The 288,358-nt window shown below is 38.7% G+C and overlaps 1 protein-coding gene, 3 long non-coding RNA genes and 1 pseudogene across 4 annotated transcripts; 3 read left to right on the top strand and 2 right to left on the bottom strand.

Moving 5' to 3' along the window:
- Nucleotides 1-35,518: 35,518 nt before the first annotated feature.
- E2F7 (E2F transcription factor 7) lies at nt 35,519-75,154 on the bottom strand. Its single transcript, XM_058741949.1, has 13 exons — nt 74,949-75,154; nt 74,166-74,258; nt 67,039-67,314; nt 62,896-63,064; nt 59,050-59,340; nt 57,485-57,643; nt 55,886-56,020; nt 46,819-47,004; nt 46,262-46,334; nt 43,217-43,718; nt 41,632-41,887; nt 39,748-40,169; nt 35,519-38,467 (listed from the first exon to the last, which is right to left on the bottom strand). The coding sequence occupies exons 2-13, from the start codon at nt 74,256-74,258 to the stop codon at nt 38,297-38,299; spliced, it is 2,733 nt and encodes a 910-aa protein (XP_058597932.1). The 5' UTR covers nt 74,949-75,154; the 3' UTR covers nt 35,519-38,296.
- On the top strand, nt 53,177-58,119 carry LOC131519180 (uncharacterized). Its single transcript, XR_009265513.1, has 4 exons — nt 53,177-53,369; nt 56,078-56,219; nt 56,879-57,010; nt 57,641-58,119. It is a non-coding gene; the product is annotated as an uncharacterized LOC131519180 (long non-coding RNA).
- A 171-nt stretch (nt 75,155-75,325) lies between the features above and the next one.
- LOC131519178 (uncharacterized) lies at nt 75,326-90,073 on the top strand. The gene is made up of 4 exons (XR_009265512.1): nt 75,326-75,429; nt 76,261-76,368; nt 79,685-79,750; nt 89,441-90,073. It is a non-coding gene; the product is annotated as an uncharacterized LOC131519178 (long non-coding RNA).
- A 22,874-nt stretch (nt 90,074-112,947) lies between these two features.
- LOC131519177 (uncharacterized) lies at nt 112,948-280,289 on the top strand. The gene is made up of 3 exons (XR_009265511.1): nt 112,948-113,835; nt 207,226-207,406; nt 280,157-280,289. It is a non-coding gene; the product is annotated as an uncharacterized LOC131519177 (long non-coding RNA).
- Nucleotides 252,951-253,968, bottom strand: LOC131519175 (heterogeneous nuclear ribonucleoprotein F-like; annotated as a pseudogene).
- Nucleotides 280,290-288,358: the final 8,069 nt, after the last annotated feature.

Genomic DNA, 288,358 nt, shown 5'->3' with positions numbered 1-288,358 from the left:
TGATTCCATTTATGTAAAATTATATCCTTCCCTTTAGAAAGACATTCACTGAAATGTTATTTGTGGTTATTTATGGATAATGAGATTTTGGTGATTTATTTTTTTCTGGGCATTTTTTTAAAATGTCTATTGTGTGTATGTATAATTTTAATAAAAATGCAAATTCATAAATAAATTTCTTATAATGAAGTAAAATCTAATAGGAAATAAACTTTTTAGACCTGTTTGTAGCAGCAAATAGGACTGTAGTCAATTTGGAACCAGCTTGTTTAATGTAAGAAGAAAATTGGAAATAATGTTACATAAAGAACATTTTAATGAGAACAAAATTTTAGAAAGCATTTTAAAAGATGATCTAAACAACATGACATTGCATATCATTTAAACCCAATCTAGAAAAAGATTTTGTTAAAACACTATTCCTAGAATTCTAAAAAATCTTTTCACTTCAATTAACTTCTCATGAAAGTAACCTTTTATATGGATGTTTTAGAGCCTGTTCATTTGATACATAGTGATAAGCTGAAAAGACCTTGGAGCACGTGGATGTTCTGGTATTGAGGCCAATAAAAATCCCTAGCATTCAAACCTTTTCTGGTGGTGAACAGTGTTTAGCTGAATCATAAACTTTCTAATCTGATCATCACTGATTGTTACACATGCTCATTATCTATATATTTGGAAGCTCTTAAATTGTCCAGGTTTTTATTTTGAGAGAGAGGGGGACACCATGAGAAGGGAAGGGGCAGAGGGAGGGAGGGAGGGAGGGAGGGAGGGAGGGAGGGAGAGAGAGAGAGAGAGAGAGAGAGAGAGAGAGAGAATCCCAAGCAGGCTCCACGCTCAGCATGGAGCCTGACATGGGGCTTGATCTCACAACCATGAGATCATGATCTGAGCTGAAATCAAGAGTCAGATGCATAACTGACTGAGCCACCCAGGCACCCCTAAACTGTACAGTTTTAAATGCAAGGAAATGGATTATATTTTTATTGATTGATTTCTATAGGTAAGGACTGAAACAATTTCTACTACACTTTTAACACAAGCTCCCAGGAAAGTCCTCATGAAGTAAGAAGTTTGAGAAACACAGCTGAGAAAGCTATGCGAATACAATGATGAAGACAATGAAAGGCATGCACATTCTACAAGATGGATTCCATGATACATTCAGAGTTAGAGTTTTAGAGCACTTAAAAAACAAAGAAGCTAATAACCTTAAATGTCCTAGAAGAAAACATAAGCAACAAGCTGTTTGACATTGGTCTTGGCAATGATTTTGAGAATCTGACACCAAAAACAAAAACAACAAAAGGAAAAATAATTAAGGGGGACTACATCAAACTAAAAAGCTTTTGCACAGGAAAGGAAACCATCAACAAAATGAAAAAAACAACATACTGAAAGGAAGAAAATATTTGCAGATTAAATATCTGATAAAGTGCTAATATCCAAAATATATAAATCTTACAACTCAATAGGAAAACCCCAAACAATTCAATTAAAAAATAGTAGATCTGAATATTTTCCCAAAGACTTACAGATGGCACATTGGTTGAACAACCTGAAAAGATGCTCAAAATGTAAATCAAAACCACAATGAGCTATTACCCCACACCTGTTAAAATGGTCATTATCAGAAAGACAAGAAATAACAAGTGTTGTCAAGGATGTGGAGAAAAGAGCACCCTTGTGCATTGTTAGTGGAAAGGTAAATTGGCACAGCCACTATGGAAAATAGTGTAGAGGTTCTCAAAAAACTAAAAATAGGACTACCAATATGATCCAGCAATTCAACTTCTGGGTGATGTTTATCCAAAGAAAATAACACCAAGAAAGGTATTCATTGCTTTATGTTTATTGCAGCATTCTTAACAATAGCCAAGATATGGAAAAAACCTAAGTGTCCACTGATGGATGCATGGATAAGGAAATTGTGGTACACACACGTTCACACAAAATTAATATCATTTAGTCATAATAAAGAATAAAATCTTCCCATTTGTGATAATATGAATGGACCTCGAGGGCATTATGTAAGTGAAATAAGTCAGACAAAGCAAATACCGTATGATCTCTCTTCTAGGTGGAATCTAAAAGAGTTTTTTTGTTTTTTTAAACCAAGTTCATAGATATAACAGATTGGTGATTGCTAGGGGTGGGGGCTGGAGGTGGGATATATTGGTGAGGAGGGTAAAAAAAAATAGGAGATTGAATATGAGGACTTTAAGACACAGAACAGATGAACACAAGGGAAGGGAAGAAAAAATAATATAAAAATAGGGAGGGGGACAAAACATAGGAGACTCTTAAATATAGAGAGCAGAGTTACTGGAGGTGTTGTGGGAGGGGGGATGGGCTAAATGGGTAAGGGATATTAAGAAATCTATTCCTGAAATCATTGTTGCACTAAATGCTAACTAATTTGGATGTAAATTAAAAAAATAATATTAAAAAAATAGGACATTGATATGACAAAGATACTTATTTTCTACACAGAGCCAAGTATTTTTCTGTATTTGACATGAGATTATTTTCCCAGTATTTGATCCTGTTTAAACGTAGAAATCTTACATGATATTACATTTTGGTGATAAAAAAAAATCAAAGAAAACACTTTGATTGATTGATTGATTCATTCATTCATTCAGGCATTCATATTTTGCTGGTGTAGATCCAGAAGGTGCCGAGCAGCTCTGGAACTAACAGCAGGCAGCACTTCCCTAGATGGCAGCTGAGATGTGTTCCTGGAGGAACAACTGCAATTGCGGTTTTGATTTATCAGCTCTTTGGCTCGGGTAGAAGCTCTTCCCTCCAGGTCCTTCTGACTGGGAACTGTTCCTGGAGGCCCAACCTGCACCTGCTCTTCTAGTTCTTCCAGTGATGGGGTAGATACATAAATCCCTCTATTAGATACCTTTCTGCAAGAAACACTTAGTGTGGTTTTGCTATTTAGAATTGAATTCTAACTCATACCTCACTCAACTCAGGTATTTTTTTTTGGGGGGGGTAACTACATGGGAAATGCTTTCTCAAATTGTTTCCCACATATCTTGTCAGTGGACATTGCCATTTTTTGCACAGATACTCTCAGACTCCTTTTACTTCTTCTGTTCATCCCTCTTCCAGCTTTCATGTAATTTTGCTTTCAATTCTTGAGCAGCCACTCTTCCTCAAAGGGCTATCCTCAGGCTCTTGGAGCCGCTTTGTTCACAGACACAGAACACTGGAAGGACCTAGGAGTTTATGATCCCCTAGAATGATGCTTAGCTAATGAGTGATCTCATTGGGAGATGAGGGTCCAGTCTCTTGTCTTAAGGCACAACAGCTTTGAGCCTGTAACTTAACACTCCAGAGATCTCTTGTGGAATCAGGCTGATGCTGCTCTTTCAGGAATTTGCTGAAATCAAAGCCTCCTTGGTTGCCTCTTCTTCTTTGTTGTGTTTCTTTCTCTTCTTTTCCAGTTTTTGCCAAGAGCACCTCCTTGCACATAAATTCTCATCTCAGGGTCTGCTTCTGAAAAAACTCAACTCGGACAATAGGTCAAACATTGCTTTCCAAAGGCTCTTAATGATTTTCCAGAATTGAATTCAATGACATGATATATCTTCTGCATAGACTAAAAGCTCTTTGCTCTTTGAAGGCAGCCAGGAGTCACAGTTGATTGCGGTAGTTATTCCCCATAGAACCTAGAAATATGGTTTATACCGAGTGGGCTAAATCAGTGAATACATGGAAGACATAGGTCAATAGTCAGTAATTTTATTTGAGATTGCATCTAGATGGATTAAGTGAAAATTCTGTGTCTCTCATTATGATTTCTGTGCATAAATTAGTCTGATGTGCCCAGACAAAAGATGTTTTCTTTCTATAAACCACTAGATAACAAAGATTAATTCCACCTTGAACTTTCTTTTAGTTCTAAAGAATTAGATGAAGAGGACAGTACTGCCTCTTCCCTCAGTTATGGTAAATTGCCTTATCTTTTCTATTATGCTAGCAAGGGGGAGTGGCTCTTCTTTTTGTTGCTTTTAAATTTATCTTCATTTGCATAGCTCTTGAAATTAGAGAACATATGTGAGTTGTAGAAGTCAAGCTTGTAATCGATGTAATATGATGATAAGTCATCTAATTGGGGTTTATTTAGCCTTCCTTTTCTTCATAATGGAGGCATAGAAAGTAATAAAGGATATTAAGTTGACTGGTGATATTTTACTATTCAAGTCTAGCATGAAAATCAATTTCCCATTGATTTGATTTAGTTCTATGCAGCAGGAAGTGGATAACTAAAGAAAGGGATTACAGTATTAATTATAGATTCTTTCCTTAGTCATTCATCCTTAGAAACCTATAAATATTTATTTGGTACTCTGTGGAAAAATTAAATTCTCTCATCAGATAAAATTTTCATTTTTCATAAGTGATTTCATAGTCCCAGTGCATATTTGCTGGTTGGTGAAAAACAATATGACCTAACATAAAAGATACTTCCTCTTCCGTCAGTGAATATCTTGGATGAAAGAAAGATTTTGAAACATGCAACAAGGGAGCTGAAGCACATCTTTTTTAAAGGTGGATCATTGAGACTTGAGTTCTGCTAGGCGTCATGGAGAGGGTGTCCAAGTTCTCCAAAGGCCTGGTATATGCAAAATGTTTTTCTTTTTCCTTCAAGCATTCTTGGATTGCATATACTTTTGGAGATGCCCTAATTTTGGAACCACCACAATTGTACTACCTGGATAGAATGTTTTAACAAATATAAAATGCTTAGAATAGCTCCTAGAATATTTTAAGTCTTCAGTAAATACTAATTATGATATAGACCAATAATTGCTTCTCTGAAACTCTTGGAGTTAGATGTATTTTGGAATTCAGAATTCTTTAGACTTTAAAACAGAAGTAAGGTGGATATACTGTGTCTTAATATGCCCAGCCCCTCCAAATCAAATTACATTACTATTTCTGCAGTGAAACACATTCATATAAAGTTTTCATAAACGGCCTCATATTAATTCAGATCAGATTGTGCCACAGAAAAACTGTCTTAAAACTTTTGGGTTTTAGAGCTCTTTTGACTTTGCAATTATGGATAAGAGACTGTGAACCTATATTATCATCATTAGTTTTTTCAAAAATCTATATTTCATTTTTTAAAGCAGTTTTAGATTCACAACAAAATTAGGTGGAAGCTACAGAGATTTTCCATATATCTTCTGTCCCCACACATGCATAGCCTTCCTATTATCAACATTCCCCACCAGCATGGAAAATTTGTTACAACTGATGCACCTACATTGATAAATCATATCACACAAAGTCCATGGTTTACATTATAGTTCTTCCTGGGTGTCATGCATCCAATGGGTTTGGATAAATATATAATGACATGTATCCACCAACATACAGAATATTTTCACTTCGCTAAAAATCCTCTGTGCTCCACCTCTTCATCTCACCTCCTCCCCCACCCCTTGGCAACCGCTGATCTTTTTACTATTGTCATAGTTTTGCCTTTTCCAGAATGTCCTATAATTAGAATCATACAGTATGTAGCTTTTTCAGATTGGCTTCTTTCACTTAATGTTATGCATTTAGGTTTCCTCCATGTCTTTTAATAGCTTGATAGCTTATTTTAGCACTGGATAATATTCCATTGTCTGAATGTACCACAGTTTGTTTATTCATTCATCTACTGAAGGACATATTTGTTGCTTCCAAGTTTTGGCAATTATGAATAAAGCCGCCATAAACATCCACGTGCAGATTTCTGTGTGGACATAGTTTGCAGCTCCTTCGGGTAACTGCCAAAGAGCCTGACTGCTGGGTTGTATGATAAGAGTATGTTTGGTCTTATAAGAAACTGCCAAACGACCTTCCAGAGTGTCTGTACCATTTTGCATTCCCACCAGCCGTGAATGAGAGTTCCTGTTGCTCCACATCCTCAGCAGCATTTGGTGTTCTCATTTTCATTTACTTTAAAATATTTTTAAATTTCTCTTGAGACTTCTTCATTGACCTATATGTTATTTAGAAATAAATTGTTTAACTCCCAAGTATTTTGGCTATTTTCCAACTATCTTTCTGTTACCGATTATCTTTTCTGTTACTGATTTCTGTTTTGGTTTAACACCATTGTGGTCTGTGAGTAGGCATCATATGATTTACATTCTTTTAAATATGTTAAAGGGTGTTTTATAGCCCAGGATGTGGTTTATCTTGGTGGATGTTCTATATGCAAAGAGATGTATTTTGCTGTTGTTGGATGAAGAGGTGGTATAAGTGTCCATTAAATCAAGTTGATTAATGTTGTTTAGTTCAACTATGTCCTTACTAATTTTCTGCCCGCTGGGTCAGTCAATTTCCGATAATGTGGGGTTGGAGTCCCAGCTATAATAGTAGATTAATCTCTTTCCTTTGCACTTCTATCAGGTTTTCTTCATGTATTTTGACACTCTGTTGTTAGGCACATTCATGTTAAGGATTGTTATGTCTTCTTGAAGAATTGACCCCTTTATCATTATGTAAGGCTCCTTTTTATCCCTGATAACTTTCCTTGGTCTGAAGGCTGCTCTGTCAGAAATTATTGTAGCTACTCTTGATCTCTTTTGATTAGTCTTAGCATGGTTTCTCTCTCCCCATCATTTTACTTTTAATCTATATGTCTCTTTTTATGTAAAGTGTGTTTCTTTAGACAACATACAGTCGGGTCTTGTCTTTTTATCTACCCTGACAATCTCTGTCTTTTAGTCAGTGAATTTAGATCATTGACATTCAAAGTGATTACTGATATAATTGCATTAATGTCTACCATATTTGTCACTGGTTTTCCTTTTGTTGCCTTTGTTTCTAATTTTGTCTTCCAATACTTATGTCTTTTGTGATTTTAGTTGAACACTTTCTGTGATTCTGCTTTTTTCTCCTTTCTTAGCATATCAGGTATACTTCTGTTTTTACTATTTTTAGTGGTTGCCCTAGAGTTTGAAATATGTATTTACAACTAATCCAAGTCCACTTTCAAGTAACATTATATCATTTTGAGTAGTGTAAGTACCTTTAATAACAAAATAATTCCTTTACTGTATCATTGTTGTTATTAATTTCATAAGCATGTGTATATATTACTGATGTAGCATACTAAACATGTACATTGTTTATATTATTATCTTAAACTAATTGCTATCTGTTACATCAATTAAGAATAAGAAAAATAAATGTGTTTATTTTAGCTTCACTTATTCCTTCTTCAGTGCTCTTCCTTTCTTTATGTAGACTCAAATTTCTGAACTGTATTTTCTTCCTCTATAAAGAGCTTCTTTTAACATTTCTTGTCAGACAAGTCCACTGCCAACAAATTCCCTCTATTTTATTTGTCTGAGAAAGTCTTTATTGCACATTCACTTATAAAGGATAATTTCACAGGGTACAGAATTCTATATTGATGGGTTTTCTCTCTCTCTCTCTCTCTCTCTCTCTCTCTCTCTCTCTCTCAAAACTTTAAGTATTTCATTCCACTCTTGTTTGCATGGTTTTGGAGGAGGATTTGGATGTAATTCTCATCTTTGCTCCTGGATAGGTAAAATGTTTTGTCTCTCTGGCTTCTTTCAGGATTAATTTTTATGACTGATTTTCTATAGTTTGATATGCCTGAATGTACTTTCTTTGTTCCTTTTTTCTTTTTATTCTGCCTTTTCTTTTCTGAGATTTCTGGTGGTTTGGTGTCTGACATTAATTTGGGAAAAGTCTCAGTCATTATTGTTCAAATATTTCTTCTGTTCCTTTCTCTTTTTCTTCTCTTGTGGTATTCCCATTACACACACGCTTGAACTTTTTGTAGCTATGTCCCACAGATCTTGTATTTCTGTTCTGTTTTTTTCCCCCTCTCCCCCCACCCCGTTTGTTTTTCCTTTGCTTTTCAGTTTTTGGAGGTTTCTTTTGAGGTATTCTCAAAGTTAAAGTTTCTTTCCTCAGGTGTGCCTAGTCTGCTAATGAGTCCATCAAATGCAATCTTCATTTCTGTTAGTTTTTTTTTAATCTCTAGCATTTTGTTTTGTTTGCTTGTTTGGATTTCCATCTCTCTGCTCACCGTTACTCATCTGGTTTTGCATGTTGTCTACTTTATCCATTAGAGCCCTTAGAATATTAATCAGTTGTTTTAAATTCCTAGTCCAAAAATTACAAGATATTTTCCATATCTGAGTCTGTATTTGATGCTCTTTCTGTCTCTTCAAACTGTGATTTTTGCCTTTTAATATGCCTTGTAAATTTTTCCTGATAGCTGGATTTATTGTACCAGGTAAAAGGGTCTGCTATAAATAGGGTTTTAGTAATGTGGTGGTGAAGTGTGGGGAAAGGGGAGGTGTTCTGTAGTGCTCTGATTAGGTAGGTCTTCTAGTGAACCTGTGCCTCAGGACTGTGAACTTGACAAGTGTTTATCAGTTGCTTCCCACCCCCAACACCCTCCCCCCACTTTAGGTGGGACAGAATGGCCAGAATTGAAAATTTCACCCCTCCATGTGGAAGGCTAGAGGGAGCTAGAATTATGTACTCCCATTCCCCCAGGTCAGTTAGGCTCTAACAAAACTCCAACCGGTTAGGCTCTAATTACATAGTTTCTCTTGAGTACAGAAGTTTTTAAGAAGAATAGTTCATGTGTATTTAAAAATCATTCTTACCCACCCTCCCAGAAGCATGAAGGGATTTTTCTTTGATATTTGTTATGAAAATCTGGTAGAGTTCCAGGAAGTAAAGCTCACATAAGCGTGGGGGCTTTCCTAATGACTCTAGAGTTTTTATCTCTCAGATTTGTTCACACTGAGCTCCAGCCACTGATCAGCTATACTTTAGGTTTCCCTGCCATAGCACAGAGATAGAAAATGAGCATGAGCAAACCAAAGCTAGAGCGGTTTGTGGGACTAAGGAGTTTGTGATTAGGATTTTACCTTCACACAATGATGAGCTCTTACTCAACCTGGCTAAAACAATAATAAATGCATTATATAATGAAAAGTGCAGAGCCAGAATGGTCTCCAGGTGCATTATATCAATTCCTTAGCACTTCTCTGTGACCTTTGGGCTCTGCCTGATTCTGTTAGCTTTATATTCAGACTTTCACGACTTGACAACATGTAGAAGAAGAACCTTCTCATCCAATTTTCTTTTTTAAGGAGTGGATGAATCTTTACCAGAACTGCCCACCTGCAACCCCCCAGTGCAGATATTTATTCACTTCTCATTGGTTAAAGTTAGATGCCTATTACCAAACCAAGGGGGAGATGGGTTGTCCAACTAGCTGTTGCTAATTATATGAGGTAAATAGATGTTAGAGAGTCAACAGCTGTGATGACAACAAGTAAAGATTAGCCTCCTTAGGCTTTAAAGTAGTTAGGTAGTTCATATTATTTCGTTTCATATGAAACAATTAGTGTCATTTTGGTCACTGGTGAAGCAGTGTGATGCGATAGCTTAAAGTATAATAGAGATCAGCAAAGAAGTGCAGGGATTGGCCTTGGAGGCCACCTCTCCACTATGGAACCTCTCCCTGGGCAATTCTTGGTTGCTTGTAGAGTTCCATCCTGTGATGTTTATAACTCCAGCAGGAAGGCTGTGCTCTTAATTAAACTCACGTTTATTCATTGAATTAGACTCAATCAACTTGAAAGCTTGCCTTCATGCCCAATTTATTTGAAATTGGTCACAGCAAAGTTTCACAAAAATGAGTTGGTAATGAAGAGAAGATGGTATTTTGGTCACAAGATTAGAAAGGCCACCAGATGTTGCTTAGTTGGCATAATCTTAACACTTTTCTCTAAACAATTATGGGCAAATTTTAAAAGTAGCAGAAATGACTGTATTCTGGGGTGGCTCAGTCGGTTGAGCATGTGACTCTTGATTTCGGCTCAGGTCATGATCCCAGGGTTGTGGGATCGAGCCTCATGTCAGGCTCCATGGTGAGTATGGAGCCTGCTGGAGATTCTCTTTCTCTCTCCCTCAACCTCTTACCCTCCACTTGCACTTTCTCTCTCTCTCAAATAAAATAAATAAAATGTTAAGAAAAAAAAAGAAAGAAATGACTAGATTCTGAAGTAAGAATCCAGCCTTGATGTACTCAAGGAAAACTCTTGCTATTGTGGAAAAATCAGATGACTTTAGGAACTAGCAAAGATAATCTTCAGTTGAAATTTAACTTCAAAACTTTTTTTTTCTTTTAAGTTCAAATGCTTCTGGCTAAAATCATTAATGCAACTTACCCTTAATGTAGTGAGAACTTCCACAAGCTCAAACTTTAACCAAAGTTTAGTAATCTCTTTAATCTTGTTTACATCAACTTACTCAGCCTGACATTCCAGTAGAAGAGTAAAGTGAAGACATCAAGAAGAACAACATTCATCATCCAAATGTTCCATCAGAAGACTTTATTTTTTCCTTTTGGGACATAGTTTGAGCGAGTCAATAGGGAATAATAAATGGGCTCTTTTGTGCATTTTGATGTTTTCAAGTTCTTCCCAAATTTCTAGCTTTACTAGAAGAAAGGTCAAGCTTTTGAGGGTATAATTATTTTTGAATGGTGACATTATCCAAGTTTATAAATATCAAATAATCCCCTTAGTCAGAATCACAAGGGTAGAATTAACATAAGAGGAACACTATCTCATAATCAGCATATCAGAGTTGTAGAGTTTTTTTAAAAAGTTAAATATAAGCTAAAAAAGTAAACCAAAAAGAACAAAATGTGCCTTGACTTAGAGGTGCTGTCTGGTCAGGGTTTAGTTAGATGAGGTTAGGGTTGAGCTTAAGTAGGAAATGCTAATACCTAACACATTGAGTAACTTACAATATATCACATATTGTTTTAAACATTTTTCCTGTAGTAACCCATTTAAGCCTTATAACAATCCTATGACGTAGGTACCATTTTGTAGGTAGAACTGAGAGACAGCAAGGTTAAGTAAAGGATCACATAGCTGATAAAGCGTGAGGCCAAGATTTGAACTCAGGCAACAGGGTAATGGTGCTCATATACTCAAACATGATGTAATTTGCCCCTGGACCTGGTAAGATTTCTGTCCAGGGAGAATAGCTCCTCTTATGCTCAGAATCTTCAGTAATGCAGTGTTAGGTGTAGGACTGCTTAGAACTTAAGGGAAGAGATTATAGAGCCAGATGCCTATCACTTAGTAGCCGGATGACCATGGGTAGCTTACTTTTATTTCCTCTGGGATATAGAATTGAGCTAATCATCACATCTAGTCCTCAAATTTAGTGTGCATACCATTCCTAGGAGACTGTGATTCAGTAAGACTGTAAGGTCCAGGAATCTGCATTTTATTTTATTTAAAAAAAATTTTTTTTAAGTTGTTTATTTGTTTATTTAGACATAAAGAGAGAGCACAAGCAGGGAAGCAGAGAGAGAGGGGGGGAGAGAGAGAGAATCCTAAGCAGGCTCTGCACTGTCAGCACAGAGCCCAGTGTGGGGCTCGAACCCACGAACCATGAGATCATGACCTGGGCTGAAACCGAGAGTCAGACGTTTAACAGACTAAGCCACCCAGGCACCCCGGGAATCTGAACTTTAAGTAAGCACCTTAAGTAATTCTGATGTGATCTGTCTTTAGGCACCCTTTAGGAAATACTGAATTCTGTTTTCCAGGAGAGGAGAGACCAGGACTGTAAAATACTGGGCACAGTCCTGGCACATGGTTGGTAGATGTGAATGGCAGCTTTTATCTATTTCAGTGTTACCAAGGCAGACCTAGGTGAGAAGAGATGGGAGGAGTCTCAGATCTCAGGAGATACTGCAGATGAAGGGACGTGAAGGCCAGGATGATAGTGATGACGAAGCTGATCATGACAGTGATAGAGATTCTGGCACCCTCTGCTCTGGGAAAGGTATCATAAGGAAGAGAAGAAGGAGGAAGCTGCCATTTCCTCTCATTCTCATTCCCAAATCTTAAAAAGGATTTAATTAGGTTTGCTTCCAGGTCTAACAAAAGAAGCCTACTCTATTTTGAGGGTCCCTCTGCTCATTCTCTCCCCATATTCCCTTATGTACTTGCACATACCAGTTTTCGTTACTGGAAAAAAAATCTTTCACTCTGCAATTTAATGCGAAAAATGCAAATGTCGAGATGAGGTAATGTTGAGTTTGTGCTTCAGTGGCGTCATGAGTCAGCCATTTAATAAATGCCCATACCCGCTTAATAAATCCTTCCTTGTTTTGATAGGTCAAAGTAGTGCAGGAAACTGGAGCTCTTACCATTCCTAAAACAATGGAAGGAAATCTATGAGGAGGGAGAAGCAGGATAAGGTGCAGAAAGAGTACTGAAGCTGGCATAGTAACTACACACTGTGTCTAGCTCTGATTGACTTTGCTCTTTCAGCTGGGCTGATGCCCTTTGGAGTCCTAGAGAAGGGTAGTTTTGTCATGCAGCTGCAAACACAGCCAGCATAATTTTGCATAATTTATGAACTTAAACTCAATTGTTTTCAAAGGATTTTCTAATGGAGGCAGCTTTATGTGGTGGCATAGTAAGTAATGTCGGGGCCACAGAAATGTGGTCTAAGAATAGATCCACAGCCTATCTTATCATAAAAAAAATGTTGTGGCTACATTTTAAGCCTAATATAACAACTTTTGCACTACCGCTAAAATATCTTAAAATAGAACATTCTCAAGTGTATTCTATTTATTTCATATATGTTAAAAATCACAGAGCACAAATATATATTGGAAGTCCTCAGGGACTGGGGCTTGGGTGCTTTGAATTTTGGTGGAAAACAGAAGGAGGTTTCCAAGTCCCTGGACGTATAGCATGAAGTCTGGAGTTAGACTCACCTGTGTGGGATTTGTGTGACCTTTTGCAAATCACTTAACTTCTCTGAACCTGAGTCTTTAAAAACAAAACAAAACAAAAAAACCCCCCAAAAAACGTTTAATGCTTTTCTTTGTTTCTGAGAGAGAGCGAGACAGAGCACAAGCTGGGGAGGGGCAGAGAGAGGAGAAGACCTAGAATTCGAAGCCAGCTTCAGTCTCTGAGCTGTCAGCATAGAACCTGACGCTGGGCTCCAACCCATGAACCATGAGATCATGACCTGAGCCAAAGTCTGACACTTAACCAGCTAAGCCACCCAGGTGCCCCTGAACCTCAGTCTTTTTAATCTGTTAAATGACGAGTCATGAAAATTTAATAAAATAATGCATGTAAAATGCCCATTACATGCCTAGTACATAAGACATTCAAGGCAGAAGCCCTTATTACAACTTCTTAAATTTGTGTTATCTCTGTAATGGAACATCAGTTCGTTATATATGTTCAGGCAACTTCATATTAAAATTTGAATTCTGTTTGGCTTTCTAAAATATTTTGTGTAATAGGATTCATGATATTTGAAAATATATAGTGAATACCATAATCAATATTTATTTGATTTTGGAGGCTTCAAATTACTTAGAAAATACCCTAATGCTTAAAATTGCAGCAGGCATATTGTAACCAGGAGGCCACATGCAGGAAAACAAACGATAACGTCTAATAATAGTGAAACAGAAAGACTGGAAGAGCCTGGACACCTATGTAATCATTGAGTGATTATATGAGCCCCAGATTGCCTACTCTGTACACCTTGTTATATAAGAAAAATTAACCCCTATTTTTTTAAGTCTCTGTGGTTTGTTTTCTTTTACTTGAAGATGAATACATTCCTTCAGTTAATAAAGACTAAGCTATTCTGGGTGAGATAAGGAGGGAATCCCCCCTACTCTAGAGAACAGATGATTCAGCTGACAAGATGGAGTATGCTTGAAACCAAATACAGACTGGGATCATTAAAACTCACTGGAGTATCCAGAGGATCTTTTTAAAAAATTTTTAAAAAATGTTTTATTTACTTTTTGAGAGCAAGAGATGGAGTGTGAGTGGGGGAGGGGCAGAGAGAGAGGGAGACCCAGAATTTGAAGCAGGCTCCAGGCTCTGAGTGGTCAGCACAGACCCTGATGCGGGGCTCAAACCCACGAACTGTGAGACCAGAGGATCTTTTAAGAGCTACAATGCCCACTGTTCAAAGTTGTTTGCAGTGTTGTACTGTTGTCAGTACAATGTATTAGCCTTATTCAGATTTTGTGAATGCAATCTTTTAGAAATTAGGGTTAAATCTCTCACCTGGATCAAAAAGGTACATAACTGAGAAAACATATGTAGAAGTAGGAATCCCCAGATCACACTGGCTTTGGAAACATAAGTCTATGTGGAATCCACAGATATTTAGAGGTGAGCCCTATGCTTGCACAGGGAATGGTATTTACAGTTGGGATTTGGACCAATTTTATGAGAGTGTTGGAGTTGGAAGGCTTTTGGATGACATTTGGATTGCATGTCTTTAATCTGGTGACTTTACAGCAAATTGGCCAAATTGAAGAATCCTAATAGGATACTTTTATATCAGAATCCTTTTAAATGTTTTATTTTTCCTCTTCTAAATAAGAAATCTAAAGATAAAATGCTGAATTGATTCTTTTCATGCTATGAAAGTATACAAATGATAAAGAATGACATTTGTGCTAGCTAATGCCATACAGTAGCCCACACAAACTCTATTCTTCCAGTTGGACAGGTCAAAAAGTTAAAACTACATTTCCTAAACCCCCTTGCAGCTAGGGTTCTCAGTGTCAATTCAGTTCTGCCAATTAATGCACCCAAGAGAGATTTGAAAGTTGGAAGTAAGGTAGAAACCATCTTCCTGTGGTTCTTGACTATTCCTGTTGACACGTAAGATCCAGGAAGTGTCAACCTTTCTCATGGCAGCCCTCCAGGGTCTATCCTCCAGCTTCCTAGGTGTTTAGGGGCAGTTGCAACTTTAGCAAAAGTTATTCTGATTTGTGAGGATGGTGTCCTACTCCAGAGATGAGACCCCATGGCCACACAGAATCTGTGACTCTGCCCCCTTCTGGGTGTAGATGATTAGAGACCAGTATGTATATTTAGCCAGGCAGATCAGTCTCTCTCTGTTAGGATTCAGAATTAGAGCACAGATTCTAGTTCTGTGGTCCTCAAATTTCAGATGCATAAGGATGATGAGGAGCTTGGGAAAAAGGAGGAAAAAGTTATTTTTAAAGGCCACTTTCATATATCTCAATTTTGAAGCCACTATTGTCCCTAAACACTCCAGAAACTAGAGAATGAGCGCTAGAATTACTCTACTCTAGAGTTTCATATTTCCACACCAACAATAATGTATCAGAAGCTACAATGTGTTGGGTATATATTGTTACAAGTCTTCTGACTCCTGCATTATGTGTGAGGCCAATTAGGCTCAGAGAGAAGAATAATTTACCCAAAATACATGACTGATAGATGCTAGTTCCAAAATTTGAATCAAGGCCATTAACCCTATCTCCTCATGTTTCTGCTTCACAAACACACACTGGAGATACGTAAGTGAACAAAGCAGGGCAAAGTTCCTGACCTCACAGAGCTTGCATTCTAGTGGAGGGAGATGACAATAAATCAATTACTGTAAGTACTAGGAAGAAAAGTCAGTTTATAGAAGTAAAAATCTATTTATGCTTGCTCAGGTTAACAATGTGAGCATTATGAGAGCATATACGTTCTTATTTATCTGATAACCTCCCCCACTAATTTTAGAATTCTTTTTTACTTTCTTATCTCTACTCAAACCCAACCCTAACTTACTCAGTTAGATTTTTTTTTCGGTAAAGGACCAGAGAGTAAACATCTTAGGCTTTGCCGGACATCACTCTACTGCTAGAATGTGAGAGCAGCTGTAAACAATATATAAGCAAATGAGCATGGCTATGTTTCAATAAAACTTTATTTACAAAAACAGGCTGCAGGCTAGGTTTGCTAGGGCCATAGCTTGCCAACTCCTGATCTAGAGCATTGAGAAATTGCTAAAAAAGAAAGAAATATATATATAGCTACCTAAATCCCTATGAACTTTGGTAGATATTCCAGTAACTTTGATTTAATGGTGATTGAGGACAAAAAAATTTCTAAAGAATTATACCCACTTACTTGAATAACTCCTACTTTTCTTTGACCTCAGATACTGAAGAGCATGGGAATAGGAGAAAAGAAGGAAATAGTTTAGGCATGCCAGGCATGTTGGAGTTAAAGTGCTGGCTGAAGGTTACTGTGAACACAATGTGGTTTGTAGTATTTTGCAATAAAGTAAATGTTGAAGTTATTCCAGGAAATACTGTAACAGTCATACAGCTGTAACCAAATACAGCCAATTTAGTCAAATAAAAACTGGTGCACTGGAGCGCGATTTAATGTATTATGAAAGATTTTCATGAACTTGGAAGCCTGGTTATGACCATGGTGACTAGACCCCAGAGAAGCCAAAAGCATTTTCCTGGATACTTGAAAATAAAGAAAAAGAGCAAGATTGCATTAGGAACGATCAGCTTTCCTATTTATTGTGCTATCTAGTCCCTGGTAAGAAATATTAAGACAAAGCAAAGTAGAAATACTTAAACAACATTAACCAGTGAGATTGCTACATAGAAGGAGGGGCTTTTACTTTTGGAGAAGGACTACAGCTGACCTGTAGAGGTGTGTCGTTGGTGGGATATGTGCAGGGGGAAAAGGCACTGGAAAGGGAGGTCAGTAAATGATGTAACCCACCTGGCATATTGGGCAGATTACAGCTGTACCCCAAGATTCTAGCATAAAGCGGAATTTAGGACCAGACAAGTCTTCAAGATCTAGGGACATTCTCCTTCTGCAGCGGCCACCTCAGTCAGAGGAGGCTCAACCCTTTGAGATGATCTCTCTGGTTGTTGGGCTGATCCCAAGGCTGTCCTCTTATCAGGATAAACAAGGATAGATGTTAACTTCACGTGATTCAGGGCCACACAGATGGCATCATTGCCCTGGCTGTTATTGGTAACTCAAATGAGGCTATCCCCCAGTGATGGACACTACCTGTCAGTTGTGAGAAGATCTAAGTTCTTTTTGCTCCGTGGACTACCCAGGCTGGTCTGTGGAGATACTTATTCTGTATCTGGGCTTCCTCTCCCTGATGAGTGGGCAGTATGAGCCTGGAATTTACTATCTGTGGTTAGTACTTGGGACTGATAGTAAAACATGCATTAGAACTTGGAAACAGGGAAATGCTATTGCTCTCTTGGAGTTAAGTTAGTAAAGTAACAAATAGCACATGATGGATGAATACCTTAAGAAAAACACAGATATGTCAAAGGTCAAAAGGAAGAATGGCAAGGACTGGAAATCCAGTCCAATCCAGATGGAATGTAAGAGCAACTGATACTGTAATTGTTACTGTTATATCTGAAGGATTACTCTGGGAACAAAGAGGATGCAGGAGTTAAGCTGAAGACAAGAAAGACATCCTGAAGAGTAAGAATTATCTATGTGTCACCAGCTCTGCCCTTTAGCAAGGATGCTCTGACCAGCTGATATGAAAGTTCCCACCCAACCAGCTATTACAATGGTGTGATTATTGTCATAGAGTTTATTCCTTGTGCTGAGTGCTTTATGTCGTAACATTCAATCCTGATAAAACCCTAGGTGATTATCATTACCTCTACTTATGCCTGGGTTGAGAGAGACCAAATGATTTACCTCCTATCTCACAGAGAGTTCACAGCAGAGCTGGTACTCGGGCCCAGACTGTCTGAAATGGAAGTTCACTCTTTTAATTCTCTGCTCTACTACTTGTCATGTACACATGTATATTTCCCCCCCTCCCCCCCTTGAGGTGGGGCCACCACAGATTGATCCCAATGGCCTTTAACATCATTCAACCAATATATTTGGGTTTTTAAAAAGAATTTATTTAGAAAGTATCATAGTGTAAGCAAATTGTACCACATCGATGTTTTTTCTTTATTTCTTTTTTCTGATATTTATTTATTTTTGGGAGAGAGAGAGAGCACGTGCACACAAGTAGGGGAGGGGCAGACACAGAATCTGAAGCAGGCTCCAGGCTCTGAGCTGTCAGCACAGAGCCCACTATAGGGCTTGAACCCTGACACGGGGCTCAAACCCAGGGAGCAGTGAGATCACGAACTGAACCGAAATGGCACGCTCAACCACCTGAACCACCCGAGCAGCCCTGGGTTTTCTTTTAATATAAGACTCATGATGCAAAGCTTAAGCCACTCATGAGAACTGTGCTTCCCTAGAAAGTCGGAGTTTTTTAAAAGAACACCTGTGAACCATACGCAATTAATAAAGATTTCCCTTAAAGCAGAGGCCAGCCAGGATCCTGCTCTGTTGTGTTCTGCCACAGACAGCAGAAGTGGTCTTGTTTCTTGTATTCCCACCACCAGTTACTGTGTGTCCACTGACCATACTTCCCAAGTATGGGGAGCGGGGCAAAGAGTGCTGGAAACAGAGGGGTTATTATGGAAGTAACTTGATGACAAAGAACATACAGGTGCATATCTTAAGGGAGCCTGGTCTAGTGGGTGCTTATTTTTATGTGACAGTAAAAATGCTTAACAACCAGGATGGCCTGGCTTACAAGGATGCTGGCCTTGGCAGTAACATAGCCTGTGTCAGCCTTGACCCACCCCACCTACTTCAGTCTTTGATCTGGAAATCATCTTAATCCCACTCTTCATACAGCAGAGAGTCGACCTCCTTCAAGGCAGAAAAAGTAGAGTCAGCCTCTAAAATGACTACTTAGAAGCAGAATTGAAAGCCAGAGTTCTGGCTTGGGCCTCCTTGGTCCCCATACCCAGACCTGGGAAAGCTCACCTAAATCCCCTTGCCCCAGGTGGCAAATACAACCAGAATCTTTCTGAGTTTCTTGTCAACTGTCTTGGTTGGGGGAGACCAAACCCCAATGGCTCTAGCACAGTAGAAGTGTATTTCTCTGTCAGTCAACAACTGGAACAAGCTTAGCAAGTAATTCTCGTCTCCATGTGGAGAGCCAGTAATTCAAGTTCCCTCCCTCTTAAGTCTTGACCGGCCCCCAGAGTTGTCTTCTCACCTGCCACAAGCTAGCTGAAGGAGAGAAGAAGAGAGAGAGGAGGTTTTGAATCAGACCCTTTTGAGGGCAATTATGAGCTCCACCACTTGCAAATGACAGCCTCAGCATGAACCCTCTGAGCCCGGGTTCCTCATCTGAGGGTTAAATGAGATGTCCTGTTTAGTGCAGTGCTCAGCTCAATAAGTAGTATTTATTATTAGGTGCATGGAATACTTCCCTAAAAACCACTCTGTGACATTGGTATTATCCCCATTTTACAGTGGAGGAAACTGAGGTCACACAGCAGGTAAATGGCAGAGCTGAGACTGGAATCTAAAACACGGGCTCCTAACGACGGAACGATACTTTCTCATAAATGGGGGAATAACTGACCTCTGGCATAAGATAACTGAGTTCCTTATGCTCTTTTTAAATGTTTTCAATATTAACTAGATTCACTAGACCTATTCTAGATCTAGAATGTCACCGTCAAATCACTTTCCTTTTTCCATCCACTCTAGGCCTGAAGAAAGGCTGACTACCTTCAGTAACTTGTACAGCATCAACAGCCTGCCGGTGAACAGCATGTGGAAATACTTGCTGACACAGAACAAAGGTGAACTTGAATAACATGTTTTTTGTTTTTTTTTTAATTTCCAAAAGAGACCTTTCAAAATACTTCCCTTTAGAGAGTAACTACCAGAAAAGGTTATACTTTAAGAAAACAAGTTTGGATGGAGAAGATAGAGTTTTTAAGAAAATATTTTACTTTTTACAAGTTAGAAAACATATGGAATTTCCACTTTCACCTAGTTCATAAATGATTTTGCCTGGTTTTCTTGAAACTTGATTCTCCAAACTCCAAAGTCAGCAAAGTCGGAAGACAAGTTGGTGTCTGGAACTGATATTCCAAAGACTAGCTTATGATACAGGACAGATCGTTCAGGAAGGAAGGGAGACCTCTAGATTACAGGGAATGAAACTTTTTTTTTTTTTTCAGCTATCAAGTTTTGATCTGATCTTACCTCTCAGAGCCCTAAAAACTTTTCTATTTCTGGACTAAAAAAGTACTCTGCTTATCATTAACTTCTGACATTTTCAAGGAAATGAGTACAATTAGGACACTACCCTAAAAGCATTTGTATGCCACGTTCTACATACAAAGCAGGAAAAGTTGAATGAAAATATAGGGCTCCCTGGCAATTTAATTATTTGATGCCTTTTGGATTCATAGTTTTTAGTTATTCCAGCATTTATTTAATGGGGTGTGGTTGTGACTGAGAAAATAATTTTTGTTTTCTCACTGCAATGTACATTTTGCTGGTTATATAGCAAAGCTGTGAAACTAGAGGTTGGCACATATTTCCGATGGATTCCTATAATGTTTCGGTGAATCTTTATGGATTGTTGGACTAGCGGGATCCTCAATATTGTTCTGAATACAAACCTTCCCTTGTATCAGTTAGCAATTGCTGAGTAACAAACCATCCCCAAATGGGGGGTGGATTTAAAAAAACCATTTGTTATTTCTCACTAGTCTATGGGTCCACTGGGTAGATTGACTGACCTGGGCTCGGCCTGACTGACATTGACTGGGCTTGTGTATGTGTCTTCTATGAACTGGTGGGGTGGTCGGGAGATGCGTGGTTTAGAAAGATCTCTGCTGCCACGGGGTGCCTGGGTGGCTTAGTTGGTTAAGCATCTGACTTTGGCTCAGGTAACGATCTCACGTTTTGTGGGTTCGAGCCCCGCATTGGGCTCTGTGCTGACAGCTCAAAGCCTGGAGCCTGCTTTGGATTCTGTGTCTCCCTCTTTCTCTGCCCCTCCCCCACTCTCTCTGTCTCTGTCCCTCAAAAATGAATAAATGTTAAAAAAGAAAGAAAGGAAGGAAGGAAGAAAGATCTCTGCTGACATGAATCACCTCTTCACCAGATGGTGTCTCATCTTACACCTGGGTAGCCCAGATTTTTTCTCATGGTGGGAGCAGAAGTCCAAAGTAGAAAAAGATCACACATATGAAGTCTCTTATGACATGGTTTGACATGTCACCATTTCTACTTGATTCTTTTAGCCAGAGTAAGTCCCAGGGTAGCCAAATTTAAGGGGTGGGGAAATGGGCTTTACCAGATGATACAAAGAACTGCAAAGTCACGTTGCAATGAGCATGGATAAATAAGGGTGAATAGAGAAGTAGGGCTGTATTTATAATCCACATACCATAACCTCTAACAGTAATGTTGTAAAGTGAAAAAAGTTTGTCTTTGGTTAACTCACCGGTCCCTTTCCTATGGCATATGTTAGTTGAAAGCTTAGTGGATTTGAAGTCAAAAGATTGAAGTTCTATTTCTTGTCACAAGTCATTCTGGTCTCTGAGCGTTAATTTGTTCAACTTTAAATTGGTATGATGATGGGGTGCCTGGGTGGCTCAGTGGTTGAGTGTCAGACCCTTGATTTTGGCTCAGATCATGATCTCACGGTCATGAGATCCAAAGGTCATGAGATCAAGCCCCAGGTTGGACTCTATGCTGAGCATGGAGCCTACTTGGGATTCTCTCTCTCTCTTTCTCTTTCTCTCTCTCTCTCTGCTCCTCCCCCACTCTTTCTCTCTCTCAAAATAAATAAATAAACATTTTAAAAAATAGTGTAATGATATAGGTCCACCTGCATTCTGGGTTTTTGTTTTTTACTGTATAAACTCTCATGTGTTTAATAAATAAGGTTAAAAAGAGACCCTTTCAGGGTACCTGCGTTGTTCAGTCAGATGAGTGTCCAACTCTTGATTTCAGCTCAGGTCATGATCCCAGGGTCATGGGATCAATCCCTGCATTGGACTTTGTGCTGAGCCTGCTTAAGATTCTTTCTCTTTCTCCTTCTGCCCCTGTTCCCCACTTGCTTTCTTCTTCTCTCTCTCTCTCTCAAAAAAAGTTATTCAGAATGTTTATGCTGGTTCTTGGCCTCTGAAGCCTCTCCACCACCACCACCACCCTGTCCTTACTCCATACAAATATGTTTGCTCTACTTAGTTTTGTCTTTCCAAACCCCCCTCCCACCCTGTTCTGGACCCGCCACAATTCTGACATTATTCCTCCATTAAAGTTAAGTCACCTAATGTCTTTTTCTTGCCTTGAAATTGTTTAGCTTGAAACTGGTAAAAGACTTCAACCAAAAATGATATTGATTTTAGATAAAATTGCCATTTTAACATCGGCCTTCTGAGGAGAACAGGACTATTTCCACACTTCTGTTAAGCTGCACTGGCTTCTCAAAGCACTTTGCATGCGCTTCTTCAGTAATTACGACCATTTCTTGAGCACTGATAAGGACTTTGGATACATTTTTTTTTTTCTCCTCATATTGACTAGATGTCAAGAGTTCAGGCCTGCCATTGACTAGCTGTGTGATTTTGGGTAAAGCCTCCACTTACATTTTATTTTTCTCACTTCTAAACTGAAGAAATTTGACAAATTGACCTTAAGAGGCCCTTCTTACTGGGAGAACTTATGACATTCTAGAATACTTACAAAGTGAGGTATGAAGAATCCAGCATTGTTTTGAATACTTCTTTATTTTGTGGTTTAGTAAATCAAGTATTCTGTAGCCGATGATCACTTACAAAAGAGGAAATCAAAATCATAATTAAAATAGCTAATATTTATTGAGTAGGCTTAAATTCTTGCTTGAAGCTGTTCGCTATAAGAACCATCTCACCTTTGTTTTATAGTTCAGTGTCAATAGAAAAGTTTTCATGCTGTCAAATAATCAGTGGATATAGCTAATATGAGAAGTGCTTTCTCTATAGAGGGGAGATAACAGAGGAAGAAAGAAAGGGAGGAGGGAAGGAGGAATGGAAGAAACTAATACTTACTGAACTCTTACTAGGTGTGTGGTAAGAAACAGTTATGTACACATGATCCTTGGCAGAGACAGCTAGGTGTTGTCCAAATTCTAGGCCTTCTTCTTGGGCCCTCAGCCAGATTACATCTCCCAGCCTCTTGCAGATGGTTCTATCTATGTGCCTGAGTTCAGTCGGCAGGATGTGAGTGGAAGTGATGTGTTCTGCCTCCAGCTCTGACTTCAAAAAAGCCTTGCAAACATACTTCTCCCACTCTTTCCCACTTCCAGCTTGCTTGGATGGAGATCATGTTCACGGTGATCTTGAAAGTCATTTGTCTAAGACAGCGGAACTGCTGTTAACCTCTTGCCCTGAACGTTTGAGACATTGTACATTTGGAAGTCCATTTGTTGCAACAGTTTAACGTATCCTTGCCAATATACAACATTAAATTTCAAATAGTCTCTATGAGGTGGAGACCATTTTTATTTTTATAGAAGAGGACCTGAGGCACAAAGTGAGGAGGTAACTTTCTCGGGTTATGCAAGTGGCAAAGCAAAGTTTAAACTCCAGTTCATCCAACTCTGTTCACACAGAAGACTGCAAACGGTCTGTTCATGCATAGAGAAAAGCCTAACAGAGTTCTACAGTAGCAATCCTCTTCATACTTCTTCTACATGTTGGACAAAGAACATCTCTGATGAATTAATGAGCTAAGATAGTAATTCCTACAACATTCTGAACTCAAGATGAACGAGAGGCAATGTGCCACAATGGTGTTAGCCTGACATAATCTAAATCTGCCATTTGCTGACTCTCTAACATTAGCAAAACATTTAATTTCTGTGGGTCACAGCTTTCCTATATGGAAAATGAAAGTAAAAATTAAAATAAAAAAACAAACAATCATTTGTCTAAGAATCACTGATGAATGGTTATCTATCAAAGTTTTCTGTTCCTATTTCCCTTTTATCAATAGCTCTTTCTCAAAAATACAGCATACCTTGTACTCAACTGAATCATACAAAGTAGCTCTGTCCTGGGGTGTAAAAACCTTGAAAAAATAGTGTTGAGTATTAAATAACATTTTGAAGATTAAAAGAAATAATAAATGTGAAGACCTACCACAGTGCCTAGCATGTAATAGGTGCTCAGTTATACGATCTTTCTCATAAGGCAAAAATGAATCCTTGTTAGTACTGTGTCTGGCACTGTGTTCAGACTTGCTCGAGCATTCCGGTTTCCTTTTCCTGAATTTATCTATTGGGATATGATTTGCCTTACTATTAGCATAAGTCAGAAGCACCCTGCTCTGTTTTTCAGGAAAAGGAGGTAATTTGGGCTGCAGCCATGTTCTCATTAGAGAAAATGAGGGCAGTTAATGTGTTCAGGAACAACAAAGCTCTTTTAGTTGCTTAGCAACTGAAGCTGGGGGTTGGGCAGAGGCTACGTAAGCGGTGGGGGAGAAAAACAGAGAGGGGCATAAAAAGTGATTTTAATGTACAGGTCATTCCCAGGTGGAGGAAAAGAGATACATGTATATAGCTGTGGTATTTACAGCTCTAGCTATTTGTTACCTGGCTGGAAAATTTAATGAAATATTTTGAAATGCAGCAGTGGGTAAGTTACAGTGGACATTTATTGTTCTAATGCAATATGTAAACTGTTTATTTAGCATGCTGATGACAAATGAAATACGGGAATGATTTAGAAATCCGCTACATTTGGAAATTTGTCCTTCTCAATAGACACTACTGCCACCGCGTGGACAATGCTGGGAGCCTACGGGGAGCTGAAGGAATGAGGGACAGGCACGAGAGGGGACCACCTCTGGGGAATGTGGGAGTGGTCTACAGACTGTTGGTTCGTGTACCCCTTAGCACAATTTTGAAGCTTTCTGGTGCATTTTTAAGTTGGTATGTAAAAATTTTAATTGTAAGTTGAAATGGTTGTTAAGAATATAATCTCCTATGGTTATGAATATCGCCATTTAAAAATAAAACTGCCATGTCACCCCTTTTAATGTATATACCGTGGACTCTAAATGCTATAGGGATCTGATATATACCATCAACCATTTTAAAATTTCATGAGCAAGCTCTTTTAAATGAGTAATAGTCACATAATTCCTTTTCTCCCTTAAAATTCTATTTGAATTCTACTTTCCCTATAGACTAACGTCCTAATGTTTTATACATATATATGTTATATATATATATATAATATATTATATATATATTATATATATAAGGTTATACATATAATGTTATATATATCATATATTTTTTTTCTTAGCAAAACTATATAAATTAGAATTTAAGTTACAAAATTTTTCTGTGACTATAAGGCTTTAGTTATCTATATTTTTTTAGTATACAATTGATTGAAAAACACAAGTATATTACAGATGTTGATCAAGAACTATTAAACATTAAAAAAGTAGTGCTGTATTCGGAAATCTACACCTTAGATAGATGAAGCTTTAAAAACATTAGGTCACTTACGTATGATGGATATTTGTTATTGCTAGAATCTGGAAAGGATCAGCATCAATATTATATGTATTATATATTTTTTCCAGTTGGAAGCCTCAAGAAACTTCATTCACAGAAATACATAATGGGACTGGAAGAAATTTTATTAGAAAATGTAACCCAAATTCTTTAAATGATTTCTGAGTTACTTGCCAAAAATGACCTAGTACTCTTTCTATATATATTTCTCTATATATTTATTTATTTTCATAATCAGTGGACGGCTGTCTTAGCTTTGCTTCAATGGCGTTGACAGCAAAAGAATTGGAAGCTCTCTGACCAGCAAAAGGGTTTGGTACCCAGTCATTAGAATTATTTACTTTCTCAGCACCATACCAATATTTAAAATCATCTCTGTGATGGACGTCCCATAGATTTCTATACTCCAAACAGTGCACCTTTGCAATCTTTGGGTAGGATATAAACTTCTTATGAGAGGAAGGGCTTACAGAGGGGAGATGAGAACAGAGTATTATAAAAACGCACCATGGGGCACCTGGGTGGCTGGGTGAACATCTGACTTCAGCCCGGGTCATGATCTCATGGTTCATGAGTTCAAGCCCTGCATCGGGTTCTCTGCTGTCACCACAGAGCCTGCTTCAGATTCTCTGTACCCCTTTTTCTGCCTCTCTCCTGCTTGTGCATGTGCTCTTTCTCTCTCTTTCTCTCTCAAAAATAAAAAATTACCACCCCCCCCCTCAGCCAAACCCTAGAATACAACGTAGCATAACATGTCATTCTAGAGTAACAATTGGGCAGAGATCACCAAGGCTATTAAGTTTAGGAATTACCAAGATTATCAGTTATGATATGATTTAAAAATGAATACAAATAGAATTTGAAGATGGAAGGGAATTTGATTCCTTTAAAAATTGTTTGGATATATAACTACCCCTCGAAAATGATTTATACATCCCAGTTCAAAATCCCTGGTTTATCCCCCAAAACTACTGTGTGATGACACTTGCCTAAAGTCTGATGCCAAATTGGGCTGTGGCAATAGGAGGTCAGGTGGAGTTTTCAAAGCGTTGAATTTATTGAGTTTAAATAACTCTTCCTTAGTTTGCTTAAATGCAATGCTTAATGCTTAGTTTCTGCATTAAAAAGAAGAGAGAGGGAGAGAGTATTGCGAAATGTTAATAGTGATTTTGAAAGCCCATGCTATGTCGATTCTTCATTTATTACGCTTTTTAAATTGTGACAAGATAGCCAAAATGAAGGTGAGGTAGTAAATGACTCCAATTCTCAGTGATTTGAGAACAAGTTTTATTCATGTTCATGCTGCATGGTCATTGCAGGTTGGCTATGACTCTGCTCCTTGCTGAAGACCGTGACAAAGCAGCTTCCCCTTGGGACATGTGGTTTCTTGGCAGAAGGAAAAACAGACATGGAAAACCATGAGCACTGTCTTAAAGCCTGCTCCAAAGGGACACTCATCACTTCCACCTATATTTCTTTGGAAAGGTAAGTGTATAGCCTCTGCTGAGTTCAACATGGTAAGGTTGTACAAACTTCCTCCAGGATGGGACAGCAGCTATTCTGACTGATGTTACAGCCTCCTGCACCCATGCAGGAGCCACTCACTTATCATAGAGAGATAGTAATCATTTTCTAAAATTATTATATAAAATATTAAATATTTTTACATATTCTCATATCTTATATAAAATGTTTATATATTTATTTGTTATACAAATATGTAAAATATTTATTTTAGTTTAAAAATTACAAAATATTTCCAACATCCAGAAGAGGTTAATATAACAAAAACATGAGTGCTTGTATCCTAAAATTACCAACTGTTAACATTTGCCCCATTGACTTCAGATTCCTTTGTTAAAAAGGAAATAAAACATTGTAGATGCAGTGGGAGTATTCCACCAACCCCATCTTATACTTCTTTTAAGCCCTTTCATTTCTAGAAGTAACTATCCTGATGCGAGAGTACATTCTTTGTGTCTATTCTTTTTATTATTTATTACAAAAGTGCTTTAAAAATATACATAATGTAGAATGTGCATGTCTCTTTACCTATTACTTTTTCCACTTAGTACACTGTATCTTAGACGTATCCCTGTTGATGCATGCAGGTCTAGTTATTTCACTGGAAGTATTTAATAGTAGTATGCAATATGAATCGATCACTATCCATGTTGTTTGAACTTTAGTTTGTTTACAGCTTTTGTTATTTCAAAAATGGAAAGATAAACACCTTTGTATGTGCTCCTGTGTACAGACAAGGGTTTCTCCATGATTTATGTCCTCAAAATGAGTGAAACACTTCACTGGAATGGCCTTGCAGGGTTGAAAAAGCTAATTGCTTTTGCATACCAAGCTGAAGCTTTATAAATGGCAGCTCCAAAGGGCAGAGTTAAACAGGAAATGGGGCCCAGTGCTATCTGAAACCATCTGGGCGGAGAGTTAGAGGCAGCCTCACGAGACTTTTCTGGGCCCCTGATGCATGCACAAGGCAGTGAAAGATCAGCGCCCTAGAAAACCAGCAGTTTTCCTTGGGGCTGCAAGCCGTATGGTGAACGTAGGACTGCGAACCAGCAGACTTGACACAGGCAGTGGTTGGATGAGGCCCCGCAGGAGGTACCAGGGAGGTGGCAGAACTGGTAGGTACCAAGGGTTTCAGAAGACACAAGGAAGGGCGCCCGGGTAGCTCAGTCGGTTGAGCGCCCAACTCCCGGTTTCTGCTCAGGTTATGTTCCTGAGATCAAGCCCCGAGGCAAGCTCTGCGTTGACAGCGTGGAACCTGCTTGGGATTCTCTCTCCCCCCCTCTCTGCTCCTCCCCTGCTCTCTTGCTCGCTCTCTCTCTCAAAAAAAACAACAAAACAACTATATATATATATATATATATATATATATATATATATATTTAAAAGGAATATAAGGGACTACACAGCAGAAGGAAAAATGTACTTCTCAGCTGATGTCTGTTTGAACTGATAAGGACTGAGAAGCCATTTGTCCTTCCCCAGGCAGTGATGCCATGTGACTGCAGGGAGAGGGGGCGGATGCTGGTGAAATTGCCACCCGCATCTATATCCCGCTTATTAAACTCTAACAGAACCAAGCTTCGTTCGAGTGTCAACCCCGCCCCGGTCGAGCCCATGTGTTTCAGTTGCAGGGACAAGTCTAAATGGAACAGAGGCAATCCTTACCTCTTGCTAATAAGTGGTCTGGAAGTGGACATGTTACACATTTGGGGCTAGTAACAAGGAGGGATTTTCTGGGCAACTCTGAGGAAGTTCCTCCTTACTCCTCTGGAAGGACTTTCAAAGCTTTATTTCCTCTCTTCCTTTGAACCTGGCTTGTGTGGAACTGTAATTGCTGCAGTTTGATAAAACTGGCATGTGGAATAAGGCAGAACAAAAGGGATTGGAGTAAAAGTGAGCTGGAGTCCTACTCTGTGCCCCCAGTGGCGTAAGCCCAACGCCCCTCGTTGTTGAAACCTGTCTGAAATATGCTTTTAAATACTTGCCCCTAAGAGTACTGCCTCTAGAGAGCAGTAGGAAGTGTGTGGTGGGGAAAAGGGACTGAACTGACTGATACTATTCTGAATTCACTGAAACTAATTTTTGCCACAAGATAGAATGAAGACTTAAACTAAAATTAATTTCGGTCCCAGAACCTATGCAAGCAGTCCTTGCTTTGCACAGTTCTGATATGCACACTTGCCAGTTACCATGGTTTAGTTAAATAACACCAGCCCCCATACCCTGGCTCAAATTTCAGTTACTCTGATATGATATATTAACCACGAGTAATTGCATAAAGTTCAAACATCGCTGCTTCGGCCCACAAATCACTACGTAAAAAGCAGTTGCCCGCCAGGACCAATGTCACCCCTTTCAAAGTTTGTTGCACAAAGTCTCTCTGTTCGCGCACCTGGCAAAACATCCAGTCATGGTGCGTCTTTTTCCCAGTGAGAAGAATTTATGACATATTAATAAAATGCTCAAAACAGGAATTAGCAAAGATGAAAGTGAGGCAAAGAAACAAACAGTGATAATGCTCGAATTGCAATTCGAATCGGATATCCATGTAGTTGGGAAGAAATAGCCGACGGATGTCAGCACTGCTGCCATTCGAGAGATGCCAGATATGCAGTTAGAGGCACTTAAAGAAGGTGAGTTCATCAGCATAAGTGACGATTATGATGAAAAGATGATGACGCCCCAGATGAAATGAAGCCTACAAAAGCTTTCCATTAAATGAACTCTTGGAGATGTTTTATGGAATTAGAAGTACTGAGTATAAAATATGGAAGCTGACCCAAACTTAGAAAGGAGTATAACAATTCGTGAAGACATGGAAAAAGATGATCAGTACTTGTCTCATTTATATGATGAGGTAAGTGCTGTTCAAACTATTCTTGATATGTTTTTTATGGAGGAATAAAACAATTCTCAATGTTTCTGAGGTTTGAAATTACATAGTAAACAAATACTAGTTTTACTATTTTTTCATTTCCCTAAATATTTATGGTCAACAGTAAGGGAGTTTAGATGTTTTGGTAGAGATTTTTTTTTTAACATTTATTTTTTGAGAGAGAGAGAGAGAGAGAGCATGAGCAGGAGAGGAGCAGAGAGAGAGGGAGTCACAGATTCCAAAGCCAGACTCCAGGCTCTGAACTGTCAGCACAAAGCCTGATGCGGGGCCCGAACTCATGAACTGCAAGATCATGACCTGAGCCAAAGTCGGATGGTTAACAGACAGGCACCCAGGTGCCCCTTGATAGAGATTTTTAAAGATGGCACCTGGGTGGCTCGGTTGAGCATCCCGCTCTTTTTTTTTTTTTTTTTTTTTAAACGTTTATTTATTTTTGAGACAGAGAGAGACAGAGCATGAACGGGGGAGGGTCAGAGAGAGAGGGAGACACAGAATCTGAAACAGGCTCCAGGCTCTGAGCTGTCAGCACAGAGCCCGACTCGGGGCTTGAACTCACGGACCGCAAGATCATGACCTGAGCCGAAGTCGGCCACTTAACCGACTCAGCCACCCAGGCGCCCTGAGCATCCCGCTCTTGGTATCAGCTCAGGTTATGATCTTGTGGTCATGAGATCGAGCTCCACTTGTGGCTCTGCACTGAGCGTGGAGTTTGCTTGGGATTCTCTCTCTCTCCCTTCTCTCTGCCCCTTCCCCACTTGTGTGCTCCTAATTTCTCTACAATAAATAAATAAACATTAAAAAAAGATAAAGATGACATCCATACCTTTGCACCTCTGCCTAAACGCTCTCCTCCCATCGCCATGTTTTTGTTTTCTACCTGGCGGTCTCATATGCATCTTCTGAAACCCAGTGCAGACGTTAAGCTTACTTTGCACAGTGTCCGCTTGCTGTGAGAAGAGGGGACTCATTGTATAAGAAAGCCCCAACTTTCTGCAGAACCAAGTTTGTAATCTGTAAAATTCACACTTCCTGAAAACTGGATAGGTTTGTATGAATGACTCCTTCCACCTTTTTGTTAAAAGACTTTGCCTTAGCTTGGTAAGTGGCATGGCATAGGGACAAGGGTGCTGGGTGGGGTCATTGGGAATCTTGTGTTCTGGTCTCACCAGACCGGTTAAGTAGCTGTGTAATCCAGGGCAAGTCGCTTAACTTGCTTCTGTTTCTTCTCTGTAAAATAGGGGACTGAATAAGATGATGTTCAGGGTTCCCTTGGGCACTACACATCTGTAATTCTCTACCATTATCAAAGAGAGATAAAGGGTTGATCCCCACCCCCTCACACTCACTCAAGACTACCTCCTTTTGCATAGTAATGATAAATGTTTATTGATGGAATGAATGATGTGCAGGACATTGGTGGGGTAGGGTTATTCATGATCTGATGCTGGTTAGAAGCTGTTGTTTCTTGTACTCACCATTTTCATGTTGCCATTTCATGTTAAGCTACCCCATTCACAGGTGCACTGTTGTGTTTCCTTCAGTTTGATTGACCACTTATTCACATACTCATTGAACAGGGTGCTAGTACGTAGGTGAGAAGAACTTTAATTGCTGCCTTGGCTGGCCTCACTGTGTGATGGGGGAAACCAGCTCATTCTTCCTGAGGGAGGGACGTTTGAACTGGATTTTGGAAGATGCATGTGAGACAGCCTGATGGAGAAGAGAAGTGGGGGTGGAAGGAGGGCGTTTAGGAAGAGAGGACAGCTGGGGTAAAGGCATGGATGCAAAAGGGAGTAGGAGGCATGTGAGCACAGAGAGGGGCATGATTGATAGAGGATGGGTGAAAGAGAAGGAAGACGGAACGGTGGAGACTGCTGGGGTCTGTGTAGAACTTGGAAAACATTCTAGGTATTTCCAGGAGAAAGTTTTTAGTACAGGGAATTTGGTGCTTCCAAAATCGCTGGAAGGCAGAGAAAGCAGCAGTCAGGGGGTTGTTGTGAAGCATTCAGATTGTATCACTGTGGCTACTATCCAGAGGTCGGGGAGATGCTGTTTCCTCTGATGGTTGGGAACAGCATGAAACTGTGGCCAGTTGCTACATGGTCCAATCAAATATGGCAGCTGGGAAATCTCAGTGTGCTGCATTCTGTGCTTGAGGAAGAATGGCCCCAGCTTCCTTGCTCTCTATCAAATCCTGCAGGAGAGTAATTAACTGACAGAATCACAGCTAGCACCTGGTAGCAAGGGGATCTGGGAAATGTAGTTCCCAGGCTTCCAGACCCTGTGATAAAGAACTTGGAAGAGGAGCAGAAATGAATGCAATATCTAGCATAGGAGGGAGGGAAGGTAGGGTCCAGACTGTGAAGGGGCTAGAAAGCCTCGCTCACAGGGTCAGGAAAATGCTGCATGGGATAACGCCTGAAAGCCTAAAAGCATGGTTATGGCCACTTTGTTGTAGAAGCATTGGTGGCACAGGAGATGTCATTCTTTTAAACTAAAAAAGGAAAAATAAAACAAGCTATACTACAATTATTTACTCAACGACTATTATGTACCTAGAACCATGCAGTGAAAAAGGCTTCAAAGGTTTTGTTTGTTTGTCTTTTTAAGTCTTTGTGGTAACTCATCCTTTAATACTCTTTCCCCCAATTTTTTATTGGGTGCATGTTTTGTGGTAGATACTGTGAATATGGATATAAATCATTTATGGTCTCTGACCTTAAGAAGCTAATATTGATCCCTTTGCTTTTCAGTGAAGACTAAGAAGTCTTAGAGAGTTGTTTGGTAGATTAATTTATTGTTTCTCAAAGTAACTTTTGCCAAACCCTAGTTTTGCATAGTACTCTAAGAAAAATAGTCCCACTATCAAACCAGTTAAAAAAAAATTTGGGTATGTATTTCTTCTTGCAAATTTAAGTCTAATAAATCCTGTAGTAGCAATAAATTAATTTTATCAGGGTCACCCACTTTCATGTGACTGTTAATAAATATTGGGGTGCCTGGGTGGGTCCAGACTGTGGTTGGTTAAGCGTCCTACTTCAGCTCAGGTCATGATCTAGTGGTTCAGGAGTTCAAGCCCCGTGTCGGGCTCTGTGCTGACAGCTCAGAGCCTGGAGCCTGCTTCAGATTGTCTCCCTCTCTCTCTGCCCCTCCCCCACTTATACTCTGTCTCTGTCTCTCTCTCGTCTCTCAAAAATAAATAAAACATTAAAAAAAAATTTTTTTTAATAACCGTCAATAGTTGAGTTTTTCAGGGCACAGTTGGGGAAAGAGTGGATGCTTGTGCAGAAGAACTGGCAGGCTATTTACAAAATGGAATGGAAGGAAGAAAACTTTTAGCTTTATTATTTTTTAGCTTCTGAAGCGTTTTCAAATGCTTAAGAAAGTACATTGACCTGATAAAACTGATCTTAACACTAAAAAATCAACAGCTATCAAAGATTACTTTTATGAGATAGTAAGTGCTGTAACAACCATCTAGGAAAACAGAAATCTTGGACAGTGGAAGTTTATAACTATCACGACAGGTTGTTAGATAGTGAGCTTGGCTGCAGCACCAAATTGAATAAAGGCTGCGTTCCAGAGAATTGATAGAAGAGGTTTTGCACATCAGTTATGCCACTGTTGAATCCGTTCACCCATAGGCCTTGAAAAGATGGAGCAAATGGAAATAAAAATGGATTTTGTGATTTCTTTGGAAACTTATGCTGTGGCTTCACACCCCTGCCTCCCTAGAACCACTAAGGGGAGGTGTGGGAGGTGTTGCTTGCCTCTCCCTCTTTTCTGGTGTCTGACACTGGCCTGGGGGATGTAGGGGATGTGGGTGAGCCAGCAGCTTTGGCAGCAAAAGGAAGGAGAGGCCGCTATGAGTTTGGCTGGACCTTCTCTCCAAGAATCAGAGCAAAGGGCACCGCATGTGGGCTAACAGTGGATAGAGGCAGCCCTGGACTGTTCTAAATCCCGCCCACGAGCGCCTGTGGAACGGACTGCAGGAAAACCAGAGACTGCGGGAGAATAGCAGCTGCAGGAAAACGTACTGCCTGCTTTGCAGAAAGTTCAGGCAAATGTTCGCACGCTTTGACCTTGCCAGGGTTAGTAATCTAGGTAAGCACGTTGAACAAGGGGAAATGCTCAGTAGAAACAAAGATCCACACCTTCCTTGCTCATCTTGAGCCCCAGGTGCAGAAGTTTTAAATGTTCACCTGCATAAATTGAGACTGTCTTTGTAACTTAAAATGGCTGTAGAACTTCTGTTATTGACGGTAACCAGAGAAGTCACAGCACCTGACCTGATGTTCATAACAGGGGCAGATGGGTTACCCCGGTTGACCAGGCTTCAAAGGAGTGCGGGGAGACAAAACAAAATCGCCTTCAGGACTACCTCATGAGTCCTGATTGTTCACTGCACTTACCCCATGAAAGACAAAAAGGGGAGGCTTGTAGGGAGAAGATATTTGTAGGTGCCTACAATACAGCACGATCCCATTATAACGTAATATACCGCTAAATATATGCTAGTAAAATCCTAACCAATCCTGGTGTATGTGTAGAAACATGTTTAATCCTGTGTTATACAGCTATGAATAACATGGGTTTGAACTGTGCAGGTCCATTTAAATGGATTTTCTTCTTTTCTCTAGCTTTATTGTAAGAATACAATGCACAGTACCTATACAAAATATGTGTTATGTTATTGGTAAAGCTTCTGGGCAACAATAGGCCGTTAATAGTTAAGTTTTTGGGGAGTCAAAAGTTATGCTGGTTTTTTTACTGCACGGGGGCAGGCACCCCTTAAACCTCGTGTTGTTCAAGAGTCAACTGTATGTATGTGCCTTGTGAGAAGGAAGGCTAGAGACTGGGATAGGAAGTGGTGTGTTGGAAGGAAGAGGCCACAGTAAAATAAGAGAGGCAGGAGCTGACTCTAACAGTGCTGGCAAAGGGGCCAGCTCTGTTGGGCGGGGTCCTGTGGTTCCTCCCTTCACCATTTTGGGCCCTCTGAGTACCAAGACTGGGCTTGATACTGGGGTTTCAATGCCGCTTTCCCCAGGACCCTACAATTTAGCAGGGGTGGGGGGACTGACAATACGTGACATAAATGACTGGAGAGCTAACAAAGTAGAGAAAATCAGATTAGGTCTGTTTGGAGGTTAATTTGAAAGTGAGGGTTAACAATGGAATTTGGCTTTGAACTCAAGGTAGGCATTTGCTGGAATGAGAGGCATTTAACCTTGTAGATTTCATGAGAAGTTGGGGAAGTGGTCTGCAGTGCATTCACCTGAGCTTCTTTTAAGTGGATAGACATCAGGATCATCTGGAAGCTCCAAACCTATGGAGATTCTGACTCTGTAGAAATCAGAGGCTCAAGAGCATAGTCCTATCCTCTCAAGCTCCTGTGTAATTCTGACATATTAAGATTTGGTGTTTGGGAACTACCGGGAAGTCTCAATCAAAAGATCGGATTTAGGGGCGCCTGGGTGGCCCAGTCGGTTAAGCATCCGACTTTGACTCAGGTCACGATCTCACGGTCTGTGAGTTCGAGCCCCGCGTCGGGCTCCAGGCTGATGGCTCGGAGCCTGGAGCCTGCTTCTGATTCTGTGTCTCCCACTCTCTCTGCCCCTTCCCCATTCATACTCTGTCTCTCTCTGTCTCAAAAATAAATAAACGTTAAAAAAAAAATTAAAAAAAAAAAAAAAGATCCGATTTGGGTTTTATGAGGGCTTGGTTAGCTGAGCTGCGACAATGAACAGTTTTACTGAAATTGGTACACACAGCCCACGAGCAAATACAACCAACATCTCATTAAATGAATTAATTTTTATTGCTATTTTATCAAGTTTAATATTTTTCTAAAAGAAAAACAAATCAGTTTACGTGTAGGAAAGTTCCAAGCAGACAGCTATAGATAATATAGCCGTTAGAAAAAAGAGCAGAGCTAAATAGGATGAAAAAAGCAGTAAGCAGCAATAAAATTAATACCTACACAAAACTAGCAGTGCAATAAGATTAGCTGAAAGCAGCTTTACGTTGAAAAAAAAAAAGTTACTTAAATACAGAAATAGCACCTTACCAAAAAGAATTGAGCAATGTAAACTTGGTAGGTAGATTCAAGTATAAAAGTTCTCCCAACTCTTGTACCAGAATGAAAGGGTTTCACAAACCCTGGACAGTGTAGGGCACACACCTTCCCTCAGTGCCTACTCACAGCTGCGTGTCCTTAGCAGGGTCCCCAACAATTATTTCTTTTACTAAGTAATACAACGATAGACTCAAGATTGCCATTGCTTTTCCGCTTCTCCAAATATCCAAGTCTAGCTTAGCAGTCCATTTTCATCAGTTGCTCTGTAAGGAACATACGTTCTCCTGACAGACACAACCGCCGCATCATTTTATTTTTTTATGTATCACGAAGCCACATGAAAAAGTGTGTCCCGGATACAAAAGGGATTAGTTCGTAGTTTTCTATTGCTGAATATGGTCACAGAGTCTTAATATTCTCATTTAGGGGGTTGGTTGCTCCTTAACACCCCTCAAGAACCGTGAACTCTCTGAGGTTTTTATGGTCATCGTGTGAACAGAATAATAATTAAAAAAAAGGGATAGCAAAGAAGTTTAATAAGTGGCGAACATCCAAAAACAGTGAGGGGAAAATCAGATTGGGATGTCTTCCAAATGTAGACCTCTCAAGTGAAAATATTTTTGTGGACGTTCTTAAGTATGGTATATTTAAAAATGCACGTACCCTGTGCAGATATAGATGCTGTGTGTCCTGAAAAGGGCATATTTTTATTTGTTTCAATATAAGTATAAAACAAATATTAGCTCATATTAGCTCAGGGTAATCATTACCAGGAGATTGTGGATGATTAGAACCATAATTTTATCCATTTAATGCTAGGAAAGATTGTAAAAAAGAAAAAAATGCCATGTTGTAAACTTTATAAGTTTAGTGTTGATAAAAATTTTATATAATAACAAATTTATTTAATCTGGCTACCTCAAGTTTTCAAAAATCTCGTGGGGTAATAAGGCTAATATTATCCTGTAGTTAATATAAAGCTACTTTGCTCAGACTCCCAGAGTCTCTTAAATTAATATTTTTTATTTCATAGAACATTTTATTGGGTCCAAAAATAATAAAATAGAACCCTACACCAAGATTCTAAATCTAAGACAGAAGCTTAAAAAAGAAAGGGAAAAAGGAAGGAAGGGAGGGAGGAAGCCACTTACTGGAAGAGACAAGAATGAGGTACATATCAAAAAATCTAGGAATAAAACAGCTAGTTTGGCTACTTGATGAAATCCTAAAGCAATATGGTTTAACAAACGAGTATTGCATAATTGTTTCCAGAAAAGTATTCATGTTAGCACAATGAAATCCCTGCACTCACCACTTGTATTTTTCAGCAAAACTCTGAAAAATAACTGGTTTGCATACTCTTGGATGCTCAACGTAATGTGTCCATTTTCCCTCTTACCCTTCCAATAATAAAGAAAAAAAGCAAAAGAAAAAATAAAACGATCACCTATCTTCCTATATCAAGTTCCACATCATTAGCTCTTTAGAATTCTACCACCAGGTCCCATCCAGGTTCCAATTTTCCATATAATCACTTGCTACCATCCTGATTTATTCAATAAACAGCGATTCTTTGAAGGCCTCCAAACCTGATACTCTACGGTTAACATTTAAATAAAACACCCACGGGGCACAGAGTGAAGGGAACTGCACATGGTAGGATTTTTACAAATGAACAGTAAACACCTCACGGTTCACACGGGTCAGCTCTCAGGCTGCTGGCGTCCCTCTTGGTTCTCGCGCCCAGACAGGGTTAGCACAGTTCAGTATAGCAAGGCGTGCCATTCACAGTTATTTTGGTCTTGACATTCTGTCATGCATATACATTTATCCACATTATTAGCAGGTTGTGAAGTAAGTGCAGGGCAAATCATAGGAAAAAAGTATAAACATTCAAGTCGTCATACCCTGAAAAAACATGTGTTTTGCTGTAGTTGTAAACTTTTTGCACTAAATCCCATTTCAGGAACAAAATAAATAATACCATAGGATTCACAACTGGAGTTGGCTTCCTGATGAAGCCTAAGGAAGCAGTAGCTTTTTGAAACTGCAGAAAGGAAGTTTCTCTCACCACAGATCTATAGTCAGGGTGAGGGGAAATACATGCCCAGAACGCTCACCCTGGTTAAGTGCTAGACAGCTCCCCCTTCCCCCAGCAGAAAAACCACAAGGCTCCAGTAGCCTGTTCAGATCTACTTCCAGCAATAAGAGGATTCTTGAATCAAAACCACAGAAGTCAGTCGGTGCTTTCACTGTGACACCACGTGCAGAGTCTGGACTCTAACTGGTATTGAATGCACAATTAGTAACAATTACTTTCCGGAAAACAGAGGATCCGTGATGACGGGCAGGTAACCAGAACCAGTGGGTGAAAGACAGAGGAAGGACCTGCGCCGAAGACCGGATGGCTTGCGTTCCGTTTTGCATCCAGCGTCAGGGCATCACCTGCCACAGGGAAGTTCAGGTGGTTTGATCCCGCCCCTGCCTGGTGAGGCATGGGGTTAGTCAGCCCCGCTGCTGGGGATTTCGAGTCTCCTCTGTGCCGAGCTGGTGTTTCGTGACGGATTCCTCTCTCTTCTCCTAAGGACCGGGTCTCCTAGGCTGCCAGGCGTCTTGAAAAATGTCTCACGATGTGTGCGTCGGATGCTCTTGGGGGTCACTGGAACCGGTGACTGAAAGAGCAAATAAAAACAGCGGTGAGGTCCAAATTGTCCTCGATCTCTGAACTAAGTAAGCCCTGTCCTGGCCTGCGTCATTGTGATCTTCGTGTAAGCGTTCTCTCCTTTGCACTTTTCTGTTACACTCATCTGGGTTGACCTTCCCAGCACTTACCACAATTGAAATTAACTTTGGTATTTCATGTGCAGAAAGGCAGCCTAGCAGACAGGTTAGAAGGGTGCCACTGGCACAACCAGCTGTGTGACCTTGGGCAAATTAACCCATGTGTCCCTCAATGTTTTCATCCATACAACGGGGATGACAAAAGTGACGACTTCACAGAGCTGCACGAATTAAACAAGATCATATTTATCAAGCACCTTTTAGACCACACTGGGCAAATAGCAAGTATCTGCATCTGTCTCGCCGCTTTTTATTTACTTGCTAATATGTATCCTCTTGTGTTAAACGTTGATCTCCTTAATGTTCCCTCAAAGGACAGGGGCCTTTATCCTGTTTACTGGCATATCTTTACTGCCTGGATCAGTGCCTGGCACATAACTGGTGATCAGAAAGCATGTTATTACATTATAATCACCTTTAGAAACTGTTTATTTCAATGTCTAGCAAACTTGTCAGCCTCTGACAGACTTGTCTAAAATATTTTTGGCCACAGCATAACTCTTCCTCTGTGAGAGAAAAGTAACCACTCTGAACAATGCCTAAGGCATAAGAGGAAATCAACACATGCTTACTGACTGCTACAAATGAGAGTTTAGGGGGAAATAGGGTATTGATGAATTTATATCGAATAGTCTTATGTGTACATTTGTATACATTATATGTATCTCCTGTCTCCTAAACACTGCATTTTAAGAAATGACAGATGCTAAGAATCTTTGTGTTAGTATCTAGACTTCTGTTTCTCTCGATTATTTCTATAGCTGTACAACGAAAATTCAGGGTGGTCTCCTTTATTGATCTACTGAAATGAAAGCCTGGAGAAATCATCTGACTATTCAGCATTCCTCACAAATCCCCCCTGAACCATCACTCAAATAAGTCCCTCTAATTTTAAGGAACAGATTGACAACTAAAAAATATTTCTGTCTTTAAGGCACAGCATTTCCTGCCTTAATATCTCCATGCTTTATAAAATAAGCAGATAACTCTGGGTCTACAGTGGAAGCTAGGAAGACCCTGACCTAGAGCCTCCGTCCTACAGTCATGTGACTTAAAGCTAATTAAAGGCAGGCAGACCCCATCACAGAGTGATGCTCACTTTAGGACTCACCTGCTGTAATTTTACTACAGAAACTGGATGCCCCCCATACATGGGGGATTCAGGCTGGATGGTGTTGTGTGATCTTGACATCACAGGGCTCAGGTTGAGTGAGCCTGGACACTGAAGCTGAGGGTCTGCGGAGGAGAGTGTCGATGATTTTGGATTAACCATGTTTGCAGGACCGATGAGAAGATGAGCCGTTGATCCGAGGCCAGGCAAGCCAAAATTCACAGGTCCCACATTTGGGATAGCACCAGGGGCAGAGGAAACTGTCCTGGGCATCGTGGGAGAATAGAGAACAGGAAAAGTGCCCAGCGTCGGGGATGGTAAGACCATGCAAGGAATGCTGAGTGATGGCAGCTGACCTGAAGGTGGCCCCACAGGATGGGGGGTCTGACTGCCAGATAAGAGCACGTTGAAACCATTTAATCCTGAAACAGAAGCAGAACAAGGTAAGTCAACACGACAGGAAGATACCATTCCAGCTCACATCCCGCACGGCGCTTCCAAATGAGAAAGAACCCACAATGAATGGATTCTGCCTGACCAGCCAACCCCCTTCCCGTGTTCTCCCCACCCTGCACTGCGTCTCCTCAGCAATGGCCACGAATGAGATCCCACAACCATCTGTGTGACAAAGTGGTAGATGCCCATGGCTACTGAGAGGGTCAGTTAATGTGAGTTCCACGTCGAGGAGGAAAATGAACTTGGATGGAAAAATTGTTATCTTTATTCTTACAAACTTCTAGCAAATTTATATTTTCCTCAACTTGGATCCTAGGCAACAAATCTGACAGTATTAATAGCACCTTGACTTTGTCACTAGTAAAAATTATTTTTCGTTTTGGTACAATTGGCTTCCCCTTATAATCCTATGTATTTAATAATTTTAAGCATTTGTAAACATCGTGAGGAGGAATCCACAGGCTTTACCAAAGTGTCAGTGGGTCCTTGGCCTAGAAAACGCTAATAATCCCTGTGCTGGGCTGTCATTTTCATTCGGCAGGAACCAAGTCTGTTTCTTGTTCATCAATGTATCTGCACCACTGAGTATCATGCTTACCTCAGACCCTCAAAAAATATTTGCTAGTGGAATAAAGAACATTTTCTAGGTAAGAGAACAATAAAAAAACACCTGCCTAACCTGTGAAGTGAATGGAAAGCTGAGGAAAATCAGTTGAAGTCTCTTTGCATTGAGGGCAGCTTTACGTACATGGTGCATACCTTAAAAATTAGGTATCTATTATATTTCAGCTTTGTTTTGAAATACTAACAGCACTTGAGTCTTTCTGTCAGGTCCTATTATCGAAGTGCTTCAGATGTATTATCTTATAAAATTTAGTTCAATTTTGAGAGCACCCCCATGGCATAGCAGTCATGGTTAGTGCTGCTTTACCGGTGAGGATGGCTGAATACTTCATGAAGACTGTAAGTGGCTTTGATGTCCAGCCCTCTGTCTCCAGACCTGGCCCTCGACCACAGTGAATGCTCAGTACCTCCAGATATGCGAGACATCGGCAGGCTAGCTGCACATAGTGGCCGTGAGGTTCATGTTGTTCAGTAAACTGAACCAATGCCAGATTCAGCTGAATTATAAAAACAGAATGATCTTTTGAATTGTGCTTTTTTAGCAAATGAAGTTCAACGCATTAACAAAAAAACTCACTTGCCCTAATTATTTTCTTAGTATCCTTCCAGTTGGTGAAAACGAAGACAGCCTTTGCCTTCGGTTCACAGAGGGAGGAAACAAGGAGTTTAGAGTAAAATGGCTCAGAGGCTGTACACAGCATCACTAATGGGCTACTTCGGTCAGGTGACATGGACGAAAATTTAAAAATCTAATTCATGATCTGACTACCCCAAGGGGCCCTAAGACAGGGTGACATTCCTTACCGGCTGGCGACTGTACATAAAGATACTGCAGCAAAGAGGGCTCTTTGGTGCTTTCATTTTCTTTTGAAGACTTTTCAACCTCTGCATCTCTTGAAGAATTTCCCCACTCGGAAGAAACGCAGCAATTTGCTGAAGCCTTTCCCGAAGCCTGTTCTGCAGCAGAGAGTTGACTCTCCATGTGAATGTCTTCGAGGGGCGCAGATCCCCCGGGACCCAGGGTCTTGGGAGAAGCGATGTCTGTGGAATCTGAGGGTTTCTAAGCACAACCAAGCAGGAACCAGAAAGGCACGTAAAAATCCCAGTAGTACATCTCAAGAACAGCCTTCTCAAAATAGCTAAGACATAAGCAGAAAGGTCAGAGATCGCCATGTGCCACACTGCATCGTGTATGTGAGTTGTTACGGTCACACTTCTAGGAATGGTCTGAAAATCAAGGACATGTCATGTGCCCCTGGAGGTTTAGGATTCTGAAGCACAGAAATGATGGAGTTTTAATAATGAAAAACTGGCCACAGTATTTACACTATGAAATAAATTTCTGAGCTGCTAACGCATCCAGAGTGTGGATGCATCTTTTAGTGGCCCAGTATGAACAGCAGGATGGGCCCAGACCCGGTCAGTCTTCCCTGCTGTTATGCAACCCCAGGCTATATACACAATTAGAACAATTCACTCTGGCGAGAGGGAGGAATAAAAGAGAAGGGGTCGTAACTAAGGTACTGATCTCTATGAGTCTGGCTGACCCACCACGGACTGCTGTCATGACCGTGCTTCTGCTCTCACAGTGTTTTACTAGTCATATCTCATTAATCTTCGAGGGCTACTTTGTGGGAGATACAAACAGCTCACATTTTTGCTCCCTTCACTTTGTAGCTGGGGATGAACAGGGATGAGAACAGACACAGACACTAAAAGCCAAATAGCACCCGTATTCCTGACTCTGAGACTCTGGTGCCTCCTGGATTACGGTGGCTATTTCAGTGATCTCAACTTGTTTGAAAAAAACAAAAAAAAAACAACCCAAAAACAAACCCAGAAAGTATAGAAAAAGGGAGGAGATCTACAAACATGTTAACGGTGATTGCCTCTATGTGGTGGGATTATGGGTCTTTCTTTTCTATTTTTCATATATCGTTTAGCATTTTATGCAAAGCAGGAGCTTTATAGAAATCACTTTTGTTTTTTTAAATTTTTTGAGTGAGTCTGTGTGCATGCATGCATGCACTGGGGGGAGGAGCGAGGCAGAGAGAGAGGGAGAGAATTTAAGCAGGATCCATGTTCAGCACAGAGCCTGACGTGGGGCTTGATCCCACGAACCCTGAGATCATGACCTGAGCCAAAGTCAAGAGTTGGATGCTTAACTGACTGAGCCACCCAAGCGCCCCCAAAATCGCTTTTCTTATGGTACTACTTTATGGCAAGACTATGGGAGAGCCAGTCCCAGGCTTAGTTATACAAGTGATACACAAAATACCTTCCATTCCAGACTCAGTAGCTTATTAGTATCTGTGTGTCTTTACTGGGAAGGAATTCTGGGTTAACGGGATGTCACTAAACATGTCCCTCCCTCCCCAAACTCCCTTACCTTGGGCATGACAAGGGCTAGAGGGCTGTCATCATAGTCCCTGCTCTGTCTTTTAGTGGCTGGTTCCTCCTCTTGAGGCTTCCTTTCCTCACCCAGGCGCTTCTGAACTGAGGGTGTGGGTGACTGCTCTGATGCCGTGACCTCCAAGCTTCCACCGTCCCTCTCCGACCCTGAGCCTGACCCTGGGGACGGTCCCTCCTGTACGTTCCCATACAGCATGAACAGTGAGGTGGAGGGCATGTACACCAAGGGCTGGCCGGTCAGCAGGGCTGGCTTTGGCGTTTCCCCGTCTGAGGCGGCAGAAGACGGTGAGACACCTGCTTGTGCATTCAGACCATTCTGCATGGAGAAGGACTGCAGGTCCGTTTGGGTCACAGAAAATACTTGGTGCGCTAAAGGATTAACATGATATTCTGAGTCAGAAGACAGGGTAGGGGAAGGAGCAACAGGGTCCAGGCTGCTTGACGGAGGCATCACTCTCTTACCGGCAAAGGCCTTTCCCCTGAAATGAAAAGAAACATAGTGGGTCTCAACAAGTTATCGTGTTCCACCAGCTCCTGATTCTTTGCCTTCCTCCAGAGAGATGTACCAAAGCAGAAATGAGATAATGCTGCTCACGCTGCTACTGAAGTGTGCCCCCTGAGCACCTATTAGCTAATCCCAGAGGCAGGGGCCCATGTAACATGGATAGATGGTTAGGGATTGGGAGGGCCGCCCTTGAGGGATCTCAGGTTAGAGCTCAGACTGGCTCCTCCCCTGCCTCTTCTACATCTAATAGTTATCAGTTAGCATAATATTATAATTGTTTTACATAATTATGATAATGATAGCTCTCTGCCACCAGTTTACGAGACTGAAGCTCAGAGGCTCATCAGCCTACTGAGGGTCACCCAGCTCTAATGTGATGAAGCTGGGCCTCACACTAGGCACTGTATGACATTCTGGGTAGATAGCAAAGACTGGACCAGAGTTTATTCATTTATTTATTATTTATTTTCATTTATTTTTTTAAAGTTTGTTTATTTCGAGAGGGAAAGAGAGAGAGAGAGAGAGAGAAGGAGAGGGGCAGAGAGAATCCCAAGCAGGCTCTGTGCTGACAGAACAGAGCCCAATGCAGGGCTTGATGTCACAAACTGCGAGATGGTGACCTGAGCTGATATCAAGAGTCAGACGCCTGACTTTAGCCACCTAGGTGCCCCCGGATCAGAGTTTCATTTAAAGGATACATCTGGTTTGTTTCAAATCCACTGTGACATAAATGAAGTGGACAGTGAGGAAATAAAGTTACCTACTAAATTATTTTCTGCTATTCTTGTCCCATTCTGTTCAGTATCACAATTTTTAGGCAGAACACATGAAAAATTAACCCCCATTTAACATATGAGGTTATAAACAATGTCTGGGCATTTTCTATGGAAAAATGTCTAAATATTAAAAAACATTTATATTTCTAGTGTATTTTTGGAAACAGATGAAGAAAATCCTTTTAAGACTCCTCTAAGAACTAATCAGTAGGACCTATTTTGCCCAGTCTTGTTGTCCGTGTGCTGAAGTTAAAATGGAGGGCACTGGGCTGCAGAGGTGAGCGTATCTGTCTGACCACAGCCTGAGAGAGTGATCAGTACTACTCGGCTGTGAGAAGCTCAACATGGCCATGCTGAGTCTATCACTCACCGTCCTCCCTCTGGTCATCCATCCTCAACCTGTCTACCTCCACCAACAACAGCACCACTGTCTGAGATCCAGGTGTTCTTTGTGATGTCTCTCTACTTCGGTGAGTCTTGCTCACTCACCGTCTTACACTGACTTCTACTCTTCCGTCTGCAGCTGACACAGCTCAGATCTGCACCATGACATAGCAGAAAGGCTGCAGGTGCTGAATCCCACCTGCTTAATAAAAGCGGACAGAGTGCTGTTCTCCACGGAGTCTACATAGTTCATTATCGTCTGTCTCATAAACCCAAACTCTTCCACCTGGCTTTCAAAGCTCTTTGCCAACCTGACCTATTCGCCTCCAACACCCCAAGTTATTTTTATGAATGATGTTTCCCTTTACTATCCTACTTGGACAAATCATTACAGCTAAACTAATCGGCTTAACGTGCCGGTACTCCCTGGCCCCACATCATAATCTGTTTCTTCCCAAATTTGTCCTTAAAAACCACTCTCGTTCCCTCATTAGCACTTCCTCTGCTTCTTCTGATAATACGTGATTTTCTTCAAAATCAGACCCAAAATTTGAATCAAAGAGCCTGGGTTTGAATCCTGGCTCTGTCACTTATCAGCACTGTGACTTTGGGCAAGTTATTTAACCTCTTTGGGTTTCCATTTCCTTTCTGTAAAATCAAGAAAAAACAGTACCCACCTCAAACGTTTGTTATGGTTAGATGGGTTAATATATATAAAACTTTTGGAACAAGATCTGGTGGTTCATAAACAAAGTTATCTATGGTAATGACAAAAATGACTCCTGGAGCTCCAATCTTCAGTCCTCAGTGCCATGTTAGTAGTGGATTGTCTTTTTTCAGTGTATTTGTTTTTATTTTTTTCCCATAAGCTTTCGTTAGCATAGGGGATCCATTCTTCCTACTTTTGTGTCCTTGATGCTATATCCAGAACAGCGTTAGGCACAAAGGGGAAACAGAAAATTCTTTTTTTTTTTAAGTATTTATTTTTCAGAGAGAGAAAGAGAGCGAGACAGAGAGAGAGAGAGAGTGTGTGTGTGTGTGTGTGTGTGTGTGTGTGTGAGAGTAGAGGAGAGGCAGAGTGAGAGGGGACACAGGATCTGAAAGTGGGCTCTGTGCTGACAGCAGAGAACATGCTATGGGGCTTGAACTCACAAACTGTGGGATCATGACCTGAGCCAAAGTCAGACGCACAACCAACTGAGCCACCCAGGCACCCCAGAAAATTCTTAATAAACAAATGGCTGACTTCTGAGGAAGACTGCTAAATTTACCTTTTGATGGGTTGCATTTCAATGTGTTCAAAGTTAACACCAGAAAATAGAAAAGAATACACTCAGAGTTTTTAAAAACTACTTACTGTGAACTGTCTTCTATTTTCTGTCGGTAAACAGCTGCCAGACTTCCAATTTCTAAGGAGTAGCCACCTGATCCTAAAAAGGAAAATAAAACTCTAACAAAATATGGCAAGAGACTTACACACACCAATTATATATAGTAGGATTCATTATTCACAGCTCGGGGATTATAAGATTATCTCAAATCCGTTCTGGTTTTGATTCAAACAGAGAAATTTCCAGAAGCTAGCTATTAGTGGGGAGTTCAGGTCTCATCAATAATTAGAAACAAAACAAAGAAAACAAGTGTTGCTTTGTAAACCTGATGAATGTCTGAGATGCATCAAACAGACCCAGTTGGCAAACCAGTGGATCTTCATGGCTGACTAGGATGAATTTCAGGCACGGAGCCATGTTCATTCCCTGTGAAGTCAGCAACTCTTTTGCCCTCAACCATCCTTTTACTTCAGGTAAGTGAAAAAAAGGGCATGGCCTAGAGTCAGCTCATTTTAAAATGCCTGGGTAGGGTGACTGTTACGTGACAGCTGACGGAGTCCACGGAATAAGAAAAGGCATATACCTTGTTCTTCTCTATAAGGACTGCTGGGCTCTGAGTTCACTTTCCTCTGGATCCTCTCAGAAGCCTGAACTGTGTTAAAAGAACCATGTCGAGCCAGCCTCTGTTTTGCACAGACTTGAATCTGGCCATATGTTTCTCTTTTCAATTCTGGTAAGACAGATGCAGAAACATCCACTAGTTCTTCATCTAAATAAATGAGAGAATTGGTAGTGTTGTTATATAGCTATAATTCAGGATAATTTTAGCCTTTTTAGAATATAGCTTTGGGAGCCTGTAATTGTAATGGAGCTATCCTATAAATTAAAAACTAAGACAATCAAAGGAATTTTATGAGCCTTGTCTCAAACCCCAATTTCTTTAGATGTACTAATTTTTTTAAGAGTTAGTAAAAGACTATAAAGTGAGACCGAATTCATATATATTCTAAAATTATCCCAACTGCAACAAAAGTAGAGCAAAATGTTCTCCAACCCAAATTAGAATGGACCTGACATTTCAGATGCTTTCTTTGGGCAGAGATATCAAAGGAAAACCCAACCATGCTCAGCCCAACACACATATTTAGAGATTTTAACATTAATTGGGATCAGCCGCTTCTGCCACAGCTCTAGGGCAATGAGTATACGAATCTCTATTTTCTATTATGCTCTATTATGTCTTTCTTAGGCGGTAGGAGGCTCAGTTACTAAGTGACCAAGGGAATAAGGTCAGCAAAAACGTCATGGTTGAAGTGCTGCAGAACAGTGAGAATAGAAGGGCCTTGGAGGCCTATTTTTTTGCTTAAAGAGGCTGTGTAAAATCAGGACAAAATTTCCTGTATAGAGCCAGGCCTATGTTTCTACATAGAAATAGTCCCTGTTGTTTAGTCATTCCTACCCTGTTCATCTGTGTGATTTTTCTTTCTAGGTTCAAAGCATGCACATTTGTTTGTTTATTCATTTATTTTGAAAGAGAGACAGAGGGAATGAGTAGGGGAGGGGCAGACAGAGAATCCCAAGCAGGCTCCGTGCTGTCAGTGCAGAGACCAAAAAACATGCATAATTTTAAGAAATATTTATTTATTTTGAGAGAGTAGGTGCCAGTGGGGGTAGCAAGCAGAGAGAGAGGGAGACAGAGAATCCCAAGCAGGCTCCACACTGTCATTATGGAGCCCGATGTGGGGCTGGAACTCATGAAGCGTGAGATCATGACCTGAGCTGAAATCAAGTCAGACACTTAACTGACTGAGCCACCCAGGCACCCCAAAGCATGCCCATTTTAATGAAAAGATTAATAAACTGAAGGGCCCTGCTAGACTTACATTTTCTAAAACACATAAAAACTGAAAAACAAAATCACCTTTACAAAAACCCCCAAAATGGTCTTTAGAAAGTTAAAAATTACAAAATCAAAAAGAAAATGGGTCCAGACAGTAACAGGGAACAAATTTACCCTCCTTCCTGAAACAAAATATCAGACAAAGTATATCAAAACAATGGCTCTCAAGACACTGGACAGCAGGGTCCTTAGAGACAGGAATCAATGGAGTGAGATTGAGGATTGCCCCCCCCACTTACTGTCTGGAGAATGTTTCCAAGTTGGAGTATAGGGAAGGGAACCTGGACAGAAATTGGAAGTCTCTCCACATTGAGGTTGGAGGTGGGAGTCAAGGAAAGCCAGGATGGCTAGAATTTGCAGGGCAAAATACCAGAAAGGAGAACCACACAAAAAGAATGGTGGAGATCTGCAGAAGGTACTCCCACTCTTAAGTATTCCGTGGAATACCCACGCATGTGAGAAACCTACCCAATGTTACGGAAAGAACCACTCAAAAGGAGAAGAAGGAATAGTGTCTTGCAGCTCACCCAGGGCTGGGAATAGTGCCTGTTGCCAATAGCTAGCATGGAAAAATCTTATAATTCATGGGTCACTGCTTAGAATGCTGAAAAGGGTATTATTGCCTCAGTAGTGGGGATAATGCACTAAAGATTAACTGCTGATGGTCCTGCCTACCAAAGCTTAAAAACAAGGCCTGAAAGGTTCACTGTTCCCAAGTAACTTCACTGCATCCCAGAACAAAGCTGAAGAACATTTTTAGAAAAACTGAAATATCTAGCACCCCACATCTTAGTGTCTGGCATATAATTAAAAATTACCAGGTACACAAAGTTGAGCGAAATATAACCTGCAGTGAAGAGACAAATCAATGGAAATGGATTCAAAAGTGACACATGACAGAATTAGTAGACGGGCACATGAAAACAGGTATTATAATTCCATGAACTCAGGGAACTAGAGGAAAGACTGAACATGTTGAGTAGAGACATCGAAAATCTAAAGGCTCAAGTCAAACTTCCAGTGATAAAAACTGTAATGCTGCAGGAAAAAAATAGTGAATTTGAAGATATACCAATAGAAACTCTCCCAAATGAAACCCAGAAAAGAGAATGAAAGAAACAAAACATCAGTGAACTGTGGGGCAACTTCAAGCAGCCAAATTTAGGCATAACTGGAGTCCCCAAAGAACAGAAGAGGGGACAGAAAAAAAAATCCAAAAAAATAATGGCTGAAAATTTGTCAAAGTTGATAAACACCTTCAACCCATAGATCTAAGAAGCCCAACAAACCCCAGTACAAGAGACATGAAGAAATACCAAAGCACACATAATCAAATCATTTAAAACAAGGCAGAAAGAAAATCTTAAAAGCAACCAGAGACAAAGGACACATTATATCTGGAAGAACAAGATGGTGATAGATTTCTAACAAGAAACAATCCAACCTAGAAGACAGTAGAGCAACTTCTTTAAAGTACTGAGAGGAAAAACCTTCAATCCTGAAACCTTTACCCATCGAAAATACCTTTTTAAAAATTTATTTTATTTTGAGAGAGAGAGAGAGCGCACATGGGGGAGAGGGGCAGAGAGAGAGAGAGCATAAATCTTAAGCAGGTTCCACACTGCCCAGAGCCCAATGCAGGGATCAATCCCATGACCCTGGGATCATGATCTGAGTCGAAATCAAAGAGTCAGACACTCAATTGACTGAGCCACCCAGGAGTCCCAGCAAAAATATCTTTTAAAAACAATGGAGCAAGGTGGTAAAAAACATACAGATTTCCTGTTACATGATAAGTACTCAGGATGTAATGTCTGCCATGATGGCTATAGCTAACACTGCTGTATGTTATATACAATAGTTGTTAACAGAGTTAATGGTTGTTAACAGAACTCCTAAGAGTTCTCATCACAAGGAAAAAAATTTGTTTCCCTTTTTTTTTCTCTTTTTATTGTATTAATATGATGTATGCTAACCAAACTTACTGCAGTGATGAATTCACAATATATGTAAGTCAAATCATTATGCTCTACACCTTAAACTTATACAGTGATGTACATTGAGTATATCTCAATAAAGCTGGAAAATGGGGAAAATAAAGACATCTTTAGACATAGGAGAGCTGGAAGAATTCATTAGTGGCAAACCTGCACTACAAGAAATGTTAAAGAAAGTCCATCAAGCCAAGAAAAATGATACCAGATGGAAACCCGCACCTACAAAAAAGGGATGACAAGCACCAGAAGTGGTGATTACATGGATAGATATAAAGTTTTCCCCTTATTAAAGTATTTTAAAAGACAATAGACTGTTTAAACCAAAAATAATAACAATGCATTGTGGAGTTTATAACACACAGAGCAGTAAAATTTTTGGTAATAGTACAAAGGCCAGGCAGGGAGAAGTGAAAGTACGCTATTATAAGATCCTTATAAAAGTAGTACATCATTTGAAGGTAGCCTGTGATAAGTTAAAAGTGCATACTATAAATCCTAAGGCAGCCATTAAAATAACACAACAAAGAGTTACTGCTAATAAGCCAATAAAGCCAGTAAAAAAAATTTTTTTATGGAAGCATAAAAAATAATAAATCCAAAAGAAGTAAAAAAAAAAAAGTAAAAAGGGAAACAATGAGCAGATGGGACAAATTGAAAACAAATAGCAAGACAGACTAAAGTCAAATATCAATAATCACCTTAAATGCAAATGGTCTAAACAACTCAATTAAAAAGCAGAAATTGTCAGATGAGATGAAAAAACTCTCAACCATATACTACCTACTACAAACTCACTTTATTTTTTTTTTTTAACGTTTTTATTTATTTTGGAGACAGAGAGAGACAGAGCATGAACGGGGGAGGGTCAGAGAGAGGGAGACACAGAATCTGAAACAGGCTCCAGGCTCTGAGCTGTCAGCACAGAGCCCGACGCGGGGCTCGAACCCACGGACCACGAAATCATGACCTGAGCTGAAGTCAGCCGCTTAACCGACTGAGCCACCCAGGTGCCCCTAGAAACTCACTTTAAATATAGGTACCAATAGTTAAAAGAATGAACAATATACACTATGCTAACTAATCAAAAGAAAGCTGAAATGATTATATTACCATTAGATAAAGTAGATTTCAGAACAAAGAATATCATCAGGCATAAAGAAGGGTCATTCATAATGAGAAAAGGGTCAATTCACCAAGAAGACGTAGGGATTGGTCTTAAATGTTTATGTACATAATGACAGCTTCAAATACACATAGCAAAACCTGATAGAGCTGAAAGATGAAATAGACAAATCTGCAACTATAATCAGACATTTCAACATTCCTCTACCAGCAATTGAGAGAAGAAATAAACATAAAGTCAGTAAGGATATAGAAGAATTAGACAACACAATCAACCAACTTGATTTAGTTATCATTTGTAAAACATTCCACTCAACAAAGTAGAATATACATTCTTTTTAAGTGCATATGGGTAGACCATATCTGTACCATAAAACAAACCTCAATAAATTTGAAAGGATTCAAGTTACATAAAGTATATTCTCTGCCCACATGGAATGAAGTTAGAAATCCGTAAGAAAAAGATCTGGAAAAATCTCAGAAAAATTGGAAATGAGCACACATCCCGATAAAAGGAAAACTGCAAAATATTTTGAATTGAAAGACAGAGAAAACACACATATCAAAATTTGTGGGATAGAGCTAAAGCAGCACTTATAGTAAAAATTGACAGCATTAAATACCTACTAGAAAAAAGAACGATCTAGAATCACCTCCACTTCTACCTTAAGAAACTAGAAAAAGAGAAAACTGAACACAAAGTAGAAGGATAGATCTACTAGAGATAAACTGAATAGCCCTATAGCTGAAAAAATTGAATCTGTTATTAAAAACCTCTCATGTAGGAAACTGCTTGCCCACATGCTTCACTGGTGAATTCTACCATATGAACAGATGTACATGACTATTCACTGTAGCTTTATTTGTAAATAAATAAATTTATAAGTAAATTTCTAGCTAAACACTGGAAATAATCCACATGTCCACCAACAAGTAAATGAATAAAGAATGATATATCCATATAATGGGATACTCAGCAATGTAAAGGAATAAACTATTGATACATGATACAATACTATTAATCTGAAAGTAATTATGCTGAGTGAAAGAAGCTTGAGAAAAAGAGTATACACATTACAGTCAATTCTTGTTATTCACGGTAGTTATGTTCTGTGAAGTTACCATGAACACTGAATTAGCAAATACTGAACTACTGCTCTTAGAGGAAATACAGGGTTAGGTTCCTGCCAGCCTCCGGTCACAACATTTTCATCAACTGATCAACATATAACCCTGTTTTATATGTGTGTCTGTTTAAAGACACCTTATTTAATACACATTGTTGATTCATTAGTGTTCAACTCTTAGCCAAAAGCACTAGAACGCATGCCTGAAGGAAGCTTTTCTAACATATGTATTTCCACTGTAAGGCACTTCACAGCCTTCTTGTACTTAGAATCATTAGCACTTCAGTAGGACACTTGTGAGCCATTTTAACGGCACAATCCCCAACACAAAGCACAAAAAATGTGAATACATGGCCTTAAAAAGACCACGGAAAGGACACTTGTTTATAGCATGAGAGCCGAGTAGGAACAAGTACGAGAAACAAGGAGGCTGTGTTGCCTTGTTCGACCTCAGCTGGGAACAAGGGTGTTACCAACCGAAATTTTTTGCCACTCTTTGCATGTCTGTGAATGAATGAGAAAATTCTGTGAGTGTTGATTTTGGAGTTATCAAAAAATTTTAGTGAGCATGTAAATTTGCAAATATGCACTCTGAATAATGAGCATCGACTGTATATAATTTGCTTATAAAAAATTTTAGAAAATATGTACAAAATTTAGAGTGAAAGAAAGCAGATCAGTGGTTGCCCTGGGGACGGGATGGGGGTAAGGAGGGAGGAATTACAAAGACACAGGAGACTTTGGAGGGTGATGGGTTCATTATATTGAGTGTGGTCATTCTTTCACAGGTGTACACAATGCAAAACCTACCAAACTGTAATTTTAACCATGTGCCATTTATCCTGTGTCATAATAACTCAAAAAAGCTGTGAAGAGGATGAAAAGGCCACGATGGTGGGAAGGAGAAGAGGAAAGAGACATTTATTAAGTTTACCCATGAGGAATTGCTACACAAGGAGTGAAGGAGAGTGAATTCAAGAAATCAAAGGTAATGTGAAGTTCCAGATTGCTGGGTTGTTGATGACGATGGTGATGTCAGTAATGAAACTAGATATACAGAAAGAAGATCAGGTTTCTGTCAGATAGAGAAAGTGGGTTCACAATGAGGTTCCTGACCTGGTCTCAAGTCCTGGTCCCCTCATCAGATCGGAGCCCTTCTAGCTAGGTACACAAATCCCTTCGTGAGACTTCTCAACACCACCTTAGTTCCCTGACTACCCTTGAGTCCCTCTTCTTTTTTAATCTATCTAAAGATCTCATCACTTCTGCCTATTACATCTAGGACAGATTTCTTGGTTTATTTCGAAGGCTTCCAAAACGTCCCAACAAATCACATTTTATGTCTCGTTATCCTCTAGCGCATGCCCTACACCTAAATCAGGGTGGCTGATCTCTAAACATGCACCAGATCTGTTCTTAGGTATCTTCTCCCTGAACTCAACAGCTCTCCTTCCCTCCAAAACCTAACGGTTCCATCCATCAGAACGTTACCCATATCCTCTCTGAGTTCCCCCAGAGCTAGGACCACCGTGTTTAGTGCTTAATCGTTCTCTAATTTTCAAATGCAGGCTAATTACACCTTCAATAGAAGCTCATTAATCAACTAAAGCAAGTAAAGGCACTAATCTGGGTACTATAGGGTAATCATGGATGAATACAGGCTGAGTGAGTCTGCTTTTAACTCATCGGGAATCTGCCTCTTTAGAAGACAGTTTGACCATTCCTTAAAATGTTAAGCATAGTGCCACCAATGAGCCATCACGTCCACCCCTAGATATATCCATGAGAAATGCAAACAGACATTCGTATCAAAACTTCTCTGTGAATGTTCAAAGTGGTATTATTCATAATTGCCAAAAAATGGAAAAAATCCAAATTTCTGTCAACCGATGAATGAATAAATGAAATGTGGCACATCTATACAATGGGATAGTATTCCACAACAGAAGGCAAGGAAGTACTGATACATATGAGGCTGAAGGACCTAACAACATTGTGCTAAGTGAATGAAGTTGGTCACAAAAGACCATATATTGTGTGATTCCATTTATAGGGAATCTCCAGAATAGGCAAATCTATAGAGATGGAAATATATTAATTTTCTCCTGGTGCTGGAAGGGAGAGGTTGGGAAGAAGTGGGAAGGAAGTGCTAATGTGGACAGGGTTTCTTTTGGGGATGGACTGTGTTTTCCAAGTAATTGTGGTGATGGTTGCACAACCCTGTACTAAAAGCCACCGAACTGTACAATTTAAATGGATGAGTTATGTGAGTTACACCTTACGTGAGTTATATCTTAATATGGTTGTTAAAAACTAAAGCAAAAACGACCACGCCGGGCTTCCAATGAATGCAGAGAGCTGGGGCAATGGCATGACATCAACATCACCGAGTACAGTAGCACAATACTACATCGCAACAGCTCAGATGTGACAGTCTTTGCTCCGGGTGATCAGGGAAAACCTCACGGAGGAGTTGACATTCAAGCCAGATCTTGAAAGCCGAGTAGAATATGTTCGGGTTGAAAAGAAGAGGGCTTCACAAGTGAAAAGGCTAGAAGCTAAAGGCAGAGGTGTGCAAAATGGCAAAGGTGTGTAATTCATGCAGGCAGGGATGGCGTCACACGCGCCTTTCAATCTCTCGTGGCATTTAGTACAGTAACTTCATGTGCACAATGCACATGCAGTAAGTGCCGGCTGGCCTGAATTAGTTATACTTGATTTTAAGTGGTTTCATCCAGATCCTAAGTGAATAATGTGTTGTAAGTGAGGTAGAGAGCTGTATCTTTTATAAGCCTGGGTTAAGTGGCAGGAATTTATGCCACTAATACCAAAATTGGAAGGGTAATTTAAAAATAACTTTAATGGCTTCTTTTTTCCAGGCAGCATAGCTATATGTAAAGTAGCTGGTATAGTAGGATCCAGTCCCCAATTGCTCAGATATTACCTGTCAAATTAGAAGATAATACCCTTTTTTGCTCTAGTTTAGTAAAATTATAACACTTGTAACCTGTTAAATAAATTACCAAAAAGGTGTTCATGACATCCATACTATATTTAGAAGCCATCTCACCATGTATTAGTTTTGTGATAGTAATCGATATAATTTTAACACTATCTGGGATTTCGAAGAAAAATAATGCTTTATTTTGCTGATGCAGAAACAACCAGAGTTCATAAGAAGTGTTATTTTTAATCCTTAATCCCAAACTTCCAGGAACTTTGGAATAAAATAAAACATGCTAATGAGTTATAATTTAATAGTTACAGAAACTCCCACATTATAAGCTCTCAGGATCTCCCTTCCTACCATATGGGAGCTGGCCCCACACACCATTTAAAGACTAACGTTCCTTGTTCCAAGAGTGATACCTCTAGTCTAATTTTGAATGTGACACAGGTTATGGGAAATGAAGATCAGTCTCATTGAGTAGTAGATGCATGATTTGGAAAAGGAACTGGGGATTGAAAATAAAATAGGTCCCTAGCAAAACCATGCCACCTTACCGCTGGAACTGAAGTCCACAGGCCCGATCCATTTGAAGGCTGGTTTCCGGCCTCGCTCCTCAGTTACATGCACCTTCTTTATTAGAGCCAAGCTGGTCAGAACATTGGCTATGTCATAGAGGCGTCGTACCTTTGCTTGAAGATATAAAACACAATTATGGTCACACCGTCTGTAACACCATTACATTTTAGTTTATGTGACAGGTCACTTTTCTGGGCGGCCATATAAACCTCAAGCAGAAAGCAGTGGGGTGCAGCAGAGGCCAACGGCTCTGTCATGCAATGGCCTGAGATTTATGGATCTGATGTATCTGAAGACACATACTACAGGAAGGTCAGTGTGTCTTTCCTTTTCCACAACTTCACACCCCTTGTGAGAGGCACCTGGTAATGAGCAGGGAGCACCAAGATTTGCAGGGAGCGCTGAGATTTCAAGAACGCCAAGGGAGGGAAAGGGGCTATAATTAAAGGCTTAGTAAATGTAATTCTGATGTGTGGCATGTCAAAAGCTCGCTCTGAGTTTCTCCCAGCAGGAGGTGGTGGCACCAGCTCCAGCAGACAGCTGGCCTGTGAAAATGACAGGGATTCCCCAGAGCTTCCTGTGAGGCTGTGCTCTTGGGCACACAAGACCGTTGGGGCTCAAGGTCACGAGGTTCAGCTGTGCTGAAGACAGGCATCTGGCCACCTAGTGGGGGAGGGGCGGGGTGGTCCTTCCCTTAGTCTTATGAGGGCTGGGGGAGAGACATTTGAAAATGCAGGTACTAGAGGAGACATTCAGAAGAGGTGGTAAGACATCTGACAGGCAGGGCAATACCCACAAAGTAATGTCCATTCAAGAAATCAATTTACAGGTAGGAAACCCACTTGACTTTGTATCTAAAATCAATCAGAGGAGCTCTGATTATGGTCCAGGAACCTCAAACATTCACCCCAGATGCAATCTTCTTCCCAATTCTGACAGAGCTGCATTTTACCTACTCATTTCTCCCACAGGGTGCCTATACCTCCAATGGAAACAGAAAAAGCAGAAAGCTGAGATCATGGCTTCCCAGGGCTTGAAAGGGCTATTGGCAGCCAAGGGCATTTGGCTCGACCCAGGCTTGACAGAAAAGGAAGATGCACTGGGTATGAATCTCGGAAACTATTCTTGCCCAGCGGCCTCGTCCCACCACCCCTACCCTACCCTGGTCATTCCTCTGTTTCTTACCTGCAGACAACTTTCATCTCCACCCATCAGGAGAGTAGGCAGGGGGTGAGGAAAAAAGGGGAAAGAAAACTCAGACATTCTGTCTTGGAAGCAGCAATACTAAAGAGAAACGCAAAGCATCTTACACCCTCCCTGACCTGCATTTGTGGGATGGACGGCATTCTGCTTCCACCATCCATCCTATCTGCCGAGGAAAAGGCATCGGACAGAACTTTAATGGGAATTATAGTATTTATTAACTTACCTTTCACAGCCCCAAGAATCTTTATGAGTGCAGGAAGGACTGCACTTCTCAAAAACAATTTCTTCTTCAATCTCACAGGCAGAAAATATCAATATATGATATGACACCCTTTTTGTACTTATAAGTGGATTTAGGTGAAGATGCTTACTTTTAAATTTACTATGGTCTGGGGTATCCTGGCTTTCTTCTATCAGTATTTTGGCAGCCACATCAAGAGTAACAATCTTGGTTTTGGAGACGAGGAATAGCATGACAAACTTCTGGCTCATAATTCTCAGAGACTTGTCTTTTCTACTGTTTGCAGATGCTACAAAGGGAATGAAATGAAAGCATCACAACATATAATTTACCACATGAAAGATGGTACTTAGGAGTTTGCCAGAACTACTAACTCTACCAGCAGATGGAAAGATCAGTCTTGTTACAGGCAGAAGCCTACTGGACACACAGCACAAAAAGATGGCTTGTAAACAAATGAGATGGATTTTTGTCTTCTTTTTTTTTTTTTTTAAGTAACCTCTACACCCAACGTGGGACTCGAACTCATGACCCTGAGATCAAGAGTTGCATGTTCTACTGACTGAGCCAGCCAGGCGCCTCAAGAAATGAGATGGGTTTTCTTATGGCTTGGAAAATGACTCTACAGGAGGCATAAACTCTGAAATGCATATTTGAAACCACTCTTAATGCTTTACACTCCTACTTCATAGAATAAATCCATGAGGTAGTCTTCCTGGTGCAACTTTTTGAAAAGATGAATGCAGAAGGATAAAAGGAAGGGTAGACTTCACAGACTGAAACAGTCTGAAACAGACTGTTTTCAGAACATCAGCTGTTCCCTGAAAGGCAAGAACTCTGTTTTTCTTTCTCTGTGCCCACAATATCTAGACTATATCTTAAACACAGTAGGCGCTCGCCTCTTCCATTGCTTTTCAGAAATAAGTGAAGAACTAAGCTGTAAATGAATAAGAGACACTGATTAGATGTCTGTTGCTGTATATGGCAGGCAAACCATCCCTGACAGATGGCTGTCTCCTCTGGTTACTAGTATAAGAACTGGCTCATGGGGTGGAGCTAAAAGGCACGGGGCAGTAAATCTAATGAAAACCAGGCCCACATTTCCATCCCTATTATGTATGCAAGGGAAATGTTGAGTGATACTTGTACTTTATCATCTTAGCAATGGGATTTAGGGTAAGAATGATGAAGATCAGTGGTCAAAACAGGAAGAGGCTCAAAAGGAGCTGGGAGGGGAAGAATAATGTAGATATAAATAAAAAAAAATTCTGTATCAAATGACAGCAGGGGTTATCTATCTTTCTTACCAACGTGTTCTCCTAACGGGGTTTGTTCCTAAGTAATCTACCCTAAATAGAATTTAAAAAACTGAATTCTGTGAAAAGATAACTTCTTTCCAAGTGAAATTTCCTTAAAGGCTCACAAACAGAAATCAGCATGGGGCTGTCAATCAGAAACGGGAGCGCCGTTAGCGATCTGTGGTCCAAACACACCAAGTACCAAGTGAACTGCCACCAGACAGGCTTGAAGTGAGGTCGAGTGGGAAGCCCAGTGGGGGAGCCATCTGTCCCCCTTTCTTCAGTAGGTAGAACAGGAGGACATCTCCCTCCAGGGCTGTCGATCTGGCACTTCCCGCCTTAGCAGTGAATCTCTGTGGAAGGAACCATCACTCGTGTGGTTTTATGGTGCACTCACAAGAGGGGTAGTCGGGTTCAGAGAAATCCAGTAACTGTTGATCTTGAGAATCTGGGCAGCCATCTTTTTTACGTTCTCCAAGTTTATAATCCATCAGCTCTAGCTCTTTCTGTTGGAGATGTGCCATCTGCTCCTCATATTTCTGCTCCTCTCCCAGTCTCTGGAGGCTCCTCAGGGTTTTTGGCAGGCTGTGCCGTCCATGCCAGCCATACTGATTCTTGGCCACCCGGCTGACCAGATGCAGTGATTCCAGCACATTTACAATGTCATAGATACGTCTCCTTTCAACGCCTGTTTGGAAAACAGAAGTCGACAATCATGCAGGCAAACATTTTTGAGTAAAAATTCCTTGAGGGCCTGGACCATGTCTGTAAGCTACTCTACATGCTGCCCAGGGCAATGCGCAGCAAGGGTGGATGCTCCACAAACCGAACCTGTAAGGATGTTCTTGGGATCCAACCCTTAAAAGAGCGAGGGTAAAAAACACCCACCCAGAGATGGAGGATGGTCGCATCTCTATTACGTCAACACTAGTATGTCTCTTCTTTAGACCTGTTAGGTAAACCACGTGAACACCTCAGCACGTTAAAACAGGTGGGATTGAGCAACACGTGTACCAGTATGTCTAATGGACACCTGATGAATGCTGTTTGGTTGATTTTGACTTCTACTCCTAATTATGCAGACTGTAAAATAAACTGTGTCCAACGCGTGACACGTCATTTGGACAATTGTATCCTGTCCTGGAGTTTGAATGATGTGGAATAATTATCTTTGTTAACTTTCTTAATGGCCCAGGAAGGAAAACAGATGGCAAATATTTTGTTTCCTATTTTGCGTTGGAAACTTAGGAGTCTAGAGCTTGGGCACCCTTCTCAAGCTGCTGGAGGAAGCTACAGCCAGGGCTGAACAACATACGAGGCTCCTTTTGCTCATAGCTTGGCCGCTGGTAACTGTCCCCGTGCTCCCATTCACAGCCGTTTGGGCTAAACAGCCCAGGGGTAAAGCACAGACACTCTTTAGGCACAATACCGGCTGACCATGAAGTTCTTCAAGTCTCTACCCACTTTCCCAACACTCTCAAAATAGCTGGAGTTATAGGGCCGTCTACCACATTTACCAAAAATATTTACAGGAGTTAAGTGTGGGGGCTTTGAGGTCAGACTGCCTGGATTTGAATCCCTGCTCAATCCCTTACTACCTGGGTAATCTTTCTATGCCTTAGTATTTATCTCATTAGATGAGGAGGATTAAATGTGACCATAAATGTAACGGGTCTCCAATAGGGTATCAATTTTTATCTACTGTTATGTATTATTTTGTAAATACTTTCTGCACAGCATTGGAAATACCTAAAATCCCTGCTAGCATGAGAAGTCACAGTATAAACAGATTTTAAAACTTTCCTGTGACTCATCCTGCTGAGCAACAGGCCCTTAGGCCTTTGGAACCCACTGGCTCCTTTGCTCTCATCCGAGAACCCATAATAAAAGCCTCCGGGCATCTCCCAGAAAACTGGTCCAGCTACAAAGATGTCCTCTTTCTGCTCACTTGCCAGGAGCCGTTATATAATCAGAGCAGGCTTAGTGAATGTAGCTTCTGGCCCTTCAAAGATTTAACACAAGAAATTGATCAAATTCTGATGAAAACTTTGGAGGTGAAACGAAGTTCTATTATCTGCAGGAAGAGGCATTTCACAGTTCATCAGAACATTTCGGCTCATGACCCTGAAAGGCTCTTCATCCTCAGAAGCTCAGACTTCGGTGCCAGATGCCTGCTGGAAGGTGCTGGCAGGGGCAGTCAACAGCCCCTTGTCCAGATCTGCCTGTTTTTTTTATTCCAGTCTGTTTTCATATATTAACACATCTTGTTTAGAGTGTAACATTCCATAGACCTTCCCATTAGAAATGTCATGTGAACGCAACTGAGACACCCCAGGGCCAGCCATATGCTGGGCTGTTTTGTGATTCTGTATTAGATACAAATTGTTAAATCTCCATCTAGTGAGTAGACATCCTAAGAAGGGAAAATAAAGGAAGATTCTGACCGCTTGAAGGTAAGATGAGTGTTTAATATGCACAATGGGTGTTTAATAGGCGGTGTTGGTAAAAGCCACTGTGGCAGCTGCCTTTCAATCTGGACTGGGTTTATCTGTCTACTGGCTCGTGCACTAAAAAGTTCCATTTCACAGGTCTCGAGACCTTCAGGTTACTCTGGGGCTTGCTCCGTCAGGAAGGTTTTTCCTAGCATCCAGCCTTTTCCTTTTGTATCAGCGTAATCCTGTTAATCCTAGCCATGGCATTACGTATGCCCCCACAGATTTATCAGTTATTACCATGCTTCCCTTAGTCCGAGATGGAGCTTGTCTGATGTTTTTGTCTAATCTTTTGATCTAATCTTTTGTCTTCTGCACTGACATTAGTGCAAGGTCTGTGGATGGAAGTTGGGTATATGGAGGAAGCTGGTTTCATGAACTTCAGTAAGGACACTGTGTGCTACTGTTTTACCCTCATCCTCTGTAAGATTAGTTTCTAGGCCTGTGCCTCAAATGGGTGTACCCTAAGTCTTCATCCGCTGGGTCACTTTCCCTTTCTTGTTTCATTGGCACTGACTCCAAATACTGTATTTTACTTCTGGGCTCCCCAACCAGGCACTGTACTTCCTTTCCCAGAGGGTGACAGGATAGCTTGGGGAGGGCAGAGAGAGATCTAGTAAGAGCTGAGTAGAAAGTGTTCCACGTAACAGTAGGAGTTACCCGTGCCCAGCCCTGAGTTAGGCATGTTGCTGACATTCTCCCCAAACTTTGCTAAGTTTCTGCAAGGTAGGTGCTATGATCCTTGTGTTTCAGACAGGAACAGGTTAAGTAACTTTTTAAAAACTCTCACAGCCTATAAATTGGAGAGCTCCATCTGATCCAAAGCCCAGCCCATGGTCCTTCCATCACATTCACTGCCTCATTATCTCAGTTTCTAGCAACTTAAACAGTTTTAGCCATCAGTTTGAATAATTCAGATGGCCAATCATCTACTGGGGCACATTTTTCAGGGCGAGGGGAAGAAAGAGAATAAACAAATTAAAAATATAATCTATCATAAAGCCTGTTTAGTTGATTTTTTTTCTTTTCTTCTGTGTGTAAAACCTTATTTTTTAAGGGGACACCCTATACCTTCAAATCACTGTGATTTCTGCTTAGTTAAGACTGTCAACATGTTTATCCTGGGACCAACTGCAACCCATGCCCACTAGGGGTCTCTACTCTGAGGCAGCTGTCTTCATATTTACAGCCCATACCCCACTGCACATTACACACACCCATGCCATGTGAACACATGTACTCCTCTTTGTTAGAAGGTTAGCTGTTTGAGTTATGTCCGGATGTGCTTCCTCCAGCTTGACAGGCTCGCTGTATCACACTGTATGGCTTCAAACATAACGCTCTTGCTCTCAAATCCTATTTGATAACAGAAGTAATACCAGGTCTGAAATCTTAGAAGCATTTTTAAAAATAAACAGCAAGCTATTTTAAAATGTGTTTTGTCTGTCTGCATTAATATGAAATTACAAGTGATATGTTTTTAACGTGAGTCTTTTATACAAATATTTTACGAGGTTGAAAAAGACACAAATTTTTGTTTGACCCTCAGGCCTAGAAGACTCCCTGAAATCCTCTGCATGAGGATGAGAAATTCGATGACAGAAGGAAGCGCTACCTGCTCCTCTGTCCTCATCCTTCGGGAGCCCACTCTTTACTTAATGAGAAGCTATCTGAAGACTTTGGCCTGCCCGAGGAAACCAGTTTCCCACTGTGACTGGAGACGGGCCTCCAGGTAATCTGATGATACATACCAAGACTGACAGCAACTTCATCCAGGGAGATGGTTGTTTTCTCGGTTGACAGGGGGTAACTTGGATAGCGAGCTAGAAACTTCTGGCACAGGAGTCCTAGACTTTTCTGTTTTCTGCTTGGCCTCTGCTTTTCAAATTCATCCACAGCACTGTCCCCAACAACATCAAGCTGCAAAGGGCAGACAAAAGGGAGAGGAGAGATGTCACCGAAATTGCATGTGGAGAAATTGCATGAAAAATGCAGAAGAAATGCATGGACTAATGAGTTATTGGCAAACCTGGGGGAACATCCCAGTCCACAGCATTCTAAATTCTGGTTAAAATATATTCATTACCTAATCCAATTTTCTTAACATTTTATTGATTGTTTTCTTTGGACTGATTTTTTCCTCCTTTGAAACTTGAGGGTGAGTTTATTGGTTAAAAGCTTAAAAAATGAAAAATAGTCATTTACAGCTTGCTACACCCTTGCTATGAATGTGCTCACTAGACCTATAGATCGGCATCACTGGGAGCTTGCCCCATCCCAGACCTGATGTATCAGAATTTAGGTCCTGGGTAATTCCTATTGACATAAAATTCTGAGATTCACTGGCCTGCATTGCGTCACCAATGTGTTTTATTTTTTACAACTGACCAAGGTTCAAGGAACTGAACAAGGGCAGCTAAGTCTTACTCCTCTTTATTCTTTTTGTAAGGATACTAACGTGGTGTCCTTGTCTCAGCAACCCACATTTGAGAAAGGCTCAGTTCAAGCCACAAAAGTAAAAGGCTTTTCTTTTTTATTATTTTTTTAATGTTTTTATTTTATTTTTTTGAGACAGAGAGAGACAGAGCATGAGCAGGGGAGGGGCAGGGAGAGAGGGAGACACAGAATCTGAAACAGGCTTCAGGCCCTGAGCTGTCAGCACAGAGCCTGACAAGGGGCTCGAACTCATGGACCATGAGATCATGACCCGAGCTGAAGTCGGACGCTCAACTGACTGAGCCACCCAGGTGCCCCAGTAAAAAAGGCTTTTCAACGAACTGATTCAAGGAAGAAAGTGGTATGATTATCTCAATGGGCTTCAGAAAAAAAGCATTTGATAAATTTAACACCCATTCATGATTTTTAAAAATGCTCTTAGAAAATCAGAAATGGAGAATTTCTTTAATAAAGTGTACCCGTAAAAACCCAACTGCAAACACATGTCTTAATGGAAAAATCTTGGAAGTATTCCCTTAAAATCTGGAAAATGATAAGGATGCCCATTATTACTGTTCCTCTTCTATATCATATTGAAGATCCTAGCCAGTGCCTGAGGACAAGAAAAAGAAACTGAGGCACAGGGATTAGAAAAGAAGAAGCAAAACTTTCACTTTGCAGAAGATGATTGTTTATATAAAAAACTCAAAAGTATCTCAAATTATTTAAAATAATAAGTGAATTTAACAAAGTAGCTATAAAGGCAGATTTAAAAAGAGATTTAAAAAATCAGCTGTGGGGCGCCTGGTGGCTCAGTCGGTTAAGGGTCCGACTTCAGCTCAGGTCATGATCTCACGGTTTGTGAGATCGAGCCCTGCATTGGGCTCCGTGCTGAGCATGGAGTGTGTGTAGGATTCTCTCTCTCCCTCTCTCTCTGCCTGCCTCTCCTCCACTCGTGTATGTGCACACACACTCTCTCTCTCAAAATAAACATTAAAAAAATCCAATCTAAAGTATATATGGAGGAACAAAAGGCAAAGAATAGCCTACACACTCTGAAGCAAAATAAGATGAGAGTCTTGCTTTACCTGATATCAAGGCTTATTACCATATGGTATTGGTGTAGGTATGCATAAATTCGCCAATGGAACAGAAGAGAGCCAAGAAACAGATACATACATGAAAAGAACTTTGACATAGGACAGAGATAGCGACCACTTGGGAGAGCAGGAGGGACTGAATAAATAGTGCAGGGACAATTGATTATAATATACAACATGAAAAAACACAAGCAGTAAGTTGAAATGTAACACACAGAACTGATAAAGGTATTTCAAGAACATACAATAAACTCCTACAAACCAATATGGAAAAATGAGTAATAAACATCAGCAAAGAACATGCACAAACACTTCACAGAAAAGGGAAAAAACAACATGGTGGCCAGTAAACATGTCGAAAGAGGCTGAGCCTCATGAGTAACCAAGGAAAAGCAAGTGAATATCACAATAATACACAGTTGTACACCCATTCGATTGGCAGAAATTAATAAATTTCACAGTGTCAAGTGTCAGAGAAGTGGATCAATAAATGTTCGTACATTATTGGTGGATGAGAACAGCACTTGGGAAAGCAATTACTTTGTGCATATTTGCATATCCAATGACCTAATCATTTCACTACTAGATGTGTACCCTAGAACAATAGTTCTCAAATTTTTTGGTCATAGAATCCTTTCATATTCCTAAAAATTACTGAGGAATATCTTCTTTAAATTGATTTTTTACTACCTTTTGATAGAATATTTGGTCATATAAAATATACTTACCATGTACATAATATCTTTAATGCCCCAAACCAGAACAATACTATTAATTTACATCTGCCTACCCCACAGAGTAACCTTTCTCCTAAATTTGCATGTATCATTTCATGGCCATTTTCAAATAATCCTATCACATATGGATATATCCCTATATAAAATATTGCTTAGGTTTTGTTTGGTTTGGGTTTTCAGCGTTTGTAAAATTGAAACTAGTAGATAGTCTTCTGAAACTTGCTCTTTTCAATCAACATACGTCTTTATGATTCATCCACATTCTTGCATGTAGCTATGATTTTCTCTCATTGTCACTGCTGTTTGATATTCCACTGTATGAATATACCACAATTTAGTTATCCATTCTCCTACTCATAGCCATGTGTGTTGTTTCCAGTGTGCACTAACAGGAACTGTGCTGCTATGATATTCTTGTTCGTGTCTCTTGGCGTATACACACAGGAGTTTCTCTGGAGCGGTGGTTCTCAAAGTATGGTCTGCTTTGTATTTAGTTACATGGAAAAATCTATTAGTTAGCTCTGTCACTGCAATGAAGTATACCAGATTCACTTCATTTTGTTCTATTAATTTCATGTTGTAATTCAGGATATCTTTTTCTCTTCTTTTTCAATTTCTTCATTTTGGTAATTTTTATAGCATAAAAAGTCTACCAAAAGGAGGAAAAATACAAGAGAAATAACATTCAAATCTGTAACTTTTCTTAGCAAGCCTGGGAAAAGGTTTAATGGGAGAGTGAAAATTATTGACCGTTGATTTTTTTTTTTCTTTAAAGTATAGATATGCTGCTTATTCAATAGCTCTGGTTCTCCATGGGACAGATAATTTAAAGATGATTTACCTTTAAGGCCCCAAACCAAAGACTTCAACATATATAAAAATAATGAAATTTCCAAAGTCTAAAATAAACTGCTACCCTCAAAATCAGAGAAAAATTATAATTCACAGCAGCATTAAAAAAAGTCCAAACTTTTTCATTAAATCAAAATTATGAAACAGTTCTGCTTTAAAAATTATCATTTTTAAATGCGTACTGGGAGTAGTCAAGGGAGTAGCATATAGAAGAGAAAAAAAAAACATTCATTATGAAAAAAATAAGACACAGAGTGAGAATTCCATTTCAGCTAGAAGTAAGATATTAAGTTTTGGCATATTGATATCTGTAAACAGCAGGGATTTGTGGATGAAAGATACCGCCTGCCTAAAAGTATTTTACCGTTACAGACATCTGACATGCCATTAAAAAAAAAAAAAAAAAAAAAAAAAGAAGAGAGGAAGACATTAAGTTTAATACCGCTTTTGGCTCAATGGTAACTGAAAAACTGAGAATCCTATGACTTTTAAGGTGTTAAGTAAAGATTTTAAAATTCTATAAAGCCTGGGGTGCCTGGGTTGCCCCACCGGCTAAGACTCTGACTCTTGGTTTCGGCTCAGGTCATGGTCTTGTGGTTTCACGGGTTTGAGCCCCACATCGGCCCCATGTTGACAGCACAGAACCTGCTTGGGATGCTCTCTCTCCTTTTTTCTCTGCCCCTCCCCACTCACACTGTCTCTGTCTCCCTCAAAATGAATAAACTTAAAAAAAAAATTCTATAAAGCCTGAGACGCACAGCCTGTTTACCTGCAGAGAGTCTGTAAAGGCATCATCCTTGTTTTCAATGGGTCTGAACAGTCCCTTTTTCTTCTCCCGGTCTCTTATGTCAGGGCTGGCAGCACTAATGAGCATCTTCAGGTTAGCTGTGGGCGTCCATGGTTCTGCCTGCTGTCTGTCAACAAGCTTAACTGGAGTAATGGGGTTTCTTTCTGGAGTGAAAATTTTTTGCTTTGATAAATCAATTGGTTCATTTTTTATTGGAGTCTTCGGGGCCATCCTTGAGAGATCAACAAATATATTTTCCTATTTAAAAAAAAGAGACCTTTTAGTAAGAAAGCGAAAGGGCAGGTATAAGCTAAGAGCATTTTGTTCCCATGATTCACCGAGACATGAAAATACAAAGAGACCATATATTCACCGCTGAAAAATACCAGGCTAGGACTAATGAAAATAGACTGAAGGATTCATGGAATCCAACAGTGGTTCAGTGAGAACATGATTATCATCTACTGCTTTTAAATATACTTCTCATGGCAGCTCTGGGAAAGAAGTTGAGTGTATGTGCTCCTGGTAGATGCTTAATTACAAGCATTGGGGATTACAAGTTGGGGATGATAATAAGGGCAAATGTGGGCTGAGTCCATACTGCTTCTCCATTTACGAGTTTGCACTAACTAGTGCAGTACAGTTATGCTTTTGTAGTTCAGTGTTCACTGGTGCTAATTTAGAAATTTGTAGCAGGACCAACCAATGGAAAAGTATCCAACAAAATGCCACATTTCAAACCAACTTGGAAGGGCTGTTATTCCCTTAGAGCAGTACTTCTCAAACTATCCATGGTGAAGGGCCAGGGTTTTTTATTTCCAAACTCCCACATACTGATATGTAGTTTCACTTCACAGGACTTATATGCATTTTCCACCACCTGTAACTCTCCATGTGAGTTTGTCACTCAAACAACCTACAGCCTGTTCACTAGGAAGAGACCACTGATCATGGGCTTAGATGCCACAGTGGGGCAAGATCAAATTGTTACAGAGCTTTCTAAGTGCCTGCCTTTCAAATTCTGGTCTTAATTTTTTATGGTTTAGCAATAGTTTGTGGGCTAGCACCTGTCCCCAGATCACACTTTGAGTAGACCGCCTTAGATAATTATGAGAAAAGAGCAGTGATGGGTCCATTATGTCCCTTAGTCCACTTTGAAAAAGGACTAAGTGAATGGAAGCCACATTTGGAAATACCAAGTAATGAAAACAAGTTTCTTTCCCCTAAAATAAGGACTCATCATTCAAAAACGGAAAGATTCTGTTCTTTCTGTAGCAGAATTCACCTCCAAGCAATTGCATTTTACATAATGATGAAGGTGGATGAGCTAAAGGTTTGTCCCTGCTTTTCCTATATATGTAGCATTCTGTAGCTACTGTGTACTTGGATTTCTGCTAAGCAGTCCTTTAAGAAAGGTACTTTCCCACCAATGAGCAACATATGAAGAGAGGAAAAGAAGATTGGGAGCCCTTGGAGTCTGTGTTGGGGGGCGGGGGCGGCATCTCTTGTTCCTTGGATCAGCAAAAGCTGCTGGCTGGCCATGGTGAGGTTTTGCCTCGGTGTCACTGGGGTGGGGGGAGAGGAGGGAATGGGATGGGGGGGATGGTTTCCCACCACGCAGCAGAAACAGCCAGCCTGGAGCACTGCATCTACCCATATCTCTTAACACATCCGTACTAATGTGCAGTTCTGATGAAGTCTTCTACAAGGGAATTCTGAGGGGAAAGTATTAAGTGTTTACTATGGACCACACCCCGTTTTATGTACTTTACATATATTAACACCTCATCCAATCCTGTGACCTAGGTACTATTATTTTTCCGGTCTACAGATGAAGAAACTGAGGCACAGAGAAGTTAAATAACTTGCCTGGGGTCACATACAACCTTCATTCAGTATAAAAGTTACTGGTATGCAAGAAACAGCTGACAGCAGAAGTTTCTGAATCTTCCATCTAGAAGTGAGCTTATCATGGGTGCAAACTTTTGTTGGATCAACAAAAGGTACTGAGCACGCCACTGATCCCCACTGGCACTATGGAGAGGCAGTATGGGGAAGTAGTTATGCACGCAGGCTCTTGGGCCAGCTTACCTGTCTCTGCTGCTTATCAGCGTGGGCAAGCTGCTTGTCTCACTATATTCTAATTCTCTCAACTGAAAATGAAGTCCATAAAAATACCAACCTCAAGGGTTATTAGAGTAGTTCCTGGCATATAGTGAGCCCTCAGTAAAACCTAGCTGTTACCTGTTCCCCTCTTTCCCATTCTTTGTTACTGTCCATTCTGGCACTCAGAGCTAATACAACACAATGCGTCATATTGCTATTTAACTTCCTAGGTGCGTGTCTTGACTCATTAATGTGACTGTGCACTTCTGGAGGTCAGGAATCAAGTTCCATATGGCTCATTCCTCATAGTTTTTTTGGCAAAGTGCCTTGCCCCTTATGGGTGCTGACAGAACACTGTGCCTTGATTATCTCGTTTTCCAAAAAAGTATCCCTGTGATAGAGGGCGTGGGCCAGCCTCACTGAGGTGGACAGAGATGCACACTCCTTCTGTGCTCCCTCTAGCGGACCTACCTATTCTCAAAGGAGCAATGAGCTCCTACTTTTGCCCTATGGAGGAACTATTTAGATGGATTATTTCCTTCAACACTTTGATATATTTTTACTACAGTTTAATACGTAAAGTTGGAGGGGAATTAGGTTACCTGCGAGGTTATGATTGTACACACCTCTACATCAAGAGAAAAAAGAATGCCAAGCAAATTTTTATGCTGAGATCTCAGATGGGCAGAAAGTCAACTGTAATCTAAAGTCAATTGCTTCATCTGTCTGTCTAGCCTGTAGTCCTAACACTGTAGAAGTGGAAAGGAAGTTAGAATGAGACTGGAAACCTGGTTTTTGTCTCCGCTCTGTGTCTTTTTGATACTGGACAAATTGTTCTGTCTAGGCCCAAGTTTCCTTATCAATAAAATAAGGGGTTCCAACTAAAGAATCTATCTCTACAGCTTTCCAGCCAGGCTCCCCAGCTGTGTGGTGGACACAGGGATGTGCTGAGGTCTCTTCAGGAATGAATGACTCATTTCCCCTGATGCTAGAAGCCCTTCACCAGTCTGAGAGGGCGGAGTCCTCCAGAATCATAACTACCCAGGGAGACCCAGACTGTCCTCGATGCCAATAGAGGTAGCGCTGACATGTAAAAGCCTAGCTAGGCTTGCCCCCACTCAGGATGACTCTGAGGGGTCATTCTAGAACTCCTAGTTGGGTAAACTCCAGACTTCCCCTGAGACTGTCTCAGATCCGCTTCTCCCTGTCTAGTTCTGCTGCCTTCCCTTCCTACCCACAGACGTGGCTCCCCAGAGCACCCCTAACAAGCCTCCAGCACGTTACCTCCGTGTCCGATCTGCCTGTCGGTAAATCTAAGTGCAACACCCTGGAAGTAGCTTCTTCGATTAGAGAGGGCCTGGAGAAATGTAACCTTGAAACAGGCTCTCCAATTCTCATATGCAAATGGACACAACATAGCCTCGCTTACCTGCCATAGAGGTGCTGTGAGGATGGGATCAGATAATGAAGGTGAAGGCAGTTTGTCACCTGAGTGCTATACAAATATTTGTTATGAATTATACCAGTACTTCGACTCTGCTGTATGCCGCCATAGAAAAGCTGTGTAATTATAAGATCTTGGTTCCCGTCTTGCTTGGGTCTCAGATATAGCTTTGATCACGTTACCTCAAATAATATGTGCAGATATCAGCCTTGTTGGGGCCCTTGGCAATATTTTGCCAACTGCTTTTCCAGTTCTATCTCATGCATTATTCTACCTTGTGCCCAAACAGCGCACTTGCTTTTCTTCAAACCTGCCCTGCACCGTTACTTTGTCTTTAATGCTACTGGTGAAGCTTTGCCCCTTGAAACTCGACCTATGGTTTAAGGCTCACTGCAAAGATGACATGTTAGGAAGCGTCTCTTTCTAGCTTTTGACTAACAAACTCTCCTTCTCTTCAGAGCACACTTTCTAGAATGAGTAATCCACACCAAGGGCTTTATTCTGCCCGTCTCCCAGGGGTTCCCACTGGTCTCATCTAGGTCGCCTCTCACTTGCCAGATCAACAGTAAAACACCTCATTTGACCTCACTGTACAGGTTGAGACTGTTGACTATTCTTTGCTCTATGAAACATGCAGCCCTTTGGAAACAGCACATTTTTTCTCTTGGTTCTCTCCCTACTTCTCAGTCTCTTTCGTTGGTTCCTCGTTTTCTACTCTTAGAACCTCAGCTCTCCACTCCTCTCTGTTCGCTCTCTCTGGGACAGTTCACTCATCCTCATGTACAGGGCTTTAAAACCAACCTGAATGTTGACAGTTCCCAAGTTTGTATCTGGCTAGGACCTTTCATGAATTCCAAAGTCAGGCAACCAGTGCCTCCTGCACACATTTATCTACCTGTAATCACACAGGTCCAGATACATAGCTCAAACTGACCTTCCCTTCTCTCTCAATCACTCCTAAAAATGATGAATGACCTTCACAGAAAACTTGTGCCCACTAAGTCTGGACACTGTCCCCAAATGTACTGCTCATTGCTACTTCTTACCAGTTGCCTCCCTCTCCACTTGCCTAAGTCTTAGCATTCATCCCTTCAAGCCCTTGTTCAGGTTTATCTCCTTCACAAAGCACCCCGATAGCTCAATCCTTATTGCTCGCTCCTGCATGCCAAACCATCCATTTTCTTCTTTTGTCCTCCCCAAATGCTCTGTAAACAACTTAAGAGGAGAGTCTTGTTTATTACCTCACAACTGGGCTCAGGAAATGTGGGTAATGAAACTGAAAACTGTACACTTAAAAAAAAATTCCTCCGTAAGTAGCAAGAAGATGCATGCATCATACAGTACTTCTAGTTCTTGACCAATGTGTAGAAAGTCAAGAAAGAGAAATCCTCTAAATGCCAGCTGACCCACAAAACACTGTGCCAGGCATCTCTCAGAGGCTTTCAAGCAACAATTCAACACCATCAGCTTCTGGCCACTCTGAGTATCTTGAACATTTCTAGAACGCCTGCACCTCACATTATTTCCTCTGCCTACAATGTCTGTTCTGCTCACTCCTGTTTTTCTGTAGGCTGACCGTCCTCAGGCATGGAGGCGTGGTTAGCCCAGATGTTACCTGCTCTGTGAAGCTTCCCAAATCTCCCAGGATTCCCTGTGAATGTATTTCCTCCTCTGTTATTTTGCCAAACATTTTGTTCCCACTTCTGTGATGGCACTTGGCAAATGATAGTACAGTTGGGTAGTTTTGCATCTGAGTCCCAGAAAGTCTCTTATGGCCTCTATGTTTATCTTTGCGTTGTCACTGAGTACAGTGTGAACAGTATGTGTTGCTGGGTACTTTACAAACACCTAAAGAGGGAGGTGCTATTTATTAGATCCAATTTATGGAAGAAAAAAATAAGCTTAGAGAGGTTAGGAAACTTAAACCACTGTATCTCAGCACCTGGGATATAAATATTTATTGAGTGACTGAATAAATATATTAGTTCGAGGTTATGGAGCTAATAAATGGCAGAGCAGGAAATCAAACCCAGATCTCTGTTACTGCAAATCCCACGTTCTTGCCATCCCTAGAAATCTTCCTTCGTTTACTACACAGCAATGTGAAAAGGAGATGAAAGCTCCACCTAGGCTCTGGGCAGAAGCACTATTCTCATTCCTTGCCTTCTCTTTGAGAGGTGAAATAATCCCTGCTCATACAATCCATTTCAAACATTTTAACCACTTTTCCGACCTCTTTGTGGAGTCATTTGAGTTATTCTCTACATCTATTAAAATGGGAAAGTTCAACTGCAAACAGCACTCACTGATACCAACCAGAGTAGAATGCCCTTGATAAAAAAAATCACTGACCCAGAAGGAAAGAAGTAGACGCTAACTCAGGCTTTATATAAATGCATGCATATTCCTTCAAACCTATTCCATCCAAATTATAAAGGAAAACAAAAAGTTTTGCTCTGAAAATCCCAAAGCCAAAACTCTCAATATACATTTTAAAGTCTGGGCATTTCCATCCTCATATGGCTTAGGTTCATTTTTAGAAAGTCCTCTTGAAAACAACAATGTTTTGGTATCCTTCTTTTCCTAACAAAAAAATTTTGAAGGCTAGGAAAAAAAAAAAAAAACACTACAAAACATACAGTTGCACACCTATCCAAAATTAATGGTTGTCAAGTATTTTTCAAAGGTCCACATAAGAGGTGCTTTGCAACCAGACAGTTTCATTGTTGATGGCAAGTCTAAAAATAAAGACAAGGAACCTAGAGAAGTGCAATGCCCAAGTAAGTTGCTATGCTCAGATTTGTATTCAAAGTTTCTGTTATATATTTGGCTTCTGCCTAAAAATGCTTAGACATTCACTAACAAGCTATTACACCTTTTCCGTAGGGCACTAGCTGGTGAGTGCAGCTGTGCCAACGTGGGGATGGTGACAGTTTAGACATTACAATGGCCACTTTGTTATGGGTCTTGAAGACACAACCATGGTCTTAAAAGTCACAAGGGGTGCAGAAAGAGAGAAAAAGGCTCAGTACAGAACCAGGAGCAGCGCTGTAAAATATTCAGAGTATGCTAGTGGGCTAAGTCATTTTATCTCCCTATATATGGGTGGCACAGGTCTTAATTTTGGGTGAATGGAATAGTCGCTAGAAGAGGGTTCATTGGTATGAAGAACACTTCACAGCACTTTAAATATCCAGTATTTACAATGTACAGTCTATATTCCAGGACCCAAGGGGTAACATTCCTGCACAGCATGAGCTAATCCACTCTTGACAACTGTAAGTATAAATTTTTGGTTGCAGTGTCCAGCACATTTTCGATTCATATAAATTGGTTTCAACATTACATCTAACAGCCTCTTTCTACTACACAGTGAGTGAGAAACTCAACAATAATGGTTTGGATGCCTCCATTTTTAAAAAAGTATATTTCTATAATGATCGTCAACATTAATTATTATGTTTATAAGACAAATACAAGTGCCATGTCGAAATACTTCATTGAATTAGAAATGACCATCTTAAATATGTTAGAGCATAAGGTATTTAAGCGCACTTACCTTTTGTGCATTTTCCCCATCTTCAATTGCAAAATCTAGTCTGGGCTGCCTGGGGTTGATCAGGTCTTTTAATGTTAAACAATTTACCTCCATCTGTAATACACAATTACATTAGAAAGTGATTTTACAATTGGATGTTTTCTCCTCCAACAAAAATATTTATTACTTGCTCGTGAACATGAACTTCCCCTCTCTAAACTCATCCTGGGAATTTCCAGGAGTGCAGCCACCCTCAACTCTAAAACGCACATGAATAACACGAACACTTAAAGTGTGTTTGATAATTACTAAAAACCTGAGAAGGCAAAAAATCGACAAAACTAGTAATCGTTTATGCAAAGCAACAGCACAAAACAAAGTTACCAAGTCAGAAGAGTGTAGGGCAAATCTGTCAGAAAGCACAGGGTCTCCTAGGTCAGTTAATTTTGGCGCAAAGAACTGGGAGGAATTCGGCTTTGAGGGGGTTTTGAATCAGGGGGGAGGGAAACCTGATCGCTAGACCAAACCCACTCAGCTCTTAACGCAGCCCCTTCCCAGGCCTCCAAGCAGACCCCAAGGATAAACCCTTCCAATGAACCCCCCAGATCGTGAGGAACAAGTCCCCTCTACTGCCTCACGGGAGGGAGAGCTGGAGCCAGGACACCCCACACGCTCCTGGTCCGGTGGCAGAAATGACTCGATCCCCACCAGCCAGGGAGGCTAGCAGCCTGGGCGGGAGGGGGGGGGTCCCCTTTTACCCCAATTCCCGCCTCCACGCAGCGCTTAGGGCCGCACGCTACTTACTCCCACTTTGAGAAGGAGGTTTCCTGCCTCTGTGGGGACCTTCACGATCCCACACCGGCGAGGGACCAGCGGGGAGAGGAGATCAGCAGGCGGGCGGCGACATCGGGCGGGGAAAGCGAGGCGCGCAGATCCCCGCTCCGAGCGCCCTGAGCTGGCGGGGACCCCGCGGTGTCAGGGCAGCGCCAGCACTCCAGTCCCGGATCGCAGTCCCCGCTAAAACACCTCCTCTGGCGCCTTGAGACCGAATTTGAGAATCAACCAATCAGCGGCGGCCGGCGGGATGGCCCCGGCCAATCGCTCGGCGGCACGGCCCGGGCCCGCCGCCCCTCGGAGTCTTGGCGCTCCCGGCCGCGCGTTTCGCCCTCACCCGCCCAATTGTTACCGCCTCGGCCCCCTCCCCCTTCCGGGTACCTGGAAACCTCGGGTCCGGGAGCCAATTCCTGCCGGGGACTTGGGCCCGGGCGGCCGCGGGAAAGCCAAGGTGGGGGCGGGGGGGGGGCGCGGGGGCGGCGGGAGGAGGAGGGGAGCTCTTTTGTTATGCATAAAAGGCCCGCTCCTGTCCCCTCGGCTTGCCGCGCTGGGGGACCGCGGGCACAGCCAGGGGAGGGGAAAGCAGATGGAGTTTGGAAAAACGATATACACACTCTGGACGCTGCCGCCGCCACCCCCTCCCCGCAGCAACCTGCGCGGAAGCTAAGTTGTCCAGGCTTGTTGGGGCAAACTTCCTAACACCGCACGCTGGTGTGGCACGTGAACCATGGTTACCACTCTATGCTGCGAGCAGATGGCACGCCAGTTATTCCTGGAAACTAGACTGCAAGCACAACCAGCTGTTTTTTTGTTTTGTTTTGTTTTTTCTTTTCCTTTTCTTTCTTTTCTTGTTAAGTCTGGTGTTCCTTTTTAAGAACATCGCCAATAATTAAGGGGGAAAAGAGTTACTAAATAATTCTTTGCAACATGCACTAGCATTCCGGGAAGTAGTCGAGAAAATTTCCTCGACTTGCTGATTTGTATTAAGTGTTTCACTTCCTTCAACTTTAGTTTCTTATTTGAAATATGGATATTGATAGAGACAGCTGTGTGTGTATGTATGTGGTGTGTTTTAATAGATTAGTGCTTAGAACAGTTTTACATTTACAGGAAAATTGAGAAGATAGGACACAGAGTGCCCATATATCCCGCACTCAGTTTTACCTGTTTAACACCTTATATTTGTATAGTGTTTTTGTTGAAATTAATGAGCCAATAATGATAACTGAAGTCATTTCTTTATTCAGATTTCCTTAAATTACCTACTGTTTTTCTGTTCCAGGATACTGCATTATATTTACTGTTCATGTCTCCTTAGGCTCCTCTTGGCCATGATATTTCTCATACTTTCCCGGTTTTTGCTGGCCCCCATGGTTTTGAGGAATAATTGGTAAGTCATTTTGTAGGATGTCCTGCTGTTGGTATTTGAGACATCCTTTTAAAAGCATGTCTACAGACACTTCCCAACAAATCATATACCTCCTTACCCTTTCCTGTCTAGTGCTCTGCTCTCCACTCCTCACCTCCCAAGCAGAATTTAGAATGCTCAATCAAGTCCTTCACTTTGTACTCTATTTAGATTACTGATAAATACAGCCTAAAAATCACTGTTAGATGGTATCAAAGAGACAAGCATGGAAACATTAAACATATAGGAAAATAACAACCCTAATAAAAATTTGACATTTTTATATGAGAAATGATATTTTGAACTGAAGTCTATCTTATAGGTAGAAGCATAAGGAGACAAGTGTAAAGAATAAAATTCCATTTATTAAATTTACACTTGTATAGAAGCAGAAAATTTTGATTAGGAAATATTTTTTTTTCCAACTGTATTAATTTGCTGTGGCTGCTGTGACAAATTACTACAAACTGGTTGATTTAGAAGAATAGAGATTCATTTTCTCACAGTTCTGGGGGCAGAAGTCTGAGATCAGGGTGTTGGCTGAGCCACATTCCCTCTGGGGCTCTAAAGGAGAATCTGTTTTTTGCCTCTTCCAGCTTCTGGTGACTATGAGCAGTCTTTGATATTTGGCTGCCTCGGTTCTCTGCCTCCGTGGTTACATTGCCTGCTCCCCTTCTATCTGTTAAATCTCTATTATGTATCTCTCATAAGGACACTTGTTACTGAATGTAGGTCCCACCTATATTCAGGGTGGTTTCCCCTTTAGATCCTTAACTTAATTACATCTGCAAAGACCTTTTTTTCCCATATAAGGTAACATTCATGGGTTCCAGAGATTAGGACGTAGATATTCCTTTTGGGGACCACCATCTCCACTTTCAAATGATTAAAGTCTATTCATTTCTCTGATATGTTAAAATAATAATGGTTGTCTCTTTGAGGTTAGGCAGTTTTATGTTACAGACCTTTTCCTAGCATTTTCAGTGTTTTCTCTATCTATGTTTCAAATGTAGCCACTATTCAGAACAAGAATAACTCAACATGTAGCTTTAGACTCTTGCATTGCTTGCTTAAAGAGTGATCTTAAATTTGGAGGGAAACTGGAAAATGAGTGTTCAATGGGCAAATTCGGAGACATTCCTCTAATACACTTACTTTGCTGCTTTCAGGTCCCAGAGTTTGTAAATGTTCTGTCAATCTCTCAGTTACTCAGTGGACACTGATGGTGGCTGGGAACTTGGGTGGGGCATCAAGAAGAGTCTTTGCATGTGGCTTCTCAGTGTAGCTTGATCTTCCTTACAGCATGGTGGCTAAGGCAATTGGACTTCTTTCAGGGGCTCAGGACTCCACCATGAGTACCCAAGTCCACAAAGTGGAAATTGTACTGCCTTTCATGGTGTAACCTTAGACCTAAGGTAGCATCAATTCTGCTATATCTTTTGGATGAAGCAGTCAAAGATCCACCCATATTTGATAGGAAAGGACATATACCCTACCCTTCCTTTTTTTTTTTTTTTTTTTGGTTTCAAGTTTTTATTTAAGTTCCAGTTAGTTAACTTATAGTATAATATTGGTTTCAGGGACAGATTCATCACTTACATATAACACCCAGTGCTCATCACAAGTATCCTCCTTAATGCCCATTACCCATTTAGCCCACCCCTTGCCCACCTCCCCTCCAGCAATCCTCAGTTTGTTCTCTATAGTTAGTAGTCTCTTATGGTTTGCCTCCCTCTCTCTTTTTTTCTTTCCTTCTCCTATGTTCATCTGTTTTGTTTCTTTAAAAAATGTTTATTTAAATGTTTATTTTTGAGAGAGAAAAACAGAGTGTGAGTGGGCAAGGGGCAGAAAGAGAGGAAGACAGAATCGGGCTTCAGGCTCTGAGCTGTCAGCACAGAGCCCAATGCAGAGCTTGAACCCACGAACCACGAGATCATGACCTGAGCCGAAGTCGGATGCTTAACCAACTGAGCCATCCAGGCACCCCATCTGTTTTTTTTTCTTAAATTCCACATATGAGTGAAATCATATGATATTTATCTTTCTCTGACTAACTTATTTCACTTAGCATAATTTACTCTAGCTCCATCCATGTTGTTGCAAATGGCAAGATATCATTCTTTTTTTTTTTTTTAATGTTTATTTATTTTTGAGAGAGACAGAGACAGAATGTGAGTGGGTTAGGGGCAGAGAGAGAGGGAGACACAGAATCCGAAGCAGGCTCAGGCTCCGAGCTATCAGCACAGAGCCTGATGCAGGGCTCGAACTCACGAGCTGTGAGATCATGACCTGAGCCAAAGTCGGATGCTCAACCAACTGAGCCACCCGGGTGCCCCAAGATATCATTCTTTTTGGTGGCTAATATTCCATTGCATATATATTACCACATCTTCTTTATCAGTTCATCAGTTAGTGGACATTTGGGCTTTTTCCATAATTTGGCTATTGTTGATAATGCTGCTATAAACATCAGGGTGCATGCCCCTTCAAATCAGTATTTTTGTATCCTTTGGGCAAATACCTAGTGGTGTAATTGCTGGATCATAGGGTAGTTCTATTTTTAACTTTTTGAGGAAGCTCCATACTGTTCTGCAGAGTGGCTGCACCAGTTTTCATTCCCACTAACAGTTTAAGAGGGTTCCCCTCTGCATCCTCGCCAACATCTGTTATTTCCTGTGTTGTTAATTTTGGCCATTCTGACAGGTGTGAGGTGGTATCTTATTGTGGTTTGGATTTGTATTTCTCTGAAGATGAGTGATGTTGAGCATCTTTTCTTTTTTTTTTTTTTTTAATTTTTTTTTAACGTTTATTTATTTTTGAGACAGAGACAGAGCATGAACAGGGGAGGGGCAGAGAGAGGGAGACACAGAATCGGAAGCAGGCTCCAGGCTCCGAGCCATCAGCCCAGAGCCCGACGCGGGGCTCGAACTCACGGACCGCGAGATCGTGACCTGAGCCGAAGTCGGACGCTTAACCGACTGAGCCACCCAGGCGCCCCGTTGAGCATCTTTTCATGTGTTTGTTAGCCACAGATATCTTTTTTTGAATAATGTCTGTCTTCTGCCCATTTCTTAACTGGATTATTTGTTTTTGGGGGGGTGGTATTGAGTTTGATAAGTTCTTTGTAGATTTCGGATACTAACCCTTTGTCAGATATGTCATTTGCAATTATCTTCTTCCATTCCACAGGTTGCCTTTTAGTTTTGTTGATTGTTTCCTTAGCTCTGCAGAAGCTTTTTGTCTTGATGAGGTCCCAATAGTTCATTTTCATTTTTGCTTTTGTTTCCCTTGTCTCCAGAGACATGTCTAAAAAGATGATGCTACGGCCGATGTCACAAAGATTGCTGCCTGTGTTCTTCTCTAGGTAATGGTCTTTTTTTTTTTTTTTTATTCTTTTTTTTTTATTCTTTTTTTTAATTTAATTTTTATTTTTTTTTCAATATATGAAATTTATTGTCAAATTGGTTTCCATAAAACACCCAGTGCTCATCCCAAAAGGTGCCCTCCTCAATATAGGTAATGGTCTTTAAACACATTTAGGTCTTTCATCCATTTGAATTTTTTTGATACACCCTATATTTCAATGGAAGAAGTGTCAAATGATTTGGTGCTATATTTTAAAACTGGCACACCAGGTTTCATGCTGATTGAATTATTTTGCAATTCTACCTCTATAAACTCTGCCTGAAAGGTCCCTGACTTTGGAACAGTATTGTACTGCCCACATAGCAACAGTCACCAGGGCTCTGTATTGTGCTAGGGCTGTGGTTCTCAACGCTGTCTATGCTTTAGAATCCCACGGGGGGAGATTTTTTTAAAAATACCAGTACCTGAATCCCACACCCAGAGATTTCTAGTTTACCTGATCTGGAATTGTGCTCGGGTATTTTTTTCCAATGCCTAATTTCTTGTGCCTTAGCATCATGCTGGTTGTATGCTTATTCATTGATTTTGGGGGATGCTTCCGACTCAGTGATTTCAGAAATGGACCCTCTTGTGCCATCAATGAAGAGAGGAAGATTTGGACAGGTGGGTCACCCTCTGGCATAGATGCAGAATTCAGAGGGTTGGGTCTTATTGATTCATGGCTAAGTCACTGATTTTTGAAAGGAGTTGAGGTTGTAAATGAGAACTCATGGGTGAGGTAGAGAATAGGCAGCAAGGGTTGTGACCAAGAGAAAATACATTGATGACATGTGACATTCCTCTGTGCAAAGGAGGAAATCAAGCTTATCAAACTTGCAAATAGTCTTTTATCCCTTTAGGGTTGCAAATCCCAAGAGTTTTTACACTTTACAGTAAAAATACTTGGTAGTGAAATATTAATTCATGTCAGTCAGACAGGTTGAGTTGTCTAGTTAATATTTAAGCTTCCTCAGATATTTTCCTTTTCCTTTTAAAAAAAATTTTTTTAATGTTTATTTAATTTTGAGAGAGAGAGAGAGACAGAGTGTGAGCAAGGGAGGGGCAGAGAGAGGGAGACACAGAATCCGAAGCAGGCTCCAGGCTCTGAGTTGTCAGCATGGAGCCTGAAGCCGGGCTCATACCCACAAACCTTGAGATTGTGACCTGAGCCGAAGAAGTCTGATGCTTAACTGACTGAGCCACCCAGGTTCTCCAATATTTTCCTTTTCTTCCACTCCCTCAAACTCAGTCATCTGGGTGTAGCATCATCTGTTCTCAAAAGTGCAGTTACAGAGGGAATTAGAGGTTGACGTTTTCTCCACAAGGAGCAACAGAGGGACCTTGGCTTCACATCCTGGCAATTCTCAAGTCTCTTTTGAGTGTATCAATTTAGCAGTTCATAAACTGAGGGCTGTTCTTTTTTTTTTTAATATAATTTATTGTCAAATTAGTTTCCATACAATACCCAGTGCTCATCCCAACAAGTGCCCTCCTTCATACCCATCACCCACTTTCCCCTCTCCCCCACCTCCCATCAACCCTCAGTTTGTTCTCAGTCCTTAAGAGTCTCTTATGGTTTGCCTCCCTCTCTCTCTGTAACTTTTTTCCCCTCCCCCTCCCCCCTGGTCTTCTGTTAAGTTTCTCAGGATCCACATATGAGTATCTGTCTTTCTCTGCCTGACTTATTTCACTTAGCATAATACCCTCCAGCTCCATCCACATTGCTGCAAGTGGCCAGATTTCATTCTTTCTCATTGCCAAGTAGTATTCCATTGTATATATAAACCACATCTTCTTTATCCGTTCGTCAGTTGATAGACATTTGGGCTCTTTCCATAATTTGACTATTGTTGAAAGTGCTGCTATAAACACTGGGGTACAAGTGCCCCTATGCATCAGCACTCCTGTATCCCTTGGGTAAATTCCTAGCAGTGCTATTGCTGGGTCATAGGGTAGATCTATTTTTAATTTTTTGAGGAACCTCCACACTGTTTTTAAAAATGGCCTTTGTCTGCAGCCATTCATGGGCCTAATACATTTGTTTCTCTAACTGCTAGAAAGTTCAAAGAAGGCAGAAGATTTATTCTTGGCTGAGCATAAGTGATGTCAGGAGAGTAAGTCTATGATTGGCTCCTGCTCATAGCCTTAGCAACAACAACAACAAAAAGATCATATTAATACCAAAGGGCAGTTATGGCTCCCATCTCAAATTGTATCCAGATGTCCAGCTGTTCTAAGAGAGGTACCTAAGCTGTGATCACATGTCTCATAGGGAACAGAGGAATTCATTCTTTATAGATTCGTTGTCATCTTGAGCACTGTGGAGCAAGGTCATTTTCCTTAGTGATAATGTAATTTGTGTTCTCACTAAAGGAAAAGATAGTGTGTTTGGTGTGCATGCATGTGTATGTGTATACCCATGTGTGCATGTTGAAGGCCAGGATGTGGAGAGGGTTTTGTGCTGTAACAGACATTCCAAACCACGACAGATAGGATGAATTCCGAGCTGGGTTAGGTGTTTCTGGAAATGTGATAGTGGGGGGTGTATAATGGGGCACCCTTTACGTGGCACCACATCTATGCTGCCACTCTGGAGGGGTCATGGTGGACGGGACAGTAAAAATGGGAATTGACCACTGCCCTGGAATTGAGATTCTGGAGAAAATGGGGGACAAGCTTCACCTTAATTTCCAGAGCCTTATAGAAGGGAAGGAATTCACACTGAGGAGTAGAGAAACAGGTTCTAGCCCAGGCTTGGCCGGAACTTGCTGGGTAACCTGGAACAGAAAAGTATTGCCTACCTGGGGCTCAGGTATCTCTTTAAAGTGGTAGGGTTAGGGTGCCACCTAACGTGGGTGGCCCAGTGGGTTGAACACCTGACTTCGGCTCGGGTCATGATCTCACAGTTCGTGAGTTTGAGCCTCACATCGGACTACCTGCTGTCAGCATGGAGCCTGCTTCGTATCCTCTGTTTCTGTCTCTCTCTGCCCCTCTCTGGTGTGCTCACAGGCACAAACTCTTTAAAAAATAAATGCACGTTAAAAAATATTAAGTGGTAGGAATGATTTGGAAAACCTCTGAACCTGCCAATTTGGTTATTCTAAATACTTACTGGACACTTAGGTTATCATCTTAAAACTACTCACTACTGGGGCGCCTGGGTGGTGCAGTTGGTTAAGCGTCCAACTTCAGCCAGGTCACGATCTCGCGGTCCGTGAGTTCGAGCCCCGCGTCAGGCTCTGGGCTGATGGCTTGGAGCCTGGAGCCTGTTTCCGATTCTGTGTCTCCCTCTCTCTCTGCCCCTCCCCCATTCATGCTCTGTCTCTCTCTGTCTTAAAAATAAATAAAAAACGTTGAAAAAAAAATAAAAAAAAATCTTTAAAAACAAAAACAAAAACAAAAAAACTACTCACTACTGAGTCCTTATCACTTAGTATGGATATATAAGAATATTACTGAAATAAATTTTTATTTCCCTATTTAGTGAAACTGAACACCTCTTTCCTTATTACATTACATAGTGTACCTACATTAGTAAGGAGAATGTTAAAAAATATCAGGCCAAAGACTGACCTTTGTGACCTTTATTCTTCTAGGCTTAGAATTAAATGGCTAAATGTATTTATATACCTACCTAATAGCATTATATTAATAACATTTATTCATTGTGATCCTTGGTAGGACCGCATGAAGATGTTTCCATTGTGCAGTGGAAAGAGGAGGTTGGGGTCGGAAGTGGTGGAAAGAAGGCTTGGGGTTAGCAGCTCAGGAACTAGAAACTTGTGCTTAAATACTACAGGTATTAACTTTCCTAACCCAGAACCACCTTATCATATGCAGGGCCTTTCACCTTGAAAAAACTAGACAATTAGAATATTGAGCCCGAATGGAGATGTATTAGCCCAGGTCTTCTCTAAACAATCAGGGGGAAATGTTCGTGTACAAAGGTTAATGTATTGTCTACAAGAAGTCTCTGTTAAAATGCATACTGTTCCTGGAAAGAGTAATCATTTAACCAACATCGCCCACATAGCACATTAAGACGTCTTTCCTCAGTCTGTCCCTGGAGATGAAAATGGGGTTAATTTCTCTGTAATACTTCATGTAACACACTGGACCTTCTAGCTCCTTCAGAAACTCACCCCTGTCTCGCCAGTGAATTCCGAGAGTCCCTGGTCATACCTCCTCTCAAAACAGGTTCTTTAAATCTTCTCTGATACCCAAGGCCTCCCCTGCCATATGTTGGTTTCTTTCTGCCCTTATTAGTGATGCGTGACATCGGGTATCTCCAGGTAGCATGGCCACCTCTGGCAAGTAAAGCTGTTGGCACTCAGGTCAGGGATACTCTGTGATGACACTGTGCCCCCATCAAGGGTGCTGGCTGCAGCCGCTGCCATCTCATGAAACCAGAACTGGCTCTTCACTGCTTTTAGTACCGGTGTTGCTGCTGCTACTGCTTCTGTGAGGTGCTACTACCATGGAGTACGAATGGGAGACGGCCTGGTTCCCCCTCGCACTCTCCTCCTACCCAGCAAAGTCCTATCAGGCCACTGCTTCTCTGTGCTGAAATACGGAGTCAGAGAACAATCTCTGTTGGTAGTTGCTTTTTACTTCTTATCCTTTTTCTAAGCATGGGGCCTAGGCTGGTGGCCAAATCTGGGTTGTAGACACTGTGTTGTACTCATAATTCCTTCCCTCCCACAATAGCAGAGGCATTGTGATTGGACGAAAGTTTGGTCTCTTTCGATGAATATTTCCTAAAATGCTCCTCTCTACTATTTACTTACAAACCAACATGGCCACTTCTTGGGCATATTCAGTAATGGCCTCACTACTCTCAAATGGGTGTATCTGTGGCTTAGAGAATAGGACCGTGAAGGTATAGGCCCCAAGAAGAAAGGGCTCAGGGTAGGCTTATTTGAGTGGTACAGATGTGAGTGGAATCAGGTAAGATTGGGGCAAGAGTTGTTCCTTCCTCCAGGAGGAAGGCTTGAATGGGAGGGGACCCCACATTCCTAACAGAGTTGGAGGAGATGTCTCCTGATAAATGGAGAAATATTCAGAAAAGAGTGTAGAAAACAGCAGCCTGCATGACCAACTTAATAAAATCGCTTGGAATTCCTGGATTATTATTCTTGTTAAAGATTTAAAAGATATGAATAAAATCTTCCCTGGTTATCTAGAGCATGACTATCAAATAAATTGGTGCTTCTGAGATGGTAGAATAGAAACTTCTGTGTTCTTATATTCAGCTGCACACACCTATGATACCATATCACACAGGTAGCTATAAGGCCCTATGAATTAAGACATATTCTTTTGATCTACATTTTAATGACATACTTTAATTAAGTTTTCTTTCTCTCTAGTCCAGATGTTCTCTGTTATAAAAGTGCCATCAAGCGTGATCCTGTTTTGGCCAAGGAAGGCCAAAAAATTATGTTTCTTCTGTTTAATGTTACTTTTAACAGTTGTAGGTCCTTATCCACAAGAGAGCATAGTTTCTTTTACTTTATCTTATACTTTATGTAATTTAAGTAAGCAAAGTAACAATATTTTCCTATCCTTGTGTGTTTTGGTTTTTGCAAATAATATCTAAAGTTTTTTGCATTTATTTTTCCCCCTTAGACTTACGCCAGCATATAAAATGGTCTAATACCCTGTGTGTGCACGTGCACGTGTGTGTGTTTGTGTGTGTGTATGTAATTCCTCTTTATTCCAGTTATTCAACATTTTTTTGGCTGATGAAGTTAAATTTTGCCTGTCCTTTTGACTCAAGGAGGATTTCTTCCTATCTTCATACCCAGTTTTACTGGGTTTCTTATTTAATTATGTTCCCAAGTGGCCACTTCTATTTTCTTAAACTTGCTGAAATTTACTCTGGAAATATGTTTTCCAATTTTAATGATTTCTTTACTTGTCTCATGGTTGTTAAATATTTTATTGATGTTTGCAATCATCGTGACATGATGCTGGAGTATCCACTTAGGGTAATTTGTGTTTGCTCTTTTCCTAAACTTTTTGTAATCTTGCAATTTTTTTTTATAATGAAAAATTTTGAAAATATTTTACCTTTGTCAGTGTCAACATAAACTGAGCAAAGTTGCTAGTTGAGGAAAAATACAGTTATGTAAATGATTTACCTTTTTTCCAGTGACTCCTCTAAAGGCATAAAAAAATGACAAACTCAGCCGAAGCATAACTGGGACATATGAGGAGAGGAAAGCCCACCATATTGCTTGTGGGGGATTCCGCGTGTGGCAACTATAGGGCTAAAATTAAAAATGTAAAAGCAGGAGGTAAATTACAATTTGCGCAATAGTAAGAATAATCTTGCTGTCACTATTTTCTAATGATTCTCTTGTTAAACATGTAAAGAGAAAGTAAGAAAAACCTCTATATAGCCTGTGAGGCAAGCTTCACTGAATTTCATGGCTGTAAAACTGACATCTTCATAGTTTTCCTATTTATTTATTTATTTATTTTATTTTATTTAAAAAAAAAAAAATTTTTTAACGTTTATTTATTTTTGGGACAGAGAGAGACAGAGCATGAATGGGGGAGGGGCAGAGAGAGAGGGAGACACAGAATCCAAAGCAGGCTCCAGGCTCTGAGCCATCAGCCCAGAGCCCGACGCGGGGCTCGAACTCACGAACCGTGAGATCATGACCTGAGCTGAAGTCAGATGCTTAACCGACTGAGCCACCCAGGCGCCCCAATAGTTTTCCTATTTAAAGTAGTAGCTGATTTTTGTTTGTTTGTTTGCTTGTTTTAGAAAATCACAGTTTGCTGTTTGAAGGAAACCAAAGTAACCTTGTCTCTCAGGCCAATGACCATCTCGTGGTTAATATTAAAGGTGGCACTGAAGATGCATGTACTTTAATAGCATTAAATCTCAGTGGGAAGTTCTTTATGGGGTGGGTAACTCAGAAAGCATCCGTAAGACTTTCAGTTAGTTTCATTTACTTTGTACAAGTTAATTATTAATACCTATACCGAAACAATAATACTATTCCTTTTCACTACGGAGGACATTAAGCACTTTATGAGCTGCTGGGATCCAATTTCTGGTCTTGATGCATATGTAGTTCTCTGACTTGAGCCACCGAGAAGCATAAGCATCATTTATGCCTGAATTTCAGACAGGGAGCCTTTAGCACTACCTTAATGGTTTATCCAGAATCCGAATACTGATTACCACCAAGTTTACAACCTCCTGATTCCAAACCACCTCCATCTCTCCCCTGAATTGTTTTCATATTCTCAGAGCTCATTACCCTATTTGTTGTTCCCCTGTAATTTGTTCCTAAGCACCAGCTACAGTGATCCAAATTAAAATGTCAGATCATGTCCTCCTTCCTCTCCAAATACTATAGTGGCTTTCCAACTCATTTCAGAGTAAAAGCTAAAATCTTCCCAGTAGCCTACAAAGTTTTAAGGATCTGGCTTCTTTTTTACAATTCTGATCTTATCGCCTTCAATTTTCCCCCTTGTTTGCTTTGCTTCAGCCGTGCTCAGCTCCTTGCTAATCCTTGAACACGTTTGGTATTCTCCTGCCCAAGGGCCATGCGTTTACTGTTCTGTTCCTTCTGCCTGGAATGCTTTTCGTCTAGAGATATACAGCTGTCTCTTTCACCTCTTTCAGGGGCACATTAATTAGGTTCATGTGAACTTATATAGCAAAGGAACTTTACAGTTTCAGTGGTTTAATAAAACAGAAGTCAATCTCTCACTCATGTAAGAGTCTGATAACGGTGTTCCTGGATGTCAGGTAGATTTCCTGTATGTGGCAACTCTGGGACCCAGGCTCCTTCCATTTGTGTGCACTGTCTTTAGACAATCCCTGAGACCTCTGTTTCTCACTGGTGGAAGGAGAAACAGACAGTAGACAAGGCATGTATCACTTCTGCTCACATTCTCTTGAGACGATAGCTAGTTACTGGCTCTGCAGCACATTCCCAGTAAGAGCCTAACACTAGAGACCGAGAGTAACAACTCTTGAGGCAGCTAGCTATTTCTGCCATGGACCGCGTCCTGGCCACAAGTATCTGTGTGGCCTCCTTCCCAAAGGAGACAGCCCAAAGTTCCACCCCGGTGCTTCATCCAGAACACAGTCCAGGCACTCTGGGTAGTGTGTTCCTTTGGTTCAGAGACCTATGAATTCAAAGGCTAATTGTCTGCCCACCTCCCCCACAGCAAACCTCACATAAAAAATATGAATCAAGAACAGGATAGCAATAGAAGCTCTTCTTTGGAAAAGGGCAGCTGAGTGATCCATAGCAGTAACTGGTTCACAGCAGTGGCGAACCCAACGGGACAGGCGTTACGAATCCTCCCTACCCTCATGGCATAGGAAGTTCCTTCATTAGACTGTGGTTCTGCTTGATGGGAGGAACTTGCTTGTTCACTGTTTTCTGTAGTTCTTGGCTCTGCCCTCTGGGGTGATTTTTCTTGCCCAGTATCCTTTCTGGCAATATCTGAGAGCAGCAGTAAAGAATCTGACTTCCTTGGAGCACGTACAGCTGTGTCCTGCCATTGGGCACTTGAGATCCCTAGGTGTCCAAGGGATCACAAGCCTGTTTAGTCACAGGCTTTTTAAGACTCAGATCACGGTTCTTCGGAAACATTATTCCCATGATTTCTAGCCAGCTCCATGTGCCAGTAACCACATCCAAAGTTCTTTCTTGAAAATTATTCTTGGGGCGCCTGGGTGGTTCAGTCAGTTAAGTGTCTGGCTCTCAGTTTCGGCTCAGGCCATGATCTCATGGTTCACAGGTTCAGGCGCAGCATCGGGCTCTGTGCTGACAGTGCGGAGCCTGCTTGGGATTCTCTCCTTCTCTCTCTCTGTCCCTCCCCTGCTCATGCTCGCTCTCTCTCTCTCTCTCTCTCTCTCTCTCAAAATAAACATTAAAAAAAATAAAAATAATTTATTCTTAGGCCTTCTCTATTTCTTTCCCTCCTTGCCTCTCTACTTATTTTTCTCTTAATTTCATGGGGTTAACTTGAGGCCCCCTTGAAGCGATAGGCTTGGTGGGAAGAGAATAAGTTACCCATGATCTCTGTTTTAGCCTTGAAAAGTTCTGCTTAACCAAAAACAACTTAATGGGCACTTTTACTCAAAGCATTTCTGATGTTATCCCCTACTGCTTGGTATCTAGAAGCAGTCAGCTTTCCATACTATCAAGGCCCCAAACTCACCTTGATTTCTAGATTCTCTTCATTCTCTTTTATTTCTGCTTGCAGACCAGCCAATTCTTCCATGAACACATTTTTAAAACAATTTTTGCACATTAAGCACTTTATGAGCTGCTGGGATCCAATTTCTGGTCTCGATGCATATGTAGTTCTCTGACTTGAGCCACCCAGAAGCATAAGCATCATTTATGCCTGAATTTCAGACAGGGAGCCTTTAGCACTACCTTAAAGGTTTATCCAGAATCCAAATAAAAGATGCTGAATGCTCCTCTCTGTACTTTTACTCTGTTTAGTACAGAGAGGAGCATTCAGCATCTTTTATGAACTGAATGGTGTCCCTCCAAATTCATAGGTAGAAGCCCTAACCCTCAATGTGCCTGGATTTGGAGATGGGGACTTTAAGGAGGTAATTAAGGTAAAATGAGATAATAATGGTGGGAACCTAATCCAATAGGACCAGAAGAGGAAGAGACACCAGGAGTATGCATGCACAGACAAAAGACCATGCAAGGACACAAAGAAGGCAGCTATCTGAAAGCCAAGGAGCGAGGTCTTTCCAGAAACCAGTCCTGGTGGGGCTGATCTTGGATTTCCGGTCTCCAGAACTGTGAGAAAATAATCTTCTGTTGTGTAAGCCACCCTGCCTGTGGTATTTTGTTATGGCAGCCTGAGCAGATGACTACAGCATCTGTTGGCATTCTTGTTTTTGTTTTTTTTTTAATTATTGAAATGTTACAGGGTCACTACTTGTACCTGTTCTGTCTCACAAGTGTGCGCAGTTAAGAGTTCTATCAGCACATAACATGAGTCTCTGATTTCCAGCTCCTAATGTCTCTTTTGTGCTGCCTGTTACCTTATTCCTAAGCCAATTCTCTATATTTTAGTTTTTTTATTTTCTACACCACTTCAAGGAATCAGTTTCTGCAAGATGAATCTCAAACCTTTGGAAGATTAACACAAAGGAAGTTTATTTTTCAGGTAATGATAACATGTGGGTGTTCCTGGTTGATGGGTGGCTGTCCTCCATACGGAGAATAGGGACGCACCTTCTTTCATCATCTATGCTCCACCATATCCTGGGCTTGCACTGTCCAACATGGTGCCACGTGTGCTACTGAGTACTTGAAAAAGGGCTAGCAGCACTTGAAATGTGCAATAAGAGTAAAACACATACTGGATTTTGAAAAAAAGAAGAGTATCTCATTGATATTTTTTGTATCTTAGATACATGTTGAAATAATTTTTGGAAATACTGGGTTCAAAGATGCATTATTAAAATGAATTTCACCCGTTTTTTCCCCAAACACATAGTAATGTGGCTGTTGGAGAACTAAAAATAACGTGGTTCACATTATATTTCTCTTGGACAACCGCTCTGAAGCCTCCGGGTCTTCTGCTTCAGTTGGCAGAAGAGGGAAGAGCCAGTGGAGGAGACACACTAGATTCCTAACAACTCTGGCTTAGAAGTAAAGAACGAACATCTGCCCAAATTCCATTGGTTATGCGGCTATGTCAAGATGCAGGAGGGGCCGGGAAGGGTCCTGGCTCAGAAGCCACCGTAGTAACAATTCTACTCTAAGATGGGGAGGGCAGAGCCAGTCCTCTCTAGCACAAGGTCTTTGCTCAAGAATCACCTCCTTGGTAAAATCTTCCCTGACCACTGCAACCACCTCCAGCCTCTTTCCCCAGCATTCTCTGTCTTCTTGCCTTGTTTTGTTTTTCTCTAGAACATTCTCACCATTTGGCTTAGCATATGTTTTGTTTGTTCATTTCCTTTCTTTCTATGTGTAAATTCCCTCAAGGAATTTTTTTTTTCAAAAAAATTGTTTTCTTTTTAATTGTATTTGAGAGAGACAGAGTCAGTGTGAGTGGGGGAGGGGCAGAGAGAGAGAGGGAGAGAGAATCCCAAGCAGGCTCCATGCTGCCAGTGCAGAGCCCAATGCAGGGCTCGACCCCACAAAACCGTGAGGTCCTGACCTGAGCCGAAACTAAGAGTCAGACGCCCAACTGACAGAGCCACTCAGGCACTCCTCAATTTTTTTTTTATTGTGGTAAAAAGTACACATAAAATTTACTATCTTGACCATTTTTTTTCTTAACCATTTTTAAGTGTACTGTTCAGTGGAATTAAGAACATTCATATTGTTGTGCAACCTTCACCACGACCATCCATCTCCAGAACTCGTCATCTTGTAAAATTGAAACACTATACTCATTAAACATTAACCCCCATTCCGCCCTTTCTCCTAGTCCCTGGCAACCATCAGGCTTTCTGTCTCTATGATTCTGACTACTTTTAGTACCTCATATGAATAGAGTCATATAGTATTTGTTTCTTTTTTGTGACTGGCTTATTTCGCTTAGTATAATGTCCTTAAGTTTCATCTATGTTGTAGCATGTGTCAGAATTTCCTTCCATTTTAAGGTTGAATAATATTCTAATGTATGTATATATCACAGTTTGCTTATCCCCTCGTCTATCTAGGGACACTTGCGTTGCTTCCACAGTTTACCTCATTTAAATAATGCTGCTGTGAGACTCTGATTTCACTTCTTTTGAGTGTGTACCCAAAACTAGAACTGGTGGATCATATGGTGGTTCTATTTTATAGTGGTGGTTCTATTTTTAATTTTTGAGGAACCACCATACTGTATTCCACAGTGGCTGCACAATTTTACATTCCTACCTATGATACACAAGGCTTCCAGTTTCTCTACATCCTCATCAACACGTATTATTTTCTGTTGTTGTTGTTGTTGTTGTTTTGATAGCCATCCTGATGAATGGGAGGGGGTATCTCGTAGTTTTGATTTGCATTTCCCTAATGATTAGTGATATTGAGCATTTTTTCATGTGCTCATGGGCTATTTGTACGTCTTCTTTGGAGACGTCTGTCCAAATATAAAGGCATTCATTTTTGTCAATATATTCAATGCTGTGTCCTTAATGACTGAAACTGGGCTGCCATGTCCTAGGCACTTGAGGACTGTATGCTGACCAATGAAGCAGCGGAGTGATACTGGTCTGCCAAGCCACAAGTAAAGCATAGAGAAAAAACTTTAGGGTACTTGATGACATAATTCCAAAATTGATTATTATAGTCAGGGTAAATGAAATATCATATTTTATCCATATGCAGGTATGAGCAAACCACTGTTAGACATAATGGCAATGTCAAGTTACATCATAGATTTTAAACTTGAGCTGAAATTTGTCATCCTGGGGTTTTGTTTGCTCTGCACAATATTGAAAGTCTTTTTTTCCTTGAGAGTTTAAAATTTTTATTTATTTTTACTTAGGGGCTGACTTAAAAAATCAGAATATTTTTACATTGAAAGATTACATCAATATTTCACTTTTTAAATTTCTAGTTATTTAAGTTATATGCTTTATTTCTACTTTTTTAGTGATTGCTATTTAATTTGTATCATATCAGCATACCAGCAATAATAATTGTAATAATGATAATAAATGCTTTGTGGGGTTAACAAAGGACACAGAACCTAATTCTGGACAATAAATCTATGTAAGTTAAGAAGGAGGGTATCAGAGTTAAGTTTCTAAATTCCTTGTGTTATTTGGAGGAGGTGAAAGTATTGACTGTAGACTTGGTTAGTTATTATGCATGCAAACTATTACTTAAAAGTTAACCATTAAAGAGTAGATACGGAGTCTGTAATCTTTTTTTTTTTTTTTTTAATTTTTTTTTTCCAACGTTTTTTATTTATTTTTGGGACAGAGAGAGACAGACAGAGCATGAACGGGGGAGGGGCAGAGAGAGAGGGAGACACAGAATCGGAAACAGGCTCCAGGCTCTGAGCCATCAGCCCAGAGCCCGACGCGGGGCTCGAACTCACGGACCGCGAGATCGTGACCTGGCTGAAGTCGGACGCTTAACCGACTGCGCCACCCAGGCGCCCCCGGAGTCTGTAATCTTCAATCAGTAGAAGGAAACAATCAAATAAGAAAGCAAACTGCAATTCCATTCCTATATATATACCCAAAATAATTGAAAGCAGGGACTCCAACAGTTATTTGTACACCTGTGTTCATTGCAGCATTATTCAGAATAGCCAGATGGTGGCAACAACCCAAATGTCCATAAACCAATGAATGGATTAATAAAATATAGTATATACGTACATTGGAATATTATGAAACCACACAAAAGAATGTAGTTCTGATCATGCTACAACATAGATGAACCTGGAGACTTTATGTTAAGTGAAATGAGCCAGACACAAAAGGATAAAGATTGTATGATTCCACTTATGTAACATATCAAAAATAGGCAAATTCATAAACACAAAAAATAGATTAAGGTCATCAGGAGCTATAAAGGAATAAAGGAATTATTGCTTAACAGTTAACAGAGTCTCTGTTTCAAGTGATAAAGAAGTTTTGGAAATAGATAGTGGTGATGGTTGCACAACATTGGGAATGTAATTAATGCCACTGAATTGTACATGTTAAAATGATTTAAGAGGCAAATTTATGATATATATTTTTTGCCCTAAATTTTTAAAAAATTGAACCAAACCAATAATTTTCCTGAAGAAAGAATAAACATACAAAAATACAACAAAGGAAAAAGCACGAGAATGATGATAGAAACTAGTCCAGGTAACAATATCTATAAGGCAGCTGGACTCATCAGCTAAAAGACAGAGACTGATAGACTGTTATAAACATGGATTTTGCATGTTTATAAGAGACACATCTAAAACATAAGGACTAAGAAAGGTTGAACATGAAAAAATAAAAATATTTTTGAAAAGTATACCAGGAAAATACTAGCCAAAAGATGTTGGGGTTTCTTTAATAATATTAATGAAAATAGAATACAAGACAAAAAAGTATTGTCAAAGATAAGGAGACTCACAACGTAATGATAAAAAGCTCATTTCAACACGAAATTCTAATTCTAACCTTACAGAACTCAATAAAAGATATAAAATACAGTATAAAAAGGATAAAGTCTCAAAATTTAGAGAACAAAACTGATGTAATAATACAAAAAGTGGACAAATACAATATGTGAATTGTAGACCAAAAGTTTTCATGAATATATGGAAGACCTGAATCATGTACTGAGCAGCTTGATTAATGGATACATATAGAACCATTGGTATATAGAACCAATGATTAAAGAATGTACATTCTTCTTGAGAACATAAGGAACAGATGAACCGACCTAATCATGTGGTAGGGCCATAAAGCCAGCCTCCAGCCTCAACAATTTTCTTTCTTTCTTTTTTTTTTTTTTAATGTTTATTTTATTTTTGAGACAGAGAGAGACAGAGCATGAACGGGGAGGGGCAGAGAGAGAGGGAGACACAGAATCTGAAGCAGGCTCCAGGCTCTGAGCTGTCAGCACAGAGCCCGACGTGGGGCTCGAACTCACGGACCGTGAGATCATGACCTGAGCCAAAGTTGGACGCTCAACCGACTGAGCCACCCAGGCGCCCCGACAATTTTCAAAGGGTATGTATCATACAGCTCATATTTTCTGTCAACAATGCAATCTAGTGTAAAATCAATAACAAAAGTGTAAAAAAAGCAAACATAATACATTTGATCATTTGCAAATATGTATTTCTAAGTAACTCTACGTCAAAAAGAAATAACGATGATTAAAATATACTTAGAACTCAATGGTAAAGAAAATACTAAAGATAAAACTTCAGAGATGGGCAAAAGATATTTAAAAATAAATTTATAGTAATAAATTCTTTAAAAGAGAAAGAATGTAGGTTGAAAATCAAGAAGCAAAGTATGCAGTTAGGGAAAAAATGGAATAAAACCAAAGAAACCAAAGAAAATAAAATATAAAAATATAATAAAAGCAGAGATTAGTGAAAAAGAAAATAGAAGCATTAAGATAAACAAAGCCTCAGGTTTCATGCCTAAGTATATATCCCTACAGAAATTCTTACATAGTTTTTCTAGGTGAAATAGACCTAAATGACAGAAATGCATTGCTAAGATAGAAACAAAAATGGACATATAGTGAAAGTCACAAATACTCAAAAAAATTAACCTAAAATCTGAGTAGCCTTATATCTTTTAAATAATTTGAATTTATAATTAAAAGCCTTCCCATAAAGAAAACTCTAGTCTTGGATGGACTTACTAGTGAGTTCTACCAAAAATTTAAGGAAGAATGATAACAGTCCTGCATAAAAGCTTCTGGAAAACAGAAGAGGAAGGAACCCTTCCCAAGTCGTTTTATGAGGCTAGAATTCTCCTGAAAACAAAGATATTAAAAGATAATGAAATTAAAGACCCAAATCCTTCAGAAACACAGAAAAATTCTTTTTTTTAAATACTTATTTATTTTTTTTTACAATTTTTATTTGAGAGAGAGAGATAAACAGCAAACAGGGGGCGGGGGACAGAGAGGGAGACAGAATCCTATGCAGACTCCACACTGCCAGCACAGAGCCCGATATGGGGCTCGAACTCAGAAGTCAAGAGTCAGACGCTTAACCAACTGAGCCACGTAGGCACCCCAAAACACAGAAAAATGCTTAAAATATTAGCAAACTGGGGTGCCTGGGTGGCTCAAACAGTTAAGTGTCCAAGTTCAGCTCAGGTCATGATCTCATAGTCTGTGGGTTCGAGCCCTGCATTGGGCTCTGTGCTGACAGCTGGAGTCTGCTTTGGATTCTGTGTCTCCCTCTCTCTTTCTGCCCCTCCCCTGCTGGTGCTCTCTCTCTTTCTCAAAAATAAATAAAAACATTAAAAAAAAATTAGCAAATCAAACCCAGCAATATATAAATATGATAACACCTCATGACCAAAGGAGATTTATCCCAGACGTGCAAGATTGGTTTGACCTTAGCCTTCAACAATCAATTAAGGTAATCCACCTCATTAAAAGAATAGTAAAGGGGTGAAAATCAGATTAGCCATAGGTACAGTAAAAGTACTTAGAAAATTCAACACACGATAACGATTAATAAAAATCCTGGGGAAACTAAAAATAAAAGAACACTTCACCCTGATAAAGAGAGTCTGAAGAACCTGCAACTAACATCATGTTTACTAGTGAAAGACTGGATGCCTTCCCTTTGGAGTGATCAAGGGTATATGATTTTACCACCTTTATTAACCATTTTCCTGGAGGTCCTAGCTGTTGTAACAGGCAAGAAAAACAAACAACAGGTATATAGATTGGAGAGAAAGAAGCAGGACTTTCTATTTGCAGAATATGGGATAGAAGATGTAGAAAATCCTAATGAATCTGCAAAAAAGCTACTAGAATAAGTACATTTAGCCAGATGGCATGATACAACTTCAATATACAAAACTCTGTTGAATTTTTTATACGAGCAATGAACAATTGGAAAATTAAAAGAAATAAATATTATGTACATAGCACAAAAATAAAGTACCTAAAATAAATTTAACAAAATATATTTAATATTTGCACCTAGAATATTACTGCACATTGCTAAGGAAACTTAAAGAAGAGCCAAACAAATGGATGTGTATCAGGTTCATGGCTTGGAGAAATCAGTGGTGTTAAAATTTCAAAATTCCCCAAATTGTTCTATTGATTCAGCATAATCCTAATCAAATTTCCTGTAGCCTTTCTGTTGTAGATATTGGCAAATTTATTATCAAATTTCTAAGGAAGTGCAGAAAATCTAGCATATTGAATACAATCTTGAAAGATAAGAATCAAGTTAAAAATTTAACACTATCTAATTTCAGGATGCCATAAAGTTACAGAACTTAAGATAGTGAATATTAGCGTAAGAATAGATGCATAGGTCCGTGGAACAGAATAGAGAATCCAGAAATATGTACACAAATTGATTATAATCATAATTATATACAGAGCTAAATTATACACATAAATTGAATATGAATTGGTTTTTGATTAAGATTTTGAGGTAATTGAATGGGTCAAGTGGTAATATTTTCAATAAGTGGTGTTGAAATAACTGGAAAACCACAGAAATAAAATGAATCACATCATGTACTTCACATTATATACAAAGATTACCTTGAAAAGGATCACAGTTCTAAATGTAAGAGTCAAAACTATAAAACTTTCAGAAGAAAGTATAGGAGAAAATCTACATGACCTTGGAGTGGCAACAGTTTCTTTGATAGTACAAACCATACATTTTTTTTTTAAAGGACAAATTGTACTTCATCAGAATTAAAACCTTTTATTTTTTTTAAAGAAACCATTAAAGAAATGAAAGTCCAACCACAGACTGGGAGAGGTTATTTTCAATATTTATGAAGAAATTACTTGTATACGGAATATATAAAGAACTCCTACAAGTCAAAAGTAGGAAGACAAAGAATCCAATAATAAAATGAGCAAACGATCTGAACAGATAATTGGCAAACAGAGATATACAAATGGCCAAGAAAACACATAAAGAGATGCTCAGCATTATTAGTCATCAGTAAAATGAAAACTAAAACTATAGTGAAATACAATTACCCTCTAGAATGCCTAAGAAGGGAAGGAAGGAAGGAAGGAAGGAAGGAAGGAAGGAAGGAAGGAAGGAAGGAAGGAAGGAAGAAAGAAAGAAAGAAAGAAAGAAAGAAAGAAAGAAAGAAAGAAAGAAAGAAAGAAAGAAAGAAAGAAAAAGAAAAGAAAAAGAAAAGAGAAAGAAAGAAAGAGAAAGAATGAATATCAAGTTTTGACAAAGATGTGGAGCATCCGTAACTCATACATTGCTGGAAGGAGTGTCAAATATTACACACACGTGGAAAACAGTTTTGCAGTTTAAGCATACCATTGTCATATTATCTAATAATTCCACGCTTAGATATTTACCTAAGATAAAGAGAAATACATGTCCACACAAAGCCTTACTCATGAAAGTCATAGCAAATTTATCCATAATAGCTCTAAACTGGAAACAGCTCAAAGGTCCATCAGCAAGTGAGTAAATAAACTGTGGCATAGCCATATAGTGGAATATTGCTCAGTAAGAAAGAGAAAAGAACACATGGCGTGGAAGAATCTCAGAAATATACGAAGCAAGGAAGCCAAAGAAGAACACGTACTGTGTGATTCTATTTACTTACCATTCTAGAAAATACAAAACTACCCCTCTGGGAGAGAGAGAAGATAAGTGGTTTCCAAGGCCCTGGACTGAGGTGGGATTGACTAAAAAGAGCCACTGAACATTTTTTGGTGAGGAAATTTTTTTTTGTTTTTATTTATTTATTTTGAGAGACAGAAGAGAGAGAGTGTGTGGGGGAGGGGCAGCACGGAGCCCAAAGTGGGGCTCGAGCCCATTAACCATGAGATCATGACCTGATCTGAAATCAAGAGCCAGGTGCTTAACCGACTGGGCCACCCAGGCACCCCAGGAAATGTTCTATATCTGGAGAGTGATGATGGTTACAAATTGTGGTAGTTACAAATTGTCAAAACTCTTTTAAATGGTATAGTTAAAATAAGTATAATTTGTCATATATAAATTATACTTTAATAAGGGTCATTAAAAAGATGGATGTCAAAATCAATGTCAGCTCTCAGCTTAGTCTAACACTGCTGTTCTGCACAACCAGTGGGGTGTCTTCCTGGAAATATGGCTACTAATTTGGGTGCTACAGTAAGGCAGTCTTTGGAATTACCGGTAGAGCTACTCCCATTCAGAAATTTCACTGATTGTTCATTTTATTAACATCTGTTTTGGTTTCAGTGACTATAATATCTCCCGATTTATCCGAAGATACTAACTGGAATTTTATAATGGTTGTCTCCAATCTCTGATTTATCTCTATTTCGTCTATAGACATAAGGACAGGTAAGAGGAGGAAATTTCTAACAGGTCAGTTATTTTGTTATTCCCTTTCTCCATTCTCCTGCAATTTAAGACCTTGCATTGAAATTAAAGAGGAAGGATCCCCTAATAAGTAATATACTGACCTAGAATATAGTAATTGTTTCTAGGGTCAAATTATAAACCAGATTTCAAGTTCTAGAAAGAGTAGAGAAGATTAGAAAGCCAAAAAAGCAATTGATTTGTCACTCCATTATTAATTATGTTTTAGAATTAATCATGATTTTTTACATTTTTATTTGAGCTGTTCCTGGTTCTTATTTTTCTATTATTCTCCACCATTGCTCTTATAATTCATTTATAATTAATTACATTCATAATTCATTTCTTTCTAAAAAGGTCTTGTGAAAATTAATTCTGAGAATATTTTCTTCCAAAGCAAACTTAAGAGTTTGCTTACATTTTCTTAAACAGGTAACATTTTGGTTTTCATATTTAATTTCAGTTGTGCCAAGAATTACCAAGTGTCTGCTATTTGCTGTGCACTGATCCTGGAATTGGTAGAGTAAATGTGCTAACTGGACCTGTCCTCAGAGTCAGAGAGACATATAAAGAAGTAATTTGATAAAATGCAGTCCCCCATCATAGAAGGACTTTTAAAAGGCTGTCAAAATCAGTTGAAAGAACAATTGATGCTTCCTTTTGAGAGAGAATTAGAGACAGCAAGTCGCTATCAAAGGCTGAATTATCTAGAGGTGAAAGAGAAAGGAAGGGAAGTTTACATAGAGGGGAGTGGAGTAAGCAAAAAATCCGGGTATTTTTTTCTCCCATTGTCTGGGAAAGTTGAATCAAGGAACAAGTCATTGCAACAAACTTTCCATGACATTTTCAAGTTGCATTCTAGATTTTCACAAATATTCACAGAGTCAACACCTCCTAACTGGGCTGCACTAAAAAAGAATATTGCATAAAGAAGGCAAGTATATTGAATAGCTAGTGGAGTGGACTTCCAGAGCCCAGGAGATAAGCCCATGTGAGGTTTCACTCATGTAAACGCCAGTAGTCATGTACACCTTAATGGTAAAAATGTAGAACCTTGGATTTAGAACATCTATTAATTCAAAGCATGGTTGAAAATCCTAATTAAGGGAAGCATTTTATAATTTGGGGGAGAAAGTGCATACAAGGTGAATGTTAATAGACACAGTATAGTTAACAACATTGGCGCTGGGTTAACTTTCTTGCTTCAATACCCACACCTCTGTGCTCTTCCTTCTGAAAGAAAAAAAACAGTTCATATGTCCTCTGTGAAGGATGGTTTAGTCAGGATGCTGCCCATTATTTCACTCACATTAGTATGAGGGCAGCCCAAGGCCCGGCAAGCAGTTCCAGACCAGACTACATACCTAATGGGATAGGCCACACCCAGAAGCAGTAGCTAAAGACATTATAATGTTTCTCAGTGTTGGTTTGAATTTGGTCAGGGCTCAACTGTACTTTTCCTCTGCTTCATGTGATTGTATCTAGGGTCACTTTCCATATCATTCAGTGTTTAGCTTGGACTTCCTTACACTACAGTGGCTGGACAATAGTTTGGTTCCTCTTTCATCCAACCTTGGTGTTGTCCCTTCACCCATTCCCTAAACCCTAGGGAAATATATTTCACAGACATGCTCATGAAGTGCTCTCTTGCTCCTCTGCTTTCCATCTGCCCATTAAAATCCCTCTCATCTCACCATGCCCATCTCCACCACCACTTTCTTCTTCTTCTTCTTTTTTTTTTTTTTAAAGTTTATTTATTTTTAGAGAGAGAGAGAGCAAGTGGGGGAAGGACAGAGAGAGGATCACAACCAGGCTCTGTGCTGACAGCACAGAGCCCAATGCAGGGCTTGATCTCATGAACCATGAGATCATGACCTGAGCCAATATGAAGAGTTAGGTGCTTACCCAACTGAGCCACCCATGTGCCCCTCCACTACCACTTTCTTGATGAAAAGAAAGATGATGAAAAGAAAAACTTTTCTTTTCCACCTGCTTTATCCATACACTCTGATGGCAGCACAGTAGCTTCTCTCAGATCTTAAAGAATGTCATTCTGTCTTGTGTTTTGTTCAGCTGTTTTGTTCTCAGAAAAGCTTGGCCCTATCTATGAATTCTTATTCCATGGACATGTTTTGTGTTTTCTCTTCAGAAATATATCCTATTTAGTTGTCTCAACTTTCATATGAGACTGTCAACTCTCTCCATTTTGACTGACCAATGAAACATATGAAATTGAGCGCTGTAAAATAATTTGTGCTCCAAGTTTGTCAGAGGTTATAACCTAGAAATTTCTGCTGCCCAGTACCTATCAAAAACTCAATTGTGAAAAGTAATATATATGGAGAATTGCCTGAAGGATATGCAGTCCATCCATTCTCTAGACACTCAATTTTATTCCTGGATTAAGCCAAACCAGGAGAGAGCTGCAGCCTGAAATACTTTGGTTTTTGTCCCCCAGAGAATTGCTTTTACAGAGTTGCCCTTGGCATTATGCCATTGGCTTCCATTTTGATGGACATTATAAGGAAAAGCCTGTTCAACTTTTTGCCAATAAATTAGAAAATCTACATTTTCTAAACAATATATAAATTATCAAAGCTGACTCAAGTGCAGTTAGGAAAACCTAGGTAGACCAGTCATGGTGGAGGGAATTGAAAAAGGTTGCCAAAGATTTTATTCCCCTCCAGAGCTAAGCCCATATTTTTGGGAGCAGATATCTATGGTGCCTAACATTTATGTCTCTGTCCTCCCTTTTACCACTCCTTCTTTTGGGAATGGATCCTCCTCCACCTCAATTATGTGAGACTATGGTAGCGGGAAGTCACAGTATACCAATTGCTGGACACAGAAATTAATCTATCTTGTTGAATCATCTTTGCAAATATCTTTGTATTTATTGGTTCAAAGTAGGGTATGTGGTTCCAACAGAGTTCATTGAAGTTCTTTCCTGTAATTTTGTATTTGTGTCTGTGGAAAAGTTCTCTTCTTCTGGGTTGCTAATGGGGATTGTGCGAACCTATAACTGAGAATGGTCACAGCTATCTCTTCCCACGCAAATTAAGCCCATCTGCAATGAAAGATGAGAGAGAGGAAGAGGAGGAAAATGGGATGTGGGCAGGGACACAGTGATGAGGGACAGACAGACATATGGTCAGAAACTCCCTGACTGAGAGATGGAGACTGAGTGAGGCGGCACACACACATACAGCACTCAGACACAGATATGGAAATCAAGGAAAAGAAAAAGAAGAGAAAGATCCCAACATCGGTTGAGTCCCTGGTGCTACTGCTGTCTTTCCTACATGTAGAGCAGTAAGTTTCTTTCTTTCTTTCTTTCTTTCTTTCTTTCTTTCTTTCTTTCTTTCTTTCTTTCTTTCTTTCTTTCTTTCTTTTCTTTCCTGCTTCTTTCTTTCTTTTTACTAAAGCTAGTTTAATTTAGGTATCTTTTATCTGTAAGTGAAATACTTCTGATCAAAATGCTTTTACAGGTTAACTTAAAAGAGTAATTAAGGGACAGGTAATTCCTTTGTTCCTTTCACTATTCCAAATCATAGGGGAAAAAACTCATAAAATTTGCCTACCCATGTTTTAAGGCTAGCATAACTGCAATATAAAAACTGAAAAATCATAGCATAAAAAGAAAACAGTGAATGTACATGAATACATCCTAAATGTAACCCAGAAGATATCTGTCTTCTTGTCCCCACAGGATGACTCCATTTGGTTCTGCCATTGAGTACAGACTCACTTCCTTCCCTGGTTTACTCAGAAAACCCAATCACATTATATCTGTCAGGATTCACAAGTTTTTCTGTGGTAACAAATAATGCCAAATTCGTACTGGTTTAAAACAATGAAAGTTTATTTCTTGCTTACTCTTCCGAGGGTCAGCTGGGGACTTCCTTACATAGGGATGGATACAGGCTTTCAGAGAGTCAGACATTTGGAAAATTATTTAGTGACTGCTGGCAGAGGAAGGAAACATAGGAAATCATATTCTGGCTCTAGAGAAGTCCTTTCTGGTTGCCAATTACTTGGTTTACTCTCCTTTCTACATTTAAAACACAAATTTTTCCTATCCAAGGAAGACTACTCAAAATTTCAATAGTCTAACAAAACCAGTGTTAATGACTAGGATCTCTGGGTAATGTGTGAGTCTCTTCACCAAGAAGGAGGTAATGCCTAATAGTCTCTGTCAAGCCTGGATATAACTTCTGAAGACTTCTGAACTAAAATGTTACCTGCTTCTCAGACATTTAATATATACAGGAATTGGGTAAGAGGAAAAGTGCCCCTTTTCTGGATGTGGGGATTTTTCCTTGAACTAGCCCTGAGTTGGCTCCCTTGACCATTCATTATTCTTCATTGTTCCTAGCTTCTACCTCTAAGAGATTCTTCCTTTTCTCTTATTCCCTTTGGTTATAGCTGAAGTGGGCATCAAGAACTATGTCCTTGATTGGAGCAAGAAGGTTTATGGACCCACTTTTCATTCCAGAGAAGATTGGGACCTGTGGTTGTCTTAAGTCTAGAAGAGTAACCACATGTTACTATGGTTATAACAGTATAACTACATGTTAACAGTATAACCATAATTCTTTTCTGGACATAATTCTCATATTTGCTATATGTCTTTGTTTTACTTACCTTGTGTCAAATGATTTCTCACTGCATAAAATGGATTTTCATCTTTTCATGCTCGAACAATGTTTTCTTCACCACCTATCTTCCATTCCTTAATCCAGTGCCAAATATTTTAGTGCTGTTTGTTTGTTTTATACAGTCACACTCCATTCCATACTATCAATTTCGATATTGGTTAGGGTAGACTGGGTTATTTTGCAGTAACAATCTAAAAATTGTAGTTGTCTAAGACAACAGAGATTTATTTCCCTTTCAAACCATGTCCCATAGGTTGGCTGTGCGCTCTGCTGTATATAGTCCTCATTCAAGGTCATTTGTGTCAGATATTCCATTATCTGGAACATGACCAATAGCCATGGCAGGGAAAAGGGAATGTGGAAAACCATATATAGGCACTAAAAGCTTCTGTCTAGAAATGACTCATGTTACTTCCACTCACATTTATTGGTCAATGCAAGCCACAAGTAATTTTAAGAGGTTGAGGAAATTAAATCCTATCACATGTCTAGAAAGGCAGAGAGATAGAATATCTGTGGAGACATCTAATAAATAAAACACATATATACATACATACATATGTACATATACATTAATGATCTTTATGGACTTTACTGAAAATTTGTGGAGACCAAATCAGGAATTATCACATAATATATAGAATCTTGCAGAAAAATCTCCACCTGAAATTACTCTTCTTCCCAGTTCCTTTTCTATGGTGTCATTAATGTTTTATTTTTCTCTCTTTCTTCCGTCATGCAGTATTCAGCCTCTCAGGCTCCACTCTGTCCCTCTCAGTTTTTCTGTTTGGGACTTAAAATTCCATACTCTTTCATTACAGAGAGCTAATTCTATTATGCTTGTTATTTGCACATTCCCTCAAGGTCTGTATACCACCCCAAGAGACTTATGAAGCATTTCTTCTGAACAAATATAGTGCTTTCCCTAGGAATTCTGGTGAATGCATTTTCTCCATGTTATTACATTAATAATATATTAGCAAGTCAAATCTAGCATTACCAAGTAGATTTTGTTCCAGAAATAAAAGATGGGTTCACATTACTATACCTCTTATTTCAATATCTTATGTTAATTAAAAGAGAAGATCTATACGATCATCTGGACTTGCTGTGTCCTCCATGGTAGGCATTAACCACATATAACTATTCTAATTGAAATTTGAATAACTAAATTATGTTATTTTAAATATTTGGTTCCTCATTCCCACTAGCCACATTTTAAGTATTCGGTAGCCACATATGGCTAGTGGCTATGGAATGAGCACAGAAAGGAACATCTCCATCATTGTGGAAAGTTCTGTTGAACAGTGCTAATCTAAATAAATGCTGGAGTTATTGGATAAAAGTAATAGTCATTTCTAATTTTAAATTTTCCATAATTAGAGTTACAAGGAAACTTCATTAAATTGAGAAATGGTATACGTAAGAAGCCAATGGTAAATACCATACTAAATAGTGAAACACAAGTAGTATTTTCATTATTTTCAGGAAAAAGAGTGTTCATCACTATCACAATTGTATCTGTTAGGATTAGATTTGGTTATATTTCTCTTGTTCAGGAAAACTGGAGAAAGGCAGTTAAGAGTGGTAAAGTGGGTCTACTCCATGGCCTCCTCAGGTACCCAGATTCATTCTATTACCCCTTGGATGTGGTCTTCATTCTCATATTTTAAGTGACAGCTCATATCTGTATATCAATCATATCTGTACAGATATCAATCATATCTGTATTTAAGGCAGAGGATGGAGTAAATGACAATGAGTAAAGACTAAAGGAGACCAATGTGGTATTTGCTGATTTTAAAGAATGCTCATAGATGTTACCATGTGATAATGCTGCTGACTTGACTAATAATTGGTTACATGGCCACACATTGATGCAAAGAATGCTGGAAACTGTAGCCTTCATTCTGAGTAGTCATGTATTCATGTAAAAATTAGGGTTTCCTATGGATGAAGAAGAGACTGGGGTAGTGGGGCACAACTAATACTTTCTGCCTTACCACTTTGTTTAATATTGTTCTGAAGGTTTTAATCAAAGCAATGAAACAGGAAAACAAAAGAAGTATAGATATGGGAAAGAAATGGACATAATTACTTTTCTCTTCATAAGATAATTAAATGCCTCAAATCCAACTGAATTAACTGGAAATCTATTAAAAAAGAATGAGATAATTCAGTAAGATGTGAGAAATATGCAAGAATCAAGAACTTTCCATTTGATGTTTTAACTTGTAAGAGACAGGAAACATAATGAAAAAATGTGGAAAAATATAATGCCAATGGAAAAATTTAGCAAGAAATATATGAAACTTATATGAAGAAAACCATAACATTTTATTGCAGGGCATAAAAAGAAGATCTGGGTAAATGAAGGGTCTTCACATGTTCTTGGATAGAATGATTCATTGTTCTAAAGATACCAGTTCTCCTTCAAATTTGTAAATTTCATACAGTTTCATTCAAAAAATATTTTTTTTAACTTCTCATGCTAATGATGAAATTTATGTTAGCGAAAGATTGACTAAGAACACCAAGAAAACAGATAAAGAACAATGAGGGTCATATTCCCTAGTAGATGTCAAGATGTACTGTAAAGCTACTATAATTAAAAGTGTCATACCAATGGACTGATTAATAATGAGTCAGAACAGGGTTCAGGACAAGGTATATGCAGCATAAGAGACCACCACAGTATGTGACATTGCGCAAATTCTTTTTTTTTTTTTTTAATTTTTTTTTTTTTAACATTTATTTATTTTTGAGACAGAGAGAGACAGAGCATGAACGGGGGAGGGGCAGAGAGAGAGGGAGACACAGAATCGGAAGTAGGCTCCAGGCTCTGAGCCATCAGCCCAGAGCCTGACGCGGGGCTCGAACTCACGGACAGCGAGATCGTGACCTGAGCCGAAGTCGGACGCTCAACCGACTGAGCCACCCAGGCGCCCCGACATTGCGCAAATTCTTAAACCTTCTGTTTTTCAAATTTTATACCTTATCAAATGGGGATAAACTAGTTCATACTGCATAGAGTTGCTGTAAGGTAATATGTGTAAAGTATTTATAATACCTGACCTGTCGTAAGCACTATGAAAGTGTAAACTATTATTAATGCCAGCATCTAATATATGGTAAACTTGCTATTAAAATCAATGGGGGAAAGAATGTATTATTTAATATATAGTGTTAGAGTAATTGGCTTATATTTGGAAAGAAAGATGAAAGGAAAGAAAAGGAAGGATGGAAGGAAGGAAGGAAGGAAGGAAGGAGGCAAGGAAGGAAATTAGAACTCTAATTCACATTATAAATTAAATGGTATGGATTAAATATTTAATTATAAAAATTCCTATAAAGTGTTAGAAAAATGAGGAAGAATTGTAAAGGTATTCTTAGAGTTTGGATTCTTATTTTAACATTCTTATTTTTAGCATGATAGCTATGCAATAAGCCATGAAAGAAAAAAACATGGTCAGATTTTACTGCCAATCTAAAAGGAAGTTGAGATAAGGTGATGGGTGGGGTGATGGTAGTATGAGACAGTGGTTGGTCAGGTGAGAGATGGTGGATTTGAAAAAGCTTATTTAAATACAATAAAAACTTCTATGTCCAATTTCTTTTGTAAACTGTGCTTGCTACCTATATGGTTCAGGTTTCTGTTTTAAAGTGCTGTACTTTGGTAGCAGAAAATATCAGTGAACGTAAGAGCTTTCACTTTTTAACTTTCAGGAATATTTACTTGAAGCCAGCTCATTTTAAAGGATTGCTTCTACTTGGAACTGGATATTCAATAGATCCTTATAGTTTTAAAAATTAGATGACAATTATGGGTAAAACATAACTATTGTAAATCAAATGTGTAAGATGGCAATATTAGAGCAGTTGGGCTGGTCCAGATTCTAAATTGGAAGTGGGTTGTTTTGGCGAAAGGAAAACAGCAATATACATTTTTAAATTTTTATCACTGTTTTTATAGTGCACGTTTAATATGATGGAAATAACCATTGCAACAGTCCTTTTTTAGCCTTATAGATAATTACATACTTAGAAAATTACATAAATATAAAAAATTAAAGCAAAAAGGGCAGAGCTTGATATTGTGTCGAATATACATTATTCATTATGAGGAAGAGAGCTATAAAAATGTAGAATTCCAGAGGGTATAGTTTTTATGCAAGAATTGATGCAGCAGATTGAAAATTTAGTTGGCAAATAGCTACTGACTTTTTAATTTAGAAACATTAAGATTTAGTGTGTCAATCTGGCTGCTACCCGGACTGTGCTGTATTCAAAGCTCTAAGTTAAAACTCTGTAAGATTTAAGTGTGATAACATGCAATACAAAATGATCTTAACAGAAAAATCTGATTACTTGGAACTCCCCCCCGACCCCATGCCCAAGCGTTTGAATCCCATGTGAAATCCATTAATGGGCTTTTATATTTCACTTAAATTTTTTCACTGAGAATTATTAGAAATCAAAGTGACTGTAGCTACTAATAGATGTTTTCTTTAGCTGTACACATGAAAGAAACTATTTGTTTCAAAAAAATAGAAGTTATAAGCAAGAAAGCCAAGGATATTTAATATCCTTTGATTTTTGAAAGGATGCAAACAACTACAGGATTTCTTCCCCCAGGACAACAAGAGAGCTCTTCGAACAATTCATTTTCCATGAGTTCTAAAGGGAAGGGGTTGGGCGACTGAGTCTCTAATTGGAACTGTTAATTTATTAATGCCCTAAAAGCATTATTTTTCCTACCCACCTTCCTCCTCCCCCCCACCCCCCGCCCAGCCCCTGACAAATTAGACACTCACTGGCAATGTAGTTCTCTTATTTACCCTTCCCTCTCCTTTTTCCTCTTCCACATAAATAGAAGTTTCATAGAAAGGGCCACATCATGATAAACACTGTGACAGCTGCTACCTACTGTTTTGTGTTGGGAGAAGTTTCCATTTTTTCAACATTTCAGATCTGCTTTCCAGACTCAAATCTTTGAATTGACATGTAGGTATTTATTTGCAGGCTGCTGTGTGTTGTGGGCATCTCCACTTTTTCAAAGAAATGGGGAATGGATGGATGTGATTTTTCTTTTAAACCCATCTTTAATCTTTCTCCAAACAATAAACAGAGTGGCAGTCAATCTCCTACCTTCTTGTCCTGACTGAAGTTCATCTTTCCCTCTCTGGATCTCTCCTCCAATGCCTCCCCTACAGAGTCTCTCAGGAGACTGTTTAAAACTGCCTCATATGGAACCACAAAAGGCCCCGAATAGCCAAAGTAATTTTGAAGAAGAAGACCAAAGCAGGAGGCATCACAATCCCAGACTTTAGCCTCTACTACAAAGCTGTAATCATCAACACAGCATGGTATTGGCACAAAAACAGACACATAAACCAATGGAATAGAATAGAAACACCAGAAGTAGACCCACAAACGTATGGCCAACTAATCTTTGACAAAGCAGGAAAGAACATCCAATGGAAAAAAGACAGTCTCTTTAACAAATGGTGCTGGGAGAACTGGACAGCAACATGCAGAAGATTGAAACTAGACCACTTTCTCACACCATTCACAAAAATAAACTCAAAATGGATTAAGGACCTGAATGTGAGACAGGAAACCATCAAAACCCTAGAGGAGAAAGCAGGAAAATACCTCTCTGACCTCAGCCGTAGCAATTTCTTACTTGACACATCCCCAAAGGCAAGGGAATTAAAAGCAAAAATGAACTACTGGGACCTTATGAAGATAAAAAGCTTCTACACACCAAAGGAAACAATCAACAAAACTAAAAGGCAACCAACGGAATGGGAAAAGATATTTGCAAATGACATATTGGACAAAGGGCTAGTATCCAAAATCTATAAAGAGCTCACCAAACTCCACACCCGAAAAACAAATAATCCAGTGAAGAAATGGGCAGAAAACATGAATAGACACTTCTCTAAAGAAGACATCCGGATGGCCAACAGGCACATGAAAAGATGCTCAACGTCGCTCCTCATCAGGGAAATACAAATCAAAACCACACTCAGATATCACCTCACGCCAGTCAGAGGGCCAAAATGAACAAATCAGGAGACTATAGATGCTGGAGAGGATGTGGAGAAACAGGAACCCTCTTGCACTGTTGGTGGGAATGCAAATTGGTACAGCCACTCTGGGAAACAGTGTGGAGGTTCTTCAAAAAATTAAAAATAGACCTACCCTATGACCCAGCAATAGCACTGCTAGGAATTTACCCAAAGGATACAGGAGTACTGATGCACAGGGGCACTTGCACCCCATGTTTATAGCAGCACTCTCAACAATAGCCAAATTATGGAAAGAGCCTAAATGTCCATCAACTGATGAATGGATAAAGAAATTGTGGTTTATATACATAATGGAGTACTATGTGGCAATGAGAAAGAACGAAATATGGCCCTTTGTAGTGACATGGATGGAACTGGAGAGTGTGATGCTAAGTGAAATAAGCCATACAGAGAAAGACAGATATGTTTTCACTCTTATGTGGATCCTGAGAAACTTAACAGAAACCCATGGGGGAGGGGAAGGAAAAAAAAAGGGGGGGTTAGAGTGGGAGAGAGCCAAAGCATAAGAGACTCTTAAAAACTGAGAAGAAACTGAGGGTTGATGGGGGGTGGGAGGGAGGGGAGGGTGGGTGATGGGTATTGAGGAGGGCACCTTTTGGGATGAGCACTGTGTTTTGTATGGAAACCAATTTGACAATAAACTTCATATATTGAAAAAATAAAAAAATAAAAAAATAAAACTGCCTCGTATTGTCCAGACTCCATGGGCTCCAAGGCAGCACTAGACTATTCCCAGTATTGCCTTTAGCCCTGGAAAATCATCTCTCTTTTAGCTTCAAGCAAAACCCCCTTCCGTTTTGGACACTGCCTTCTGTCCATACTACCATCTAACCTTATTCTGGCTGTCATCCAAACTCCAAATATGTTGAGGGTTTGGCATCTGGATCACAGTCTTCCAAGTCATGCCATGATCCTGGGTGACTATAGTATCTACATGGATGAAAAATTCAACATTTTAGTCTTAAATCTTCTTGAACTTGCCTTAAATCTTCTTCAACTACCTGAATGGCTGCCTGCTGGGCTCTGAAATCTTTAACATTGTCTTTACCCCTAACCTTCAGTCACCCAAACCTGACACACTGCTTCATATTTCTCTTCCCTGTACTTTCCTATTCTCTTAATTCGGTTCTTCCCTGCAGTCTAAACATGACAAAATCTTTTCTATATAAAAAACAGCTTCATCCCTGATCACAAGTCAACCTCTAGCTGTCTTTTAATATCTCTTATTCCCTTCTGAGTCGAATGCCTCATAAGAATTATCTTAAAGATTTTTTGTTGTTGTTGTTAATTTGAGTATGGTTCACAGGCATGTTACATCCGTTTCAGGTGTACGACATAGTGATTTAACATCTGTACAGGTATGCTGTGTTCACCACAAGTGTAGCTACCATCTGTTAGTATACAATGTCATTACAATTTCATCAACTATATTCCCTGTAGCCGTGCCTTTTATTTCTGTGACTTATTCATTCTATAACTGGAGAATTATCCTTATTTTCTGCTTTGACTCATTCTTTGGGAGTCAGGCAACTGATTCCACCAAGTCAATGAAATTGCCATTTCTGGCCATCATCTAATTATCCAATCCAATGGACTGCTTTCAGACTTCATTATAGTTAATCTCTCTGCAGCATTTGACTCTCTGCGGTCAGTTTTTCTTCCTTGGATTTTCTGGCACAGTTCTCTCAGGGTCATTTCATGATTTCTTTCCAGTCTCCTTTGCCAATTCCTCCTATTTCCACCCTAAAATGTGAATGATTCATTTTCCTCTTCTTTTTGTGTGCTCTTTGCATGTCTCGTTCTCTTCTCTGACTCCCATCTATAGGCTGAGGATTCATGAATTCTAAAGGGAAGTGAATGAATAAATAATTACTTTCTAAACAATACATATTGTCTCAGGAATGATTTAAAACTGCTAATAAGGATACAGGAAAATCCAACTGAGAAGCAAAAAATAAGTAGCAGACAAAAGGAACAAATTGAAATAAGGGAGAAAACAAAATGTCACCCAGGAGGAATGAGGCTAAATATGCTATAAGTCCCAAATTTAGTCTTAAGCTTTTCAGAAACCAGTGAGAAGAGGGTGAAATCTCATTATGGTTATGCAATCCAAAATGCCTGTAAGATATCAGTTGTTTAGAAATCCAACCATTGCTGCCACTGGGTGGAAAGCTCTCAGGGGTGGACGAGGAGGCCTCCAAAGGACATGAATCAAATCTTCAATGTCATTATTCCAGAAGATAAACCCATAAGTTCCCGGGGGGCTGTCTTATAAACACCTTCCATTTAGACAGTGGCATCAGGGTAAGATTCAATTTAGTTAAAGCAGTTCTGTGACAGGCCAATATAATATGGTTTATGTTCCTGAGGAAATGTTTTAGAGAATCTTGAAGATAATTTTGTCTTGCAAGCAATTGTCTCATAAAACAGCTTTTGACACCTATTGAGGATGTTGAGCATGAGATTCTACTCTGTGACAAGTATTTAATCTAGCAAACTTGTATTTCTAGTTCTAATCTAAATACTTGGTAGTTATCTGCACCTTGATATCCCACAGGTATCTTGGTTTCCAAAACTGCACCCATTATTCCCTCCAAACTGATTTTTCCTATGCTCTGACTGGGAATGATAACATTATGCACCCAGTCTCATCCAGAAATCTTGAAGGCATCCTAGACTTTTGTTTCTTTCCCCTCTTGTTCCTCACACTCACAAAATACCCACATCCTTCTGATAGACTCTCCTTATATCTCGTGTCTCTATCCTGCCTCCTAGCTTCACTGCCACTGTTTGGGTTCCTTCGGGACCTTATCATTACTTGTCTGAACTACTACACTATTGTATTATTGTCTTCCTTGGTCATAGTCTGGCCCTCTGTCCCCTGATCCAGTTTCCATCTGATTCACCTTTGTGCTGCTGGCATTACCACAGCGATTAGCACATGGCAGGCAAGTAAGGTATTTTTGTTGGATGAATTCATATATGGATGAATGAATGTACACACACGTGGGTCTTATGAGAGTCATTATTATAATGCTCCTTTCTGGGGCACCTGGATGGCTCAGTTGGTTAAGCGTCAGACTCTTGATTTCAGCTTGGGTCATGATCTCACAGTTGTGGGATCAAGCCTCATGTTGGGCTCTGTGCTAGGCATGGAACCTGCTTGGGATTTTTTCTCTTTCCCTCTCTCTCTCTGTCCCTCCTCCTCCCTCTCTCTCTCTCTCAAAAAAAAAAAAATTATGCTCCTTTCTAATAATAGGAGAATCATATCTACTCATTCGTGCACCATCAGGATTAAGGCAAGTATTTGTGTACAGTGGTAAGAAATTAAATGTTGTTTCACAGATTCTGAGCTTTTTTTTTTTTTCTTTTTTTCTTTAATCCTTCCTATAGGCAAACACTTGAGGAGGAGACCGAAGAACTCAATTCTCACGTTATTGTTAGAAGAAATTCCAAGAGAAGCCTAAAGAGGAGAGGAGGAGAAGGAGGTGGAGATGAGCAGCTGTGTATCCACCAACAGCCTGGAGGTGGGAGGTAAAGGATTGACTCAGAAAAGCAGTCAAGATTTAATTAAAGACCCAGGCGTGGAGACGCTCATGTGAGGGGAACAAAGAAGACTCACCTGTAACTGCTTGGTATTTGTTGGGAGAGGATGAAGGGAAGAGATTTATATGAATGTTAAGAATATGTAGCAATGTGGGAGGGAGCCCATAGGGGAAATTGTAAGATAAGTACATTAAATATGATTGGTTGAGAGTGTAAAGCAACATTGGGAGAGGCTCTTGATAGGAATAATTACACTAACGCAGCTGATAGCTACAGCCCTTTGTCTCCTAGAAGTAGGATGGCTATTGTGGCTAGGTAGAACAGTGTTATGAGTTAGCTAATCAAAGAGTGTTAAAAATCCATGCAAACTGCATCTTGGGCTCACCCCTACTCTATGAGGGTGAGAGACAGGAATGAGAAATAAGTATTGCTTTATGACGCTGGCCCCGGAACTCTCAGGAAGTAGTATAAATCCTTCAGTAGCAGTCCTGCCGAAGGACTAAACCAGACAGGACGATAGGTTTCATACTGGGTACTAACTCTTGTTAAATACCCAGATTATGACATTCAGAACAGGGTCTGTCCTACAGGAACCGTGTACTAATCAACAGAGAAGATCTCCTGGAGGAAGACCATTTACTTAAGTCTCTTAAGTCATGGAGCCATCCACCCCTTTCTCCTTAAGGGCATATCTCTTACTTCCTTTTGGCCAAGGGAGAAGAGGAAAGAAAAAGAAAAAGAAGGTAAGGTTACTGACTTATTAAATCTCTAATGACAGTAATAATTGTATTGAGAGCTAACATTATTAAACACTATGTTTAGGGCACTGGTCTCAGAGCTCTAGTTGTATTGTTATTTTTTATTTATTTAATTATTGCAACAACTTTGGAATAGGTATAATTTTGTTAGCAGGACACACCTTCTTATAGTGGAAGATCATAGCTATGGGAAGATGGGTTTCCAGCTGATTACACTGCTTCTGTGGCCTGTCAGGTGCTCTAGGGAAGACTTTGTTGCCTAAAGCCTCTGTGTGCACAACCTGTAATTTGCAGATATAATAGCTATCATAAAGAGTTATATTGATGATTAGAGATAATATTGTATAAAGGGTCTAACATGGTCGTTAGCATGAGGAAGTAGACAGTAAAAGGGAATTAATGTCAGGTCCTCTTTGATTAAACTCTTTTTGTTCTTCTATTTTACAGTTAAAGTTAGGATAAAATTAGTTACCGCTATTTTCTCTTCCAAGCCCTGCTTTTTTTTTTTTTATTTCTTAAATTCTCAAAGGGAGTCCTAAAGCAGGAGATCAACAGACCAGTTCATAATGAGAATGAAGAGATGCTCTTGATTCTGCTAATGAATTTTAGCCAGTTCCGTTCAATAGTAGACAAACTTAGAGCCCAAACAAAGAGTTAAATGTTATAACCAGGTATTCCCAGTTTTTCCCAAGTTTCATGACTGAATATCTAGTAGAGGCCAAATCAGAAAGAAAAGTTCCAGGAATGCAGGACTGAGCCAGGCCAGATTATTTTAATTTATTATTTGGCCCTCCAAGGGGCAGGGCAAAGCACCAGGAACAGTGAGATCAAGCTACAGGCAGTTCTGATCATTTATTTCCTCTAACTAGGCTCAGTCAATCTTAGTAAAATGAAGTGGCGTAGATTGGCTTTTGATAACTTCAGATGGCAAGCAATATTTGAGTGTTTTCAGTAAAACAAAAGATAGAAGTGATAAATAGTGGGAATAGTGACATACTGTGAGAATGGTTCATGAGAAAAATTAATAATGCTACCAATTTCTATCATTACATCCTGGGGAAGCTACAGAATTATTCAGGGGCTTGGTCTTAATTATCTTTTAATGAAGATTTGATTTCATTTGCTCTTGTAATCTCTCATTCTTATGTCTCTTTCCATACACTTCCCTTGCTTTTAATTTCCTAGAGTTAAAATGTTCCATGCTTAATATTCTCAGTAGAGCAGCTGAGCTCCATAGAGGAAATACTATGTCAATCTCACAAATAATATAATGAGTTATGCAAGGGCCTTGCTTTACTACTGCTGGTCATATTTTTATGTGATGCATGTACTCAGTAGGAGGAATGAGGAAGGATTCAGGGAGAAGCAATGTGATAGCCACTCCTATAAATCTTCTCAACTACTGCTCTCCCGGTTTGCTTTAGCTTTGTTAAAAAATATCTTAGGCTTTTCCGCATTTTTAAAAATAAAATTTCCCTTGTATCAAAGGACTACATTCAGATTGTGTAGAGAGTCAAATAGTTCTGTAAGGTCATTATGAAAAGCACCAACAACTTTAATGGATTACTACTTCCTAATTTTTCACTTTTAGACATTATCTACCTCTTTCCCATGAAAGGTGAAGATTTAGCTCTCTTTCCCTCCCCTCCTTGCCCATCCCAATCACCCACACATTTCCCATCCATCCATTCTCCCATCCCCTCCGTAGAGTTTTATTCTCTTGAAAAATTTCATTGGGTCTATAGTCTGCACGTAAATAATTAAAACTATTCAAATGATGCCTATACTTGAGTAATGTAATATACTGTAACTGTTTTTCCTGCACAATATTTGATTTTTCCAAATTATCTTCTTTGTTGATGATTATTCTTTTAATGTGTTTGTCACAAATTTAAACCCAAATTCTCACCCAATTGTGTAAACCTCTTATTAACACATCACGTATTCTACCAGCTTCATCTTTTGGAAATAACGTTCCCAGGAACTTCTAATTGATTTAAATTTAGGTAGTGGCTTTCAAGACCTGCTGCCAAGCTGTCCTAGGGTCTTATCTTGGGGTTTCCTTTTCATCTCTCTCTTGTGTGGCAGCCTCTGTTTTCTTCAGTTCTCAGTGTTTTTCTTCCTCTGTTCCCCCATTTTATTGGATAACATCCTTCCGTAGCTTCCTGAGAAAGAAAGGATGGGCAGCAAAGTTTTCGAGACTTGCATATTCAAAAATGTATTTATTCCACCTTCAGGCTTAATTATAGTGTAGATGGATAGTTTGTTGGATACAAAATTCTAGGAAGCAAATCATTTTCCTGTGCAATTTTAAAAGCATTGCTCTGTTGTTTCATAGCTTCTTCTGTTAATTAGAAGCCGAAATTCTGTCATTATTTTTGATGGTCTGTAAAACCTGTTGTGTCTGGAAGACTTTTTATATTTGTTCTTCTTCCTAATGGCCTGAAATTTTATGTGTCTATTTTCATGCATTATGTTGGGCATTCAGTCCAGAAACTCAAGTCCTTTAGTTTGTTAACATTTTTTTGAAATTGATTTTTATTTGCTCTCTCTGCATTTTCTTCTGGAACACACCTATTATAATGAAGTTAGATCTCCTGAATTAATCCCCTGATTTTCCTATTATTTCTCAACTATAGACCACTTCTGTTTTCCTTCTACTTTCTTGACGATTTCCTTAATATTTATTTCAGGATTTCTGTTGTGTGTTTAATTTCTACAATCATATTTTTAATTGTTAAACATCAACTTTATGCTGATATAACTTATATACAAAAAACCCCCACACCATTTAAGTGTATAGTCAGTTTTGAAAATGTATATTTAATCAATATATGAACCATTTCAATTATACCAAAACTTTTTTTTGTGCACTTTGGTAGGATTTCATTATGTATCTTTTTCATTCTTTTAACCTATTTTTACATTTAAAGTGGCTTCTTGTACATGGCATATCGCTGCATCTTTTTTCCCCAATACAGATTAATAATCTTTGCCTTTTAATTGGAGTGTTTAGACCATTTTCATTTAGTGTACTTATCTATCTGGTTAGGTTTAATTGATATTATACTGTTGGCTTTCTATTTGTCTCATTTAATCATTGGTTATTTTTCATATTTTTCTGCCTTCTTTTGGATTAATTGAATGTTTTTCAGTATTTCATTTTATTTCCACTATTGGCTTAATCATTATAATTCTATGATCATCTTAAAATTTTTTTTTTCAAGAACTCTTTTTTTATTTCCAAATATCCTTTTTAAGATTCCAACCTATTGTTTCATGGATGTATTTTTTTTTCTCCTTATCTCTGTGAATATATTAATACACTTGAGGTTTTCTTCGCCCTGCATAGTTGCTCCAATTTGCTTTCCTCCAACAGTTTGTTTTGTTTCTTTCACATCAGAGGATTTCCTCTAATGTTTTACAATATACTCTAGGGGATTCCATTTTGGATAATGACCCACCAACCAAATTGGATCCTTGCTTTTTGGGAATTTTTAAGATGAGACACAGCAAGAGTAGTAGCAGTGGTAGAGGAGAACAAAATGGAACAGGTGCTGAGACAAAGGGAAGCTGAGTCATAAGAATGAGTAACAGCTGATGACTGCATTTCAAGGGATGCTTGGTGTCTGAGTGGGGATGAATGACTTAACCAGGTTCATGAGGGCAAATAGCTACTGAAATAGTTTTCTGGGTTCTTCAGTTTCTTGTGCATCTTTACAACCCACTGAACTCCCACTACCATGTGGTGGGATACCAAGATACCACTGGTATCTTGTAGCCCAAAGGACCTTAGCATATACACATAATAGAAGGTGTAATTAGCAGAAAGAATTAACGTAAAGTGTAAAATCTGCAGGTTATACATGTTAGGCTAAAAGCTTTACAGATCCCCAATCTATAGGCCAGTAAGGCATATAATGAGTAGGAATGCGTGCTCTGTAGTCAGAGCACCTGAATTTGAATCCTGGCTGTGCAACCTTGGGCCTATCACTGAACTCCTCACCCTTGATTCCTCATAGGTGGGGATAATAATCAGAGGTAGTTTCAGAATTTCTATTTAGAAGTGGATTGTGCTGGCAATCTGATTGGAAAAAGAACTTGCACTGAGTTTGTGTAGCACATTCCAAAAAAGTCAGCTTTTCAAATCGAACAATAGAGAGTGGCTGAGAGAGAGAGAGAGTTAGAGTTAAAGATACTCGTTGGCACCATCATTCCTAATAACACTGGTTGGTTTGTTATGAGAACTAAATAAAATTATTTATTTTAGGGATTTAACATAAGGCCTAGTAATACATATTCTATGCATTATCAATGATGGTATTAAATTATTATAATATTTTTATTATCAGGTATTTGAATGAAGGACATATGATAGAGAGGAACAAGGGTTTCTTGAAGTGACAGGCAGGTCATGGTGTCTCTAGAATAGGCTTAATAAACCTCCACTCTAAACCTGGAATTAAATGAGCACTCTATCCAATTCTATCTCTTTCGCACTCTAGAGAACTCCTCTCCTGTGGTTACTGCCTGTGGTTGAAGCTGTCTGCTTACTCTGTCTTTGCTTTATCACTGTGTCATGCCCTCTAACAACTGCATTCCCAGGGAACTCTATGTTGTATGCAGTCAGTGACTTGCCCCCACGCCCCCAAAGATGCTGCTTCTGATTTTTAAATTTGTGTCTTGTCAGCCAAGTTCAGTTTCAACTCCCAGTGGCCAGGCATCCTTTTTTTCTCCCCCTAGACTGTTCCCTGAATCAAGTCTTTATTTACTTTGCAAATCCCATCACGCCTAGACGATGGGCTGAGACGACATATGTGGAAACAAAACCCTACATAAGATATACCAGTAAACATTTTGTGATTTTCAAAGACGGTTGGGGCTGAGGGTACAGTGAAGTCATACTGTTAATCAAATCTTACAAAATGTACTTCTCTCTTATTCATGCTTATTCAAAGGCTTCCCACAATGAATTCTTATGTAAGTTGATACATAGTTTTAAAAAGCCATTGTTGCTGAGGCTTAAAGAAGTAAATGCTCTTTGAGTAGACTCAAGCCATCTTCTTGCCTGCCCCAGCTGCTGAAGGTAGCTCCTCATTCCCACGCTCCACACATCTAAGGACTTGAATTTGCTTTGAGTCAGTCTCCTTCCTCACCACCTTTACCTTCACTTCCACTTATTTGCTTTTCACCTTTTTTTTTTTTTCTAGATGTGATGTTCTTGCTCTGGTTGGCTTTTCTGAATAGGTTTTAGCCTACTTTGACCCTTTATCTCGATGAAACCTTTAAATGACACTCTTGTATAAAGGTGTCCACAGGTCTGACTTGTGGCCCTTAGAAAGGACCCCGCTCTTGGAGCCTTTGGTGATCCATCCATTCTTCCCTGGTTCTGGATTAGAAGTGGATAAATTGGACATTCTACAAGTATTAAGGACTTTGGATATAATGGAGATCACCAGTTCTCAACCTTTACTTTCATCAACACTTATGAAGGATAATTTCACATTAATAACACATTTGCATAAGTGGAGCTGGATAATGTGAAATTCCTACTATACTAGTAATATCATTATTCTTTTTTCTATCTCTCAGAAATGCAGCTGGAAATGTTAGAGTGACATTATTAATGGGATACTTTTAAATCCACTCTAATTTATGGAAAATGTATAAACTACATTAGTTTATGATGCATAACAAATTACTTAAGTTACACTTCATTATTGATTGAGACACATTAGTGAATTTTAAATCTTTTTTTTTTTTTTTTTTTTAAGTTCTTAACCGTGGAATTCTTAGTAGGGACCTGTTTCTGAAAAGTCCAACAGGTAAAACAAATTGAAAGGGAATCTCACTGATTGGATTAGAACTCAATCCTTTCTGTGTTCTTTGAAGACCATGCAGCCCCTCCATAAAGTCCTTGGGGCTTTGCAGAGCACAATGTGAAAACCCAATGCCTTTAATTATATCTTAAGCTACAAGCAGTGATTCCATGAAGTTGCACCACAGTGAGAGTTCATCCAGGATAAGGCATCTAGGAAAGTATTTTTATGAGGAAGCTATTGAACTGTGACAACATTGTACTATTTGGAATATTGGAACCAGACTCTTACTGAATTGTTTTATTCCTTCATTACCATGTCCCTCCAGGTCCCTTCTCCTTGTGATTCATGGCTATCACCCAGAAGCCAAGGACACCTGGCCTGCCTTCCTCTCCCAAACCCTCATTGCCATTTCATCCCTATCCATGCTGACCTTATCCCATCTGGCTTTTGTCTTACTGATTGTCCATCTGTCCAATGTGGCCTCTGGAATGCCTCCTCTCTTGTCAACACATTCCATTACATGCTCCATACCACGTTTTTCTCTTTCCCATGGACTCCTTTGTCTTGGTTAATGACTCCATGGTCCTCCTCTTGCTTTCTGAGTCATCATCTCTGATGACTCACATACCCTCCACTTCATATTTAGTCACCAATTCCTATTCATTCTAGGTTTAGAAATGTCTCTCAGGTGTGAGGGCAATCTGGCTGCAATGTCTGTCATTCCATTGATCACCAGGGTTGAGTTGGTCAATCTAGCTTGCTAGGTGGGTGTCTCTTTCCTCCCTCACTGCTCCGTGAGTGTTCTTCCCAAAACTGCACACTTGGTCAAAGAGGATGACCTTCCCTGAAAGAGCAGGACTGTCCTTCAGTAGAGGGTATAGTTCTGCTAGAACCTCCAAACGAGCTCTCCAAGTCCATTTGTAGGGGAACATATGGTAGTGAAGCTTCTAAGACTCCAGACGTATACAGATGAGGTGCTGCATGTGGCAGTCTGCCTTTATTAAAAAAAAAAGTCTCTCAAATATGACACCATCATAATCTCTAGGCTCTTAAAATAACTTTTGTACAGAGCTGTGAATATAGTCTATACTCAAAAAAGTTTTCTGAGTGCAGTATTCATTTTAATATTTTCCAAATGTGCGTGCCCTCTTTCCTGCGTTCTCCCCTGCTTATTTATTTTCTTTCTGACTTCAGTCTCATATTTGGGTGAAGATATTTAAGATTTTCTTCTATTCAATATTTATGATTGACATTCTTTTGAAAAACTAATAGTTGTAACCTTAAGGTAGGATTTTAATAGGGAATATAGCAAACTTTAGCAATTTTATTCAATTTTAACATATAGAGCAGCAGTTTCCAACCTTGATGTTGTTTTGATCAGGCATTTCAGAAGGACCTGGAGTCTCTCTCTATTTTTTTAAGTTTATTTATTTTGAGAGAGAAAGAAGACACGAGCAGGGGAGAGGCAGAGAGTAAATCCCAAGCAGGCTCTGCACTGACAGCGTGGAGCTGATACAGGGCTCGAACCCATGAACCATGAGATCATGACATGAGCCGAAACCAAGAGTCAGGTGCTTAACCAGCTGAGCCACCCTGGCACCCAGGAAGAACCTGGAATCTAATGGGGGAAATGTGAATAAGAGAGACCAGCAGTGTGATAGAGACTCTGAAAGGAATATGTGCCAGGTAATGTGGTGCAGTGATCAATTCTACCTGAGGTTAGGGAGGTGGGGAGGTCTTAGAGGGCTTCAAAGAGGGAGTAGTTCCCACTTTTGGAATTTAAATGGTTTGTAGGTGCTCAGATAAGGAAGATGGGATGAGAGAGTTTAAGGTAGGTTAGGCTAAAGAAGGTGAGAAATGTTCATTTTATTTTACAGAAGGATAGGATTTTAATAGCTATAAATGGAAAGTGCGTATAGCAGGTGGAAAGAACAGTAATAATTAAAGTGTGTGGTTTAGGGCATGTTTGAGACTTATCAATAACTCTTTGACCTCATGACAAGATGTATTGAGAGAAAAGAGGGGATAGGCAGGTGGGTTTCCATTATGGAAGGCCATGAGAACCATAGTAAGTAGTTCCACTTTAGGAAATGTTGAGCTCAAGAATATTCTTTAGCATGGAAAGAGAGCACCAAAGCTAAACTGTAAGCTAAGAATTCTGGTGACATGTATGAGGACTGGACTGTAGTGGGGGAGAGATTGGTGGGCTGCATTGACCAGACTTGTGACTGACAAGTCTCGTATGGTTATTGAAAATGTTGGTGGGCAGTCCTCAGATTCCATAACCTTATCTTCCAGTTTAGAATGAAAGTATGATGGCAAAAGAGGAAAACTAGGCAGAGAAATGTTGTGCAGGGCCTTCAACAGTTTGATTTTTTGAGGAGACGGCTGTTGCTAATGAACTTTGCTTGTAGTGAGCTGTAATGTAGTGAGGAGGTAGAACAGTAGGAGAGGAAGAAATTAGTGTGGGGAATATTGTTACCTGTTGCAGCAACTATCTGATCACCTAAAAGATTTACACATTTCTTCCCCTCACCAGCTCCCCTTCTGGCAACCATTCTCAGTAACAAAAGGGGAGGTATTATGGAAGAAAATTTAAGAAAAATATTAGGTAGGCATTTGTTCACACCAGCAGGACTTGACATTTTACAGGTTCTAACTCATTGAATCCTCATAACAATGCTATATAGTAGATTTTTTTAATCCTATTTTACAGTTGAGGTAACCAAGTCTCCGAGAGGACAAGTGACCCATGTGAGGTCACGTAATGAGTAGGTGGCAGAACCAAGATCTGAACCCAGAAACATCTAGGTTCAAAGCCCCTTCTTTTTCCAACAAATGCTGTTTTGTATTTTTGTATTATCTTAGGAAATGTTTTTCTTCTCTTATGAAGTATTATTGTTAATATATGTCTCCCAAGTTGACATCAAATATTCCAAATCTGGGAAGTAAGTTAAGGAGGAAATTAAAGAAACCTACATCAACAGACACATTCTTTTCCACTTTCATTCATGCAGTTTAATTTTTACACACTGAAAAGACTATTATCATGAAATTAGCCAGCCATGAATGTCACATTATTTTTCCTTTTCTTTTCTGATTGCCAAGAGGATCTCACCTAAAATTAGAAAATATTTTGGTACATCACCTCTCACAGGGATGTAAAAATTAAATCAATAAATTTATGCACTGCTATGAATTCTTCATGACTGAGTTGTCAATTGCTTCCTTCAGGCAATGAGCCAATGTTTATTAAGTAGCTACAATGGGCATAGTGTTTTGGGAGGCTTTGCAGAAAGTGTCAAAGGAAATAACTGTAGATGTGATTTCCATCACAAGGGGGTTATGATCTAATGAAGAAAATGAACAAAATATATAAGAATAGAGGAGAACAAAAGTATATATATATATATATATATACACACACACACACACACTCTCTCTCTCTCTCTCTAGTGATAGTTATATATTTATATATATCTATATAGATATATCTTTAAAACTACAGATATTCACACACATATATATGTATATGACTATCGCTAGAGATCACATATGCATCACTGGAAAACAATTACTATAACAATGATAGATACATGTCTAGAGACTGTAAAAATAGCCAGAATTAAGTGGAAGTGTTCTCAATAGACAATATGGTAAAGTAGTCAATTCCGAGAACAGTTTTAAAGAAATGTTATAAAATTGTAAATCAAAGAAGTCTATTGAATTCAAATGCTCATTAGACATTTTTATGACTTCTTATAAGCATGATGACTTTTTATTTTTCCAAGTTGTATAGTCCGTGATTAATAGGTGATTATAAAATTGAAAAATTTCAATTCAAACCAATTTTAGCACACAATCTTTGACATTTTTTGAAAGCATATAAAATTCATTCTTTTTCAAAGTTGTCCAAATTTAAACAAAAAGATAACTAGAAGGCTACTAAGTACAAATGAAACAGTACACAGAATTATCAGAAAAATATTTATGATATTATAAAAGTTGCTCATATTAACTCCTCATTAGAACTGTCATTATTTTGAACTTAACAGTAAAAAAGGCATCCTATTGATGTTACACATTAGTGAAAAATACATTGAAATGAAACTATTCTCTGGGTACTTTTCAATTTGAAAATAACTGAACAATTACTAATTACGAATTAATAGTTACATTGAAATAACTGAATCAGTAGTAGAGATGGTATCTGGTTCACATTAGTCATAGAATGTAGCAGCTTTGGAATTAGGGTTTTGAATTCTGAATGTCTTTAGTTTTTACACTTATACTTCACAATAAAACAATACTTTATACACAATTAAGGAAAGTACGATACAGTGGCTCAAGTGCTAGGTGAAAGCTGAAGGAATTATGGTTCTATTTATGGCTTAGGAGTTTATTAACTCCTACCCTGAACAAATATTGTGTGAGCCTTGATTTCTTCATTTGCACTTTCATTCATTCAACAATCTTTATGAAGACCTACCACAGTGTGATAGGCATGGTTATAAAGTGATCAAATCAGAAACAGTCTTTGCCTTATTAGAATTTATATAATAGGAGACAAACCAGTAAACAAATAAAAATATAATTTCATATTGTGAAAGGTATTTAAAGGAAAATAATGGGATGCTGTGATGGAGAACCAAGGGGATGATGGTGAAACATTTTTAAGTTTGCTGGTTACAAAAGACTCTGAGAAAGTGACTTTTGAGCAGAGAGTTGGAGGTTGAATAGAGATGGCCAGTTTTGGGAAAAGAAAGGGGAAAGTCCGTGCCAGGACAAGCAAACAACACCTGTAAGACCCTAGTGAGAAAGAATGTGGCATGTTTGAGGAAGCTAGAGGAAGCTGATGTGGTTGTAGCGTAAGAAACAAGAGGAGAGTGGTCATAGGTTGGGCTGAGTTTGAGAAGCTTAGATCAGTGTAGAGACTCTTAAACCACAGTGATGTTCAGGGGATTGGATTTTATTGTAAGTGACATGGGAAGCCATTGAGGAGTTTTAGATGAGTGACATGAGCTTTCAGGTCTCTGTGTGGCGAATGGATTTAAGGAAGACAATAGGAGAGAAGAAGACCAATAAGAGACTTGATACATTGTCCACCTGACAATGATGGTGGTGGACTTTCCTTTGGGGTTGGTGATGCAAATGGACAGAAGGGGAAAGAACCAGCATGTATTATGGATTCAGAATGGACAAAATTCATTAATAAATTGACTGTGGGGATGAAGAGAAAAAAAAGGTGTCCAGAATGACTCCCAGGTTTCTGGTTTGAGTAACTGGTAGACTGAGGGGCCATTATTGAGATGGGGAAGGCCGGGAATAATGATAACACTTACACCTCTGTACTCCTTTGAGACTGCCTCTGGAAAGGTCTATATATTTCCTGGGGTTGGTTAATATATAAACAAGAGCTATTTATTAAAATTATATTCTAGTTCAACATAATATATTTCAAGGGCAACCTTTAAAAAATTCAGATAACGGATTTTTTTCACTAGGAAGTAATATCTTGGAAAAATATAAATATTAAGCAAGACATGCTACTGCATTGTGAGGGAACCAGCAAATTTAAGGGAAAAAAAACCATTAAATGATATGTAGCAAATATTGAAAGAATAAGATACATAAGTTGTAATTTTAGACCTAGGAAATCAGATCCAGATTTGATATGTAAACAGATTGGCCTATAAATCTCCCTGAGGGACCATCTTCTTTCCTTGAAGAAAACTGTTATTGTTTTCCTGTTTTCAGCAGTTCAGTGGTTGGGGTGGACAAAGAGGATTTAGTGGTTGAGTCAGATTTGATGTTTTTATAGAATGAGTGTAGGGAAGGAAGTAGGAAGCTCTTTGTAGATGTGGGTAGGAGAATGATCAGGTTTTTCTTGTGGCTGAGGACAAAAGAAAAGTAAAATAAAATTTAGGGATTGTTGCAACAAAAAGTTAGTTACCCCTTTCTCGTGATAAAAAATATAGGGGTACCTGGGTGGCTCAGTCGATTATATGTCTGACTCTTGGTTTCAGCTCAGGTCATGATTTCATTCATGGTTTGTGGGATCCAGCCCCACATCCAGCTCTGCGTTGACAGGGTGGGGGCCTTCTTGGGATTCTCTCTCCCACTCTCTCTATCCCTTTCCTGCTTGTTCTCTCTCTCTCTCTCTCTCTCTCTCTCTCTCTCTCTCTCTATCAAAATAAATAAATATTTTTTAAAAACTATACACAAAATGTACCATGTAAGGGGCGCCTGGGTGGCTTGGTCGGTTAAGCGTCTGACTTCGGCTCAGGTCATGATCTCACGGTCCATGAGTTTGAGCCCCACGTTGGGCTCTGTGCTGACAGCTCAGAGCCTGGAGCCTGTTTCCGATTCTGTGTCTCCCTCTCTCTCTGCCCCTCCCCTATTCATTCTCTGTCTCTCTCTGTCTCAGAAATAAATAACGTTAAAAAAAAATTAAAAAAAAAAGTACCATGTAAGCTTCTAAATTCATCCTAGATAGCTGTTGTTTTGTACTGTTTAGGACATTTCTGTATGACAGAGGCTGATCTGTTATAGTGCTAGGAAAAGTACTGGGGCTGGGAGCAAGTTCCAGACCTGCTATCTACTGAATGTGTCCTCATTTGTGGTAGGTACTGTAGTTCCTATTTTACAAGAGTATCCTTGAAGGTCAATTAATATTTTCTTTACTGAAATGCCTGCTCTTGTGCCTAGAGCTCAGTAGACTGTCAATAAATATTTACTGAGTCAGAATCATGTAACTGCTCCTTTAAAAATAACAGATATTGTAAACTTCTGGTAACGAAATCACTACTTTTAGATTTAGACTTTTCATTTTTAAATTTATATTTTATACAATATCTTATGAAAGTTCTTAAGTGAATCTTGTTTTGTAAACCTTTAATTCTGAAATAATTGTAGATTCACATGTAATTATAAGAAGATATAGAGATCCTGTATGCCTTTGACCCTGTTGTTCCTAATGGTAACATCTTACATAACTAATGTAGTATCACACCTGGGAGATTGCTATCGATAAAAATCCACCAATCTTTTCCATATTTTGCCACCAGCTTTACATGCAATCTTTTGTGTGTGTGTGTGTGTGTGTGTGTGTGTGTGTGTGTGCGTGTTTCATTCTATGCAATTTTATTGTATGTGTAGATTCATGGGAAACCAGCACAGCCAAGACACATACCAGTCTCGTCTCAGAGATTCCTTGTGCCACCCTTTTTTTTTTTTTTAATTTTTTTTTCAACGTTTTTTATTTATTTTTGGGACAGAGAGAGACAGAGCATGAACGGGGGAGGGGCAGAGAGAGAGGGAGACACAGGAACGGAAACAGGCTCCAGGCTCTGAGCCATCAGCCCAGAGCCTGACGCGGGGCTCGAACTCACGGACCGCGAGATCGTGACCTGGCTGAAGTCGGACGCTTAACCGACTGCGCCACCCAGGCGCCCCATGTGCCACCCTTTTGTAGCTACATCCACTTCAACTCCTTCCTTCAACCTCTGGTAACTACTAATCTATTCTCCATCTCTACAATTTTCTCATTTCAAGAAATTTATATAAATGGAGTCATGTCCTATTTAATCATTTCAGATGGTCTGTTTTTCACTCAGCACAGTTCTCTTGAGAGGCATCCAAGTTGTTGTGTGTATCAGTAGTTCCTTACTTTTTATTGTTGCGTAGTGTTTAATGATTTGGAGGTACCATAGTTTGTTTACATTTTTACTCGTTGAAAGAAAGAGAATTTGGTAGCTTCCAGTTTTTCGCTATCAGAAATAAAGCTTCTATGAATATTTGTGTACATATTTGTGTGTGTGTGTGTGTGTGTGTGTGTGTGTGTGTGTTTGAGAATCTAAATTTTCATTTACACCTTTTTTGTTTTGATGATTCGTTATGTTAATCCATTAACTCAGTATTTTTAGCTAATGGATAAAGAAAATATACAAATCAGCAGTGAATAGAGATTCTGGCCCTTTTGGAGGTAATCCTATTGGTCAAAACAGGAATAATTCTGACATTTATGTCAATGAACTATAATTAAGTGATATAGCCTGACACCTAGGAGCTCACATGTTGGCTACATGTGTATCTAATGTATAAGCATCATATAACTATGCCAGCTGCTGGTGAACATTCACGGCTGTATTAACATAGTAAAGATGTCTATATGGCAGTAAAACACATTTGCTTGTAAAACGTCTCCCAAGAAAAACACTCTTCTAATTGTGACATGTACTAGAATTTAATGCCTTATTACATATAAATACAAATATTTGGACAATGTCCTCTAATTCATCTCCTTTCGTGCAGAATGCATGGAAGTGTTGAAATAAGTAAAATCCTTGACACATGCCCAGACCACATCAATTCTTACTCATCGAGTGTCACTAAATGAGAAGCCCTTTGCCTGGGTGATGACTGGCCAAGTGACAATAGCTAAACAATTGTTAAATAATATTAACAAATCCATATATAGTGCATGTTGTATACCAATTACTGTTCTTTGCCAGTGCTTCTTATTAATGTGAACTAATCTCCACTAAAATTCTATGGGGTATGAACTATCAATATTCTCATTGCACAGCTAGGAACACTGAGGCACAGACAGTGGTTAAGTAACTTTTCCAAAGTCCTCAGCCAGTAATTGGCAAAATGGAGAAGAACTCAGACAGTCTTGTTCCAAAGCCCATCCCTTAACTCTGTGCTGTTTGCAAGATTAGAATCAGTTAATACAAATAAGCCACCACACCCAGATAAGATGTTTTAATTAAAATTGCGGTTCTGGGTTTTTCACTTGTCAAAATGAAATGAGAACTCACACCTTTCCTTCAACTAAACTAAATTCTTAAAGAAATGCGGTATAGCAGGCATTTCCAGCTAAAGCCTAGGTGCTACTTACCTTTTAGAATTAAACACATCAGGGTCACCTGGGTGGTTCAGTCGGTTAAATGTCTGACTCTTGATTTCGGCTCAGGTCCTGATCTCACAGTTTGTGAGACTGAACCCTGCATCAGGCTCAGGGCTGACAGTGTGTAGCCTGTTTGGGATTCTCTTTCTCCCTCTTTCTCTGCCTCTCCCTCTCCCTCTCTCTATCTCTCTCTCTCAAAATACATAAATAAATGTTAAAAATATATTAAAAAAGAACTAAACATATCAGGGAAGGTTTACTCAACGTCTGTTTGAAAGAAGTTCTAAAAAAACCTCTTTGAGAATGAGCTTATTCTACGAGGAGAGAGAATTAGCAAGCAAGCTTGGTAAGAAGAAATGAGAACCAATTTTGAGTACAACATGCTTTTTGCTATTGAAATCTGCTTTCCAGTGTGATGCTTATCAATTCATCTCTAGGAAACTGAAGGCTGAATATAAAAATGGAAAAATCCACTTTCACAAAAAACTTAGTAGTTTATATACCCAGAGAGTAATCAGCATTGCACTGGTGTCCATTAAAAATGGAGCATGGTACAAAGGAGCATCGTACAAAAAATGGAATTATGAATAAGGTGGGTGCAAGGAATATGAAATTTTGATACATTTAGGGCACTGACATATTAGGAGCACTTGAAATGTCGGCCAAACCCTGTCCTTAGCACCATGGGAATACTCAAAACCTTTCATGGCAGCACCTGGCAAAATCCAAGTCTGAGTCTCTGGCTTTGATGTCTGGGGTCTTTGGAGTCAACAGTAGCATGAAGCTGTGCTTTTTGTCATTAGTGCCCCTGGCACAAAAATCAGCACCATGGACAGCAGGTGATGGCTGTGTGCTAGGGCACCACCATCAAAGGGTGCTGATGTGTGGGGAAATCTGGTGGGCACCAAGTGGAAGTAGAAAAAAAAAAAGTTTATGAGCATAAACAAGGTTTGACTGAAACCTTAAATAGGCATTCTCAGAAAAATTGGGGGATCAGGAAGGGGAGGTTTTAGAGAATAGAAGTTCTGTAAAACAAGGTAGAGCTACAGCTAAAGAAATGTTATTAATCACTATTAATGTTATATCATTATTTATGTGACTGGCGCATTGATATTAACAAAGGAAATTCCAGGTTACAAATCTAATTGATTTCTCTAAGAATAGTTTAGGAAGCTCTTGTGTATTTTTAATATACTCTTGACTAAAGATAGGTGTCTTTTAAATTTCAATCTCAATGATATAATGACGAATAATGTATTCAGATTCAAGGACAGTAGTCTACTCTCCCTTTATTTTGCCTCAAGTATGAGAGAGCTGCAAGGTACATACAGTCAGCATTTTCTTGTGATTTAGGGAATTCTTTATAAGTTGGTTAAATAACAGGATGAATTCTGGTTGTCTATCACTGCATAAAAAAATAATTAAACCTTAGTAGTATAAAGAAGCAATCATTTTATTAAGCTAAGTTTCCCATGGGTAAAGAATTCAGACAGGGCATAGCCAGATGGCTTATGTATCACCATTCCACCAGAGAAACAGAACCTGGAGGATACATGTATATTAAGAAAGTTATTGCAAAGAATTGACTTATGTGATTGTGGGGGCTAGTTACGTTAGTCTGAAATCTGCACGGTGGGCTGTCAGGAAGGGAAAGCCCCAGGAAGGGGCTGCCAGTGCAGTCCACAGGTGGAATTTCTTCTTCCTTAGAGAATCCAGTTCTGTTCTTACAGACTTTCAGGTGCTTGGATCAGGCTAACCCAGATTACCCAGCATAATGTCTTTTATCTAAAGCCAACTGACTTAGATGTTAATCATGATGACAAAATTACCTTCATAGCAACACCTAATTTGTGCTTGATTGAATAACTGGATACCATAGTCTAGCAAGTCTGACATATAAAACTGACCATCACAGTTTGTCTCTGCTCCATAGTGTCAGGGAATGCAGCTGGGAAAATTCCCATGCCTGGGGTGATCCAAACTGCTGGGGAAGTGTGAGGAGACTTCTTCACTTGTGGGTCTGGTACCGGACTTAAAGACTGGGCTCAGCTGACCCTGTCATCTGGAACTCCTACTCATGGCCTCTCCATCTGGCTCTGGCTTCTCACAACATGGTAGCTTGGAAGGAGCAAGCTGAAAGGAAGTGCCCTGAAGGAAAACTGCCAAGAGAACAGGCAGAAGCTGCATGGCCTTTACTGCCTAGCCCCAGCAATCATGAAGCCTCACTTCTACACATTTTATTGATTACAAACATGTCACATAGTCTGGCCCAGGAGGAGGGAACTAGACTGTGCCTCTGATGGAAGAGTGGCAAGATCACATTGCATGAGAGCACATAGCATGGAGGAAACTGTTATACCCATCTTTGGGAAATATAGTCTGCCATGTAGGGTGTGAAAATCTACAATGTCTCTCCCAATTGGAATAAAAGAAATGTTTAGAAGTTCACTAACTATTCACTAGCTCACCTCAGATACTCAAAATGGCAGAATTTAATGACATTAAAATTGATCTGTAAATATATTGCTCTTTTTCACATTCAAAAATCTATCAAGTTGGGGCTTATTATTAAAAATATGATAATTTGGGGCTGCTCTGGGACTAACCCACTTTTTTAAAATATAATTTATTGTCAAGTTAACTAACATTCAGTAGATACAGTGTGCTCTTGGCTTCGGGAGTAAGATCCCCATGATTCATCATTTACATCCAACATCCAGTGCTCATCCCAAGTGCCTTCCTCAATGCTCATCACCTATTTTCCCCTCTCCTCCCACCCATCAACTCTCAGTTTGTTCTCTGTATTTAAGAGTCTCTTATGGGTTTGCCTCTCTCTCTGTTTGAAACTGTTTTTCCCCTTCTTCTCCCCCATGGTCTTCTGTTAAATTTCTCAAATTCCACATGTGAGTAAAAACATATGATATCTGTCTTTCTCTGCCTGACTTACTTCACTTAGCATGATACCCTCCAGTTCCATCCACGTTGTTGCAAATGGCAAGATTTCATTCTTTCTCTTTGCCAAGTAGTATTCTATTGTGTATATAAACCATATTTTCTTTATCCATTCATCAGTTCATGGACATTTGGGCTCTTTTCATAATTTGGCTATTGTTGATAGTGCTGATATAAACATTGGGGACACATGTGCTCCTATGAATCAGCGCTCCTGTGTCCTTTGGATAAATTCCTAGTAATGCTGTTGTTGGGTCATAGGATAATTCTGTTTTTAATTTTTTGAGGAAGCATCACACTGTTTTCCAGAGCAGCTGCACCAGTTTGCATTCCCACCAACAGTGCAAGAGGGATCCCGTTTCTCCACATCCTTGCCAACATCTGTTGTTTCCTGAGTTGTTAATTTTAGCCACTCTGACAGGTGTGAGGTGGTATCTCAGTGTGGTTTTGATTTGTATTTCCCTGATGATGAGCAATGTTGAGCCATCTGGATGTCTTCTTTGGAAAAGTGTGGGACTAACCCACTTAATTTCAGTAACCTTTTAGGAGTGAAGCAGATATTAGAAACGGTATTATTGATCTATTGCTGTGTAACAAATTAACACAAACTTAGTGGCTTAAAACAACACACATTTACTGTCTCACAGTTTCTGTGACTCAGGAGTCTAGGCACGGCATAGCTGGCTCTTTTGTTTCAGGCTCCCTCAAAGCTGAAATCAAGATTGTTGGCCAGGGGTGGGGTCTCATCTGAAGCTGGACTGAAGAAGGAGCCTCTTCCAAGTTCACATGATTGTTGGTTGCCAGGATTGAGTATCTCTTGGACTAAGAGTTTCAATTTCTAGTTGACTATTTGCTGGAAGCCACCCTAGGTCCTTGCTACGTGGGCCTCTCTATACGGAAGCTTGCTTGATCAAATCTAATAAAGGAGAGTCAATGGAGAGAGACTGGCTAGCAAGATGGAAGTTACAATCTTAGCTAATGAAATCGTAGACATTACAGAGCATCCCCATTGTTAAATACTGCTGGTTACAAGCAAGTCAACATTTCCACTCACACTGAAGAGAGGGAATTACACCAAGGTATGACCAGGAGACAGGGCTAATCTGGGGACATCTTAGTATCTGTCCATCACAGAAACATTAGATGCAATTGCCAGAGCTTGGGATAAGGCCTCTCTTCCTGATCATAGTCTCTGTGACAGGAAGCATTTGATATAAAGGTGGGAGTGGGAGTCTAATCCAAGATGACAAGCAATTCTCAACTGATGGGTGAAATGCTGTAGTGGAAAATGCACAACTCATTTGGAATTCTAGGTATCCAGGAAGCAGTTGATTTCAGGGAAACGTTTCAGTAAAATCTGATGGGAGGTAAGATGTAGATGCTGGTTCTGGGAGTTCCTAGAGGGACACTGACAAGAGTAAGCCAGAGTAACCACATTTTTATAGGAACTGTGGATCTGAATTTACTGAAGTAGAAACTCATATGTAGGGGAACAAAGCAAAGGCCCATTTACCAGAATTATAGAGTAGGGGACTTTAAAAATATTTAAGTTCTCACCTAGAATTAAAATTCTGTGAGGTCAGGGAGAATGTATCTATGGACTTATCAATGAATATGCCAGATTTTGATTGTAGGAGGTGAGAGGGTGGGGAGCTTCCCTCTTTCTGGGAAGTAAAGTACCTATGGGCTCTCTGTTTATTGCCCCTGGCTGAGGGCACCCTGCCTTGGCTGTCCAAGGAACCCATGTAGTACCTGGGTGTGAGGAAGCATGGTAGTAAAAAATGGGAGCAACTGACGCTACACTGTGTAACCCCAGATGGAGGTAACAGGTAGCCAGAAAGTGGATGCTTAATTCTGCATTTTCTTAACTCATATCTCTCTGCTATGCCTGCTGGACCACAAGCTGAAAGTGGCTCATTTGCTCACCATTTTTACCATTTAAATGCACTGATCTAACATTGATAATTAATCTTGCTCCTATTTTTAAAAATGAAGATCTTTCAATACACACTCTTTCTTAACCTCCAAAACTAGAAAAAACAAAACAAAACAAAACCTTGGAAGCTATTTAAATATTTTCTGGCACTTGGAAAAGCATAGAACTGTCAATGCAGTCCCCCTCTATATCAGAACATGAAGGTGAAAAACCTGGGATGTTTTCTAAGTACTCATACACAGTGAAGCATTTTGTAAAGGGACAGATGACCTATCACAAAGACTACGAAGAGCCTTCCAGAAACCTCAATCCAAACCATTCACCAGATGCTAAAACAAATGAAATTTAATAGCATCTCCCAGGTGATGTCGGCTGGAAAAAAAATTGATAACCATTTTCAATTTTGGCTTTCTTTTAAAAGTAAAGCATATTTTGTGGAAAGAGAAGCTTTCTTATTGTGTCTAAATAAAATTTCTGCATAAATTCTTTGTGGTAGTAAATAATATGTATATCTCAGACACTTAACCTGTGGTTGGTAGTTCTCCAGTAATTTGACGGTAATAGCTTTGAAGGCGTGCATATTGAGACACACTGTTTCCCTAAAACATAGCTTCATATTTCTATTAGTCCTTCTTCAACTGTACATAATACTATTTTGTATTTAGATACAGATGTCCTGTTTTCCTGTTTTGAAAGGTGTTTTATTTTATTGAGGTATAACATATATACCAAACTTTTCATGAATTATAGATGTACAGCTGGACAAATGGTCATACAGTGAATACCTCTAGGTAAGCACTGTTCAGATCAAGTATTAGAAGATTACCAGGATCCAATCCTTTCTGTACAAAGAAAACCACTATTTGGACTTTTAACATCATGCATTTGTTTTATCTATTTGTATTTCATATAAATGAAGTCTTATAGTATATACTCTTGTATCTGGCTTTTTCATACAAAGTTTGCTTAGAAAATGCATTTATGTTGCTGGGTATAGCTGTAGTTCATTAATTTTCAGTGCTGTGTAGCATTCCGTTGTACAAGGATAATTTAATTATTTATTCTAATATTTGATGGAAATATCAGTTGTTTCTAGTTTGGAGCTATCATGAATAATGTGGTTATGCACACTCTTCGACTTGGCTTTTGCTACACATTTCTGTGGGGCAGGTACCTAAGAATGGAATGCTTAGTTATAGGGTGTGAATGAATAGTTCCGTTTTAGCAGATACTCCCCAAATGGTTTTCTAAAGTGGCTGTACTAACTTACATTCCTGCCAGGAAATCCTTTGAGAGGAAAATTGGGCTTGCTTTTCCACATTTTCCTTCTTTCTTGGATATTTGTCCCTTAAACCCTCACTGCTTTGGAATCTCTCATATGCCTTAAATCAAATCTTTAAAAATATTTTGTCTACCTTTCTTAGTTCTCCTCTGCCCCAGCACGAAGTTGCTCTGCAGAAGTCTAACCCACTGTTATTCAGAACAGAAGTCCAGTCTGGATGTCCTTTGAGCCTTAGAAACAGTAAAATCTAACTTTCATTTTATTATCCTTAAAAAATAAATGAATGAGTAAGAATTAGACAGGCAAGTGAGTATAAATGGAAAAACAAGAGGGAATAGCATCGTAATACCAGGGCACAATGTATGCAGGGAATCATAAGTAGGTTAGCATTGTTGGATCATAAATTATGAGATGGTGGTAGAAAAATTATAGAAGGCATGTTATAAAAGACCTTAATGCCATTCTAAAGAGCTTGGATTTTTATTTGAAAGCTGAGGGAAATCATTGGTCACTTAATGTAGGAAATAATAGGATCAGATTTTAATTTTCTAAAATTTATGTTGAAAGCAGTATGGAATGTATCTGAGGGGCCAAGGCTGGGCTCTAGAAAATTAGTATCATGAAAAGGTACAAAAGAAAAGATAGGGCCTAAATTAGAGAAAAGGGAACAGACTCAAAATATGTTTGGATGGTTAAGTCCATAAGGAAATTGAAGAAGAAAAAGTGAAAAATGACTGCCTGGTTTCTTGCTTGGGTGAGCAGGAGGACAATGATGTCAATGGCTCACACACAGATGACAGCAGGAGGCGGTCTCTTGGATTGGGAGAAGTGGGGAGGCAAAGATGAATCCAATCTGGACAATGTCAATTTTAAGGTGCCTTTGGGAAATACAAGTCCATGTGTGAGTATGGAACCTGAAAACATTGGGAGGGGCTGGAGATGAATGAGATTTGGGAGTTATCAGTCTGCAATAGGTAGTTGTAAAAACCTTGAGATAGTTAGATAACTCAGATGAGACAACTCATGTAGAGCGAGAAGGAAAATGGACCAAAGACAAAGCACTACTATAAGAATGACAAGCAGAGGAAGATGGAATAATAAAGCAGATTAAGAAAGCATTACCAGAAAAGCAGAAAGAGAACAAGGACAAAGAAATGTAATCAAACCAGTGAGACACCTATTTTAAAGAGGGAGATATCAGCAGTGTTAAAGTTGGAGAGAGGATTTCTGAAATAACAAATGTGTTTATTATATTTTGACATTAGAATCTCATGGCTTTAGTTGAGTTGAAGGGAAAGAAACCAGATCACAGTGATCTGAGAAATGATAAAACTTACTCTTGAGATGTTCAGAAGAGAAAGGAATGAGAGTCAATTGTCGGACTAAAAGAGACTGAAGGGCCAAAGGACATTTTTAAAATTATGAGGAATGTGTGCACAAGGGCTGGAGAGGTAGGACTGTAATGTGGAAGGAAGAACTGGGCTGATCTCGAGAGAGGGAAGTAGAGGGTTAACAGATTGAGAAAATTTGAAGCTATAGTTAGAGACTTTAGAAATGTTGCAATTCTGAGTAATTGCAGGATTCCTTGCTTTCTGTGTAATGCTTTTCTGAAATATTTGAATTTTTATGATAGCAGGAATTATTGTTTTAATCAGAAAAAGCAATAAAGATTAAAATAAAGATGCAATGGGGCGCCTGCGTGGCTCAGTCGGTTGAACGTCCGACTTCGGCTCAGGTCGTGATCTCTCAGTTCATGGGTTCGAGCCTTGCATCGGGCTCTGTGCTGACAGCTCAGAGCCTGGAGCCTGCTTTGGATTCTGTGTCTCCCTCTCTTTCTGCCCCTCCCCTGATCATGCTCTGTCTCTCTCTCTCTCTCTCTCTCTGTCAAAAATAAATAAACATTAAAAAATTAAAAAAAATAAAGATGTAATGAAGCATTGAATTTCTGCAAAGATTTAAGAAAATCAGAGTGAGAAAAGTCCTCAAAATATGAAATTAGGTTATTGAATATTATTTTCCCTGTACCTTTGTTATTTAAAACACTTTTTGAAAACTGGGAATTTGTACTATTTGTGGGGGCATCAGTTGGATTTTTTTTCTCAATCAATAAAGGAGCATTCCTCTGAAGGGAAAATAGTTTCCTAAATATATACATCATATAATTCATTAGAAAACATTATCCTAGGAAGACTGCATGGAGGCACTTAATCATCTATTATTTTCTTTCTCTGAATAGTACTTCTGATATTATTTGTCACATAATTTGCTTGATTCAGTACTATGTTTCACAATTCCAAAAATAACCTATTGATTCCAGCAAAAATTTGACAGGGAAAGGATTTGGCAGACAGAAATGTTATACTTCAAGAATTGGTGCCTTGTACCACTCAATCATTTCTCCCTCTTTGCTAGATTGTCCCTTTTGGTCTAACTCAGAAGCTAGCAAATGAAAAAAAAAAACAACAACTATCTATTATAACTGAGTGATGGAAAAAGTAAGATGCTTAAGTAGAAGTCACGGAATATCATAAGTTCATATAAAATTCTAAGGACTCCTCTTTCCTTTTTCCTGCACTGGATGGCAGTGGGGCGGAATATCTATTGTATTGCTGAACATCGTATTAAGAAAGCTGTATTAGGTCAGTAGTGACTGGGTCCAATGCAGTCTGATCCAGTCTGCTCTTCTGGGATGGACAACATGATTCTTCCATGTTTCCTGTATCCACGATGACAAACTGGCTTCATTTTGACTGCAACTCTGAGCAGATGCTCCTGGCTGCTTGGGGCACTGTAATGAATGGGCTGGAGGCAGAGCGTGTTGTGAATGCAGAGATGTTCATCATGGTAGGTGGAGTAATGGTGACCTGGAAACTAAAAAAGTAAAAGCGATAGAGCCTCTGCCTTTGAGGATGACACACAGTGGAGATCCCACTCATTGGTGTAGTGCAAGCACATCATGAGCACTGCCTGGGAGGGTTGGGGGTCAAGGGTTCATGTAGGGAAGGTATAAGAGGAGTTTAGTGGGTGGGAGAACATGTGGTAGCAAATTCCCTGAATCTGGGTTCAAGCCTTGGTGTGGTGTGACCTTGGGTAATTCATTTATTCTTTCGTCAGCAGTAAAGAGTGAGAGTAATAATAATTTTCCTGTTTTTTATAAAAAGTGGTTAAAAGGATTATTCTATACATATGCAATAGATGAGATATGACTGTAACCTCTCAAGCACCATTACAATTTTTAAAAATTGATGAGTAATGACATAGTTATGACATGTTCACAAATAACATTTATTGCATTTTTGCATTAAATCATAGTGATATGATTTAAAGTGCTGAGAGAACAGACAAGAGAGAGATCATTTCCTGGTGGAGACACTGAGGAAGGCTTCATGAGGAAAGCAGTATTTCAGCGGGGCCTCAAAGGTTAAATAGGAATTTGGTATTTGGAGATAAAAAAGTCTTCCAAGGGGGAGAAAACTGGGTGAGCCAAGGCCTAACATGAAGACAGCAAAAGATATGAAAATAATAAATAAATCCTCAAGTTTTCATGGTGTGTTATGATTTACAATGTTTTTTCACTGATTGGGAGTAACCATGCAATTTGGCTGTAGCATGGGGCGTGCAGGGGCTGGAGAGAGAGAAGGTTGGGGATCCAGGTTGAGATAATATTTTGGAGGAATTTGAGTTCTTTCCTAAGGAATATGCATAGAAATGAACAACCCACATATATATAAAATGTCATGAGCAGGGATTCTAATTCTCTGTTGTCACAGTGGAACATACAGAGTGTTTTTTGGTATGTTATTAGATTGTGTGTTTTATAGATTTTATTCATTTCTTTCTTGATACTTTTCTTACAACTCTACATTTTGCATGGCTATGATGTTGCCTTTGGTACTAACCCTTCTCTGACCCTTAATACCTTAACCTGGGCAATATTATACTCCTTGCCTGGGCACGTGGCTTTCAGTCTCTTCAATCCAGTCCATGCAGCGAAGGTCCTCCAAATCCATCTTACTGCTCTTATGGTACCACTCCCCTATTCAGAATCCCACGGTGGTCCTCCATTGCTTTCTGTGGATGGCTTCACCTGGTATTCAGCTTACCTGGCTGCAAATCACCTTTCTAGTTCTATCTCCCATTATACTCTGACATGTGCCCTATATTTCAGCCATTTTCTCTCTTCTCTCTCTTTCTTCTCTAAACACAGTTTGAGCATTCATGCCACTTTGACCTCCCCCTGTACTCCCTCCCCATGCATTCAGGTTGTACCTGTCATTCAACAGTGAACTCAAATGCCAGTTCCTATACAAAGTTTTCCTGGCCCTTACATCTGGAAGTGATCATTCATGCTTTTAACTCCTAATAGGTAACACTTTTATATAGCTTACTATGTGCTAGGCACTCTCTTCAACCTTTACATAAATTAACTCATTTCATCCTTGTAACACCACCTGTAAGGCAGGTATAATTATTGTTCCTATTTTACAGATGAGAAAATGGAGGCATATCCTTATCTTGCCCAACATTACATAGCAAATAACTGACATAGTTGCAATTTGAGCGGAGGAATTCTGACATCAGTATTTGTGTTAATGGTTATGTTATATGGCCTCTTGCACCATCTTATGATAGTTGGTATCTGCCCATGGCGCTTGGTATATTTAATTTGATTGCTTTTATTTGGTTTGCTCATCCACTTTGCCTGACCCTGGGCCTTTAACCCTCGGGAACCTACCTATTGTAATTGGAAATGCATGCATGAAGAGAGAATTATTGGTATCCTGTTTCTGACAATGACCAAAGCCAAAGTCCTTTTCATTTTTTTCATTAAAAAATGTTTTTTAATGTTTGTTTATATTTGAGAGAGAGACAGAGAGAGAAGGTAGGGGAGGGAGCGGGGGATACACAGAATCCAAAGCAGGCTCCAGGCTCCGAGCTGTTAGCACAGAGCCTGCCTGACGCTGGCTTCTACACACCACCTGGTGTTCATCACAACAAGTATACTCTTTAATCTCCATCATTTATTTTGCCCAACTCCCCCCTCCCCTCCCCTCTGGTAACCATCAGTTTGTTCTCTATGGCTAAGAGTCTGTTTCTTGGTTTATCTCTCTTTTTTTCTCCCTTTGCTCATTTGTTTTGTTTCTTAAGTTCCACGTATGAATGAAATCATATGGTATTTGTCTTTCTCTGAGTTATTTCACTTAGTACAATATTCTCTAGCTTTATCCATGTCATTGCAAATGGCAAGATTTCATTCTGTTTTATGGCTGAGATACACACACACACCCCATTTTTATCCATTCATCAGTTGATGGGCACTTGGACTATTTGCATAATTTGGTAGATAATGCTGCTATAAACATCAGGGTGCATGTATCCTTTTGAATTAGTATTTTTGTATTCTTTGGGTAAATACCTAGTAGTGCAATTGCTGGATCATAGAATAGTTCTATGTTTAACTTTTTCAGGAACATCCATACTGTTTTCCACAGTGGCTGCACCAGTTTGCATTCCCACCAACAGTGCAAGAGGGTTCCCTGTTCTCTACATCCTTGCCAACACCTGTTGTTTCTTTTGTTGTTTACTTTGACCATTCTGACAGGTGTGAGGTGATAGCTCCTTGTAGTTTTGATTTGCCTTTCCCTGATGATCAGTGATGTCGAGCATCTTTTTATGTCTGTTGGCCACCTGTATGTCTTCTCTGGGAAAATGTTTATTCATGTCTTCTGCCCATTTTTTTTTTATCCAATTTGGACTATTCAATTTTGGGGTCTTATAAATTCTTTATATATTTTGGATGCTAGCCCTTTTCAGATGTGTCATTGCAAATATCTTCTCTCAATATTTATGTTGCCTTTTAGTTTTGTTGATTGTTTCTTTTGCTGTACAGAAGCTTTTTATTTTGATAAAGTTCCAATACTTTATTTTTGCTTTTGTTTCCCTTGCCTTGGGAGACATATCTAGAAAGAAGTTGCTATGGCTGATGTCAAAGAGATTACTGCCTGTGTTCTCTTCTAGGGTTTTTATGGTTTCCTGTATCACATTTAGGTCTTTAATCCCTTTTGAATTTATTTTTGAGTTTGGGGTAAGAAAATGGCCCAGTTTCATTCTTTTGCATGTAGTGGTCCAGTTTTTCCAACACTATTTGTGGAAGAGGCTGTCTCTTTCCCTTTGGATATTCATTCCTGCTTTGTCAAAGATCAATTTTCCATACAACTGTGGGTTCATTTCTGGATTTCTAGTCTGTACTATGATATATGTGTCCATTTTTGTGCTAGTACCATACTGGTAATATAAGTTGAAGTCTGGAATTGTGGTAAAAAAATAACATAAGTTGAAGTAATATTAGTTGAAGTCTGGGATTATGGTAAAAAAATAACAAAATTTACTATCTGAACCTTTTTTTTTTTTTTTTTAAATTTTTTTTCAACATTTTTTATTTTATTTTTGGGACAGAGAGAGACAGAGCATGAACGGGGGAGGGGCAGAGAGAGAGGGAGACACAGAATCGGAAACAGGCTCCAGGCTCCGAGCCATCAGCCCAGAGCCTGACGCGGGGCTCGAACTCACGGACTGCGAGATCGTGACCTGGCTGAAGTCGGACGCTTAACCGACTGCGCCACCCAGGCGCCCCTGAACCATTTTTAAATGTATGGTCAATAATGTTAAGTATATTCACATTACTGTTTAACAGATCTCTAGGACTGTTTGTTCTACAAAACAGAAACTCCTGTAATTATTGAACAGCAACTCCCCATTTCCCAACCTCCTAGCCCCTGATAACCATATTTTACTTTCTGATTCTGTGAATTTGACGACCTTAGATCCCTCATATGAGTGGGGTCATAGAGTATTTGTCTTTTTAAGAAGAATATAGATTTTGAGCTGTGTCTTTAAAGATGAGTGTGACTGCACAGGTAGTCATAAGGTACATAAGGTACCTGGATTAGTAAAGCATGAAAAGGGTATATTTCCTTAACAGGTACTGGGATAGAAGCTGAGGCACCATGTTTTTTATTTCTTTACCTTGGGGCAGTTCCTCTTAGGTTATGGATATTTTGGCTTCTGTTCACTTTATATATTTATATCTGACTTTACCTGTGGTTTTCAACTCAAGGAGGATCTTTGGGCATCGGTTATATGGACTCATCAATGTAAATTGCAGTCCAGAAGATAAGAAATCACCTAGGTCCAAAAACATGGATGCTTGGGTTCATTGTTTTTACTTTAACTGTGATGGAATGGAGTATTTGGATTTGGCTTTGAAACAAAGGTTTTTGGTTTGTTTGTTTTTTTAAAGAACCAATCCATGAAGATAGGAAATCTACATACAGGTTTATATAATAATGAACACAGGCACATGTATAACAAATTTCAACATGTGTTTTATTGTTGTGGCGCTCTTTTAATCAACAATTCCATGTCATTAGGAACTGGTAAAAAAAAAGTTTTTACCTACAGTTTGCAAGAGACAAGGCTCTGAAATAGTTCTGAGCCTTTTAGGTGCAGTGTCTTCTTGAGTTTTGTGCTTAATCTTACTGGACAGGTCACATGACTCTCCACATTTGGACAGGAACAGACCTCACATAAAGGACCACCACAAGTCCATGTGGTACCTTAGTGTGAATTAGGAAAAGGGACTTTTTCTTCGAGACATATAACTTCTATCTAATGGAATACTGTCTTGGAGATATCTGCTGCCATCTGTTAGAACATTGTAATAATTTGGTCAACCATATGAACGATGACCTGTAGGGTTATGCAGTATACAGCCTGCACATCTCTATGCAAAAGTTTTTCAAAAGCACAATGATAGTCAACAGGAAATGGAGCAGTGCACATGGGCCACTTTCTGTAAAGTTGTAGGTGTTAACAGGTGTGGATTTTGCTGTAGATGTGTCAGAGGGCAAAAACAAGATGAAAACCCAAAACTTTGGTCTTCACATTATGAGATAGGCAGAAAATGAAAGTTAAGTATGATAACAGTAATACTTAAGCGGGAGAAGCGGGAAGTTGGGGCTGCTAAAAGTCAGGACTTAGGTGGATAAGTGGAAAGCATGTATGAGGATGTTGGATAGGGAACACAGGTGTTTGAAGTGGCTTTTTATAGAATTACACTGCCAATTTGCACAGGGATGTGTAGTTAAACTTAAAGAAGCAAGAATGGGGCATATACCTGTTATGTTCTCAGTAGTAATGATAATAGCTGACATTTATGCAGTGCTTCAGAATTTCTAAGAACATTTTAAATACATGGTATCTTATTTTGATATTTTTAGGTACACTTTAAGGCAAGAGCACTACTATTTATCACAATTTTATAAATAAGGATTAATGTTTACATGGCTTGTTCAAGTTCCTATATATGATAAAGCTATACATTTAAATCAAATGCTTCTGAGTCTATGATATTTTTTAGTATACTGATAAATTCCATGAAAGTATACTGGTTAAAGTGTCCCCTAGACTTCTACTGCAAGCCACCAAATTTACTTCCTTTTATTTCTGGGCACAAAATACAGACTCCATTCCTAGCCACATTACTAAATGAGAGAAGATGATGTTGGCCACTTCCTGGTCTGGCCCATAATGCAATGCTCATCTCCCCCTCTCTTACTGTTCTTGGTGTCAACACCCATGGCAGCCTTAGAAACCACATGTGAGTATGGGAGGGTCTCCATCAACTTGAGTGTTTGAATAACTACATAGAAAAGAGCGCTTCCTGTTCTAAGAGATCATTTCTATTGAGTTTATTGAGCAAGAAATAAACTTCTATTAAGTTAGGCCGCTGAACATTTGGGTTTTTTTTTTTTGTTTTGTTTTTTTTTTTTTTTTATTAGGATTGCATTAAATTTATTTATTTATTTTTTTTTTATTTTTATTTTTATTTTTTATTTTTTAATATATGAAATTTACTGTCAAATTGGTTTCCATACAACACCCAGTGCTCATCCCAAAAGGTGCCCTCCTCAATACCCATCACCCACCCTGCCCTCCCTCCCACCCCCCATCAACCCTCAGTTTGTTCTCAGTTTTTAACAGTCTCTTATGCTTTGGCTCTCTCCCACTCTAACCTCTTTTTTTTTTTTTTTTTTTCCCTTCCCCTCCCCCATGGGTTTCTGTTACGTTTCTCAGGATCCACATAAGAGTGAAATCATATGGTATCTGTCTTTCTCTGTATGGCTTATTTCACTTAGCATCACACTCTCCAGTTCCATCCACGTTGCTACAAAAGGCCATATTTCATTTTTTCTCATTGCCACGTAGTATTCCATTGTGTATATAAACCACAATTTCTTTATCCATTCATCAGTTGATGGACATTTAGGCTCTTTCCATAATTTGGCGATTGTTGAGAGTGCTGCTATAAACATTGGGGTACAAGTGCCCCTATGCATCAGTACTCCTGTATCCCTTGGATAAATTCCTAGCAGTGCTATTGCTGGGTCATAGGGTAGGTCTATTTTTAATTTTTTGAGGAACCTCCACACTGCTTTCCAGAGCGGCTGCACCAATTTGCATTCCCACCAACAGTGCAAGAGGGTTCCCGTCTCTCCACATCCTCTCCAGCATCTATAGTCTCCTGATTTCTTCATTTTGGCCACTCTGACTGGCGTGAGGTGGTATCTGAGTGTGGTTTTGATTTGTATTTCCCTGATGAGGAGCGACGTTGAACATCTTTTCATGTGCCTGTTGGCCATCCGGATGTCTTCTTTAGAGAAGTGTCTATTCATGTTTTCTGCCCATTTCTTCACTGGGTTATTTGTTTTTCGGGTGTGGAGTTTGATGAGCTCTTTATAGATTTTGGATACTAGCCCTTTGTCCGATGTGTCATTTGCAAATATCTTTTCCCATTCCGTTGGTTGCCTTTTAGTTTTGTTGGTTGTTTCCTTTGCTGTGCAGAAGCTTTTTATCTTCATAAGGTCCCAGTAATTCACTTTTGCTTTTAATTCCCTTGCCTTTGGGGATGTGCCGAGTAAGAGATTGCTACGGCTGAGGTCAGAGAGGTCTTTTCCTGCTTTCTCCTCTAAGGTTTTGATGGTTTCCTGTCTCACATTCAGGTCCTTTATCCATTTTGAGTTTATTTTTGTGAATGGTGTGAGAAAGTGGTCTAGTTTCAACCTTCTGCATGTTGCTGTCCAGTTCTCCCAGCACCATTTGTTAAAGAGACTGTCTTTTTTCCATTGGATGTTCTTTCCTGCTTTGTCAAAAATGAGTTGGCCATACGTTTGTGGGTCTAGTTCTGGGGTTTCTATTCGATTCCATTGGTCTATGTGTCTGTTTTTATGCCAATACCATGCTGTCTTGATGATGACAGCTTTGTAGTAGAGGCTAAAGTCTGGGATTGTGATGCCTCCTGCTTTGGTCTTCTTCTTCAAAATTACTTTGGCTATTCGGGGCCTTTTGTGGTTCCATATGAATTTTAGGATTGCTTGTTCTAGTTTCGAGAAGAATGCTGGTGCAATTTTGATTGGGATTGCATTGAATGTGTAGATAGCTTTGGGTAGTATTGACATTTTGACAATATTTATTCTTCCAATCCATGAGCAGGGAATGTCTTTCCATTTCTTTATATCTTCTTCAATTACCTGCATAAGCTTTCTATAGTTTTCAGCATACAGATCTTTTACATCTTTGGTTAGATTTATTCCTAGGTATTTTATGCTTCTTGGTGCAATTGTGAATGGGATCAGTTTCTTTATTTGTCTTTCTGTTGCTTCATTGTTAGTGTATAAGAATGCAACTGATTTCTGTACATTGATTTTGTATCCGGCAACTTTGCTGAATTCATGTATCAGTTCTAGCAGACTTTTGGTGGAGTCTATCGGATTTTCCATGTATAATATCATGTCATCTGCAAAAAGCGAAAGCTTGACTTCATCTTTGCCAATTTGGATGCCTTTGATTTCCTTTTGTTGTCTGATTGCTGATGCTAGAACTTCCAGCACTATATTAAACAGCAGCGGTGAGAGTGGGCATCCCTGTCGTGTTCCTGATCTCAGGGAAAAAGCTCTCAGTTTTTCCCCATTGAGGATGATGTTAGCTGTGGGCTTTTCATAAATGGCTTTTATGATCTTTAAGTATGTTCCTTCTATCCCGACTTTCTCAAGGGTTTTTATTAAGAAAGGGTGCTGGATTTTGTCAAAGGCCTTTTCTGCATCGATTGACAGGATCATATGGTTCTTTTCTTTTTTTTTGTTAATGTGATGTATCACGTTGATCGATTTGCGAATGTTGAACCAGCCCTGCATCCCAGGAATGAATCCCACTTGATCATGGTGAATAATTCTTTTTATATGCTGTTGAATTCGATTTGCTAGTATCTTATTGAGAATTTTTGCATCCATATTCATCAGGGATATTGGCCTGTAGTTCTCTTTTTTTACTGGGTCTCTGTCTGGTTTAGGAATCAAAGTAATACTGGCTTCATAGAATGAGTCTGGAAGTTTTTCTTCCCTTTCTATTTCTTGGAATAGCTTGAGAAGGATAGGTATTATCTCTGCTTTAAACGTCTGGTAGAACTCCCCTGGGAAGCCATCTGGTCCTGGACTCTTATTTGTTGGGAGATTTTTGATAACCGATTCAATTTCTTCGCTGGTTATGGGTCTGTTCAAGCTTTCTATTTCCTCCTGATTGAGTTTTGGAAGAGTGTGGGTGTTTAGGAATTTGTCCATTTCTTCCAGGTTGTCCAATTTGTTGGCATATAATTTTTCATAGTATTCCCTGATAATTGTTTGTATCTCTGAGGGATTGGTTGTAATAATTCCATTTTCATTCATGATTTTATCTATTTGGGTCATCTCCCTTTTCTTTTTGAGAAGCCTGGCTAGAGGTTTGTCAATTTTGTTTATTTTTTCAAAAAACCAACTCTTGGTTTCGTTGATCTGCTCTACAGTTTTTTTAGATTCTATATTGTTTATTTCTGCTCTGATCTTTATGATTTCTCTTCTTCTGCTGGGTTTAGGCTGCCTTTGCTGTTCTGCCTCTATTTCCTTTAGGTGTGCTGTTAGATTTTGTATTTGGGATTTTTCTTGTTTCTTGAGATAGGCCTGGATTGCAATGTATTTTCCTCTCAGGACTGCCTTCGCTGCGTCCCAAAGCGTTTGGATTGTTGTATTTTCATTTTCGTTTGTTTCCATATATTTTTTAATTTCTTCTCTAATTGCCTGGTTGACCCACTCATTCGTTAGTAGGGTGTTCTTTAACCTCCATGCTTTTGGAGGTTTTCCAGACTTTTTCCTGTGGTTGATTTCAAGCTTCATAGCATTGTGGTCTGAAAGTATGCATGGTATAATTTCAATTCTTGTAAACTTATGAAGGGCTGTTTTGTGACCCAGTATATGATCTATCTTGGAGAATGTTCCATGTGCACTCGAGAAGAAAGTATATTCTGTTGCTTTGGGATGCAGAGTTCTAAATATATCTGTCAAGTCCATCTGATCCAATGTATCATTCAGGGCCCTTGTTTCTTTATTGACTGTGTGTCTAGATGATCTATCCATTTCTGTAAGTGGTGTGTTAAAGTCCCCTGCAATGACCACATTCTTCTCAATAAGGTTGCTTATGTTTATGAGTAACTGTTTTATATATCTGGGGGCTCCGGTATTTGGCGCATAGACATTTATAATTGTTAGCTCTTCCTGATGGATAGACCCTGTAATTATTATATAATGCCCTTCTTCATCTCTTGTTACAGCCTTTAATTTAAAGTCTAGTTTGTCTGATATAAGTATGGCTACTCCAGCTTTCTTTTGGCTTCCAGTAGCATGATAAATAGTTCTCCATCCCCTCACTCTCAATCTAAAGGTGTCCTCAGACCTAAAATGAGTCTCTTGTAGACAGCAAATAGATGGGTCTTGTTTTTTTATCCATTCTGATACCCTATGTCTTTTGGTTGGCGCATTTAATCCATTTACATTCAGTGTTATTATAGAAAGATACGGGTTTAGAGTCATTGTGATGTCTGTATGTTTTATGCTTGTAGTGATGTCTCTGGTACTTTGTCTCACAGGATCCCCCTTAGGATCTCTTGTAGGGCTGGTTTCGTGGTGACAAATTCCTTCAGTTTTTGTTTGTTTGGGAAGACCTTTATCTCTCCTTCTATTCTAAATGACAGACTTGCTGGATAAAGGATTCTCGGCTGCATATTTTTTCTGTTTAGCACACTGAAGATATCGTGCCAAGCCTTTCTGGCCTGCCAAGTTTCAAAGGAGAGATCAGTCACGAGTCTTATAGGTCTCCCTTTATATGTGAGGGCATGTTTATCCCTTGCTGCTTTCAGAATTTTCTCTTTATCCTTGTATTTTGCCAGTTTCACTATGATATGTCGTGCAGAAGATCGATTCAAGTTACGTCTGAAGGGAGTTCTCTGTGCCTCTTGGATTTCAATGCCTTTTTCCTTCCCCAGTTCAGGGAAGTTCTCAGCTATAATTTCTTCAAGTACCCCTTCAGCACCTTTCCCTCTCTCTTCCTCCTCTGGAATACCAATTATGCGTATATTATTTCTTTTTAGTGTATCACTTAGTTCTCTAATTTTCCCCTCATACTCCTGGATTTTTTTATCTCTCTTTCTTTCAGCTTCCTCTTTCTCCATAACTTTATCTTCTAGTTCACCTATTCTCTCCTCTGCCTCTTCAATCCGAGCCGTCGTGGTTTCCATTTTGTTTTGCATTTCATTTAAAGCGTTTTTCAGCTCCTCGTGACTGTTCCTTAGTCCCTTGATCTCTGTGGCAAGAGATTCTCTGCTGTCCTGTATACTGTTTTCAAGCCCAGCGATTAATTTTATGACTATTATTCTAAATTCACTTTCTGTTATATTATTTAAATCCTTTTTGATCAGTTCATTAGCTGTTGTTATTTCCTGGAGATTCTTCTGAGGGGAATTCTTCCGTTTGGTCATTTTGGACAGTCCCTGGAGTGGTGAGGACCCGCAGGGCACTTCCCCCGTGCTGTGGTGTATAACTGGAGTTGGTGGGCGGGGCCGCAGTCCGACCTGATGTCTGCCCCCAGCCCACCGCTGGGGCCACAGTCAGACTGGTGAGTGCCTTCTCTTCCCCTCTCCTAGGGGCGGGATTCACTGTGGGGTGGTGTGGCCCGTCTGGTCTACTTGCACACTGCCAGGCTTGTGGTGCTGGGGAGCTGGCGTATTAGCTGGGGTGGGTAGGCAAGGTGCACGGGGGCGGGAGGGGCAGGCTTAGCTCGCTTCTCCTTAGGTGATCCACTTCAGGAGGGGCCCTGTGGCAGCGGGAGGGAGTCAGATCCGCTGCCGGAGGTTTGGCTCCGCAGAAGCACAGAGTTGGGTGTTTGCGCGGAGCGAGCAAGTTCCCTGGCAGGAACTGGTTCTCTTTGGGATTTTGGCTGGGGGATGGGCGGGGGAGATGGCGCTGGCGAGCGCCTTTGTTCCCCGCCAAGCTGAGCTCTGCCGTCCGGGGGCTCAGCAGCTCTCCCTCCCTTTGTCCTCCAGCCTTCCCGCTTTCTGAGCAGAGCTGTTAACTTCTGACCTCCCAGACGCTAAGTCGCGCTTGCTGTCGGAACACAGTCTGTCCGGCCCCTCCGCTTTTGCCAGCCCGACTCGGGGGCTCTGCTTGGCCGGCGAGCCGCCCCTCCGCCCCGGCTCCCTCCCGCCAGTCCGTGGAGCGCGCACCGCCTCGCCGCCCTTCCTACCCTCTTCCGTGGGCCTCTCGTCTGCGCTTGGCTCCGGAGACTCCGTTCTGCTAATCCTCTGGCGGTTTTCTGGGTTCTTTAGGCAGGTGTAGGTGGAATCTAAGTGATCAGCAGGACGCGCGGTGAGCCCAGCGTCCTCCTACGCCGCCATCTTCCCTGGATTGCCGAACATTTGGGTTTTATCTATTTCTTACGGCAGCTAATGTTCCCTTGGTGATCTACTATCTATATTATTTACATGTAGCCTCTACTGTATAGGCATTTCTCTCTTGGGTGCTTATATGTTACTGAAGTTATTTAGGGTTGGTGCCCACCTTTTTCTTTAAGGCTGCTTTTATACCATTACTTCTGTTTCCTCTTCAATCCCTCTGGTCTTTGAAGCACGTGGAATTAAGCTATACACTTTGCCCTTCTCCCGTTTTTTACAGTAATCTACTTTCCTCTCCCTCATTCTCCCCATGCATTATGGATTTTAGCCATTAGTTTACTAAATTGCTCACCATCGCTATTTCTGTTTATTCTTTGACCACCTCTTCTTCTCTCTCCAATTTACCTCCTCTAGTGTAAACAAGTAGAGAATTACTCTATTCCAGTAATTCTTGGGCACCATTAGGAAGCCCAGTCCACTGACTTTACTGTTATCTCACTGGCCAACATTTGTCTTTAACGTTTCTCAGTCTATTGTTAAATAATTTCCATGTATGCATATTCAACTTCTTTGCCCCACCCCCTAATGTGTTTGCTTGGGAAAATCTCAACCTTCAGTATATTCAACTTCGTTCCTATTCCATCACTGCATCAATACAGCTGAATGTAGCTGGGAAAAAAATGCAACAGTGCTTACTAGGCTAACTTTAAAATTACGATCACAAACCTCAACTGGACTTGTTGTCTGGCCCACCTCTACTTTCCACATATACTTTTTCCAATGAATCCATCCAGGTCCATGGTTTTAAATATATCATATGCAATTTACTCCCAAATGTGTATACCCAGCCTCAACTCTTTCTCCATGAATTGCTCCTGGATATCCTACTCTCTCTGTGCCACCTACAAGGCATTTCAAACAGCTCAGCAGCCATGGAGACTGGATACAGTGTTCACTGTAGTCCTTGTTCCAGTCTCTAAGCCATTCCTGCAATATTGGTGAAGGAATAAATAACAACAATAGCAGCAGCAACAAATATTCATTCAGTGATTACTTTGTGCTGGGTACTTCACACATAAAAATTATTTAATCCTCACAGAAAAATCTATTAGGTAACACCATTATTATCATCTCTCTGCTTTACAGATGAGGAAACTGAGTTTCAGAGCCCAAATGGCAGAGTTGGTACTGAAATCAACTAAGTAGAGGTTAGCAGACTTTTGCTGTAAAGGACCATATAGTAAATATTTTCAGTTTGTTGTCTCTGTTACAATATACCACCTCTGCTCTTGTAGTGTGAAAGAGGTCATAAACAATACATACATGAACACACATAACTGTGTTCCAATAAAACTTTATTTATAAAAACAGGTGGTGGGTCGCATTTGACTTAACAGGTGGTAGACTGCCAACCCCTGCTTTAAACGATTATTGCTGTATTGCCTGGGTTAAATGAATGACTGAACAAACAATGAACGAATGACACCCTCTTTGGCACCAGCCCTCTCCTGCTTTGGTCCCTCCAGTTCTCTCATGAGTATTCATAAGACTGCTAGAGAATCACGTCCCTGAAAAGGGGAAAGACACACAATCACTCTTCAGGGCTGAGTGAGGAGCACAAAGGGAAAAAAATCTTACACGTATAGTGTTTTGCTCCTAAGGTGGGTTTTGTGAGCAATGTTCTGGCTCCCTGAGACTCTATTTGGATGTCTAAGAGATCTAAGCCATAGCTTGTTGTTTAGGGAATACTTTCCCTCTAAGATGGAGTCCTAACATTTCTTACCAGGACCTTTATGATCTGTTCTGTTTTTAGCTGTCCAGGGTCATTATTTTCTACTCTTATCCCCTCTGGTGACACAGGAGACCTTGCAGGATTTGAAACATGCAGGTTCCCTCTCACTTTTAGATCTGTGTATATCCTGTCCTTTCTGCCTGGAAAACTCCTAACTGCCTCACTTCAATTGCCAGACTCACCAAGTATTTATTCTTTAGAACTCTGGGGGATGCTATTTTTCTCCTGGAAGTTGTTCCAAACACTCCAAGACAAGTGGTTGCCCTTGATCTGTGTCTAATAATCTCATGCTTGTTTCGGTAGTAGTTTTTAATCACTGTACCTAGAAATTGCTCTTTTCCTAGCCTGTCTCCTAATACTGCCAGTGTTTTGAGAGTGGACACTATCTCTTACTCATTAATTTAAGTCCAGCACATAATACAGTGCCTGGCACAGAGTCATTCAGTAAATATTTGTTGAATGAATGAGTGATGCACATCAGATTTTTCATAGGAGTGGCTAAGAGAAGCTTTATTTGTATTGTGTCCCATGAACCTTGTTCCTACTCTCTTGATATCTCAGATGGGTAGAGGGGTACTTTCTGGGCCTTAGCTCAGCAGAGTGGGTAAATGACGGTGTCTACCTCTAGCTAGAAAGCCATATTATAGAATTTATCTCTCAAAAATGTTAAACACTCAGAAAAGCAGGGCTTCTTAGAAAATAAGGTTGGGGGCTGGCTCTACTCCTAGAGGTATATAAAATTGGTGGCTATGCATGCAGTAGAAAAAGCTTGACCTTTGTGCCAGGCTAATTTAGGTTCACATATCATTTTTTCCACTTTTAAACTTCTCTGAAGTTCTGTTTCCTGATCTACAAAATAGGGATAAAAATATATGTCCTTCAAGGTTTCAGCAATATGGGAAAGAGATTAAAGGGAATATGCCCAGTACAGCGTCATCTGGTAGGTTCTAATCACACATGGTAGTTGCAGCCATTAAGTGCTATCACAAGCCTTTGATAACCGTGTTAGGGAACCGCAGTGTCCAGGACTGCTTACAAAACCAAGAAAGCTGTCTTGAGTTTAATGACAACATCCACTTGCATCGTAATAGCAACTTCAGATGGGGATTGTCTGCACTGTTGGATTTTCCATCCCTAGTGGGATGGAGGTAAATATAGAGGCTGTAAATTTCCTATAAATACACTTTCATGTGTAGGTCTTGGCCACTTGAAAACAAAGCGTGTCAACCTGCACATGCACGTGCATACATGTGAACACACACACACACACACACACACCCTAGAGAATTTCTCTTTTCGTTCTTAATTAATTTGCCACTGATTAGGGGCACATGAGACATGAGAAGCTGATTACGAAGAGAATATTGTTCTTCAACAAAACAGCACCAGGGTAAGAGTCAGTCGCTGGTCAGTCGCTACTTCCAGCTTCTACTTCACATTGAAACTTAGCCAGAAGGTAATTGGTCAACATAAGAGCTAACCACTGGAGAGGAGAGTGGTTGAGCAAGGGTATTCCTTTCTGCTGTGGTTAGCTGTGAAGTTGGGGAGGAAAGCCTTACAGGTATTTTCCACAGCCGCCCATTTTCCTAATGTCTTGGGTGCTGCAAACTGATTCTCCTCCGCCAGCACATTCGGTTTACAAGATGATCCTCACATAAAACACAGCAGTTACATTCATGAGAACATATGCAAAATTATACCACTGACCCAGTATTCAAATAAAACGTCTCATAAATTATTGAGCTTGTCCTTTGCTTTCCTTAAAAGAGTCTCTTAATTTTTCCAAATAAATGCTCTTGCAACAAATAGGAGCTTGACGTGTCCAAAAGAGGGTACATGGAACAGAACTGTGGCCTCCCAGTGAGATCAAAGGATTCCTTCTGCTTACGGGACACAGGTTAGAGCCCTTGTGTTTGTTTCTACTAACACAGGCCTGGCATCTATGGCAGCACCTTGGGACATTACTTGGTAAATCAGAACCCTGGATAAATTGGACACAATGACTTGGACCTCACCCAGGCAGGCCTCAGGTAGAACCTGCTCCATATGGTGACTTATGTTAAACAGATAAAATGCCTTATTGGCATCAATAGGAGCCTCCGTATTTCTTCATGGGCAGCACAAATAAAGAACACACATGATAGTGTACCCTCTGTTATTAATGATACTGTGGGGGAAGAGGGAATGGGAATATAAAGCGCATAGACTATATTTAATTTTTTTAATGTTTATTTTTAAAAGAGAGAGAGAGAGAGACAGAGCATCAGCAGGGGAGGGGCCAGAGAGAGAGGGAGACACAGAATTTGAAACAGGCTCCAGGCTCCGAGCTCTCAGCACAGAGCCCGGCTGGGGGCTCAGACCCATGAACCATGAGATCAGGACCTGAGCTGAAGTTGAATGCTCAACCGACTGAGCCACCCAGGCACCCCAAATGCATAGAATATATTTAATAGGTTGTTCGGTCGATCGAGCATGCATAACTTCTAACACATGGCATAATCTTGGGATTTTACCATTCTGATCATCTTTGGAGAGCTTCTGTGTTTGTTGTTTATTGTCATCATTATTATCGATCATCTAATGATCTACCTGTGAGGCACTGTGTCGGGAACTGTGCGGGATTACCAAGGAAGAAGTAGGAGACATAGTCCCTGTGCAGATGACATGCCCACTGAGTAATGGTCATAGCTGACTGGGGATGGCCTTCAGGGAAGCACTGCTGAGAAAGGGGGCTCATTGGCTCCTTGAACTCAGATAATTTAGGAATTATAAACAAATCTCCAAGAATCCTCTTTATACAGGGCATAGAAATCTCTTTGGAGAACTGTCTGGGGAAAACGGAGGGCTTTGGCCCTGGTGAGTCAGGTTCCCAAGCCCTTGTTTATTCCTAAGGCTGGTGAATGAAAGCCAAGGTGAAAAAGTTATCTACAGTGTAAGGCGGTATATCAGTGTGTATAGGTGTGTCTGTGTGTGGCAGTCAGCAGGAAGGTACATTCTAGTGTTTGCTTTCAGGCATCTGAAGGTTCATACCTGTTGGTTAAGGATTGACCTATTGTGAACAATGCTTTGATTGTGAGTCTTTCTCGCCTTGTCCCTGGGCCTTCTTTTCCTGCATTCAATTATCCTTGACATTTCCTACAGCTGTCACAGGAAGACATAGTCATTCAAATGCCTTTTGTAGCAGGGAACTGATGTGTTTAGGTCAAATGGGAGAAGGGTTTCCAGCTTTTCTCCCCTAGACATGACTCTAAACTGACAACTTCTTCATTTGTGTTCTTATTCTTCTCTCTCAACACTTATAATATTTTTGTCCTTACGAGTCTGAACTTACAGGTACTAGATTATAAGTTTCTTGAGGACAGGAAACACATCTCTTTTCACTTCTGCTATCAGGTGCCTAGTACAGCACCTGATGCAGGGTAAACCCCCATTCAATATCTGCGAATTGAGGGAATTGAGGAAGCCTTTCCAGATTATGGAAAAGGATACACCTGAACTGCACCCACCCTGACTTTTGACCAGTGATTATTTCTACATGATCACATGCAATTACATATCAGCGTAAACTGAAGGAACAAGGAATGCAGTGCCTCTAAAATCATTATTATATGGACTCAGAGTACATTGCCTATAGCCCTGTCTTACTTTCATTGTAGGCTTGATTAATATTAATTAATGTCTCTCTCCTGAATGCATTTCAATTAACGGAAGGGAAAGCAACTCTCAGGTGTGTTGGATGAGGGACTGATGGACTGTTAACATTTCAGTTGGAGAGTTTACACACGGTTAAAAATCTATACTACTATGTATGTCTTGATGGAATAAATGTTTACCATTTTCAATATTTATTGACTGCCTACTGTGTGCCAAATACTCTCTTGGCAGGATGTTTCCTGAATGAGCTCATAATTTACTTCAGAGATTTGGCTATGGATGTAATTTAACATAACTGAAGGAAAAGAAAAAAAACAAAACATGACCCCAGTAATCAAACTGACGGATTTGTACATTAAAATATATGAATCAGGATTTATGCTCCTATGATTCATTTATTATAATAAATACTAAAGTCCAGTGCTTGCTTTGGCAGCACATATACTAAAATTGGAATGATATCTTAAAGACGGGGGTGCCTGGGTGGCTCACTTGGTTGAGCGTCTGACTTTGGCTCAGGGCATGATCTCGCGGTTCGTGAGATCCGCATTGGGCTGTCAGCGCAGAGCCTGCTTTGGATCCTCTGCTCCCTTCTCTCTTTGCTCCTCCACTGCTCGTGCTCTCTCTCTCTCTTAAAAATAAATAAACATTTTTTAAAACAGATGAGCATGGCCCTCTTGCAAGGAAGATATGCAAAATTGTGAAACAGTCTACATCTAGACTACATTAAATTAATAATAAAGCAAAGGTCATTTAAAAATTCACTTGCAAATTATTTAGCTAATAGGATTTATCCTCAGTCTACCCATAATTTGAGAACACATCTAATGTGTAGGCTTTGTTTTCTTTGGAATTTGACTACCGTGTAAAAAGATTATTTAGTAGTTGAAACATGTGGAACTTCCTTTACTCTGAAGTGCATATATGTTTGGGCACATTTCTCCTGAGTTAGTTGAGGGTGATTATCTTCTTTGTTCTTTTTGTATTAATACTGCAGAATATTTTTCAATAAGAGAAACTGGTTGCAATGTCAGCTGTATAATAGGCAAAGAAGGACTTTCAGTAAAAACCAAAATTCTCTTCTGTGTAATTGACCAGAAGGAGGCTCCCTTCCACCTCACTGAGTGAAGTTAGACTAAAAGCTTCCAAACTTAATTCTTCCCAGGTGGTTCTGATAGTCCCCAGGCTGTCTCTATCACTGATGGCGGTAGGAGTAGCACTCCGAAATTTTCCTTTTGGGAGCAGAATTTAAACTTGCATCATGAATAAGAAGGTTTCAGTGAGTATAAAGTGCCCTTTCCTTAGACCAGCTCATTCATATTAGCAATATTTTTCTCCTACTGGAATGACAATAAACAAAGATGTAGGGATAAAATTTTCCTCACTTGGGACATGTCAAGCTTCCTTAGCTTAATTCTTAAGCTTTGTTTTCTTTATGGCTTTGTTTTGTCAAGGTTGTCCAATACAATATTTTTAAATAGTGTTTTATTTTGTTTTGTTTAGTTTATTTTTTAATGTTTATTTATTTTTGAGAGAGAGAGAGAGAGAGAGACAGCAAGGGAGCACGAGTTGAGGAGGGGCAGAGAGAGAGAGGGAGACACAGAGTTTGAAGCAGGTTCCAGGATCTGAGCTGTCAGCCTGAACTCACAAGCCCTAAGGTCATCTAAACCGAAGTTGGACGCTTCACTGACTGAGCCACCCAGGTACCCCCCTATTTTTTTTGTTTTGTTTTGTTTTTTAAATAGGCTCCATGCCTAATGTGGGACTTGAAATTAGAACCTCAAGATCAAGAGTTGCATGCTCTATGGACTGAGCCAGTCAGGTACCCCAAGTCCAATATAATATTTTAAAAATTAATAGTTTAACATAAACAGTAAGGCACTTGGATTTTTTTAAAAAAGTATAGTTGTCTCTATCTACCTATTTATCTTAGTCTCTATCTCTAAGTAAGAGACACATGTTTAATACATAGGATAATCACAATTTGCCACAAAAGCCCTAATTACATTGCTTTTGGCAGTGAAAAAGCCACTAGTAGATTCAGAACAGATACAAAAAGTGCAAAATCTTTGGGGAGTAAAGAGGGATGTGAAGACGGGTCCAACACTGTGGGTATATAGTCCATTATATGATGTCATGAAATCATTTTGAATCAGTTGGTTTTCAGTTTGTTCTTCATTGTCTAGGAAGACAGTTTATGTGGTTATTATAACAACAGCATTGTTGCTCTTTTTAGAAGCCTTTCCCTTTAATGATGGAGCAGAGCTGGTTATGAAATACCCAACTGTGACTAATTTTGGAGGAGTAACATCTCAAATAAATTGTCTCCTGGAAATGCTGTTGGAGCCAGTGAACAGCAGAATGATGATGAATTTATCTGTGCTAATTGCTCCTTTGAGGGTTTTTTTGTAGACAGGGCACAGAATAGACTGAGGCTGTACTTCTAACTCTCCTTGTCACAAAGATTTTGGTTTTAGAGAACTATGGTAGGCAGAATAATGCCCCCTCCGCCCCTAGTTGTCTGTGCCCTAATCCCTGGAACCTGTGAATATGTTATGTTGTATGGCAAAAGGAGATTTGCAGAGATAATTAAGGTTATAGATATTAAAATAGAGAGATTGTCATGAGTGGGCCCGATCTAATCACATAATCCTTTAAAAGCAGAAAACTTTCTACATCTGGAGGAAGATGTAGCAGAAGGAAAAGTCAAAGAATTCCAAGTGTGCTGTTGATGGTTCTGAGATCTAAGGGGTCACAAGCAAGGACTGGACAGAAGCCTTCAGAGTGAAGGACAGCCTTTGATTGCCAACCTGCAGGGAAATGGAGACCTCAGTCTTACAACCCCAAGGAACTTAATTCAGCCAACAACATGAATGATCTTGGAATTAGATTCTTCTGCAGAGCCACTGGTGAGGAGTGTAGCCCTGCCAACATTTTGATTTTAGCTTGCCTACCCATGTCAGGTGATGCCCTGCAAAAAACAGTGAGATAAATTTGCGTTCTTTTAAGTCACTGAGTTTGTGTTAATTTGTTACAGCAGTAACAGAAAACTAAATCACAGGAAATATTTTGAAGGAAATAGTACTCATGTTGAATTGTCACTGTGGTGGTATACTGTTACAATGAATCACGTCTCTGTGAATTTAGTCCAGTGATTCTGGGCTTTAGCCATTGGGTATTAACAAGTGGGTTAAAAGCAGAAGCTTTACAAATATGTTCATTTCCTATTGCTGTTTTATTTATTTTTTATTTATTTTTTTAACATCTTTTAATGTTTATTTATTTTTGAGAGAGACAGAGCGTGAGTGGGGGAGGGGCAGAGAGAGAGGGAGGCACAGAATCCCAAGCAGGCTCCAGGCTCTGAGCTGTCAGCACAGAGCTCAGTGCAGGGCTTGAACTCATGAACTGCAAGATCATAACACGAGCTCAAGTCGGACACTCAACCGACTGAGCCACCCTCTTATTGCTGTTTTAAATCACCCCAACTTCCTGCCTTAAAATAAAACAAACTTACTGCTTCATAGTTCTGTAGGTCAGAAGTTGCACTGGGCTAAAATCAAGGTGTCGGCAGGACCACATTCCCTCTGGAGGCCCTAGAGGAGAATTTATTTTTTTGCGTTGTCCCGCTTCTAGAAGTTGCCTGCATTCCTTGGCTCATGGCCCCTTCCTTCATTTTCAAAGCCATCAGCATAACATCTTTAAGTCTGTCTTACTTCTGCCTCCATCTTAAAAGGACTCTTAGGATTATATTGGTCCCTCCTGGGTAATCCAGACTAATTTTTCCATCTCACCTTAACTTAATCACATTTGTATAGTCTCTTTTGCCATAAAAATAACCTATTCACAGGTTTCAGGGATTACAGCATGGATATCTTTGTGGGGGGCATTATTTTACCTACCACAATAAGTGTTTGCATGCTGGGTTTTTACTCTTAGAATGCTCACTTTTAGAATGTTCCTTCTTGGAACCCAACTCCTATGCTGTGAGGGAGTCCAAGCAACCATGAAGAGAGGGCTTCATAGGGAGGAACCAAGGCCTCTGGCCAACACTCCCAGTGGAGCTCCAAGCTAGCAGCCAACACCAACTCCTTGCCATGGGAGGAAGGCCACTGTAAACCTCCCAGCTAACCCAGTGGCCAAGCCATCGCCACAGAGCAGAACTTCTTGGTCACCCACAGAATCATGAAGGATTATAAATGGTGGTTGTTATTTTAAACTCCTAAAGTTTTGGGCTGGTGTGTTATGCAGCAATGGGTAATTGAAATGGTACTAGTCTCTTTAGAACTACCTGACTACTTGAAATTGAAGGATTCGGACGAGAGGGAAATAGATGGTTCTATCAAATATTCGGCATGAAACACATGATATAGGTCAAAATACGTAAAGTTCTTAGCTCAGCGCCTGGCACATAGTGGGTACTGTGAAAGTACCTTTCTTTTTCCCAGTGGTCTTTTTGTTGCAGACATTTCCACCTTCCTCCCTATTAAAAGAGAGGATTTCTCTCTGTTCAAGAAATGTATTTAATATGGCATGTGACAAAATATGATGTATTATCTGATAACTTTGCTTGGTGGTACATAATTTAAAGTTATGAATCCCTAACCTGAACAATGTCTATATTCCAATGAGATCTTTTCTCAGAAAATACATCATAACTAAATTTTAGAATATGAAGTGGAGTCTTACAGTTCATATTGTTTAATTGCGCTGTCACACAAGAATCTTAGAATTTTTCTTAGTTTGTTCAATTGCTGTAAATGACTTCTGAAAGTAATATAATTACAACTTGTTATGGTTTATGCATTCATAGAATTCATGGAGCAAGCTGAATATGTAGCTGTTCATTTGGAGCCGAGTTAATTACCGCTTGAAGACAGTTAATGGAGTAGCTGATTAGAATACATTGCAAAGAGTCATGATTTAATTTCACATCACCTAGAAAATTTTGATGTCATGCGTGTCAATGGCAGTTTTGAGGGGGCATAAGGATTGACATGTTTTCCTGAGCTAAGCTATATGGCCATGCTGACTCAGTGAAAAAACTCGCATTTCCAAATACATGAAGTAAGTAATACAATGCGCCCTTGTGATTAAATTCACCACCTGAGTATTAAAAATGTGAGTGAAGTTTGTAAGTAAGGTCTAAGCTCATTTAAAGCAGTGCAACTGTGAGATTTGGATGGGAAATCCGTCTCATTGGGGGTTTTCCAGTTTTCACAGAAGCTTCTTGGATGGATTATGTTCTCTTTGTGTTCAATCTGCTTTTTTCCCTCCCCACCTTGGAATCTCCACTAGAGATTTAAACTAGAGAGATTAAAAAAAAAAAAAAAAAACTCACAAATCTGTCATGTCATTCCCCTGCTTAAAGCTCTTTAGTGCTTCCCTGTTGCCGCCACATAAAGTCTAAATTTCTTAGCTCAGCAGACAGGGTTCTGTGAGATGTGCCTCTGCTGATTCTGCAATGGTATCTCTTGACAGTTTCCTCACCTTCAATGGCTCCAGGCGTGGAGAAGAACTTGTTCTTTTTCTTCTCTAGGCTACTTTGAGCCTTGTTGCCTGGCTATTTCCTATACATCTGTAAAATCTCATTTAAATGTCACTTCATCTTGGGAAGATTTTCTCGATGCCTTTCCTCAAGTAGCCTAAAAGCAACTTCATTTGCACCTGTAGTGCCTCAGTTTTATTCTTTTGATGGCACTGATTAAGCCAAATGACCATTGCTTGCTTAATTGTCAACTTCCCTCAACTGAGCATAAGCACCCTGCAGGGAGTACTGTGTCCAGGTTCCTATTTGAATCTAATGCTAAGTACAGTGCCTGGCACATAGAGGAACTTGATACAAATTCACTAAATGAACAACAGATGTATTTGTTCGAAGTGAGCAGAATATAAAAGAACTGTTGTCAGTGCCTGGCGTTTAGTAGGCACTGGGTATACATTCATTCCTCCCTTGTCATGGATCGGCACCACAGGATTCATCATTAGTTGTATGGCATTTCCCACTAGCTTACCATGTGTTATTCATAAAGAGGTAAGCTGTTGAACTATATGTAATGACATCGTAAAGTTTTCTTGGAACGAAATAGGCTAGATTCTATAAAAGCAGAAACTGTAGCCTCTCATTTTTAGGACTTTGCGTCTTATTACCTTTAACATGTTCCCTTTTAGGTCTGTGTGGCTCCTTCTAATTTAGGCCTCAGACCACATGGTTTGCCCTCAGAGAACATTTCTTCACTACTTAGTCCACCGTCCTCCCCATCTCCTGTCTCTGGTTGGGGCTCTCCAGTAACTATCACATCAAGTAGCATTAGTGTCTTCCATTATACCTATCACTCCATAAAACCATCTTGCTTGATGATTATAACAACCTTCCAGAATGGAAGTCTATGAGAACAGAGCCTTGCCTGTTGCTCCAGTGCTTTGCACACTGCCTGTCATGTGGTGGGTGAACGCATGCCCGAAATAATTTTGTAAGAGAGCTTCCTCCAACATGATGACAGGGGCTAATATCCCTCAGGATCATCTCTGCTGCCATTAACAAAGGTTGTCATTAGACAAATATTCAAAAGCACATGTGAGGTGATATAACTGCTAAAATTTGCACATCCTATTCCTACTTTCTATCAAGTCAATAGAACAGATGGCTGGTTTTATCAGTGTAACTGTTAGTGACTTTCACTGGGGCAGAGAGAAACTGGCCAAATGATCTTGTGTGATCTATTAATTTTGGAAAGTCTTATTGCAAAACAATGGAGTTTCTTTCTTTCTTTCTTTTTGTTTAAAGAACATGAGTAATATGAAAGCATTATAATACATTTCCACAAAATTAGTTTCTGAGGGAATACTTAGTCATCTCTTCTTTGAATTTCTTGAGAGGGATTGCGCCCTAAACCCTGAAAGAAAGACAGTATTGAAAGGAAAATGTGCCAATTTTCTTTGTACCCCTCACTGGCTTCTTTCCGTGTGAAGGAGAATGACATGTTGACGAGGGCAGGAAGTCATTCATTGGCTCATGGTATTTAGTGGGTGAAGTAACCATGCACCTCTCTTCTCTGGCATTCTGCAAGGGGTGTTATAACCCATGATGGTCCATGCAAGTATTTGCGTAAGAGGGTTTTGTCGATTGAGTCTTCCCCCAGATAGGCCCCAAGGTCTAAATTTTGGGAAAGGGTGGAACACCATGAGGGATCTTTACTACTGCTCTAATGCAGCCAATACCAGAGAGTTCCAAATATATTCCATAGTTTATTTTGATCCTCATTTAGTCTGCTCTACCTATTTTTCAAACTCATTGAAACCTACAGGGAAAAGGGTAAGAGAGTAGGCTTTCTAAAAATGCTAACACCGGTAATTCTATTTCTTTCATGAAGGAGAATGTTTCTTTGTTTTTTTTGTTGTTGTTGTTGTTTTTAATTTTTTTAACGTTTATTTATTTTTGAGAGAGAGACAGAGACAGAGTGTGAACTGAGAAGGGGCAGAGAGAGAGGGAGACACAGAATCTGAAGCAGGCTCCAGGCTCTCAACACAGAGCCTGATGTGGAGCTTGAACGCACGAACTCTGAGATCATGACCTGAGCCAAAGTCTGGCACTTAACAGACTGAGCCACCCAGGCGCCCCTGTTTCTTTGTTTTTTTTAAACAAAGAAAAATGTGGAGAATATGAGAATTGCATGTTACTACCATCAAAGAACAACAGCGTAATAACAATTTTTCTAAGTAAATGAAATGTGTGGAATTTAGAAATGCCTCTAATTCAGAACCTGAAGTTGTGATATATAAATAATATCTGTAGTTTGATGGTATTCCTGCCATGTGAAATCTGGAGCCAGGCTCAGGAAAAGACTGTCTTTGTCTAGAGTCAGCAAAAGGTTAACAAGGAAACATGCCTGGCTGTCAACTGTTAAGCAATATAGAGTTTCTTTTTATTTTTACTAATTCTATATACTTCTGCAATGTAATGTTGGAAAGTGCTTGTGTACATTGGTAGGTTTCTATATTTGTTTTAGAAATTGACACTTCAGAAACATCAAAGTGCTGTTGCACAGGTGCTATGTTTCCATATGTCTAGAAACTTAATCATCACTATCATCACTTGATGTTCTTTATAGGGAGATGAGAAATAAAACAGGATTAGCTCTTTATTTTCACTTTAATTTGATCCTACTCTAAACTCCTAAGACTCTTATAATCTCATGTGACTATAACCCAAATTTACTCAATGAACCAATACACTTTGAGACCTAAGAATATAACATAAGATCTTATTTTAAGTTGGCATTAAACTCTTCTTGTGTATGAAGATGTTCAAGAAGAAGTACCACTTAACCAATGAAGGGACACTCCCAGCAAGAGATGACAAAAGAACCCAAAGTGGCAAATGCTACCTTGTTTTAGCAGAAAGCTACTGATCTTTTACGTTTCAAGAATGGCATACGCAGAAAGTTGTCTCAGATTTTGAAAAGTGAGAGATTTTAACACAAATTGTAGTCTTGATTATTTTAGTTCAGCCTGTGACATTTCTTCTATAACCTTTAATTCTTATCATCTTCTAAGTGTGATATGAAAGAGGACTGATAAATAAGGGTGCAGATCTTTGTTTTTCATTTTCCTAGTAGGATCATAAGTTAAACCTGCCCATTTTGTGATCTAATCAATTTTCTTTGGTTTAACACCAAGACTAATGCATCCCTTTCTTAGGCTCTTCCAGCTTATCTGAACTTAGAGTTTTAGTCATTCATGTAAAGCCTTTCATGTCAGTTTTATATTTGAAAATGGGTCCCAGCTGCTCTGGCTTTCTTAATCCCTCCCAGAAAGGCATATGTGACAACGTCTCCCCCAGGGAGATTGCAGCCCCAAAGCTTTTTCTCCTAGGTAGAAGTACTGGGCTGGACATTATTCATGCTTACTTCCCCAGCTGACTAATTAGATCAATATATGTTTTATGTTTTTAACGAATAGACGTAGGAATATAAGGAGTATCAGAATAGTGTTTTATAGATATATAGTTTATATATAATTATATATACATAATAATTATGGAAAATGTCATTCACTTAGTACTTTTGAAACCTCTGTAAGGTGCTAGTATGTAGTAAGGGGTTCAATAAATATTGAATGAATGAATGAATGTGTGAAGAAATAAAAGTATTAAGTATCCAACACAAGGAATTCTCTAAGTTTTGATGCTTTACCCCATTTTATCTTTTTTTTTTTTTTTTTTTAATTTATTTTTGGGACAGAGAGAGACAGAGCATGAACGGGGGAGGGGCAGAGAGAGAGGGAGACACAGAATCGGAAACAGGCTCCAGGCTCCGAGCCATCAGCCCAGAGCCTGACGCGGGGCTCGAACTCACGGACACCATTTTATCTTTTAAATAAGTTTGAAAGCTGTTAATTATTTGACTTATATCATATTATCCAAAGAATTAAACACTTATGGGCTTGTTCACCGTCTTATAATTATATAACCTTACTTTTGAATCTACTCCCTAAGTTTTAAATGATCTCTTATCTACATTTGATATTATTAAATCACGCAGTTTCACATTTAGAAATTTCTTAACCAAAGAATTCACAGGACAAGTTTTTAATTTCAACACGTGTATCTATACATGCCATATGGTAATTTGTTCCAGAATAAAGTTATAATAATAGAATCCATTCCTAGATTCTAGATTACATCATTGATATATAATAATATATGCTTTATTTATACTCAGGGTAGATACTTATATTCTTCTAGTAAGTGGAAAAGATTAAAATAATCAATTTGGGATAATGGAATTCAAATTCTGTTTTTGAAGCTTAAAGACAACACTGGAACTTTGGCCAAAAGTAGTAAAAAATATGACCGTGAATAGAATTTATCAAAATGTAGATAAAGTAAGCATCCTGAAGCTATCTACTTCTGAAACAATGGCAGGCAGACTTTAGGCCAGTGCTAATTTGTCTTATTATATTGATTCAAGCTTTACGAGAATTCTGTTGTCTCTTCAAGAGAGAGAATAAGTGGTATATAGATAGTGAAGCCTTATTCAGGATGCTGTTATACTCATGAATCACATCACATACCAGCTGTGTGGCATAGAAAATGCAGAACCTAAAGCATCTTTTCCAAATATCTTAGCAAAAGGTATCTCTCCCTATATATGGAAGTTGAGACTTGCTTTGTATAATTGGTCCTTTGTATAATCACATTTGAGAACTTTTAAATGTACTCTACTATTTTAACTATGTTCCTTTATAGCTGAAAAAGACTTCCCAAGTCAACATAATCTTAAAACTTAAGTCATCTTTTCTTTGACACTTTGAATGAATAAAAGGTCATTACTACATATGGCTGCCTGTCTGTCTCTAATTGCACACTCTCTTTAAACACATTGTTGAGTGATAATAAGAAGGAGTGCATTATATTTGTGCAGCAAAGGCATCAGAATATTATATGTTCAAGAGAGAAAAGGAAACTTTTGAAGACAAATGGGATGGTGATCTCGTTTTTCATCCTTATTATAGGCTAACCATAACAGTCATGGTGTTTCCATGACTGTCTGATTTACATTTCTTCTTGACTACATTTCTTGCCTTGGTTGAATGACATAAAGGGTATTTGCCAAATTCACTGCTCTCAGGAGAGTCATCTTCCTATTTTCTCTGCAGTTGGAGACGCAAAATCTGGCTTTTTTACATTAGGTATCAATACAAAGCCTTTAAATATAGTGCTTTGCAGAAGCCAACTTCAGATACATGGTTTCTAGAGTTTAGAAGAGTGTAGTTCTATGTAACCCTGTGCAAAATTTACATTTGTTGCTTAATAAGCTATTGACCATGGGTCCGTGGTCCATTTATTTTAGCAAACCTTAAATGAGAAGGGAAAATAAGCTGAAATTCTGATGCCTAACCTCTTTGTTTGGCTTTCAAATTGATTAAATGAGGGAGGTCTGTTGGTTAGTGCAACAGAGTCAATAGAACAACAGGATGCCACAAGAGGTGAGAAATGCATTCTTGATGGGGTCAGAAACAGGTAATATTCGTTCACTGAGAAAGAAAATAAGAAATCGTCAATGAAGTTCATGATATCCAGTTAGAAGTTATTATTATCTACTTTCTTAAAATGTAAATAATTGTCTGTTTTGAATGGATCAGAGACAGGTGAAATTTTTTTAAAGCTGTAGCTCTTCTGTATTAAGATGAATGGTGATTCAGTGTTCTTGCTGGTTGAGTCATTTTACTAGAGAACAGCATCATTTGACTACCCAGTTTGTTAGATTTTTACCTTACTAATGGAAACTGCTCTCTTTTGATAAACAGGGAAAACTGTAGGTTTATCTTTAACCAAAACCACACGGAGGCTGAACAGAACAACTTTGACTATTCTATTTTCACCAGAGAGTACATGTAGACTAAAATTAGGATCAACCAGTATGATGGATAAATACTAAGGCGGGGTTAACAGGAAAGAAAGAACAATCTGAAATTTTACTAATTAGCCATATCATTGTAAATGTCAGACTTCAGGATCACATAATGTTGGAACCAGGCCAGTTGGTTCAACTGACTGATTATACTGAGGTAAACCCTAATCCCAGAGGGATTAAGGGGCAGTCACTCAAAATACAAGTGGTGCTGGCTACTGGAGCCTGGAGGATGGAGGGCAGTGCCTTCTTCTCAGCTCCAGCTTGCTGTTTATAGGTAGGAAAAGGGGACCAGTGCTATAATATCTTCAAGTGAACCCAGAAATCCAGGTCTTAATATAAAATTTCCCAATTTTAAAATATTGGCAACTACGTAATTCAAAAATTTTGAAACATCATGCCAATACATATCTGTGGGATTTCCAATTTGTAAACTCTGGATTAAGACATGTAGTCCACGAAATTATTCTTTAACCAACAATTGTAAAAATGAAATGTGTTTTCAATAATTATAATTCAGTGAACACTTGTTAGTACCTGCTTGAATGCTTTGCATTTTATTTGATGCTATGGTAGATATGGAATAAATAATCCTAGGGGATTACAATTTACTTATGGAAAAGTGACTAAATATCCATGAAGCAACCAGAAAACATAAAATAGTATATACTACATGACTTTGAGATAAGGAGTCATATTGCCTGCACTTTAGGAAAAGGCCAGAATAATTCATCAAAGTGCTCAGTGATTTTGGGTATGCAATCTTTCATGGTGCAAATTGTGAAGGTCTTGTTCATTGCACTTTCCACAAAATATATACTCTTTACTTCCAATCCACCAGTATAGATACCCAGAGTAGGTCCAGTATTGTTTATATACTCCAAATCCACATATTGAGAGGTCTAGACTAAAATACACAAAATGGGACTTGTATTTTTTTGGTCTCCTAAACCTGTTTCCTCATTGTGTTATTTTGGGTGCATTCTTACTCAAGTAATAAAAAAAATCTGTCAAAAGCAGACATAAACTATGAGGATATATTATCTAATATCCAGTTTGGGGGTGAGGAGGCACCAGAGTTGTTTGATTCAGCAGCTCAGTAATGTGGGAAGGTTCCATTTTACTTTTTTCACTCTTTTGTTCTTTCATCCTCCATGGCTTTATCCTCAGATTGGCTTCTATCTTGTTCACAAGATGTCTGCTGCAGACATTCCAGGCATCACATCCAAACAGTGTTCAGGGGGAAAAAGGGACTATTTCTTTCCATTTCTGTGTCTTATGACTAGGGAAATCTTTCACAGAAGCTCTCTAGGATATTTATCCTTATGTCTTACCTATCAGGACAGAGTCACATGTCTATTCTTGACCCAATCATTGGTGATTATCATAATAGGCCTAGGCCAGGATTTCTCAACAGGGGTATATTGGTGCTTCAGGTAGGACATTTCAAACCTTTGTTTTGTGAGACCGTTCCATGCATTTCAAGATGTTCACCATTTTGAGATCCTGAATGAAAAATACCTCTCTGTCACTGGGAAAAAATAAAACGTCCCTATCTGACATTTCCCAAGAGCCCACAGTGGGGAGAGCATGCCCTGTTTAGAACAACTGGCTTAGATTAATCATTTTGAAAGAATGAATTGGGGGGATTAATCACAAAGACTGTGACACTCTTTCCTTCATGTTTCCCCATTTCAGCATCATTTCCCTTATTATTCAAGCCACAAACTAAAGTGACATTTGTCAAACATGTCTCTTTCCTACCTACAATGTCTAATAATGACCAAGTCTGCTAAAATATACCTTAATTCTATCCACTGCCCTTTGGTCATCTCTGTCATCATCGTAGCCCAGGCCACCATATCTCTTAGACAATTGTTACAAATTTCTAAATGGTCTGAAGCCATTTTTTCCCCTTCTTCCTCCAATAGCAACAAATATGACCTTAAAATATATTCAGTATATGTAACTCCATTTAGTTAATTCCCACTAAGTTATTGGTTTACTTTTTTTTTCCTCCAAGTTGAACTCATGAGCATAAGTCTTTATGGTAGATTGGAGTATTTTTCCTAATTCTCTCTTCCTCCTTGCATAGGAATTATCTATCTGTGTCTTTTGTTGTGTGAGCTTTCAGCGCCTCCACTAGAGTAGGCAGATTTTATTTCTTATTGTACTGACATTGTACTCAGCTTTTTCCCTTTCTTTGGCCAACAGAAAGTGGCCTTGAAAGACATGATGTTTCTGCTTGCCCCTTTTGCAGTGGTCTATGTGAAGACTGTACTATGAGTAGCATCTGGTCTCAGAAGGAAAACTCTTGGTGCAAACCACAACTTGACACAACCTAGATGCAAGCCCAGCTGAACCCTTAGTAATATCCAGAACTGTAAGCATGCAAAATACATATTTTTTTTTGTAACTAACTGAGATTTTGAGTTTATTTTTCTAATGTGGAATTATTATACTAATAGTTTACTAATTATAATTAGCAATAATTAGTCAATAGTTGAATAATCTTATTCAGGGCTTCAGGCTAGTATTTTGGCACACAGCAGGTATTAAAAAAACATCTATTGAATAAATAAAGATACTAATGGTTAAATTTGTTTTATGGTAGGTAACTACATTTGAACTTGTACTGTTTCCTTCTCATTTGCTCTTGTATTAGGACATGTCAGATTTCTCTAAAAATGTTATCACATTGATCAGATATATCTTTTTGGAAAAGAGCGATTGAAGATACTCTTCAATTAAATTTTATTCACATTTTCAGATCTATAATCCCAATGTCAATCAAATAAGGGGTGTAGTTTCATTAGGGCTGTGTGACAGTTGAATTGGGTTGTTTTGCAGAAAAATGAATTTATTCTGGGGCGCCTGGGTGGCTCAGTCAGTTGAGTGTCCGACTCCAGCTCAGGTCACGATCTCACAGTTGGTGAGTTCGAGCCCCGCGTCGGGCTCTGGGCTGACAGTGCAGAGCCTGGAGCCTGCTTCCAATTCTGTGTCTCCCTCTCTCGCTGTCCATCTCCCCCTCACACTCTGTCTCTTTCTCTCAAAGATAAATAAACGGCAAAAAAATGAATTTTTTTTAACGTTTATTTATTTTTGAGACAGAGAGAGACAGAGCATGAATGGGGGAGGGGCAGAGAGAGAGAGGGAGACACAGAATCGGAAGCAGGCTCCAGGCTCTGAGCCATCAGCCCAGAGCCTGACGGGGCTCGAACTCACAGACTGCAAGATCGTGACCTGAGCTGAAGTTGGACGCTTAACTGACTGAGCCACCCAGGTGCACCCCCCCCAAAAATGAATTTATTCCATGTTGGAATTCCAGTATTCAGCTTGTCCGTTTCTTAGCACAAACTGTATACCCCAGCACAGGCTTTGGTAGACACTTCTGTCCTTTGGCTATTAAAGATGATGGAATAAAGATAAATTATGTATTCAATCCATAAGCATCTTGTTAGGGATGTACTAAGTGCAAACTGTCCATGTCTGAGAAAGGTAGGAAAGTGGTAGGAAATTGGGAAGTCTGAAGGAAAGGAAAGTGATAGGAAAGTGATTGGGAAGTAATAAGAAATCCTGGCTCTGGCCTCTAAGAGCTTGCGATTTCATGGACAGTGAGACCAGTGCCTAGCAAACCATTGTGAGCAAGTCCAGACAGTTTCCTTATAAAACAAAAAAAATCCCCCCCTTTTTTTTCACTTGGGTGCAGCTTTTTAATTTGTGTAATCCTCATCACTCCTACACTGATGACTTTGGTTAAGAGGGCCCACTGTGTTCATGGCTGTCTTATAGACAGTATCAAAGGGATCTCCTTATTTAATGTTTATGCTGATGGTTACAGATGGGGTCCCCTGCTTCAATGAGGCTGCTGGGAATTTTGTTCAAATGGCTCCATTCAGGCATACTTATTATCTAATTGAAGGATCAAGGGAAACTTAGCCTAGAGGAAAGAAGACAGAGGGAGCCTGATAGCTGCCATCAAGTATTTTAAAGCCTGTCATCTGCAAAAAGGATTGAATATGAGGTAGGGAGACCAGGTTGAGTGTAGCTTGTATTCATCATAGTATTCAAGGTTGTCCTGAATGGCTTAGAGGACTTTACTGGGTATAGGGAAGGGAGAGATTACTTTCCAGTGTCCATTTGTAAGAGTATAGTCATGAGTTTCACCCCTTTGTCCCTTTGATTTGGAGTACACCAGTGTCCTGAGTCTGGTCCTAAGGTCCTGGACTTTCTCATTAACTGACAAGTGGAGCAGCAACTCTGATACGTGCCTTCCATTAAGTGTCCAGCATGGCCTTTGGGGCTAAAAGATGATGATGGGGCATGCTCGAGGCAGTGACCAAGAATCTGTGTGAGAGGCAGACACCTGAGTTTGTTGCTTTTTCTAAACTAGTGCACGGGATGATTCCTTGAGGTTGGCCTCAGCTGGGGTCACTACAGCAGCATCTTGTTCATGGCAGTCCTTCCCATTGTTCATGGCCTGGACATCTCCCATACCTTGAGGGATCCCACAACTGGGCTTAGGTTGTCTACTGCCTCTCAGACCCAGGGCACCACCCTCTTTGCTTTTTCCTGTCTTCCCCCTTGGCTACCACCATGCCAACTCCTGATCAAGCCTTACTCATTAACAATGCTCATCCTTTTTCTTTTCTCTAACAATTAATCTATTTATCAGAAAAAGTAAATACATCAGAAACCACACAAAGACATTTACTCTCTCCTTCTTGGGAGGTTATCTTGTATGTTTCTCTATAGTGACAAGGAATTTCTGACACTTCATTACCAAGCAGGGAGAAAAAGTACAAGTTAAGTCTTTATATGGAACCCCTGCTTCTACTACATGAGTTTAGGTGCTTTTGGAGAAAGAACTCATTCCCAGAGAAGATATTTGAGTTATCAACAATATCTTAAGGGCAGAAGGCTATGACTAGGGGGAGTTATATGGAAGGCTTACCAAAAAGTCTTCTAAGGTCTGTAATTTAATGAATTACTCAGATTCTATCCCATGAATTGTTGTGTGTCTCAACTTCTACAGACTCATACTTAACCTCTTGGTGATGGAACTCACAATTAAAAAAAAAAAAAAAGCCTGGGGCGCCTGGGTGGCTCAGTCGGTTAAGCGGCTGACTTCAGCTCAGGTCATGATCTCGAGGTCCGTGAGTTCGAGCCCCGCGTCGGGCTCTGTGCTGACAGCTCAGAGCCTGGAGCCTGTTTCAGATTCTGTGTCTCCCTCTCTCTCTGACCCTCCCCCGTTCATGCTCTGTCTCTCTCTGTCTCCAAAATAAATAAACGTTAAAAAAAAAAAAATTAAAAAAAAAAAAAAGCCTAAGCAAAAAGTACTAGAATTCTCCTGTCATCAGCTCTGTAGATGCCATGTTGAGCTCAAGTGTCAGAGTCGAACTGGTGCTCTGCAGATCTGGGTTCAGCAACTCTCAGCTGGCCTGGCTCATGGGGTCTGTGACTGTCATTTTCCCCGTACCCCTGCCCCTCACTTGTTCAGGATGGCTCTGGTTCGGATAGCTCTGCCCTGGTCCACATGCTCTCGTGTGGTTTCCAAGAGAAGGATTACGTACCTGCAGGGTTTATTGAAGTGTAGGTCAGAACTGTTATGTTATTTCTGACACATTCTGTTGGCCAGAGCAAACCACCAAGTCAGCCCAGATTCTAGAGATGGGGAAATGTACTTCTTGATGGTGGAGGCTACAAATTTATATAGTAAATAGTAATGGATACAGGGAAGGAAAAAATTGTGGACATTTTTGCAGTTTGCAACAGTGTGTTACTATCAAGTGCTCACATTTACATTATCCTTTGTGATCCCCCCAAATAACCCAGAGAAGTGAGAAGTACAAGTATTAAAATTCCCTTTTTACAAAGAAACAAATTAAGGACAGTGACATTGAGAGATTTTTCACTGGATCACAAATGCTAGAAGTGGCATGAGCTCAAATGTATTTTGAAAAGCATATAAGCAGGGGCGCCTGGGTGGCTCAGTCAGTTGAGCATCCCACTTCAGCCCAGGTCATGATCTCCTGGTTCATGAGTTCGAGCCCTGCATTGGGCTCTGTGCTGACAGCTTGGATCCTGGAGTCTGCTTTGGATTCTGTGTCTCCCTTTCTCTCTGACCCTCCTCTGTTCATGCTCTGTCTCTCTTAGTCTCAAAAATAAATCAACATTAAAAAAAGAGAAAAAGAAAAACATATAAGTGAAGAGATGTTACTATGATCAAAGGGAGGTTTTCAACACTTTGCCCAATGCAGCCTCTTTGGGCCTTACTTGAATAACTTTCAGGAACTGGGACAATGGAATATTGAACCTTTTTCTAAATGCTGTCTAACTTTAAATGTTAACATAGTGGTGTAAATTCAAGTAAAGGAGCTTCTTGAAGTCCAGTTAGTGTGGGAATATTGTGACTTTTTCCAAGATCCTTTGACCAATCCACTTTATTTCTAATTGCAATATTTTTCTTTACAATCTCCTTTATTGAGATGTGTGAACAAAACACTTGATTGTTCTTAAACTGTATCATTATGCTAAAGATTGGTAGGAAAGTAATAGTGGAGACAAAAGTGAAGAAAATCTACACATTTTGTATTTCCCTTAGGAGCAGCTGAATTCTGTCCACACAAACTTGGTTCTTTCTAGTTTTCTTTCATATTTAGTTGTACTTTTTGGACAACTTTCAAGGCCCAAATTCCATGCCATGTGATTTTACAAAAATCAAGAGAACATGGAATATCATAGAGAGACTCAAGTTTTAGGACTCACTCATAAACTGAAGTTCTGCCTTTAGAAATTTATTCCTTTTTGAGTAACTATATTAAATAATGTAATATATATGAAATGCCTTAACACACTTTCTGATACACACCAAAACTCTTCAGTTGAAAAGCAAATGTCCCACAGAAAATTAACTTTTAAAACATTTTCTTTATTTTTAAGTTTATTTATTTTTGAGAGAAAGAGGGTGAGAGAGACAGAGAGAGAATGAGCTGAGAAGGGGCAGAGAGAGAGATAGAGACAGAATCTGAAGCAGGCTCTAGGCTCTGAGTTGTCAGCACAGAGCCTGATGCAGGACTTGAACCCACAAACCGTGAGATTATGACCTGAGCTGAAGTCGGACATTCAGTTGACTAAGCCACCTAGGTGCCACCAAAACATTTTCAGTTAATACATTTATTTTATTTTATTTTATTTTATTTTATTTTATTTTATTTTATTTTATTTTATTTTATTTTATTTTATTTTATTTTATTATTGTTTTTCTTTTCATCATGATAAATGCACTGTTTAACCCATCTATTTCACCCATCCCCCAACCATCTCCCCTCTGGTAGCCATCAGTTTGTTCTCTATAGTTAATAGTCTGTTTCTTGGTTTGCCTCTCTCACTTTTTTTTCCCCTTTGCTCATTTGTTTCTTAAATTCCACATGTAAGTGAAATCATACGGTATTTGTATTTTTCTGACTGACTTATTTCACTTAATCTTATACTCTCTATCTCTAACCATATTGCCACAAATAGCAAGATTTCTTTCTTTTTTATGGTATATATGTAGTATATATATAGTCATGATCTCAGTTAGTGATCATGGTTCAGTTAGTGAGATCGAGCCCCCCATCCTGGGCTCTGCACTGACAGCACAGAGCCTGCTTGGGATTCTCTCTTTCCTTCTCTCTCTGCCCCTCCCCACTATCAAAAATTTTTTAAAAAATGAAAAAAAAAATTGGTAAAATTAACCTGTGAAGCCATCTGGTCCTGGATTCTGTTTTGGGGGGAATTTTTTTTTTTTTTTTTTTGATTACTGATTCAATTTCTTTGCTGGTAATTGGTCTGTTTACATTTTCTATTTCTTCCTGCTTTAGTTTTGGTATGTTATATGTTTCTAGGAATTTATCCATTTCTTCTAAGTTGTCCAATTTGTTGCAGTATAGGTTTTCAAATATTCTGTTACAATTGTTTTTTATTCTGTGGTGTTGGTATTTCTCCTCTTTTATTAATGAATTTGTTTATTTGGGTCCTCTCTCTCCCTCTCCCTCTTTATGTGTCTGACTAGAGGTTTATCAATTTTGTTTATCCTTTCAAATAACCAGCTTCTGGTTTCATTGATCTGTTCTATTGTATTTTTATTTTCTATATCATTTATTTATGCTCTAATTTTTATTATTTCCTTCTTTTTTCTGGGCTTGGGTTTTGTTTGTTCTTTTTCTAGCTCCTTTAGGTGTAAGGTTAGGTTGTTTATTTGAGATTTTTCTTGCTTCTTGATGTAAGCCTGTATTGCTATAAACTTCCTCTGAGAACCACTTTTGCTGCATTCCAAAGATTTTGGACTTTTGTGTTTTCACTTCCATTTTTTTCCATGTAATTTTTAATTTCTTCTTTGATTTATTGGTTTTCCCATTCATTGTTTAGTAGCATATTATTTAATTTCTAGATATTTTTCTTATGGTTGATTTCTAGTTTCATAGTGTTGTCAGAAAAGATACATGGTAGACTTTGATCTTCTTGAATTTGTTGAAGCTTTTTTTTGTGGCCTCATATGTAATCTATTTGGGAGAATGTTTCATGTCCACTTGAAAATAATGTGTATTCTGCTGATTTAGGATGGAATGTTCTAAATATGTCTGTTAGATCCAGTGTGCCATGCAAAGATTCAAAGCTATTATTTACTTGTTGATTTTCTATTTGGATAATCTATCCATGGATATAAGTAGGATGTTAAAGTCCCCTACTATTATTGTATTACTATCAATTACTTCCTTCATGTTTGTTATTAAGTGCTCTGTGTATTTGGGTGCTACTATGTTGGGTGCATAAATATTTATAATTTTTCTATAATCTTGTTAGATTGTCCCCTTTATTATTATATAGTGTCCTTTTTCTCTTGTTACAATCTGTTTAAAGTCTATTTTGCCCAATATAAGTATTGGCTTTCTTTTGACATCCATTTGCATCATAAATGTTTCTCTATCTCTTCACTTTCAGCCTGTAGGTTCCTTTTGGTCTAAAATGAGTCACTTATAGGAAGCATATAGATGGGTCTTGTTTGTTATCCACTCTGTCACCCTATGTATTTTGATTGGAGTATTTAGTCCATTTATATTCAAAGTAATCATTGATAGAGGCTCCTGGGTGTCTCAGTTGGTTAAGTGTCCGACTTTTGATTTCAGCTCAGGTCGTGAGATTGAGCCCCATCTTGGGCCCCATGCTTAAGATTCTCTCCCTCTCTCTCTGCCTCCCCCCACTTACACACATGCTCTCTTTCAAAAAAAAAATTTTTTTTTTAAAAACCAAAGTAATTATTGATGGATATTTATTAATTGCCATTTGTTTCTTGTTCTGTGGTTGCTTCTATTGTTTTTCTGTGATTCTTTCTTTCCTTGCTCTTTTTCATGGTTTAGTGGCTTTTTTTAGTGATATGCTTGGATTCCTTTTTCTTTATTCTTTGCATATTACTGGTTTTTGACTTGTGGTTATCATTGGGTTTGTATATAACATCTACATGTAGCAGTCTATATTAAGTTGGTGGTTGGTTAAGTTTGAGCCCATTCTTTACTCCTCTTCCCATGTTTTAGATAAATGATGTCATAGTTTATATCCTTTTATTTTATAAATCCTTTGACTGATTTTTATAGAAATACTTATTTTTACTCTCACTCTAGTCCCCTTTAATATTTAATATTTCCAGTCCCTTATAATATTTCTTGTAGGTCTTATTTAGTGGTCTTGAACTCTTTTAGTTTTTGTTTGTGTGAGAAACTCTTTATCTTCCCTTCTATTCTGAATGATAGCTTTGCTGCATAGAGTATTCTTGGTTGCAGGTATTTCCTTTCAGCACTTTGAATATATCATCCACTCCCTTCTGGCCTTCAAAGTTTCTGTTCAAAAATCTACTGATGGCTTCATGGAGTTTCCCTAACATGCAACTGTCTTTTCTCTTGCTGTTTTCAAAAATTTTTTTTTTATCACTGTTTTTTGCCATTGTAATTGCTATATGTCTTGATGTGGATCTCCTTGCATTGAATTTTGTGGGGGATCTCTGTGGCTCCTGGATCTGGATATCTGTTTCCTTCCCCATATTAGGGAAGTTTTCAGTTATTATATATTTCACATAAATTTTCTGTCCCCTTTTCTCTCTCTTCTTCTGAGATCCCTATACTGTAAATGTTATTACATTTAATGGGGTCAATTCGTTCCCTAAGCCAATTCTCAATTTGCATAATTTTCTTTCCTCTCCTTTTGTCAGCTTGGTTAATTTCCATTACTCTGTCTTCCAGGTTGTTAATTCGTTCCTCTGCTTCATCTAGCCTACTATCAAGAGTGTTTTTAACTTCATTTATTGTGTTCTTGATCTCTGTTTGTTGTTTGCTTGTTTGTTTGTTTTTTGCCTCTGTGTTAAGGGTCTGACTGATGTCCTCTACTGTTTTCTCAAGTCTAGTGAGTATCTTTATGATCATTACTTTCAATTTTCTGTTAGGCCTATAACTTATATCCATTTCACTTAGGTCTCTTGCTGTGGTTTGGTCCTGTTTTTTCATTTGACATATTTCTCTGTCTTCTCACTTTGTCTAATCATCTGTGTTTCTCTGTGTTAGGAAAATCAGTTACTTTTCTTAATCTCAACGGTAATAGCTTTATGAAGAAGAGGTCCTGTAGTTCCTTGCAGAGCAGTGGTCCCTATTCCCCAGAGCCTAGCACTTCAAGGAGTATCTCCTATGTGTGTTGCATGTACTCCGCTCTTGAGTCCTGGCCTTTTTTTCCTTCAGTCCAGTTATCTGCAGAGACTCTTTTTGCCTACTGTGGGTAGTGTTTGGTCCCCAACAGGGGTGAGGTGTGTTTTAACAAAGCGTTTAGTGGTCTGTTTGTGAATGAGGTCTGCCCCTGCTGCCACTGGAACTGATATCCCACAAAATGTGTAGTTCAGGAGATGTGGTGTTGGCAGGGTTTGTGCCAGTCTTCTGGGGGAGGAGGCCACAGTGGGGGGACTAAGGCAAGTGTGGCTGGGAAGGGCAGATCTGCTGAATATGTAGGGCGGAGCAGGGGGTAGGTATAGGCAAGTTAAGTAGCAAGTGTTGGCACCACGTTGGTTCCTGCAGGTGGCCATTGTTTATGCTGTGGGGCTGGTGCAAAGGAAATGGTGCCTGCCAGCTCCTCTGTTCCTGGAGGGATCTCCCAGTGGTCCCTATCTCTTCTAATCATGCTCTGAGATGAGCAAATCACTCTCCTTCCCTCCTGCTCCTGGTGTTTTTCAAACTGTTGGTTCTACACTATACCTTCGTGGGCTGTTTGTCATGGTATCTCTTTAAGGACAGGGATTCAACTTCCTAATACCCTCAAGACTCTACCAGAGCTGAGCCCACCGATGTATAAAATTCTAGGCTTTAAGTCCTGCTGGTTGTAAGAACTCACAAAATTTGGATCCTCCCACTTTCAAAGACAAATATTATAGGGATTTATCCTTTCCATACATGGGCTCCTCAGTGTGAAAGTTTGTTTTTTGCCCTTCTCTGCACCCCTGGTTCCCTCCCCACCAGGGACAGCCACAGTCCATTTCTCTCCCAAACTGCACCTTTACCTTCCTACCTTTTTCTATGTGGCCTCTTCTCTACTTTTAGTTGTGGAGTTTGTTTTTTCAGTTTTCAGATTGTTTTCTGTGTTATTTACACTGATGTGAGTGTTATCTAGTTGTATCAGTGGGATAAGACAGGCTTGGGGTTCTCCTACTCTGCCTTCTTCACAACAGACCAATGTCTAGTTAATACATTTTCTCATTAACCACAATATGTGAGAAATGATACTTGTATATCACTCATTCAGTTTTCATAACACCCTTTTGAGGGGTATATTACCTTAATTTTATAAAGGAAGAAATTAGACTTAGATAGAATTGCATACATGTTAGTATAAGCTAGAAAATGATGGAGAGTGGACTGACATTCAGATTTCCTTGAATCCCAGAACCCATTCTCTTTCCTCTATATCACAATCTACAACCAAGAGAAGGTAAGGTTCTCTGGGAATGAGATATAAGTTGAGTGTTTGGGGGAAGTAAAGGCAGAAAAAAGATATTGAAACTGAGATTGAAGGGTCAAATTCACAACATTCAAGGGTCAGCCTTATGAAGGACAGGAACAGCAACAGTCTACAGTGGAAGAATCTTGTTTACATTACATGGAAATGGGAAATAAGAAGTTAGTATGCATTTCTGTTTTTCCTATGCAATAAGAGCTACCTTTCACATTTCCCGTATGTGCCAGCTGCTCAGTCCTTCATAGAATCTCTTTTAGTAAGGGATTGTGAGTTGTTTACCTTTTTTGTCATATCTCCTTTCCATGTGTATGTGTTTCTTGACTTTTTTAGAAAAAAAATTTTTTTTGTTGTTTGTACAAGTTGTTTTAGGTTATTTTCTACAATGATTTGGAATCCAGTCTGTGATTTGGAAGACCTGTAGACTTTTTAGTTCAACTGCTGGTTACCTTAAAATTGTAACTAATTTACCTGGAAAAATGGAGGTTGGTGCTTTTATTTCTTTCTTCCCAATCGTTTGTTAACTCAGATTGGTATTATAAACCTAGATTCTTGCTTTCTCTCTTTCCTGTTCAATTATTTCAATGTAAATTATCCCTATTACTTTAAAACATTGTGTTTGGTGATCAGTTTTGTGTGTGTATCTGAAATAACTACTGGTGTTTGGATGTATCACTCTATTTCCAACTAATTTCAGCTAATTGGTTCTTATAACAATTTTCTCATAATTAATCCTTAACCACTCATTCCCATCCTGTTGTTTTCACTGGCTTAAAGTAAATCTTTTGCTGGAAGAATATTTGGGTGCCTGGTATATTTTCTGAATCCTTCCATATCTGAGATTGTCTTTTTTGTTGTCTTTATACATTAATTATAACTTTGCCAGATATTAAATTCTGGTACTATTACCTTTTAATTTATAATGGCAAAGATGCTGTTACATAGTGTTCTATGATTGTTATTGAAATAAAACTGTATGCAACTTGATTTTATTCCATTTTCGGCTAGCTGACTTATCCATTTTTGTGATTGGAAAATTATACTAAGTATGATTTTATTAACTGAGTTTCCTTAGAACATGAAGTACATCATGAATTTTCAGACTCAGGACTTTCTTCCTTTTATGACTTTTAATTTTATTTATGTATAATTTATATACAGTGAAATGCAAAAGTCTGCTAATGAACATTTGGGTTGTTTCCAGTTTGGGGCAGTTATAAACCAAACTTCTATGAACATTCTTATACAAGTCTTTTTATGGACACACATTTTTATTTCTTTTGGAAAAATACTTGGAGAATGGGCAGGTATATATTTAACAGTGTGACAAACTGCCAAACTATTTTCTAAAGCAGTTATACCATTTTGTACCCCTGTCACAAATATATGAGAATTCTAGTTGCTCTGTATCCTCAATGACATTTGGTGTCAGTATTTTTTATTTTAGCTATTCCAATATGTGGTATCTACCTTCTGTTTGGTTTTATTTTGCATCTCCCTCACGTCTAATGGTATAGAACAAAATTCTTCTTACCGCCATTTGTGTATCTTATTTGTGAGGTATCTAAATCTTTTGCCCATTTTTATCATACTGTTTGTGTTTCTGTTATGAATTATAGGATTTTTTAATGTATTCTGGTTATACATACCTTGTTATAAATTATTGTGAATATTGTCTCCCAGCCTGTGCTTTGCCTATTCATTTACTTAATAGGGTGTTTTGAGCAGTGGTTTTACATTTTGATAAAGACTAATTTTTCAGTCTTTTTAACGGTTTATATTTGTAAAGAATATTGGCTAATCTCAAATATACTTTTGAAAAGATTTTTCTATGTTTTCTTGTAGAAGTTTTATATATATTAGCTTATCAACTTGGGCATGTAATCTATTCTGAATTAACTTTGGGGATGGTATGGCACATACGAATCAACATTCATTTTCTCCATATGAATATCCCATTATTCCTGCTCCAGTTTTTTAAATTTCTGCTCTATTTTTTTTTTAATTTACTTTCCTCCATTGAATTGACTTTTTTTCCCCCCTCTGTCAGAATCTTTTGAACATATAAGGGTGAGTCCATCCTGGACTCTCCATTCTGTCACAATGCATTCTATGTCCATCTTTACACCAATGCTACACTGTTTTGAAGTAAAGCTTTAAAGGAAGTCTTGTGATCAGATAGTGTTAATCCTCCAACTTTGTTCTTTTTCGACATTTTTTGGGTGTTTTAGGTCCTTAGAATTTTCACATAAATATTATAAATAGCTTGTCAATTTTACAAAGAAGTAAGGTCTTTCTTCAGCATTTTCCCTCTATTTTGCTTTAATTCTTCCTTCCCTTCTTTCTTCCTTCCTTCCTTCCACCCTCCCTCCCTTCCACCCTCCCTCCCTTCCACCCTTCCTTCCTTCCTTCCTTCCTTCCTTCCTTCCTTCCTTCCTTCCTTCCTTTCTTCCTTCCTTCCTTCCTTCAACCTATGCTTCAACCTGTGATTAATAGGAAAGGAAGGTTGAAGGAATAGGTTGAACCACTTATTTCTTTCTCTCTTTCTCTTATTTTCTCTTACAGAAAATTTTTAGGGCTTTCATGTGAGTTCTGGGTAAGTTTCTCAAAGTTATCTTAGAGTTTACTGATCTGATTTTCTATTTTTAACTGCCTCCGTGGTGGATTTAATTTAGTGATTATGTTTTCATTTCCAACTAATTCTTAATCTTTGATTTGTCCTTCTTAACTGTACAGTCAACTCAGTTGTCTCCTAAATCTTGCTGATACATGGATTAGTGATGTTCTAAAGGTTTATTTAATTCTGGCAGTAAATCAGTAGTAGAGCAACCAGTTTCTTTCACAAAAGAAGGAGGTGTCAGGGTTGTTTTGTTTTCTCTTTTTAACCTATTATAATGCCTAGCATGTGATAAGTGTCCCAAAAAAGTACCTGTTGAGTCAATGGATAAGTGTAACTTTTCTAATTGTTTCCCTTAAATTATACTTCAAATTTTTTTAGGTTTCATGATTATTCAGCTTTCTTTTACTTCCAGAAGGTTGCCTATGCTTGCCAGCCTTTGTAGGAGTTGAGTGGGTTCTGTTAGAAATTGGTATGCTTCTTGTTCTTACCAAATGTTACACAGAGGTCCTTTGAGTCTAGATAGAAGAAAGTAGGGAGGAAGCAAACAACAAACTTACCAAAAATGTCGCAGTAATTTACCAGTATTCGAGCATTAGGGAGGGAGATGATGCTGCGAGGTATCATGGCATGGAGCTATGTTTCTGTGCCATATTATAGATTGTCTCCCATATTCCATGTGCTTAATTCCATGCCTGCTTTGGTTCTACCTTTGCTAGAAGCAAACCATGGAGCCTTCCAGTGTTGGTTGTGTGGTCCTTAGGCTGCAAGGGCAGGAAAGAAGAAATTTACCATGGTCATATTTTCTGTCCTTGTCTATGGATGTGTCTTCTAGTTAATAAGGATTGGTTGAAGTATCTTATTATTTAGTATCTAATATTTTGATTCCCATGGGAGACTTCCACCCTTTTTTATTTCTGGCATGGAGCAATGGAGATCTCTTCCAGTGTCTAGTGCTAAGGCAACATTTTCAATTTGCATATTCTATTGGTCACTTTAGTGAGATTTTGGAAGGAACGCTAGACTTGTGTGCTCATGTAGCCATCTTCCTAAGAAGTCACATAGATTTTAAATGCCCTAGTTTAGTACAGTATCTTATTTCATAGCTTGAAATAAGGGTGCAATTCTCCATTCTCAATTCTGTTGGGTCCCCAGTCATGCCAGAATGACTGAGAGAAGGATTTTCTTTTGCCTTAAACCTAGAAGTATCATTCTTCTAAGTATGTGGCTCATGTTCTTAACCAAGAATTGTCCTGGATTCATAGCTTGAAATGTGTCCTATTCATTTTTTTTTTCTTTCACAAACTGTTATTTTGCTTCTGAAAATACAGGGATAGATGAATCACTGACCTCTGTCACAGAAATGTACACTTAGTGACATTTATATGATGTACTGAGAAAGGAAATGACATACTTTGCTAGATTTCTCTAGTCAAGGAAGATTGAATATTAGAACATTGGGGTTCTAGCTGTTTTTCTGAATTTTTAGTTCTGTTAGTTTATCTGTGCCTAGGCAATAGGGGCAGCAACAAAATAAAATAACTGTACTTTGCAAAGGAGGATAATGTCCTGTATAGATTCATCATAGAGAACAATAGATTGATCACCTTGTTAAATTTTTCTTACTAGCAAAGATCGTGATTTTATGTTGCTATTCAGCTTCTGTGCCCATCAGAAGTGTTCCTGAGAGCAGGTTAACTTTATTATTTGTTTCTAACACCAACAAATTTAAACAATTAGAACTTAAGCTGGTAATTTAATCACCTGACAGCTAAAGAAGATTACATATTGTAGGGAGACCAATATATCTATTTTATGTGGCAAATGGATGGTCTTGTTCACCATGATTCATTTACCTGCTGTTTTGTGTACACATTCTTTTGTCAAATTGATGGGTGACACAAGCTGTTCCACTAACACTGAAGAGAAATTACTGTTTTCCACAATATTCACTGGCAGTGTTTTTGCTTTGTATATACAAAATTTCATGTAGGTAAATGAAATATCAATCAATAATTATTTACTGAACCCCCTAGCTTATGTTCAGTGTGCCTTGCTGGATTCAGTGGAGGATACAAAAATGCATAAAATGTGGTACTTATAGGAAAGTTAGAGGAGAAATTTAGTCTATGTAGCTTTATCTGTTCTAACACATTTTAATAAATTAAGCTCAAATATACGTTAGAAATATTTTTTATCTAGACCTTTTAAAAAGCCCAGATATTATTTCTCTCTAGCCAGACTTTTTTTTTTTTTTTTTTACACAGGGGAGAATTTGAAATTTGTATTTAACAAATAAATGAAACTGATTTTATTCATGGGCTGGACCTTCTTGTTGGACTAGTGAATTGAATATGTCAGGCATGGTAGTAGATAAGTAATCCCTGCACTTAAGTACATTATATTTTAGTGAGTAAAACAAAAAATAAACCAATAATTATAGCACAATAAGTGTTTCAGTAGAGGTTTGCAGACTGTTGTCTATGCTCGTATCACCTAACTTAGAGTATTGGGAAAAGTTCCTGGCAAGTAGGGATAGTTGATCTATGCCTCAAAAGTTGAGAATGCTGTGCTCAAAATTCCAGCATTTTCCAAACATAGGCATTTGAACATACTGTAGTCCCCTTTGTCTTAAAAGGGAAGCCACCCAAGTCTTCCTGGGCTCCTCTAAGACCTTTCAGCTATTGCCTCATCAGGTTCCTCTACTTCACAGCCAGATTTCCTCATCAACCATGGAATCTTCATTTCAGCACTATTTACCTCCACTCATACCATTTCATTGGTTGGCTCTTGTCAAGACCACCAAGGACCTAAAGACTTCAAAGAAAAATATTCAGTTCCCACCTTACCTGAACTCTTCTAGTTTTTGGTGTATTTTATCAACCCGTTGTTGACAAACATAGTTTTTCTTTGGCTTCTATGAAACTCAAATTCCCTGATTTGCTTATCACTTTCAGCTGCTTTTCATTTTTCTTTGGCGATTTCTCCTTATCTTCCTAATCTTTAAATGCTAAAGCTCTTTAGGGCTGTATCCTAGAATGCTCTTGTCTTGTCTCCCTGGGCAATTTCATTTCACTCTGAGGACATCCTATATCATGTGTATGTTTAAGACTCTATTCCAGTCTTCTCTCCTGAAAACCTCATATAACTGTCCAAATGCTCACTTAACGTCTCCATTTTGATGTCCTATAAGCATCTCAAATTATACTCTTTAAACTGAATGCATGATCTTTCCCTTGAAATCTATTCTTCCTCCAAAAGATGGGAATAGGACATACCCTCAGGTTCTCAAAGATAAACCCTGGGATTCATTTTCAATACTTCTTTCTCCCTTACTCCACACAGCGAATCAAACATTGAGTCTTCACAATAGTCTGCTGAGTGGTACCTCTACTTCTACTCCTACTCGCTCTGATCCATTGTCCTCACAGAGGAAGTGTGATTGTATTGTATTGTATTGTATTGTATTGTATTGTATTGTATTGTATTGTATTTATTTTAAGTTTGTTTTAATTTATTTTGAGAGAGAGATAAAGAGCAAGCAGGGGAGGAAAAGAGAAAGAGGAAGACAGAATCCCAAACAGGCCCCCTGCTGTCAGTGCAGAGCCCAGACGCAGGGGTTAAACTCATGAACCAAACTATGAGATCATGATCTGAGACGAAGTCAAGAGTTGGACGCCTAACCCACTGAGCCACCCAGATGTCCTGTAAGTGTGATCTTTTAAAAAGACAAATCAGATCATACAACTTACTTCATAAAATGCTTCACTGGATTCCCATTGCTTATGGGTCTGCATGGTCTGGATTTGCCCCTCCTCCTCTCTCTCTTGGTGCCAGAATACCCAGGTAAATGCTAAATCTTTCATCCAGTGTTCATACATAGAACAGCAAGTAGTCAGATTGAGCTTTTGAGGACCTTCCTCTGAATTTACATTTTGGAAATACCAAGAGGTACTAGTCCTGTGGTTTCACATTCCATGTCATTTGTCATTATTATCTCCTCTACCAGAAACCTCCCTCTTCTTTGCTTGGCATCCTCTTCCCCATAAGTGTTCCTTTATGTTCACGTGTAGTCAAGTTTTTCACTTTTGAGTTTCCAAAGAACTCTGCAATTTTAAAAAATCACCATAGCTCACAGTTATTGAGTATTTACTCTAACCAAGTTCCTTTTAAGTGATTTAACTGTTTTCTCATTTACTCCTCAAAACAGCCCTTTAAGGTGGGTACAATTATAATTCCCATTTTACAGATATGGAAAGTGAGGCACTGGGAATTTAATTAAATGACGTGTAAATACACGGAGGAGTTAGAATTTGTACTCAGGCACTTTTACTACTTGTCTGTGTGCTACTGCTGTGCTATTTACACATTAAAATGATTTGTTTCAAGGTCCATAATCACAGGACTGTAAGTATGTAGACTTTAGGAACTGTAACTTAGTCACTGTTGTATTCTTATTCCCTACCCTACTGGCTGGCATATAGACTACTCTTAAATACTTATTGAAACAAACTGCATCAATTGGCTGTCTTGACATTGTATAGACAGGATTTCATTTCTCCTCTTGGCTTAGAGCTCAGTGGGTATTTAGTGGTAATGGAATTTATAGCCATTATGGAATGTATGTGGTAGAAGAAGCCCCAGCATCCAAAGATTACACGTTCTTTGTGAAACATTATCCATTTGGCTGTGGTTTGCTTACCCGTGTTCAAAGGTCTGCGATTAATCCGTTTGCTCATCTCTTAGGCTGCCTTAGGCTGACATTACAAGAACTTTAAAGCAATCATCTTTGGCAGCTGAGCTCTTAGCAGGCCATCTTCATGCTATTAAGAGATACGTACTTGTCCAGATAAGTATCAGAACAGAGGGAAGAAGTTATCAAATCTCTTGGATTTCTAATACGTATGGAAGGAAATTGATATGGTTCAAGAAGATGGCTCTATGATACATCATATGTATCATGTGATTTTTTTCTGACAATTTCAACTGCACTTAAAATTTTTCTAGTATTTTGGGTGGATAAAGAAAATTAGCAGTAATAGTTATTTTAGTGCTTGTAATTACTAATGACTTGATTTTACTTCCTGGTAGCAGTAAACTTATATTCTTGCAGCAATGCAAAAATAGAAATAGGAAATAGTTTTCTTTCTTTCTTTCTTCCTTTCTTTCTTTCTTTCCTTCTTTCTCTTTCACTCTATCTCCTTCTTTCCTTCCTTTTTTCCTTCCTTCCTCCCTTCCTTCCTTCCTTCCTTCCTTCCTTTTTTCTCCCTGTAGCTATGGGACATGAACTGTAGTTAGAAAAGATTCCAGGTTTTTCTTTTTGCCCCCCCTCCCACCCCACCTCCCAAAGTAAAGATGCACAGTAAAACACCCATTATGGAGCACTTTGGGTCAAATCAAGGTTCTAACATGCACAGCATTTTATTATAGTCAGCAGGGTTCATGGACATGTGACTGTGATTGCAGTCCCATAGCATCAGTGCTGTAATGGTTTCTTCACATACCAAAATGTTTAGCAAAGCCACTTGTTTCTCTACCCTTTCATCTTATGCACATGGGAATGGTCAACTATGAGCTGAGAAAAGAAAGGAAGATCTTCATAACTGCATTGCATTTGACTTGCTTAATTTTAATTTATGGAATAGGGATTATGTTTAATTGGAAAAAGAGAGACTTACTTTTGGAACATTTGTTCAGTGTGATTAATAAAAAAAATAACCTCAACTGCAATTTTGTCAATAACAAATGTGAGTATCAGAAACCACAACCCAGCTGTTTTATTTTATTTGTGCTTCTACTTAGGTAGTGTGGCATGAGCCTCAGAATGAAAACCAGCATGACAGTATTATTTAAGTACTACTAAAAGGCTTCATACTACTTTCCAAGCAGCATGTAAAACTACGACCTGACCTTTCCCTGCTCATTAGAATTTGCTGTTTCTTCATGCAACCCTAGGGCTCCCATTTCTGCCATTGTGGCAAAAGTGGCCAAGCAATCCCCCTGTCATTTCTTCTCACTTTATTACTGCTGAGTAGCTATTATATTTGTCTGACAAAGGGATTGAATGTCAAAAATCTCGACTGGCGGTGGGGGCGCCTGGGTGGCTCAGTCGTTTAAGCGTCCCACTTCGGCTCAGGTCATGATCTCACGGTTCATGAGTTTGAGTCCCATGGCGGGCTCTGGGCTGACAGTTCAGAGCCTGGAGCCTGCTTCCAATTCTGTGTCTCCCTCTCTCTCTGCCCCTCCCCCGTGCATGTGCGCTTATGCACGCGTGCTCTCTCTCCTTCAAAAATAAACAAACATTAAAAAAGAATTTTTAAAAAATCTCAGTTGGGAGGGAGGAGCGTGAAGCAGTGTTTCTTCTTGCATGAGAAATCTTCAACATAACCCAAGGTTGAGGATGACTAGCAAGAAGTTATGTTAATGCAGTTGAAAGTGCTGATGGCCACGTTAGTTAGAATGTATGTTTGGTTCTGCAACAAAGTCCAGATAATGGTCCAAGGGTAAGCAGACCAGGGCTAAAGCCTGCACATCATCCAGGACCCATGCTCCTATACTGTCTCTCTGCTATTCTCAACTTGCGGTTTCCATCTTACGGTCTAAAGTTATCTGCTTCAACTCTCACCATCATGTCTCCTTTGGGAAATGTAGTCTTTGGATGACCATCTGCCTAGTTAAATACCAGAGATATTACAATCAAAGGAAAAAGGGAAGAATGGATTTATAGCTGATAATGCTATACTCACTGCTGGTGAAAACTGAGAGGCAAAGTAACATGGTACAGGGATAAGTAGGTGAACATGCTTTAGCTCTGGCAACCTATAAGTATCTAAGACACAGAGACCAATTGTGGTTAACTGAAATTAACTGAAAAGTTTGGAGAACCAGGCACAGAACGAAGCTGAAGACAATGAAGCTACAAACATATGCACATCATATCATGGAATGATCTGCTTATTATAGTGCCACTCGTGACATCACACCTGGACTCTTAGATTCTTAATTCTGTTGCCAATCTCATTACTGGAAATCAGGTACTAGATGCTGCCAAAGTTAGAAATGTTTTTTTTTTTTTTAATTGAGGTAAAATTGGTATATAGCATATTAGTTTCTGGTGTATAATATAATAATTTGATATTTGTATGAGCTACAAAGCAATCATCAGAGTAAGTCTGGTTACCATCCATTACTGTACCATTGACCCCCTTCTTTCATCAAACCCCCATCCCCTTTTTCTTCTGATCACCACCAATCTATTCTCTGTGAGTTTTGTATTGTCTTGTTTGCTCATTTGTTTTGTATTTCAGATTCTATATATAAGTGAAATCATAAGAAATTTGCCATTCTCTGTCTGGCATTTCATTTAGCCTAATACCCTCAAGGTGCATCCATGTTGTCACAAGATTTCATTCCCTTTTACTTCTGAGTAGTATTCCACTGTGTGTGTGTGTGTGTGTGTGTGTGTGTGTGTGTGTGTGTGTACCACAACATCTTTATCTATCTATTCATTGATCAATAGGGCACTTAGCTTATTTACATATTTTGGCTATTGTAAACAATGCTGCATAAACACAGGGGTGCATGTGTCATTTTAAATTAGTGTTTTTATTTTCTTTGGATAAATACCGAGAAATGGAATAGATGGAACATATCCCTAGGTATTTTTTAATGCAATTGTGAATGGGTTTTTTTTCTCAATTTCTCTTTCAGTGTTCATTATTAGTGTACAGAAATATAACCAATTTCTACATATTGATTTTGTGTTCTGTAACTTTATTGACTTTGTTTACTAATTTCAGCAGCTTTTTGTGGAGTCTTTAGTGTTTTCTATATATAATATGTCACTTGCAAATAGTGACAGTTTTACATCTTCCTTTCCAATTTGGATGTCTTTTGTTTCTTTTTCTTGCCTAATTTCTGTAGTTAGGATTTTTAATACTATGTTGAATAAAAGTGGTGATAATGAGCATCATTGTCTTTTTCCTGATCTTGGTTGAGTGTGATGTTAGCAGTGGAGTTTGTTATATATGGCTTTTATTGTCTTGTGATACATTTCTTCTATATCCACTTTGTTGAGAGTCTTTATCATAAATAGATGTTGAATTTCGTGAAATACTTTTTCTGTATCTACTGAGATGATCGCATGATTTTTATCCTTCATTTTGTTAATGTGGTATATCACACTGATTGACTTGTGAATGTTGACCTATCCTTGTATCCCTAATATAAATCCCACTTGACCATGGTGTATTATCCTTTTAATGGATTGGTTTGCTAATGTTTTGTTGAGGATTTTTGCATCTTTATTCATTATGGATATTGACTGTAATATCTTTTCTAGTAGTGTTCTTGTCTGTTTCTGATGTCAAGGTAGAGAGGAGAGTAATAATGCTAGAATTTTTGGTAGAATTCACCAATGAGAGTCTCTTTTCCTGGACTCATATGGAGGAGATTTTTGACTATTGATTTAATCTCTTCACTAGTAATTAGACTGTTTAGATTTCTGATTTCTTCCTGATTTAGTCTCAGAAGATTGTATATTTCTAGGAGTTTATCCATTTCTTCAATGTTGTCCAATTTGTTGGTATATGATTGTTCATAATAGTTCCCTGCAGTCCTTTGTATTTCCGGGATATCAGTTGTAACTTCTCTCTTTTTTTCTGATTTCATTAATTTGTGCCTTCTTTCTTCTTTTGTTTGTGATTAAAGCTGAAGGCTTTTCAATTTTGTTTATTAAGAACCAACTCTTAGTTTTATTGAAATTTTTTGTTCTTTTTTGGTCTCTATTTCATTTCTTTCTAATCTGATCTTTATTATTTCCTTCCTTCTAGTAAATTTGGGCTTTATTCTTTTTTAAGTTCCTTTAGGTGAAACTTAGATTGTTTATTTGAGACTTTTGTTTTTTGTTTGTTTCTTGAGATAGGCCTGCTGTGAAGTTCCTTCTTAGAACTGCTTTTGCTGCATCCCATAGATTTTACATTATTTATATTCTCATTTGTCTCAAGGTATTTTTTGATTTCCCTTTTGGTTTCTTCATTGACCCATTGGTTGTTTAGTAGCATATTGATTAATCTCTACATATTTATGATTTTTCCAGTTTTCTTCCTGTAACTGATTTCTAGTTTCATATGATTGTGGTTGGAGAATATTCTTGATATTCATTCTTAAGTTATTGAGATTTGTTTTGTGGTTTAACAAGTGACCTATCCTGGAGAACATTCTATGTACACTTGAGAAGAATGTTTATTGTGCTGCCTTTGGATGGAATATTCTATATATATCTGTTAAGTTCATCTGGTCTAATGTGTCATTTAAGGCCAGTGTTTCCCTATTGATTTTCTGTCTGGATGATCTATCCTTGATGTAAATGGGGTGGTAAAGTCTTCTACCATAATTGCTGTAAATTTCTCCCTTTAGGTCTGTTAATATTTGCTTTACATATTTAGGTGCTTTATGTTTGGTACATAGATATTTATAAATGTTATATCCTCTTGTTGAATTGATGTTCTTATCGTTGTGTAATACCCTTATTTGTCTTTTATTACAGTCTTTGTTTTAAAGTCTGTTTCAAATGATGTAAGTGTAACTACCCCAGCTTTCTTTTTAATTTCCATTTGCATGAATATCATTTTCCATCCTTTCCCTTTCAGTCTGTGTCCTTAGATCTGAAGTGAGTCTTATAGGCAGGATCTAGGTAGGTCTTTTTATTTATTTTTTAATCCTTTTAGCTATCCCTGTCTTTTGATTGGAGCATTTAGTCCATTTATATTTAAAATAATTATTGAAAGGTATGTACTTATTACCATTGTGTTAATTGTTTTCTGGCTGATTTTATAGCTCCTTTCTGTTCCTTTCTTCTTCTCTTGCTCCAATCCCTTGTGGTTTGATGCTGTTCTTTAGTGTTATGTTTAGATTCCTTTCTCATTATCTTTTGTGTATCTGCTGTAAGTTTTTGCTTTGTGGATACCATGTAGTTCACATATAACAGCCTATATATATAAGAATCTACTTTAAGTTGATAGCAACTCAAATTTGAACACATGCTAAACACTACACATTTGCTCCTCTTCCCACCACATTTTCTATTTTTGATGTCATGTTTTACATTTACAAATTTTGTGTATCCCTTACCTAGTTAATGTGGTTATAGTTAACTACTTTTAATCTTCATATTAGCTTTATAAGTGGTTAATCCACTCCCTTTACTGTATATTTATCTTCTCCAGTGATATTTTTACTTCCATATTATGTTTTCTTGTGTAATTAGTACCTTTTTTTTCAGCTTAAAGAAGTCCCTTTAACATTTCTTTTAAGGCCAGTTTAATGGTGATGCACTCCTTTAGCTTCTGCTTATCTGGAAGACTCTTTATTTATCCTTTAATTCTGAATGGTAATTTTACTGGGTAGAGTATTCTTGGTTGAGAATTTTTTCTTTCAGCACTTTGAATATATTGTGTTCACTCCTTTCTGCCTACAAAGTTTCTGCTGGAAAAATCAGCTGATAGTCTCATGGGAGTTCCCCTGTATGTAAAAAAAGTTGTTTTCCTCATTTCTTTTGATATTCTCTCTTTAACTTTTGACACTTTAATTATATGTTTCTTGGTATGGATCTCTTTGGTTCATTTTGTTTGGAACTTTCTGTGCTTTCTAGCCTGGGTATCTGTTTCCTTCCCTAGGTTAGGGATGCTTTCAGCTATTATTTCTTCAGATAAGCTTTGTGCTCCTTTCTCACTCTCTTATCTCTCTAGGACCCTTATATGAGAATTCTACTCCACTTGATGTTGTCTCATAAGCCCCTTAAACTATCTTCGCTTAATTTTTTTCTTTTTTCTGCTCTGACTGGGGGAGTTCCATTGCCATATCTTCCAGGTTGCTGATTGTTCTTCTGTTTGATCTAATCCTCTGTTGAACCCTCTAGTGTATTTTTCAGTGCAGTTATTGTATTCTTCAGATTTGTGATGTGTGTTTGATACTTTTATATATTTTCTGTTTTTGTTGAGTTTTCACTGTGCCTATCCATTCTTCTCCTGAGTTTGGTAAGGGTATTTATGATCATTATTTTGAACTCCTTATCAGATAGATTACTTATCCCTGCTTCACTAAGGTCTTTTTCTGAGGTTTTATCTTATTTGTTTGTTTGTTTGTAGCCTATTCCTCTGTTTTCTTGGTTTGCGGGACTCTTTGTTTCCATGTATTGGGTAAAATAGTTACCTCTCAGTCATAAAGGAGTGGTGTCATGTAGGAGATGAACCTTATTGTTCAAACTTACCCTAGTTTTGGGTTATTTTTTAAATGTCTGTGATTGTCTAAATAGCTTGATTTATTTTTCATAGGTCTCCATTGATGAAGATGTGCTAAGACCAGTCAATATTCCTATGGCAGTGATTCCAATCAGCACCCAGTTTCGGGATGATTGGAAGCCAGATCCTCAGACAGCAGCTTTTTTTATTTTAAATTTTTTAAAAACATTTATTTATTTATTTATTTTTGAGACAGAGAGACAGAGCATGAACGGGGGAGGGGCAGAGAGAGAGGGAGACACAGAATGGGAAGCAGGCTCCAGGCTCTGAGCCATCAGCCCAGAGCCTGACGCGGGGCTTGAACTCACGGACCGTGAGATCGTGACCTGAGCTGAAGTCGGACACTTAACCGACTGAGCCACCCAGGCACCCCAAGCAGCTTTTTAAAGTATGTAAATATATATATTCCTGTGGGACCACAGTTGTAAACCCTGCTGGCCTCAAGACTGGGAGACCTGGAGGTGTCCTCTGGGCAACAGTTAACTAAATTTAGGGATTTAGGTAAGTGTAGAAGTTCCTTTCTCGGAGGTATCATTGGGTTGTGTGGAGGCCAAAGGAGGACTTAAAGGTGGTGTGTCTCTGCCTGTGTTCCCTGAGAGTTCTGTGTAGCCCTAGAAGTGTGGCAGACCTGAATCCTATCTCTAGGGTTGAAGCTACGAAACAAGTAGATGGGCCTATTTTACAGGTGGGCTGGGGGAGGTTTCTGTCTGCTGTCTCTGCAGTGTCCTGGGTGTGGTAGCCTGCCAAGACCTATCTTTCTGATTGTTGTAGTCCCATGGGGACAAGAAATGCAAGCCCCTCTGGCCACCAGAGTCAGGCAATCAAGGGGTGGCCCCTAGGCAGGGCATGCCTGTAGCTTTAGCAAGACTGTGTCTGTGTGTTCTCACCTGTACTAGCAAAGTATAGGAAAAGTGCAAAAATTGCCCTCAACAGTGCCTGTGTCCCCAAAGAGCATCCCAATTAGTCCCTGCCCCTCTGAAAGATGCTTTAAGATTAGCAAATAAATTTTCTTCACAAATAATCCACTCAATTCTCAAACTGCTGCCTTTGTGCTGGGTCCCAAGAACATGAGTTCAAGTGTAATCCCCTTAAAAGGAGTATCTCAGACCCCCCCCAGCCTCCTGGGTCCCCTGGCTGAAAGCCCTATTGGGTTCCAGAGCCAGATGTCTTGGGGCCCTCATCTCTCTGGTGCAGGTCCAAAGGGTTGAGGTGCCCAATGTGGGGCACAAATCCCTCACTTCTCAGGGAGACGCTACTGACCAGTGATAGTCCTCCACCATTGTGGGTCTTCACTGGGGATGGGGTTTGTCAGACTGCATCTCTGCCTCTCCCATCTCTCTCACTGTAGCCCTTTTATTCCTTGTTGTGAAATAGCTGTCCAGCTAGTTTTCAGTTCTTTTTCAGTAGGAAATATTCCATATGTAGCTGTAGATCTGATATGTCTGTGGGAGGAGCTGAGTTCAGGATCTTCCTGCACTCCATTTTAGACTAGTGGCCACATGGAAATGAATTTTAAACTGTCTTTCCTTCTTTGAATTTTTGTGCCAGACTCAAAATCCCAGGTTGGAGCAGGCACAAATTTGTTGAGCTTACCACACAAGGCTGCATCCTAGCTGCCAGGAGTTTGGGAGCACAAGTATTTGGCCTTGTCGACATCAGCAATGGGAGATGAAATTCTGTCTCCCACAAGTTTGACTTACACAATTGTAGACCCAAAGCATGAAAAGGGGTCGTTGTTTGTTTGTTTGTTTGTTTGTTTAATGCCCAAATTGTGCACCATAATTACTAACATAGTTTTCAAATTGGCAAGCATAGCGTAAGTGCTTCAGTGTGTGGTTTTAGAGCTAGAGAAAATTGGGTACTAGTCATTATTCTGTAAAATCAAGGTATTCATAATGCCTACCTCCTAGGGTTTTGTGGAAGATATATGTAAAGTAGATGCTTAATAAGTTGAGGAAGAACGGGAAAGATAGGCACACTAACTTTTAAATATAATTTGAAGATTTTTAAAAATATCTTTTTCTTGTCTAGTCAGTCTTAATATTATCCACCCATCCATATCTGTAACTAATTAGCCATTATTCAATTCAGCTGACGTTCTAAAACCAATTTGAAATCCCTTAATAAGCCTGGTTGACAATTGGGCTGATTTGGTGCTCACCCTAAACTTATACAGATTTATAAACTAGGTAAGGAAAATACTGTGCACTACTTTTTGTAGTGGATTAAAGACAGCAAGCTATTCCCTACAATCTAGAAGTACAAATAATAACAACTCAAATACATATAGCAATTATAGTTCTCTGTAGATATTAAGTAAACAGCTTTTGTTTTCCTCTCTCAAAAGTGAATTCTCCTTGACAGTACTTTTGCACTGATAATATAAGCATTTAAAACTTGATTGTTTCCACCAACCACTTCAAACTTTCTCCTCTGAAAAACGTCTTAAGCAGCATTAGGAAGAATGACAAAGGCAGGCTTAAGTACCTCTGCAAGCTGCCAAAAATATAGGTTGGATGGTGTTCAGCACCTGGAAAATTCGTTAAGACCATATGGACTGTCAAAAGTTCAATGTACTAGAGAGGAAAACTCCCTGCGGTGCCAGCATTTGAATAAAAAAATCATTGTAAACAATGGCTCTAGGGGATTACTGTGATCATTCAAAAAGTTGCAGGTTCTGCTGTTAATAGAAAAATTATAAACTAAATTATAAATTCAGTTGTGGAACAGGGAACCAGACAAAGACAGAACTGGAAAGAATTCTTTGGGTAAATAGGATCAATATCTCTTTACTTGACCTTAGTTCTTAGGGGTCTTAGACTTACATATTATATCCATGCATATAAAGGGGTGAAGTCAATGTAGTCAAATGAAGTTAAGCTTTTCTGTTTGTTCGGTTTTCGTTTTTGTTTAAAGGACAGATCAGTATTTGTCAAAACTTCTATTTGAGTAAAGTTAGCACAGAACACAGATGACCTGAATTATGAAAATATCTTGGAGTGCCCAGCTGGCTCAGTCCAAAGAGCATGCAACTCTTGATCTCAGGGTTGTAAGTTCGAGCCCCATGTTGGGTATAGAGGTTACATAAGAATGAAATCTTTTTAAAAAATAAATACAAGACTATCTTAAGGTGCTACAGATAGTGTTTTATAAATTAGAACTGTCCACTACTATTTAAATTATAACTTCTGAGCATTATGGAACAAAAGAGTAAGTGGTATGAATATTTCTTTTATATATTTTCAAGTTAAAATTAATTTTATTATTTTTCTTTAGATTCATTAGGTGAAACTTGCCAACTGACCTAAGTAAACCTAGCATATATTTCCCTGTCATCAAAGAGCAAGCAGAAGAAAAGTGATGTGACATTTATAAAATGAAAGAAAAGAGAAAAAGATTATAAAATAGAAAGAGGCAACATATGTAATTTGTCAAAGGAGGGTTTGCCAAAAAATACTTGATTTGTAATTGTTCCATATAGAAACCCCAATTTTAGAATTAAAGTAGAAGTGTGTGTGTGTGTGTGTGTGTGGTTAAAGTGCAAGGTAGATACTCTTTCTTTTAGTGAAGTGACCAGCATCTCATCTTGTTCTTTATTCTCACCACGAGAAGTAATAGAAGTTTTGCAGAATCCTTATAAGGATTCATTGTAGGACACTGTCAACTATAAGGAGCTGAGCCCTCAGATAGTGAGGAATTGACAATATTTTTCAAATTAACTTTCCTTTATCAAATATAAAAATTGTTCATTCTCGCTGTTAAAAACTTGTAAAATGCAAAAAAATAAAGATGCAAATAAATATCATCATTAACATTTTGGTTCACTCCATTCCAATCCTTTTTTTAATTTTCTGACATACATATATAATGATACAGAATATCCATTAAAATGATGTTTGTGAAGAAATTTGGAAGACATGAGAAATTGCTTGGAAAAGAAAAAATACATGATTTAGAACTCTATGAGCAAGTTGTTGCAGAGTATTTCTAATGTTTAGTGAACACTAAACAGCAGTAGTTCTTTATTTACACACACTCAGCAGGGTCCTTTTTATTAGGCATTCCCATTTTAACAAAACAAACCCCCTATGGTAGCTGTTGAGCTCTTCTTTTGCTCTTAGCTCTGTGAGGGAAGACAATACAATAATCATAAGATGGGATACTCGTTAATTTGGGGCGTCCAAGTCATAGCTTATGCACCCAAGGAGGACAGGCTAAGTATTAACATGTAGTATTGATTATGTGTGGAATGAAAGCTCACAGAAGTGAGTATTCATTACAGACCCAAATGTTTGAAGGAAGGCTCTACGGTTGAAGTAGAGACAGAGCTGGGCATGGAAGAAAGGGCAGATTTGGAGGAGGCAGAGAAAGGACCAAAGATAACTTTACTGGACAGGTAGGCAGGTCAGGATATGTTAATTTCTGGAGGCTTAATTCCCAAAGGAATTTGGACTTGGTGTTGTTTCAACCTGTATGTCTCTTCTCTGACTAGTTGTGGCTGTCAGGTGGTGGCTAGTCAAAGGCTGAAGGACCAAGATGCTGCCTTTAGTGATTTATATTTTTTTTGGTCTGAATGTTGGGCATTTAAGGTAGTACAGTAGAGACTGAAATTATTATTATTTGTGCTTCGAAATGTTCACTCTTTTTCTTGCTTGGTTTTAGGGAGGGGGGATATTGAGTCAGTCTAATTGGGAGTTGCCCTGGGTGTGGTTTTATTGCTGCTGTGACCCTCAGCACACTACCGGTTTTAAATTCCTTGTCGTTAGGGTCACAGCTGGTTTGTTGGGGGAACTTTTCTCAATATATACTCCACCTTCAGCTTTAGGTCTTCCCTTTGTGCCTGTTCACTTTTCAATCTCTGTCACCCTTTCAGCAATAGACTGCTGTTACTTGTTATTCAGCGCTTGCTAGCTTAGTTGTTCTGGGTGAATGCATGGGGTGTTCTCTGTTGACCTAGTTCAGCCACAATCATAGGCAAGTACTCTGTCCCTGAGCTTGGCTGGGACATTTTCAATGATTCTTTCCCTCCTCCACTCTGGTGGGGTCACTAAACATATGAGCCCAGGGTGACTTCCTGCCCTTCCTGAAGGGACAGCATTAATTCTTTTCTATTTACTTTCTCCAGCTGCAATAAGTCTTGACATTTTGTCCCAGTGACAGAGTTTGTTGTATCCTCCCTTAGTGATTTAAGGAAGGGAAGATGAGGAGAAGAATCCATTGTTCCAGTGGATATTTCCCTCCCTCAGACCTTCTCTACAAGAAAGGCTTTATCTTAATTCTTTCTTGTCCCAAATCTTTCTTGTGAGTACCTGATGATGTACCTGGAGAAGAAAATTCCCTTTGTGTTTGTGGCTCCTAAGGTTTCTATACTCTCATTCAAAATAGATTACAGGTGGCTTTTAGCAATTTGCTAAAAATTTTGGTTGCTTTCTTCTTGTCATCTTATATGTTGCCCAGTATCTTCTCCAGGAAAACTAGGGCTTGCACTTCTTATCTCCTGTGTTTCTGTATATTTTGAGTTCATTTGTTGCCCGAGACCTCAAATCTCTGATGAAAGTTATAAATTTGCAGATTACTTGACATTTTTTGTTGTTGAACGGATGGGAGCACTACTCTTTCCAGATTTCTAAATTATAAATAGAAGCCTAAATTCAATTTATTTTGAGTTATTATTATGCAAGAAGAGTTTCTTGTTATATTAATATGACTTTGCAAAGTTTAATTTTATTAAGTCATGTTAGCATTGATTTCAGCATTGTTTACTTTTATTTCATATACAATATGATACATTGCCATATATAATAAATTACATAATACTATATATAACAAATTTACAATAAGTATAATTAGGGATGCTTGGAACATGTATTATTATCAAGATTATTGCTTTGGAATCAGACAAACATGGGTTTCAATCTTAGGCTTGCCATATTCTTGCTATATGATTTTGGAAATATTTTTTCTCTCTGAATCTCCAGTTTTCTCATCTTTATGGAAATGGAAAGAAAAGTACCTATACAGTGGAGTGCTTTTTAGGATACTACAGACCCACCTTGCTATGTAACAGATGATGTTTTCTTGGTCAGAGATTATTTGGTTACAATAACAGAAGCTTCTTGTGAGCAATGAATAAAGAGTTTATTGTGAGAACTAAATAATCAGGCCTCCCTTGGAAGGGTGGGGAGGAGAGTCACTCTAGCTGGAATACGGTCTTTATTCTTGTGTTCTACGATTAATGTGACTCAAGTACCAATTGATTCTGTTGCCGTATTTCTTCATATTTTAAGAGTAGATATCTGATTGATTCGTTTTTAAAATGAAATTCATAACTTTCATCAGAGATTTGAGGTCTCAGGGCAACAAATGAACTTACAATATACAGAAATACAGGAGATAAGAAGTGCAAGCCCTAGTTTTCCTGGAGAAAATACTGGGCAACATATAAGATGATAAGAAGAATGCAACCAAAAGACCTGTTCCTTTTGGATCAGTTGTTCATTTCTGGGTGAGCAGTTGTGACCAGGGGTAGGAGGCAGGTCACGTGGTTCAAACAGTCCTGGAGGCTTTGGTCAAGTGGATAATTATTACCATCTCTAGTTCTGGCTAATTATTTTCACACGATTTTTACGGAGGAGAAAAGAGTATGTTATTTAACATCTATGGAAATTATGGGATTAATTTTATAATTCAACCTGAATTTCCCAAATGAACATGGATCCTTTTCTTATATATACATAATGCCTATTACATTCAGCCTTAATACGGCCATCTTCTCCTAAACGATCTTTCTTCCACTCTCAAAATCTATTTTAATTGTAAAGGAAACCATTTTTCATTAATTTAAATAAGCTAGCCCCACTCCTTTACTCTGTGGATGTCTCAGATTGGATGAGTAGACAGATTATGGCATTTGAATATCATCTCTGCTGCTGACTAGCTATATGATTTTAAGTTATTTTCTCAGTTTCTTTTTCTTAAATAGGATAATAATGATGCTTACCTCAGAGAGTTGTGGTGGGATTAAGTGAGATGACACCCATGAAGTACTTAACATGTTGCTAATAAATGATAAGTACTTAATTAATAAATGTTTTACTTTCAGTAGTGATATGCCTCACCAGAGACTAAACTTGAGTTTTGTTTTTTGTTTTGTTTTGTTTTGTTTTCATGAGAGGTAGCACAATGGTACAATCACCAAAGACAGTTCATCTGTTTGCTCCTCACTCCATAAATGAAAGTATGAGGTGCTTGAAGAAGCATCTTTAGGGGAAACTTCTTTAGGGAGTAGTAATCTTTGTATCACAGAAGACAGCCCCATTCTGAAGTCTCCATAGCCTGAATGACATAGTGATTTTCTATAAGGATTTGTGAGTAACCCCATCTTCCAAGGAAAGAGGGCTATTATCACACCTTTCATGTGTCATGAATTTGTGATTCAAGAGAAAAAAAAGCTGTCTTCATTCTCTGCATGGGTCAGTTGTAGGAAGGGAGAGGGGTAGTAGTTAAGGTCTTTGAAGGGTAACTAACTGATCCATTCCCAATCAAGCATTGTGAATCCTGGCTGTTTTTCTGTGAGGTGACTGGGAGTGATCTCTGAAGAGCTGTTAAGTCAAAGCTGCAACCCTGGTGCCCTAAGTTTCAACAATAACACCATGTGGCAGCTAGAAGCAACCTATCGATAGTTGACATCAATCATACACTTATTATGATTCACTGTTCTAAGCTGTTACATGAGTTAACTTATTTAATTCTCACTACATATTTGATAGTCAAGGCACTGAAGCCAAGCAAGGTAGAAAATTACTCAATCTATAAAGTGACAGAACTAGAATTCAAACCCAGGTAGTCTTTCTCTGGAGTACACATCATTAGCCACGATACATGTTGCAGATATAAATGATCTCTTCAGCAGGGAGGAGAAGGCAGACAGATCCCTTTTGGCACTATGTGAACCTCACGAATTTTGGATAATTCAGACTGGGAGCTCAATGAGGGAGATTTCTTGCTTTTGTATCACATGGAATGTGAACACATTGATAATAATATTATTATAGTTTCTTTTTTTTTAATTGTATTTTTTATTTTTTAAAATTTACATCCAAATTAGTTAGCATATAGTGCAACAATGATTTCAGGAGTAGATTCCTTAGTGCCCCTTACCCATTTAGCCCAGCCCCACTCCTACAACCCCTCGAGCAACCCTCAGTTTGTTCTCCATATTTATGGGTCTCTTCTGTTTTGTCCCCCTCCCTGTTTTTATATTATTTTTGTTTCCTTTCCCTTATGTTCATCTGTTTTGTCTCTTAAAGTCCTCATATCAGTGAAATCATATGATTTTTGTCTTTCTCTGACTAATTCACTTAGCACAATATCCTCCAGTTCCATCCATGTAGTTGCAAATGGGAAGATTTCATTCTTTTTGATTGCCGAGTAATACTCCATTGTATATATATATACCACATCTTCTTTATCCATTCATCCATTGATGGCTATTTGTGCTCTTTCCATACTTTGGCTATTGTTGATAGTGCTGCTATAAACATGGGGGTGCATGTATCCCTTCAAAACAGCACACCTCTATCCCGTGGATAAATGCTAGTAGTGCAGTTGCTGCATCGTAGGGTAGTTCTATTTTTAGTTTTTTGAGGAACCTCCATACTGTCTTCCAGAGCGGCTGCACCAGCTTGCATTCCCACCAACAAGGCAAAAGAGGTCCCCTTTCTCCACATCCTCGCCAACATCTGTTGTTGCCTGGGTTGTTCATGTTAGCCATTCTGACAGGTGTAAGGTGGTATCTCATTGTGGTTTTGATTTGTATTTCCCTGATGATGAGTGATGTGGAGCATTTTTTCATGTGTCAGTTGGCCATTTGGATGTCTTACTTGGAGAAGTGTCTATTCATGTCTTTTGCCCATTTCTTCACTGGATTATTTGTTTTTTGGGTGTTGAGTTTGATAAGATCTTTGTAGATTTTGGATACTAACCCTTTATCTGATACGTCGTTTGCAAATATCTTCTCCCATTCTGTCGGTTGCCTTTTAGTTTTGCCGATTGTTTCCTTCGCTGTGCAGAAGTTTTTATTTTGATGAGGTCCCAGTAGTTCATTTTTGCTTTTGTTCCCTTTGCCTCCAGAGACGTGTTGAGTAAGAAGTTGCTGTGGCCAAGATCAAAGAGGTTTTTGCCTGGTTTCTCCATGAGGATTTTGATGGCTTCCTGTCTTACATTGAGGTCTTTCCTCCATTTTGAGTTTATTTTTGTGTATGGTGTAAGAAAGTGATCCAGGTTCATTCCTCTTCATGTCACTGTCCAGTTTTCCCAGCACCACTTGCTGAAGAGACTGTCTTTATTCCATGGGATATTCTTTCCTGCTTTGTCAAAGATTAGGCGGCCATATGTTTGTGGGTCCATTTCTGGGTTCTCTATTCTGTTCCATTGATCTGAGTGTCTGTTTTTGTGCCAGTACTATACTGTCTTGATGATTACAGCTTTGTAGTATAGCTTGAAGTCTGGGATTGTGATGCCTCCTGCTTTGGTTTTCTTTTTCAAGTTCGCTTTGGCTATTGGGCATCTTTTCTGGTTCCATATAAATTTCAGGATGATTTGTTCTAGCTCTGTGAAGAATGCTGGTGTTACTTTGATAGGGATTGCATTGAATATGTAGATTGCTTTGGGTAGTATCGACATTTTAACAATATTTGTTCTTCCTATCCAGGAGCATGGAATCTTTTTCCATTTTTTTTTTTTTTGGTCTTCTTCCATTTCTTTCATAAGCTTTCTATAGTTTTCAGTGTATAGATTTTTCATCTGTTTGGTTAGATTTATTCCTCAGTATTTTATGGTTTTTTGTCCAACTGTAAATGGGATCTATTCCTTGATTTCTCTTTCTGTTGCTTCATTGTTGGTGTATAGGAATGATTCCTGTGTGTTGATTTTATATGCTGCAACTTTGCTGAATTCATGAATCAGTTCTAGCAGTTTTTTGGTGGAATCTTTAGGGTTTTCCATATAGAGTAGCATGTCATCTGCAAAGAGTGGAAATTTGACCTCCTCCTGGCCGATTTAGATGCCTTTTATTTCTTTGTATTATTATAGTTTCTAACTAATTTTCTACAAATGTTTTATTTTCCCAATTAGATGTTACCCTCCTGCTGCTAATGGACTGCTGCTAATTTGTTTTAAGCCCCCACCTGTCCCAACCCTCACACTTTATAATACTATGTAAATAATTATTCTTATAGGAGATCATTGGCAAATATTCTGGAACAGAAAAATAAGACTGGGCCTAAAAAATTAGATTTGGGCAAGTAAAATATGGAATAAAACAAAAAAACACCCCTCATTATTTATTTGAGGCTTTTTATGATTGAAACCTTCAGTTTCACTACTGCAGAGAAATCATTTATAAAAAAAATACTTGAAGTATAGTTTACAAATTACCCTCATGAGAAACAACTTAAGCGAATGGTTGGGTGGAACACATGCGGTCTTTTCTGTGAGTAGGGATGACTAAATGTAAGTTGACAGTGACTGTTTGTCAATGTGAATCTACTCAGAGTAGAGACCTACCAGTGAAAGATTAGAATATTAATTTCCACGTGCCTTGAACTCTTCTATCTCTTGGGAGCATATCTGCTGACATAGGACTTGACACCAAGGCCACCTGAATTAGTTCCTTCTAAAATGATAGGGAAAAAAACCTAGTATCCCTGCTCTTTTTGTGTACCAAAAGGTAATGCCCTCAACTATCAATATATCCAGAGTAATGTAGGGTTCTGTGAGAATTTTGCAAAAATCGAACCATGATCAACTTTCCCAAAGAGATGACAGAAATTAAAAATGGGTACTTTTTTTTTCAGAAGGAAATTTTTTAAAGGAAAAAGGGAAAAAATAATGGCAATGTTGTTCTATAGATCTTCAGAGAAAGCAGCAAATATCACCATATTCTAAAAAAGAAATTTGTTTGATCTTTTTATAGAACTTTATTATATTCTCATCATAAAAATTACACTTAATTTCAAAAAGAATAAATCTTTCATAATATGAAAAAATAAAACTACCTGCAACCTTACTATGAACTGATAACCACTGTTTTAGAATTGCAGATTTTTTCTCAATTTATTTAGATCTAGAACTGCATCTACATCTGTCTCCTTCCACCAATGAGTTCTCTGTATAAATCATGGAAGTGACCTCAGACCTTATATATTTTATTATATGTTTTCTTCTACATAAGGCTGTGTAATGAAACATTTCTTCATTGTGGCAGAAAAGGTTCACTAAGTTCCAAAGATTTGAGCTCCTTTTCCCAGAGTAGAGTTGTTGGGACACAGCTTCCTAGCCAGAGATTACTCGACTCTTTTTCAGCTATGTGGATCCACATCACTGGTTTTGGTGAAGCAGAACGGGAGCCGAAGCAATTTGCCAAATCTGGGATAAGGAGGTTAAGTATCTGCATGCCTTTTCCACCCTTTCATTCCCTTCTAAGTTGCACTTGGAGGCCATGCTTGCATTGTCTTCCATTGTCATGAGTGAAATATGACCTCTTAGTAGCCTGCTGGTTCCAGGAGGGGAATAAAAGATACATGGAGCAAAGCCACCCCAGCTTCCCCATAATGGGATTCTGCACAATGAAGCAGAGCTGCCTCACCGACCTGCGATCTTATGATTGAGAAATAAATGATTATTATTATGTTGCATTAAGTATGTTTCACAGAAGCCGATGTACCTAAAGTATATATAATTGAGTCTAAGAAGAAAGATGCATCTCAGAAAGAACTGTGGATGTGGTTTTGACAAATGGCCTTGGTTGGAGTCAAATACACAGATCTTTGAGAAAACTATATTGGTAAAACAACCCCAGCCTGGACTAAAAGAGACTGAGACTATATGAGATACAAAGTGACCTCTCAACTTTCTTTAGGCAGGAAGCAGGTTGAGAAAGTGAGTCAGGATTCAAGAATGGTATCTTCTCCAATGTCCTTTTGAGAAATGGCCAAGGAAGAGAATATAAAAGAAAGGATCTCAGTCTCACCCACAGAGGGCTTTGTCAGCAGTTCTTGAGAATAGTGGACTAGGTAGAAACTCCTAAGAATCAGGATTTAGGCCGAATCAAGCAACATCTTCCCTCAGAGGGACATGGCAATACATGTACATGGGCTTTCAAGAACTGCTAATGGACTGCTGATTGCTTTATGCGTCTCATCCTCCCCTTTTTCAAATGGGACTGTTTATTGTAGTTATCCAATCCTTGGTCCATTATTGTATTTTGGATGAGGTAAAGGAGGTAATTTGTCTATTTAGATTGTGGGTCTTTGAGTCAAGAGAAGGCATGTGTAGACCTGATGTAGGTCATAAGATCCTTGACTTTGAGTCTAATGTTGTCAATGGATGAGATTGGTGGGAGGGACTTGACATGAGATATGAGTACTACTTGCATATGAGAGTAATATGAATAATTGTAAACAAAATAGAGAGGATTGTCATAGATTATATTATTGTTTAAAATGATTCACTTTCCTTCCCCTCCCCCATGGGTTTCTGTTAAGTTTCTCAGGATCCACATAAGAGTGAAAACATATGGTATCTGTCTTTCTCTGTATGGCTTATTTCACTTAGCATCACACTCTCCAGTTCCATCCACGTTGCTACAAAGGGCCATATTTCATTCTTTCTCATTGCCACGTAGTACTCCATTGTGTATATAAACCACAATTTCTTTATCCATTCATCAGTTGATGGACATTTAGGGAAGGAAGAAAAAAGAAGAAAAAAGAAAAAAAAAAGGAGGTTAGAGTGGGAGAGAGCAAAAGCATAAGAGACTCTTAAAAACTGGTGGGGCGCCTGGGTGGCGCAGTCGGTTAAGCGTCCGACCTCAGCCAGGTCACGATCTCGCGGTCCGTGAGTTCGAGCCCCGCGTCAGGCTCTGGGCTGATGGCTCGGAGCCTGGAGCCTGTTTCCGGTTCTGTGTCTCCCTCTCTCTCTGTCCCTCCCCCGTTCATGCTCTGTCTCTCTCTGTCCCAAAAATAAATAAAAAACGTTTAAAAAAAAAAAAAAAATTTAAAAAAAAAAAAAAAAAAAAAACTGGGAACAAACTGAGGGTTGATGGGGGGTGGGAGGGAGGGGAGGGTGGGTGACGGGTATTGAGGAGGGCACCTTTTGGGATGAGCACTGGGTGTTGTATGGAAACCAATTTGACAATAAATTTCATATATTGAAAAAAAAAGATTCACTTTCTTCCCTTATCTTTACCTTTCCATGTGAGTACTTCTCTGCACTTTAACCATGGGCTTGGCCATATGACTTGTTTTGACTAGTGATCTGTTAGCAGGCACGATGCAAGCCAGTGCTTAAAATATGCTTGAGTTGTGGCTCTTGCTCTTTAGGCTTCTGCCACTGTCATGAAAAAGGCGGGCCCTCAATAATCCCACCGGTCTCAGGAGAATAGGAGATATATGGCGGATAACTACTCCAGTGACAGCTATCTGAAACAAAGCTACTACAGGTCACCACCAAAACTGAGCAAGAAAAAAAGGCTTATTGTTGTATTCCATGTTACTTTGAGGTTGTTCTGTGAAATATCTGTATGGCTTTGTCTCTTATCCTTTGTTAAAATGTCATCTTTGTAGTGACTGACTCACCCTAATTAAAATGACAACCCTCATTCCAGCCCAATACACTTTCTCCCTCTTCCCTGGTATTTTTCTCCAGAGTATTTGCCATCTTCTAATGTTCCATATAATTTACTCATTTGTGGGGTTATCATCTGTCTTCCCAACTACAATATAAGCTCCATTAAGTAGGAATATTTTGCTATTTTCTTTACTGCTGTATCTTCAACACCCAGAACGTTGCCTGGCACAGTAGGTACTCAATATTTTTTTGTTAAATGAATGCATGAACTAATATGTACGTAAAGATATCAAAAATAAGTACAGAAAAAATTAATAGTTGTCTCTAGTTTCTGTGACTATGGATGTTTTTTCTTTATATTTTCTGTATTTTCTAAATTATTAAAAATAAGTATATATGATTTATTTCATAAAAATAAAACTTTATTTAACAAAAAATTGTTTTCACTAGACATAGGCATTTCAGGGTTTTTTTCCTGCTCATTTTAGTATTATTGAGATTGTCCATTTATCAGTAATCATGATTTTTGTCCTAGCATAGGATCTATAGGGAAAAGATGGTTCAAAAAAGAAGGCAAGTGGGTCAAGAGGAGAATGTTGATAAGCTGAGAGTTGAGAATTGAGTCTGGGTATAACAGCCAGAATCTAGGGACACACTGAACACAAAAACTGAGACTCACAACCCAGAAATCCATTTCATAAGTCTCTGTATGAATCTGAGCAAACTTCATTTTTTCAAATCATCCTTTATTTCACTTTTAAGACATTTTAATGAATTATTTTATTATACCTATACATTTAAAAAATATTCATTAATTTTGAGAGAGAGAGAGAGAGAGAGAGAGAGAGAGAGAGAACAAGCACTGAGAGGGGCAGTGAGAGAGAAGAGAGAGAACTCCAAGCAGGCTCCATGCTATCAGCGGGGAGCCGACTCAAGGCTTGACCCCACAAACCATGAGATCATGACCTGAGCTGAAATCAAGAGTCAGATGCTTAATCAGCTGAACCAACCCAGGTGCCCCTTATTGTACCTATACATTTATGATAAAGGTATGTTAAAGAATCGGATAAATAAACCTTGGTTAAGAAGTGTCATTGTTCTCTACGGTACCAGTCAGTATGCTGATACAATCATAGCATTCATGATACTAGTAGTATGGTTGGGTGTTTGGCAGATTATTAAACACCTTTCTGAGGAGCTGGAGTAATTGCATGAAGTTTCTCTCCCTAGAGTGAATGATAGCTTCAAGACTAAAATGACCACGAAAAAAGAAGATGCTGGCTATGCAGCATGGAAGAAAGCCATTGGATGATGTGTTTCCTCCATTCACCTATCCCACTTTTTCTTTCCATTTTCACCTCAATTGGAAGATTGGAGAGGCTGAGCAGTAAATTCTGAGTCCCAGCACCAGGTAAGTTTTTCTAAGAGGAAAGTAGTTTATCTTGCTCCATATGAGTTTCTTGTGACTCACAGCCTGTACCAGGACTATGGATGAAGGTAATATAACTTAGGAGTTAAGAACATGGTGACTTGGAGTAAGATGAATTTGATTTGAATTGCAGCTCTTCCACTTACTAACAATATTGCCTTGTTAAGTAACTAACTTTTCTGAACCTTACTGTTACCATTTTTAAATGGAAAAAAAAAACAAGAATTAAATGAGATGTCTTTTAAAGAGTGTTCAGTATTGGATCACTATTGAGCACTTAACAAATTGAGCTGGTACTCTTGGTACTACTAATACTATCATTAAAATTTTCATAATACTTGTTTAGTTAACTAGTAGGCAGGCTGGCATGCTGGACTTCTGGAAAATGAAGAGAGGGAGAACTTGCAAAAAATAATTAAAAACTATTATGCCTAAGATTCTCAGCTTTCTACTAAATGATGGCTGTTGATTGCATTGTCATTTTGAAATATAACATCAGAGCATTACTGTATAGATACTACAGTGTCATAAAATTTGGTACATCTTGACCTTAAATAGTGCTACACTGGCTCAAGGTATTCTTTGACACTTATAGCATGCAATACCATTCCTGAATCCCAACCAGGGTGATCAAATCTACATATTTTATTTTTTCAAGAATAAAAATACCACCAAAAAAACTTAGAGCACCACTGGTTGGAGGATCTAGAAATTTCCCCTGATAAGCATGTAAAACATAAAATTCAGTGGATGGGCAGCAGAGAGTTATGAAACACCAACATAGACTGTGAAAAAATAATATCAGGGGAAGGCTAGCTGATTCATATGACACATTTGCTTTTTATCAAGATTTCCTCCGATTAAGTATATGGTGATGATTATTGTAAACATCCATTTGATATTGAAACAGCTGTTGGCATCCTGAAGGAACCAGCCATCGCTCCCTCCACACTGTGCCTTTCCTGCCCTACTGCTCTGTTTTGTTTTTGAATCTAGACTCATTACATTAATAGCTCAAAACCTTCTCAGGCGTGTTAAAAATAGATTGTAAGAGAATTGAAAGCAGTGTTTTCCTCCTCCCTCCCACTCCTTTTCTCAACTGTAATATAATGGCACTCCTCAGAAACAGTCCACGGAAATCAGGATTTTCTCAGCGGCTTGTGTGGGAAATGGAGACTATTGTGAGCAAGCGTTGCAGCCCACTGCTTGTCAGGAAGTGGTTTTTAGAACCATTAAACGAACACCTTCCATTGTCTACAGAGGTTTAAAGTCCAATGAAATCTCCTTATTTCTATTTCTAAACCAACTAGGTGACGGTTAATACATTTAACCCTTTCCATTCCAGAGTCTCAGGTTTATTGAAGGCTTTTTCTCTCAGTGATTTTTAACCTTTTTGGATTCCTGGACTCCTCTGAGAATCCAGTGGGATAGTTCACTCCTGTGTTCATTTTGCAGGGGATCTTTGTTCTTCCCCTGTTCCCACCCCTCATGTGGAGTTGTTCTGTAGCCCATCTGAGAAATTAATGATCAAGGGAAAAACTCGAAAGAAGAGAAAGCAAGACTCTCCCTTCTCCCACGGCAATCCATTGCATGTTTCTCATTTTTCTCTGCAAATTTACTTTTAAAAAAAGGGGGGGGGGGCTGAGCTCTACTGACAATAATTTTAAAAGCTATTAATCATTTTTATAGTCTCATTTATTAAAGTGATAGTTTATAGGCTTAATTTTTCCCTACCATAATAAAACTACAAAATGAACATAAAGGTGTATACAAAAGAGTTAGGCCAAGAGGGTAGAGAAGGAATAGGCTATGTTTAACCTGGGCATTACTGTTGTTGCACTCTCTAAACATTTGAAGGGCATTTGTGGAGATGTAGCAGCCACTTAATTATCATTTTATCTTGCTTCGGAAGGAATTTGCAGAAGAAGGTTGTTTTCTTTTTGAAACGTGTTTTGATTATATTTAAGATCCTAAGATTTTGGTGTTTAACAATGGAATTGGCTGACTTAGAAGATGAGGAGTTGGCTGTCATGGGCATATTCAAGACAAGGATGTCGCAGTATCTGACAGGAGTATTATAAAAAGCATTTCTGTTTTCTGTGGCTAGATAACCTCTACGGCACATTTACATCAGAAATTCTACGAAGAATTCTACCAAGAATTTAAGTGGTCCATAGAAAGAAAATTTTTGAGATGTCTTTTCTTTCATTTTCTTTTTCCCTGTGGAAGTACACCCAAGAGAATGGTTTTAATTAGTGCTGAGATGGAGTTTCGGCTTTCCAGTATCACTTATTTTCTGTGTGGCCTTGGATATCTATATCTGTGATGCTCTTCCATGAGAACTATGGCCTCTTTTACAATATCTTGAACATAAAAAAAAAATGTCCTATTATCCACTGGGAATTGATTGCTGTCGTTTAGGGACAATGAAACCGTAGTCTGACATTCAAGGAAAGAGTACGTTTGAATTAACTGTCTTATCAAGAACTTTCTGTCATTTTTTTCCTCAAGCATGTTCATTAACTACTATTTGAGAGTTTATACTTAAAATTTTGCTTTTCTCATCTAAGACCGTATTATCTGCTGTTATTTGTGTTGAATGTATAAGCTGTGAATTGCCAGATTGAGAAAATGTGATAACATTTAACATCCAGTATTATTTTTCAAACGGACTCCTTGTGACAAAGGCTCTGCACAGTCTGTGATTCCTTATACTGAAATTTTCTGACAGCCCTAACTTTGGCATATGTATTAGTCAGCTCAGGCTGGCATTACAAAATACTATAGAGTGGGTGGTTTAAACAATATCAATTTATTTTCTCACAGTTCTGGAGGCTAGAAGTCTGAGATCAGGGCGTTAGCATGGTCAGGTTATGGTGAGAGCTCTCTTCCTGGATTCCAGATGTCCCCCTTCTCACTGTGCCTTCCCATGGCCTTTCCATAATGCATGTGTATGGAGAAAGAGAAAGCGAGAATTTTCCTCTTATGTCTTCAGTCCTACCAGATGAGGGTTTCACCTTTATGACCTCATTTAGCCTTAATCATCTCCTAAAAGCCCCATCTCCAAGTACGGTCACATTGGTGTTAGGGCTTCAACACAGAAATTTGGGGAAGACACAATTCACTCCATAGTAGTATAGCATATGTTTGTTCTGGACCCTGTGCAGACTTTCAGATACATATAAATGAAAGAATGGGAAAGAATTTCATTATAACATGATCTTACCTGTGATCTACTCTTGTGACATGGACTACATAAAATATCCAATATAATTAGGATAGTTAAAAGTGTGTGTGTGTGTGTGTGTGTGTGTGTGTGTGTGTGTGTGTAAGAGAGACAGAGTCAATAAGAATTTTGAAACTATTTGCTAAGTACAGTATATAGTCAGGGATGATAATAGCTTTCCTCCCCTATAATAACAAACAAATACCAGAAAGATATTTACTTTGCCCTCAGGGGGTTGGAATTTAATTGAGGACCTAAGAACTAAAAACCATCCAAATGAAAAGTACATTAAAAAGAAAAGCTCATATATGTTAAGTACTGAGTAACTGGATCAGAAAAGAAGTACAGTTAATGTTCAGAGATTCATTGTGATGTGAGAAGATGAGAGAAGATTCTGATATCAGAGGATGTACGACATCAGATGACATAAGTGGAGAAGGAAGTTTAGGATATGGGGGTGGGGGGATCAGAGAAGTTTCCTTAGAAGAGATGATGGCTCTCATCTAAGGAAAAAATTGGGGTAAGGGGAAGAGCATTTCAAGCAGAGGGCACAGCACTAAAAAAGAGCACACTCAGTGTGTGTGTGAAACCACAAGCAGTTACCATAACTGGATGTGGAGGGTGAGGCACAGGGCAGAGAGAGAAGAGGTAGACTAGCTGCTCGGAGGTCATATCACTAAGGACTCTATGGCCATAATTGACTCTACAGATCAACATTGCCCCTTTCCTTTCTGTTATCCCTGGGTAGTTCATACTGGCCTTCTCTGTCACAGGGATTATGGCAACAACTTCCTCTTCTAACCTCTCTCTCATCTCCCCTCCACCCTGCTTAGAGAGCTTTCTAAAAGACAGATCTGATTTTGTCCTTTCACTGCTTAAATCCCTGGAACAAACTTACATTCCCTAGGCCCTGCCTACTGCTTCGCTTTCAATTCTTGCCAGATTCTTCCCATAACAGTCAGCTTTCTGTCCTAGCCATACCAAAAAGCCTGCGATTTTGTCTTGTCCAACCCTTGGTTATGTTGCCACCACTGCCTGGAATGGCCTCCATACCTACCTCCTTTTAACCCCCAGTTCAGAGCTCACCCTCTCCATGATGGCATTCCCAACCCCCTTTGCCCCCAGGTGGATCTGGCCATACTCTTTTGTATGCCTAACTTTATCCATAGGTGCAAATACTATTATTGCAGCTTAGTATGGAGATGGATACAAGAGATGTTGAGAAAGTCAAATCAACAAGATTCAGTCAGAGAATGGATGTGGAGGGAGGAAAGATTTGGAGTCTGGAATCACTTCTGGGTTTCTTTCAGAATTAGAATATTGTATGTCATAGAGAATATAGAGCGAAGGATTTGGAGAAGCAAAGACAATGATTTCCATTTTGGTGAGGTTACATTCATGTTGCCTGTGGAGATCCAAGGTGAGATGAGCTACAGATCATCAGATATATGTGCCTGGAATGCAGGAAAAAGATCTGGAGGTACACATTTGGGAATCAATACATAGGCAGCAGGTAAATCTTTAGGCATGAATGAGATTATTCAAGGTGAGACTATAGCGTGAAAGGGGAAGAGGGAAGTGGATGTGTGGTGACTGAGAAAGAAAGTAGGGTGGAAAATTGCACCATATCATTCTTCTTCCATTTTCCCCATCATTTTGGCCCCTGGGACCACAAAGATAACAGTGCAACTTAATAAAAGCTCTATAAACAGAAAAGATATGTTTGCTATTCAGGCCCTTAGGCCACTCCAAGGTAAGTGAAATGGTGAATCTTAGAAACCTCCCTGTGATCTATCCTGACAATGACAATGGGGAAATCTCTCTAACCTCATCATATGTGATTGTGTGTAATACCAGTGTATGTATAATTGTGTGTAATACCAGTACAGTTATAATTCAATATTAAAAAAATTAGTTATATTAAAATAGGACTTTGAGTTTTGGAGCACTTCTGGTTATTAAAACTTAATGCCTTAAATAATTTAGAAACTACTGAACAGGAATATCTCTGAATGTGATTCTTAGATATAGCAATTTCTTTTTCCAAGTTAAAATGTGAACAAACACATAGTACATCTTACAGCAAGAGAAAAGTTAAGAGTGGACATATTATTCAAAAGATTATCTGTTTTCTTTACCAAGAAGAAAGAAATACCTTTTTAGTCACAGGAAGAGAGAGTATAGGGAATGCATGATCATAATGTATAGATGAATTATGACAAATGAAGGTGATAGGAGAATTCCCTTGAGTCAGGTGTGTGGTGAGTTAAATCATGCAAGCTATCTGTGATGGTTGACACATGATTTGGTGCAGGCATTTCTTAGTACTAATATTTTTCATGCTCCCTCACACTTATTCAAACACTGCAGAACTTCCTTACCAGCAATAAGAGGAGTTTTTAGCTTGCTAGAGTACTATATTTCACTCGGTACTGATCAATAAAAACAGTACCATTTTCCGCATCTGAGATGTGAAAGCTGATCTCCCTTGTCTAAGGCCCCGGGCAGGGGCCTACTTTTCTACAATGGGTCAATGAACAGGCGGGAGAGAGGGAGGAGGCCGCAGCTTCTCAGCTAGAACAGTTAAATCAATCTTGGCAAATCAAGTAACATGCCTCAACCAGGCTACTCTTATCTCCATGTGGTCAATTAGAGAAAAATCTCATGAGGAAAGAGAAGAAAAAAAAAGAATGATGTAATTTCTTTTCTACCCTCCTTGGCATGATTCATATGAATATTCATTATTACACATGGGAGGTATATATATTATCAGATCTGGGCTTAAATATAGAGGCACCTTTGTAAGGAAAGAATAATTCAACATAAACTTTGTATTTGTCTTAAGGAGGCATGAAATATTCAGAGCTCATATAAATTTGGGACATAGGCATATGCCACACTGTTTTCAAATGTTTATTTTCTGCTCTATTCCCATAATTGTCTAATTTTGGCAGTAACTATTTTTGACTTAAAGTGAAAACATGCTTTTGATACAAGTAAGAAAATTATGTGCAGTAACTTCAAGTTAATTTTATAATAAGAAATATGTATTAGCATTAGGTAATATAATTAATTTTTATGATTTCATTTTTTAACTAGAAGTCTTTAAGAAGGCTATGCTTTTGTCTTCATTGCACTACTTAGTTATTTTTATAAAAACAAAGATTTTCCACGTCACATTTTCAAATGTCTTAGGAAAAGAAATTTTCAAAAGGATTTTAAAGCATTGACAAATATGTGGCAAATTTTATTTTAAGCATATTTTTAAAATATCTATTTTACTGATGAATAAATAGGAGATATTTAAATGACATTTCAAAGTTAGACTAGAACTAGAAAGAAAACTGGGACATACTTTTAAGTTCTTTTTAACCCTGACCTATCCTACTACAGACCTATATGTGAGCTCTGCTTGGATGTCTAGTGTCTCTATTTTATATGTTACAAGTGGAACCTATCATTATTTTCTCCCAAACCTACTCCTTCACTACTCTTCTTCATCTTGGACTGTGGTATTACCATTCATCCAATAACTTAGGCCAAAATCTTGGATTCATCTTTTATTTTCCTTCCTTCATTTATCCATCTTTCAGCAAATCCTGTTAGTTCTACTTCTAAATATGTAAATAGAATTTTTTGATATTCCATTACATTCAACCTAGTGTAGGGCACCAACACCTCTCATTGAGATCATTGCAGTAACCTCCAAATGTCAAGTGTGTGCTAAGTTCAATAATTCAAGCTATCTCATTGTTATTTTTGCCCTTCTACAATCTATTTTCCACTCAGTGGCCAAGTAGTATTTCCTGAAACAAACAAACTCAGAACCGATCACTGATCCATGTAAAAGTCTCTGCCTTTAGAAGAAGTCTTCTTAACCTGGCCTATACACCCTGCATGATCTGTCCTCTGCTTTTCCCCTCTAGCTCTGTCTCTTCTATTCTCCCAGTAGTACAAGTACTTTCTTTTTTTAAAAATTTTTTAAGTTTATTTATTATTTTGATACAAAGATAGAGTGTAAGTGGAGAGGCAGAGACAGCAGGAGAGAGAGAGAATTCCAAGCAGGCGCTGCATTGACAGGGGCCCGAACTCATCAATCACGAGATCATGACCTGACCCAAGTTGGACACTTAACCAACTGAGCCACCCGGGCACCCCAGACAAGTGCTTTCTGATTTGCTCACCACTTTATCCATGGCAGAGTTCTGAGCATGAGAGTAGACAGTCAATACGTTTGTCAAATGCATGAACAAATATTTTATATATTTTTCTGAGCCTAAATGAAGTTCTCCTAAGGCTTTGGTGCTGAGCAGAGCTCAGATTAAATCCTTACATGGGTGTTCATTTGAGATTTTGGTATCAATAATCACTGAATGAAAGCTTAGGGCAGTCAGGGTTTGCTTTGCAACCTGTGCTACGCCCCTTCCTTGACATTTCCTGTAGACTTAGCTACACCTGGGCTCTGAGATCAATCCTGAGTTAAGATAGGAGTGATTCAAGGGCCTGGCAGGTGACTCAACTTGACGGTTCCTTCCTATCAGTCCCACTATGACTTTGTGAATTTCTGCCTTATTTCTAAGCCCAGGTTCATATCTTGATCCTTGTTTTGTTACTGGATTTTAGCCTATTTTCTTCTGCTTCAACAACTGCTCAGTAACCCCCTTTTTCCAATTCCAGGATCAAACTATACTAATGTCCACTTGAGTTGACCTGTATTCAACATTGTACCATATTGGAATCATCATAGATCTCTTCTAAAACTGATTTAGGATCCTAGCTGAGTTCCCATAGTACCAAAGCCATCCAGAAGAGAATGAGTGAACAGTCATAATGTTGAAACTAAGCCTTTAGAAAACACCCAAAGCTATTTATGCATAAATCATGTGAAATCTCTTTTTTTTTTTTTTTTTTTTTAATTTTTTTTTCAACGTTTTTTTTTTATTTATTTTTGGGACAGAGAGAGACAGAGCATGAACGGGGGAGGGTCAGAGAGAGAGGGAGACACAGAATCTGAAACAGGCTCCAGGCTCTGAGCTGTCAGCCCAGAGCCCGACGCGGGGCTCGAACTCACGGACAGCGAGATCGTGACCTGGCTGAAGTCGGACGCCCAACCGACTGCGCCACCCAGGCGCCCCTCATGTGAAATCTCTTACATGCAATTAAAAAACAATTACAACAAAATCCCATGGTGTTCAGTATTTGCATAGTTCCAAAATAGTCCTATTTCCTTTAAAGAGAAAAACCTGAGTGGGGAAAGCTACATGGTAATATATTTATTCCATATGTAATCATTAACAATATTTCACTATAGCCCATTTTTGGGTAAGTTGTCAATACCTCAGGATCTCCAAATTAAGGGGATTAAAAAGAAACTGATTCTAGTGAAGGTGTATGGCCTACAAAAAGCTGATGTAGGAAACAAATTAACTTATTTTCAGAGCTAATCCTTTTAAGCTTGAAGGAAAACCTACCTCACATTTCTTAATCAGTATCTTCTGTAAAGCTTCTTCCCTGACAGAGATAGGAATTTGGGAAGGGATAAAGTGAGCTGTCCTTTCCAACACTACAGTTAAGATTTTCATCTTGCTAGGGTCTGCAAAGCACTCTCAAACTCAGCAGGAAAATATTGAAGTTAAGTTTTGCTATCCCTTCTGATTTTATCAGATTTTCATGCCACAGGGAACAGTGAACAAGCTAGAGAGGCAGAGATAAATGAAAATTCCCTTTGGTGAAGGGAAAAAGCAATCACTACTAGTGTAGTTTTTATATTTTTCTGCTGATGACAAAAGGTAATGGTTTAGTACTTTGTAGGTAACTATTGTGTCATAAGGGAAACATGCTATTTAATTTACTTGTAGATAAAGTGTAAATTAATAAATTATAAATGAATCTCTTTTTATCAACTATTGAATATTATATAACCCTATCATTTTAAGTTTTTATCCCTCTTTTTCTTGAGGAAAAGAATAAGAACCCCAAGAAATAACCCTTTGGTGCTTGTATTATCTGCTTGGGCTGTCGTAACAAAATGCTATAGACTAGGCAGCTTAAACAACAGGAACTTATTTGTCACAGTTCTGGTGACTGGAGGTCCAAGATCAAGGTGCCAGCTGGGTCAATGTTTGGTTAGTGAGAACCGTCTCTTTGGGTTGCAGACAGATACCTTCTTGATGTGTCTTCATATGGTGGTTCTTTAGTATATGCAGGTGGAGAGAAAGACATAAAACAAGCTCTCTGGTATTTCTTCTTATAAGGGCACCAATCCCATCATGAGGGCCCCACTCTTATGACCTCATCTAAATCTAGTTACCTACAAAAGACATATCCCAAATATTGTCACATTGGGGGTTGGGGCCTCAATATATGAGTTTAAAGAGGGACACAATTCAGTCCAGAGCATTCAAACCCTAGACCCCCAAAATGCATGTCCTTCTCACATGCAAAATATATTCATTCCATATCCACAGCCCTTAAAGTCCTAATTTATTTCAGCATTAGTTTTAAAGTCCAGAGTCTCATCTAAATATCATCTGAATCAGTTATGGATGAAACCTGAGGTATGATTCATCCTAAGGCAAAATTCCTCACCAGTTGTGAATCTGTGAAACTAGACAAGTTATGTGCTTCCAAAATACACTGGTGAGACAGGCATAGGATAGACATTCCTGTTTTGAAAGAAAGAAACAGGAAAGAAGAAGGGACTGGGTTCCAAGCAAATCCAACACCTAGCAAGACAAATTTCATTGGATCTTAAGGCTTGAGAGTAATCCTCTTTGGCTTGAAGTCCCACCTTCCAGGCCCACTGGGTTGGCAGGGTCACCCCCATGTCTCTGCAGGATGACCCTGCTCCTTTCACATTCTCATTTTCAGTAGTGTGTTCCTCATTTTCATTTGTGTCTTGACAAGAATCACCCTTAACATCCATGATTCTAGCATGTGCCTCAAAACTCCTCCAATCACTATCATCCAGTCCCAAAGCTGCCTCCACATGGTTAGGTATTGTTACAGCAGTACTTTTTTACATAAAATAATTTTATGAGACCTTTTGATAATGACACCTGGGAAGTTACAGTCATCAAGATGATTTTAGAAAATCTACTATTTGTACATACCCAGAGCCAAATGAACATTGCAAGAATAAAATTAATCCAAACCTGAAAAAATATTATGGATTTCAAATAAAGTATTTTTATCCAAATAATAGGATCTGTGCCTACAGAATGATGTAAAATTGGGACCACTACTATTTTATTTCCTTGTTGATTAGCATTTAAAAATCAAATTTATATGTGCACATAGTTAAATGAGTCAATTAATCCTATAAGATTTATTAAGGTAAGCAAAGACTTCATTTCCCCCCTTATATTTGGGGGAAGCTGATTATGTTAATAGATTATAACAGTTGATAAAAGAAGGCAGAGCTAATTAACTCCTGTTTTGCTTCTATTTTCTCTAACATAAACAATGGTTTTAAAATGGGAACGTACTTATTAAATAACATGAAAAATATAATCTATTGTAGGTTAAGATGCAAAGAGAAAATAACAGCCTACTTTAGATGAATTCAAGTGTTAAAGCCTTAACAGTTATATCTAAGGATGCTGAAGAAACTTTTTATGTTCATTTCAGAATTCTTTGAAATTCCATGTAACCACCGAAAAGGGGAGAGTGAGAGAATGAGAAATATGGAGAAAGAGTATGTCTATGATAGGTAAATGTCCTAATTTTTTTTAAAGAGGGAAATGCCTGGTTAAATTCTTAAGAGGATTTTCCAAATTCATGAGCATTTAGAAGAAAATGAGTGGTCACTAAAAGCCAGTCTGATTTTTCTCTCTGTGGATTCCCAGAATATACAGTGTATAGGGGAATATAGTTAGTAGCATTGCTTTATTTTCTCTGCTCTGCTCAAAACTCTAGCTGCCAACATCCCTTCAGCTTCATCCAAGGACTTCTCAAGAAATCTCTTTTCAATAAGTTTGGAAACACATGGTATAGTGATGATACAGGTAGGCTTCAGTAAACCATTTGAAAACATCAGAATGTCTTTGTGAATAATATGGAGAAATATAGGCTGAATGATAGCACAGTGCAGTGATCTTGTGGTTATGTGAGCAGTCATACTTTCTTCCTCCCTTCCTCACCTATAAAAAGGTATCAACCACCAAGAGAACTGAGTGAATCACAACTGTTGAGATTTCAGGCATCAAGGAGGAAATGGGGAGACTTTTTTTGCAAGGCTATTGTTGGCATCCCCTCAAATAATATCAAGTTGGCAACTTCTTGGTTATAGTTTCTGAGGACAGTATCCCTTGAGTAAATATCTTGAAAGCCACAAAATGAGCTTTGCAAAGAATGAGAAAAGCAAAACAAAGGAGTGTTTCATATTTAAGATTTAAATCTCTGTTCTTGGACCTGTGCCTAGTTCTAGCAAAACAGCAATATCTATCCAACAAATCTCATACAGACTATCTACAGAAATGTTGATTTTCAAATTGAATTATAAATACATAATTGAAAAACTACTTTATTCTTCTTATACTTCTTTTTAAAAAGCTCTTTAAAAAGTTAAATGTGCTTTATAAGTGTCATCTCAGAAAACTTCTCATTTTAACCATGGAAGATAGATTTATTTTATTATAATATTTTTACAAATGGAAAATAGAACATTGCAAAATATGTGAGTTGACCAAGATGACTAAATGAAAAAAACTGGCATAGGATCAACATTTCTCCTCTTCTTTTCTTGTGTAAATCTCACTAACCTTTTTTTCTTAATGAAAGTTTTCCTTAACAAATATTTATCCAGGGGACACTGGCATACAAAATGCTTTTTCATTGTGATATATTGCTATATTTATGGAAGTCTTGCGTCTATGCTCTGACAATTTTCAAAGAGGAGAAAAAGCAGTTTGGTTCACTATTTAGGGTGTTACTGCTTGGTTGTGCAGTTTTAATAAATCCTACCGTGTTGTGGTTCAGCTTTATTTAGTTTTGTGCTCACCCAAACTCTTGAGAATAAACCAAATGGCTCTCTCTCTCTAGTGCTGTTTTAGCTCTGCGCCTTGAATGGAAATTAAATGCAAATGCTTTCATTGCACTATCCCCTTGTTAATTTATCACATGTTTAAACACAGCAACATATTGGAAAACCTTGTTATTTCGTAATCTTCAGATTCTTTGCACAATGATATTAAGAACAGAATAATGAGTAAAGATAAGCCGATGGGAAGCACATGTCTACAGGGCAACTGGCAGCAGTCCCACAGCCATTAGTCTGTGGTATCTGGTGAAACTGCTAGAGTCAGCTTGCACTCCAACTGCATGACAGAGCAAAAAAGAAGGAAGAAAAATATCCCTGAAATTAAAGGAGGTGAGCCTTGAAAGCACCACTTTCAAGCCTTAATTATGCTCTCAAATAGTTTATTCTCTCTTTTAAAATGTATGGTCTGATAAAACTCATGCTCTGCAGCAGATTTTTAGTTAAAAGTTAATAAGGGATGATGATGATGGTGATGATGATGATGATGATGATGATGATGATGATTTTAGTAATGCAGTAACAATACAGAAGGCCAACTCCTAGGCAAAGATGAAATTAGAGAAATGTTTTTCAGGATGAAGAACAAGATCTTGTACTAGAGAACACCCAAAAAATATTTGTAGACTTGATTGATGGTGAATGAGAGAAGTTAAGGGAATTAAAGTGTTCCTTTGTTGTCTTGATATCTTGAAGGTAGAAATGCTAATCATAACCAAATGTTGGTGATCATGTGGGGTTAAATTCATGAGCAAGGATATGCACTCAGTGATGATTATACACCCATGGAGAAGGAGATAAAGAAAAAGTGTAGATTTTTCCTTGTCTTTCTTCTTTCTTAGTACATGTTTGTATTCAAATTTGGAGCTCCGGTTCATTAGATTTGGTTTTAAAATGTGCTTTCAAATAAGCAAACATCACCCAGTATGCATTTAGATAATATTTCACAAATGGCTATATCCTAAAGTTACTTTACTTAATATAAACCATTTTCTTGGACTTTACTCAGTCTCTGTATCTCAACAATTGTGTTTCAAGAACAGCTAGTATTGTTTTCAGCAGATTTTTTTTTAATTGGCAGAATATCGATGAGCTTCATTGCATGTTAGGTCATTTTAAAATGGCATTGCTGACCCTATCATCTATTTTTTAAAATATTGACCTCTGTGATGCCTGTCTCTCATTCTTAAAATTTGAATTTAAAATCTGGGTCAATACATAAAACAAACAATTCCTAAAGGCAGTTTTTAAAAGTGCTTTGTGCACCTAAATTCTATTTAAAATTTTGTCTCTGCTTACATACTTCTCAATACCACATTATATTCCTATTAACTGGTTGTTTCCCCAACCCCTTTCCATTACTACCTACCTACCTACCTATCTTCCTCTATTCCTTCCTTCTTCCTTTTCTTTCTTCCTTTCTTCCCTCCTGCCTGCCTTTTCCCCTTTTTTCCAACATGATGGATGGTGGTATCATCCACTGAGATGGGCAAGACTGAAAGAAAGAGTAGTCCTTGAAGGGGAAATCAAAAACTTTAGTGTAGTTGTATCATGTTTGAAATGTTTACACATCTCCATGTGAAGATGTTAACATGCAAGATATATAACATAGGAGTCCAGAGGAAGGGGTTGGCCTGTAGATATAAATTTGAAAGTCAACAGTGAACTAATATGTGTAAAGCCACAGGATTCAATACAATTATTTAAAGAGTGAGTGCAGATGATGATATGATACCTTACATGGAAAACGTGAAAGACTCCACCAAAAAACTACTAGAACTGATACATGAATTCAGGGAAGTTGCAAGATATAAAATCAATGTATAGAAATTGGTTGCATTTATATACACCAACAATGAAGCAACAGAAGGAGAAATCAAGGAATTGATCCCATTTACAATTGCACCAAACCCGTAAGAAACCCAGGAATAAACCTAACTAAAAAGGTAAAAGATTTATATGCTGAAAACTGTAGAAAGCATATGAAAGAAATTGAAGAAGACACAAAGAAATGGAAAAATATTCCATGCTGATGGATTGGAAGAAAAAATATTGTTAAAATATGGATACTACCCAAAGCAATCAACACATTCAGCGCAATCCCTATCAAAATAATACTGGCATCCTTCACAGAGTTAAAACAAATAATCTTAAAATGTATATGGAACCACAAAAAACCCTGCATAGCCAATGTAATGTTGAAAAAGAAAACCAAAGCTGGAGGCATCACAATTATGGACTTCAAGCTGTATTATAAAGCTGTAATCACCCAAAGAGTATGGTACTGGCACAAAAACAGACACATTAATCAATGTGACAGAATAGAGAACCCAGAAATGGACCCACAACTATATGGCCAACTCGTCTTCAACAAAGCAGGAAAGAATATCCAATGGAAAACAGACAGTCTCTTCAGAAAATGGTGTTGGGAAAACTGGACAATGACATGCAGAAAAAAATGAACCTGGACTATTTTCTTACACCATACACAAAAATAAACTTAAAATGGATGACAGACCTGAATGTGAGACAGGAAACCATCAAAACCCTAGAAGAGAAAACAGGCAGCAACCTCTTGACCTTGGCTGCAGCAACTTCTTACGAGACATGTCTTTGGAGGGAAGAGAATTAAAAGCAAAAATGAACTATTGGGACCTCATCAAGATAAAAAAAACTTCTGCACAGCAAAGGAAACAATCAACAAAACTAAAAGGCAACTGATGGAATGGGAGAAGCTAGTTGCAAATGACATATTAGATAAAGGGTTAGTATGCAAAACCTGTAAAGAACTTACCAAACTAAATACCCCAAAAAACAAATAATCCAGTGAAGAAATAGCAGAAGACATAAATAGACACTTTTTGAAAGAAGACGTCCAGATGGCCAACAGACACATGAAAAGATGTTCAACATCACTCATCATCAGGGAAATACAAATCAAAACCACAAAGAGATACCACCTCACACCTGTCAGAATGGCTAAAATTAACAACTTGGGCAACAGGTGTTGGCAAGGATGTAGAGAAAGGGGAACGCTTATGCACTGTTGGTGGGAATGCAAACTGGTGCAGCCACTCTGGAGAACAGTATGGAGATTCCTCAAAAACTTAAAAATTGAACTACCCTGTGACCCCACAATTGTACTACTAGGTATTAATACAAAGAATACAAGAGTTCTGTTTTGAAGGGGCACATGCACCCCAATGTTTATAGCACTGCTATCAACAATAGCCAAATTATGGAAAGAGCCCAAAGACACTGATGTCCATCGACTGATGAATGTATAAAGAAGATGTGGTATGTGTGTATATATATATACATATATATATATATATATATATGTATATATGTGTGTGTGTGTGTGTATGTATATATGTATACATATGTATACATATGTGTGTGTATAAATATATATACACACACACACACATACATGGACTATTCACCATTAAAAAGCTAAATCTTGCCATTTGTAACAGTGTGATGGAACTAGAGTATATTATACTAAGCGAAGTAAGTCAGAGAAAGACAAATATATGATTTCACTCATATGTGGAATTTTAGAAACACAACACATGAACATAGGAGAAGGGAAAGAAAATTAAGATAAAAACAGAGAGGGAGGCAAACCAGAAGAGACTCTTTTTTTTTATTTAATTTTTTTTTAACGTTTATTTATTTTTGAGACAGAGAAAGACAGAGCATGAACGGGGGAGGGTCAGAGAGAGAGGGAGACACAGAATCTGAAACAGGCTCCAGGCTCTGAGCTGTCAGCACAGAGCCCGACTCGGGGCTCGAACTCACGGACCGCGAGATTATGACCTGAGCCGAAGTCAGACGCTCAACCGACTGAGCCACCCAGGTGCCCCAAGAGACTCTTAAATACAGAGAACAAACTGAGGGTTGCTTGAGGGGAGGTGGGTGGGGGGATGGACAAAATGGGTGATGGGCATTGAGGAGGCCACTTGTTGGGGTGAGCGCTGGGTGTTATATGCAAGTGATGAATCACTGGGTTCTACTCCTGAAACCAGTACTACACTGCATGTTAACTAACTTGAATTTAAATAAATAAATTTAAAAAATAAAAAAAGCGAGTGCTGTGAAAAAAGAGAAATGGCTAAGGACCAAACTTAGGGTGCTCCAACATTTAAAGGTCAGGAAGAGAAAGAGGAAAAAAAATATTTAAATGTATTAATACAATTTTATATTAAGGAGTTTCCTATCCTATTGATCACTTGTCGTTATTTATTTTGGAGTTGGCATGGGACATGGTTTTCTCTTTTTAGAACTTGAAAAATTTGCTGTCTAAAGTCTACAGAATGTGTCTGATTCAAGCAGTTTGGTCCACTACTGTGAAGCGGATCCATATTAGTTGGTTGTGAGTCCACTTCTTATATAATGAGGCTTCCCAAGATTTAGCCAAGTAAGGTACATTATCAAATACCAGAACTACAGGTGTCAGTATATGTCAGGTGGAAATGTAAAATGCAATTTAGGGATGAGACAGGAGTGTCTGGAGCTTAGAGTCTCACAGAAGTGGAAAGGTAAAATAGACAGGAAGTGAGGTAAAGGTAATAGTGGTAGGGTCAAAATAAAACTGTCTGACATGATGCTGGTAGATTGAAGACCGGTAGGTTGTATTCAATCTCTTGAACACATTCTGGCATATGCCTTTCAAGCTATGCTTGAAACAGCCAGATCAGATCAGAGAAAATCTACCATCAGCCTTTTTTTTTTTTTTTTTTTTTTTTTTTTTGCATTTCTAACTTTAAAGTGAACAGTCATCTTCTCCCAAATGTTCTCACTTTCACTTCTGATGGTTAGAGTCATGTCCACTGCATCCTTCTAAGGGTAAGACTCAGATTCCTATTTCATTAACATGGCTGTCAGCTATTCACTGGGTGCCGGGCTGGTACGTGCACATATATCAGTTCTTTCAGGGATTAAATTGTCATCTTGGCTGAGGTAGAATTTCATATAAATAACTTGTATTGCCACAGTTTAAAAGCCATGTGTAAATTTCCTAAATCCTCTTGTGTGTAATATTTGCCTAATAGTTTGTCTCATCTGGAATATTTGAAAATTTAGTTCCGTATGATTTAGATGTGGTGTCACAGGAAGTCTTTGCAGCTAATTTTCTTTCTCCGTGCAGAGAAGGACATATCTGACATAATATAACCAGTCACATTGCCAGGGTAAGAATAAATAGCAAGCTATAAACAAACAAATAAGAAATCAAGTCATAAAGGGAAAGAGCACTAGAAATGTGGCCAAACACTGTTATTGTGGAGGGACCTGAGACTGGCATTAAATTAAACAAGTGAGCCTTTGACTATGCTGTGCAAGCTATTATCTCCTGTGAGAGCAGTTGTTCCTTCCTGGGTTATCTGGGTCCTTAAGGCTCTTGTATGATCTAGCAGGGTCAGAGAATTGTTTTCAAAAGTGTAGGAACAGAAAGAACATCTTAACTTATCTTGGACAAAGCTTTGCATGTTTGCCCTTAACTTCATTTTCCAATATACCCTATCATTTCTGACTGCCTTTTCTGACCCTGACACTTCAGTGTGTTTATCTAGCCCCAGTTCTGTATCCCCTTTCCAGTGGGATGTTGGTTATTTTATCATGAATTAATACTATGACTTCAAACTAGAATGCATGAGTAAATCAACACTTACCCACTACATGATGACTCCCTATCATATTCCTGCAGTGAGCCTGGTCTTCTGGAGAGATGAGATGAGCAGGAGAGAAGCCATAACCTCCATATCCCTCCCACCCCCGACAATGACATTCCCCATGTCTGCATTCCAGGAGCGTGGACACCCATCATTTCTCATTCTGGGTTCTCCAGTTCCCTTCCTGTTGTATACATCATGTGAACCCATGCAATAGGCAACTGCATGGTTTATTTACTTGATCTGGACCAGCAGGGGAAACAAAGATTCCATGGAACTCAGAAACTCTGATGTGCACATGCTTAAGTTATCTCCTTTGCATAGAAGTCATATTCTTCCCCCTTCTTTGTCTCTAGTAAAAACTTCCCTCAGAATACCCCAAGAATAATAGTTTATAATTTGGGGTACTTATTAAAATCACCTGGGGAACTTATAAAAGTCAGCATTTGAAAATCTCCCAAGTAATTCCAATACGCAGCCAAGTTGAGCTCTATTGCCCTAGTCCTTCTACCAAGTTTGAGCTAACAAGGCCAAGAGTAACCATGCCTCTAATTATCATCTAATTATTAATTTGCATTTCCTCATGTAATGTCATTATGATTGGGTGGGGGCAACCAGGAGTGGAACATGTACAGCTGAGTTTAAGACTTTTGCCTCTACTTGGTAAAATGTCTTTCTGTGTTCTTGGCTGCTGTCTGTCACTCTTGAGGTTAAAAGAACGTAAACCTCTCCACACTTCTTCCAGTTTGCTCTTTTTGTTTTGTTCTTCTTGCTCCACCAGGTCAGGCTTTCTAGAAATTCTGGCAGATGATCTACAAAATTTCCCCAGAATTTACGGGGAAAGCTTAATGCTTTGATGACTTTCCTACCTCTTGACCACTTGACTTCCTTCTCTGATCGATGTTTGCCTCTCAATAGTAGATAACATTTTACAAAACAGAGTCTTCTGAGGAAAGAGAATACAAGAGACTTTGGCTGATGAAAGGGTTGGTGATTTGAAAAATGCCTGTGCTTTGGTCAGTGAGGGAGTTTGTTACCTCCAGGATAGTGAGGGTTGAAGGTAGCTTGGGCTGATTTCTCTTCAAATTTGTATCAGTGCCTAACCAGGAACTTTACCAGAATCGGCCTCAGAACCCACAGACCAGGCCACCATCCTTGAGAATTGGCCTGCTTTGACCTTGGGTGGGTTCAAATTAGGTCAAATATTGTTGGTTTCACAAGGCCTCCAACTATAGCTGGGACCTCTTCTTGTATTCACACTGAAGCCACTTACGGCATGGTTCCCTTTGAAACATCAAAATTGGCTCATCCCATAACCACACATATTCATTCTGTGGTTATCTCTTGCCTAGCATCATGATCTGTGCTTCTTATTACGAAAGGGGACCCAGACTCCACTGCTTACCTATTCAAACTTCATTCCATCATAAACCAGCTCTCCTAGATCCCCACTCTCTTTATAGAATGTTCTTGCTACTTCTTTCCCAGAACTAAAATATGGCTTTTCCATTAATTTATCATTTCCACTGTGTCCCTTCAAATGCAGAGAACCACAGAATTGCAGGATGTTGTCAGTTTTCTGCCTTCTCTACAAAACAACACCTATAATTCCATGCTTTTCTTTTTTACCTTCATGAAAAAAGATGCTGCCACTCGGAGTTTTCTGCCATCTGGAACGATGTCCTCTGGCCCTCTTTTTTTTTTTTTTTTTAATTTTTTTTCAACGTTTTTTATTTTTGGGACAGAGAGAGACAGAGCATGAACGGGGGAGGGTCAGAGAGAGAGGGAGACACAGAATCGGAAACAGGCTCCAGGCTCCGAGCCATCAGCCCAGAGCCTGACGCGGGGCTCGAACTCACGGACCGCGAGATCGTGACCTGGCTGAAGTCGGACGCTTAACCGACTGCGCCACCCAGGCGCCCCTCCTCTGGCCCTCTTAATCCGTCTTCTACTTTCCTATTGGGTAGTCCCTCATATTAATTAAAAATGCACGCAACTATTTTACCATCATCCTCTTGCTTGCAAACACAGAAAAATGAAAGCTTATATACTATAGATAACATGTAAATATTAGAATGTGTTTTTATTTTTTGTAAGTGATATCATTTTGCATTCTAACCTTTATTGCCTTCGTAGAGGGAAAAATAAAACCAGAAAAAAATGCTGTCAAAATCTTAAGTGCATCCTTTTGAAGTATGGAGTCTTTTAAAACTTTTAATAGTAATTTTTGTGTTGTTTCAGAGTCATTTGGATAAATCATTCAAGTCAAAGTTATACTCCTTACCAGGGCAATTTCTCCCCTTTCTTTCTTTTCTTTTTTTCCTACAGTTTATTTATTTATTTTGAGAGAGAGAGAGAGAGAGAGAGAGAGAGCATGAGCAGGGGAGGGGCAGAGAAAGAGGGAGAGAGAACATCCCAAGCAAGCTCCATTCTTTCAGTGCAGAGACCAACATGGGGCTCAAACTCATGAACCTTGAGATCATGACCTGAGCTGAAATCAAGAGTTGGACACTTAACCGACCGAGCCATCAAGGCACTCCAATTCCTTCCCTTTCTTAAGAGCAGTTCTCTCCTTTCCTCTTAAGAAGATCGCAGATATTAACAGACTCTCTGGCATGGAGGCAAGGGCTCCTGGTCTGAGCGTTCCCAAGGCCATTTCTAGTTTTAAATGCAGTGTGCCTAAGTTGATCTTACCTCTGGGCATTGGTGTTGGCTGGGGTGCAGCTGACTGCATCTGGTTCTTGCAGAAGGTATCCCGGCATTCATGGAAATCATTGGTGCCCAAAGCAGATTCCATCTGCATGGGTCTTACATTCTGTGGTTTTCTCATCCTTAGCCCAGGCCCACTTCTGGTTCGCTGGCTCTGTCAGCACCTCTGTGTATCCTTTGGGGGAAAATTAGGGAGTCCTCAGATGCTTCCTCTGTGCCACACTGGAGAGTGTGCCACTGAACTTCTTTTACCTTCCTTTGCCCTTTCTCATCACTTGTCACAAGGTCTCCATAAGACTTCCAGCCAGAAGGGAAAACACAAGCCTCCCTCTGCTTTTAACTTCTCAAATCTCTGATTTCTGTGGGGATTTATGCCTTTTGTATCTTCCTTTCTTTTCATCTATACTTCTCAAGTGAGTGGCTTCCGCTCCCACCATGTTACTAAGACTACTTTTCATAAGGTCATGAGTAATCTAACTGCCCCCAATTTTTTTTTTTTTTTTTAGTATTTTCAGTATTTTCTCACTGCATCTCTCTGCTTTGTTTGACACGCTGATTCCTTTATTTTCCAAACTCTGTGCTTTGCTGGTTCCACTCAGAACTTTTGGCCTATTTCCTATTTTGTTTTGCCTTTTATTGCTGGTGTTAATGAGAATTTTGTCCTTGAATTGTTTCACCTCTTATTATGGCTAAGTCCAGGAAAAGGGGATGTTCTCCCTGGGTGATTGCTTTTATTCCCACGTTAAACTACATTCTTTATACTGCTATTATAAAAAACAACAACAACAACAAAAACAAACTAAAAAAGTATATCTCCAGTTCAGAACGTTCCTCCAAACTTTAGACTCATATATTTAACTACCTCCTGGATATTTCCAGGCCTTTCAGACTGAACTTGTACAAACTGAACTCATCATCCTTCCCCGCTTCTCAGGATGTATTTTTCAGTCTCGAATGACACCAATTTCTCCCTAGCCACTAGGGTTAGAGTACTTGGGAGTCAGTTTTTGCTCTTTTAATTCTTGTATCTCCTATATTCTCACAGTGAATCACCAAAGCCTGCCAAATTTCTTCCTATTTTATACTAATTTATCAATGATCTCTCAGTCATCACCTGTGTATCTATGTCTGTGTATCTATGTATCTACATATCTATGTATCATCATATATCAATCATCTTCCATTATTTGTGTATGATGAAAATTTTTCTCTCAAAGTTTACATATTATTAAGTGGTTAAATGTAAATACAAATAAAAATTTAGGAATAGGGACTTCTGGATGGCTCAGTTGGTTAAGCATCCAACTTCAGCTCAGATCATGATCTCACAGTCTGAGGGTTTGAACCCCACATCAGGCTCTGTGCTGACAGCTCAGAGCCTGGAGCCTGCTTTGAACTCTGTGTCTCCCTCTCTCTCTGCCCCTCCCCTGCTCACCTATTGTCTTTCTTTAAAAAATAAATAAACATTAAAAAAATTTTTGGAAGGGGGAAAAGAAATAGTATGTAGCTTGTAAAGACCCACATTGTAATTATTAGTGCTATAATTAAGCCTCAAAGTCAGTGCCAAACTTTTGGGTAGCCAAAGCAAAAATGAGATTAGGTCAGTTACCTAATTCTTTTTATCAGAGAAAACAAAGAAATTTTTGTAAGTTGTAAACTCTGATTAGCTGGTTTTGTGTTGGTAAAGCTATGTTTATCTTTCCCTTTAACCTTAAATTGCCCTTTTAACCAACTCTCCTTCCAGGGCAAATCTCCTTGGGTACTTAGTGCTCCTTGAGCATTTGAAGGCCTCTCCTTCTCAAAAAAAAAAAAAAAAAAAAAAAAGAGATCCTTCCCCATTTTTCCCAGTCTGTTCCAAACTTAGGGCCTAAGTTCTTTGCTTATGGGAGCCCCAATCCTTCTCTTTGTCCTGCAGCTATATTTTTTGACCTTGTCTCTGTTTCTTAAAAGATCAAGTCTCTCTGCAACTCAGCATTTTAAAACTGTCAAACTCAATTTCAAGCAGATGTCTACATGTTAGAGATTTTAGTTGAGGTCTAACTTGTATTCTCTTTTGGATTACGACATGCCTAGACAAGTTTGTGGGTCCACTGGCGCTGGCTCTCTGGTGCCTTATTTCATAAAATGGTGGGGAAGTCTTTGATGAAGAACTGTGCTTGCATTAATGTCAGAGGTAGGATATGAGAGTGCCATTTACAGTTATTATTTGTGAATGAAGCAAATAGAGTAGACTTTAGGGAAATGCCTGTTAGCCTACATCTAGGCATGGAGGATAGTAGTGTCTCCTGGCTTACAGCAAGGAGGCCACGCGTGTGCAGCGTCAGCATCAGCCATGCCGTCCTCTCCACTGGGAACAGAGCTGGCTGTGATGTGCCTTTGCAGAGGCTTCCAAGTATGGGGTGGTGGTGGAGAGCTCAGGCTGGGGTGCCAGACAGAGGTGGATTGGAGTCCTGGCTCTGCTCCTTCCTTCTTTGTAGCCTTGGGCAACTTCCTTTATGTCTCTGACCCTGTTGTTGTAAGAATTAAAAATCGGTCATGTGGAGTACTCAACATCATATTTGGCATATAGGTGAGGGCTGAATAAGTGGGAGTTGTTATTACTACTAATATCATCATCATCGTTATCAGGTATCATTGTAGGAACGAGGAACAAGGGAGGAGGAAGATGATAAGCTGCATGGGAGATGAAAGGTTGGCTTTGGGGGTTCAGGTGAGTCACACATAAAGGTTTTATAAACTAATTGAGGAAAGGAGGTTGAGGAAGGTTAGGATTCTTGGATTATATGATGTAAGAGAGCTGAAGAGACTTATGTGATCTTATTTCCTATCTGTACAAAATGAATTATGGCCAGACTTAGGGGTATGGTTATAAATGTTAGGATGAAAAATGGGCCATCTTATATTCTAGAGAGTTTGTTTGTTTAGGTTTGGAACTGTTTCTGAAATTGGCCTTTATCCTATGAATACTGTCTAACCTATAAATACTACATAATACTTGACCTTTTATAATATTTTATAGAGTTGACCACTCCCTCTTTCTTGAAATTGTCTCCTTGCTGGAGGCTTCTACAAAACCATTTTCTCCTGGTTTTCTTCCTACCATTCAGATCCTTCTTTTTGGAAGCCAATTTTTTCCCCTTAAGTTTTCTCCCTTTTTGGGGGTGCCTGGGTGGCTCAGTCGGTTGAATGTCTGCTTTTGGCTCAGGTTGTAGTCTCGCGGTTCATGGGTTGGAGCCCCATGTTGGGCTCTCTGCTGTGTGTGAAGAGCCTGCTCTGGATCTTCTGTCCCCCCTCTCCCTTTCCCTCCCCCGCTTGTGTGCGCGTGCTCACTAACTCTCTTGAATAAATAAATGAATACAAACTTTAAAAAAACTTTAAAAAAAACCGTTTCTCCCTCTTTGAAGCTCTTAACTATCTGTGTGTCCCAGGACTATGTTATCTCTTTGCTCTTCTTATCTTTTAATGATCTGTAGGACATGCCAAACCTATGGCTTAAAGCACCATTTATAGCCATATGACTTGCAAATCTATTCCAAAGCCTGACCCCTCTCCTGAGTTATTGGGTCTATATACCCAATCATGGCAGGTTCAGCAAAAAAGGCTTTAAACAGAATTGGTGGAACTAAACTGTAACTATTGAAACAAACAGGGAAATTTCCATTTACACAGGGGCCCATTTGGCACCTGATATATTTCAGCCCCAAGTTTAGGTGGAGGCATCTTGGTGGAAGTGTACACATACTGGTCCTGACAGCTATGTCAGATGATTTCTACCACTTGCCAGTTGCATAACCTTGGGAAGTTACTTAACCCCAGAAAACTTTCACTTGGTCATCTTTAAGATAGGGAGAATGTATATACCCTTTTTACTTCTTGCCTTTTAGCCCAATGGATGCTTCCAGGATCTAGATATTCTTTTGTTGTTAGATTTTATAAGTTTTCTTCATAGAGTATTTTACTTTATTTATTTATTTATTTATTTAAAATTATTTTTTTAATTTACATCCAAATTAGTTAGCATATAGTGCAACAATGATTTCAGGAGTAGATTCCTTAGTGTCCTTTACCCATTTAGCCCATCCCCCCACCACACCCCCTCCACTAACCCTCTGTTTGTTCTCCATATTTATGAGTCTCTTCTGTTTTGTCCCCCTCCCTGTTTTTATATTATTTTTGTTTCCTTTCCCTTATGTTAATCTGTTTTGTCTCTTAAAGTCCTCATATGAGTGAAGTCATATGATATTTGTCTTTCTCTGATTGACTAATTAGCATAATACCCTCTAGTTCCATCCACGTAGTTGCAAATGGCAAGATTTCATTCTTTTTGATTGCTGAGTAATACTCCATTATATATATATATATATATATATATATATATATATATATATACACACACACACACACACACACCATATCTTCTTTATCCATTCATTCATTGATGGACATTTGGGCTCTTTCCATACTTTGGCTAATGTTGATAGTGCTGCTATAAATATGGGGGTGCATGTGTCCCTTCGAAACAGCACACCTCTATCCCGTGGATAAATGCTAGTAGTGCAGTTGCTGCATCGTAGGGTAGTTCTATTTTTAGTTTTTTGAGGAACCTCCATACTGTCTTCCAGAGCGGCTGCACCAGCTTGCATTCCCACCAACAATGCAAAAGAGATCCTCTTTCTCCACATCCTCGCCAACATCTGTTATTGCCTGAGTTGTTCATGTTAGCCATTCTGACAGGTGTAAGGTGGTATCTCATTGTGGTTTTGATTTGTATTTCCCTGATGATGAGTGATGTGGAGCATTTTTTCATGTGTCAGTTGGCCATTTGGATGTCCTCCTTGGAGAAGTGTCTATTCATGTCTTTTGCCCATTTCTTCACTGGATTATTTGTTTTTTGGGTGTTGAGTTTGATAAGTTCTTTGTAGATTTTGGATACTAACCCTTTATCTGATACGTCGTTTGCAAATATCTTCTCCCATTCTGTCGGTTGCCTTTTAGTTTTGCTGATTGTTTCCTTCGCTGTGCAGAAGTTTTTATTTTGATGAGGTCCCAGTAGTTCATTTTTGCTTTTGTTCCCTTTGCCTCCAGAGACGTGTTGAGTAAGAAGTTGCTGTGGCCAAGATCAAAGAGGTTTTCGCCTGGTTTCTCCATGAGGATTTTGATGGCTTTCCTGTCTTACATTGAGGTCTTTCCTCCATTTTGAGTTTATTTTTGTGTATGGTGTAAGAAAGTGATCCAGGTTCATTCCTCTGCATGTCACTGTCCAGTTTTCCCAGCACCACTTGCTGAAGAGACTGTCTTTATTCCATGGGATATTCTTTCCTGCTTTGTCAAAGATTAGGCGGCCATATGTTTGTGGGTCCATTTCTGGGTTCTCTATTCTGTTCCATTGATCTGAGTGTCTGTTCTTGTGCCAGTACCATACTGTCTTGATGATTACAGCTTTGTAGTATAGCTTGAAGTCTGGGATTGTGATGCCTCCTGCTTTGGTTTTCTTTTTCAAGTTCGCTTTGGCTATTGGGCGTCTTTTCTGGTTCCATATAAATTTTAGGATGATTTGTTCTAGCTCTGTGAAGAATGCTGGTGTTACTTTGATAGGGATTGCATTGAATATGTAGATTGCTTTGGGTAGTATCGACATTTTAACAATATTTGTTCTTCCTATCCAGGAGCATGGAATCTTTTTCCATTTTTTTTTTTTTTGTCTTCTTCCATTTCTTTCATAAGCTTTCTATAGTTTTCAGGGTATAGATTTTTCACTTGTTTGGTTAGATTTATTCCTTGGTATTTTATGGTTTTTGTCCAACTGTAAATGGGATCTATTCCTTGATTTCTCTTTCTGTCGCTTCATTGTTGGTGTATAGGAATGATTTCTGTGCGTTGATTTTATATGCTGCAACTTTGCTGAATTCATGAATCAGTTCTAGCAGTTTTTTTGGTGGAATCTTTAGGGTTTTCCATATAGAGTATCATGTCATCTGCGAAGAGTGAAAGTTTGACCTCCTCCTGGCCGATTTGGATGCCTTTTATTTCTTTGTGTTGTCTGATTGCAGAGGCTAAGACTTCCAATACTATGTTGAATAACAGTGGTGAGAGTGGACATCCCTGTCTTGTTCCTGACCTTAGGAGGAAAGCTCTCAGATTTCCCCCATTGAGGATGATATTGGCATTGGGTCATTGATATATGGCTTTTATGATCTCGAGGTATGATCCTTCTATCCCTACTTTCGTGGGGGTTTTTATCAAGAAAGGCTGCTGTATTTTGTCAAATGCTTTCTCTGCATCTATTGAGAGGATTATATGGTTCTTGTCATTTCTTTTATTGATGTGATGAATCACATTAATTGTTTTGTGGATAATGAACCAGCCCTCATCCCAGGTATAAATCCCATTTGGTCGCGGTGAATAATTTTTTTAATGTATTGTTGGAGCCAGTTGGCTAATATCTTGTTGAGGATTTTTGAATCCATGTTAATCAGGGTAATTGGTCTATTGTTCTCCCTTTTAGTGGGGTCTCTGTCTGGTTTTGGAATCAAAGTAATGCTGGCTTCATAGAATGAGTTTGGAAGTTTTCCTTCCATTTCTAGTTTTTGGAACACCTTCAAGAGAATAGTTGTTAACTCTTCCTTAAGTGTTTGTAGAATTCCCCTGGAAAGCCTGGCCCTGGACTCTTGTTTTTTGGGAGATTTTTTATTACTAATTCGATTTCCTTACTGGTTATGGGTCTGTTCAAATTTTCTGTTTCTTCCTGTTTCAGTTTTGGTAGTGTATATGTTTCTAGGAATTTGTCCATTTCTTCCAGATTGCCCATTTTATTGGCATATAATTGTTCGTAATACTCCATTATTATTGTTTTCATTTATGCTGTGTCGGTTGTGATCTCTCCTCTTTCATTCTTGATTTTATTTATTTGGGTCCTTTCCTTTTTCTTTTTGGTCAAACTGGCTAGTGGTTTACCAATTTTGTTAATTCTTTCAAAGAACCAGCTTCTGGTTTCATTGATCTGTTCTACTGTTTTGTTTTGTTTTGTTTTGTTTTTGTTTTTGGTTTCAATAGCATTAATTTCTGCTCTAATCTTTATCATTTCCTGTCTTCTGCTGGTTTTGGGTTTTATTTGCTGTTCTTTTTCCAGCTCTTTAAGATGTAAGGTTAGGTTGTGTACCTAAGATCTTTCTTCCTTCTTTAGGAAGGCCTGGATTGCTATATACTTTCCTCTTATGACCGCCTTTGCTGCGTCCCAGAGGTTTTGGGTTGTGGTGTTATCAGTTTCATTGACTTCTATATATTTTTTAATTTCCTCTTTAACTTCTTGGTTAGCCCATTGATTCTTTAGTAGGATGTTCTTCAGTCTGCAAGTATTTTACAGTATTTTACTTTAAAGGGGAGAGGGTCATATATACAATTATGACCATGTTGAGGAATATCTTTCATTGGCACTATTTTGTTTTAAATTATTTCTTCCCTATTGGTTTAATCTAGCTGTCTGGAGTATGTATTGTGCTGTTTCCTTGGAAACCCAGCCTTTACACTATTGCTTAGAATGTCCCAAGGTTGTCCATTATATTCCATCACCTACTTACCCTCAAGAAAGCAAGCATCCAACATATTAGAATTGGCCTATAACCTCTAGCAATCTGTTACCTACATTAAAAAATCTGATATGGTTTTTCATTTATAAATTGTTTTTTAGATTTTTCTTTCTTTGTTGGCGTGGAAGCAGAATTTTCCCCCACAGTTTTTCTCTGAATGCTAGTCGTTGTAGTCTCTAGTGTTTATGACGAAGAAGTATATTTTCTGTTGATGAAAGAAATAATCCAAAGATGTTCCCTTCTTTTAAGCATGCTTGCTTCAGCAATTCAAAGTAGGTGGGGAGATTTTCCCTCTGGAGTTTCTAGTATGCTCAAACAATGAAATAGGTTGAAAAGAAAATTTTAACCTGCTATCTTCAATTTATCTAAGCCTTTTTTTCCTTTCCTTACCATCCTGCTTTGTGGGGAGTCTGGATTCCTTGTTCTCAGTAAAAAGATGGTGATAGCCTTTCAAACCCTCAGTATTAGTCTTCTTAATGTTTATTCATTGTTAAATCTGTTTATTTCCTCTGGCCCTAAGCTCTACAAATATATGGTATACATGATGTATACACCTCATTGCCCTTGATAAAATCACTTTCTGCACTCTCAATTATTGGTACATGAAAAACATGAATGCTGATAAAAACAAAAAACAGAATTAAAAATAATGTTCTACTGGGATATGCCATTTAATTGTGTTAAAATTACAAATATGTCTATTCCTGGTTCCTTGTCAATGGATTTTGCTCTGCTTTTCCTAGTGATTTTTCCTTTTTTTCCAAATGAACCCCTAAGTTGATCTACATATTTACTAGTTTCCAAATATGGCTTTTTAAATCATTAAGTTAACTTAAATAGATATACATTTAGGGCATAAAAATTCTACTTGGGTGGATTAGTAAATATGACATTTATAGTACTTTAAGCCAAGTTCTCTTTTGAAAAATAAAGTAGTATATGAAGGAAATGTAGTATAAGACATGCATATAGCTATTGGACTTGCTTTTGAAGTCCTCTGTGTTAGCCTGTCTTGCAGCCTAGAGAAGAGAGTCAATATACTGTCAGAGAAAGAGCATTGCTCTGCACGTTGGCATATGTGCATGATCTCAGCTGGGCCATGTACCAGCTATGTGACTGACTCATTTACATCCCCTTCATGGATTTCAGTTTCCTCACTTATAAAAGGGTGCAGGCTGTTAATATATTTCCCATTTACTGACAGGGTTATTATGAAGATTGGAGGAGAAAAGCTATAGAAAAGTACTCTACCTCAAACAGACTATGGAAAGAAATAAGAAATCTTGGATGTAAGCCAGATCATGCACTGAAGAGTTTAACAAGTCCAGGGAAGAGTTACCATATTACCCTTACTACTTTGTAAGTGCTCTTAGAGCTAGCATACATGTCTTCCACTTTCGGCATCTCAACCCTTCTCAAGCTTTAAGGAATTTTCTCACTTGCTTGTGAAACACAAAGCTGTCTTCTGCATCCTTTTTCTTTTACAGGTTGTCCTATCACGTGAGGGGCAAATACCCTCTTTCTAGTCTTGCCTGTTCTCAGCATTAGTTGGAGAGAATTTTTCCATATCATATGCCCATGCTTTCCTTCTCCCTATACCTGAACTCATACTTGGAAAGCAGAACGATACTGTGAAAAGGGCACGGGACTGACTGAGATCCAGGAAGTAGGTTCCAGTCATGGTGCCAGTCATAGCCAGCTTGATAATAACACTTGCATGGCATGGAATCTGCCTGTGCCTCATATTTGTAGAGTTGCAGAATCTCTGAGTTTCAGAGAGAATAACAACAGCACAAGATCATTGGTGCACCCATCCTTTAAAAAATAAAAACCTGTTTGGGGCACCTGAGTGGCTCAGTTAATTAAGCGTCCGACTTCAGCTCAGGTCATGATCTCACAGTTTGTGGGTTCGAGCCCCACATTGAGATCTGTGCTGATAGTTCAGAGCCTGGAGCCTGCTTCGGATTCTGTGTCTCCTTCTCTCTCTGCCCCTCCTCTTCTTGTGCTTTGTCTCTCTCTGTCTCTCAAAAAATAAGTAAATGTTAAAAAAATTAAAAGTTAAAAACCTATTTAATTTTGTACTCAATATCTCCAATAATAGGGATGTGATAGGCATGTGATGTGATAGATTTAGGAGTCAGAATTAAATTTAAATCTCTGATTAGCTACATATTACTTGTGTGACCTTGGGAAAGTTATTTATACCCTTTATTCCCCCAGATTCTTCTCTTTAAAATGGAAATAATAATATACAAGATAGGGTTGTGGTGAGGACTGCATGAAATGATGCATGTAAAGCACTGGCACATGGTCAGGAACTCAACAAATGGTGATGGTGGTGGTTGTTTCCTTCTTCTTCCTCTTCTTCCTTCTCCTCCTCTTTTCTGTGTAAAAACTTTTTTTATAGTTTATTTATTTTTGAGAGAGAGAGAGAGAGAGAGAGACAGAGCATGAGCAGGGGAGGGGCAGAGAGAGGGGGAGACACAGAATCTGAAGCAGGCTCCAGGCTCTGAGCTGTCAGCACAGAGCCCAGCATGGGGCTTGAATTCATGAACTATGAGATCATGACCTGAGCTGAAGTTGAGTGCTTAACCAACTGAGCCACCCAGGTGCCCCTCCACCTCTTTCTTTTCATTATTCCTGGTACTATGTGGTTTCAGACTCAATGAGCATTGACAGCAATGGAAAATTATTCCCTTCTAAGATAGCCCACTCTTAATTTTGTAAAATTATGATGGTTAGAAAGTTTTCTTCCTAGTCAACATGAAATTGCTTCACTTTATCTCTAGACATTCTTTCGTCCAAATTCTGACCTCTCAGATCATGACTGCTCTTTGTATATTTGAATATGGCTATCATGCACCCTATGTTACTCTATTCTCCTCTAACTTTCTTTCTTTCTTTCTTTTCCTTCCTTCCTTCCTTCCTTCCTTCCTTCCTTCCTTCCTTCCTTCCTTCCTTCCTTCCTCTTTCTTTCTTTCTTTCTTTCTTTCTTTCTTTCTTTCTTTCTTTCTTTCTTTCTTTCTTTCTTTCTTGAGAGAAAGAGCATGAGGGGGACAGGGCCATAAAGAGAGAGAATCTTAAGAGGCCTGATGCAGGGCTCAATGTTACAACTATGAGATCATTGCCTGAGCCGAAATCAAGAGTCTAACACTTAACTGACAACGCCACGCAGGTGCCCATCTTCCCAATTTCCTTCAGTCAACTTTGATATACCAATTTTCAAATTACCTTTGAACTGACATGAACTTGATATTAATGCTTTTAATCAACATTTATATACTACGATGTAATCATCTTTATTTCTAAGACCTTTAGTGATCCTTCAGGCTAAATTTTCCCTTTCTGCATCTGGAAAGGACCAGAGGTCACTCAGCACATGGGTCTATCCTCATTTATGTCACCAGTTCTGCCCACTTTGATTCTGTACCTGAGAGCAGACACTTTTTTCTTTAAGCTTACAGTGTTCTTTATAGAGTTTATGGAGAATATAGGGTGGCATTTTCGATTCTGTGATGATTTTTATACAAACAAATGTGTGGAAGCACTAATCACATTTTTATGTACCCTAAAGGGTTAGATTGACTAATCAAATTGCATGTTTATTGTGTCCTCATGAAATTTGGACCTTTAAAACTAACATACAGTTTATCAACAGAATAAGCCTGTAAAACAGAGAGGTTGTAAGCATTACCCCTTCAGCTTTACAAAGATTTGAAACCGGAGGCTTCCCAGGGGCAATAACCAAATGACTTGTACAGTACGGTTTCTCCCAGCTAACCAGCCAGTGGATGGGTTTGTATGTCATTGCAGACTGGCCAATTTTGAAAACATACGTTCTATCCTTTCCCACAGAATCACCCTTTATATATTTTAAGACACAATTTTGTTTTTTTTTTTTTTTTTTTTTTTAATCTTTATTTATTTTTGAGAGGGGGAGGGGCAGAGGAAGAGGGGGATAGAGGTTCTGAAGTGGGCTCTGTGCTGAGAGCAGCGAGCCTGATGCAGGGCTCAAACTCACAAACCATGAGATCATAACCTGAGCTGCTCAATCAGCTAAACTACCCAGGCACCCCAGAAGACACAATTTTGTACTTCACTTTGATACAGGGCAAGGAATTGGTTTTACTCTCCTTCGCATATCTTGTTCTAACATAAGACCCAACTGCAAACTTCAGCTCACTAAATCTTGTTAAATTGAATTGAAACAAGGACTGTAAGAGCTGAGTGAACAGGTGAATTTAGTTCTGAAGGAGAGTATATAGACATCCATAAGGTGCATTATATTACCTGGAGTTGTTAAAAATTTTAAATCAGGTTGCCAATTCATATTCTTTATTTTTATCAGTTGATTATAGCATACATGGATCAATTTTGATTATATCTAAAGCCAAAATAATTCTCCAAATTGTTTTAGAATTCAATATTTATTACTATTAAATAATTAAAATATAATAATTATACTTTTCCATTTTTTCCTGAACTCATCATTAATGGTTACTATAGCATTGCTTATGAATCAAAGATGCCTTAGGTATTGTTTCTTGTTTAAAACATTTCTTTCAATCATTTGTTTCAACATTTGTAGAATTCGCAGTAGGAAAAGGCAACATGAAAACAATACTTACTAATTATAATCAGTTTCTATGGGAGAGGAAAGAGTTATTTTTTATTTATGGCCAAGGGTAGCCACAAAACTAGGAAGGTTTTCTTTATCTACAGCTATTCTTATATAAAAGGGTTACATATTTGAGTGATTGTTCAGTAAGTAATGGAAGGATACTATAGAAATAAAGGGTACATAATCTTCCTTAAATGCTAGATCCACAAAAGCTTGCTGTGTCTTCACTTTCTGAGTGAAAACTCTTTGTTCCAATGAGCAGAAAGAATAAAACAATATTTTTTGAAGGACCTTAGAGAAAATTCATTGTACTGGTCAGATGAATTGCATTCAAACAATGAATATTGTGAGCATGTGAATCATTCCTTTCAACTCTTTAGTGCTAATTTTGCTATGATCTTTTCAAATACCTGTGATATTGTACTAGTCCACAGTCAATAACACTAGGACTCTTTTCTGCCTTAAAGGCAGAAAAAAAAAAGGATCTAATGGTCACTTAAAGACAGAAAAAGAGGGGCGCCTGGGTGGCGCAGTCGGTTAAGCGTCCGACTTCAGCCAGGTCACGATCTCGCGGTCCGTGAGTTCGAGCCCCGCGTCAGGCTCTGGGCTGATGGCTCGGAGCCTGGAGCCTGTTTCCGATTCTGTGTCTCCCTCTCTCTCTGCCCCTCCCCCGTTCATGCTCTGTCTCTCTCTGTCCCAAAAATAAAAAATGTTGAAAAAAAAAAAAAAAAAAAAAAGACAGAAAAAGAAAGAGAGAAATGGACAGATGTATTTGGCCTTGTCCCCATATTTTCCGGTTATTCCTTTAACCCATATTCTACTTAATACCTTTCTCATCGGGGACTGGTTTGGTGTAGTCCCCGACTGAGGCTCCAGAAAGAATTTATCTGAAAATCATTAATTGCTTGCATAATCTGGCCTAGGATAAGACTTCATTAGGACCTCTGAAAGGCTGGAATATTCCAGTCGTTCAACAAATATTTATTAAGCACCTACCATGTACCAGAAATGGTACAACCTTAGGCAGCAGGAACCTCTGTGTAGTGTACGTGTATAATTTTGGACTACTTAGCATTTCTTCGTAGTTCTCAACACCATCATAATTTTGTTATGGAGAGTTACCTCTCTCGCATATGTGTAGTTTTGAAGGGCAGGAAAATCCAGATTTGTACCTCTTCCTATGGAATTCAATGGGGCTAGATGCTTTCGGTCTTCCCCCTTGTTTGCCCAAGAGAACGCATTAAACCTCTGTTCAGCTAGTCGAATGTCTGTCCTGGCCTTAAATTTGAATTAATTGAATCAAACACAGAAGTGATCTTTGGCACTCACTCATGAGGACATAAATGTTTCTACTACGAAGCCATTGCTGAGATTTCTTTCCCAGCCCTCCAAACTCTCTTGTCCACAGTGGAAACTTATTCTGATCTTCTGTCAATTCTGTGAGTATATTAATCCTACCCTCATATTCTTCCAATACATTCGTATGTAGAAGTTGGGCAGAATTCACTTCAGCTAAGGGCCTTTACTGATGTATCCTAGCCCAGAGCTAATGACCACTCTGGTATCCCAAAAGTTCCAAGGACAAAGCATTGCTTTAGAGGGGTTCAAATGACTGACTACCCTGCTTGTGTTCATTCATGAGAACACCTAAATTGTACCATATCCTGGATAGTGAGGGCTCAGCATTTCATAGGATGTTTGACTGACACCAAGAACTTAGGCAAGTCTAGGCAACAAAGTTGTTTTCAATAAAGAAGATAGCAAAGGGATAGGAGGTTCTATGTCCTAAACAACTATCAGCAGAGGGAAGAAGGCAGAGGTGAAGACATACCTTACAGGCCTGTGTGAAAGGAAAGAACAGCAAAGCCTATTTCAGCCTCAGGATGAAAAGGACTGTGGGAAGTGAACACAGACATTGCAATAGTTTCCAGATGGAACAGAGAGAAAAAGGGAAAATGAAATTCCCACAGTCGTGAGAGAGTTGTGTGGAAATATGAAGGAGACAACTGCCAAATTTGGATAGTGACATGGTCAAGGCCTTGTCCCTGGGGAGTCCATGAGCCTATTAGCAATCATGCTTTCTTGGGAATGTTCACTTACACAGAGGCTCGCCTTATCTGCCCACACACAGACACTCCGGGCCTTCCTTGTTTTAGGCCAGATCCTATCAGGATTGTAGAACAGGGTACTTCCATGGCCTTACCTGCATATGTGTGTGTGTAAGAGAGAGAGAGGTGGAAAGTGAAAGACGAAAATACAGACAGAGATAGAGACACACAGTGAGAATGAAAATGTGTATGAAGGAGAGATGGAGGGCGGTCAGAGTTCTAACTTCTCAGGACTTCATTCTTTTCCTTAAAGAGAAAACCTCCTCTGTAGTTCTTATGCAGTCTCTTCAAATCACCCCCTTTCTCTTGACCCCTCTTTGTTGCATACCCGCTTATTCTCCCTGCTCCTCCAAAGCGAGGCCCTGGTCCTCGAAATTTGCTTCTTCCTGTAGCAAATTTTGTTCCTGTCTCCATACCTTTCCTTTACCTTTCTTGGGGGACTTCAACAGACTCAATACTTGCTCATTTCTTCTGCCATGTAAGTAATTATCTTAATATTTTATTCAGTGAGAAAGCTATTCTAGAAATCTAATTTTCTTCCCAAGAATTGCAGAGCCAATTTGGGAGCTTCAAACATCTGTAATCCCACGACAACTTTAGGGATTTAAAAAAAAAAACTGAGACATATAAAAATTTCAAAACCATAAAGAACATTTCCAAGGTGAATGTCTTCTCATTCTAGATATTTTTATCTTCCAGCACAGTTTCGCAGTAGCTTTTCCTTACCGTTCTTTTCAAAGCACTTCTTTGCAGTTACTGATTTTCAGCCTCGGTGTCTTTTCAAAGATGCTTTTCTGGGGACTGTTGATTTCAGGCCATTTCAACTGCATGAGTTATGCAAGTGTGAAAACTTTTTTAGTTCTAAAAAAAGATGCTCCAGCCTATTTTTTTGTACTCATAATAAAGGCAAAAGGATAAAGACTGAATTTGGGCATTGGTGGAAACTTTGCAAGGGAAGGAAGAGCTGAAAAAATTTTTATCCCAAATCAATATCACAGTCAAAGCTAGAACAGAGGACTGATGACAAATTAACACTCCAAGATATGCAAGGAACCACATTTTTATTATAGTTAAAGTTACATTTTTATTAGCATCACCCTGGTTTTGCCTCTCAGATAATTTAAAAAAACACACAAAAAGTTATATTGAGTATGAGTAAGAAGTTATATAAAGACCTCGAAAATACAATGTATGCAATGAACAAAATGAGTATTTATCAAGTTTTAAAAGTGGTTTTTTGGTCAATTAATATTAGTTCTCCAGTAAGCACATTGCACTGTGGGACAGTGCCTTTGAGAAATTTAGAATAAGGGAAATTTAAAATTTAACTACAATCTCTGTAGAGATTTAAATACAGTGTCTCCTGTGTTTCTTGGTGTCTATGTGTATATACACACACATATTTAAATGAAAGCTTAAAACATACCTTACATATAAGACATACATATAAAACAAATATATACGAACCGTCGCTTAGGAACTTTCTAGGCATTATTGAATTCCCTGATATCTCTTAGAAACAAAATATCTGTTTCTAATAAGCTTATTTATATGAATGCCAAATGAAATAAAATGTCACAGGCAAGATGCAGAACTCATTGAGGAGTTTGTTGACTCTTTTACCAGTGGTTTTTCCATGTCTGGTGTTGATTCTATTAATGAAGAACATGTGTCCTCTTACACTTAATTGTGGAAAACTTCATTATCAGAGGTAGAAATAGCACAAAGATGAACCTCTGGACATGGATTCCCTCTCCCTTGTTTATCAGCATAACCTAGTCTGGATTTCCTCTCTCATCTCCATAGTCACCATCACAAAGAGGGCAGTGACTGTCCCACCTTAGAATCATGGAGTTTTCTTACTTTTACAATCTAAGTTTCTCTATTAGGATCATCCAGCTGCAAGTAACACTTTTTAAACAAAAGAGACTTTAATTTTCCTACAGAGTGAGAAGTCTGGGAATAGTTGGTTCTAGATTTGGTAAAGAAGACCAAAATTCATATCAAGGAACAAGGAGTTAGTCCTGTCTTTCTTCTCTGTCATCCTCAACTTTATGTTTGATTCTTAAACTACAAGATGGCTACTGAAAAAGCATCATGGCCTCTTGACATGATGTTTGATTAGGAGCACGGGCTGGGGAAAAGAGCTCTTCTTGTTTCAGGAAGACACATTTCTCCCAGAGGTTCATTATTAGGCATTCCTTCATGACTCATTGGCAAGAACGAAATCACATATTCTGCCATTCCTACCCCCACAGCTGCACAGAATATTGGCGAAATAGCTGGCTAGCAAAGGAGAACAGGGTTTCTATGATTGGATTAGACAAACCAGAGTCATCTTCTGACGTTGAGCACATTGACACGCCCCCACCCTGCACCATTATGATTCCTTTGGCAAGGAAGAAGTGGGCAAGTCTGTTGAGTAATTACATTTTGTCGGTTTCCCAGCTGTGATTTCCATGACATCTCCCTCTGTGTGATATGACTCAGCAATGGGAGTCTTTTGGATGTTCACCTTGGGTGCTAGCCCTCCACTCAGGAAAGCCCTCTTCTTGATTCAGAGAGAAAAATAGGTCTAACGCGTCATTCCATATCTCATCACATAATTCACAACTTCATATTTATGTGCTTTCTCAACTCATTTTTTTTAAACCTAAGAGGTCTAGTTTCAAAAATGCACCTTTATCTTTTTTTTGCCCGCAGCTATGGCTGCTTCTGTCTGGGTACAAAATAAAAGGGACAAAACGTCTGTGTGTCTGGTAACTTTTGGTTGTCTCCTCTAATTTCAGGACCCATAAGCCTCTGCCAGGAGGTAGCTTGTGATGTAGGTCATCTATATTTTCTTGTTTCTACTTTTAAACACTCTGCTGGCTGTTCTACCTTTCCCATGAATGTTTAATATGTGTAATGATCCTGCCAGAATTGATTTTTCATTATAGAGGCCATTTTCCAAAGAGGTTTGTCACTATTTTTAAAATAGTATTTTAGCATGTTTATAAAAGACAGTTCTAAACTCAATTTTGTGCAACAGTTTTTTCACTGATAGAAAAAAGGACTTTTTAAAGGTATTTTACATTATTCATGTTACTGATAAGTTGGAAGGTTTGAAATTATCCATTTAAGTTTTAGTTACATTTTTAACAATTGATTCTTTAAATAATTGAAAATAGCTGGTAAGTTATTCATGTTCGAGGGTGTTACGTAATATTTACAAATCAGCGATTTGCCATCAACATAATACATTCCATCTAGTGACCAAGCCTGAATATTCTTGCCATCTAAAATGAAGAAAAATGTGGGTGGCTCAGTCAGGTGAGCATCCGACTCTTGATTTCAGTTCAGGACATGATCCCAGGATGGTGAGATGGAGCCCTGCATCGGGCTTTGTGCTGAGCATGGAGCCTGCTTGGGATTTTCTCTCTCTCTTCCTCTGCCCCTTTCACCTGATCATGCTCTCTCTTGCTGTCTCTAAACAATTTTAAAAAATTATAAAATGAAAAATGAGATGTGAATGAGAATGAATGTCTTAGTTTTGAAATGGGTGTTTCTTTTACTATTTTATATTAGAGCTTTCTTAATTGGATTTTAATTGTTCTTTCTTCTCCCATTATTTATTCATCTTCAATTTGACTTTCATTGCTAAAAAGAATGACTGGCTTTCATATTACCTTGTCCCTATTGTCTTGATCACCTGAAATCAGGTACAGGTGTCACAGTTAGTTCTTAATAGGAAGATTCAAAAAATGGCTGGTGTTGAAGAGAGAAATAGGACTATAGAGGAAGATCCCAATTGCCCTCTCTGATAACTTATTATTTAAAAAAATTAAGGCTTTTTAAATATGGGGAGGCATCTTTACCCCTTATTTCTCCACACGCCCACTCACCCTCCACATACAAAATTCAAAAGGACTTACAGAAAGAAAAGAAAGATAGCAGTTATGGTTTCTTGGACCCTAAATCTTACCTGCAGATTTTTACAATGAAATGGAGGAAAGAATAAGTCATTATTTCTTTACTTCATGTTCTTCAGAGCCATGCATCCCAAGCTATCATAGAACTTAGCAAAATAGCTTGGATACTGATTGAAGAGGCAGACTCAGAGTCTAGAAATGCAAAATAACAGCCCATATGCCAAACCACATGCATTGTAAGGCTTGGTACTTCTGAGGGAAGATTTAAAAGGCGACAAAGAATTCCAAATTTGGAACCCACAGAGACATCTGGTATCTTAGAACTTTCCACTTTCCCTTGGCAGATATTTCAGCTAATTTTCCCACCTTGGTCAGAGTGTATAATTCTTTCTTAAGCTTATTTTAATTTTAACATATTCTCTCTATTCAACTCTTACTGTGAAATGGCCCTACTCTCAGGACCAGCCACTTAATTTTAGCACTTAAATCATTTAGCAATTTCTTAGAAGAACAAAAATAAGGGGGAAGAATTTAATTAACATAATGGCTACATCATCAACTTTTTTTGTGACATTTATGTATATTTCCAACACTTGGTCATCAAACAGATGCATGTGGGAAAAAAATGACAGATGAATCAAAATGTAGAAGAAAACACTGCATTCCAAATTGCGATTTTCATCATCAGTGTGCATGTGATGGCTCTTTAGCTTCAAGTAGATATTACCAAAACTATCCCAGGAGGTATCTTCATTATGTTGTTGCTTTTTACAGACCAGCCACTGGTAGCTGATCTGTGTCTACTTGAAGAATTCATTGATTGGGTCCACATTTGCTCAATGTGGATAGTGGGATGGGAAGGGGATTTGAGATTAATGAGGTTTTGGGCCAGTTACTGTGCAGAATGTTCTAAGGGGGGGGGGAGGAGTTAAGATGGTAGAGAAGTAGGGGAACCCTAGGCTTTCCTTGTCCCTCAAACAGAGCTGGATTGAGGTCAGATTACTTGGAACACCCAGAGTGTCTGCAAAGTGGCAGAAGGATTTCGATAGTTGGAGGGAGACAGCATGGTAGGTGCGAGGTATGTGGAAGTGAATTGAGGGAGAGAAAAATTGCGGTGGCGCAGAGGGGAGAGAACACTTTTCATGGAGAGACAAAAGGGAGAGAAATAGAGAGAGATTGAGAGAGTGTGGCATTGGTTTTGCACAAGAGGAAGAATGTACTAAGGGGTGCATACAAGGGTTATTGAGTAGCAGTGAGTGCTTAGTTGAAATTCAATAGTATAAATATTGAGTACTGTCAACCATCCCTATTCAATGACAGTAACAGTATCCTAGAATTGTGTTTATTTTAGAGCTAAAAAGGACCACCTAATTGAACTTTGCAGCTTACAGATGAGGAAACTGAGGCACAAAGAAGCTAAATGAGTGGCCTGGGTCTACAAAGCAAATGGCAGAACAATTCTAATGCCTACACCAGATCTAAGGATAGTGTTTATAGGGATTTCAAAGTATGAGTAACTTTAAAGTAATTGAATTTCAGAATTTTCCATGGATTCTCTCCCTCTCTGTCTCTCTCTGTCTCTCTCTGTCTCTCTCTTTCTCTCTGTCTCCATCTCTCTCTCCCTCCACCCTTCTCCTGTCAAAGAGAACCTCTTGCTGGAATCTGATCTTGTCTTTGCGGAGCGATTTCTTGAACTCCTGTGTCAAGTCTTATCAGAAGCAAGAGAAAATGGCAAACATGGGAACGTATGTATCATCAATACAGCTGACCAAAGATTTACAATTAATAGATGGTCTCTTTTGCTTTTAATATCTACATCCATATTTATCATTCGACAAATTTAATTTTCTCATGTTCTAAATTCATTTTTAAAAATTGCCACTTTCCTGAGAATCCTTTACGAAATGGTCTGAAGGGTAAGTAGTGCCACAACTCCCGTTGGACCCCTGCTTATCATTGGTACCACTTACATAGCTGCAATACGTTGAATGTGTGCCCACTTCATACTTTTGTATCATGTGTCTAACCTGGTGGACATTAGGAACCGTCTAGTGTGGCTGACCCTTTGATCCCGTTTTCTAAAATGGGATATGCTCTAGGTTAAAGTACAAACAATGATGGGTAATCAATGCTACATTAAGATAAGACTTAGAGATTCCCTTGTAATAACACTTAATAATATAGAAGGATACTTTTTTAATGTTTATGTATTTCTGAGACAGAGAGAGACAGAGCATGAGTGGGGGAGGGGCAGAGAGGGAGGGAGACACAGAATCGAAGCAGGCTCCAGGCTCTGAGCTGTCAGCACAGAGCCCCACGCGGGGCTCGAACTCACAGACTGCGAGATCATGACCTGAGCCGAAGCTGGACACTCAACCAACTGAGCCACCCAGGTGCCCGTGGAAGGATATTTTAAGTGTGAAAAATATTTCATAAAATAGATACCCCTAAAATATCCCTTTAGAATTACTAGTCATTATTTTTGGGTATTGAGATTATAATCATTTAGATATATTTTATATGTATATTTCAAAATTTCTACTAATGAGCCCCATTTTAAACAAGAAAAACATAAAATATTATTTTCATTAAAAGAATAGCCAGGGTACCTGGGTGGCTCCGTCGGTTAGGCATCTGACTCTTAGTTTTGGCTCAGGTCATGATCTCAGAGTTCATGGGTTCACAAAGCCCCTGGTCCGGCTCTGTGCTGACAGTGTAGAGCCTGCTTGGGATTCTCTCTGTGTATCCCTCTCTCTGCCCCTCCTCCTCTTGTGCTATTTCTGTCTCTCTCAAAATAGATAAATAAACTCTAAAAAAAAGAAATAACCAGGTGAGTGTAAAAATTAAAGCATAAAAAAGGACATCTCTTTGCTCAAGGTAACAAATCATATGAAAATATATTGTGGCTTGGAGAATTTGGATGAATTTTAAAGAGAGTGGAGGTAAAAGTAACTATATTTTTCTGGTTGGTGTGACAGAGAATGTTGAGACGAGAACAACATGTGCAAACAAAGTATCATTGGAATAATGTTAAGGGTGATAAGATTGAAACAATATTGTCTATAATAACAAAGTACCTAGTTTCTTACATGGAAACTCAGTTGATACTGTACTAGAAACACATGGGGAATATGAATAACCTGAAAATCAGATGTATGAATCAAATCTAGTAATAATACTTCATAGTTAGGAAGCATTCTCTTGTCTTCATTATCACTGTTTCTTCACATAGAATGGTGTGCACAGAAAGTGCTTCTCTAGGTAGAATCCCACATGTTAAAAGACAGCAGAGCAGTTATTTTGAATGTTCCTTTAGTGAAAGAGGAAACGTACTTGAAGAGAGCAGATGATCTGCTATGGCTGAAAAGGTCTTGATATCTTTTTCTAACCTTATGGTAAAAGTACCTGTTTTATATTTTTGTGCATAGGTTTGTATTTTGCCCTCCCTCATTCTCTTTTTGTTAACTAAATTGTTACCCTTATTCTTTATATACGGCTGTTTCCAAATCCTACCTTACTATTCAACCTATTTTGATGAAAAGAAGGGTGATATTTAAATTATTTGTCAACTGGAATGATGTGGGCAATAACTAATCAAATTGATTACTAGAATAGGTACCGATTCATCGGGATGTTCTACAAACAAACGCCATAGCCATGTAGGTATGTTTTAGCTAAATATCAACCTGCCACAGAAAACCCAACCCAAACAATGTTAAGGAATTCTGGGTAATTTTTTGACACAGACATCTGGGCTGTCCAAATGTGGACTGTTTTTAGACACAACAGGATCCAGGAGCACAAATAATGTTGTCTCTTTCTCTTTGTTCTTCTTTTCTCTGTATTAATTCCAGTTTTAGAAGGGCTCTTACCTTGTGGTGCAAGATGACTTATAATGGCTCCTATTTCCTTAGGAAAAATGAGTATCTCTGTTGGTTGTCTGGTAAAAGTCTATCAGCACAGAGCCCGATGTGGGGCTGGAACTCACAAACCGTGAGATCATGGCCTGAGCCGAAGTCGGTCACTCAACCGACTGAGCCACCTAGGTGCCCCCCTAGTGTTATTTTTTAAATATAAGGTAGGATAAAGTATATAATTTGTATACTGAATTATGAAGTAAATATTAAGTTACATATATACATATACATGTAAAATATGTATATATATATATGTATACATATAAAATACACACACACACATATATATATATGCATATAAAATACACATACTACATACTTTAAATAATGTATATGTTATAAATGTGAAAGACAGGTAAGTTGCATCCAAAAAAGTTGGTTCCTAAAATTTCAAGGTGTCATTAAATCTTAGGAAATTGTAGTGCCACAATCATACATGTCTTTGAAAAAATACTTTGACCAGATAAACCTAATACTTATCCCTTTGCTAGCTCTGTTGGCCTAATACTTAACATTTTAAATTAGTGTTTTGGGGCGTTAACCCAAATGAGTGACCCTTTTTGGGATTCTTGAGTCAAAAAGTACAGCCATGACTGAACAAGAACTTTATCTTTGACAATCCGCTACAGCACTATCTAGTAGAAATGTAATGAAACTCACAAGTATGCACTACATATGTCATTTAAAAGTTTCTATTACTCACATTAAAAACAAGTGAAATTAATTGTGAGAATATATTTTATTTAACCTAGTGTGTCCAAAGTATTATCAACATGTAATCAATATAAAACATTTTAATGACATATTTCACATTCTCTTTTTCATGTTAATTTTTAAAAATCCAGTGTGGACTTTATACTTACAGCACATCTTAATTTGGGCTAACTGCATTTCAAGTGCTCAATAGGCACATACATTCACAGATCTACTAGGCAAGCGAGAGTTATTAGTCAATAAGCCAAGATGATAATGATGATGATAATAATAAAAATCTGAATAGAGACCTGAATTCCTAGTGCATTCCTTGACAATTTTAGTCCTCAGCCTGACTACATAAAATTGGATCGACCATGTGAAATTGGACAAGATTATCTGTTGAGATTGTGTAAGCAGGCTACAGGGAATTTTGGCTTTATTGTAAACTATTTTCACGTATGTTACTTATACTGAATTTACACATAACTCATGTTTGTAAATTTCAGGTACCCAACATTGTTTAGCTAAACATCCTTACCCTTAATTCCAAAGCATAATGATTTAAAGTCAATACAGTCACTCACAACATACCCAGTAGCAGCAAGGGAAAGTTCAAGGTCTGGGAAGTACAACAGTAGGCTTCAAAGTGATTAGTAGGGTGTTGTTTTCCTGGTGTAATGGCATGTTATACACATTGTAATCAATAAAGGTACAGTTGGAGAAAGATTTCTGCATCTTGGCTTATTTTAAATGGCCTCTTTTAACACTTGTTTTATTTAGGTCATGAAAAAAGAATTTTGGTATAAACCAATACCCAAAAGTTGTGGCAAGAAATGAGCTTGGTTCTGAATCACTGCAAATCTGGGGAAGTATAGGGAAGATACAATAGACATATAAATTGGTTTTATGTTTTTTAAGAAATAAATCTAAAGCTAGTTAGGTGGATCAATTACTTAAGCAAATTTATTGGGTTGCACTGTACCTATATTAAATGGAAAGAGTAAGTGGGACAGGCCTATATTTTAAACTAATGCATAAAATCAATAGGTACCAAGTAACTCTTCAACCTGACTATATTTATAATGACTTCATGTTCCGCATTTACCAAAATTGTTCCTGTTCAACTGTTCCTGTTCCATTTTACCTCACTTTTGGCTTAATAAGCATATTCCATGTCTAAGATATATCTATTTCTATCTCAAAAATCAACAAACAATACCACTTAAACTTTGGGAAAAGTTTCCAAGCTAGATCCAGTGGTCATGAAATTTTCCCACATAAGGTAGAATTTGGAACCAAGAAAAAAATATTTATGTTCAATGTCATTTTTTCTCCAAATTATCACCATGCTTGCTTACCAGGATCTGGTATGGATTTAGATTGTTATTCCTTAACTACTAGAGAGAGTACATTGATACCATTTCTGAACTGGGAAAGGCATATCACAAGTGTTGAATGAGGTATATACATGTTAGCATATATTATGAGTACTGAATACTTGCCAGGCTACCTTGAGGAGAATATTTATGACAGAATTTAGGAATGCTGGATATTGTATTGACTCACATATATTAAATCTCAACAGAAATAGAGATTCTTTGCCTTACAATTTATAGCACTTTATTGTTTTTTTCATTGTGGAAAAGCTTTAAGAAAAAAAATGTAGTTAACAAAAAAAACTTAACAAGTCCCACCTAGCAAAGTATACCCAAAAGGAAATTACAGTACAAGTAAGTTTTAAGTCAAATCCTCACCAATTCCTACAGTATTAGTAATGAGTCTCAATTTTCAAAACTCATTTATTTTTAAAAGCTTAAACTTAACCTAAAAGATTTTAAAGGAAAATAAACTAGAATGAACAAACATGAGAAATGTTCGTCTTTGAATTAGGGATCTAGCACCTTGAGTTGTCCAAAAAAGTATGTCTCCCCAATGTGTTCATGGCAATGTGGTGTAAAAGATCCATTCAATGTACTTAAAACCACTTTAACTCAGATACATCACTCTGAATTACACAACCAAAATGTTACTTGAGAAAAGCTGAAAATAGTTTTAGTTTACTCATTATCACATGCTAGAAGAAAGTTTGCATGAGAAAACACTGCAAAGTTAATTTTTTAATCCAAATTTCACAAACTCATGGTGCAAAATGGGTCCCACAGCTTCTTCTAAGACTAATAATTGCTTTTCACTGCTTGTTGTATGCCTGTGAAAATTTGATTGCAATAGTGCAAATGTTCCTACAAAACTAATCATATCCACCCATGCTGTTCTGGCCTCAATAGCCAGCCCCATAACAGCCACTCACAGACTGGCTCTCGAGGCCACTGTAAGTAGGCTGGGCTGACACTCCCATGCCTTGCATCATCTGGCTGCTATATGCCCGCCCCATTGCTGGCCCCAGGAGTAGAATTCAGGAAAAGGTCTATGTGCCTGTGTTGCTTGTTGGCCTGGTCTTTGGACATAGCTGCCACAGCTTTTTTGTGAGTGGCAAACTCAACATCAGCTCCGCCGGTCACGCTTCCATCAGGCCCAGTCTCAATATGCACTCTCACAGGGTTGAGCGGAGAGGAGTTGTGTCGTTCTCTGTGGGTGTGTATGGCAGCCCTCTCATGTGGACACTGTCCAGTGCTACTCCCAACAGTGAACTCCCTGTCTCCATACCTGTGGTCATCCGTGTCTGAGGGACAATAGCTGAGGTCTCTCCCAAACACATCAGTGGTAAGTTGTAGCCATCACTGAGGCTGCCGTTGTCCTCAGAGCCCCCATAGCCTGCACTATAATCACCAGACCTCATCCTCTCCGGGCCCGCTTGCTTGATGATGCCAATACACCTCCTGGCTGTGCCAGGACGATCTTGGGGCCTTGGCCGCTGTATAGACATGAACTTCACAGGGGGATCCGAGTATGACCTAACTTCTTCCTGACTACTTTTGAACACTTCAGCATACCTGCACCTTATTCTCTCCTTATGCTTCCTTAGGGCCTTCTCAGCTAACTCCTGTGAGGCAAAACTACACAAAGGCTTCCCCTCTAATCTTGCCCCTGAGGTCCACAGGAAATGTGATCCTGCTTGGCATAATTTCCAACCCTGAGAACTGAACAATTTCTTTCTTGGTGCCTCCAAATGGGGGTGGTCGAAGCCGCGCGAAGCCATCATTGGCAGTGTCAGCACCGTTTGGACCACGGGGCTTCAACACTCAGTCCATCTCGGTTCTGTGGTATGCTTCCCCTGTCTTTTTTAAGGGCCGTTTTTACATGGCCCTTACCACTCTCACCAAAAGCCTCACCACTCTGCCTGCCTTCTCTAGAGTAGATGAAATGAACACCTGCAGCCCCATCATGTATTGTGCAGTCAGAAAGGAAATTCTGCACATCCTCAGCAGAGCAGGATCAGGGCAGGCCACGGAGCTTGACCACAAAGCCTTCACCTCCCTCGGGCGCAGCCTCATGGACACTTGAGAGAACAGAGGTCAAATAAACTTGGATGCAGCTTTTTTTGTGGCTTAAAGAACAACTCTAGGATAAGGGTGGGATGCCCACAGTTTGAGACACTTCTGGTAGGTGACAAATTGCTGAGGGGAGCAGGACTGGTCAAACAAGCGCAGTTTACAGTCAAAGAACCCTTAATTCCGCCTGACACTTGAAAACGCAGAGGGCTCCAGGAAAGTCCAGGTGCATCTCCTTCTGTTACTAGCCTGAAATGGAAACTCAACTGTCTGTAGGCAAAGGTTTGATAGGAGGGTTGAAACTGAGCTTTTAAGCTTGCAGCCCTCGGCCGCCAGGGGCGCATCTGAGCAATGTGTCTGTGGGAAGCACAGTGAAGGTCACAGGCACTGACAGATGCAGGAGGAGCTCACTGAAATAGGCTGACAGCAGGCTTGTGGCACTTACTGAATGAGAGGATGAAAAGCAAGAATCGTCATCAATTATGGAAAATTATCCCTCGGAAGTAAATATTCCCTCTTTCCAATTCTCTTCATTTTCTCCACCTGGAATTCCAATGATAAAGACTTTACCCAATTCTCTATGACTTTTATCCTCTCAAAAATATATTTTGGGGTGCCTGGGTGGCTCAGTTGGGTGAGCGTCCGACTTAGGCTCAGGTCATGATCTCACAGTTTGTGGGTTTGAGCCCCGCATCGGGCTCTGTGCTGACAGCTCTGAGCCTGGAGCCTGCTTCAGATTCTGTGTCTCCCTCTCTCTCTTCCCCTCCCCTGCTCACACTCTGTCTCTGTCTCTCAAAAATGAATAAACATTAAAAAAAACTTTTAAAAAATGTGTATCTTAAATGTATATATTTTTAATTTTAGAGGGAGAGAGCACTAGCAGGTGTGAGGGGTGGGGAGGAGGGAGGGGGAGGGGAAGGGAGAGAGAGAGAGTGTGAAAGAGAGAAAATCCTAAGCAAGCTCTACCGCTGAGCATGGAGAGGCACCTCTGTCCTGTCTTTAATGTGTGTTAGTGTTGCATTCTGGATGATTTCATCAGATCCATCTTTCAGTCTACTAATTATTTATTATTTTAGCTCTGCTTAATCTACTGTGTAACCTATACAGTTTAAAAAGAAACATTGTGAGGGGCGCCTGGGTGGCGCAGTCGGTTAAGCGTCCGACTTCAGCCAGGTCACGATCTCGCGGTCCGTGAGTTCGAGCCCCGCGTCAGGCTCTGGGCTGATGGCTCGGAGCCTGGAACCTGCTTCCGATTCTGTGTCTCCCTCTCTCTCTGCCCCTCCCCCGTTCATGCTCTGTCTCTCTCTGTCCCAAAAATAAATAAAAAACGTTGAAAAAAAAATTAAAAAATAAATAAATAAATAAAAAGAAACATTTGTGAAAGGGAGGCCTGGGTGGCTCAGTCCCTTAAGTCACCCACTCTTGATTCCGCCTCAGGTCATGATGTCACAGTTGGTGGGATCAGTCCCACATAGGGCTCTGTGCTGACAGTGCAGTGCCTGTTTGGGATTCTCTCTCTCTCTCTTTCCCTTCCCTGCTTGTGAACGCACGGTCTTTCTCTCAAAATAAATAAATAAACCTTATAAAAAATTTTTAAAATAAACATTTATAAAGATCTTTGTATGCTGAGTTTTTTATATGGTATCTTGTTCTTTTGAAGAAAACATGAAATACGCATACATATGAGTGTAGAGCTTATTCATCATACTGAATATATTTTTCAGTGGGTTGCTTTCGGGTGCTACTTTTTCAATTTTTTATTCTTTTTTGTCTACTTCCTGTGTTTAGAAATTATATGTCCTCTGGCTAATCATTTAGTGGTTAACACACATTTAATTGTGGTAAAATGACATTATATTCATCATAATCATTTTAAAGTACAATTCAGTGGCATTAACTATATTCACAATGCACAGCCAGCCCAAATTGCACACAGTGTACAATTAGAACTATATATTTCCAAAATTTTTCATCACTCTAAATGGAAACTTGTACCCACTAAGCAGTCATTCCCAAGGTACCTGGGTAGCTCATTCGGTTAAGTGTACAACTTCAGGTCAGGTCATGATCTCACAGTTCATGGGTTTGAACCCCGTGTGGGGTTCTGTGCTGACAGCTCAGAGCCTGGAGCCTACTTTGGATTCTGTGTCTCCATCTCTCCCTGTCCCTCCCCTGCCTGTGCTCTGTTTCTCTCTCAAAAATAAATGTTTTAAGAAATTTAACCAGTCATTCCAAATTCCCCTCTCCCCCCAGCCCCTGGCAACCACAAATTAACTTTCTGTCTCTATGGATTAGCCTATTATGTACATTTCATGTAAATGGCATCATACAGTATGTGGTCCTTTGTATCTGGCTTGTTTCACTGAGTGTAAGGTTTTCAAGGTGCATCCATGTTGTAACATGTATCAGTAACATATGCAATAATTGTCTTTATGGCTGAATAATATTCTATTGAATGGATATCTCACATTTTGTTTATTCATTTATCTGGTGATAGACATTTGAGTTGTTTTTACCTTCTGGCTATCGTAAATAGAGCTACTATGAACATTCTTAACTTTTTGTTTGAACACCTATGTGTAATTCTTTTGGGTGTATATCTATGAGGGAAATTACTGGGTTATGTGGTAATTCCATGTTTACATTTTTGAGGAAGCACCAAATTGTTTTCCACAGCACTGTACAATTTTATATTTTTACCAGAAATGCATAAGGATTATAGTTTTTCTACATCCTTGCAATACTTGTTATTTTCCTTTTTCTTTTCTTTTCTTTTTTTTTTTTTTTTACTGCGAATAGTTTCTCAGTGTGCTTTTCATTTGCATTTTCTAAATGACTAATTCAGTTAGCATGTTTTCATGTGTTTGTTGCCTATTTGGATATCTGGAGAAATGTCCATTTTTAAATTGGGTTTGTGTATGCTGTTGAGTTGTAAGAGTTCTTTATATACTCTGGATACTAGACGCTTATCAGATACATGATTTGCAAATATTTTCTCCCAGTTTCTGGATGGTCTTTTCACTTTTAGAGTATCCTTTGATGGATGAAAGGGTTTTTTTAAATGTTTAAAGTTTATTTATTAATTTGTTTTTTGAGAGAGAGAGAGAGAGAGAGAGAGAGAGAACAAGTAGAGGAATGACAGAGAGAGTGGAAGAGAGAGAATCCCAAACAGCCTCCGTGCTGTCTGCATGCAGAGCCTCACGGGGCTTGATGTCATGAACTGTGAGATCATGACCTGAGCTGAAATCAGAGCCAGATGCTTAACTGACTGAATCACCCAGGCTCCTCTATGCATGTAAGTTTTTAATTTTTATGAAATCTAGCTTACCTATTTTTTCCTTCATTGCTTGTATTTTTGGGGTCACATTTAATAAACCATTAACAAAGGGGGACCTAGGTGGCTCAGTCTGCTAAGCATCAGACTCTCGATTTCAGCTCAGGTCATTATCTCCTGGTCCATGAGTTCGAGCCCTGAGTTGTCTGAAGCCTGCTTGGTATTCTATGTCTCCCTCTCTCTCTGTCCCTTCCTCAGCTCATGCTCTGTCTCTCTCTGAAAATAGTAAACATTAAAGAAAGAAAGAAAGAAAGAAAGAAAGAAAGAAAGAAAGAAAGAAAGAAACCATTGACAAACAATTGCCAAAGCCAAGAAAATTTTCCCATTTTCTTCTAAGAATTTTATTGCTGTAGAGCTTAAATTTTGATCTGTTAACGATTTTGAGTTAGTTTTTGTACATCATTCTTTTACACGTGAATATCTAGTTGTCCCAGCACCATTTGTTGAAGAGACTCTTCACCATTGAATAGTCCTATGGAACTTGTTGAAAATCAGTTATAAAGCCTCTCTTCTACCCCCCTCCCCCCCCTCCCCCCCAAATTGCACTCCCTAGCTCTTCCTCCTAGGTTTTTGGCATGTCTTTTGTTTGTCCCAGCTTTCTCCCCTAGCCTCCTACCCCCAGGCAACAGCAACCTGCTCATTTTATTTGTTTTCATTGTTTTTGAGGACCACATAGCCACTCCACTCTGATAGAGTTCAGAATTAGGCAAAACAAAGGGGAGACTCTTGCATAAGTCTTTGAAGGGAACTCTAGCAAGGTCAAAACAGAGAAACACAGTTCCTTGGGAATCAGACCCTTTCTGTTCTTCTGGTTCCAGGTACCCACCCTGGGAATGCAGGCTGCCATTTTCAAGAATGCCACCATGACAGGAAAGAGGATGGAGCTAGAAGTTAGAATATCACAAAGAACTCTTACCTTATTTTGGAGGCTTTTCTGCTGGCTGAGTCTGTGCTTGGTTGCTATAGACCTTCTGTTCTCTTCCAGGGTTGTGATTATAACAGGGTTTGTTTAGTTTTGTTTTGCCAAACATTTAGGGGTTTAGGGGCAGGATGGCTCCTGGAGGTCCATACTCTGCCATATTTTCTTCTATCACTCTACCCTATATATTTTGACATGCATGTCAAATTTAACAAAGTCTAAAAGATTTTACCCTTCTCTCAAAAATATAAGGTTTTAAAAATGCTTTCATTCTAATTCCTCCTGCCCAACTTACAGGCTATTTTCCTCCATTATCTTAGTTTTTGGCTGCTTATATATCTTCCATGATAATAATGGTTGTGATAATGGCAATGAGGATGATGATGACTGTTACAATGCCTAATTAAATTTTCTCTTATTTGCTAGCATAATTCCTCATTATTCCATGGTAAATCACAAAGTCTCCATATCTTCACAGTCTGATGTGGTCGCCATTAGCCACATATGGCTATTTTACACTTGAGATGTGGTTAGTAAGGCTGAGGAACTAAATATTGTTTTATCTGAGTCAGTGTAAATTTAGATTTAGAAAAAAAGAAGTGGAAAATCATTTTCTGTTAAACATGCATGTATTATTGTCATAGGACTCCATTTCACTTTAAATGTCAGCATTTCAATTTCACTGTGTTGTAAATATAAAATACACACTGGATTTCAAAGACTTATTACGAAAAAATAAATGTAAACTATCTCATCAGTAATTTTTTATTACTCAATAATTTTTTAAAATGATATTTTTAATACATTTGGCTAAATAAACTATTAACATCAATTTTTCACCTTTTGTTTTCTTTTTTTTTAATTTTTTTATTTTATTTATTTTTTTTTAAATTTTTTTCAACGTTTTTTATTTATTTTTGGGACAGAGAGAGACAGAGCATGAACGGGAGAGGGGCAGAGAGAGAGGGAGACACAGAATCGGAAGCAGGCTCCAGGCTCCGAGCCATCAGCCCAGAGCCCGACGCGGGGCTCGAACTCACAGACCGCGAGATCATGACCTGGCTGAAGTCGCACGCTTAACCGACTGCGCCACCCAGGCGCCCCTCACCTTTTGTTTTCAATGGTCATAATGTGACTACCAGAGAATATAGGATTACATATATGTTTCTATTAATAGTGCTGCTCCAATCAATGTAATTTCCATCTCTCTGATATATATATATATATATAAATTATATATATATATATAATTTAGAATTTCCCTTACTGAAGGTGACAAGCTCTCTATGTTGTCTAAAATGTCTATTTTATTTTCATATTTCAAAGATAGTTTCTTTGGGTATAGAATGCTAAGTTGATATTTATTTTCTTTCAACACATTGAAGATATACCATTCTACTGTCTTCTGGCTTATACTGTTACCTTCAGGAAGTGAACATTCAGCCTAGTTGCCATATCTACGTTAACAGTCATTCATTATCCTCTCGATAGTTTTAAGATCTCCTTTAGGTTGATGTTCTTCTGTGCTGTGTCTAGATGTAGATTTCTTTTTATTTATCCTATTTGGAATAGGATAAATTTGGAATATATTGGGTTTCTTTGAACTGAGGTTTTGTGATTTTTAATAATTCTGGAAATTCCAAGCCATATCTCTTTACAGAGATCCTCTTTCCTATTCTTTCTATTTTCCCCCTTTTGGAACCCTAAATAGATATACATGAGACCATCTATTTCTAGATTTCATGTGTTTTCACTTTTCTTCATAGTTTTTATTTATCTTTCTTAGCTACATTCTATTACTCTATTGTTTAATCAACACTGAGTATTTTTATTTCATATATTGTATATTTTACTTCCAGAAGTGCTGTTAGGTTCTTTTTGGTCATTTGTTGCTCATATATTCAAGCTTCTCATTTAACTCTTTAAATATGTTAATTATAATATTTTTCTATATCTGACATTGTCACTATCTGATTTCTATGGGTTTGTTTCTGCAGCTGTTATTTCTACTTATTTTCATTCATGTTATCTTCCTTTTCTTAAAATGTATTTTATCAGGGGTACCTGGGTGGCTCAGTCAGTTGAGCGTCTGACTTCACCTCAGGTCTGATCTCACTGTTCATGGGTTCAAGCCCCGCATCGGGCTCTGTGCTGACAGCTCAGAGCCTGGAGCCTGCTTTGGATTCTGTGTCTCCCTCTCTCTCTTCCCCTCCACCACTCACACTCTGGGTCTCTCTCTCTCTCTCTCTCAAAAATAAACATTAAAACATTTTTTAAATGTATTTTATGAAATTTCAGTGTAAGCTGCATTATTCCTAGGACTACATCTTTAGGAATTTTTTGAAACTCAAACTAAAGGTAAAATCATCAAAGAGGATTCTTATTTGCTTTTGCCAGTCACCTGGGGGACATTGTTAACCCAGAACCACTTTAATTTTTCCACTTAGGTATTTTTTTTAATCATATAAGTGATATGAATGTGCAGCAAAACCTGCAGGTGTATTGGTTTATGGATACAAATTTTTTGAAGAGGATTTTTTTCCTCCTCCATCAAATGGAAAGGCTGCCTTAGGGCAACTTCCTGGCTTTCTCCTTCTATGTAGTGGGTTTATTTCTAACTCATTATTACACTGATAGAGGTAGGCTGTGTGTGTGTGTGTGTGTGTGTGTGTGTGTGTGTGTGTGTGTGTTGCAGTTTAAGATCCCTTATTAGGTTCCTAACTCAGGTGGGCCCAAAACTCCAACTTTTGTTACCTCATGTAGAAGAGTCCCATGTAGAAATTGAAATGAAACCTCAGGGTCTCCAGGTGGGCAACAGAAATCTTCAGGGCAACAGCCAGTTTTGGTGTCATTTTCCTTTTAGGATTTCAATTTTCGGTGCATTTTGAGGACCTGCAAATTCTTTGCTTTTGTGTCAGTGCAATAATGTGCTAAAAATATTTTCTTTATATAGTATCCAGCATTTAAATGCTTTCAATTAGTGGATCATTCAGTGTATTTTGTCTGTCATAATGTTAGGAAATAAAATGATCTTTTGTTCCTTTCTCATGGATTTCATTCCATCTTTTATTTCTCATGTATTTTTAACATAATTATTTTATAGTTTATATCGAATAATTCTTATATCTAAAATTTTTGACAGTCTAATTCTCTGTGTTGTGCTTTTGTTGTTTCTGTTGACCCTTGTTCATGGGTCAACCTTCTTTTCTCATGTGTTTTGGATGGTGAAATATGGGTAGCAGGGCTTCATATATGGGAGTCTTGTGAGGGAGGCATCCCTTCATGCAGGATTATTTTCCTCTTTTAGGTAGCATGGCCATTTACCAGTCTGGGCTATTTTAAGTGTTGTTGCTTTGGGATTTCTGAGATTATATGTGTATAAAATCCAACACCAAACTCCTATGAAGGCAGGCCTGAGCTATTAATTCTTTGACAGTCATGTTATACTCCTGCTCAGAGCCCAGGTTGGGATTCATGCATTTTCTTGCCTTCTTCTGCTGGTAGTAGGAAGTCTTGGTTTGTGTCTTGTTTCCTTGAGGATATAGCCTTCCTACATCTGTGCTTTGATCTCAACTGCAAGTCCCTCCTGGCTAGTCCCCAAGGTCTTGCTTGCTTCCTATCCCTCTCATGGCTGCTAAACATTAGCCTCTTAGTTTCAGGATCAGGAGAAGGTACAAGATCAACCCCGGTTTACCATCAGTCCATCTTGCCACTCTGATTTCCAGCAACCTGGTCTGTGAGGCCTTCTAGTTCCTTTTATATCTCATTGTTGATTTATTTTCTCTTTCTAAATTTATTTTTGACAGAGATTTATTTGTTTCATTATTTTGACCCAAGAATCAGCTTAGACTTTTTAAGATTCCACTGTTTTGCTGTATTCTGACGTTAAAACTTAATTTTTTATCCTGCTTTTCGTTGTTTTGTTTTGTTTTGTTTTTATCTTTGTTATTGTTCTTTGTTTTTCTTATTAATTATTCCCACACTTTTACTTGTAAGCTTTCCCACACATTCTGTTTTGGATACATTTTGTTGGCATATATTGGCTATCTTCACTTAGCACGTGTTGCATATCTTTAAGTCAACAACTAGTGGAATTAAAACGTGATATATATTGTTCAAGTAACTGAAGATAAAAACTAATAAGCATAGTTTATGTTACAAAAGATTAAAACAGTAAGTAAAAGGAATCACAGAACCTACTTTCATTAAAGGGAATAAAACATTTGTTATCTACCAATTATAGAATAGGGAATGGTTTGAATCTTTATTTAGTATAGAAGTTTAAATAACTTATAACTGATGTATTTCTTTAAAAAAATTTTTTTTAAGTGTCTTTATTTATTTTGAGAGAGACAGAGACAGTGTGAGTGGGGGAGGGGCAGAAAGAGAGGAAGAGAGAGAGAATCCCAAGCAGACTCCACGCTGTCAGCACAGAGCCTGATGCAGGGCTCGAACTCACAAAATGAGATCAAGACCTGCACCTAAACCAAGAGTCAGATGCTTAACTGACTGAGCCACCCAGGTGGCCCCTATAACTGATATATTTCATGCTTTCTGTTCTTTGTTTTTGCTTTTGCCTTGTTACTGGTTTTTGTATTCTGCTTTTTGCTAAACTAGTATGACTATTTAGATTGTATTTTATGACCAAGAATATGAACACTTTTTAGAAATATTCTCCTGACACTTGAAAATAAAGATTTTACATAGCTAACTATATATTTGTTCAATTTATTTAATTATATTATTCTTCTATATGTGACTTTCTATCTTTGTAGATATGTCAAAGGCAGGAAAAGGTATATTAAAGTCTCCCATAAAAACTATATTTTTGTATTTTTCTCCTTGTTTTGCAACCCGTTTCTGATGTGTGGGGTGTGTGTATTTTTGAATCTGGGACCATAGTTTACAGTCTGTTAAGGTTCATGATTTTTATATCTTTATTGAATATTGTACCTTTAAAAATTTTTTTAATGTTTATCTTTTGAAGGGGGGGAGAGAGAGAGCAAACGAGTGTGTGTGAGCATGAGCAGAGGAAGGGCAGAGAGAGAAGGAGACACAGAATCCGAAGCGGGCTTCAGGCTCTGAGCTGTCAACACAGAGCCTGATGCGGGGCTCGAACCCACAGACTGTGAGATCATGACCTGAGCTGATCATGACTCAACCAACTGAGCCACCCAGGCATCCCGAATATTATACCTTTTGATTTTTAAATCTTGAATTACATAGTATTTTACCCCCCACCCCAAATATTCAACCTATATTTATAGCCAATTGTAAATATCAGAAGTAAGGTATCATCTTTTATATTTTCTTTATGTAAAATGAGAAACTTAACACACTTTTACCTACTTTCATTCATTCAATCAAAAAATACTTCTTGAATACCTATCATGATTCCCTAGGCACTATTCCAATTGTGAAAAATAAGTATAAAAGTCCCTGCCATCTTGGAGTTTAATTCTAGTGGAGAGAGACAGATAATAAACAATAAGTAAGCAAGTAAATGACCATATTTCATTGATTCAAATAAGTATATTTTTTCCCCCGCAATTTAACGTCTTTGAAATCAGGATGTCTTTACAATGGATGATTCATCATGTTCAATTGGCTGTGCTTTTTTGGGTAGAATACTTTAAAAATGGTAAGACTTGGGCGCCTGGGTGGCTCAGTCAGTTGAATGTCTGATCTCATGGTTTGTAAGTTGGAGCCTTGCATCAGGCTTACTGCTATCATCCTTTCAGGGGAGATCCCGCTTTGGATCCTGTCCCCCTCTCTCTGCCCCTCCCCCACTTGCACTCTCTCAAAAATAAATAAACGTTAAAAGAAATGGTGAGCCTTATAATTAGTGATGTGTTATATTAAATGAAATATTATAGTATATCCAATGGTGATAAATGCTATGGAGGAAACGAAGGTGGAGAAGGGGTATGGACATTTCTGGAGAAGTGTTGCATTTTTACATAGGATGATCAGGGATGCCTGCCTCCCTGAGAAGGTGACTTCTGAGCAAAGACCTTAAAGAGATGAGAGAGTGAGTAGGACCACTGCGTGCAGTTGTGCAGGTCATACACTGCTTTACTTTCATGATTACCATTTATATGGATTATGTGAAGAGCCTTACAGCTATGTTCAATGCCTATGGGAGGGAGCCATGTGGATATCAAGGGGAAGTAGGGTCTAGGCAAGAGTACATCATATGCAAGGGTACTGATTCTGGTGGGCACCTGGCATTCTCAAGGCACAGGGTGAGTAGGGGGGAAAGTAGTAGGGGATGTCAGAGAAGTCAGTAGGGGCCAGCTTTTATAGAGTCCTGTAACCACATTGGGACTTTGACTTTTACCTTGAGTCAGACGGGAAACAATTTGAAGATGTGGAAAAGGCAACTGATAACATCTGACTTACATTTCTGAAAAGGACCACACTGACTACAGTGTGAGAAGAGACTACAAAATGGGACAAAATAGGATACGATGAGATAGGTTAGTAGGCTTACTGCAATAATACAGGTGTGAGACGAAGGTGCCTGGGTGCAGGGGATGAGAAGTGGTCAGGGTCTGGGTACATTTTGAAGGTATGTAGGGCCATAGCATTTGCTTATGGATTAAATATGGGATGCGAGTCAAAGAGAGGCGTCAAGGATGTTTCCAAGTTTTGGGGGTCTAAGCAATTGCTCTCACTTCCCTGTTTGTTTATATAATCTAGGGTTTAAAACACAAATTATACATATAAAATTACTTTTCAATAACGTATATTTTTGTTGAAGTACTGGTACAGATATTTATATTCAGTTTTGTAACAAAATTTATTATGCTTACATGGCACTAAGTTAAACTGGTTTTAGTTCCTATCTGCTTTATTATCATTCCTTGGTTTCTAGATTTTGCTATTATTTGAGCTGTCTCAATATTGACCTCTGTCCATAACATTCTACTCTGTGTTTTGTTATTAACAATTTTTAGCTCAATATGGGATAGGATGTATAGACAATGAGAACAAGGACAATGACACTTTGATTTCCTCTGTCTACCCATATGATAGAAAGATAGATGTTTGGTTTTCTGCTTGGTATAAGCTGTTGTTTCTGAACCAGGGGAATGACAGAAGATGGAAAATTGTCATCTATCTATGTATGAGTCAGCCCAGCCCTTTCCTGTGGTGTAACAGGGGTAGGTCACTGATTTGATCTTTCAGTCTGGTTCCGTTGACCTTGCAATAAATAAATTTCCCTGATTCTGGAGGCAGAGTGATTATCAGGACTTGTTCTTGGTGTTGCTCTTTCTTTTTGCCTTGTTCTTTACCTTCACGTAATCTCATGCGGTGATGGTGCAATGTGTGTTAAGGGTGGTTTGTTAGACGTTATTTTAAGCTGGAATTCAGAGTCTTTAAATTTAAAACTAATTTAACAAGCTGCCTTAGTTGAAGAAGGCACCAGCTGAGAATAACTTCACTTGTTAAAGGGCCTTTATCTCCATTGGACTAGCAGGGTTTTGACTTAATATTTCAAAATGACACTTTTGTCTTCCTATACAATTGTCATGTGGAGCATTTTTGGGAAATTATGTCTTGTGTGACATCATACATAACACCTTACTCCTTTCTCCTAAAAAGACATTTAGTTTGCATTTCCTTGAGCAGAATTTGAAAGTAAAGCCACTCCCATCTATGCAAGACCACATTTGGATCCTGAGGGAAGTCTATTGCTTTCATGTAGACCCAGAGAATTAAGAAGTTAGTTCAGAAATTTAGGAGGTAACATTTGAATAATATAATGATGTGGTTTGTAGTCAACACCCTGCTCTGCCTCCGTTGTTCTGTGCATTGTCATGTTGAGGTATTATGGAAACTGCCTATATCTAAGCTCCTTGAACACAAGTGGAACAGCAAGCAACACTGGCTTTGCACAGTCCCCAGAAAGCCATCTCTAGGAATATAGCTTTTATAGCATATATATAGGAACAGTCAGTTCCTATATACTTCTGTATATATTTTTATTCCTGAATTATGTATGGGAATGCAGTAAGTATTCTGGGGTGAGTCTTTACAGACAAAATAATATTGTCCCTTTTCAAATGTTGGACACGGCTAGTGCCAGCCCACCAGGAAGGCCTGAAAGCCTAGCCATCTGTCAGCAGAAAGAAAGAAGTGTTACCAACTGAAAGCGAAATGGTCTTTCACTGAGAGGAGTTCTCCTTAGGATATTCTAGTCATCTTTTGTGAGTTTTGCTCCATTGAACAATAAAACCAAAGCCTGCTTAAGCATGGCTTCATGATTCTGCAATGAAGATTTTCTCTTATGGGTGGTTGTACGTTGACAACATTCTATTAAATGACCTTTTCATGTAAGTTAAGTTTAATGGGATCAGGAAATTGGTAGCTGTATACCTAGAATTGCTATTCCCGGAAAAACTTTAAGAAAATATTTTAATATCTGATGGAAATTACAAATAGCCACTCATCCAGAGGACATTGATAGAAGGAGAGAAAATGGGAAAGGATAATGTCAATTTATTTTTATTTCTTTGTTCTTCCCTAGGAAGTAATATGTGGTTGAAAACTTAGATGGATGGTGAGGGTTTTAGGCCATACTGTGAAACTGTTCTCTTGATTAAGCAATCTTATTTACAAATACAAGTGTTATTTCTATGCACCTTCTATGTTTAAGCCCTCTTCTACATATTATGAGAACTTAAAAAAAATTTTTTAATGTTTATTTTTGAGAGAGAGTACAAGTGGGGGAGGGGTAGAGAGAGAAGGAGACACAGAATCTGAAGCAAGCTCCAGGCTCTGAGCTTCAGCACAGAGCCCAGTGCAGGGCTTGAACTCACAAACCGTGTGAATGGTGACCTGGGCCAAAGTTGGACACTTAACCAACTGAGCCACCCAGACAGCATGTATTATGAGAACTTAAATAACAAACAACAAATCTTAGAATAGTAGGAAGAAAGGTCTTTTTTTTTTTTTAAAGAAAGTTTATTTATTTTGAGAGAGAGAGAAAGAGCACACACAAGTGGAGGAGGGGCAGAGAGAGAGAGAGAGAGAGGGAGAGAGAGGGAGAATTCCAAGCAGGCTCCTCACTGTCAGCGTGGAGCCCCATGTGGGGCTCAAACTCACAAACCAGTAGATCATGACCTGAGCTAAAGTCAGATGCTTAAGTGACTGAGCCACTCAGGTACCCCGAGAAAGGTCATATTTTATACAAACCATAGTAGAAAATAGTCAGAATCAATTTGCATTGTCATTCCTGTCTGGTTGCTAAAGAGATTACTTTATTTTGTGGAATTGTGGGGACTAATGTTTTCTAGTTTTTATGAAAAATATGGTTAATTTTCTCAAGTAAAAATAAAAAACCTATATATTAGCATTACAAATCCCTCAATTGCTTTAATCTTTATTGCGTACTATAAACAATATGCATAATCTTCCGTAAATGTCTCTCAACCTCTATAATTTTGGGGAGATTAAAATGTTAAATTTCAATATTACACTTCAAATGTTTAAAGCCTAATAGATAACTCAATTAATGAGAACACTATGTGCCATTGGACACATTGTGGCTTTCTCTCTTTTGTCAATATTGATTGAAATGGTTGTGGAAAGTGGCCAAATTAGACTAGATCTTTTAAATAATAGAATGTGTAAGAATAAACTGTATTTACCTTTGGGAAGCATTAAGGTACATGATTAGAAAAACAAGGTCATTCCTATCTCTTGTTCTTTGATCCTAGTCTCTGTTGGTGCTTTGTCCTGCTGTCATAGCCTAGTAACCTGCTCTGGTGGAGAAGCCACAGCTGCCCAGCTGTGCTAAATTATCTCCAGAATTCATTCTCCATCTGTGGACATTGTAGAGCCTATCATTATAGCCTTCTTTTAGGAAAACCTGTACTACAAAGACAAACTCACAAGGCAATCTCACAGATCATTATTCACACTATAGAGGATTTGGGGCAGTTGGGATTTGCAAAGGGAGTTACCTTGAGATTCCTGAAAAAATCAATCTCCTGTGTCCAATAAAACACAAATTGACTGCTACATTTTTTATTTTTTATTTTTTTGGGCAGAATTTTCAGCAGGACTTACTGAGCAAGTAAGTAAATTGAATTCTTTCTAAGCATTTTTAGGAAAAGAATATTGATTGTCACTCAAGAGATCCTCAAAATTGTTATTCCTTATAATTTTATGTCATTCAGATCTTGGGCAGGAATTTAAATCCAGATATTAAATATTTATTAATATTTCTTTCTTTGCTGGATTGCTTCCATTACCACCAAAGGATGGGTTTTGGTCCAGGAAAGTGATCGTTACAGCTTTTTAGTGGAATGACTTACTGATTTATAATGTGAAAAGTCATTAAGAAACCTGTAGAATATTGGATGGCTATTCTTTTTTGTTTTTTAAATTTTTTTTTTCAACATTTTTTATTTATTTTTGGGACAGAGAGAGACAGAGCATGAACGGGGGAGGGGCAGAGAGAGAGGGAGACACAGAATCGGAAACAGGCTCCAGGCTCCGAGCCATCAGCCCAGAGCCTGACGCGGGGCTCGAACTCACGGACCGCGAGATCGTGACCTGGCTGAAGTCGGACGCTTAACCGACTGCGCCACCCAGGCGCCCCTTGGATGGCTATTCTTATAAATATTACTGTCTCCTATAAGTTACTACACCCTGAATTGTAATTGTCTTTATTTTTTGTGTTCATGGGCTTACATATATGCATATGCTCACACACACAAACACACACACACACACACACACACACACACACTTTGTATAGTCATTAGAGTGGGTGTTAAATTGCTATATTCCTTCAGTTAAAAAAATAAGGGTAGGAGATTTTCATATCTAAAACCTTAATATTGACATCAGTGAAGTATGCACATGGGAATGTGAGCTATAGAATTGGGTCTTTTAATAGCAGTTGCTGGCTTGGAATGCTTTCTAAGGCCAGGTTCAAATCTGTTCTAAGGCAAAAGAAGATGTTTACCTTAAGAATCTAAGGCACAGGAGCTCAACTGGAGACTGTTTGCTGCACAAATAAATGCTAATGCAATGGAATGTTATTTGCGTCAGTCTATTCCTAAATACATTAATTTTCTCTTTTGCTATTCCAAATGTTCAATTAAATTCTTCAGCCTCTCTCCCCACTTCCCCCCTGCCCCCCGCCTCAACCCGCACCAGGAGCATAACTTGAACATAGAATTAGTTCCATCTGAAGCAAGACTTTTAACCTGTTGTTTCTTGGGCTGCATTTGTACATTTTATATACCAGTTTTAAAATGATTCAATAGTGAATTTGCAAATCATGACATAAAGTAATACTATTAGTGCACTGAAATATGTGGCTAAATGAATGCTGATTTTTAAACCAGGATTATCTTTTAATTATCTTTCAATTAAGTTTTTTTCTAACTATAAACTTTTACAGCACATTTTTAGTCTGTATCTATTTTCATATTTATTTATGCTACTGAAGAGAAACTGCACTAAATGAAAAAAATGGATTTAACATAAAGACCCAGGTAGAGCTATGCAAATTGGAGATATAATAAGACAATATAAATATGTATCCTTTTTTATGGAGCTAATGAAAAGATGTTGGGATTTTATTGTGCTTTTATTTTATAAATTAATGGACATTGTTATCATTTGAATCGTACTTTGGAGAATGCTTACCACTTTTTTTGAAATGTCTGTTTCCTACAATATGTCTCTATTAAGAGTTAACAGATTTATGTGGCACTAAAAGAGTAAAAAATAATGTAATGAAGAGCCATCTATCATTGAAATAGACTCTCCTTTTGAAAGCTCATATTGGAAAATCTGAGGCAGAGTGATGTAAACAATATCTATAAACCTTGAACTTACAGAAATGATGAGTTACCATTTTTATGGAATCAAAATCAAAGGCCAAAAAGGAACAATTTGAGGCCATCAAAAAATCAGGGTCACTGCTTCATGTGCCTGCCCTGTTTAGACAACGGGTGAACTTGCTTCCTTTCTTTAGTCTTTGCTGAAGGAATTTCAGTGCTTTATATAGAAATTTGATGCTCCATGCAACCAGAAGATTTTTACTTATATATAAACAAAGTAAAACATCTCTTTATAATTTAGGTATGGAAAATAAATTTATAATAGTAGTGCATACAATTATATATATGTTATGTAAAGCAAAAATACCTATTAAGATTAAAGGAGTCTTTGCAGACATACTACATGTAATGTGTGACTCTTGTTTGGATTCTGATTCAAAATGAGGTCTCAAAGGACACTTTGAGATACTGGGAAGATTAAACATAGTTTAGAATGTAGACAGCATTAGAAAGACTGTATTAAACTTTTTGGGTACCATAACAAAATAGTGATTAAAAAAATCCTTATCTGTTAAAGATAAGTAATGATGTATTTCTAGAAGAAATGATTTGGTGTGTGGGATTTGCTTTAAAATACTCCAGAAAAAAATCTGGAAGAAAGTTGAGAAGCAAGAACAGGAGAAAGTTGTTGGTTCTCAAAGCCGAGCAGAAACATCTGAAATCTTCCATAATGAAAAGTTGGGGGGAAAAAAACACTCATGTCAGAATATACATATTCAAGGGAGTATTATCTTAAAAGTCATCTTGGAAGGTTGTATGCTTATTAAATAGTTATTCCAGCAGTAACAACACCAGTTAAAACAGCTCTGAAAAGCGTCATTTGAAAATGTGCTCATGACAGTGGAATTCTCAGTATGTGGCCCACATAGCTCAAGTCAGGGTCTGGGTTTCCCCAGGGGGAGCAAGGTACAGGAGGGAGTCCTTTGTCAGCAAACATACTGCATCCAAAGGTAAGAGGGGATTTTTAAATCAGAGTCTATTTGGAAAAAGAGTAGTTCAAACATTGGAGAAATCATTGCTAACTTTCAGTTCAAAGAGCCAGAAGCAGAATCCAGTACTGGATTCAAGATCTATGAATTGGAAACAGGGTGGAGATTGAGATAAAGTTGAGAAATACTATTGAACTCAAACAAGCTAAGTAATCTAATGTTACTAGATAATAATGAACACCAGTAGGGTGTCTGTTGCTCTATTAGGTGTGCTGGTGGATGGGCGGGGGATAAACAAAGGAGCCAGCATAGGAAAATTAGACACACTCCTGTAGAACTGCACTTCACTTTGGAGCTCACGGCATATCACCCAGTTTGGCCATCTACTTCTGATCACTGAACTTAGCTCTGAATGACTATTGTCAATTTTCACAAATTAGACATACCCTGAAGAGATGAAGCTTTGCCAGTCTGCACGATATTCAAAAGAATATGCCCCAGGTTCTGAAGCCCATTCCCAAACGAGGGTTTGCAAAAGACTGGAAAATAGAATCCTTGCAATAAACATGCAGCTTCTTTCCTTAAAGAATAGCCTGTTTACGTAATATAAAAATCCCATTATGTTTTTGAGAATTCAGCCCTATCACTTTTAGTTATAGCTCATAATTGTTATTTACTGTAATTTCTAATTTAAAGATGTTAAGAGTGGGGTGCTTGGGTGGCTTAGTCCCTGCATCAGGTTCTGTGCTGGCAGTGCAGAGCCTGCTTGGGATTCTCTCTCTCCCTCCCCCTCTCTCTCTGCCCCTCCCCTGCACGCGCATGCATGTGTGTTTGTGTGTGTGTGTGTGTGTGTGTGTGTGTGCGCGCGCGCGCGCACGTGTGCGCACTCTCTCAAAATAAATAAATAAACTTAAAAAATAAAGATATTAAGATTAACTAGCATAACTAAATTATAATAATTCATAGGAAAAGTGTGTGGGTGTGTCTGTGTGTGTGTGAGAGAGAGAGACAGAGACTTTTACTTCATTGTCTTTGAACAGCTGGGGAGTTCTATCCCCTTACCTCCTACTCTAAAGGAGGAACCTATCTTGGTTCTTATAACCTTGACTCTATCATCAATTCATGTGAGAAGCAACACTAACTCATCTAAAAGGTTGCCATATTCATTCATTAAATGTCATCTGCCTTGCCATATATCACAGCATGAGAAACCCTTACCTTCCGGTTGGGAACAAGAAGGATAAATATAGTCACTTCCTTTCCTTCCCTTGGAATCTCTGGCCACCTAAGCAGACAAATATGAGGGTGCAGCTGATAAATACAAAGCTTATGCCAACACACATCCCCATTAACACATTAGGCAGATGAGCAAGAGCCCTTATGACTGCAGTCTAGGCAAATCACTGCGAAGGTGCCCTTGATCCTGCAGGTCCCTCTTCTGTCGCCACCTACATGAGCTGGAGACCACTTTGCTAGTGACACTACCTTGGGGAAAGGAGGGAGGAAGACATTACTAGCAAAAGTTGCTTCTTCTTTGTAGTTCTCACATTTCTCTTGCACACCTGACATCTGACACAATGAATGCATTATCAAATCATTAGCCCCCATCAAATAGGAGGTGACTGCATCTTCTGTCTGTCAATGCTGTATAGATCCAGAAGAGAAGCAGTTAAGTGTTAATGGATTTGCTTTAGGCATTTTACAACCTATTGGTCCTAATTAGACTGAAAAAGGGTTGCTATAGACAACCTGGAATTTAAATAATGTATTTATTCTCCTTTATTCTTCTTAAACATTTCATCGAGAACTTAGGGGAAAAAAGAGAAATATTGTGAAACAGTGTAATTTTGCTTTTTCAAAACAGAGCCTAAACCTCACTGAGTTATTCTGTGCCATTGATGACGTGGCTTAGCAAAATTTTAAAATAGTATCTTGAGCATAGTGCACTCAAGAAGCTTACGTGAAGTATCACCTAAACAATGAGGTTGCAAGAGAAACTTGAATTGATCACTAGAAACACAAAGGCAGTTGTAGAAAAGCAGAGATTCTCCAAACAAGGAACAGGGATGGTATCTGAAAGCAGCATGGGTCCAAGTAGTGTTAAGCCTGAAGAAGTAAGAACAGAGGGGTCACTTATTATACGAACTTTAATGAGCTGTCTTAAAGCAGCAACAGCAGAGGTCCTTTGAAGTACCCAGAACCCTCAGAAGACAACATTTGGAGAGATATACAGACATTTGCAATAATCAATAGGAACAGTGGCAAAAGCATTAATTAAAGCTGTTGCAGTTCCTTGCAATCCAAGGAGGTTGAGATTTCAGATAATTGTAGTACAGTAAATGGAATAAGGAAGCCAAAGCTCTTTGTCTCAGATGCAGGCCAATTTTCCATGCACAATCAAATTTTACTTCTTATATCCCCTAACAGCTGCTCTAAACCCACTGAGGATTTGGAAGTCATGATACAATATTAGTAAGAAAATTAGAGTGGTAGCAAATCACAAGTTGCTTTCTGAGCAACACAGTAGGAGGTCAGTTAATATTAAATATCCATAGCCTGTGTGCACACACTCACATTTCCTGGGAGACTCTAAGCAAAATACAGCCTTTGGGGATACACACTTAGTAGCTTTTGCATAACAATAACCAAGATGCTGATACCAGCTAATGAAATTCTGATGCTGAAGAAGGGCCCCAAAGGCTCAGAACAAAGGCCTCTAGGAAAATAGGGATAAACTTCTTATTTAAACAGTAAACAACCAATCTCATATATTTTTTCATTTAACATATATTTATCGAGGGCCTTCTTCCTATCACTTTGGATAGGCCCCAGAGAAGTCATAGTGAGAAAATACAGACTCTGTCCCTGACCTCAAGGAGTTTAAACTTAGAGGGAGACAGATTTCAATGAAACATTCACATAAATAAGTGTATATTTACAAGCTGAAATTACTTTGAAGTGACGGTACCTGGTGCTATAAAAGCATCTAACAGAAGACACTGACCTTGACTATGAAGGGTGAACAGGGAATATGAGGGATGACCAGGAATTCTAGAAGAAGAGGAATTGAAGAGAGTTCTTGTTTGAAGGGAAAGTATGTGCAAAGAACCTGTGGCCTGAAGGAGCATAATGCTTTAAGAAACTAAGATAGGACATTTGGGGACAGAGAGGGAAGAGTAAGATGTAAAATGAGGTGGAAACACACAGGTAGGCACCAGACCATGCAGGGCATAAGACTATTCTATCCTGTAATTGCAACAATGGGAAACCATTGAAATTTAGGTAGATAGTTGTTGTGAGCCTTTTGAAGTGATCAATTAGGATAAAGTGTGAAGAATGAGATGGAAGAAACCAAGAAGATTGCTATAGGCAGTGGCTCAAGAAAGAGGATGGCAGTCTGGACAAAGATGGTAATGAAGTATGTGGAGAGCCATGAACAATTCATGGAGAGATATTTAGGAATTAAAATAGACAGGAATTAAAGTTTTAGATATGAGAGGTAGTAAGTGAGAGGGAAGTGTTGAAGATGAATCCTAGATTCTGACTTCCTTAATAGGATAGACAAGGCATTATTTCCTTGAATAGACATCCCTGGAAAAGTAACTGGTTCATTACAAGTTCATAAGTTTATTACAAATACATTGAGTTTGGGGGTAACTGATGCACATAAGTGGAGATTTTTCATTCCTATTAGATATTTGGGTGTATAAATTTGTGTGTCATTGATATGAACCTAGTAATTGAAGTTAGGGATGTACATGAAATCATCAATAGAAAGAGTAGAAAGTAAAAAAAAGAATATGGCTATGACCAAGTCTAGAAGAATTGTATTATTTAATACAGTGGCCCTCAAAGCGTGATCCCTAAACCAGCAGCATGGGAATCAGCTAGGAATCTATTGGAAGTACAAATAAAAAATTCTGGGGGTGAGGTTCAACAACATGCCCCAAACATGTCTTCAGGTGTTTCTGATGAAGTTTGAGAACCACTAATAATGGAAGGGTGGAGGAGACATGTCTGTAAATATTACTGAGATTGAGATGCTTAACAGATGATAAAAGGAAAACCAAGAAAGTCATTAGAGCCATTAGGAAAAGGGAGGAAAGTAGTTCAAGGAGAAGATCAAATTCAACAGAGTCAAATGTCATTGGGAGATCAAGTGAAATGGAGATACTTTTGACTCTAGAGAAAGCTGTTTCAATCAAAGATTGAGATGAAAATATACTGGAGAGATTTTGAAGCATGAGTGAGAGGGGAAGAAGGGGATAAGTATAGACAACTCTTTTTTTTTAAACTTTGGATAGACTGAATCTGGAGGAGAAAGTGGAGATGTGTTTTAAAATATTAGTGTCATGAACATGTTTTAATGCTGAATGAAATGATCAGCTTGAAAGAGAATGCAGAGCAGACAGAGGTAGTATATCAGTAATGAGGGTTCTTAAGAAGGCAAAGGGTATGGGTTCCAAAGCACAGATGGAAAGACCGTATTCAGATCCACTTTCTTATAGCTTCCGGATGAGTAGAGGACACTGTCTCATCCCATTCTCCTTCTTGCTTACTCTGTTCAAGCCACATCAACTTTTTTGTTGTTCCTGAACATGTAATAAAGTTTTCCTTCTTCAGGACCTTAGTTCTTGCTTTCCTTCTTGATCTTCCCATGAATGACTGGTGTCATGTGAGTCATAACTCAAATGCCACCTCCTCAGAGAAGTTTTCCTTGACACTATATCTTATGTTGCCATCCTCTCTCACCATCTCTGATCAAAACCTCATCCATTACCCTATCTCTTATTCCTCACAGCACTTTTCCCTCTCTGAGGGTATCTTGGGTATTTGCCCACTGTCAGGGAACACCATGGGACAGAAAGACTTCCCTGTTCATGGCTATAGCTCTAGAGTTCAGGACAGCACCTGGAGTGTGGTGGGCATTCTATAAACATTTGTTGAAGGAAAGAATAAGAGAATGGGTGCAGAAATATCTATCTGTTTGTACATTCGATAGAGGGAGATGAGGTGGAAGGGTTTCTTTCCACTAGATTTTATTTTCTCTCCAAGTATGTAAGGGAGGTCATCTTCCAAGACCAAAGGTCAGAGGAAATTGAGGATGTTGATTTGCTGAAGAGTGGAGAATGTTTTAGCTAGTCCAGTCGGTGAAAGACTGAGTAGACTATATAATCCAGGAGTTCCAGGTGGTATTGAGAATCAATTTGAGAATGATAACCATGAACTTAGAGTGGGACAAATTGCTCTGCTGAATGACTTTCTCCAGTGATACTCAGATAAATGGGAAGACACAGGAAAAGCTGATAGTACATTGGGATTGGTGTTTTCTCAGGTGGGGCCAGAGACTGTAGAGTATTAGCAAGAATGTTACTGAGTACCAAGGACTTTAAAGGGTTAGAGAGTTTAGCAGGAATAGTTGATCAGGAAACATGGAAGTTGGGAAAGTTGTAACCAAAGATCAGGATGCCCAAATTAGACATGTTCTGAGTCACGCTTTCATGATGACAGGAAGAGTGTGAGGTTGAGGTGGATGTGGGAGAACTCATTAGAAATAAAGGTCAGTGAACTGAGCTTTTCACTTCTAAAATCTTTTGAAGGCCCGAAACATCTTATAAACCAACCAGATATTTCAAATCATAATACAAAATACTTAACTAAAAATAACAACAGGTAAAAAGTGTCTTACCATAATGCTACCATGCTATTTTTGTGTTGGTCTTAAAGTAGCATCTCTGAATTATGAATGATAAAGTAAAACCTCATTACCTCATTTCACTAATTAATAATTAGTGATAAATTATTTAGCTGGGCTGATACTTTATTTCATTAGTAAAAGCTACAGAGTAAGAAATGGATTTGTATATTGATTCTGTCACCTTTCTGTGGGTGTGTTGGCCTTGGGCTAGGTTCCTAACTACTGAGCCTCTGCTTTGGGATTTGTAAAAAGGAGGAAAAATTAAATGTCACACAGCATTATTGTGAGGTTTAAATGAGAACATGTAGGTAAAAATGTCTATAAATGATAGTTGTCACACAATTAGAAGGCCTTAGACTCTATAGAAAAGATATTTGTTATGGAAATAAAAATTATAATAAGACTCAGCCAGATGCTTATCTTTCTTACAATTTTTAAACCTTCTTAGAAACATTGTTTACAAATAATGCATATAATAATTATCATTCTTCATTAAAAATTTAAAGTGGATCAAAATAACTGTCCTGTTTGTCAACTGTACCTAAAATTTATGAAAATGTATATATTAAAAAATACTTTATAATATTGATTTTTCCTGATGTCAAAGAGGCTTTTTTTCTCAGAATATACATTTATTTTGTTATTCTAAAATATGGCAATTCTAGCACTATGCCTATGTGTAGGGGTGTGTGTGGGTGAAGGGCATGGGTGGGTGTGTATATATGTATATCATATCTGTGGCTTCTGTAACTTTTCTTTTCACATCAAACTTGATTCTCATAATTTTTATTCTCATCTGGACTGGTTTAATTATGGAGGCATCAATTTTCAATATCAATAAATAGAATAGATCGATACAATGTGTTTACTCAAATCTATGGTCTGAGCAGCTCTTCCAAATCATAACGTGAAACACTTAACTGAAAATGAGAACACAGCATTATTACATAAAATAGACACGGAATATTTTATTGCACTTTTGTAGTACTTTTTTTTTTTTTTTTTTTTTTTTAGGGAGACATGCATTTACCCAAACCTAGTATTTGGTGTTGTGAGCAGAAAGAGACAAAAGCAAAAGGTAATTTATTGTTTTATCAAGGGATGAGGACAAACCTCATTTTTACAATATGATCAAGATTCTAAAATAACTCCAAATTTTCTCCTTACTGACTTGACAACATGTGCATACCTCCCCCGCACCCTTTTTAGTTGGTAAATCAATGGGATAGAATTGAAAGCAGACTAATGACTCCTACGTATGAAAAATTATGTCTGTCTGCTCTCCAGTGTGTGTTGTCCACGCACTGCCAAATGAAGATGCCACTTGAAAGTTCCCATGAATATTTGTTTTGATTACTTACACTTAGGTTGTCTCAAACTATTAAGAGCAGGAAGCTGTTTTTTTCCACATCAACTCACTAGAGTCTGAGCTCACCTATCCATCAAGTGAAAATGGTATTTAATTGGCAGCTGCTGAGAAAGTTCAAAGAACAGTCATCAATACGATTTCCCATGCTGTAGCTGTTGCCTGAATGAAACTTGCCAGGATGCCGGCAAATGTGAACCAATTTTCAGTAAACATTCTGTTATTTTAAAATCCTTGGTGAGGAAATTCTTAATATATGTTTTTTCCTCCTCTTATTTTTGGGAAATATCTCACTCGGGAACAATACAAATCTTTGTATCATAGGTAGGAGTAAGGGAAGTAGAATATTTAAATGTTGACAGAAGGGAAAAACAGGTTGAACACAATAATATTTGTAACAATGATGCGTGTTTTTCTTTTTTCCTTTCAAGTTGAATACAAAGTAGGAAATGTAATTAGGTGAACTAGGTTAGTTTCTTATTAATGCTGTCTCGCGATTGAAAAAAGCAATGATGCAAATTATCCTTTATGTTTTTCCAGCTTGTTTTGGAAAATCCTAGTACCTTATCAAACATCCGTGGTGTTCCAAAAACTGAAACAGGATAGGTGAAGAGGCCTGTAGATAGGCTTCACTGTCCTCCAGGCCTTACTTTAAATGACTCTCTTAGCAATGCTTACTTCACTTTGGAATCTTTTTCCACCCTCTTCAGGGAAAAGAGCCCTTATGTGTCTGATATTCCTGGTGTCTGGCATCCCTACTAGAACATAAGAGGCATATAATAAATACCTGTTAAATGGATGAATGAATGAGTGAACTGCAACAACATATATACCATCTAACCTGGAGTTGAAATACAGCCCTGTTTCAATCATGAAGTCACATCTGTATTGATAAAACATCAGAGCTGCAATGGCAGGGGAAGGTCCATGTGTCTTGTTTTGGTCTAACCATTGACTAGGAGGCCTTAAAATGGGACTTTACAGGCTGATTAAAAATATCTATGTGATGACTTGGTTATTATTTATAAAAGAGTAAGATGTACGTGAATGATGGTATGAGTTATTATTTATGCAGTTCTAATTTTCCATAAATATTGAGCATTTGTGGCAATGAGTAGAAGTTTTAAAACTGAGAACAACAGGTTTCTTTTTTAGTTTTTTTAAGTCTGAAATAAATAGGGCATCAGCAAAGCCATCTGAGGATGCCTTGCTGCCTGAGTAAGAGGAGGTGGGAAGACACATTCTAGAATTCGTATCACTTAAGCCAAGGCAGGAGAAACTCCTGCCGAGGATCAAGTTTGGATTTAAATTTGATGGGAGAAAATAAATGTTGGCAATGCTCAGAGAGGCTAACAGTCATGGATTTGGGCATCCCTCATAGATCCCCAGCAGAGGTTTGAGTATCAACTTTGAATAGAATAAAGGATTTTTATTTTAATAATTTAATAGTTTGTCAGACACATAGAATTTGGGGAAAAGGGCCATTTTCATATTTCACCATGACGTCAATACCTCTGTTGGATTGAAATGTCTCAATCATGTTAATTTTACCAAATAGCTCTTTAATATAGTGACTATGTTTGTCTACACTGCTTTTGGTTTGGCCTCCTTTATCTCTTTTACCTGGATCACTGGGTAGCCTTCTGACTGGCTCTTATTTGATTCTCTTTTTTTCATTCTTCAGTAAATTTGCTGCATTCATTGATGTGATCATCTAAAACAGGAACTGGCAAACTCTTCCAACTGCTGTTGTAGTGTGTAAGCAGCCATAGACAATACATAAATGAACATGGCTGTGTTCCAATAAAATGTTTTCTATGGGCATTGAACTTCATATACTTTTCATGTGTCACAAAATATTATTCTTTTGATATTTTCCAGACATTTAAAAATGTAAACAACCCATCTTGCTCGTGGGCCATATAGGAACCGGAAGCAGGCAGTCTTTGGCTGGTAGACCATAGTTTGCTGATCCCTGTTGTAAAGCAAATTTAATTGTAAGTTCTTGACTTTCTATCTTTAAGTGGTAAGTTAGGTTATTAAATCACCTGCTGTGACAGTTGGCCACTATACATTGGCTTACACGGGGTTAAAGCTGATATTTATTTTTGTGTACCAGTCTAAGTGAAATTAGGCCAGGGTATGTGTGGAAGCCCTATGGAGCTGGGGACCCAGGCATCTTCACTCTAGTTGGTCCTCAGTGTGCTGCCCTCATCTGCATGGTCCAAGTTGCTTCACCATCACTAAATTTACATTCCCAGTGGGAAGGAGAGGAAGGGAAGGAGAGGGCAAGTTTCCTTTTAAAAGCATGACTTCAAATTGCACATATTACTTTTGTTCACTTCACATTGGTTGTAACTTGGTCATGTGGCCACTGCTAGCTATTGAGGGAAGCTGGCAAATACATTCTTTATTCTTTGCATTGAAGTGTCCAGTTTACAATCGTGCATGCTAATAGTATGAGAAAGAAGAAGGAATATGGGGGAGAGGGCAACTAGTGGTATTTGTTCTCTCTCCATTGTATTCTGAGGTAATACCCTGGCTTTACTAATATGGCTCGATTTCCCATTCCAGTCCAATTTTCCATCACTTCCCAGTTTGAATCTGTCCCTTGCTAGAATATGAGCTGCCTGAGGGCAATATTTTATTTCATCTTTGTATTCCTACTAGTGTCACTTAGAAAAATCTCCATCTATATTTGTTGAATGAATAAATGACAGGATGCTTTTGTCCAGCAATACTAAGCTGGACTTTGCTGGCTGTCAGGAGTCTATTAGACTGTGTGAAATGAAAAGGAAATAGGATTAGTTAGGGTCCTCTGGTTGGAAGGAAAGAAAATTCAGTCTCAAAAATTTAAATAAAGTAGAGCTTATCAAAACTACACTACCGCACTCACAAAATCAAAAGAAATGCTTACAAAAATAACCAGGTAAGAAAGAAGCAAAGGTGCATGGGAGATCTTCGAGAGTTCTAACAATGGGTGCCCCAGCTCTAATGTCTTCAGTCTCTGTGGGTCTTAATTCAGTTTTCAGACACCTGGGAGAGGGAGGATGACTGGCCTTGAATCAAAACCACCTTGTGCATAAGATATGGTGGAATATTGTCAGTGATATTTCCAACAAAGTAGAATGGAGTGGGTAAGGGGAAGTTCCTTAAAGAAAGGAGTTCATTGCCTAACAACAACAACAACAAATAGAGGACCATCATAAAGGTTTTGGGCAGTAATAACATTTCTACTCCACCACTGCTCCTTGGAGATGCTACTCTCACTCTGCTGTAGAGATAGCGTATTGGTCTTGAAACTCTATTCTGAAATTGTGGCATGGGGGCTGGAAGGCAGTAGACTTTCCTTTCCTAATTTGTCATAAGAGTCTTAGCTTATGGAGATGAAAGGCTCTGTCCCCGTGAGTCTTGCCAGGGTATCCATTGCGAAAATTTGCCAGTCTTTCTACTATACTATCCAATACAAAAGAAGGATAAAAATGTAGAAAAATGCCTGATGACCTCCCAAGGAGAGACGAAATGCAAGAAATGTAGACTTCTTTTTTTTTAATAGTCCTTCTTGGATCTAATTATGAATCATTGATTCACCTTTTTGATTCGTTGATTTCTCCAACACAGGGAATAGAGACCATACTGAACAACCTTATTTTTGCTGCTGTGTTGTTATTGTTATTCTTCTTCCATAAACTCAAAGAAGAAGGGTTTATTGTAAAATTTATATTTATCCAAGATAAAAAAAGAAAACTATAACTTCATCAAAATTGCAGAAAATATATATAACAAAATATCTTGAACATAAAAGTGACATCAGGATTGAGACAGAGAATGAATATAAGCAGGAATTTAGCAAAAAGCATGAGAGACTAAGCTAAAATTCGACTTCAGAGAGGAGACTCTTGGACAAAGATGTCCCTAGAATTTCTTGGATAATGACACAAGGTTGGTTGTAGAGCTTTGGAGGGGACCAAATTATCCTGAGGGAAATTGTGGGCAGACTCATAGGAAGCTGCATTAGGTGTAGCAGGTACAGGCAAATGGACTACACAGAAAACGATTGAATACACTGAAAAATTACATAAAATGTCATCCATTGATCAGTTAGGGTTCATTCAGTGCAAGGAATTAAACACTACATCCCTTTAATTAGCAATCTATGAAATACATATGATGCTCAAGGTTGTTAGAAGGAGAGAAGAAGTAGGTTCTAGGATGGGCCTCCAGGAATAACTTCTGGAAGATTTCATAATTTGTTTAGGGGAGCTAGCACCTTTAATATTATAAGTGGTGCTATGAGTTCAAGAACACACCCCATAACTTTGATACCAGATTAGTCATCTATAATGAACCAGTTCTGTAATGAAGCTGCTGCTGTGGACAACTTTCTCTCATTATCCAGGAATCTAGAGAATGGGCCCACAATTTTGATCCAAAGATTAGAATGAGATGACACGATCATTTCTTAACAACTGCACAGCTGGTAAACAGATTCTGAATCATTGTTGCAGAAAGCAACTTCCTTTTCCACGACATTGATTGCCAATAAAAAGACCTAAGAAGGAACAAGACAATTCTTTCACCTGACTTTGTCTCCCAAATTTCACATAGGAGCATCCAATTGACATAACTGAATTTGCATGAAGAATCTTAGATTCAAAGGAGTCTAAATATTTTAAGTTTTCCAGCTTCTCCAACTAAAAGGAAGATAGAATGGAGCTTGAAAAAGCTAAAGCTAACCTCCAATTCCACATACCTGTGATGTTTACTTATCCATATTTATGTATACGTATCTGGTCATGTGGATGTATCATTTGTACCATGTGAAGCCTAACTATGCCTTATATGCTTGTGCTCTGTGTGTATGTGTGTAGTACTTAATTAACCTATAACTGAAATGATTTCTGAGGAAAATAACACCTATAGGAAAAAAATATATATTTGGAGCTAAAGAGAGAAGTGAAGTAAAGTTGACTTTCTGTGTGGCTTAGTAACTAATGCATTTATACATAAAACAGGCTAATTTTTAAGAAGAGCTTCCAAAAGTCAATAACCTCCACCTTCAATGATTCTTTGAGTCTTTTATTTATAGATTGTCTTTCCCACTCTCATTTCCCCCTTACATCACAGGAACTCTGGCCTAATGTAAAGTGCTTCATCCTTGTGAGGTATCAGCTTGCCCTTTAGTTAGTCTTCTCCTTTATGCAGCAATACAGAGCGAATATAACCACAATGAGCTAATTTTTACCTAATTTCCTTCTCCCAGGGAGCAAGACAAGGGACTGTAGTTTGACCTCAATAAAACAAAATGGATTTGTATTAATGGCATACTAGTGAAAATCCATTAAAGTCATTTTAGATAAAAAAAATTGTTGAGATTTTCAAACCATACTAAGGTTTTTAGTATAAAATAACTTTATAATTTTTCTTATCACTGAAATAAAATTAAAGTGGAGTTCTCTTCTCATTTCTCTGGTTGGAAAAAAAATGTGAAGGGTTTGGGTTAACCACCCTACTGAGCTGAATGTACACAAATGCAAGTGAAGCTTTTCAAGATGCTAGCGGGCGATTCATCCAGGAAACAGAGATTCATTTGAGGCTATTCTTTAGCAGTACTTTTTGAGCCTAGGGAAGCAGTACATTGGGGAAGGAAGAATCATGCTTGAAGAGTAAAGGTTCCCAGATGTCTCAGATAAACACAAATAAACAAACATAGATATTAATAACTTTTTGTAAAATGAGGTGATAAAAGGATTAAGAAGGAATGCTTTGTGGTTGTTGCCACTGTGGGGATTTTTAATTGGCTTTTTCACTCAATGGAAAATGGAAGATAAAGGCCCTATTTAGCTCCTTTGCTTCTGCCTCAGAGAATGTCTCAAGACCCTTTAGTCACTGCAGGGCAAGAATATGTATCAGGCAGACTGACCGCAGAAGGGCAGAAGGTCGCCAAAGCTAGAACAGAGAAAAGCCATTCCAGGTTAATAACTAATTCATGGCCAGCATTTTATACAGTACATTGGTTGGAGAAAATATACTTAGGAATAAAAAAAAAAGGTAAATAATTATAAGGCAAATTTCAGCAAGTCCACAAATGGAGATTGAAAATGATATCCTCAAGGCAAAAGGGTGACATCCCAGAATAGGGCAATGTGGACCAGTAGATGCAGGACGCTGTGGCAGAAACTGACTAGATACAGCTGTTTCAAATTCTTTCCCTTGGTATTTTGCTTTTCTAAATCTCTCTACCCATTGCATGCGATTGAGCTCTGATCAACGCATGCGGATAAAAGGGGTTCCTGCCATTATAATAAGAATGTGCAGATCCCTTTCAAATTTTGCTCATTAGCTGGTGTGCATCTAGAAATTCTATTGATGGGCTCTGAGGTTTAGTCACTACTAGCTAGAGCCCAGCAGAGCCACCAGTTGGAAGGAGCCTATAATGGTGTGGAGTGGAAGACCCTTCCATCTCATTCAATCTGTATTAATTGTGACCCAAGAAAGAAAGACACCCTTCTTGGATTAAGCCACTACAGCCTATGGGTTGTTCATTGCAACAATCAGCCTAATAATAAATCTAATAATTAATAATTTGATATTATTATTAAATTTAATATAATAAATCTAACTAATAAACCACAGAATAGCAGAACTTGGAAAGATGCAAGAAGAGATGTTCAGACAAAAATACAGAATAGAAACTAGAATAACCAGAGAGTTACCTGATAAGGATTTTCTAGCAGAAATCCTTGGATAGTGTTCACAATCACTAACCACAAAATTTCATCAAATTTATTAAGTTCTCATTCAGCTTTTAGGTTTACTTATTCTCACTTGACATTTTGTATTCCCTAAAGTGTTCCAAATTGAAGACCCTCTCCGGATTTTATTAAATAATTAAATCATTCTACCAAAAGTGGAAATTCCCTGAAGTGAGGTTCTGATGCTCCCAGTAGAAATATCATACGGGTATAGTATGCATTATGAATGCATGCTAAGATGCTATCAAAATCATTTGTTCATTCATTTGTTCATTCATTCACTCAATCAACAAACAGAAATGAGGAATACAGGTTCCAGGCACAATTACTGAGTGGGTGGGAGAGAAAGGTGGTGGCCCCAGTACCCCACCTGTGTTCCACACCCCATTATTAGTACACTTTTTCATTTCAATGTAGCATTTTGAATGGTTGCTTCTGAGTCAGTGACAATAATTTTGTTCACTTTTCTCTGCGATACCCATGTCTTTGACACTCAGCAGTTTCATAGAAAACAAAGAATATAAATCCTAAAAGATAAGACTTCAGTGAAAAGCCAAGTAAAGATTGGTAACCCCAGTTTTAATCATGATTTTTTTGTTTCTACATGTTATTAGTCTCCTTAGATTATTATTCTTACTTGAGTAAAAGAGGCCAGCTCAGTTACCTGTGCTTTCTAGGATGTACACAAATATGATATACAAATAGGATGTTTATTGGTCCTGAGTAAGAATGCAAGTAAGAGGATAATATCTTTCATTTGCAAGTTTGTAAATGATTTCTTTCAAGTTCAAATGTTGAAGCAACAATTTTGCTGCAGACATTTTTGAATGTGAGATTGAGCTTTTATTGCTTGAAAAGAAGGAGTCATTTTTATACAAATAACTGAGCTAAACACCAGGAAACTTGATACAGAATGCCCAAATCAATTTTTACACCAGTTCTTCTTCCCACCAAGAAAATATCATCATTTTTCTTCTTTAGAGTCAGTATTAATTAAATTTCCCTGTAGCTTCTACTAGTGCTCTCCTCCAATGTCTGCACAGGAAAAAAACAAAACAAAACATTTCTTTATATATTGTAATTACTCTTGCTTAGGATCTTCCTCACTAAAATTTGTTTTATGTTCTTTAGGTAGATTGCATTTAAAAATTCAATTCCTTGAATAAATATCTTTATTGAACACTATGTGCCAGGAGGGGTGCTGATGATCATTAAAAACGCTATGACTTTTTCTCATGGAATGGGGGTGATGATATTTATCAAATAGTCACATAAATAAAATGACTACTTTGATAAGTATAATGAAAGGGAAACACATGAAAAAATGAGAGCTGGTGAGTGAGCTGAGTGCTTTCCTGAAGGATGTGACCACACAGCTCAAGTCTGAAAGAAGAAGGAATAGAGTATCCTTAACCACTTGCAAGGTAGGGTACTTTGGGAGTCAGGGGTGCAGGCAGATTTTCACCATGTTTTAAGTCCTTGAAGTGGAAGGAAACAAGAACTTATTGGAGAAATCAGAGGAAGGGGCATATAGTAGATCACAGAAAGCTAGAGAAGGTGGGAGGCTCTGAAGAAGGCATTTTAATAACATGGAGGCACAGAGTTGTTTCCCAACCTCCCAATAATAATGAAAAACCATTGACATGATTAAAACTTGGGGGGGGGTCCACCATATAATTTGTCTTTGGCTTATATTCTCAGTTCAAGATATTACTTTTAGAAAATTAATTATAGTATTTCCTGTCATAATATATAGTGAAACACACAAATATGAGCTACCCCAGACATAAAAATAGGGTCAATTTTACTCTCTACAGGAGCAAGAGTATTCTTTTTTCAGAAACAACAGGATTCGGAATTGAAGAATCAAGGCACAATTTGTGCATACTGAAACCTTACCAAAAGCAGAGATAAGCCAGTCTATTCTAAAAAGTATTATTGCTTACTCGAAGGACCTTTAAGGTCTTTTCATTATCATCTTGGGTAAGATCATTCAGCTTGATGGGAGATTGAGTGTTGTGCCTAAGAAAATACTGTGAAGATGGTAATATTATATTCCCAGTGGATTGAAAGCTGCAGTTTCCATGAAATTATGTAAAATATATCAGGGAAGCTCACTATGGCAATCTATACTCACAGATTAAATTTTGTTGATATATGTGCAATAGAATGAAGAGATTGAATAATGAATTATTTCTTGAAAGAGAGGGACTTTTAACAGTTGTCTAAGTGTCTGAACTGAAAATGTAAATGTGGATTGGAAAGACAATATTGGCAGGATTTCTACTCAGAAGAGGAAGTGGAGAGTTTCATTTCTTTTCTACCCTAGAAAAGGACTCTTGGCTGTATCATGGACAGCAACCTGGCAAAACTAATGTCTGCAGTCTAATGCCTACTCTGATACAAGGTGAGTAGCAAAGCTCCAATGCTTGGGAACACAACAGCAATGAGACTGGCAAAGAACCAAAGGGAAGAGCGTGACACTATTAGGGACAACCTGGAGTTGTATGCATGACCAAGAGATGATTGGCCTTTCCTGACTTATTTTTTGAGCATTGATTTATATGTGTGGTTTATATGTTTTTCTCTAAACTAATTTATATTTCTAGATTCTATTTTTCCTAGAATGCTGTTATATATATAGGCAATTAAGGTACTTATATTTTCCATGAAAATGACTTTCCCCAAACTTCTCTCACCCACTAAGAGTAGAAATCTGATATTTGTGTTGTTGGAAGAAGGGAATATGTTCAAAGGTGTCTGGATAGGCTCTTAGTTTTGACAGACTTCATCCGTGGGAATTTTTTACTCATTAGTACACCTCATGGATTCAAGGATTCAGATTTCTGTCTTTGGTAATTTTGAGGTGCTACCAGAGAAAAATGCTGGTTCTTTTCCTGTAATGCTTGTATTAAGTGCAAACACATGGAATCCTAGCCTTCCTAAATTGAACAAAATCTTAGAAGTCATACCATCCAGCCTCTTGGTTTTAAATTTTTGAGAAAAATAAGGTTTTGGTATAAACAGTCTAATGAAAAGATAGCTGAACTTGAAGCCAGAATAGTTGTTTATGACTCATCCATTGATTCACTGTGCACTGTTTGCCTGGCCTTTAATCTGTACTATGTTTT

This window comes from Neofelis nebulosa, chromosome 8 (genome assembly GCF_028018385.1).
Source record: "Neofelis nebulosa isolate mNeoNeb1 chromosome 8, mNeoNeb1.pri, whole genome shotgun sequence".
NCBI lineage: Eukaryota > Metazoa > Chordata > Mammalia > Carnivora > Felidae > Neofelis > Neofelis nebulosa.
The sequence above is the reverse complement of the archived record's forward strand: the minus strand, read 5'-3'. Positions and strand labels throughout refer to the sequence as shown.

Bases quoted from the DNA above. Each gene is read 5' to 3' on its own strand.
- E2F7 (XM_058741949.1), bottom strand. From the start codon at position 74,258: ATGGAGGTAAATTGTTTAACATTAAAAGACCTGATCAACCCCAGGCAG. The intron at 47,005-55,885 runs GTAAGGTGGCAT...TCATTTATTTAG, and splicing joins TGTGGACTTCAGTTCCAGCG to ATGAAGAACTAGTGGATGTT. The intron at 46,335-46,818 runs GTATATGCCTTT...TTTCCTTTTTAG, and splicing joins TCCTTATAGAGAAGAACAAG to GATCAGGTGGCTACTCCTTA.